At 42.0% G+C, this 288,358-nt stretch overlaps 1 protein-coding gene across 2 annotated transcripts; it reads left to right on the top strand.

Annotated features, from left to right (window-relative positions):
* Nucleotides 1-138,254: 138,254 nt before the first annotated feature.
* On the top strand, nucleotides 138,255-280,722 carry sema6cb (semaphorin 6Cb). 2 transcript variants are annotated; one of them, XM_083761901.1, is made up of 21 exons: nucleotides 138,255-138,435; nucleotides 161,250-161,333; nucleotides 202,954-203,174; nucleotides 231,508-231,707; nucleotides 233,298-233,412; nucleotides 234,753-234,810; nucleotides 239,027-239,083; nucleotides 240,627-240,728; nucleotides 244,673-244,763; nucleotides 245,198-245,320; nucleotides 245,942-246,030; nucleotides 246,264-246,481; nucleotides 249,087-249,218; nucleotides 249,587-249,742; nucleotides 251,661-251,837; nucleotides 252,459-252,596; nucleotides 257,629-257,706; nucleotides 261,683-261,741; nucleotides 262,251-262,301; nucleotides 266,827-266,904; nucleotides 276,663-280,722. In XM_083761901.1, exons 4-21 carry the CDS (start codon nucleotides 231,566-231,568, stop codon nucleotides 277,979-277,981), a joined length of 3,183 nt encoding a protein of 1,060 aa, XP_083618027.1. In that variant the 5' UTR covers nucleotides 138,255-138,435; nucleotides 161,250-161,333; nucleotides 202,954-203,174; nucleotides 231,508-231,565; the 3' UTR covers nucleotides 277,982-280,722. The 2 variants fall into 2 exon arrangements, with proteins under 2 accessions (XP_083618027.1, XP_083618026.1); XM_083761900.1 differs by having other exon boundaries at nucleotides 266,827-266,982.
* The last annotated feature ends 7,636 nt before the right edge of the window (nucleotides 280,723-288,358 follow it).

The raw sequence follows: 288,358 nt of genomic DNA, 5'->3' as shown, positions 1-288,358 counted from the left end.
CCGACACAGACACCCACGGCAAGCAGTTATACATTTGTAGGCTTACGATACTTTTAGAACGGAGGATAAAGTGCGCTGTTCCAGATTGTTGCGGTTAGAGTTGGACCAATCGGATCGTAGTACCGCGTCACGTGAAAACAGAAGTGATTCGGTTAGCGTAAGCATACCTACCAGATCTTCGTTCTACACAAATTAATCAAAACAAGACAACGTTGACATTTTTTTATTAAAAATAAAACCGCATGAGTTTTCCTGATGTCATAAGCTGTCAGAATCAGCTTTTGTTGCGTTCGTGCATGTGCTAAAAGAGTGACTTTGAGAGCTGTTTCCCCGCTACAATGGAAGTCAATGGACCCTATTTTTTATTTCTTAAATTGCTAATAAACAACACAACAGAGCGAAATAACTCCTGGACTGGACTAGTTTGACCATAATAAGGTAAGAAAACAACCCAAACCTCAAAAAAAGTGGTCTTACCCTTTAAGTGCCCTCAACATTTCTCTGATTGTGAGTTAATTAGACTCCCCTCTGCTGGATGTGATGGTGCACTACAAACATTCTGATGGGTCCTGGAATAGTCCTCTTTAATAGCTAATAATCGCCTCATTCAACCATTCAAGAACCTTTTCCCTATTATTTTCTTAAATCAAAGCAAATAATATTGCCTTATAGTGTTGCAGTCCCGCCCCCTCGAGAGACCCGGAAAATAATTCCCCGTTCATTTTCCTCATAGACTTTTCAAAAAGGATTTATTTAAAGACGTTTACGTTGCGGACAAAGCCAACTGGAGTTGTGACACATCATGACAATAAACACAATGTTTTGGGCCAAACAAAGAATTAAAGAAGAAAAAAACGGCAGGTTACAACACTTTTTTTGTTTTTATTCTTTGTAATTATTTGTTTGGTCCAAAATATTGTGTTTGTTGTCATGATTTGTCACAACTCGAGTTGGCTTTTATAAATATAAAGTCATTTATAAATAAATGACTTCAGTGATGCTTGCGGAACTCGACTTCGTCTCGTTCCTGACCGCATACCTGTCGTGGCAATAATCACGTTAACCCACACCCTCTCGTGTAATATTACTTAATTGTCAACTTGTCACAGCACCCGTTTTAACTGTCTGTCTGTGTCCCACATGGAGATCTCTGTATCCGTCTGTCTGCCTGTGTCTGAACAATGCAAACTGACTGTGAAAAGTGGACTGGTTAAGTAATCATTTTGCAGGTGTGGGGTTGCCATGGCAATCAATTGGCTCAGGCAGAGCCTGGAAATTGCACAGGTGAGGGGACTTGGGCTCACTGGCAGAGCCTGAGCAGAGCCTTTTGTGGTGGTTCTGGAGAACTGTGGGTCCGACCAACTCAAGGCCGGGCACTGCACTCCCTGCGGGGGTGTGGAACGCACGTGTCCAATCTGAAGTCGGTGGGGCAAACGGTTCTGGAGTTACGTGCATTACAACCGTACACACACTCAGACACAGAGACGTGGCGCATTTATAGTAGCATAGGTTGAAATGTGGGGAAGTGGTCCTTTAAGCTCTGCATTGTTGTTAGCTCTGTGTGTCTACCTAGGTGGTCACTGGTGTGCCTCTTTCCTTTCCTGGCTGTGCCTTGGCTTGGCTCCCACAGTGTCAGTTTGCTTGCTGCCAGTTCCGGGTGCCTGACGCACTGCCCAGCCCCAGACTCTCATCCTTCTAGCTCTGACCCGTGGTACAGTAGGTCTCCATAGAGGTGACACCAAGTGCCATTCGATGCATTCTTGTGTAGACGCCATACAGAGCCCATTCCTGCTGTGCTGTGAGCGTCCATGTCTCGGCCCCCTACAGCAGTACTGACTCCACTGTAGCTACGAACAGCCTCTTGAGGTCTTCACCCATGTCAGGTTTACGTGCACACTCCTCATCCCATGCAGGGCATTCCAGGCAAGTGCCCTCCAGGCCTCCATGACATATTTTACTTACTATTGAAGGTGGACATTCCTTACAGTCAGGGAGTGACAGATACTAGATTTCAAATCAAAACATTCTTTTTGGGAAATTGTGATACGAACTCTTACAAAAGTAACTTAAGGGCTGAATTTTAAAATATTGGAACGATTTTGTTTTGGTGTTTATCTTCCAAAATGGAGGAATACTTAAAGTGCATTTGGGAATATTTCTTTTTTGTGTGTAATATGATAGTTATTGTAGTAATTGCCCGAATCTGTTACAACTAAGCATGCCAGTTTGGCTAGTCGCTAGTGTATCTGGGTGAATGGTTTTGGATGCTTCCTGGTATTACCAGTATTGTAAAAGCAAGCATTCCAGTACTTTAACTCAAGTAGAAGTTTGGCTGAGCTACTTTGACTTGTAGATGATTATTTATTCACCTTATTCTTGGCCCTTCTCCAGGGCACTAGGTAGTTTAGGTAATTAGTGTGTTGCCAGAGTTGGCAAGAAACACAAGCAGACAAGACTATGAAAACGAGCCCAAAAGATGCAACTATGCTAGATTTTACCACTTCGAAAATAGCAGATCTACAAGATCACATTGCGGTCCCTGGCACGAAATGCTTTCCGGTGGGGGTCTGTGGACAAATACATATTATTCTGGGGGTCCTTGACATGGAAAGAATGTGGGAACCTCTGGTTTTAAAAAACATTAGGAAGCAAGCCCAAATAAGCATCTACTGTAACACCGGTAAACAATAAACCCCTTGATTCATAACTAGTTTTTGGGATGTTTTTCCCACGTATGTGGCTATTGGCTAATCATGCAAACTACATCACAATTCTTTGTTGTTTTTAAGTGGCAAGTAGGCCAAGCAACTGACTTCAAATCAGCATCACGGCGGCGCTATAACTGGCTTGATTGATTGATTGAATACTTTATTGGCAGAAGTGTAAACTGTACAGAGTACACTCGGTACAGTCAAACACTTAGTCCAAAAGGATATCACCGGAAAAATATCCTTGCGGTCTTGTTTCCATTCAGGCCACTTGTGGATGTGTCAAACTGTCAAAATATAACGTGAATCACATATTTTGTGGCTTCTAGGCAAACAACTAATTTGGTAAATGTCATCTCAGTAGTCATGTGACAATGATCGTCAAACACATTTTTAATACTGTTGTAATCGATCTGGGAACACATTATTTAGAAAATGGGCAAGACTTAAATAGGCTTCCAAATTTTGTCAGAGGCCCATTTTTTTAATAAAAAGTGCATTGTATCATGAATGCAATCAATGTCCAATCATCGTTGCTGTGGCATGGCTGCCTTGAATTCTTCAACATTATTTTATATCAATCTGTTCAGACATGGGAGGTGTTGTCATTTACATTCCCGCCTTGACAATCTGGTCCTGTAAACATCATTAACTCAAGGTATTAATGATAGCATTGGTTTATCATAAACTTTCACTTTATCATAAACTTTCACACACACTCTCAACTTTTCACACGCACGCCAACACCAGCACCAACACCAAGACACTGGCTGCGGTTACATGAGGGCTTTTTCATTCAGAATGAAAACTTCAGAAATAATTCATTCAGAAGTAAGTTTTTTGCTGCGTGTTTACATGGGAAATGGTCATTCCGAATGAGTGTTTACATGGACAAAACTTTTAAATCCCATTATTTCATTCCACATCAGGTTTGGGGCTGGGAAGGCTTCTGATTGGATAGGGGGCGGGGCTGATATGTTTAAGTCCAGTGGTGGAAAGTAAATAAGTACATTTACTTTAGTAGTATTTCTACTTTACTTGAGTATTTCAAATTTCCAATGCTTTTACTTCTACTCCACTACATTTCAGGTAAAACAAAAAAATAATAATAATATAAAAACACTTTTATGCCATATTACTTTATATTTGATGTATCCTGTAGCCTATGAGAGGTTGCTCTCAGAGATGTGAAATTAAACATGTCTAGTTTCTTATAATTAATCGCAAAACAAGAGCATAATATAGCCATACCAATTACATGGAAACAAGCATGCACAGAAAGACCAGAATGAACTTAAATCCGAATGAGTGTTTACATTAGTCCACAATTGTTTCAATAGGATTTAAAAAATTAATAATCCGGTCAGTTACATCAGATCTAAGTTTAAATCAGATTGGCCATTTTCATTCCGATTTAAGTTTTTGTAGGTGTTTACATGACAACTTTTAATAGGATTTAACTTTTATTCTGAATGAAAAGGGGATTTAACTGTCCATGTAAACGTAGCCATTGGCTACGTTTACATGAAAATGGTCAATCTGATTTAAACTTAGATCTGATGTAACTGACCGGTTTATTCCATTTTTAAATCCTATTGAAACAATTGTGGACTCATGTAAACACTCATTCGGATTGAAGTTCATTCTGGTCTTTCTGTGCATGCTTGTTTCCATGTAATTGGTATGGCTATATTATGCTCTTGTTTTGCGATTAATTATATTAAGAAATTATATTAGAAACCTCTCATAGGCTACAGGATATATCAAATATAAAGTAATACGGCATAAAAGTGTTTTTCTATTATTATTATTTTGTTTTACTGAAATGTAGTGTAGTAAAAGTAAAACAATTCGAAAGTAAAGTAGAAATACCTCAAAATTGTACTTTAGTACTAAAGTAAATGTACTTTCCACCACTGGACGTAAACATATCCGCCCGCCCCCATATCCAATCAGAAGCCTTCCCAGCCCCAAACCCTCTTTCGGAATGACCTTTCCCATGTAAACACGCAGCAAAAAACATTACTTCTGAATTAATTCATTCTGAAGTTTTCATTCTGAATGAAAAAGCCCTCATGTAACCGCAGCCAATGTCATCACATTCACCACACAGAATTTATTTTGAACACATACTTGTTGTAACCTACCTTTTATGTTGTTAGAAACTGCAAAACTCTGTGCACATGCAAACTATACATTTTGTCAAAGGTAAACAATCAAATGGAAGATTGTTTAATAATCTGCTGGTTGGTAATGAGTTTTGTAATGGTACAGAACAAGCCCAAGGGAGAATGTAGACTCTAGCAAGCTGTGCGTGCGCCTGCATGTGCACATAATGAGTGAGAGACACCTGGCTTTCAGATGCATCCCAGGATTGGAATACGAGTCATGCTTCCATTTCTCATTGTCTTAAATATATTGACAAATATATTTTAAAGGTATATTCAGTGATTTCACTCAAAAAACCTTAGGTTTCGTTTTTGGCTGTGGGACCCAGCCTTTCGTCCAATCAGGATAGAGAGTCAAAAACGAAACCTAAGGTTTTTTGACCCCCAGGGGTTAACTGGGGACAGGGAGGAACTCCTTATATGGCCAGCACACTCTATAGTAGGGAGGATTATCACAACAAAACAAAAAAATAAGTGATATTTGAATTAAGTGAAATCACTGAATATACCTTTAAGTTTGTAGAAAAAATAGGACTGCATGCTCTTGCTGCTGACGCATGCAGGCAAAGGCATTATCTCAAGGTTGACGCCTGAAAACTGTAAACCGTTATTTAATTACAGGCCTTTACTTCCATGGACACCCTGAAGAAAGAACAACTCTATCAGCTAATTCATGTCAGAACTGTGCTCCAGGAAATAAATGTCCATAGTGTCAACTGTCAAAACTTTCGATTTGCCAGAGTTACTGTCTCTCTTTTTGTGACCGAGTGCCACATTTCTCTGTCACCCACCAAATGGGATTACCATTAAACCCTGACCCTCCACATTCACAGCACAAACAAAAATACCCCTGCAGAGAGGGGATGCAGAGACTGGACTTTTTTCATGCCCCTTTGTTTTCCTAGGCTGTGAGCTGGGTGGTGAGATAAACCTAATATGGAGGGGGTGGTAATAGCGGGGCACCGTCAATGAGGGTGGATGGGCGACAAGCATTTTTCTGTACCACTCCCGCCAGATGCTTGCGGCATGCCAAAGGCAGACACGTGCCACCCCCTTCCTGCCATTTGTTGCCAGCTTGACACAGCCATCTGTGCATTCGCTTGGCAGCTTCTCATTCTAGTCAATTTACATTCTCATACAATTCTCCCTCCTCCATATGCATGCCCCCCCCCCCCGCCCCCGAAGTGAATGTCTTAAGGTGTGTGAGTCCAAGAAGTCCCCCAAGGACTCCTATATGAGTCTAGGAGACGGCAGCTCAGCAATTTGTAATTCCTAAACTCTAAGCTCACTCAGCCCCTCTGTATTCTATTAACATGTATTAAAGCATATCACATGCCTAGAGGGAAATACATTGAAAAGTATCATTGCTTTGTTGATGCACCGACAGCTCAGAGTAGATCTATGGTTGAGGTTGGGGCATGCGGTGCTGCTATCTACTATCAACCTTGATCCTGAGACCTGCATCACCGCCCTAGAGCATTGGTATTTGGGTTGTTCACTTTTTGTAGTGCAAAAGTGAGATTACTTTTCCTGTGAGTGCCACAGAGATGGACTCATTCCATTCCAAAAAATGTGGCATTGTCAAGAGTTTGAGGTCGAGCTGAACATCTTGGCCAGTATGTGAAAATAGTACAAAGAGCAATTCAGAGTCGTATAAAATATTAACACACACTCACATACAGCCCTCACATCTTCGGGCTGCTACACAGATAGGCCCATAGGATATATCCGAATGACTCTGCAGCGGGCACCACACTCCCTCCAGTCCATGCGGGAGTCGATCGTCCCATATATGCACACGACCATATATGGGCAATTGGGCATAGTGGTTGGATCTGTGGCTCATTTACTCATTCACTGCCAATGACGACTTTGTGCATGGTATGTGGCAGCCAAGTCTATAGACTTTTTACTGTTTGTCTAGGGCACTAAAAGACAACCTAAGATGATATAAATATTTGTTGTGTTTTTCATATCGAGTTAAACTTGACCTGATGAAGATCAATAAAGAACGTTCTTGTCGTTCTTGTACCTGTGGTGTGCGGGCTCCATCCAATATTTACTGTGTTTTTCATATGTCATCGAACAGCACCATCTTGTGTAAAAACACCAGAGGAAACGGAACTAGAGGTGATTGCAAAATCCCATCCTGATCCAATCCAACACCTGTTTGTGTAAACACAAACATTGCGTAACACAAACATTGAAGACGAAGGTGAGGACTCACATTCTGATTGGCCGGAATGAGATGATGTATGATGATAAGAGCGCCCCTCACTTCACACAGGTGTGATTTTTTTTTCACGGAAAAGGCTTTATCTCTAGTCTTTTCTTTCCTGCTGTGTTTTTTTTTTGGTCAGACATGCTGTTTTCTCACAAACTCCTATCTGTCATGTTATGTTGCTTTGCCAGTCAGCTTCCATGCCTTCATTGCCTTTGCTTTCAAAAGTTTTTTCCGGGCGTGGCCGATCCCCGGGACTCAACACCAGCCATGTGCCATGCATGCACACAGTGAAACCTTTGGAGTGAGGACAGAGATATGGCATTTCATGGTTTAATTTGAAATCAGCAGCCTATGATATTCTTTCATATCACTACTTATAAATAATTAATTATAAAATAAATAATGCCATTTTATAATATCACTGCTATGCACCAGAGGTCTGATTTCATGGTCAGCTGGCTAGGGTTTGATATTATTTCTAGTTCCTCTAATTTTGTTTTAAGCTGTTTGTTTGTCAGGTCAGAAGAGTACCACAATCCTTTCTAAATATTGATGACATTTATATTACAAATTGGTCCTACAGTATGATAAATGTTTTATTCACAAACCAGAAACCAGGCTTGTGCTTATTATTGACATTCAGCTGTCCAGACAGAGTGATCAAACTAGTGAAAAGGCTTGCAAAATACATTTTAAAGTACTTTAGCAGAAGTACCAAGGAAACAGTAGGTTCCAGTGTCGATTCCTGGTCCGGCTATGTGTCCATGAGCAAAACACTTACCTGCTCCCCCTAAGTGAGCAACCATCAGCTGAAAACTGAATTTCCCACTCTGGGATTAACCAGGTCTCCCCTTTCCCTTTCCTTTCCTTGTATCTGGAATCGCACACGCCTGGGACACAGCTGAGGTGCAACGCAGACATTACATGGCTGGTGTAAATTGAGGGTAAGCAGAAAATAGTGCTGACGAGTGAAGAGATTAGAAAATGTCCTAAGTTTGCTTCCTTGGGTGTACTAAATGAAAGTCTTCACATGGTTAAAAAAGAGAGAGTTTAATTAGTATGGTGTTTAATTAGTATGAATGATGTATTATATATTTTTAAAGTTATTGTGCAAGACCTGCAGAGTCTGTTGATGCTTTGGCGTTTAATTAGAGAGAAGTTGATGTCTCTGTTGAAATTGAGCAATAAAACTTTGATGGCTTTTATTGCTATACTGTAAAGCTTTCTCACAAACTCATATCTGTTATGTTATGTTGCTTTGCCAGTGGCTTATTTGCCTTGCCATCTACCTTGCCAGACCCACTGTTTTATCAAAGTCCTAAATCATATGACATTGTGTTATGCCACCTAATAGAGCTCAATGTTCCAGCTGAGCGTTTTCTCTCTCTCGTTCTCTCTCTCTCTCTCGTTCTCTCTCTCTCTCTCTCTCTCTCTCTCTCTCTCTCTCTCTCTCTCTCTCTCTCTCGTTTCTCTTAATTTGCCCGTTAACCTTTCTCCATCTCTGTCTCTGGCTTTCCCTGTCTCTAGCAGCTCTTTGGCTTCTGTATTTCTCTGATCCATGATTCCACCTCTCCAAAGTGACCTGGACGTTTCTCACCATTTAGGGATGTACAGGTATTGATTCCCATGTAAACAGGACATGGCTCCCTTTTTCCCATGGTGAAATTTCAGCTTAACTCATACATCAATACATCGATGCAGTCCTCCAAGGCTGCGTTCGGACACACTGGCAAATTGATATCCAGCGTTGGCTAAATGAACACCCATACAACCTCACCAGTCACCACCCAGAGAGATTTATTTCTCCAGCAGCCATGCCAGACATACTTGGATGCCTGCACACCAGGAGACTACCTCATCGTTCCTTTGGATCTCGGCTGATTATGTCAGCTGATGTGGGTCAATGTACTCCTTCCAAATGCCTCTGCTGTTCTTGCATCCCTCCTGCCCATAGAAAGAAATATTCAGCCTTAATATTCAACAAATTGCTTAGCTGAAGTATTACTCATATGCATTTCATCCCAGTGAACAAGTTAACTGCCGTAGTGTCCAACAGCATTATTCTGTGTGGGGACATTGTCCGGTGAGCCTGAAGCTTAATGGAGAATTCAGAATTGGGTTTTGTATTTTTATCGTCAAGTGTTATTTGGCCTGGCTTGAACTGACTCGTTATATGTTACTAATTTTGTTAATATTGTGGCTCTTTACTTGTGGATCTCCAACTTCCACTCTGTGTCTCTTTCACTCTCTCACACACACACACACACACACACACACACACACACACACACACACACACACACACACACACACACACACACACACACACACACACACACACACACATACAAAATATTCATTTCCATATTCCATATACTAAATTATATTATACTATTCCCTGATTGTGTGTATGTGCAATTGTGCATATTACACATGTTGTACTGTAATTGGACCTTATGGATATTTGTATCCATTTACTTATGCCTTCTTGTTTGTAATGCATCATTTTGCAGCTTTGCAGACAAGGCGGAGGTTAATTCAGTCCAACTGGGGGCCCAGCAATCCACACAGGAAAGGATATGAGGTTTATTTCCAACTACTGTAAGCAAGACACCGTGGGCAGAGGAAGACAGATTTCCCCCTCCACTGAGTAAAGTATGGTAGCCTTGTAACTGGGCCTTTGAGGCCCCCTAAAGCAGGAGGAACAGTAACCAGCTGACCACAATCTATTATTAACCATCAGATCAAAGCTAAGGGAGGATGGTTTGGGGGCGCACTCAGGACCGGAGGGGCCCACTGAGTTCACAGCGTTGTGCCGGAGGTGTTTCAGGGTATGAGATCAGGGAGCTGGGAATTCAGTAGTTTTTTATTCTAAATCCACAACATCAACTTTTAGTTAACCGTGTGGGTATTATGGCTTGTCATGGTGAAACCTTTTCTTTTGCGACCTCCTGACTAAGTTAAAAGAGCAGAAGAAGGGTTTTGTTCAAAAGCCACAGTGTTGTGCTGACAATAATAATAATACTAATAATAAGCTACTTCTTTTTATTGCCTTAAGCCAAGTGAGAGAGAAATTCGCCCAGATTGTGCATGTGCATGTCTGCTCCAAGAAGATGCTCTGGTGCATTTCAGCAATAGATTTGTGTATTCTCAATTTGTTATTCAGAATGTCTATCTAGTCTGTCCTTACACCCACCTTAAAATAAGGGAAGGCTATGTGCCAGCCAGTATAAGAACCAGGGGGGCAGTCAGACAGATATTTTGTGAAGCCTGAAACTCCTGAAAGTTCATATAATGGCCTGTTGTGGCGCTGTCACTGGACCCAAAAAAACCCATAGCCCCATAGAAGTCCATGTATTTGGGCCCAACTTCACCTAGACTGTATTACCTTAATAAACATGGTCATGAATACTTTCTGCTTCCAGTCACTAGTTTAAAGTCTCATTTCTAATGTCATAATATTCTTTTTGGAAAAGTATGGTCCCATTTATAAAATAAATGACCATAAAGTCGCGTATGTTCTGAGTGGCGTGGCTACCGTTACAGTCTATGATCGGGAGTCCCCACCCACTCGAGTCAAAATAAAAACCAACGGAGAAGAAGGGGGGAAGTCCCGCCTCGTTGTCTGGGCAGCCAATGGCCAGCTGGGCCCAAACGGAGCCAGCCAATGGCCAGCTGGGCCCAAACGGATCTAGAAAGATGGCGACTTACAGTGCAGGAATAAGAGGCTTCATTTTACGTCCATGTTAGACCCGGGGAACGCTTTGTCCATATTTTTTACAGTCTATGATAAGAACCCAATCGCCAGCCATTCAGATCCAAGCATCAGTACTGAGTACTGACTGAGTGCAATAAAAACTGCTGTCCTTCATAAACCAGAGGCAACAGCTTGAGGCTCCTGATTTGCATCCCATTTTGAATACCAGATAATCCACACTTACTGTAAGTCTGGGGAGCTACAGTGCATGTATGGAAATCATTTTGACTATGAGACCTTGTTATAAAACAATAGACAGGTGGAGACAAAATATAGTGGATATACAATACTGTACAGTATGTTAAATGTGATAGGGCAGACAGTCTATGTGCAATATTGACCTGATTTAATAGTGACATGATTTAGCTTGACAATGAAATGAACAGTTCATTATTAAGCATACACTGCCTTCCTGCAGTAATTTAATTGTGCTGTTTTGCTTCTTTATTTAAACGACACTGCAAACTTCCAATTCATATGTTAAATTGAGTTTCATGAAACCTGTTAAAGCCAACTTGTATAATTTCAAAATGTATTTGTGGAAATATACTTTTTGTTTTATCTTCTGGCAACATCTCACTCACAGCTTTCACTATGAACATCTGGCTGACATCTGTAACAGCCTTACTTCAATTCTCCCATGTGAGTTTTCGCCAAGCTTAAGTCTCAGAGTTGCGTTACAATAAGTTGAAAGTTACTTTGGTAGGAGCAAACTTTCATAAACAGTGCTCTGTTATGTTCGGCATGCCAGCATAAAGATTGATCCCCACTTTGATTCTTTATTACAATGTTTAGCATTCTTGCCCTCTCAAAGGGGAAATATCAATCTTTGGAATTAGTCTGAGTAATAGTCACACCTTTTGAGATTATTACTTTGAGGAAGTCTGCCAATATTCCATTATAGAAAGGACACCATGGGGCATGTTTATGGATGTTTTTTCCTGGTTAAATATTCGTTTTGGCTCCTTTGAAAGCCACTCATAATATATTGGGCCAAGCTACATGGTAATGAGGCTGAGTTGCAGAGATAGCCTGCCTGACTGCAACCTTTAAGCCTTCCTTGGTGACGTAACTGGATCGATAAGTTAATAGCAAGCGCTGGAAACATAAGGGCAAGAAGTCACAGTCCACCTGCCTATGACCTTTTAAAGCGAATTCAGGGGAGCAATATCTGTTCTACAACTACAAAGACCTCTAACTTTGGTGTCTCACACTGCTACGAAGAACCACGCATTGTTACTGTACTGCACAAGGCAAGAATCTAAAAAGGAATCTTTTTTTATTTCAGTGAAATGACAACATAGTGTTGCATCATTGCTGGGATTATGGCTTCTTATCGCACCTCTTTTGCTAAAAGGACTTGTTTGTGTGACAAGGGGGTCTTGTCAGGGAGTCTAGTGTCATTAATATCTGATGGAGCACAGAGGCGGTAACCTTTAAGTTTAAAGCATCCCGCTGCTGAATACTCCCTGATGACATTTTCTTATCTGCATTCCTTTCCATCTCAAATTCAGCCGTCCTTTTGCCAGATGGACTAGATATGAGCAAGTATAATTCACATTCACTCCTTTGTCTTACATTTCCCTTAATGCTCTTACCACAATACCCAGTGACTTTGTGACAGAGTGGTGAGGGCTCTCCTTTATTTATAATGTGTCCCTTACATGTTCATCTTATAGACTATTTTCCTCAGCCACGTCACCCATTTCCACTTTGGGCAGCCACCCTGCATGCAACATCCTCTTTACCTGCTTGGTTTTAATAGTGTCGTAGGTTTTCTAAGTACTGTTTTCAATAAAGCAAATACAATGGAAACATTCTTCCAGTCATCTGGACTGGAAGACTAAGGTGTTGAATGATCCCCCACCCGTACTGTGTATACAGTACACTGTTAGGATTATGGTCAAATGCCCTAATGTTGGACAAAATGTGTTCAACTTTATTGACAACATCAGGTATTTCGTGCCAGTGCCACACTGGGTATTTCAATTCAGTTTTATTAAAGTGTAAAAAAGGTTGTCTCACTTTCCATGTAGAGCAGATACCCGACATTGTGGTAAAAACTGGTGCTCTGATAGCAGGTAGTACTGTAGGTACAACGGGCAAAAAAAGTACAACGGGTATTGCATGTGGCGTGGGTTGGGGGCCGGGGCATGTATTCCCAACTTACATCGTTCCCGAGTAGGCCGATGCCCATTTATAAATAACCCATTGATTGTAACATCTAATGTTATTAGTACTTTGGTAACAGGTGCTGCACTGTGTACACTAACAATGGCTATAGCAAGTAATCTGACAAGGGCTACAACATGTGGTATTGGATAACCGGGTGAGGCATGTATTCCACAACTTGCATCGTAACCCGACTTTCATGGTCTAATACATTTTTGTTGATGAAAATCTCATAAACTGGAATAAAATAAACCAGTAGTCATCAGACAGGCTCAGTGTGACTAACATTTCTATTAGCACTGGTGCTACCAACTTGATCTCAGTGGGTCATACCATTGCATGGCAGAGACTATGGTCTCTGTCTTACATCAGAGTTCCTAAAACCATTAATTGGGGATTTAGCATTGAGCGTTTCATCTCATAACGTTGTTATAGTTTTTACTGCATCCCCAATTGCCGTTTTGGAGACAAACTGTATGTCTGTATGTAGACATGACATTTGAATGCAGCGAGTGGACAACAGTCTTGGTATGGACAAAGCCTACAGGTGAACATTCAAATATAATTAAACACTGCGCTCTCTTTCTGGAAATGGTTCCCCCTGCCTTGTGGTTATGCAGGCGGCTTTCGAATAGTGAGAGTAGCACTGGGCTGGTGCAGATGTGCTGGATATCTGCAGTGGTTGGAGGTGGTCTCCCTACTCTTACTTTGAGAGATTTTGACCCTGGTGTCATGTAGGAAACATACTGTTTGACATGAAATGGCAATCTTGAGGGCCCAGGTCGGACTGGGCCTGTTGAATGGACAGCCACATGTTTTGTGCTTGCAAGCAGCGTACATTGACGCGAGAGCACAGGGCATTGTTGTGCGTGGAGGCGCGTCGAGCACCATCGTGTTTGAAGATGGATCCCTAATCGAGCCGCAGTCTTGCACAGTGCTACGGAAGAGGGATACGTACTGTATGACGGACAGATACAGATATACACAGATATCTCTAGAATTAATTGTTAGATTATTATTATGACCCTTATTTGTATTATTTTACCTTTAACCATAATGTTTGTTAATACTGGAATAAAACAATATGCTTGCTGTTTTTGAGGTTTATGGGAGACAAAAAAGTACATTTCAAAAGTCTTACATTAAAAAGAACCTACCCCAAATGAGATGATCAAACAGACACCACCTGACAGGATTATCTTTGAAAGAAGATTCAGGTGTTTTGTATATAAGTTGCTGTTATAATGCTTTGACGTTTGAGATTGTACTCCTTACAAGGACATCAGTCTTCATCAACAGGTCGATAGAAGTTGCTCTTTACACTGTCAGATTTAGCAAAATAATAAGTAGAAAATTGCTCTGGAAGATGGTGGATAATGATTTTATTTCATTTTCTGCCCGGGTGTCCAGTAATACGGGGGGAAATTGTTGGGGGAGCGGATGTGTTTGTGCCATTGATCTTGGCCATCTGATAAGGAGGACCAGGGACAGACTGTTAACCTCAAACTGTGGGAGCATTAATCCATTTCATCCCATCCTGGGTGCTCTTCGCTCCGCTTTGCTCCATTTCTCCCAGGCAGGCACATCAAGGACAGTGGACTACTGTGACTGTGATGTCACAGGTAAACCGCATATCTATCGTCGTCAGGTGTTTTCCATGTTTTTCTTCTTGAACCAGTCGTTAACAACACGGTCCGTTCTCAGTAGAAACATTTTGTAAATTGTGTCTTCTTTGAAGATGCTCTGTTTTCATATGAATGCTCCTGTATTTTGTATACTGCGGTGCCAGATTTAACAACAAGTCATCTATCACTGTAGAGGGCCTACAGCAGCTTAAGTGTTTCTGGAATAACAGGACACGCTGTTTTCAATGTTTACTGTCATGATGAGAAACAGTAGTTGTGAAACAATTAAGCTTGAAGAATGCCTGAGGAGAAATACTGTATGAGGTACAGTACTACTACTAATGCATTGAATTTTGTGACTGGTAGCTGCATTCATAAGATCAGCGCTGCCACCAGGCATACTCATAGTACACACTGTGTAGGGCAACACACCGAGGGGGGCAACAAAATGTGCCAAGCCAATCCTCATGATAAAAAATGTCCGTGGCTCCGCCACTTAATAACGAGCGACCGTGCGTGCGTCATCGTGTTGCATGTGGATCTGCTCAGAGCTGAAGCACTGAAGCAGCCCCTCTTCCCTTGGTCTAGCAGTGAGTCTAAGTGAGTAATCAAAGTTATCAAATGACGAAAGTAGCCGATCTGCTTGAGGAAACGCGATGCTCTCGTCTGGTATTACTACTTCCATGAGAGGGGGGAGAGGTTAGTTAGCTGTTTTAGAAGACAGTTTGAGGGTCCAATGGGGTTAAGAGGTTTTGTCCCAAGCGCTTTTTACTACTTTTCATTGGTTACATATTTTCCCAACAACACACAGACATAAAGGGTGTTCAGTGGCACTGATTTATGAAAAAAGAAAAATCAAAAGTTAGGTGGTTTCCTCCCGACAGCAACGATATCATGCTTGGGGCAACCAAATATTCAGCTGCGACCCTGCAGAAGATTATTGCAATTCCCATTCTTAAAAAGGGTTCTTCAAGGGCAAATGTTATATAATATTTTGTAAGTGGTAGTTTTAGAGATGGCAAGGTGTGCCACAGGTTGGCCTCCGGCTGAAGGCCAAGAAAACTATCATATCAATTTTATCACCTATAACGGGGGTTCTCAACGTTGTTGGCTGGGGACCCGCGGAAATGCTTTGGCCATGTCTCGCCTGTGAAATCAAACTCGGCAGTGATTGCTAGACCCTGAAGCCAACCCTGCAGAAGTCTCTAGACTGGTGCTACACTAGAATATTACGTGCAGTACATACCATCAGCAAGAGTGTACCAACAAGATCCTGTATGAGGGAATACCAAGCGTGAGCCAGAAAATAGTAGCCAGGAGAATGAGACTAGCAGTACACTATGAAAGACAGACTGCCAGTGCCAAGAGCTTCCAGCCAGCAAGTTAGTGCTGTGTGAACCAACACATGGGCATCGATCAAGAGGACGTCCCACATCAACATGTACTCAAGAAAGACGCAGGAGCGCAAAGCACCAATGAACTGGCTAGATGTATGGAGAACCGGGATGACTGGACGCCCTAGCCTAGAGAGACTATTATACTACTTTAATTGGGCTGAGGATCAGTTGTTTTAGGGAAAAACTGGCTTGGATGTTTGAAGATAAAAATACTGTGCTGCACAAATAGGACTTTCAGAATCAATATCCCAGCATCAATAGAGCAACTCGTGTTTTCCTTTGCTTACTGTATGTACCTTATTTTAGATGATTGAAAAGTATTTCTGTACAACCAACAGTTAAAGTTAAAAGTGCTCTCAAAGTAAATAGATGTGTATCAAAATGTAATGTTCATTAGGAATGGGGATGAATGCAGATCAAGGGCTAAATACTGGCATAATTGACACCACTTGAATATACTATGCTGTTCTAATTAAGTACTTAATCATTAATTAATTTTCTATTTCCTTCCATGAGTGCTTGACACCAATTTACCCAGCTCCAAAACTGTTAAATATTTGCGACATAAAATGTAATTATGGCAAACATTGAACAGAACTACTGCCCAAGTTTTCTTCTCGCTGCTTGATCAAATGTATGTAAAACCACTTCAAGCTAATCCTGCAAAAAGAATTATCCCACGATTTTGTAACCCAGTTTTCTTTTCACACAGTGCCAATTATCTAATGTAATCCTAGGCGCTACACTTCCTCTGCCAACCTGGGGGGGCAGCGGACTGACCTCATGCCTCCTTCTATGCATGAGGAGTCCAAGCTGCTTCTTTTCACCTGACAGAGGGGAATTTCCCCGGCCGGACGTAGCGCGTGGAAGGGACACGTTATTCCGACCAGTTCCTTTCCCCTCCATCAGGCGCCCCGGCTGGCCAGGGGGAGGTAGTTTTAGAGACCGGGATTACGGCATGTTTTTGTGAGGGTATCTACCCTAGGGGACACGGGGAGAACATGCAAACTCCACACAGAAAGGCCCTATCGCCAACCCCCGCCTCGGGTATGGGCACTGATGACGCGGAGGAGGGAACACGCCGCCAGCGCCCACAGCGTCCTCAGCGGGAATCGAACCCAGGACCTTCTAGCTGTGAGGCGACAGCACTACCAACTGTGCCACCGTGCCCCCAATGTCAAATTGGTAAAATGGCAGAATGAGAAACAAACTATTTTTAAAGAAAGATGAATGATACGTAGCTTGCGGAGTTAGTTCAGTCAGATATACTCGAGGAGTTTCAAGCTGTGCTCAAGGGTGCATACATGTACTCAAGGGGTTAATATGCTGCATTACTATGTGGGTGTATTCAGTGTGTGCAAGACCCCCATGTCTTTCGCTGATGTGGCAGTCAGCTGACCATTGGGCGGGCTACTTAAGCTCACTAGACGGCATGCTCTTCCTGCCTTACTTCTGCTTATGGTTCCTGGTTGTTATGTGATGTTTGCTCCCACCACCACCCCAGCACCACCGGTGGGCTCTGTTATTTATGTTCCCCATAGGGTTTTTTATTGTATATCTATCTCCCTGCTCTTAATGTTTAATGATGGTGTTTAATTGTGCCGAGCAGGGAGAAAATGCAGCAGAGCCGAACGCCAAGATAATATATTATATGCACACTTATTGCACACGTATTCTCATTCTATAATAAATATTGGTTAAATCTTATGAAAGTCTTGAAAAGCGATTCCTTTTTGGGGGGGGGGGGGGGGGATTTGGGGTTACTGTGATGATTAGTACTATACAAGACCTAAGGGCTACAGTACTGGAAATGCAAGGCAGACCAGGTTGGATAACTTGTTCTATAATATAGATCAATGGCTCTGAAATGGTAGACTTATACGTTTCGAGTTGACTCATGCAGTATGGACTTCAGTCAGTCCATATAAGCTCTTTGTGATTGTATGGCGACAAACTTATTAAGCCTCCGAAAGGCTCAAAGTGGGGAAATAGACTGCCAGACACGCTGCATGCTAAAACTCACTTCTCCCCTGTACTGCGTTTTGTTCATTTATTAACATAGGGTGCCATTTCCATGAAATAACTGCACAATATAACTGCACAGATCTGTGTACAACTTTGTATGCGTGCTCCCTAGAGGCCAAGGAAAAAGCTTTGCCCTACATTCTTTGCATCTGCCTGTTACAGCGCCACCATCAGGCCGATTTTTGCAAACCACAATCTTTATATTACTCACACAGATTTTATCCATACATCACACAAATCGGGATACACTATCTCTATAGTCACGTGTTCAACAGATCTGTTAGATTTTTCATATATTTTTATATTTCATAACTTACCAGGACATCAATGTGTTTAAATAGCACACATATTAAAAATAAACACAATATTGCAACGTGTAGTATAGTGATGAAAAAGAAAGAGAAATTGAGTCAATGTGTACATTTGAGGAAGAAGTTCATAAACATCCAATTTTGTTGTACATCTAACAATAATTAATGTTTTGTTTTTATTGTTTTTGTTTCAAAGAGAGACAGATGGGGCAATTTGGAATCCATTAAAACATTCAAGAGGAATATTTTGTGATAAAATTAATTGACTTCAGATTTGGCTACATTTAAAGCAGGGTAGTGTTTGCGGCTCATATTTTATGCTATTACTAGTAGTCAAAAGCAGGCATTAGAGAGCTACAGAATAATAGTTATACACTACTCGGTTCAGTTGACAGTAAAGCGGCATTAGTAAGCAGGTTTAAATTCAGCAGCATTTGGACATTCTGGAGTAAAGTGGCTATAGCAGCACATCTCTCATCTTCAAAGCAATAGGAAGATCAAACATGGTCTTTAAAAAAACACTCTGATCGCTCATTGTGAAGCAGACAAATCAGACCGTTATAAATAATAGATGTAACATAGCTCAAAGCGGCACAAATACTGGGAACGGTATGCATGTTTGAGTGAAGTTTGCCTAGTACAGAAAACCTGTATTCTGTGTGGTTGACCACAACAGGGCGGGCATCTGAGCATAATGTAGATTGACCCACTGTTAATGATGTCCTATCTCCTGTTATGTGGTTGGATGAGTAGTAACTAAATGAGAGTGACAAGGCATAAGCAGAGTGTGTTGTTGTACATCCTTTTTTGCAGTTGGGGGGGGGGGGGGGGGGGGGGAGTAATATTAGTAATATTATTACTCTCTTGAGTAATATTGGCCAACACTAAGTCGGTTAGAACTGCTGTGAAACAGTGATTTATATAAGCTATAGAATCCTGTGAATTTGTTATACTAGAGGTTCGGTTCGGCCCTCATATCTAGAGTTCGAGCCGTTAGTCACACCTACGTTGCTCCGCCGATCTGACTGATACTGTATGGCGATATCTGTCAGTCCTTGTCCCCGGATGATACAGTGGTTTGCAAGATTATCCACAGACACGAACGATTTTCTAGACAGCTCACCCTGCCACGACCTAAAATGGTTAACTTTGATTGATTGAATACTTTATTCTACAGTTAAATGCAAATGCAATGCTAAAAGAATTGAACCGAAGAAAGCACTATGGCTTGTTTCCATTGGGGTACTATCAATAGTAGCCTGACCAGATGATTTTGACCATGTCTGTTAAAGAAACGGTTCTAAAGTAGCAGATCTACAAGCTCACAAAGTGTTGCATTGCTACAAGTTGTGAGCTTGGAAATCTGCTGTTTTTGACACCATCGTACGACCAAGTATAAATGTGGCTTGATTGATTGCCTTCCTGTCACTGTGATGTCCTGTTGTCCTGTGTGGCAGCATGCACCGTATCAACATGCTGCTGTGCCAATCCCTCCCAGTTCAGTTCATGCACAATTATTGTACTAATGTACTTCAATGTTGAGAGTCGATTTAATGTAGGTTATAATTTAGGGGAATTGAAACATTTAGGACATGGCAGTAGAATATTAACTTTGTAACAAAAAGAATGAGGACAGCCGAACAAGGAAACTAGCCAAGGAAGATCAAAGGCAAGTCATTGTGTGAAAATGAAGCTGCAGCAATATACACCCAAGTGTAGAACAGTTTCTTTAGCTAATGACAGCAATGAAGTAACTGACCGTACATGTACACGTTGTCCATCAGGGTGGTTGACAGCACCTCTAAACTTTGTTATTTCTGGAAGCGTCCATAGTCACCTCCATAAAGAACTCAATTTTTCCTTCTCTTTATCGCGCCTGCCCAGACATCTCAAGGAGCTGAGTAGAGTAAGAAAAGGCCCCATAATTTTTCCATATTCTCATTAGGCACTTGCAAAGAGCCCTTCTCTTGCAGCCCTCCTGCCGGCCTTTTGTCTCTTAAATCTGTCTCCTGACCAGGCACCAGCAGCCATGATGGAGCTGGTGCCAAAAGAATGTGTGTGTGAGATATTCTCCCGTGATATTAACGTTCTGAAAAGGGTGCTTCAACACCAAGCAGGCAATTGAGGCAATTCTCATCTTTTTAGTGCTTGTGGGTCTATGGCATGGCATTTTCAATGACCGTCATTTTGATATGCCACAATGACCACACCATAAAACGTGTTCAGGGTGAGCGTAAAAGTTCAGGGTGTCATTGTTATATGAGCATTAAATGATACATTATACGTCATTACATTAAGATATTATCTGGCTGTTTCATGAAATGATTGCCAGTTTGTTGTCTGAAAGCATGTTGAAGTGATTGACTCTGAACAGTGTGTGTGTGTGTGTGTGTGTGTGTGTGTGTGTGTGTGTGTGTGTGTGTGTGTGTGTGTGTGTGTGTGTGTGTGTGTGCGTGCACATTTTGTGTACCCGTATGTGTATTAAGAGTTGCCTTTTTCATTACAGCCAATGGTGTGTATAATATCCATCCATCAGTTCAAAGAGCAGAATTACCCTAGAGTGACATTAATTACAGTATGCTAATTTATGTTATTTATTTTTATTTATTGTTGTCATTAATTTACTTAATTAACTATTTTGGACAGCTATCATGCAATATTATTTTTCAATATACAGCCATAATGAAATAATATTAGCAATAATGTGAAGGCACAAGTGATGTGTGACCTCTCACCAGAACTGCTTGATGGACCATAGAACATTATAGAACAATCGGTGTGAATAACTCCTGCAAATAATTGTTTCTTAAAAATGAGCATTTTGATGTGCCCTTGCATTGTTTTATTTTGATACCTAATTTTGTTTATATTGTCCGTCTGCCAATTGAAGGCCTTTGAGGAGCCTTTTCCCCTCGTTGTTATTGCAAATGGAACCTTGCTCTCAATTAAAATGCAATTAAGAATGTAATTAACTGTGCTAAACGAAAGAGTTGCCTGGTTTGTTAGAAAACTGTGAACTTGAGGCATGGCATGGTAATCAAAATATTTACAGTAGCTGGGCAATCTTTGGGTGCTTTAAAATAATGTGAAGTGAGGGACGCTCTTATCATACATCATCATTCAAATCATCACATTACGTGCTCAGCCAATCAAATCATCGTTATTCGGTACACACAGACCCACAAAGCTGGGCATAGGAGGGGCTAGCGACCCTCAAAAATATATAGATTTAGAGGACCCAATTTGTGTGTCTTTTCCCAATTCTTACCCCCACCCCCCCGTGCCGGTCCGCAAACATTTGATGAACTGTCAGCCGGTCCGTGACAATAGAGGTTGGGAACCCCTGTTGTACAGTACATGTTCAGAGCTATTCAAGAGCATGGGATTTCGGGCTCAGGACCATGGGGCGAGAGACCTTACACTCTCGTATAGATTGAAAATGTCAGAATCGATAAATACATCTACGAGAGTCTAAATCTTAGGCTGGTGAAGATAAACAGTTGTGTACCTCGACCATGTTGCCACAGAAGGCCAATAAACCTCTTGACCTTTGCAGCCGAGTTTGACAAGAGGGAGAACTTTCTTTCATGTCCAAGGTGCAGCAGAGTATGAGTCATTGTTACGATGGTGCGTTATTCTGATGGCGTGGTGTTGGTCCGACTCCGCATTAGCCTAATCCTAACCGCACGCAAAGCCACGTATAGTCGGAGCAATGGCATGTTATGGGCAGTCCCCCTCTGTCTTTGGTTGTTATAGGGACACTGAATTTCAATCTAAATCGGGATACATTTCATACATAAAGGTGGGAAGCTACAGGGGAGATGTTTCACTATACTTCACAGAATGAGATTTGGTGCAGAATTATATTCAAAACATTACTGTACATGAATATAAACAAAAAGTCTTCAAATCATATATTCTGATAAAGCATTGATTCACACACTTTATCGCTCACTTTGAGCCCTTATCTTCTTGTCTCTCCATGTATGAATAAATTAAGCACTGATCTCATTCTCAAAGTCATGCCCTGACTTTGAGCCCACCTGGCTCCTTTGCTGCATCCAAGACTTGTTGCCATTAAATGAATAGGGAGGCCTCTTTGTGACTCCCAGATCTCCCCATTGTTAAAGAATTCCATTAAACGACAGGAGAAGGTGACTTTTCCTTTCAGCGCAATGACACATGCAGGCACGAGAAAAGAGGCCCCTTGTCAGGTCAGCGATGGGAGCACCGGTATAGAGAATTGTGGGGGTGTTTTGGCCCATGAGGAAAGGAGTTAATGATTGACTGAGCGAGCACTACGTCTCCCCCTTCTGTCAATCACCTCCGGAACCTTTATTCCTTGCTCCCTTTTCTTCCCCCCACCTGTGATCACCGTTTCCCAGATCTGTCCATCGTACCTCTGCCCTCATTTAACTTCATTACTTGAAGGGCTGACAGCCAGCTACACAGCATGACCCGAGGCCCCATCACCTGGAGGCCCCCTACCCCAGCCCCACACACCCTCACCTACCATTAACTTTCCTCTCTTCTTCTGTCTTGTTATTCTATCATTGCCTTTGTCCCCCTCCAGTTCTGCCTCCTATGCTGGAGTTCAATGGTACTGATAATGGTCTGACAGGCACTGTGAAGGGCTAGCATCAATTGCTCACTCCCTCCTCCCTCCTCTCTTGTTCCCCTCCACATCAAGGTCATCTCTTCCCCCATCCATGATCCTACAGGCATGGGAGGGAAAAAATAAGTATTTCGATAGGTAGAACCAATTTATTATGACAAGCATAGGGTTTACCGCATTTCTGGATCTTTCTATTTTTACTTTGTCTTAACGCTGCAGAATATAGAAAAGTAGATGCAGATACAGACATATCATTATACTGTAAGACCCCACACAATGTGGCAGCCACTCTCTCCCTCAGCTCTGTCTGGTCATTTCAGAGCCTCTTTACGCAGACCAGGAGGAGGGTTATGGTTTGATGTGGCTTTATAGCATATCAGGTGTTGGTTTAATGTCTATAATATGAAAGAAATGATCTCTCTTGCACTGCAACTACAGTATACATACCGTGTAATAACATAGCATTTGTTAAATGCTAAAAGGAAATTCAATTTGCACAGTTAACACAAAAAACATTCACCATACAACACCATGGTATTGCAATGGCATAAACAGTAAAAACACGAGTGTTCTTTTTACTCTCTCACAATGAAAATAACACTCATTTAATTTTGCTGTGTTGTTTAACCTTTATTATTGGTTTCCAAGCATGATGAGCTTTTGAAATATCTATATTTATTACTGTTTTAATTTACTGTTATGTATTGTATGGCAGCAGAGGCACGATTTGATTATTGCTTTTTGCATAACCTATAAGGATAATATAAACAATAACAAATGTAGCCTACATTTAATTGATCTGAAACAGGAAGTGGATTTTAAATGGCCTCTGAATGTAGATGAAGATCATGGCTGAGGTTCTATTATATTGTAGTATTGTGTGGTGGTAACTAGGTGGATGTAGGATTTGTTTTATTCCCTTGCTGCAGCACAGCTAACCCGAGGTTGAGGTACCCCCGGCAAACAATTGAACAGGGTGGCTAACCCCCTGGCGCTCTGAACTTGTATTATCCATAAGCTAGCATTCAATAATTCTGGTCCTGCCTCTGAGACTCCCCTCAAGTCTCAGACATTTTGGCTCATAAACAGTACAGTAGTAACTTAGACACAACTCCCATCCCAAGTTCGCCCCCCCACCCCCAGAACAGCTTCTCAGTCAATCCCCACAACGGTGTACACACCTCGCTCGATAAAACCCACTGCATGCAACAACACAAACAGGAACTTATACACAGCATTACAATAGGATTAGCCATTGAGCCCAGAGTTTTTACAGAGTGCATGTATGCACGCACATAATACATATTCTAATATTAGTATTTCATTGTATGATCTTCTGCCTGTAAATGCTCTATTCTGTTTGCAATAACAGATTCTGCAATGACATCTTGATTATTATGAGAAACGTACATTTTGCTGATCTAATTCAAGATAAAGGTAGATGTAAATATGATATCCTATTTGTATTACAATAGATTTCGATTTATTTGAATTCCTATTCAGTTTCCTCAGATATACAGTGGGGATATTGTAAATTATGATGCTAAGAGCTCCTGTATAATGGCGTATTATTAAAGGACCTTAACTGTTCTGCAGATGCTTTGCTCCAGAATGCTTTGTGCTTGCACTGTACACTCTTTATGTTGTGTTAATGAATGTTGATGCCGTCAACCCTTTGCTGTCAGGAGTATCAGCTGTGCTGATATTTGTAGCACCTTTCTTACTTCAAAAGACACGCTCTCTTATGCCTTTAGCTGTGACTGGAATTCACAATACAAATCTAGAGGCAATGTGCACATGCTGTCATTTTCACCCGTGCATGTCAGGCACTGTGTATCTTTATACATGAAGTTTACAGTATGACACCACCAGTACCTTTTGACTATTGCAAATGTCCATATTCTATCCAATCACTGTTTACTTTGTTTTGCTGCTATCGTCATTGCCAGCTCATCAGTGATCAAACTTGTATATAGAATTAGAAGTATTACAAATTGTACATGATCATCGAATGTTATCTTGTATTACTTATTTTCTGATTTATAATAGTGAATAATGGTGAAAAGCCCTAGTGTGTTTATATACCTGTGCCTGAAGTGAGCATATCAGCTGGTCTTTGCTGACTTTAATGATTTTCTAGAATGTCAGAAGACATTATTCTGCTAGTAGCCTGCGCTGCCTCTCAGGGGTATATGCATGAGAAGCTTACAGTATGAACCTCCTATCTTTTAGGTCAGGGGTCTGCAACCCAAGATGTTGAATGAGCCATTTTCGACCAAAAATAAATTCAAAATCTATCTGGAGCCGCAAAGAAAATTACGCGTTATAATGCAGCTTGCCAAGCTTTATTATATCCTGGGTTGCAACGAAACTAGCAGAATTTAGCATGCTTTCCCTGGAAATGTCGTTCAACATTACTTTTTTTGTTGTTTGATAGCTTCTCACTGCAGATTAAACATACAGGCAGTCAATCTGCATTGGCTGTGAAGGCAAAAGCCTCTGTCCACGAACTGTTAAATCCTCTGTTTTTCGTCGGCTATCTTTATTTCTCTCCCTGTAGAAGCCATAGCGTAGCAGGCAGCAGCCTGACACACCCACCGGTTTGTTTATAATAGACACCTGGCTGGCACGGCACTGAGTGTGTCGCATGCTATGACGCAAATTTTAGTTTAGTTAAGTTTTCCAATTTTGTAAAAATGTGTAGAATAAATATTAAGAATGCTTGTCACGTTTGGCCTCCTACAGAAACCATAAATGAAAAATAATTTATTGCTACTTTTAATGCTACAGGGAGCCACTAGGGGTGTGCTTTAGAGCCGCATGCGGCTCTAGAGCCGCCTGTTGCAGACCCCTGTTTTAGGTAGTACTACAAAGAAGCAGCCAAGACACCATGTGACCACCATACATGGGGTGGTACTGATGAAGTTGAAAGACCCTTGTGAAGATGTAGATCAATGGCTATGAAAAATCTGGGTGAGGTCCATATTGTAATCAAGTCCTTCTGGAGGTAGGGGAGTGTCGAGTCTGATTTATACTGATGTGTCACAGGACGGTGTGTAAATTAAGCACCCACTCGAAGTCCCCATACATACATTGTAACATTTGTAGTCATTTGTGTGAATAAGGATTTGTTCATTGTCACTTGGTTGGAAAATATTTAAAGTTGACCTTATTATCCCATATGAATGAGCAATAAGAATGGCATTAATCATGATACAGTACTTAATGGCGTTGGAGTTGCAACATGATATTTTGGTTTCATGTCACAGATTACTAAATGGGCTTAGCTTCATGTGGATCTATTTATCTTAATTTATACAGTATGTATAACATGACCTTTTGCTCAGCTTGCAAAAATGTCAGCCAGAAAAAGATGAAGACATGACCAGAGTTTTATTTAGGCTGCAGTTTACTGCAGTAAAGTCTGTCAAAGAGAACCATCTAATCTGCTTAATGCTAAAAGTCAACTAAAGTATAGGAACAACATGGAACGGAGAAACGGGCATCTCTCAGAAGGAGATGTCACCTACAAATTAACCCACTGTCCACCAGGCCGAAGCGTGCGTGCATGTGTGCGTGCACACTTCCATTGCACGACACTGCACATAAAGTATATATCAAGCCCTTTAGCTGAATTTTTGTAATGTAGGCATCAAGACATTGTTCAGAGCAATGATACAATATGTATTGATCAGTGCTTACAGTGTGGTTTCATATTTTTCTTATTTTGTATGATTTTCTTTCTCCGCCTGACTGGTGCTGTTGACGTGGGTCAAGGTTAAACACATAAGTTGTTGCTAAACTAATTAGTTGACACTTTCTTTTCTCCTTTTTTTGATCTACTACTAACAGATAAATCAATTATTTGTTATATTGACTACTGGATTATTGCTTTTTATTCCATCCTTCTGGTGACATTTTGAATCAGATCACCAGTAGTTGCATCATTTGGAATATTACCATCCAATGTGGTAACATTTGTGAGGGGACTCAAAATGATTATTACGGCTAAGTCCCCAGAAACAATGAAATGAAACAATGGAGAAAAAAATAACATTTTACAATCCCACTGAAAATTATACATCATTAGTATCAACTACTATTTTGTCAAAACCATCTGTCTAACACAGAGGTTCTCAAACTTTCAAATTGTTTTTAGAACTTTGGACCCCGCCTTTCCCCAAACAAATGCAAATTACAAATCGATCAGTATGCAAACTAGTGCAGAGGGACTTGACCTTTTATTATTATTACAATCTGAATAAAATCACCATGATCAGAAAAAAATAATAATACTATTATGACTTGTGAATAATATGTATTTGAATGTACACCTGGATGGATTGTTGTGAGGATTTGTGATTAGCTGTGGGGCGGTTTGGAGGTTTATTTTTATTCTATTATATTACCAGTAAGATGGCACCACTCAAAAATAGTCTATGAACAGGTTGAAAAGTATCTTGCCAATAAATACGAATTTATGAATTCCAATCTGGCTTTAGAACATCCCACTCCAGTGATACATTTGAGTGACCACATCAAACCTGAAGTGGATGCTGGCAAATACTGCGGCATGTTCATGCTGGACCTCCAAAAGGCTTTTGACACCGTAAACCACTCCATACTGATCAATTTGCAATCCTACCTGGAGGGGAGAGAACAGATGGTGGAGGTGAACGGAGCACTATCCCCTCCCCCCTCCCAGTGAGCTGTGGCGTTCCACAAGGAAGCATACTAGGGTCTTTACTGTTCCTATAACAGGAAGTTAACATTTTTATAACAAAATAAAACCACATGAGTTTTGGTGATGCTCTATATTGTCTGAATCAGCTTTGTTTGTGTTTGTTTACGTACTAAAAGAGTGACTGAGAGCTGTTTCAGCATACAATGTAAGTCAATAAGGAGCATTTTCGTATATTGATTTCAGGTGTATCAGTACAATTTACAATTTACAATTTAGGCATTTAGCAGACGCTCTTAATCCAGAGCGATTTACATTTAAGCAAGAACAAAAGCATGGGAATACATCACATAAAAGCATTTATCATGAAACATGCGTAAGCTAAGAAAGTAACAGTGGAATATCTATATAATGAAACTATACATACACTATACATATAAACTATACATATTTACTACTATGCTATACAATGTATACATATGTACTATGGCGTGCTATGACTATATACAATACAATTATAGTGCTGTCTACATAACATGCTATAAGTCTGTGTCAAATGCTATCTAAGCCAACAGAAATGCTATCTACATAAGGGGTTAGGGTAAGTGCTATGGGCCAGTACAGTACAGTACAGTAGAGGGACCCCCTGGAGACCCCCACACAGTAACTCTGTCATTTCTCAACCGTTTCGGACGCGGGCGGCTCACTGGAACCGGCCCGGACCCCTGGGCGCGTTCCTTTGGGTCTGGAAGTTCCGGGGACCCCCACACGGAGTTGCACCACTGACTTCACACAGGTGTGATTTATTTTATTTCTTGTCCACATTTGGAGTTATATCATAGCAAAGTAACTACACAACCTCTACAAAAGTGGTCTTACCCTTTCATTTATCCATTTGAAACTCCGAGTGACAAATGGGGCCGTTTGGTTCCATAAAGCACACATTTACTGCAGAGCATCTGGTCACTAGGCCAGTACTGTTGCATATTAGCAGGAGAAAGCACACAGTTATTGTAGATTGAGCTCTAGGCAATTGACACAATCACAATCTATGATGTGTTATTAGTTTGAGCCTTCTCATTACAAAGTTGTTTAAGGAAGGCATTTCAATATCGTCTCCAAAAGCTGTTTTGTTGTATTCACACTAGTTAATGCATGCTGCCAACAGATCTAAGGACACCGCTTGGAGATTTAAACTCACAAATAGGACTACTCTGATTATCTAAATTACTGAGAAAGGTTTGAATTTATAGTGATATAGTGAACATAATCCTGTGCAAAAACAATTATGTGGGGTGAAATGTATTCTGTTCTTCCTTTATGCACCACATTTAAAATGCAGTGGTAGACAATCGCTTATCAACAGAGCCTCTGTTGATAAGCAAGCCTTGCTTAGATTACCCTGCATATTGGCACATATGCAAAAGCAATAAATAAGAGAATGCAAGTCTAGGATTTTTCTTTGTCAAAGTCGGATTCACTGTACAAACAAAATTGCATGCATTGAAGGCTTAACTGTAAAGAGAAGCATACAGCAGTGACAACTTCTTTTGTCTTCATAATAATAAACGGCAATGACTTGAACTGATGTATCTGACATGGAACGTGGAACGTTGTCAGCAGCACTATCTTTAGTTTTCCTTTAGCTTCTCTTACCCGAGCCAACATCAGTAGGCTATGACACGCTTCATTGAGAATGCCATTTCTGGAGGCAGAAGGTTTGTGTGATGCTGTTGTCACACCATAATACGATCTGAAATGGTGCTTAATGTCTATAATGTCACCGCACCAGTCCCTCTGGCACAGGCACACATCTCTGTTGCCTTGTTTATCCTGTAACAGCCTTTTTACCACCACAGGACAAACAAGATACGTAGGTCAACAAATTCCAGTGGGTTGCAGGAATTAGAAAACTCAGCTTTACTGTAAATTCAGCCTGTACGAAGGGACTCTGTGAAGAGACAAGAGCATGAATCAAGTGTTGATAGAACAAGCTCTCTTTAACAGTGCGTCAGGAAGATAATACATGAATCAATGATGATACCCGAGTTAACTTTGACTAATAAATTATGGGGTTCATGTAGACTCTTTCCACTGCAGATATTTTTGATGGGCTGAAGGAAATATAATAACATTAAGTGCAGGTGTGTTTAATTTAGCTGTTGCATGGACAGCACTTCACTTTATGCTGGCACATACAGTACACACCAAAAATGAAGCACTTCCACAATTAGCACATTTACCTTCAGCTGAGTTTGTGTCAATATACAATTTAAGCATTTAAAAGACGGCTCTTTACAAATTGCAAACAAGTGCTACAAAGTAATCGGGATACCAGGTAAACCTATAATTTGTCTAAATCACATCTAAATAGCAATATATAACATACTTAGACAGTTCGTTTTTGCTTGTCCACAAATACTAACTAAGTAACATGCATATGTGAACTAGTAACCATTTTGATTGATTGATATGTTTATTGACAATGTTTACATGTACAGAAATAAGCCAACGGCTTATTTCCATTGCAGTCCCTTAGTTAAAAATGAAACACAACAATGAATGTGTGAGTGTATGAGTGAGCGTGTCCATGTGAGTGTTTTAGGAATTAACCAACATACATTTGCATAGTATATCATCTATCAAAAATAGGCAACAAGAAATGATGAGTACTAGGGGGTGAGGTGCAGTTTTCAGACTGCGGCAGACGGGGAGTGAGTCTGCAGTCCTGACTGAGGCAGGAGGTCATTCCACCACTTCAGAGTCAGGAGAGAAGAGTCCAGGATGCTTGGAGCATTTGCCAGGGTATCGCAGAGAAGGGGTGGACAGGCGTCTTTCTAAGTGTGTAGAAAGGGGTGTAGGGGTGTCAAATGACTTCTATGAAAAGGCTCCATTCAATGACAAACCATAAAGAGTGTTTTAACAAGAAAAATAGAACTGGGATGTAAAAAAAGGACAACAAGAACAAAAAAATTCTTGTCTCTTGTGTGGGCTATAGTTTATTTCTTTTTTGTTGCTCCCGATCTGATTCCGATCATTTGATTTTGAGTATGTGCTGATACCGATATTTCCCAATCCAATATTTATTTTTATAGAACACTTATGCCATACCACAATAATACAATATCCAGTCTAATATAATATGGATATAATATTGATACTCACGTTTTTTTCTCCAGATCCGATATTAAGTTATATGAAGCAAACACAGAACAATTTGTGCAATTTCTAAGTGCTTAATTAAATTATTTGATTGATGGAAAAAAACAATTGACAGTATGTAGACTAGACTTGTTTACATCAGGGTCCTCCATTTTAATTAATCAGAACATTTAAAGACGAATTGTACAGATATACACTTCTATGAAAAACAGGAAATCATCATATAAAGAAAGTAATAAAGGGACACATGTACAGTATGGGGAAAGAGGGGGGACTCTGACTTTTTTTCTTTTCTTTTAACGGGGGTCGGTTTCGAATTGCAGACATCCTTAGGTGCTTGTTGACAGCGTTTATTCTTTAATGGCTGTTGGTAGGGCGTTCCACAATTTAGTGGCATAGGAGTGAAATTAATTGAATCCCTTGTTTGAGCCGAATCTGGGTTGGATGTGGTTTGTTGAACTCCGTCTGGTGTTGTGAGAGTGTTGTGACGTTGACATTAAGGAAGTATTTAGATAGAGGTACATGGGTATCTTGATGGTGTAGCGAATCTTGTAGACCTTGCAAGATCCTGTACTTTTTTTCTCCAATTTCATTTGAGTGTTTCTTATTATTATTATTATATAAACTTCAGCTACGTTTCCCCCTGGTTAGAAGAGATTGTTGGAGACATTTTGCATCAGCCTCTTGTTAACACAACATGAATTATAATTGGAATTACTCATTTGAAATGCTAAGCCATCTCATTATTTTTAAAAAAAGCTCCTGCCAGGGAGAGAATTCGAAGTCTGTTAACTCATGCAGATGCAGAGGAATCTAGATTTTGTTGTTTAACCACTAAACACATGTTCCTCTTCTATTACTGAATACAGTGCAAGACATACAGTACTTCGTTTAGGCAATGAGTTTTCACATAATATTCATGGGACATTCTATTGCACTGTGGTATACAGTATGGCTGGAGCTAATGTTAGTGACCATAATATAGTACTACTGTATACTACTGCTACAGTATAAACCGTAGTATATTTAAGCATTAACTCACAACAAGCCATGGTATGTTGTCATTACTGTTGTTTGTGGTTGGCCGTCAGCCCCCATAGCAATAATAAACCACAATGCAATACTAGAGGTTTGGGCTGCGGCTATACATGGCCCTCACATAATAGAGTTGGTGCCGATACGCGGGCGGCGGCCCTCACTAGTACTAGTTGCTCCACTAATCTGACCGATATGCCCATGTACTGTATAGAGATCTCTGTATCTGTCGGTTCTAATTCCTTTTATGCCAATATGGAGATCGCTGACGTCATTGTTTATGCCCATATATGGGGCAATATATTTAAGACTACATGAAGGCTAGTTCACCTTAGTAAGTAATATTAATTTTTTTGGTTAAAAGATGAAAATAAATTGTAAAAAGGTTAAAGCTCCATATTCCGAGTAGTAGTCATTGCTATGAGTATAGACTATTTATTATGTAACTGTGGTCTCCATCTCTCCACCTCTTTAGTAAGCTATATTTTCAGGTGGGAGAACGCGCAACACCAAAACATGTCATTCAACCAGATAGAAAACCACTCAAATGTACGGTGTTCCAGTTCCAATTTTGTCTGCTCATTTTTGTTTCATCACTTCCAATTTCACTTGTTTATCCTAGCCCTAGCCTAGACCTTTCTCATCTCACGGGGGATATAGCCTGTTAGCGAACTACAGCTGAACACGTCTTGTATGCACCCGGAAGCTGTCTTTTTGAGTGGTGCAACCACTCCTATAGACTATGTGGGTCCCTGGCTGGCTAGCTGTGTCCGAGCACGGAAATAGCATTTGGTTGGTTTTCACCACCAAGTGTCACTGTTGCGCAGCCTATCACACACACACACACACACACACACACACACACACACACACACACACACACACACACACACACACACACACACACACACACACACACACACACACACACACACACACAGTTACTAGATTAGATTAGTTAATTTGTGTCGGATAAGGGATTATTGGTGAGTTTTCCGCTAGATATTAAGGCATGTTTAGGGTGTATTTTAGCGCCTGGGATTTTGCCTGGAAGGCTCTATGGAAACAAACACTCTTGAACGAAGTTGAACTTGAGAAAGTGACGTTCACACACGGCAGAAATGAACGCGTTCACAATGACGTTCATCAAACAGAAATGCAGTACGTTCAGTTCACGTTCACCCAAAATATGAACGATTTCGTGAACGATCGTTCATTGAACGCGTTCAGGGACAATACTGAACACATTTGTGAAGGAAGCATTCATTTTGAAGGAAGCATTCATTTTGCAGATTGGTCACAAATTTGGGTACCTCTTTGTACGTAGGCGATAGGTTAGGTGAGTGCCGCCCACAGTTGGCTATGTTTTGTTTGGCCTTAAAGGACCACTTCACCACTTTTCAACCTATCTTAATATAATAGATCCTCACTAATAATCATGATAAAATGGCACGATTGTTTTCTACTCAGTCTGTGTTTCATAGGAGGGCTGTGGGCAGTTTAGAAACCGTCTTCCAGTGACATCATCATTAGGCAGATTTTTTTTACAAAGATGTTTAGATTTTCATTATCGTGAGAACGATGGCTTCCATTTTCGCATTGCAACTTTTCAGGACTAGAAAGCCTGCAGTTTCTATTAGATTGTATTCCCCATCGATGATGTCACTGGAAGACGGTTTCTGAACTGCCCATAGCCCTCCCATGGGACACAGACAGAGTAGAAAAAAATTGCGCCATTCTTTCATGATTATTTGTGAGTGCCTACTATATGAAGATAGGTTGAAAAGTGGTGAAGTGGTCCTTTAAGTGTAGTAAAATTTGGTTTGTTCATTGTTTTACTTTTTACTTTTTTCTTAGTTCTGTTAATTATTTGGATTTGACACCACCAGTCCTTTTCTAAATATTTGACCCCATAGTCACCTATGCACTCCCACCAATCACTACAGTATGTCAGTTTATTTCTCTATTAAATTCCTTACACTGAATAGTATTATAATCCCTTTCCTCCATTGTGGGTCATAATATTTGGGTGCTAGTCGTCTACAGGGTCAGAGGTCCCACCGTCCCAGGTTCAAATCGGATTAAAAGTGTTGCATTTGTTGCACCCGCTATGTTAACTCATGGCTCTGCATTGTCTAGAGACCTGTCAATTAATGGTTTTACTGCTCCTTTTAACTGACTTTAACTGACATCCTGACTGTTTTCGGAAAAAGCTTTGTTTCTATGTCAGTCATTCTTCGATTTTTCAATAGCTAAAGCATGACATGATGCTAACACCAAAAGGGGTTCCCGCCCAAACTGGGTTAATGTTCCGTCTGATAAGCTTTATTATTGATATCAAACTGGATCGCTGATTTCTTTTTTGTATTATTATTTTGGCTTGGCCTTTCCTTCTTTAGCGATCCTATAGACCAGATTGTGCAACTGCGCTGCCGTCCACCTCCCATTATACAGGACTTATCCGGTGGTTTAGATAGAAACATTGGCGCTTTCTAGAGCAAGGATGGCTTAATTTTTTCATTTTAGCTCGCTAGCATTGACACTATTTATTTAGCATTAACGATGGACGCTCCAGACACGATGTCAGTCCAGTGTGTGCTGCATTGAAATAGGCTCGGCAGTCTGCGTCCTGCAGGAGGCAGTATATGGGTTAAAATATGGGATACTGGTCGATTTTGGTATTTGTTTTGTCAAATAGGCCCCTCCCACAAACTTTGGAAGTTAATTGAATTATAATGATTGTAGTCAATCAGTATCGACTGATACTGTTATATACCTGGAGGACAGGGTCAGTGACCTCACCTTGGATGTCAAAATCACGATCCAATGAATTGATTCGTGAGTACATGTGTCTACGCCACCTGGTGGTTTGACCCAAAGTGACTCTGCTTATCGAGTCGCTTAACTAACTGAGGTTACTGAAGTAACCCAATGTTTCTGACAATATCAGAGTTTCCTGTATCTCCATATTTTGGAGATCAGCCGTAAGGTAGTGGGTACCACACTGGGTACTTGAGAACAGACACAATGGATACACTGACCGACCTGCATCGTTCCTGAGCAGATTTAAGGTGTTATATTTGTTGACGTTCTCAACATTATTTCCTTTCCAGTATTTCCTTTCTAGGAATTGACACCACAAAAGTAACATTAGGCAATCTGCAGACTGAAAGCTGCTGAAAACGGATAAAAGACAATAGCCTACAGGGGCCAATATAGCTGCATGAAGGTTACAGTCTCAACTTAAGCCTATGGTTAAACAATCCATGTTTTAACACCCTATACCAGCTGAGGAAATCTGAGTTGTGGAGGTAAATCACAACTCAGTATGATCTTTCCTCAATCTCTTAAAAATTACAATTCTTGTGTCCCTTAATTACATTTTCCAGTGCAGTGCTCATTCTGTAAAATTGCATGGTTTTCTCCACCGTCTGTATGTGAATGATTGAATGTAATGCACATTGTGAAGCACATCGGAGAAAGGCGCTATAAATGCACCATTTACTGAAGTGGTTCTGGTACACTCCTGTGTGTGTGTGTGTGTGTGTGTGTGTGTGTGTGTGTGTGTGTGTGTGTGTGTGTGTGTGTGTGTGTGTGTGTGTGTGTGTGTGCGCGCACACATGTCACGTGCATAGGCGTGCGTGCATGTGCGTCAATACACTTCAGATGTTCGATCTATTTCAACTGGTATTTCTGTGGTTTGGCACAGAAGGGGCCATTCATTGATTGATACTGGGGGGTCAAATTATGACAGGCAATTCCTGCTGTCAAAATATGACCCCCCCAGTCAAAAAACACTTTGTTGAAATAGACACTCGTGCTTTCCAAGGTGTGATTTAGGCTGGGAGGAGGAGTAGGACTAAGGCCCTACTGCATATGTCCTCTCTGGGGGGGGGGGGGGGGGTACTACCTGTGAGTGGGGAGTGTTGGCTGATGAATGAATATCAACAGACCTAATACATCCTGATTTGATTGATTGAAATATTTAGTAACAGATTGCAGAATTACAGTACATTTCAAGCACAACTCAATACAAAGACTGGTAACGACCCAATAAAGCATTACACTTGTTTACAAGAGGGTCCACCTTGTTCAATTCATCAAAACATTTAGAGACGTACAAATATACACTTCTATATAGCCAAAGAACAGAACAGGAATTCATCATAAAGGAGGTAAAAAGGGAAAAGAAACAGTAAGGAAAAAGGAGTGGGTGGGTGGGGGACGGGGACGGGACAGTCAGATTTTACGGGGGCCAGTTTCGAATTGCAGCCGCCCGTAGTTGCCCTTTTAGAGTTTTGAAAGAGTCAAGGGATTCGCATGTCTTAATGACTGTAGGTAGGGCGTTCCACATTTTGGTGGCATAGGAGCGAAAATAATTTAGTCCCTTGTTTGTGCTGGATCTGGGTTGCACATGATTTGTTGCACTTCCTCTGGTGTTGTGGGTGTTGACTTCGTTAACATTAAGGAAGTACATGGGTATCTTGGTAGCCTCGGTCCCAGGCTTACTTATCTGCGAAAAGAAAAGCCTGGTCACAACGTAAGGCAGAGAAGCTATTGGCGGAGAATGGAACCTAGGTAGGTCATTTCATCTTTTCGTGTGATAATATTGTCACCCGCCACTCTAATCAAGAAGCCATCTGCCTTGCTGAGATTACTATTTGATCCAAAGAGAATGGATTCAGTTTTTCCCAGGTGTACAGATAGTTTGCTATCAGCGAGCCAGGTGCAGATTCTACCGAGTGCAGTTGTTCCTGTCCGAGACCAGCAGTGCTGAGTCATGTTGCAGTCACAAGCTGATGTCATGTTGCTTACATTTATTAGGAACAGTAAAGTCCCTTTTCCCTTCACCTCCACCATCATGTTCTCACCCCTCCAGGTAGGAATACATCCAGCTCACTGAGCTTCACAGTGTCAAAAGCCTTTTGGAGGTCCAGCATGACCATGCCGCAGTATTTGTCAGCAACCACCTCGTGTTTGATGTGGTCGCTCAAATAGAGGAGGCATGTGTCAGTGGAGTGGGATGTTCTGAAGCCAGATTGGAACTCATACATTAATTTATTTGTGGCAAAATACTTTTCAACCTAGCCAGCCATCTAGAACAGTGTCACAAATTAATACAGTGAATCACAGCTGACACTAAGCAATCACAGCTAAGTAACATTAGCACTCAGCCGATGCTGCCATGCCAATCACAGTAGCATATAGCAACATTAGTACTCATCTGACGCTACTTTGCCAATCACAGCTCAGCAAGATTAGCACACAAAGCTCATGTTAACACATGTGTAGGTGTAGGCATTGTTCAAGTGTAGCTCACTATAAAAGGATGAAGGAAAGCAATCCTCCCACTAAAGTAAGTAAGAAATCCTTTCCAAATGGCATTTTAAGATTCAATCTATTGGAGTGGATTCAAGCCAGTTACAGCCGATATGACTGATAATTCATTAGGCTAACCGTCTGTAAGTCTTTTCAATTGCACAGGGATGCCACGCCATTATTATTTCTTCACCAAGTCTTTATATTCTGCAGGCATTTTTACATGATTGGCGGATGAAGAAAAGCGGATGGAACCCTTTAATTTCTTTTCACAATTCAAAAAAATAATTCGAATTTTCATACTTTCAGTTCATATTTCTCTTCAATCAAATGAAAATAGCATTGCTGTTCAAAACGTATTTAATCAAATTGTCCTTCCTCTACAGCTGTCATTAATGTTGTATAATGCATTTGAGATCTGGCTCAACACCTTTCTCCCTCAAAAGCTCTTTACTCATTCAGTAGAGAGCCACCCCCAGCTCTATAATTTCCCACTGACTCAGCAAGGCCATATGAAATAACACTGCTTCAATTTAGACTGCTGCTCTAATAACTAGATGGAGTCAAAAGGTGCTTAATCTCACCTGCCACTCAGAAGGCTTGGAAGGAAGACAGACAAGAGTGGATAACGAAATGGTGGCTAACAGAAGGAGGTAGCTGCATGCTGGTAAGCCAGCGTTTCTTTGTTTACCCTTCTCAACGGGAGCCTGGTGGTTTCATGTCTTAGGACCTAAGTAACTTACTTACATGCGTATAACCACCGTGCTCTGCCATTTGTGAAAAGAAAGTAAGTAGCAAGAATATAGCTAAAGTATATCTCCAAAAATGTACTAAAGAAAAGACTAGATGAAGATCAACAGCCATGTTTCCAAATATAATCACACAATTGTGAAAAATATAACTGTTTTAGTGTTGCTGTAATAATGTTTAAACAAAAAATACAAAAAAAGAATATCATTGCTGTCAGGCAGAAATCTCCATATTTCAAAATGTTATGATTTATCGTAAATGAATGTCCTGCCTCTTTGTTCTTGAAAAGTAATGTTTTTGGACATAGGCCTACAAGGTTTCCACCTGACAGATAGATATGTTAAATGGTGGTGTGACTTTTTTCCAGTACAAATCATGTGTGAATAATAATATGCAACCTAATTTTGACACTAGTGGAATGATCAGTGTTATTTAAAAAATATATAAAATTTCAAATAAGGAAGGTGCATACACAGTAAAACATGGAGTTTCAATTTAACTCTATAATATTATGGTCCGCACTGGGTTGATTTCTTTAACACCGAGTTACCCTGGGTTGTACTGCTGCAGAATCAATTTATGCTACCGTAACCTTTTCATAGCTAGAGTGGAACACCCTGACATGAAATAAAAACCATGTTATCAGCAAAAAATAAGGAATGATTATTTTGATGGCAAAATACATTTTGAAACCCCATAATGTTTTTAATGGATTTGCAGGATGTGGGGTCATGAAAGTCACATACTGAAAAGTAAAAGGCTGAAATTAAATTGATGAGGTCTTTTTGCTGCAACAACAGGGTCACATTACTGGATGGCCATTGTATGAATGTCAGGTTGACACTGCATTACACGAAGGCACCTGTCCCCTGTGTGTGACCTAACTCCTTGAGACACATCATTCGCTTTTGTCGCAACCTGATAAATCAGGGCACATAATCAGTGTATAAATATGCATGAGTCCAGCTCAGAGGGCTCTTTGGAGGAGTAACTCTTCACAATGGCTTGGCACACAGGCAACGACATGTCACAGATCTTGGTGAGAACTGGCAAAGTTGAGAGGGTATAGAACAGAAAGTGGGTTGCAAGACCTGCACTCATATTTACTATTTTAACATTTAGAGTAAAACATTTTTAAATCACTTTTTTTCTATCCTCTATTTTCAAAAGTGATATATGAGCTGTCAAAACATGAGGAACTAGAAAAAGTGCCCTTCCGGGCACAGGTCTCCACCAGGTTATCCACAGATCCGTGCAGTTAGAGGTAAAAACACTTTTCGGCCAGTTATAGCGCCACCTTGAGGCTGAGTTGAAATTGTTCATGTGGCATTTAGTCCTCGGCCTAGTGGGAATGTGGGTGCACAATTTCACGGAAATCACGCGATGTGTTCATGATTTGCATCATTTTGTTTGAAACTGAGCACTCCTGTGAACTTTGGAAGCCAATCTTAACCAATCAGGATGGAGTCTGATAAATCTGAAAGACCCGTTTCGTTGAATGGCTCTAGAGAGACTGTGTACGAATTTGCGTGATGTTTGGACAAAATCTGTAGGTGTACTGTGCAAAAACTTGTTTTGCACAAAACGGCCTCCTGGTGGCGCTATAACAGGCCGTTCTGGAAAGTTTGGGGCAGAGGTTCATGGTTGGCATCCAGGGAGTGTGTGTGCAAAATATGGCATCGACCGGGTTAACGGTGGCCGAGATTAGCTGTTCACGGACACACGGACACACGGACACACGGACGGACGGACGGACGGACACGCGGACGGACGGAGTGCAAAACATACTCTCCCCACATGCCTTCGGCCTGGTGGAGACAATTATGGAAAATCTTGAAATTTGCGACCAATTTGAAGAAGGGAATGAGATTGTCAGCCCCCCCCCCCCCCCCCTCAGATGAATGCGTTTTCGATTTGGCGTCTCTTAATGCCCGCAAGCTTCTTTCTCTCCTCTGTTAAAGCACCATTTCTCCTTGTACTAATTGAATGCCCCCCCCCCCCCCACACACACACACACACACACACACACACACACACACACACACCGTTTCTCTACTCACACCATCATGTATTGCTCATCTATCATTGTTTGTTGGGAGCCAGTGTAGCGTCCTTTCCCCTGACTTTGAGAGAGCACTTCATCTTATTTGTTTGTTCCTGACACGGGCATGATGCACTCGACCAGGCTGGCCATTTAGAAGCTGGGTAGTGTTCAAGAACGAACTACTTTATCATCGAATGTTAGCAAATGTGGTGTCTCGGCAAAGGAGCTATGCACTGAGGTCCTTTGTCATTTGCAAACTTAAACTATTTACCATTGGCATTTAATTTACTTAATAGAATAGCTTGCAGAGACAAAGCTATTGGAAGCAGTGGCATCATGGACTTCCAATATATGAAGAACTATAAATGTCAGGCTTTTCATTGTAGCACTCTGACTCACAATACAATTTTGAATAAATGAATTCCTTCAGCTCAGGGAGATGCTGCTAATGCAAATGGTGCAGAGACAACAGCAGCTTAAAGAAGCGGAAGAGGACGGAAGCCTTCCAAGCTTGGAAGTTTAGAGCAGTCCCGTTTTACAAAGTCACCCCTATAAGGATGTGAGGAAAGAGGAAGCTATCCTGATAACACACTGTAAATGCCATGAATATTTAGAGAGCGACGAGAGACAAGACCAATATTTCAGAGGGTGGGTGGACCTCTGTGAGAGTGTGAATGCAGGTGGAGAATACAACTTCTCTGCATACGGGGTGACATTTATTGGCCAGCAATTCTCGTCCCAGGAGCCTTCGGTTAAACTCATCTCACTGTCTGGTGTATCTGTCCATATGCAGACATCCTAAAATGTCGCTCTTGCAGAAATCACAGTTTACATATTGATATCAGAGAGGACTATACCTAATGAGGAAAACTTTTCAAATGGCTGCCTTGTATGTTTTCATAAAGCAGCCTTCGTGCAATGCTGTTCTTTTAATTGACTGTAGGTTACAATTTCATAAGATGTACAATAATCAAATTTACATTTACAGTCACCCTGCAGGGCAGCACAATTAATCAAAAATAATCATTAGGTTTCACAATTATGTAATCATGAAACTTGGCAATTAATCTGAACACCTTATTTGGTCAGCTGCAAATACGATGCCAGGCCGAAGGCGTGGCAGAGACTATGTTTTGCACGCTGTCCTTCCGTCCATCTGTGTGACCGAGGATGATTTTTATAAAACATTACTTGATATTACTCCTACAGATTTTGTCCAAACGTCATGCAAATCTCTAGTCCTGTGAACACAAATCTGTCAGATTTTTCATAATCCATTTTGATTGGATATATATCTATGGCATGCAAATGTTGCAGGAGTAGATTGTTTTGAACAAAATGCCTAAAATCATAAACGCTGCATCCGATTGCCTTGAAACTTTGCACACACATTCCCACTAGGCCGAGGAAGACATGCCACCCTTTTCACATTGTGCAGTTATAGCGTATAGCGCCACCATGAGGCTGATTGATAGATTTTTCCAAACATCACGCAAATCAGTACACAATATCTCTAGTCACTGTGATCACGGCAGCTCTGTCCGATTTTTCATATTTCATATTCACCTGGTTTTCAACATTGCTGGTCACAATAACCTACCTGACCTGGTGGAGACCTGTGCACAGAGGACTACATCTTCTAGTTTTAATTTACTCCACCTCCATCAGGGATCACAGAGAGAAACAGTACAATCAAACACAAAGACCATTACAAAGTACCACATTTGGCAAAAGATACTGAATGTCACCAAGTGCAATAAGCAACAATGACACTTTTACACAGTATCCTTACCAATAATTGTGCCTTTACTCTCATCCCAATTAACAGCCTGGTAGCTTGGTTAGCATACAGTCCTCTCCCAGCCAAATACTATACTTTGAAAACTTATGTCCTAAAGGCAAGCTGTTCATCCTATTAATGTTATAAACAAAGACTAACCAGACAGTGGCCTTGTGGTTAGAGTGTCCGCCCTGAAACTGGGAGGTCGGGGTTCGGTCCCCGGCCGGGTCATACCAAAGACTATAAAAATGGGACCCAATGCCTCCCTGCTTGGCACTCAGCATCAAAGGGTTGGATTGGGGGGTCAAATCTACTAATCAAATGATTCCCGAGCGCGGCACGGCTGCAGCTCACCGCTCCTTGGCTGCGGCTCACTGCTCCAAGAGATGGGTCAAATGCGGAGAACAAATTTCACTGCGGTAACGTGTGTGACAAATCGTATGACTTTGACTTTGACTTTGACTTTGACTATAACATTATCTGATGGGTCTTTTATTTGGTTCACATTTTAACTCTACAGTGAAACTCTTGGAAATATAGTGATTGAATTTCCCACTGTTATCTTTGTCTACATCCATCCAAAAGTCAGAAAATATGAGCAAAACATATATTTGAATGTGATTGCTTTTTTCTGAGGCTCAAATTATGATTGGTACCCTAGTAAGGCGTAAAAAAAAACACCCCAGTAGCAGAACACACACACAGTGTCAATGTTTTTCTGTATATATGCACATTAAGGTCACCATTTCACTCTGGGCTCTAAGCTTCAGGTTTCTTGCAAGGAACCAATTAATTTTGGCTTTTTCTCTCTCGCATTTCATTTGTCCCCTTTCTTCCATACTGTTTCACTGATGATATTCATTGTTCACTGTTAGATGATGGTGCTTTATATCCCAGCAGTTTGTTCTCTCCCCTCCACTGGTTAAGCTTGGGTCTCCTGAGGAGAGGATGAGGAGGTGGACACAAGTCTAATCAAAACCGCAGGGCAGAATTTTGCAGGATCTAACAGATTCTCGGAAGAACAGTACTCTGGGTGGAGGCTATGTGACCTCAGAGAAAACTATCTTGATCACCAGACACTGGAGTGTTGAAGCTATAGCCAGGCAGTGTCAGAAAGGAAAATGGACAAGCCTCAAGAATAAAACAAACTAAGTCACAGAACATTGCTACTGAAAGATTTCACACAGTAGTAATTATGGAAGTTATATACTGATGACAGACCAAACAAATTTCTAAGCACTCAGACCCTGCAGTGGAGAGGGTCATAGTTTGAATTCCTGGAGGTGCACATCACTGAGGACCACCTGGGATGTGCAGAAAAAGAGGGTGGTTAAGAAGGCACAACAATGCCTCTACTTTCTCAGACAACTGAAGAAAGCAGCATGGGTCCCAAAGTACTAAGAGCTTTCTATAGAGGCTGCTTCGCTGCCATCCCAATCACAGACAGTTTCAGATGATGCCACATGTAGTATGTAGTATCAGAGCCACTGGCAACAGAGTGCTAAAAATCTTCTTTCCCTACAATCAGACACATCTGAAGAACAAAATTGAACAGAGGAGGACAAAAGGAAATGCTACACCCCCCCCCCCCACCATCCCTCACGCCTCCTTCCTCTACTGTCTTTTCTTGCACTTTAATATATGTGAACTGTTCCTACCTTAACCGTGAAGTTGTTTACATAAAGTAATATGACAGCTACTGAAATGCTGTCTGTGTATAAAATTGACCAAGATCATTATGCCTGTGTACATGCACTGATATTGTCTTCTTTCTTTTTCTCTTTTTTTGCACAACATCGCTTTTTGTTTGTTTGTTATTTTTTTTGTTTTATTACAAGATGTAACAATAGATAAAGTGCACAGGTCTCCACCAGGTCACGGACGTTTGTGATGTTTGGACAAAATGTGTTTTTGTTGTTTATTCTTCAAAAAGATGCCTCCTTACTACACTGTAGCTTTTCACAGCAATTGGATGATGCGTTCATGATTTGAGGCATTTTGTTAAATACGGGCCATACCTGCAAATTTTAGATCTTAGCAAACCTAAATTCACCTACTGTACGGAACAGAGGTGGTCCAAATGTTTTTCAAAAGGGACCATATTTGAAAATGTGAAAATTAGGGCAGACGGCATCTTCTGTCATACTGTGCCTTCGGACCATAACAATGTCACATACAAATGCATTGCACTACAACAATTTTATTTAACTACAGTGCTATATCAATACTCTTTTGTTGGCACTGTAACAATTCACTTCTTCGGCCCATAAATCCTTTTTTTGGAAAGAAGCAAGCCATAGGCCATATAAAATCCGCCCTCGCGCCATGGTTGGCCCATGTTGATGTCTGTACCAAGCAGCCAGTAGTAAAGATTGAAGCCACAGCGAATAAACAATAGATGGGAGATCAATTCCTGTTTATGTCTTGTGTATATTTAAACTCCAAACGAGACGTTTTTATGGTTTTATATCTTATGAGTCACCAGGAAGATGGCATCAATACACCACCATCTGTTTTACTTAAATTTGTCTGTAAACTTTACTCGTCTGGAATAAATTCGCTGTGTTCCACCAACAAACTTTCAACAGTATATAGATGTATAAATAAACTGTTGGTGAAAGTTGATATGGGAATTGTTTAAATGCTGTGACTTGAGTTACATTTTCATATCTTATATTCTGTCAGAGTATAAGAAAAGTAAATTGAAATATGTTCTGATTAACCAGATCACTTAAATTATTCTTATTCTATGCTTGGTTGCTGTGTTTTTCTACATAATAATGTAGAAGCTTATATGCCATCTATGTTGACAATCCATTTTGGATAATGTCATAGATAAAAAATGATACTGCAATCATGTTATTTGTAATTATTACATGGCTTGGTTGATTGCTTGATTCTGTCAATCGCTGAATTCAGCTGTGTGTTATTTCTTGATAACGGACCACTCTGCTCTATAGCAGACTGCTGCCTAATCAAACCCTCTGAGCACCGGCTGCGCCCCGCTTGATTTACTGCTGTTTCCATCATGACAGCCATGTAAACACACACACACTGTGACACACAATGTCATTTACAGCTAAACATTGCTCTCAAAAACATTTGAGCAAGAAATCAACAAAGCAGTATACCGAAAATGGATTCTATTTGATCAACTCACTTCTTTGTTTTCCGACAGTGCTGCAGCCCTGCAGCTGGGCAGACACAGCCAGCACGAACTTATGGAATACTTTTTTTGTTGTGTTTTGGGTCAATTATTAATTGTCTCCACCAGGCCGAAGACATGGGGGGAGAGTATGTTTTGCACTCACTCCGTCCGTCCGTGTGTGTGTCCGTCCGTGTGTGTGTGTGTGTGTGTGTGTGTGTGTGTGTGTGTGTGTGTGTGTGTGTGTGTGTCCGTGAGCAGCTAATCTCGGCCACCGTTAACCCGGTCGATGCCAAATTTTGCACACACACTCCCTGGATGCAAACTTTCCAGAATGGCCTGTTATAGCGCCACCAGGAGGCCGCTTTGTGCAAAACAAGTTTTTGCACAGTACACCTACAGATTTTGTCCAAACATCACGCAAATTGGTACACAGTCTCTCTAGAGCAGGGGTCGGCAACCGGCGGCTCTAGAGCCGCATGCGGCTCTTGAGCACTCCCCTGGTGGCTCTCTGTAGCATTACAAAAAAATCGATGAAAATGTATAAAGTTTATTTTTTCACATTTTTATTTTTCATTTATGGTTTCTGTAGGAGGCAAAACGTGACAGAAACATTCTTAAGTTTCCCAAATTTGTAAAAATGTGTAGAATAAATATTAAGTTTCAATAATGTCAACTAAAATTCGCGTCATAGCATGCCAGACACTATTATAAACAAACCGGTGGGTGTGTGAGGCTGGTGCCTGCTACGCTATGGCTTCTACAGGGAGAAAAAGAAAGATAGCAGACGAAAACAGAGGATTTAACAATTCGTGGACAGACGCTTATGCCTTCACAGCCAATGCAGATGGATTTCCTGTATGCTTGATCTGCAGTAGCCCATGACGCAACAGCAGCCTGTTTTCGCAATCGCAGTCCAAACGTGTATATAAACATTCCGATTTCAAATATAAGGTCCTCGCCACATGTGCCACGGGGGTTAGAAATTTGCTGGTACAGTGATTAGCATTGCTGCATCCCGCGTTGTTTAATAAAAAGCATTTTTATCCGAGCGCCCCGGCTACTTTTCTCAAACGGGGTTGGGAAATCCACAGTTGCACACCGGTTGGGGGCGCGTAGTTGAAAGCCAATGGCAAAATAACAGCTCGGATAAAAATGCTTTTTATTAAACAACGCGGGATGCAGCAATGCTAATCGCTGTACCAGCAACATTTACCACCAGTGGCACACGTGGCGAGTACTTTATATTTGGAATCTGAATGTTTATGTACACGTTTACAATGTAAATGTAGCGATTGCGTAAAACAGGCTGCAGTTGCCATGACGCACCATGGCTAAATCTGCAGTGACAAACTTATCAAACAATAAATAAAACGTGGCAAGCCGTTCAGACGGTGACTACAGTATATGAAGGAGTCATATAGACGTTGAAGGAGTCATATAGACGTATTATCTCCCGTGTTGCAACGAAACTATAGCAGCAGCCAGCATGAGTGGTGAAGTAAGCTGCGATCCACTTCTTAAAAGTTAGTTTGCTGACTTTGCTCCCTTCTGCTTTCTTCAGCAGTTCTGCGACTGCAACAGCCCTCTTTCTCTCATTCATGCAAACTTAGCATGCTTTCCCTGGAAATGTCTTTCAACGTTACTTTTTTATTGTTTGATAGTTTGTCACTGCAGATTAATAAGCATACAGGCAAATACCGATATTGTAAACCTCCCAAAACACGACACACTTGTGTGGAAAACATGGAATGCTCTTCCAGACAATTACGGAAGCGCACTCGCCTATATTAGTTTGCATTGCACAGTGCGCTCAGTGCGCTATTTCCGAACGTGCCCGTAATGAAAGTTAAACCATAGCGCACTTTTTATTTTGATAGATATAGGCTAATATCCACTTGCAGCCCTTTTGTCTTCATTATATAAGCATTTTAAGGCTTACATTTTTGCGGCTCCAGATAGATTTTGAATTATTTTTTTTGGTCGAAAATGGCTCATTCAACATCTTGGGTTGCCGACCCCTGCTCTAGAGCCATTCAACGAAACCGGTCTTTCAGATTTCTCAGACTCCATCCTGATTTACTTTTGTTGCCCTTTTATCCAACCACCAGATGAAGGCAAGCTGCAATGTCCTACATTCCTATCCTGGTGGAGACCTGTGCCCAGAAGGGCACTTTTTCTAGTTTATGTTATTTAGCCATGTAATAAGCTTCACCTTCAGGGTGATTAACCACCTCAGCCTCGCCTCGGTGGTTAAACTCCCTGTCGGTGAATTATCTCCCGACAATGACCACCTAGCCAGTTATGATCCCTTACATAATATGTATCTTGTTTACAAATCATGTTTTTAAAAGTTTTTTTGGGGGGGTTGTACACGGGTTGAGGCCTCGTATAAGTCCTTTGGGCTTCTTGACTCCTCCTACTATCTATAGGTTACTTTAGTAACCCCAGTTATTTAAACGACTGAGCGAGGTGAATCGCCCTATGGGGAGTGCCATCTCTGGCACGAACACACAGAATTAAACCATATACTTCACGAACAATTTCATTGGTCGGGACTTCTACCCGCCCATGGCATGATGATCACCCCTCCCACCGGGGTGATAACGTGCCCCTCATGCCATACGGGTCATTCCATGTTAACCAGATTGGCTTCTGCTTATTTAAGTCAGAAGGGTAGTCTTTCGGGCGATTGACCTCGCTCAGTCGTTTGAATAACTGGGGTTACTAAAGTAACCTATAGTTATTATAAACTCCTTCACTCAGTGAATCGCCCTATGGGGAAATATACACTCCCGTATAGCTACCTACCAGTTGAACAAGTCCCAACCAACGTCACAGGCTTTTTACCTGTGACGGCCAACCCAACCCACCTCTTACCTGGAATGGAAGCGACGTCTAAGAGGAATTGTCGCCTCACGATGTTGCTTATTCCTTCTAAATCTCTGTATATAAAATTTTGATCACTCAGCGAATCTCTTAGTTACATCAACATTGTTCTTCGACAGTACTTGGTTTGTGCCTAAGTATTTACGATTACACAACTTGCTATTTCGCCTGCCAGCCATACTGCCGAGTACTTTTGATTGCGCACACACACACACACACACACATGCACACGCACGCCTGGCTTGCACACACACACACGCACACGCACGCCTGGAAGCCACGATCTCTCTCTCTCTCTCTCGCCACGCAACACACACACACGCACGCACGCACGCACACACACACACACACACACACACACACACAGGAATAGCCATGCAGGCTATACACGGCGCCAGCGAGACAGGACGTTATAATCTTGAGTTTCATTAAATAACTGTCTTTCTCCGCACGCGCACACAACATTATTCAAGTGAAATGCGTAACGGCAATATTGGGCTAATATAGGCTACCAATACAGGACGTTATAATCTTCAGTTTCATTAAATAACTCTGTCTTTCTCCGCACGCGCACGTGCGCACACAACATTATTCAAGTGAAATGCGTACCGCCAATATTGGCCTAATATAGGCTACCAATATGTGGGTAGCCTACAGGGATTTACCGACGGAATTAATATATATAATCATCTATACCAGGGCTGCCCACACTTTTTTTTACTTGAGAGCTACTTTCAAAATGACCAGCTCATATACCCACCAAATAAAACTATCATCCCATTGCTGAAAATAGTTACAAAATGTAATTGAGGCTACATACAGCGGTGTCCCCTTCGTCTGTACCAGACTGACTTCTATAGGTTTTGAAAGGTACCTTTATTTTTTATATTTTTTATATATATATTTATTTACCCAGGGAAGTAGCTGAGCACAGGTGCTCATTTTCAGCAACGCCCTGCACATCGAAACACACACACACACACACACACACACACACACACACACACACACACACACACACACACACACACACACACACACACACACACACACACACACACACACACACACACAATGTCATGTCAAAGGTCTGGATGCCACACCTCTGATGGGTGGGGTTTAGTCTTAAGGGGTGTGTTTCTTTCACCCACTGTGTAATACAATAAATGGACGGTAGGTGGCAGTAGTACATAGGCCAGAGCAACTATAAGACAAACGCACATGGAATGGGAAATAGAGGGGAGGACATGGAAATGGTAGGGTTTTTATTTTTGGTATTTGACTTTGCTACTGATGATTGTACGCAACAACAAGTATTGCATTGTGTGTTTGAGCTGACAGGCCCTTTTTGATGTCAATGAATCAAGTCATCTCAGGTCATCTCAAGCGGCAGATGCAAAAATCGTTTTTTATATTAAAATTATATATATTTTTAGGGCCATGTCATGTGGTCTACCTGCAAAGCCTTTGTGATCTATACTGGTAGATCGTGATCTACCTTTTGTGCACCGCTTAACGTCAGATCAGGGGTTTTGTCGGCCAGCGCCAAAAATGCTCCCCGACAGCATAATCGGAGCAAATACCGGGCAGTGTATATGAGCCATAACGTGTTGACTACACTACACTACACTAATAAGGACACATAATAACTAATAACCCATCCGTTACTACATGTGGAGTCAACTCCCGCAATTTCCTTCTTCCCATAGTGCGCGGCAACGTAACTCTGGGATGAGCGGCCGCGAAATTCGAGTACAGTATAACACTTATATTGTGCTACAGTAAATTAAATAAAAAATAAATTTCCATTCAGGAGTTGAGGAAGGACCACTGAAGCATCTCAGTCAACAAGTATTTATTTTACACACACACACACACACACGCACACGCGCATGCACGCACACACACACACACACACACACACACACACACACACACACACACACACACACACACACACACGTACGGTATAAGTATATGACACAAATTAGATGTAATTTTGTATTGTATATTTAAATTGTACATTATATTAACTAGATTTTGTATTTAAGGAATTGTAGGTAGACTCATTGATGACATAAACATAATGCTTGTCTTTTTTTTTTTTTTTTTTTAAGATATTTTTTTGCGGCTTACGCCTTTATTGTTTTTTTTTTTTTAAGGGATAGAAAGTAGGCTGACAGGAAACGGGAGAGAGATGGGGGGATGACATGCGGTAAAGGCCGTGTCGGGTCCGGGAGTCGAACCCGCGGCACACCGCGACTGGATCACCAGTCCGGTGCCCAGACCGTTACGCTACGGCCTGGGCCCATAATGCTTGTCTTCAACTGAACTCAATTTGCACACAATTGTATGTATTTGTTTCTTTTCAATGCAATGAAGACTAAAGTTGCTTATGACCTATCCATTATTTATAACAGTAGTATTGTATTAACTGCTGCTGAAATGACATTCTTTGTAAGTGATCTATAGTCACATTGACATCCAGAGTTCAGATATTTAGAAATTCAGCTACTGTACTTTGGTTCCACTTTTATTATTAGATTTAACAGGAGTGTCACTACCCACGTTTTCCTTAATTTAATGTTGAAGATGGTACACAAGGAGGTCTTTCAAACTTCAATAAAACAATGGCAAAAGCGTTGGTTGCACTTCCCTGATTGTATTTGGAACAGTTTGGGGTGGGTGTGGTGATCTGTGATCCCAGAACAGTTTGAAAGCATACATGGGAGGAATTACAAGGACAACTTGTAAATCTGCAACAATATGTAGAACTTTATGTATCGAGATAAGACATATTTATAGGTCAGTAGCTAACAAATTATGTTGCTGTTCCTTTCCCTGAACAACCCAAGATGAATAGACAATACTCAATGGAAGGGGGAAATACTCTGACAACTAAAAGTCTTTCCTTGTAAAATCTATCCTTGCACATAAAACACTTTTATAAAAGAGAGAAGTAGACAAAGACCTCACAGCACATTATTTCACTAGCCTCAGCCCATGGCATGTGTTAATTATGTAATACTCCACACCACTGTTATTATACAATGCGGTTGAGTGAAGACTGAAGTATTGTTCTCATCAAGAGTGCTGCTGCCGTCTCCCCATGGGATGTTGTCCGACCTTGAGTTTGGGGAAGAAAATTAAATTGAAAAGAAATGTAAATGAGGAAAGTGGCTTTTAAACAGATTCCTGACAGTATTGTACACTCACTGTATGTGGACATTACGGAGGCGTAGAGCCTCAGGTGTTTGTTGTTGTCTGGCAGGATTACAGGAGAGGGATTGGATAGGTGCATAATCCCTAATAGTTCCGATCAATCTCATCTGTCTCCTCCTGACTGTAAATAGATCAGGCCATAATTGAAGTCCCATTTTGTGTTGAATGTGGCTCAGCTACTGCACCTTCTTATGGCTCGAATCTCTATACTGTATAGGTCTTCTGCACTGGCTACCATGGCCTCCCTCAATTGCTTTCTTCATTGACTACCACTTTATAACAAATTCAACATGTCATTTTTTGAGCTAGCTCCACATCTGACCTTCTGATCTCAATTCTTTCTACAGTAGGTTTTCAGTTTTTTTTTTCTTTTTTGCCCTCCTGGGTCCACGGGGTGGCTCATGTAATAAATGTGAAGGCTGGTGTGTGGATCTTGACACATGACCGTTGCAAGTGAGGTTTTGCTGGACCCATGGTTATTCCTCTCCTCTGGAGCGGATTGGTGGTATAGGGAGCAGAGCACATCTCAAGTGGATTAGAAAACATGAGGGGAGACCTCCAGGGGACAAGGCTGGTTATTACCTTTGTGTTTGGCTGTACAGAGATCAATGGCCGCCAACCAGTCAGTGGCAGGTGGACACAGGGTTTCAATCTTGCCAGCTATTATTTACATTTTATAAATTACTGATTGAATAGCATGTGCGTGTGAGTGTGCGTGCGGGGCGTGTATATGATACTATTTCCAATTCCTATTGTGTGCTATTGTGATCTGTATCAGAATGCTTTATAAGTTTAGGTTTGCTTCCTCCTTTGATTTATTCGTCATGATCGTACGATTTTGTCACGTGCCGAAAATAGCAGATCTACAAGCTCACAATGCCACATCATGTCGTGAGCTTGTACATCTGCTATTTCCAGCATGCAGCAGAGTCTCAGTGCCTCATCTTGCAGAGGGCAGGAAAGTCATGAATATGAAATGAAACGTTATGTGGAAAACTGCCACTATTACAGTGCAATATCTCTTTTTTCTGTGTGAGTGAGGCCATAGAGGAAATGCAAACATGCATCCCTTGGTGTGTGTGCATTTGAGAGTGTGCGTGCATGTGCGTGCATCTGTGTACACTACAGTACAGTATGTACAGTATGTGTATGTGGTTTGTCCAGCTAATATTAATGTTTGAGACTGCGTACAGCCATACACGTATTGTGCATGTGTACATGCGAGCACAGAACAGAGTCCAAATTAGTATTCCGTGCCTCTGCCCACAACGGTAGAACGCTTCTGTGGGAGATGACACTGTGACAGCAGCAAAGCTTAGCACTCTCTGTTCATCTATCAGTGTCACTACTACCTCCCGAATCCTTTCGCTCCCTTTCAGAATTCCCTCTACATTCTGGCGTTCAATCCAGGTCACATTTCAACATGGCAGCAGTTGCAATCATCATTTAATGGTGCCCTCCATGCAAGACAGGGTACACACACAGCTGCTGCACTGCAGTGGCATCTTTCAATTAATTCCACTCTCACAAATGATTAATTAAACCTAATTCTTCACATTCACATAGCTGCAAACGCAAATAAATGGAAAATCATTATGATGGTAATTGCATGTTGCAGTATTACGGGTCTACTCATTAGCACTCATCTTTTATGTATGCATGAAATGCTGTTCTGGAGACCTTGAAACCCTGATAACTATGCTGAGAGACAGAAGTTACACAGTAAATAATCGATCATCTAAATAATACTCACACATCTGCTGGCACATTGTAAAGTTATATAGGATTTGTGGACTCTTACATCACAGTCCACAGGAAAATCAGAGCACTTGTTTGAGCCCAGACCTACTGAATGTTAAAAGCAAAACAAAGTTATCTGATAGCCTATAGAGCACCGAAGTCTGACGTCAATATCGGTAGAGGGTTCAAATCCACGGGTTCATGTACTCTTTTTTTGCATTGTAATCCCCATAGGGGGATTTTAAATCGCCTCATAAGAACTGTGTTTGAAAAATAAACAAATCATCCATATATTCACTCATATATGGATATGAAGAATCAACTGACTGAGAGAAAACGCTATTGTTACTGCTGCTGAATTAGTTACATTTTCGCTAGAAACATTCATGAGTGACTGACTATCGCAAACGATACAGTTGATTTTTGATTTTTTTAAATATCTTTACTTGAGAAACTGGCCTATATGAATATAGATATGTCAGGTGATAATGCTATACTGTGGTATGTCCCTTCAGATTTGGATTCATATTCAAAGCATGTAGCCTATTCAATCCTGTCTTATAAGTGTCACCAGTGACCTTTGAAACTTCGGCCCACACCCATAGTCTCCCTGTACAATCTGCCACTTAGCTGTTAGTTCTATATGCACTGTGTGTGTGTGTGTGTGTGTGTGTGTGTGTGTGTGTGTGTGTGTGTGTGTGTGTGTGTGTGTGTGTACAGACGTGTGTGTGTGTGTGTGTGTGTGTGTGTGTGTGTGTGTGTGTGTGTGTGTGTGTGTGTGTGTGTGTGTGTGTGTGTGTGTGCGCGCGCGTGCGTGCGTGTGCGTGTGCGCGCTCGTTCCATATGCCATACTGCATGAGCGTGTTCGATGGCTATGTGTTTGACGAGGGCTTTAAAGCCAATGTTGACACATGGATTAGACACAAGAGAGGAGGAAAGAGAAGGAGGAGTTGGACACGAGGAGCGCCTGACCTTCCAAGGACATGAGTGGAATGGACTGATAAGGAGCAGGGGCGGAATGGGAGGTGCAGACCGCAGGGGTCTGCACTTGGAAATGCTCTGCATGGTGAGGGATTTAATGGCCTAGAGAGGGAGATGTTGTGAGGAAACCAGCCACTCATGAGATTTCAGCTCTAAGCTGCCAAGCTTGCGTCTACTCTGTTGGTTTTTTATCTATTATTAGTCAAGTGCTGCATGAATCTGCTTTCATTCAATCACGACAGACCCCAGCGCATTCACATTGATTTTCCTTTACACCCTGTCTTTGCCGTTACAGACTTGGTGGTACATTCTTGTAAATTTTAAAGGGGTATTTTGTCTTTGTGTACAAGACACAAAGCATGTTTAGCCGTATCAGATGTTAATATCAGAGATGGATTTCTCAGAGGAGACTCTAAATCAGATTATTCTTTGTTGTTCTCCGCCCATCGGCAGCTCGCTGAACTCAGCCACCCAGGTCTTTGTACTGTGGGGGACCAGGACACAAAGGCTCAGGCTGAGTTCCCCAATAACCATTCATTTCCTGCCGTCAGATGACACAGAGTGATGCATAGCATGCGGCTTCACTTGATTTATCAGAATACACAAAGAGCACCACAGAGACCCAATAAAGACGAGGAAAAGGCCATTTGGTATGTGCTGAATAGACCATTTTGAGGATAATTTGCATAATTGGTTGTTTGCTTCAAAAATGATGAATAAACCAAAATACACACACATGAGCAACAGCCAGCTTTAAGGCAAAGTGATGTTCACTGCCAACGGATCACAAAAACAATACAGTATGAATGCCTCTCCGTCTCTGCTAATGGCATTGCAGCGTATCAATATTAGGTATGCTCCAAATAATGGCTTCATATAGCAATCTACAGCATTGTCAGAGAGATAGTAAACCAAGACTTTACCTTTTCATAAATTCTGATATTGCATAACTGTTATTTCCCAGAACCAGTGTTAATTGCGACCGAAGGTCGCAGTTAACTATGGAATCGTGCATTTCCCGTCAGTGTGTTGGTTTGCATGGAGCTCCCTGATGTCATCAATATTAAGCCCATATATGGAGATCCCTGATGTCATCAATATTGGCCAGCAACTCTATCTGACCTCAAACCCTTAGATCTCCATATATGGAGCTGACCTGTTCTGAACATTCCATATGTTGATCCTTTTGACTGATACCTGTCCATTTAAACTCTAGACGGGCCTGCCCCAGCCGCCCTGTGCCCGGCAGCCGAGTTCTCAATAGGCCCAAAAATTAAGATCTTACTCCCCATGCCAAAGCACCAGTGCTCGCCCAGCAGTCTGCTGTCACCCAGTCGAATATGTTGATCTGACCCCCCATTCCAAAGCGCCAGCGCTCACCCAGCAGTCTGCTGTCACCCAGGCTGATATGTTTATCTGACCCCCCATTCCAAAGCGCCAGCACTCACCCAGCAGTCTGCTGTCACCCAGGCTGATATGTTTATCTGACCCCCCATTCCAAAGCGCCAGCGCTCACCCAGCAGTCTGCTGTCACCCAGGCTGATATGTTTATCTGACCCCCCATTCCAAAGCGCCAGCACTCACCCAGCAGTCTGCTGTCACCCAGACTGATATGTTTATCTGACCCCCCATTCCAAAGCGCCAGCACTCACCCAGCAGTCTGCTGTCACAAAGGCTGATATGTTTATCCAGCTGATCCAAAATGCAGCAGCTCGCTTGGTCTTCAACCAGCCAAAATTCTCACATGTCTCCCCCCTGCTCCGCTCCCTCCACTGGCTCCCGGTCGCTGCCCGCACAGAATACAAAACTCTGATGCTGGCATTCAAAGCAACCAAAGGTATGGCTCCCCCATATCTTACAAGTATGATTGAACCCTACAAACCCTCCCGCGCACTCAGATCAGCCAACGCAGGGAAACTGGAAGTACCCTCACTAAAAACGCCGGGACAACGCTCCACACGTCCCAAACTCTTCTCCCTTCTGGCTCCAAAACTGTGGAATGCACTTCCCATTGCAGTCAGAACTGCAGCATCACTCCCAATCTTCCGCCGTAGCCTGAAAACCCACCTTTTCAGACTCCATCATGGCCCATAGCACTTACCCTAACCCCTTAGATAGAATTTCTGTTGGCTTAGATAGCATTTGACTTAGACTTATAGCATGTTATGTAGACAGCACTATAATTGTATTGTATATAGTCATAGCACGCCATAGTACATATGTATAGCATAGTAGTGAATATGTATAGTTTATTATGTATAGTGTATGTATAGTTTCATCATATAGATATTCCACTGTTACCTTCTTAGCTTACGCATGTTTCATGATAAATGCTTTTATGTGATGTATTCCCATGCTTTTGTTCTTGCCTAAATGTAAGTCGCTCTGGATTAAGAGCGTCTGCTAAATGCCTAAATTGTAAAATTGTAAATTGTAAATTTATCTGACCCCCCATTCCAAAGCGCCAGCACTCACCCAGCAGTCTGCTGTCACCCAGACTGATATGTTTATCTGACCCCCCATTCCAAAGCGCCAGCACTCACCCAGCAGTCTGCTGTCACCCAGGCTGATATGTTTATCTGACCCCCCATTCCAAAGCGCCAGCACTCACCCAGCAGTCTGCTGTCACCCAGGCTGATATGTTTATCTGACCCCCCATTCCAAAGCGCCAGTGCTCGCCCAACAGTCTGCTGTCACCCAGACTGATATGTTTATCTGACCCCCCATTCCAAAGCGCCAGCGCTCGCCCAACAGTCTGCTGTCACCCAGGCGGATGCGTGCACGCAACCTCGCCCTTTCCTTAGGCGTCTTACTGATTTTGTTGACTAAGACTAAAGACTAAGTCGACTATCTTTTTTCAGAAGACTAAATAAGACTAAGACTGAATGGTGTGCTATTCAAAAGACTAAGACTAAATAAAAATATTTTGGAAAAAATTAACACTGCCCAGAACATACAAGTGGTTCATTGGTTAATTTTGTAAGACTTCCGGAAGTACAAACACTGCGGAGAGTATTTAGTCACTATGAAAGACAGATACCGGTATCTACAAAAATAATTAAGCGATTTACTGCAAAACGCCCCCACTCTTGCTTGGGGCTGCGGTGGACTCAGGATGGGTTTTTGATTGTTGTATTGTTTTTGTTTTTTTCACCTGTACCACTCGTTCTTGAATATAATAACGTCAGAATATGATAAGAAATCGGCTAGTCGTAGAAATTCTGAAATCTCTTTTAACATGCTAAGCGTAACCCATATTGCTATATACTGTAAGTTAGTAAAAGTTATTTCTCTCCCAGAAAGAAAAATAGAGTTATTACACACTAGTACTTTGCTATTGCGTTCTAATAGCAGAAACTGAGGGAGTGCTGACAGCGTTCTATTCAGCACAAGTTCCATGCATCTGATGACACAGTTTGTCACCCGCTGTACCGTTAGCTCTGTTTATTTGACACAAGCTCATCAATTCAGGTAAAACATGGAAGCCGAGGAGCAGTTTTTATGTGTTCCTGGTTGGCACTAAATCTAAATCGTCAAATCTTTATCCTTGGCTGCACCAGGCCGACTTAGTTCAGCAGTTATCTTAAGTGTCACTCCGGAGGTAATTTGCTTGACGTAAATACAAAGAATAAATTGATGGTAGGCTTGGGTGCCATTTGATATTTTAGGCCAGGAAACAATTCACTGTTATTTGTCTCTATATGATGACAACAGACCAGCACGCCCACTCCTGCCTTCGCCCAATCAAGCCTATTTATAATCAACTGGAGAGCAGTACACCCAATCAGAACATTCAACAGGATTGATTTTCCAATGTGCTCTGGGCTGATTAGCCCATTTCCATGAAGTAACTGAATTAGGTGATTGATTAGCACACTTTGTGCTTGTCCAAACTGGGTTGACGTACTCATACTTGACATTGTATGAAGCCGTGAAGGCCAGGGTAATTTGAAAATATTCCCATTTCTTGTTTTTGCTCCATTCGGAGAGTGATTGGTTTGCATGCTGCTGTTGGAGCGGCACAGAAGGACATCTTAAGTGGGTGACAGTGTCAGAGTAGTTTAGAATGTGAGAAAAGCTCTCAGGATCTCAGAAACAATTGGACTATAAGATGATGAATCAAACCTATCCTTTTCACAGATTCCTTACCAAACCTTGGACCACCGTGTCACAAAGAATAGGCTAATCGTCCACAGATGTTAGAGGGCATGAGGCATGGACATTTATCAAACTCATTGTCAGCCAGCTTCCCATCCCGTCAAAGAAACAAAACGCCCTCCAAACAAATCAAGGAACAATAGTTCCGGTTTCTCAGTGGCACTGTGTATAGCGCATCCCCCCCACATACGTACACACACACACACACACACACACACACACACACACACACACACACACACACACACACACACACACACACACACACACACACACACACACACACACACACACACACACACACTCTCTCTCCCCCTTAACACAGACACACACATACAAAACATCTCCTTGTCCCCTGGCGAGGATGATTGACACATCCAGCCCAGCCTCTTCCATCCTTCTGTGCGCTCTTGCCCACACATGTTTTGTCTCTTCTCTCCTGCCTCATTGGAGCAGTCAGTTCCATTCCGGCAGGTTCAGGGGGGGCATTTAGTCATGCACTGTCAACTCTGCTGTGGTCACACCACTCTCCCTGTGAGGTGTATCGGGGGAATGACACACACTCTAACAAACTTGGTCTACCTTTGACACGCATGTGACTTCTGAAGAAACACAAATGCATGCATGCACGCATGTACACACACGCACACGCATACGCACACGCACACTCTGTGTGTCTGTGTCTCTCGCCCCACACACACACACACACACAAACACATGTCAAGGCCGTTCACCAAGGGAACATGTCAAGAAGACCGATGCAGACTAGTCAGCTTGACATGATTTTACTATTTCGAGGATTTCAGAGTATCAAGGGAAAGTAGTGAGCAATGAGATGGAAGAATGTTTGAAAGATATCCTTGGCGCTCTCTCTCTCTCTCTCTCCGATCTCTGTGTGTGTGTGTGTGTGTGTGTGTGTGTGTGTGTGTGTGTGCGTGCGTGCCTATTTGTGATGGGGGTGGTTGAGACATGCTCTGTGCATCTCTGTCACGCTGGGCAAGACCTACTCTGTAGACGATATACATTTTTGGGGCGGAAGTTGCGTGATTTTGCCACAGGTATCGCTCAAGGAAATGACATTGACGCTTTACAAATCTGTTTACAACTCTGTGAATGAAACGTGTTGTGATTGGTCGAAAAATGTCGTATCCGGGGGGAAATACATCTGCGCTGATAGCGCCTCTGACTTAGGTTGTGACCAGGCGTTTCTCTTCGCAGATGAGTAAGCCTGGGACAGAGGATACAGCTCTGTGCACATGAACAGAACACATGACATGGAGCAGCTTATGAGAGAACCCAGTATTATTACAGTATTACTGTCCTTTCACTCCCTGTTCACATGACAACCTGTGTTTATAGGCTTTGACAACATGACCCTTGGTGTGCCTCTTCTGGGCATGTCATGGGCATGTCGCGTTGCAAGCATTTAGATCGGCTATTTTCACCAAAGAGATTTAAATATAGACCCCTGGGGGACCCCGGTCAACGAAGTATAGGACTTTAGTGGGTAAGGTTTGTTACATTTCATTATGTACAGTATAAGATGTGTGGGCCTGTAATCCCCTCTGCTGTCAGTTCTGCTCACCCTGCTGCATAATTGGTGACAATTGTTTAAGTTTCAGTTTTGTTTTGTTTTGGAAATAATACCCATACACACACACACACACACACACACACACACACACACACACACACACAAACACGCGCGCACACAAAAATAGAATAAAAAAATGTGGCGGCAGCATGATTTGAACCCAGGAGGTATGGATTGGGAGTCTAATAATTAGACCAGCACACTGCAGAGTTGGTGGACTGAATTGATTTTCAGGCTGTAGCCTATTAGAATGATGAAAGATTAGAACGTGAAAATGCCCCGCCCTGTGGGCACCCTACTACTTCCTATTTCTAGTCAAGGTTAATTAAATAAGGTTAGGAAGCGAAGACCGTACGGTGGACTCCATGTTGCTCCCTGGAAGGAAAGAAACATGCGCAATTGAGACCAAGGAAGCTGAACGCGGAAGTGTTGGCTGCATATAGTCCATTGCGCACATTTCTTTCCTTCCAGGGAGCAACATGGAGTCCACCGTACGGTCTTCGCTTCCTAACCTTATTTAATTAACCTTGTTTGTTGTTGTTTTAGTAGGAGGGGCGCCAATCAGAGGCAGGCAGTCCCATTCTGGGCGGGAACCCCTTTTGGTGTTTTACCCCCTCAGGCCAGGAACCCATTCTTGGGTTCTGTACAGTATGTACAGTATTAAAAGAATGTGATGCTGCTATATAAATATTTCCCTCCTTGTCATTATTAGATTAGCGCCTGTTATTATTGAGAGAATAAATTGGCCACAATCGCATTCAATGCATCAAAGAACCAAGCCCTAATGCACATCTCTTCAAGATTAGGAAATGCAGAGGAAGAGCTGCAGCAGCACTATGCTGTCAGATGGGATAACCATTCTGTTGCCTTAAGCCAAACTGATCAGGGAGATTAGTGAGGGACCTGCAGATTGTGACCAAAACGATGACTATTGGACCAAAATAGTAAGTAACTGAATTCAACAGTGATAATTAGAATGCAACACTACTGTAGAGGTAGTCTACTGTATAAGCTGTAAGAGCAGGTAAAAAAATAATGTTCTTGCTATTTTTCGAGACGGAGGGGGGGACGGGGTGGGGTGGTAGATATCGACTTTGGATGCGGCACTCCTACTTTTCTATAACCCTAAATTGCCCGGTTCAAGATAAATCACCACAGAGCAGCACAATTGAAAGTAACGGGCCACCTTTAAAATCACCTGTATCCATCACTTCCTGGGAGCCAGGGTCACAAGGGACCCCATGCAATATGGAGGTCCATTAGCAGGCTATACAGCTTCCTGGAATCGGTGTGCTGCGCTTAAATGCTTCCCTTCATTTTCCCTTTGATTCAGCAGCTGCTGGAATAAGCCATGCCTGTACTGCCTGATGACTTTTAGGCCATGAAGGGTAATTGATTGGTGGGGATTATCCGCACCCAGCCACCTACTGATGGAGTTGCGAGTGTGCAGAATTGAAACATTGTGCAAACAGAGGCCATTTGACATTCTTAACGTCTTAGGATATCCATCTCCTTTCTCTAAAAACAGTTTCTGACTGCACTGCGTGTCATTTTTGAGTCCTTATTTCAACACAAAGTGGATTACTATGACTTGCAAAATTGCAATATAGCTGTATAGCCTAGGCTGATTTACAGTAGTAAGTCCTGTATGTACATACATTGAAAATCATACATCTCCAGTTTCCCCACCACCGTTTGGTTGGTGTTGAAGTGTACCTCCACGTTGCTTTGGCATCCTCGTGCCTGTCCATCATGCAGATGCTGGCAGGCAATATAATTAGAGTTTATACTGCTACAGTATCCACCCTTGGGACTTGCCACACATGAATGCTAACTCCACCATTATGCAATCAAATGCCACCCCACGTCTACCGCTCAAACTGCTCTGAAGTTGTCTCTCTTCAGATGGAGTCCCCCCCCCCTGCCCTGTGATCCCCCCCCCCCCTCTCTTCTCTTTCTCTCTCTCTCTCTCTCTCTCTCTCTCTCTCTCTCTCTCCCCCTCTCTCTCCCCCTCACTCTGCCAGGCCTAAGGGGACCAGCTGGACTCTGCGGGTTGCTGCAGAGGCGAGGCAGGAAAAACAGACAAATCAGAGATGCCTAATTGTTTTTTAATGTGCCCAACTGGGGTGATGGGTTTGTGTGTGTGTGTGTGTGTGTGTGTGTGTGTGTGTGTGTGTGTGTGTGTGTGAGCGCGCGCGCGCACAGTGATTAATTCTGTATCTGTAAAATAAACAAGTTTAGTGTGTGTGTGTGTGTGTGTTGTGTATGTACTTGTGTGTGCGTGTGTGTTTGTGTGCGTGGTGTATGTGTGTGTGTATGTTTGTGCGTGCATGTGGTAGTATACCCTCAAGAGATATATTAAATTACTTAACACATTAATCCAGGGCTGCAATAGCTGATTATTTTCATAGCAGTTGTAGCAGCAGTTATTCTATTGATTACTTATTCAATTAATAAAATAATTGAGAAATATATATATACTAGAATTTCGCTTACTTTGCCGCGCACTATGGGAAGAAGGAAATTGCGGGAGTTGACTCCACATGTAGTAACGGATGGGTTACTTATTAGTTATTATTAGTTACTCTTTCTTTAGTAGAATTTGAAATTTAACGTGTTGCTGACTGTTTACCTCCCGCACACACACACACACACACACACACACACACACACACACACACACACACACACAGCTGACGTCCTCTCCCGTCAGCTGTTCATTTATCTCCTTATTCATACACGCATTGAGCTGAGAGAAGCTATAAAGCGCCTTTTAAATATGACAATGCTGTATGCTGCACAGTTCAGGCAAGTGTCTGTGGCATATGTAACTTTAACAAAATAGGTTTGACAGCTTAAATCCGCGTGGCAGTGTTGTGTGTGTGTGGGACACGGGGTAGTGTTGTGTGTGTGTGTGTGTGTGTGTGTGTGTGTGTGTGTGTGTGTGTGTGTGCGTGCAATCAGAAGTACTGGCAGTAGCGAAATAACAAACGCGATCTGTCTAATCGTAGTATTTAGGCACAAACCAAGTACATTCTAAGAACAATTTTAATGTAACTAAGACATTCGCTGAGCGACCTATATTTTAAATACAGAGATTTAGAAGGAATAAGCGAAATGGTGAGGCGACTATAGGTAAGGTTTCTCTGTGGAGATCCATAGGGGAGATCACATTACAGCAGCCAACGAGGGAGGGGGGGGGGGGGCTGAGAGCTAGTGACGGGTGTGGCTTGGTTGAGTTGGTTGAGTTTTCATTGGCTAGTGGCCACATGGGCACATCTTTTCATTGGCTAGTGGCACATCTTTTGCGCCACGTGACAACTTCTCCAATATATATATATGAGAGAGAGAGAGAGAGAGAATGCCTTGTGTCCATGCACCAGCCCCTCTGGCACCCACCTGATGCTCCGAGATCCCCTCCAGTTTTGTCTGGGTCCGCAAGTTACCATGTGTAGCCAAGAGGAGGCACTGCAGGAGTCTTGGCAGTGAAGAGGCTGTGTTGCACTGGCAGGAGGAGACTTATGCTCTGGGCTCTTCTTTTCACAGAGGAGGGCTAGCAGGCTGTAGCTGAGCTGAGCAACATGCACGAACTACAAGCACTTTTAACACACTATTACAAAGGATGCAATATATGGCAAGTGAAGTTTCGTTTTATTATAGGCCTTTTATTGGCTATTTTAAAGGTCAACTTTATACATGAATTTACATTTAAACTTAATAACAGACAATAATCCGTGGCGCAAATCAGCTTTCTTCTGATGATTGGCCGAGCTTGATGAGAGACGGTCTCCTCCCACGCACAGGACCTGAGGCTGAGAGCTGAATCAGTACTATTTCCAGTACCCAATTACATACATGAATCCCACATGTATGTAACACACGCACGCACGCACGCACGCACACACTCTCACACGTGCACACACACACACACACACACACACACACACACACACACACACACACACACACACACATAGTATTTTATTTAAAAAAAATGTTTTAACCATTGATTATTAGTTTGATACATTTTTGCATCCATAATTTAATCATCGATATGGACCATGACATGGTCCTGGTTGGAGAGGTGGAGGATGATGCTCTCTTTCGGAGTGCTACAATTATGAATGGAGGTCAATGAGTGTGTTGACACCTCTTCATCCATATCTGTCAGTTCATAAAAAGTATATTTCTACTGGCTCTTATTCCATTCACTGTTTTGTATTACACATATACACATCTCAAGGCCATGTGAGTATTTGCGGCTTCTAGTCTGTCAGCATGCTATGGTTTTGAGCTTTGCTTTGGTTCTGTCTGCAGTGTCTGGACTCTGGATACGACAATTAAATTAACACTCAGGATTTTACTGTGAATACTGCTGAAGGAGCGAGCAGACAGAGAGCAATTCTATCAGGGGAATGACTACTATGTTTCAGCCGCGATCTCTTCTAGGCCAGCAAAGCAAAGAAATGAGGTGACTGACTGTGGTCACTGCTCTGGCTGTTGGAACACTGTGCATTTCTTGTGACTCATGACTGGTGGTTAATCTCTAGAACTTTGTGTAAGCTATCTCTTCCTGCTAAATGTTTTCCAGATGGAAAGAAAAAGCACCATCCAACCTGAAAAATTGAGATTGCATCACTTGCAGGACAAAACATTTAAAAAAGTGACACATACTTTTCTTCATGGTGGCTCTTTGAATATGGCATCGCTGCTGTCAAAACATGCTTTTGCATTCATCCACTGTTAAAAAATAAATAAAAATAAAATTCTATATTCAGTATTTCAAAGCTATTTTGTAATGTGTTACATTGGTTGGATATAGCAATGAGTAGTTAATAATGATGAAACCACTTCCAAGAAGACGCCTGTCATGTTTCGCAGAACATTGGGAACACTGCCAAATTCTGTGTATAATTTGTATACACTCCCTTTAAAGGCTTCATAGGAGACATTGTAAAAGATGATGGAACTATATAAAGCAAGCGCATGGAACATGATGTCCTTAGAATGAATTAGTTCCTATCATGTGCAAATATTTTTTTTTACAGATTTTAACTGTAGTAGGACAAATCTCCTACTGGATCCAAAAACCATTAGGAGAAGGCGTGCTCTACTCAGGGGGGAGTACTCTCAATAGCTGGGTGTAGATTATTGAAGATACATACCTGTAGAAAGGAATATCCGCACTCTCTTGAGTAGTTTCATATTAACTTGTTTATTATCAGCAAACACACAGCAGCGGTCTATCTAGAGAAATGGACGTTATTCGGCTCCATTGCATACTGATTGAGCATCTGATGGTTCCGTTTGGTTTGTAAAGCTTAATGTCATTTGAGGAGACATCTGTTACACCTGGGACGTATCCTGAGGTCAACGGGGTTTCGGGTCTACCATCATCATACCCCTCACTCAGGCGACCCAGCCGGGGTTGATCAAATCCCGATTTACGTCCCAGTAGCTACCCTCGATCAGTCCATCAGGGAATGAGCAAGGCCACACAATCTGTTGCTCCGGAACTACTCTGCCGGGACTGGGAGAACCAGATTATGGCGCGTGGAAGGACTATGCTCTGTGGGTTGACTCCTGTCCGGGCCCCTCCTACGTCTCACCAGGTCCACTCCTGCTCTCACCAGGCCCAGGACCTGTGCATTGCACCAGACTCCCAGCACCAGGCACTTCATTCAGGAGTGGTGATTATAATGGCCCTCCTAAAAGGCCTCACCGCTAACCCATACTGCTCACCCGGGTGGCGTCTACATTCTGGCTGTCACCCGTCTCTCCGGTGGTCACCAGACTATACCTGGTTGTCACATAGTCTATTCCTATGAGTCACTATAAATAGAACAATAACAAAAGAATACATCGCATGGACCTGGGATGCACCTGGGATGTATCCTCAGTGATGTAACTTTCTTTAGAATAGAATTTCGTAAAAATGGGATAATCCTTCATGAGCAGCAATATTTTCTTTACAATACACAGAGTAATGTAGACGCTAGACAGGCTCATTTCCCTTTTTCTTTTTAATTACAAGACTAAATCTAATCTAATCTTGTCACAAAGAAAAGTAAGTTAAACTGAATATATATATCAATTGTAATGATTGAATGGCTTCACCACTTGAACCCTGCAGCCCCATTCTGGGGGATTGTTTGCCAAAAATAGCCGATCTACAAGTTCACAATGCATTGCGGCATGACTCGTTGTGAGCTTGTAGATCGGCTTTGTTTGGCAAAGATTTGGTGTAGAGGGGAAAAAAGAAGAGGACCAAGTACAGAGCCAATCAGGTAATGTAGAGGGTTTAAGTGGTTAATGAGGTATAAACAATCATGTAACTGCACTTCAAGCATAATAAACAGGAATGTAGTATTCAGTAAACATGATTTGTTCATCTATTGCCAGGTTTAACTGGTAATAACCAAAGCACTCTACTCTTTCAAACTCTTAATAGACTGGGACTGACAATTTGTTGATTACAAAATTATAGTAGGTATCTCATTGGTCAATGATGATGCTATTGCTGAGGAGTGCTTGCATAGGCAATAGGCTTGGTGAACACAAACCATCGACTCTCTCCAGGCTATTTTAAGATGGCGTTAGTGCACAATAATAGGAACATTTCATTTCTAATTTATATCATGAGCAAAAGATTGTCGCATGCCTCTCTAGCGTATGATTTTTTTTAACTACATTGCACACATGGGACTCACATGGAATCTACTGTAGGCCTATATCCAAAAGGTTGCTATAAGAAAAGCCACCGATAGTATTCTGCAGTAGGAAAACAGAGATGCTGTATGCACATTCCCATCCAAAGCTTCAATTTAATAGGCTTAGCATTCAGTCAATAGAACATGCTCTGATAAAGGTCTATTGACCAAAAGCTTGTAGTCTATTAAATGGAAAGACAACATCTCTTTTCCCACTACATTGCTCACAGACATTGGCGTCATTGTACGTAAATTCCATAATTGGCTGTGACTGCTTTGTGAATATAACCACAGATATCTAATGTAGGACTTGTTAGTGGAGAAAATAAACAAGACTAATGGGCAGTCCACAGCAGGGTCAACTAGATAAAGTGCCCCTCCGGGCACAGGTCTCCACCAGGGCAGGTCAGGTTGTGGCCTCCTGGTGGCGCTATAATAGGCCAATGTGAAAAGGGTGCCATTTCTTCTTACGCCTTGGATGGCAATTGGATGATTTTAGGCATTTTGTTCCAAAAATGTGTTTTGCTAAAATCCACCTGTTGATGACGCTATAACAGGCCAATGTGAAAAGGGCATAGACATAGTCCAATGTTTACCAGTCAAAAAGCCCTACTAGCAGCCCCTAGAGGTTGTGCTGCTCTGACACAGCAGGTAGTTTATGATTATGGTGCCTTTGGTTTGGGACCAAAGTGTTGGACAGACCCCTGGACTGACCGACCAACCAGTTCACATCGCCATCCTTAAGAGCCCTTCTGCTAGCAGACTTAAAACCAGGGCAGGTCAGGTTGTGGCCTCCTGGTGGCGCTATAATAGGCCAATGTGAAAAGGGTGCCATTTCTTCTTACGCCTTGGATGGCAATTGGATGATTTTAGGCATTTTGTTCCAAAAATGTGTTTTGCTAAAATCCACCTGTTGATGACGCTATAACAGGCCAATGTGAAAAGGGCATAGACATAGTCCAATGTTTACCAGTCAAAAAGCCCTACTAGCAGCCCCTAGAGGTTGTGCTGCTCTGACACAGCAGGTAGTTTATGATTATGGTGCCTTTGGTTTGGGACCAAAGTGTTGGACAGACCCCTGGACTGACCGACCAACCAGTTCACATCGCCATCCTTAAGAGCCCTTCTGCTAGCAGACTTAAAAAAGCATCTGCTCAATATTCACATCCCGCTGTAACTCAAAGCACAGGTCCACTGTCTTTTATTGTTCACAAATGATTGACACCCACATAGTCCTCTGATGACCACAACGCACATGGTTTTCTGTGCTGGCACTGTAGGATACTCCATGAACAGGGCTGTGTTGTTGTTTTATATTCGATTACACTGTAAATAAAATCAGTAGGTGGCTTACAGTGGCTCTACAGGGCTTAAAATTATCTCACAGTGTTGTGCCTCCTGATGGTGAAAGTGCTGAGCCTATGTAAAAAGTTGTGACTGGCTTTTCTCATTTCAACAGCATTCAACCACAACAATTATTGTTTATAGTAAAAGAAAAAGTAGCAATTAACAGTGTGAGATGGAGGATGACTGATTTAAGCAGTCACACCTGGCCTGAGTCAGGGACATGGAGCCAGGGACATGGAGCCAGGGACATGGAGCCAGGGACAGCAGCGAACTCCTGGGACTCTGCGGAGGTGCAGCAGAACACCGCCACTCTTCAGCAGCATCAGTTTCAGGCATAGCTTGCTATTGACACGTGCCTGCAACAGGTGGCGGAGGCACAGCGGCAGCAGTTGGACCAAGCAAAGGAAAGGCCGATGGACATCAGTCACCGGCGCAATCACCAGTGCCTTTTGCAAGGACTACTTGCATTGTACGGAATTTTACCAAAACAGGCCTATAAAACGTTCCTATCCTGGGAGTGTGATCCCTCCGTAAAGGAGTCCGATGGTCAGACACAATGTATATGTAACCCTGTTATTATTTTGGGTTAATAAGAGTCATTTGAAATGTTTTCTTATTTGATTTATACAAAGCTCAAGTGTTTATTTTTACCTGTGTTATTGTTCTATATCTTCTGGGTTTTATTTTGTAGTAGTTCTGTGATCTATTTCATTTACAACTGTTATGTTGCTGTAGAAGAAGAGGGAGAGCCAATCAGAGTGTCAGGAGAGAGTCATGTGACCGAAAGTTTGTTTAGAAAGGAAACAGTATTCTTTGTGGGGTGATGTGAGATGGCAGAGGAGAGTGACGGAGCAATTTTATGAATGAAAAGTAGTATCATTGAAAGAAACGTGACAAACTGTTCTGGACATTGCTAGTATTCAGTGTGTGACACATCGCTGAGAGGACTATAGGAGTGAACTGTGGAGTGCCAGTATTCATCGGACAGATCGTACTGAACTATTCTACAGTGAGTGAGTTTGTAGCTAGTTAGCTAAACTAGCTGCCTTGTTCCAGACTGACGCACAGTGTATTCAGCGTGGCCGGCGAGTTAGCCACAGCGAGCCGGTGCAGCAGTTTGCTAAACCAGCAAGCGGCTGTTTCAGAGGAGCGAGTAAGGGGTCCCCACATTAGGTGACGGATTTCAGAGACTTATTCAATCCTGTAGAGACACTGGAGCAAGGTCTGGAGACTTGACTCGTCATTGGAGCATCCTGTTTTCATGCTGGAACTGTTTGGAAAGTAGTAGAGAAAGAACGTCTCCTGAACTGTGAGTAACTATCCCTCGCCAAGGACGCCATCTTCTGGATAAACTAAACAGGCCTGCAACGTGGGTGGGGTTTTGTTTTGTTTGTTTTCTAGTTAGATGCCGGCTTAGGATTTAAGTAAATACAGTGCACTTTTAAGGTTTGTGAAACATTTGAAAGTACTTTGCATATTTAAAGGTTGAATGTAATTCTATTTGGATATTGAGGGTATTTTGCATTTGTGAACATTCTGAGGTTGTGTTGTGTTTTACAAAGGTGTTAAAAGGTGTGCTTACATTTTGTTTTATTTACAAGTATAAGGTATATTTCATGTTTGGTTGCTTTAAAATAGTAACTAAAGAATAACTAAAGTGAGGTTATTTCCATTGTAGTGTATTGGTATTTGTTTTGCATTTAATGTAGTTTTTTTGGCTTAAAGCCTATTGTACTTTATTTTTCCCTATTCCCTAAATCAATTACCTTTTCCCTAAACTAAAACCACCATACATTTTCATTTCAACTAAAGCATTTAAATTCTATATCCTGGTGTCTGTCTTGAATTAATAGGTTTTCACTTGGTATTGTTTAAGGTTTTGGTTAAGTGCTGATATTGGGGATTAATTGCTTCACAACTCAAACTAATAGTTTAAGACGAACTTAAAGCCTTCCTCTATTACTACGGGGATAAGATGGGCTACATATGGAGGCACTGCTGAGATACTATTATGTTTAGAGACAGAAGCCAAAGATAATTCTCAATAAATAGTAAAGTTAAAAGAAAAAAAAAAAAGTTAGAGAGTTGTAAAAAAGGAAACGTAGTGCAGGGCAGGCTGCCAGTTAGTTTCATTTAAACTAGCAGACAATTTTACTTACACTACCAGTCACTTTAATTTAAAATAGCAGTCAAAACAAAACACAGGATGTTCACTAAAAAGTTAAAGAACTGGTGTCGGGGTGAGGGGCTAGATGAAGACCACGCACTCCTGACTGTTGTCCCAGAAGAGACACAAATAGCATTCACAGAAGAAGTCCTACAGCGCATAAAGTGCCTTGGAGTGGTGCGCGTGAGGGGCAGAATGTTAACTGATGCAGAAGATGCGCTCATGGTGCTCTGTGAGTGCAGAGAAAAAGTGACAGAAGCACAATCAATTCCCTCAGAAGTTGTTCCGGCAGATGGAGCCGAAGCCTGGCCTATCTACACAATGATAGAGAGCCAAGTGGATGATTTCAACACGAAATTGACTGCTCTGCTTAGAGCCGAGGGAAAGACCATGGGAGACGTACAGGCTTTGTGTACAGGGCCAGAGCCAGCCCCGTCCTCTGTGGAATCCATAATCCGTGCAGTTGGGGACCTGCTAGATAAGGGGAAGCCACCTCCGGAGAGTGGAGGATACCGACGCCTGCGTGTGTTTTCAGGTACTGTACCTACTCCAGCCGGGGAAGAGCAGTTCGACCATTGGATGGAGCAGGCCTACTTGATGGTGGAGGAGAGTGATTGCCCACCAAAGGAGAAACGCAAGAGGATAATGGAAAGCTTAAAGGGGCAGGCAATCGAAGTAGTAAAAGCTGTGCGTCTATCTGACCCAGATATCACCCCAGATAAATGCTTGGAAGCACTAGAGAGTGCATTTGGACTGGCTGAATCAGGAGATGATTTATATTTCTCCTTCCGTCTGCAGCGACAACAGCCGGCAGAGAAACTGTCAGAGTTCTTAAGAAGATTGGAGCGCTGTCTGTCCAAAGTTGTACAGCGAGGTGGTCTTCCAGCCAGCAGTATGGATAGAGCCAGAGTTGAGCAACTGCTTAAAGGAGCAGTAGATGCTGACTTGATGTTAATTCAGCTGCGACTGAGGGAAAAGAAGGACAACCCTCCAACATTCCTTCAACTACTGCGAGACATCCGCACAGAAGAGGAATATGAAGCATCTAGAGCTAAGCTAAACCAGTCAGTGCGTACAGTCTATGCCAAACCACAGACTGAAAGCAAGTCAGAAATACAAACCCTGAGAACTGAAATTAAAGAATTGAAGTCAATGTTTGCCACACTGGCGACAAACTCTTACCCCGTCAAAGAAGAATGGGTTGAGACACCTGATGTTCCAGTACAAGACACAGAGCCTAGTCAAGACCCTGAAGTAATCGCACTCAGGAAGCAAGTGAAACAGTTAACACAGAAAATGAACTCCAAGACGTTCACTACAGCTGCGGCCTCATCTACAGTAATGACCGTGGGCAGCACCACCAGTCATGCACCCAGTAACCGTCCAGTATCCAACACACCAACAAGACGAGCAACTGACTCAGCTGACTACATCTGTTACCGGTGTGGGGAGAATGGACACATCGCGTCAAAGTGTACGAACGCTGAGAATCCAAGCAAAGTGATCCAGAAGCTTATTGGAGCTCTCAAAAAAGCTAAAACAAATGACTCACAGCCCGCCAGCACTGGAGCTGAAGTCAGGAAGAGTACATTGGATTTTCACAAGACAACAGACCTACCAGATGGCTTAATAGGGCCCCCATCCATGGAGCCAATAAAAGTCAATGGTCACCTGTGTGACGCACTGTTGGACAGTGGCTCACGTGTTAGCATCATCTTCGAGTCCTGGTATAAGCAGCACCTGTCCGATGTCCCCATCCACCCCGTGAGCAGATTGGATATTTGGGGCCTAAGTGACTCCAGTTACCCGTACCTTGGTTATGCAGTGGTTGACATAGAGTTTCCCAAGAAAGTGGCAGGAGCTCCGACCACCATATCAGTCCTGGCCTTGATTTGCCCTGACCCCGCAGGTCCAGACAAGACACCAGTAATCCTCGGAACTAATGCTAGAGCCAGTCTTCCCAAACGACTGGCACAGCTGTGTGAAGACATGCCAGGGACATGTATGGCTCGAACAATGGCCATTCAAAGCACCTGCACAGAGCCCTTGAAGTTGCTCCACGAAGAATACAACGATGAAGTTGGATTTGTAAAGTGGCAGGGCCCTGGTCCTTTGATAATACCTGCTGGACGCAGCTGTCAAGCCATTTGTAAAGTTGAGACCAATGACACACTACCGGATGAAATCCTGATGGTTGAAGCTTCCACCGTCAGTCCCCTTCCTGCAGGTGTGCTGTTGCAGCCCATAGTAATTCCAAGCCATGCAGTTGATGTCAATAAGTTCACAGTAATCCTCCAGAATGAATCACTCAAAGACACAGCCATACCTGTGGGATCCATTGTCGGCTGCCTGTGTACCACAGATGTAGTCAACACACTGTCAAAGCAACAGCCAGCCTCTGAAGAATTTGACATCAGTTTGCTCAACTTTGGAGACTCTCCTGCTCCTGAAGAGTGGAAAGCAAGACTGAGACAGAAACTGTCTGAGAGAGCAGAAGTATTCTCTCTAGATGAACTAGATGTTGGTCTAGCAAAAAATGTGGAGCATACTATTCGCCTGGCAGATGAGCGACCTTTCCGTGAGCGCTCCAGACGCCTTGCTCCTGCGGATATCGATGATGTGAGGAGTCACATACAGAAGCTATTGGCTACAGGCATCATCAAGGAATCCAGAAGTCCATATGCTTCCCCGATCGTAGTGGTCAGGAAGAAAAGTGGAGCAGTACGCATGTGCATCGACTACCGCACACTCAATAGTCGCACAATCCCTGATCAGTACACCACTCCCCGGATTGACGAGGCTCTGGACTGTTTAACCGGCAGTAAATGGTTCTCTGTCTTAGATTTAAGGAGTGGCTACTACCAAATCGCCATGAAGGAGGAGGACAAGGAAAAAACGGCCTTCATATGTCCTCTGGGCTTTTATGAGTTTGAGAGAATGCCCCAAGGGATTACCGGAGCACCTGCGACTTTCCAAAGATTAATGGAAAAGGCAGTCGGAGATATGAACCTCCTCCAAGTCCTAGTTTATCTTGATGATTTGATTATTTTTGGAAAGACGCTGGAAGAACATGAGTCCAGGCTCCTGAAAGTCTTAGACCGACTCAGAGAAGTTGGGCTCAAGATTTCCATGGACAAATGCATCTTCTGTCAGACAAAAGTCAAGTATGTGGGTCATATCGTGTCAGCCGATGGTGTCGCTACAGATCCCAGCAAGGTAGAGGCTGTTGCAACCTGGCCCCGGCCCACAAACCTGAAGACTCTAAGATCATTTCTGGGTTTCTGTGGGTATTACCGCCGGTTTGTCTACAACTACTCCGCCATCGTCCGTCCTCTAACGGAGCTGACTAAGGGATATGCTCCCACACAGAAGGGGAGGAAACCAAAGAAAGGGAAAAGTGAAGTCTACCTGGATGAGCGCGAACCATTCGGAGAGAGGTGGGATCAAGAGTGCACAGATGCCTTTGAAAACATCAAACACTGTCTCACGGATGCTCCAGTTCTGGCTTTCGCTGACCCCAGCAAACCCTACGTGTTGCATGTGGATGCCAGTCTTGCAGGGCTTGGCGCAGTCCTGTATCAAGACTACTCAGTAGGTCTGAGGCCAGTGGCTTTCGCCAGCCGAAAACTGAGCCCGTCCGAAAGAAACTACCCCATACATCAGTTAGAGTTCTTGTCATTGAAGTGGGCTATTGTGGAGAAGTTCCACGACTATCTGTATGGAGCCCGCTTCACAGTCCGCACTGACAACAATCCGCTGACATACGTCCTTACAACGGCCAAGTTAAATGCCCATGGACATCGTTGGTTGTCGGATTTGTCAGTCTACAACTTTGACGTTATCTACCGACCTGGCAGAAACAACATTGACGCTGATCTGTTGTCAAGACTGGAACCAAGAGATGAGGATACAGACTGGAAAAGTATATCCCAGTCTGGCGTCAAGTCCATATGCCAGCAGGTTGGTGTCCTTGGATCCCCTCAAGCCTCTCCAAGATATGTCGAACAACTTGGAGCATCCCCTGAGTGTGTGCCAGACGTGTATGCCTTCCCTACAAGGGTGCAGCTGAACACACTGGGCCAGTTGTCCAGACAAGAATTGATCCTTGCTCAAGGCCAAGATCCAGTCATAGGGCTGACCATCAATGCGTTGAAGCAAGGGAAGTGGCCAGACGATGTAGAGTCTAATCCTGAGATCTCAGCCATGAAAAGACAAATGGGAAAGTTGATGATGGAGGACGGGTTACTACACCGCTTGAGCCAAAGCCAGTCCGGAGAGCAGAGTCATCAGCTTGTGCTGCCAGCTGAGTTCAGATCAGTAGTGTTAAAGTCCCTTCATGACGACCTCGGTCACTTGGGAGGAGAAAGGACTACGGACATGATAAGAAGCCGCTTCTACTGGCCGAAGATGGCTGCCAGCGTTGAGCAGTATGTCAAGAACTGCGGAGAGTGCATCCTGAGGAAAGCCCCCGCACACAAAGCTGCTCCTTTGCATCAGATAGTCAGCAATGGACCCCTGGATCTTGTGTGTATAGACTTCCTTTCAATGGAGCCAGACTCAAGAGGAATCGGCAATGTCCTGGTCATAACAGACCATTTCACGAGGTACGCTCAAGCCTTCCCTTCCAAGAACCAAAAGGCTCTCACAGTCGCTAAGATCCTTGTCGACAAGTACTTTGTTCATTATGGACTACCTACCAGAATCCATTCTGATCAAGGTCGAGACTTTGAGTCGCGATTGATTAAAGAACTCCTGAAGATAATGGGCATAAGAAAGTCCCGAACGACCCCCTATCACCCCCAGGGTGATCCCCAGCCGGAACGGTTCAACCGGACACTATTGTCCATGCTTGGCACTTTGAACCAGGAGAAGAAAAGACAGTGGAGTCAACATGTTGTACATCTGGTGCATGCGTACAACAGCACCACCAGTGATGCCACGGGATACTCCCCGCACTTTCTTATGTTCGGGAGAGAAGCCAGACTTCCCGTTGATCTGTGCTTCGGCACTCAGCCTGATGATAAAGGAGAACGTCAACACTCATCCTATGTCACCAAGCTAAAGCAAGATTTACAGGAGGCTTATCAGTTGGCCGAAGAAGCCTCGAACAAGTCACACCTGCGCAACAAAAAGGCCTATGACAAGAGAGTGAGGTGTCAGAACCTAGAGCCTGGTGACCGGGTGTTGCTTAAGAACCTAGCTTTCACTGGAAAACACAAGCTCCAGAATCGCTGGTGTGACATTCCCTATGTGGTCACAGAGAAAATGCCAAACCTTCCTGTCTACAAGTTGAAACCTGAGAACGGGAAGGGGAAGTTGAAAACGCTGCACAGAGATCATATTCTGCCAATAGGAGAGCTAGTGCGGATGCCCGAATTGGACAAAGATGAAGATTTGCCATCTAAGCCTAGAACTCGAGCACAAGTTCGGAGCAAGACCTCTGATCACCCAGTGCAGCAAGAATGTGAATCCTCAGAGACAGAGTCTGAGCTGGAGTATCCCCAGCGAAGATCCTATCGTACTTACCTGGAAGAGATCTGGTCCCGAAAGGAAAAGCCCCCTTCAACAGGTCACAGCCAGGCTGAAGTCCAGATGGAAGCAAGTGACAGTCCTTCGGAGTCAGCAAGTGACAGTCCTGCAGAGTCTGAGCCCCCTCCAATGAGAGAACGTACCCCTCATATTACCCCAGACACCGAATCAGAGCCTGAACCAGTTTCAAGTGATCAGGATAGTAGAAGGCAGTCTAGTAGCAATAGAATAGGAGCCCCTCCTAAGCAAACTAGGCCCAAAAGATCACGTAAACCAGTTATGAGACTCACCTATGACAAGCCTGGTAGGGTCAGTGAGGTGCCCCTTACTATTGTCCATGGAGGGATAGTGATTAGGATTGGAAAGAATTAAAGTAAGTTAGCTTACATGCCAACCTTTTTGTGTCAGTTGTCAGTTAATTGAGTCTGATGAGGACATCAGACATTTAGAAGGGGGAGGGTGTAACCCTGTTATTATTTTGGGTTAATAAGAGTCATTTGAAATGTTTTCTTATTTGATTTATACAAAGCTCAAGTGTTTATTTTTACCTGTGTTATTGTTCTATATCTTCTGGGTTTTATTTTGTAGTAGTTCTGTGATCTATTTCATTTACAACTGTTATGTTGCTGTAGAAGAAGAGGGAGAGCCAATCAGAGTGTCAGGAGAGAGTCATGTGACCGAAAGTTTAGAAAGGAAACAGTATTCTTTGTGGGGTGATGTGAGATGGCAGAGGAGAGTGACGGAGCAATTTTATGAATGAAAAGTAGTATCATTGAAAGAAACGTGACAAACTGTTCTGGACATTGCTAGTATTCAGTGTGTGACACATCGCTGAGAGGACTATAGGAGTGAACTGTGGAGTGCCAGTATTCATCGGACAGATCGTACTGAACTATTCTACAGTGAGTGAGTTTGTAGCTAGTTAGCTAAACTAGCTGCCTTGTTCCAGACTGACGCACAGTGTATTCAGCGTGGCCGGCGAGTTAGCCACAGCGAGCCGGTGCAGCAGTTTGCTAAACCAGCAAGCGGCTGTTTCAGAGGAGCGAGTAAGGGGTCCCCACATTAGGTGACGGATTTCAGAGACTTATTCAATCCTGTAGAGACACTGGAGCAAGGTCTGGAGACTTGACTCGTCATTGGAGCATCCTGTTTTCATGCTGGAACTGTTTGGAAAGTAGTAGAGAAAGAACGTCTCCTGAACTGTGAGTAACTATCCCTCGCCAAGGACGCCATCTTCTGGATAAACTAAACAGGCCTGCAACGTGGGTGGGGTTTTGTTTTGTTTGTTTTCTAGTTAGATGCCGGCTTAGGATTTAAGTAAATACAGTGCACTTTTAAGGTTTGTGAAACATTTGAAAGTACTTTGCATATTTAAAGGTTGAATGTAATTCTATTTGGATATTGAGGGTATTTTGCATTTGTGAACATTCTGAGGTTGTGTTGTGTTTTACAAAGGTGTTAAAAGGTGTGCTTACATTTTGTTTTATTTACAAGTATAAGGTATATTTCATGTTTGGTTGCTTTAAAATAGTAACTAAAGAATAACTAAAGTGAGGTTATTTCCATTGTAGTGTATTGGTATTTGTTTTGCATTTAATGTAGTTTTTTTGGCTTAAAGCCTATTGTACTTTATTTTTCCCTATTCCCTAAATCAATTACCTTTTCCCTAAACTAAAACCACCATACATTTTCATTTCAACTAAAGCATTTAAATTCTATATCCTGGTGTCTGTCTTGAATTAATAGGTTTTCACTTGGTATTGTTTAAGGTTTTGGTTAAGTGCTGATATTGGGGATTAATTGCTTCACAACTCAAACTAATAGTTTAAGACGAACTTAAAGCCTTCCTCTATTACTACGGGGATAAGATGGGCTACATATATGAAAATCACTCGGCTGTTATTTTGTCACTGTGCTATAAAAACGTGTCTTTTTACTTTTTATGCCTTTCACGCACTCACTCATACACAAAATAAACATACAGATAAACCCTGATAATAAACTGGAGAAGGAAAATATACGTGCCAGTCTGTGTAATATAAGCGCCTTGCTTTGGCCTAGTAAACACACTAGTCTATATTTCTTTGTCGTAGTTCAACATCGGTAGTTTGCAGCAGGTAGGTAATTTAACTGTAGGATAAAGAACAGATTGATCATGAGCACAGCATGCTATCGATAGTATGACTATTTAGATGGGATATTTGGAACAACGTTATATATATACATTTACTGTACGTACCAATTCCAGGTCTGATCTCCATCGGAAACTTTTCCACACTAACAAAACAAGTTTGGCGCATGCGCATAAACCTTTACAGTGCACTTCCCAGACAGCCGTTAGATGGCAGTAACTTCGGGTTACTTTAGTAACCTCAGTTATATAAGTGAGAGAGAGAGAGAGAGAGAGAGAGAGAGAGAGAGAGTCATATGGGGTCCAAGCCACTAGATGGCGCAGGCACACAGCCTAACATACACTCACGGAACAATTTCATTGGATCGTGAACTGTCGCTCATGGCGTGGTTATATGGACCACCCACCAGGTATATAACCTAAGGTCCGCCCTGAGCATCGTCATTCCTATCAACCTGCTTTCTGACGTCTTTGAAAAGACAGAAGGGCGACTTAATGACTCTCTCTCTCGAGTCACTTATATAACTGAGGTTACTAAAGTAACCCGAAGTTATCTTAAGTATCTCTCGGAGAGAGTCATATGGGGAACATAACGCTCCCGTATGATCGCCTTCGGCTGATAGAAAATTCGACCCTAGGATCATCTCTATTTGAGGGCCCAAGAAGCCAACCCTGCGCGTTCACCCAAAAGAGACATCCTTTATAAAAGGTGTCCTTGACCCAGGGCCGACAGCTCTGCTGTTCCAGCCCTGCTGGTCAAAAAACACGATGGTCATCCATCCCTAACGGTCAGGGGCCAGAAGGGACCACTTGACCTTATGAAGATGTACCTGACCCAGGGCCGACAGCTCTGCTGTTCCAGCCCCGCCAGTCAGAAGACACGATGGTCACCCATCCCTAATGGTCAGGGGCCAGAAGGGACCTTGGGACGAACGTCTGACGGAGTTGACGAACATCTGACGGAGTTGACAAGTTTAACTGATTTAGGTTCTAGACCACCTAGGATCTTGATTCTGGTGACTAATCCCACATTTTCAAGGATGAGGAATACAGTGGTACTATTTATATTGGCCCTGTGACCATGGCAGCCATTTTTTAAATGGCCGCCACCTGCTGTTATTTTACAATAACTCAAGTGCTACACCACCTAGGATCTTGATTCTGGTGACTAATCATACATTTTCAAGGATGTGGGATACAGGCCCAGGCCGTAGCGTAACGGTCTGGGCACCGGACTGGTGATCCAGTTGCGGTGTGCCGCGGGTTCGACTCCCGGACCCGACACGGCCTTTACCGCATGTCATCCCCCCATCTCTCTCCCGTTTCCTGTCAGCCTACTTTCTATCCCTTAAAAAAAAATCAATAAAAGGCGTAAGCCGCAAAAAAATATCTTAAAAAAAAAGAAAAAAAAAAAAAAAAAGGATGTGGGATACATTGGTACTATTTAGATTTGTCCTGTGACCATGGTAGACATTTTTCAAAATGGCCGCCAACTTTCTGTTATTTCCCAATAACTCAAGTTCTACACCACCTAGGATCTTGATTCTGGTGACTAATCCTACATTTTCAAGGAGGAGGAATACAGTTGTACTATTTAGATTTATCCTGTGACAATGGCAGCCATTTTCAAAAATGGTGGACCTGCTATTATTTTACCAATTTAGTCAGGGAATATTATCAGAATAATGTCAAATCTGTGAATACATTTCTTACCAAGAATTTTTTCACCAATGTGTTTGTAAAGGTGTCTACTAACATATCCCACATTGGTTTCTATTGAACCACCCTAGGGGCATTTTTGACAGCTGCTGAAAGTTGGGTACCATACCAAGTGGCTATGGCCAAACTAGGGAGTCTATGGCCAAACTAGGGGTCAAACCCCTTGGGCTAAATTCGGCCAAATATATCCACTTGCCCAAATGTGCTGACCTCATTTTGTGATAACGGCTATGGCCGTTTTCAGCCCAAGGAGTGTTCTTCGTGCATAGCTAATGCTTGGAATGCATTCAGAATCATGAAAACTCCCTAGTTTGACATGTCACATGCTACTTAAAGCATAATGAACATTTTGCCTTATATAGGTTGTTGATGGTACCCCAACTTTCAGCAGCTGTCAGTAGTAGACACCCTTCCAAACACATTGGTGAAGAAAATTCTTGATAAGTAATTTATTACCAGATTGTATTAATATCCCCAGACTAACTTCTGCAACTCCACATGCATAAAATGACAGGGCCACGTGTGAACGGCATCCTGGTGAGGACCAGCCACCCAGTGTCCTGGTGAGGACCAACAAGCCCGACTACAGTAGCTGTAACACGCAGAGGTGCGCCCCAAGCCTCCAACACCACTCAGCTTCAGCAAAAAATGGTACATTTCACTGCACTTTGAATAGAAGTTGGAACCTGTCACTCAAACATCACATGACGCACGCCCATTCACGGGTCCGGATGGGGACTGGGAGTGAGTAGAGAGAAGTGGAGAAGGTGTTGGTATTGCGCGTTTGTTTGCTGTAGTTACCTTTCAGTGCATATTTAGTATTGCGTTTGGCTGGCCGCTGGAGCATCTACTGCTCTACTGCAAGCAAGCAGAAACAGATCTGTGCGGTGTGTGTAGGCCTATTTGTCGCTTGACTTGGAGCGGTGAGCGGTGAGGATTTCCTGGAGTGGAGTTACAGCTCGGTCATTATAATAACTACTTTATTTTGTGAAGAGGAAATTACTTTGATTTGCATTAAAAGGAACCTTTATTTTTGGAAATGTATTGTTTTCTTGACAGCCTTTATTGAAGAATGACAGGAAAGGGAGGGGGGAGACATGCAACAAATGTTGTCATGAATGGTACTCGAACACGCAACGTGCGGTCAGGCCAAAGCCTATGTAGAATGCGCCTGGACCATTAGGCTAGCGGGCACCCCAACAGGGAAGTTTTTAGTTCCCAGGGAATGCTTTGCGGACCAACTGCCTAATAATATTACTATTCATTTTGTGCCCATCCCAACTTCGCAAGCTCATCCTTAACAACTCCCTCCCCGAGCCCCAGATTGAGTAGACCTCAAAATACATACATCCTGCACTGTCCACAACATGACCTATTAAATTGCATTTACCACACTGTACATCATTTGGTGTTCATATATTCGAACTAGTAAGGACTAGTTAAGTAAATGTAAAGATGTGTTGGGAAGATGGGAGTGCTTGACCCCATTTTGCCGGAGGCGGTCATCTCATTGTGCTGCATTAGGAGGCCCAATTGATCCTGTCTGCTGCTTAAATAAGGCCATCTCCAGGACTAATGCACCACTGCCATACACACTGCTGATTTCAGTCTGTGTATTTTTTCCACCACTGTGCTCAGACGCCCCAAGATCCTCATTAGCGCCCTCCCAACGCTGATGAGTGTCTCTCTTGTTCTCTCAGTTTTTGGCACAGAGGCCATCTATGTAAATACTCCTCAGCCTCCCTAGCCTGCCATTCTAGCTTGGTATTGGCTCAAATACTGCCTGTTCTGTTCTTTTTCTACCAGTTCTCTTATCTTTGCTCCTTTAACCATTGCTGTTTTTAATCCGTCTCACTCTTGTCTAATCCGCTCTCTTAACTGTCTCTTTCTGCCGTTCTGGCTCCCCATACGTATGTCTGTCTAGAACTGAATAGGGCTCAGGGAGAGACTGTGAAAGAGGTTTAGAGGCCATTCAGTGCCGTTAGAGCCACTGAGACTGACAGAATACTCCTTAATGAGTCCTCCAATCTTATAGTTCTCAGACATAGGCCGGTCTCTTCAATGGCCAACCAGGTCTCGTTTTATGGTCCAAAAGGTAATTTGTGTTGATACTTGATAGCATGGATAGTGTTAGAGCTTGAACTTCATCTCCACTTGTCTACATACCCAGTTTGCTAAATTCATCTACAAATGTACAGTAAACCTTTTGGTCGTAAATGTAACTGCTCCTTTTTTTTTTTTTAAGCAATTAGTGGGTTTTGGGACTATTGATTTGTTCGGTGTAGTTAGATTTAGGTGGAGCTTGCCAAGAGGTGAAGTACAATATGCAGTTTATAGCATCATCATATAATTATTGCTGGGATAGATCATTTCAAATAATTTGGTAAATTTGTTCTCACTGTATTTCATTCCTGCACAAAAAGTTTAATCTTTCAATCTTTCTGTGGCATTTAGCACATCTGTATCTTGTATTGAGTATTATTTTGTCAATATCCAAGCTTAATTACATATTTGTCTCAAAGGGTTTACACAAGCAATCAAATTAATCATTTGTGGTAGACATAATTTCCCCAGTCAACTGCAATAAATATGATTTGAACATCAGAGCCTAGTCAATTGCAGCAACACAAATACATTCAATAACTAAATAATCTTGAATCTATTTTTGTCATAACAAAGGGAATCAGATGAAAATTGACTGTACATGTTAGGCATTAGGCTCACACTCAACTAACTCTCAAATGACTTACAATTAGAGAAACTTCCCTTTTCTTGCATTATAATAACCTTGCAGACGGTAGCTACTGTAAAAGATGGAAAAGGCTATCAGAATATCAGCTGGTATTTACAGTAGGGTTATCTATCACATTATTACATACATGTGCATGTATCTGAACACATGACAATCATGTACTCCATCTTAAGGTCTTATTTCATGAAGTCCATTCGCTCTGGGTTGCCAGACATTCAAAGAATACCTAAGGAAGCAATAAGCCTTATCTATTCAACGCAAAACTGGATTACAAAGCCCAGAATATTTCTCAGCGTGGCTTATCATGATAAACAATGTGCAGATCGCTGCACTTGATTTTAACAGCATGTCGCTTTAGGAGGCCCATCAGGACTCAAAGCAGATGTTGATAGCAGAGAGGTGGAAGTAATTAAAATGGCTAATCCTACTTGAGATGGCATATTGATGGCTGTACCTACCACCGGCACTTGGCCTTGAACAAGCACACCCATATAAAACAAAAGACAATAGCAAAATGTCAAGTTGTTGGACAGAGCTGCAATATTACCAGCTTGTTTTGTGTCACATCTTACTTTCATACCATGTACACATTTGTTACAATGAGATTTTTTTTTCTCTTTTTTGCCTGGGCATGGTGACAAAGTCGGAAGGCACACTTGCCAGACGTTTTTTTGCTGTCAGCCTGTTTTCCATGATGAATCTAGATTATTTGTCTGGAAGAGCCGGTAGAGACCACGCAAGTGCTCCCTGAGCACTAAATCAACCTGAATTTCTATTTATTGTTTTGGGTTTGACTTGTCTGCCCTGACTGCCTGATCCCCTAAAAGTCCATATGTAATTTTTGTGGAAATGCCTGGGATATGTTTTATATTCCAGCCCACCCCCTCTCTCACTCTGGTTATACCTCCATGGATGCGGAGAATCCATTTTCCACTTGCCTTATTATTTATTGTGTTCAACACTTTATCATGTGTGCAATTCATTTTTTTATGAACGATAGCAGACAGACACCAATGCATACCTCCACCAGACATTCTATTATAAAACTGTAAATCAAGATATCTGAAATTACATTTTAGAAATGGTTGAATTCATTAGAATTTCAAAATAATATCCATAAGGAATATCTGTTTTTATACACATTGTGACCTTCAAAAAAGCTACTTTAGCCACCAGAGAATGTTCCCTCACTCTGTATTCCATTTAGCCTGGCCATTACAAACTTAGTGATGTGTGCAATAGGAAGCTGAGGAACATTAAACCGGCAACGAGGTACAAGCAGCATTGTCATAAATGAGTCTAACCCCAAGTGTGAATTCAACAAAGCCATGACCTTAATAATAGCAGCCAAGGTTGGAATGTGGCCTCATTTCCATGGTACAGTTCTAATATCTGTCACAAGCCATTGACTGTTAGTGCTGTATATAAAACTTTGATTGAAAAACTTTGGATCCATTTTGACCTCTGCAAAGCAATAGAATAAAATAACACTCTGAAAGGGAATTTTATCTGCATATCTGATTGTATTTTGTAACTGATTACAAAATACTGGGGGGGGAGGGTGGGTGGCCTTTAATGACATAGATTACAGGAAATGGGGAGAGAATGGGGGGTGACACGCAGCAAAGGTCGTCAGGATCGAGACTCAAACCCACAACACGTGTTGGCCACAGAAGCGGGCGGTTATAAGCACAAGCAGTTTACGATTTAGTATGTCGTGTCCACGGACTTAGAAAGTGCTGCTCTGCCGCTCTGTTCAATTGGCTGAATGCAAGAACGAGAAAACAAGGTCGGGCAGTGTCACATTCTAATACAGCTTGAAAGCCTATTCTAGCACCTGGCTCTGTGGTGTGCCTCACTAATGATTGGACTCTCGACCCCAACCTCCCAGTATCGAATCCCACTGCTGCCACTGTTTTTCCAACAACTGATCGATACGCACAGAATCGTAAATCATGTTTTGGGTTTGCCCTAAAGTCCCCAGATGTCACTCAAAGTGGCTCAAAGTGACTACTGGCCAATCACAGCACGTCTTGTCAGAACGGCTTTGTAGAATACTATCACGCTACCACCCTCAGGCGAACATTTCTAATGTGTTGTAATTTTTCACCTCACTAGTGAGACCTTGGGTTTCCAGTCAGTTGATTCAAGCAACTCTGGTCTGGTTCAAGCAAGGAGCATTATGGCCTCTGAACAGGGCCTGCAGTCCCAAGGACATATACTTGGCCCCCTCCTTTTCTCACTCAACTATATCTGTTGTGTAATGGACCCACCACAGGTAATACTTTTATTGTTTAGTAAATATTCACAGTGTTGTGAGGCATTGAACACTGAACAGGAAGTCTGTTAATTTGAAGACATTGTGCCAACAACTGATCGCAGCTGATGAGAATCAGCTAGATGATTGGGACCCAGCTCAGCTGTGGCACTGGGATTAAAAACAAGGAAATGCTGCCTCAGTACAGAGAAGGCTTGAAACAGACAGCACACAAATGGTGTGGCTGAAGTTTGTTGGTTGTGGATGGCTAAGGAAAGGATGGCCAAAGGAACGGTCAGATCCCAACTAACCATGGAACAAACAGATGCCACACACACAGAAGATAGCACCTAGCTGGAAAGGGGGACAAGGTATTTTACTGATTTGCTTGCACTGTCATTGTTGCAAAATATTGTATGCAGATCAAGGCTGTTTATGTATTGTGTAATGTAATGTATGGAAAATGTACCTGAGATTGAAATGTTTATGGATTATTGTAGTGAAATTGACTTGATATATTGTATTTTGATTTCTGTTCCAGTTATACGTTGAATTTCAAATAAAGTGGCAATTAAATTCATCAGTCAGACTTCATCCTTAAAAGGCCCGCTGGGTTCGTTATATGTAGTTCGGCTATTTTCACTGAATGATCACAGCAGAATAGGGAGACTAGGGTTCATGACTCTTTAGTGTGCTATTTTATGGGAAACCGGCCTACATTATGCAGAAGTGGTGAGGTGTGTTGGATAATTTGGATTAGGCTGAATATATTATCAATGGGAGTGTTACATGTGAATTCAATCATGACTAATCATGATTGAATTCACCTGTTCATTACCTTTAAGAGCAATGCAACCGCTAACTGTAAATTTCCACTGTCATGGAAGAAAAGTCTGAGAAATGTAATTTCTCCCATGATCAAACTGATGTCTGTGTGCGGGAGGTGTAGAGTCGTCAATAGTTAATCTATAGCAGCTCAAACAGACCGCCAAGAGCAGATTATATAAAATGATCTCTGGGGAAAATAACAAATCCAGTTAATACATCTAACACATGGTTCTATAAGAAGAGTTTGCACTATAGGCCAATTCACAATCACCCAATAAACTACATAGGTGGATGTCCACAAAATGACTGCTTTGGGGACCTATAGGCAGATGTCTATTTAGTGTCCGCTATATGTCAACTCAACGGGTATACATGAAAGGAGGCCATAAACAGGAGGTCTAGGCAGATGTATTTTTCTTTTGTCCATATGTGTACCTCTGTGTGACCTGTCTGTCCATGAGAAATGTCTGCTGGACAAAGGCAAAAAGTCCACTGACTGGACTATGCATTGTGTACACATCAGCTCCCTGTTTTGCTTACAATAAGCATCTTAACGCATGACCCCTAGTGTAGTGTCCTTATGCCGTTGTGAACATGGCTGATCTAATGCATTGTGGAGCCCTGGGGGACCCTGGTCAAGTCTATATGGTTTAAAGCCGTTAACAGTTTGCAGATGTCTGGGGATGAACCACATAGAACCATGTCATATTCTATCTATTAGTTGAGTAGTAAGCCTTTTATGAAGGAGAAGCCAATGTTCTCAATATTTGAGAAACCAATATTCTCAATATTTTATTAGATACAAGCTTTTAACAATCATTTTTGGGTTAGAATGTCAGTCTTAGCCAATCAGGATGGAATATGAAAAATGGATCTGTCTTGATTACATGTCTACAGAGATTTGTATGTACAGATTTAATAATTTAATAATAATAATTTAATAATTATACAACACTATTATTAGAATTTGGAAACTTATTTCAACTTGGGCGAGTCCACTTGGATGCGTATTTTGTCGGGCTTTGGGTTTGGAGATCGAACTAGGCATATTAATTAATTTGGAGCGTATTCTGCAGGCACACGCCATTCTCTTGCTGCTGCTGGCTGTACAGGCTGCTAGTGCCGCCCCTTCCACCACATGTGCAAACACACAGTGGATTATTTTTGAGCGAGCAAAAAAATAGTGTGTGTGTTGGGGGACACGGTGGCACAGTCGGTATAGCTCTGTCGCCTCAGCTAGAAGGTCCTGGGTTCGATTCCCGCTGGGGACGCTGTGGGCGCCGCCGCTGGGGGCGTGTTCCCTCCTCCGCGTCATCAGTGCCCATACCTGAGGTGGGGTTGGCGAAAGGTCCTTTCTGTGTGGAGTTTGCATGTTCTCCCTGTGTGTGTCCCCTAGGGTAGGTACCCTTACAAAAACATGCAGTAATCCTGGTCTCTAAAACTACCTCCCCGTGGCCTGATGGAGGGGAAAGGAACTGGTCGGAATAACGTGTTCCTTCCACGCGCTACGTCCGTCCAGGGAAATTCTCCCCTGTCAGGTGAAAAGCAGCAGCTTGGACTCCTCATGCATAGGAGGCATGAGGCCCCCCCCAGGTTGGCAGAGGAAGTGTAGCGGCAGCGCCCAGGATTACATTTGATAATTGGCACTGGGTGAAAAACTGGGTTGCAAAATCGTGGGATGAAAAAATATAGTGTGTGACGCTGCTATCGTAAAAACACTGGCCTGGCCCCGTTATAGCTAAATATATTCTCGGACCATGCCTTTCTGCCTTAAAATTAAAAGCGGTTTATGTGATTTTGGAAACATCTATCTGGGCTTTGCCTCCACCAGTGTGTCGAAAATAGCAATGATGAACTTGTGACTTCGTATACACCGGTAGATTTGGTCCAAACAGGTGCGCGGTGAATGGAACAAATTGTGGTCTTCTTCACCCCAAAATTGCAGTGTGAGCATGGTGAGTCCCTTACATACTGGCAGGGAAAAAACTGAGTTTTGGAATTGTCAATTCACCCATTCACTGCACGCGTCACTCACTGCACTGCCCCAGAGTAGGACCTTTAGTCTTGTTCTAACATTTATTTAACAGCACTGGCATCACAAAGAGGACAGATTCAAACTTTTAGCTCATTAATTATTTGCATATTTGGGAGACTACGACTGTGCTGAATAAATCAACACTAAAGTTAACTTAATGAGTAGTATACAATATGCAAAAGTCATTCATTATGTAGGAATTACAATATATCAGATCTACTATTTGACACAAGACGTGAAAGTATTAAGTATACTAAATCAGACTTTATAATTCACTTTCAAAAGCTGGATGAGGTAGGAAGTCAAGGCAACATGTGGCTCACAATGCTCTTGAGCTCAGTGAACTTTTGTTTTGTTCATCAAACCCCACAAAGGACCACCCAATAGCAGTTCATTAGAACACGCACAGTGAATTTGAAAGCACAAAAAAAGAAACCTTTTGCATCCAAAGACATTAACACTGCATTAATCACTTTCAGTCTTGGTGAGTTCAAATAGATCCAAACGTCTTTCCCATTTAATGAACTACCCTCTTGCTTATGTACAATAGGAAGTATATCCTGCAGTCTGCAGTGTAGATAACTGACGGTCATCATTGCCATAAGTCCAAAAATGTAAATTAAAAGAACCAATTTCCATATTGTATATAAAAAGTGTGTGTGCGTGCGTGCGTTGTTCTCAAACCAAAGACACACCAGAGGCCAACAAGCCAACATTAGCATGTTTATTATATTTCACAGGAGCATGCAGGTAAAGTATTTGCAAGGTAAGTGTTCATCAATAAGTCTTTTCTTTTTCAGGGGGGTTTGGGGGGGCCCAGGATGGAGTCGTCGTCAAGGAAGGTTAGTAGGGAAACTTAGAGTGCCACAATGTTTGTATTTTTCCAGTTTTTCATGTGTCTATGAGGTGACAGTACTTCATTAGACACCCTGGAGTCGTTTTTATGTGCAATGTATTAACTTTGTATTTAGGGTTTCTTCCTGGAGGCTGATCAACCCTTGACAGTCAAACGGGCCAATGAAATAAACAGTAATATAGTGACATCAAACTATCAGCCCCTCCCCTAACCCCTCCCCCTTTATCATACATCTACAGCTGTGGGTGCGGCTTCAGTTCAGGTGGATTAATTAACTGGTGGGCGTGCCCACATAAAAACATTTTAACAAATACTGTACACTATTTTTGAAAATATTATACCTCCTTTATATAACAAGACCTGATGATCATGTTTTAGGGTGGAATTATTTTTTACGGCACTCTTTAAGTCTCTTCTGTAGGAAAGCAATATTAATGAAATAAATAAAGTCTCTTCAGTAATGCGATCAAACTCTTAACTAAAATGTCTCTTTACAGGGGGAGGGGTGGCCCAGGATGGATCGTCAGCAGGTGGATGGTTCAGGATTCCTTCTCTAGGATTCTCAGGTAGGTCTAAACGGTAAACTATACTAACTAAACTATACTTAATACTTTAGCTCACTGGTGGGGGTTTAGGAGTGAACGCTCCATTTTCCAGGTTCAACATGAATGCTTCTTCCATGATAGAGCCCAAAGGTCATTTCACATGCATCATTGTTTAAGCCTGGAGGTGAGAGATAGACACAATTACTATCATGTAGTTCTACCATTTAATGTGTGAGGGATAAAATAGCACGTCTTACCACGAGCTGCATGCATACCCAGCCTGTGTCCCGGGAGAGTCTCTGCAGACTGAGGGAGGACAGAGCCTTTTTGTACTGGGTGGAGTGAATTCGATGCAGGTGTCAGCTCGTCAGTCATGATTGACGAGATAACGAGGGAAGTACCGCGCTCCGAAGACATAGCCGAGGTGGTTCCGCCTCCCCCAGTCTCTCTCTCCCCGGGGAGGCTCAGACGTGGCTTGCGGTCCTGTACCGAGACGCCACTATATATATATATATATATGTATGTATGTATGTGCAAAGAGGAACTTAAATTATTGCCACTGTGTTATTGCCAACTTCAGAAGGGCATATGGAAATTACAGTGGAAGCATGTTTATTCAAATCTGTCCACAATTGATTTGTTTTCTTGTTGTTGTTAGGCATGCTCTAACACGTTGCTCTGCTAATTAGCTTTTTACATGCTATTTTAGGATGTATAGTCTCATTTATATTCTGTCTGGAAATTGGGAGTCATCCCTCTGTTGTTGCTAAGGGTTGATTTTAGCCATGTTCTAGTGTCAATAGATTTTTCTTACTCTCTGGATCACTGCAATCATGCACTAGTCGCCACTAGTGTATGACATTTTAGTCAGGATGCACAGAGTGCAGTTCGTTTAGTGAGTTCAAAACAACTTAATATACAGCCACTGCCATCCATCTACATATTGATTACAAGGCTGCAATGTAATTGCGAGAAATAAATATACAAAATACTGTTCCAATGGTGCACTGTACTTGATTATGATTCACCTGTGCCTTGGCATTGTATCAAACCAGCCATTTACACAGCTGCTTAGCAATGTTAAATGGTAGAATATTTATACTTTTATTATCAACGCATGTAGAGACCGACTTTGGCATTCATGCAAGCCTAACAGGTACAGATGGCCAATGACTACCCTTTCATTATCTCTTTCAGGGAAACAAAGAGACCCAAAAAAGGTAACACAATTACAGAGAAAGCAATTAGTGCCACACTGTCAGAGTTGTGGAACTGATGGGTGTAATTAGGCAGATGAAGTTTGTGACGGCTGTGAGTGTGTCAGTTATGAGACGACACCATTACCCATCCTTGCTGTTTTTTAATTAGAACCTTGGCTAGCTTTGATGCGACATTAAGGGTAATTTTATGGGAAATATGTGCAGAGGACTGCAGCCTTGGCACACTAGTATGGTATTGATAATGTATACTGTTGAAATGTTATCTAGCTCCAAACAACATGCAGTTTATAGTACTGCAAATATTTAGGACGGCCGTTGAGCCGATTCTACTCTATGGCTCCGAGACATGGACACTTTCAAAGAAACAAGAGAATCGGTTGGATGGCACTTACACCCGCCTTCTAATGAGAGCACAAAATCTGTCTTGGAAGAGCCACCCATCGACTAATCTAATATACGGCAACCTTCCCCGTGTTTCTTCACTGGTCAAATCCAGAAGAGCGCAGTTTGCCGGCCACTGCTACAGAGCTGACAATGAGGTTATATCTTCCCTTCTTCTCTGGAGTCCTGCCTTAGGGCGGACCAGAGGTACAAAGCTGTCGTTCCCTGATGTCATCACTAGGGACACATGCTTCAGTAGGCAGGAACTGGGGGTGGCAATGAAGGACTGGTGCTTCAGTAGGCATGAACTGGGGGTGGCAATGAAGGACCGGGAAGTCTGGCGTAGCATTGTGAAATCCATGATCTCGACCACGGTTGAAAAATGATGATGATGATAGTACTGCATTGTTGTTTCAATTGATTGAAGACCGAAAATGTGTCTTGGAGAATGTGTGACAGGTTGGTTGGGGTCATATAGGATTGTTTGTTGTGTCTGTGCAATTCAGCCACTCAGAAAAAATAATAAAAAAGAATGAGCCTGTGTGACACTGACAACACACAGCGCAACGCCATCTTTTCTCTTTCTGTATCCCTTCCCTCTTGTGGCTTTGTGTTCTTGCCCTCCTCGACACAGAGAGTTCAAACCACAGATATGGGAGCCAGAGGTCCCGGCCTTTTTAGAGAGAAAAGCTCTCGGCAGCTCGCATCTGTCATCTGCCTGGCCAGATGAGACTGTTCTTTACTAGGAGCCAGCAAGATGAATGGAGCCACTTCATCACTCCTGCACAGTGCGCAGCGGGAGCACTGCTGTACATGCTACTCTGACAGCTTCCCCCCCATCCTGCTCTGTGGTACTTAAGGTTTTACTGTACACAGTATACTAGTAGGCTGTGATAGATTCATCTACGTGCTTCTAACGAACAGCTAACTTGCTACGACAAAAAATGGCTTCACATTATTGGGGATTAGGACAGCCATTTCCTATGCACAGCTCTGTCTGTCTGTCTGTCTGTCTGTCTGTCTGTCTGAGCATGGAATGTGCTCATATTGGACATCATGTTGTTGTGGTGAGTGTGATATTTTATGAGTGTATATTTAATTTAATTTATTTATACAGCAGGGTTTATACAGGATTCAGGGTACTCTAAGGTCATGAATTTACTTAAACACAGAAAACATAAATTCAGTTTTATGTGATTAAAGCCTCCCCATGTTAGGCCAGATTAGCCTCCATCCCTCATGCTACAGTATGGCTCCGTTCCTTCCACACCATGGTCTCTTAAACCTGCATGGTTCAGACCAAAGATTTGTGAAGAGACAAAACCGTTTAAGCCTGAATTATATTTTGTTGTACGACGGTGTCGGGCACCGGAAATCACTGATCTACAAACTCACAACGCCTCACGAATGTGACGTGTTGAGAGTTTGTAAGTCTGCCGTTTTTGGCGCAGTCGGACGGTGGGGCATAAATTAAGCATAACGTTGCAGAGAAAAAAAAATCACAGTGGTCTGTATTTCCCCTTAAATGCACCATTATCTCATTACTGGTCTTCTTAACCCAGCTTGGATTGATTTCCTTAGTTTTGCACACAAATCCAGTTAACCGCGACTTCAAAACATGATATATGTCACCATAATCATGGCGTTATTTTTTTCAAATGCATTTATTTTAATACAGGCAGTTTCATAACCACCCATATCTGTGTCAGAGTGAAGTATAGGGGTGTATTGTACCCTGCATTACATTAGTGGTGTAAGCTGTGTTTTTCATTGGAGTGGGAATGGAGGCTAGAAGCCACCGTTGATGGAATTGTGGTCTCCGTCAAAATGGCTGTCAGTTTTTACGTGCTAGCTGTGTTGTTAGTTAATGTTGGTTTTGAACTTTCCAGCACTCTTGAATATAAAATGGCCTATAATTTCCCTTGACTGCCATGGTTTACGGATAAAAGGAAATAAATAATAATACCCTACACCTCTTTAGCATTGCAAGGTAAAGTGGTTGCAGGCAATATGAAATCTTTAGGGAGGCTGATTTGCCAAGACACATACAGTATTCAAAGAGCAGAGAAAATTGCATTTTCCCTATATTTTGTTAATGCGTAGCAGATCCACATACTGTACTGTATAGTGACTTTAATACACTTTTGCGAGAGAATACACACCAATCCTCTTAGCCAATTATTTTTCATTTTCATTTTCCTTGCGTCTGTCTTTCTCTATACCGTAGACACAATCAACGTTTCACCCTCAAGTTCAGTCTCACTGGAATTCGAAAAAGGCCACTATTGCGAGTCTGTCTGCAGCAGTCATGGGTCTGTCTATGACAACACTTTGACTCTGTCTCTCTGTTCACTTTGCTACTGCTTTCTGACCAAATAATTGAGAAGCACTTTTTAATCAAATGTATTTATATTTTCCTTTCTTTTCTTTTTATTAACGAATGAAAGGAAATTCTAGTCTGTTGCCTGGACTTGCAATTTCTTAAAGGAGGCCATGAAATACGTCTCGGATGCCATATTACTCATTACTGTGTCAAAAAGATGCTACTTTGTCTCTAGTCTCTCACCGTATGTGATGAAAGCCACAGCCGAGAGGTCTCATCCAGAATGACCCAGTAAAGAGTGACGACTACTGACACAAAGAAAACCTAGCCCATGCAAAGATTACAGCGATTGCAGCAGAGTTTGCTCAAAGTAACGAGAATGGAAACATGTAGCTTTAATTGCAGGGTTAAATATTTAAACTGTGTGACACGGCTAGTGTACAATTGCATTTAGATGGTTATTGATCTTTGTATCAATAACCAACAGAAGGGCATATGGAAATTACAGTGGAAGCATGTTTATTCAAATCTGGTTCACTATGGCTGGTACCATTAAGTACTTCTTCTTGTTGGTTCCCTCTATTGCTGACTTCCTTTGTAATTGCCATTTTATAATCCACAGAGTTATATCAACACCAGGTGTGCAGTAATGACGGATTATATTCATTAATCAACCACGAAGACATAAGGGATTTCGTCGACAGCCCAAAGATTATGGCATATCGCGAATAATATCGTAAATCTTCTTATAATCTCGTCTCATGGTGTGGCTACTGTAGATTTCCTGATTTTCAGGATGTTGTTTTTACATTACTTATTTCCTGTGCTTAAAGGGAGGGGGGAAAAGACTAGGAAATGATTTACCCAAAAATCATTGTCTCCTGCAGTCTGATCCTGAAATTGATATTCCAGACATTTCTCTGTGATTTTAAAGGGACACATAGTTCTGCTCCTCTAGTTCAAAATTGTAATGCAGATAATGTAAGACTGTGTTACAGTCTGTTGGATTTAGTTGAGTTTAATGGAATGACGTTAAGGTGCTTTTACAGTTGAGTGAAAAGAAAGGTCAAAAGAGAGCCATGCAGTGTGGTTGATACTGGTGCAATGCTTTCAGTGTGCATTACACGCACGCACGCATGCACGCACACACACACACACACATACACACACCGGACACAGTATGACTCACTTGTAAGGTGCACATGATCAGGTTAAAGGGTAGAGTAATTTAACTGAACATTATTTTAGTTGAACACACACACACACACACACGCACGCGCGCGCGCGCAAACCCTCGTCTCTTAAAAATGTGAATGCAGTTTTCAAACAGGCAGTATAGAGAGAACACACAGGCCTACCCTTGGTGCCACGACACTGTGCTTTGCCGTTTAATCGATTGGTATTGTGTGACAGAGTTAACCGCAACAGCTGGTCGATTGTCAAGGCTTGACGGCAGGACAGACACGTACTGGCAATTTGTTGCTTATTGGCTCCTTTTTGTTTTCTTTAATTTGGCATGATTTGAATGAGCTTCTCCCTACCTGCTGGATCATGTCTTCCCTATTGGACTGCAGAGTTATTCTTTCCTTCTTCCTCATGCAGAGATAGAGAACAAAAGAGGTCTTAATAAGCTGCATGTTTAAGTGTTTTCTTAGCCTCGGGCCAACACTTTTCGTTGCTTTCTTCTCCTGACAAGAAACGATTACAAGGTGTCTGAAAAGTAATTGAGAGTCAGTAGTTCTTTTAGCTAAAGGGCTCAAGTGATCTGCAAGATTTGTTGCCTTAAGTCCTGCCGATTCTTAGGAGAACTCTATACATTCAATCATGTTTATGGATGCTTCAAGTTCAAGCCATCGACACCATTGCTTTTCAAGAAATAATTGGTTGTCTCTTGCAAGCATGCCTCCCAAGTACTATACAAGAGCTAACATTAGGCTTTTCCATATAGACCTGAAGCTGCACCAAGGATATCCTTAAAAGGTATCTCTGTCATCTCCTGCCTCCAGCTGGTGCCTTTCTCGGCACCGTATGACTCACTTGTGAGGTGCAGATGATAAGGTTGAAGAGTCTTTTAACTGAACATTATTATAGTTGGCCAAATCATTATCTTAATTTGCATTGCTGTCAGTGCATTATAAAGCCATTGTAATATCTAGAGACGGGCCAAGGATAATGTGGCCAATACAGATTAGAACTCAAGTAAATTTTTCCCACTAGATTGCAAAAAGTCTTAATCCTCCCTAAATTAGATAGAACATTATGTAGATTAGAAGCTTAGAATGGAGGAAGTCAAAAGTTGACTTTGCCTCTTAAAATTCTGATGTTCAATGTGTGACGCTGTGGCATATTTCACAATGAAACCATCATGTTGAAGTGCATATCCGACAATTTCCTCAGCAAACCAATTATAAAACTGTTAGCGACATTAGCCTTAAATTACAGCCTTAGGAAAAGGCTTTAGATTTTCCCTGACAGTAGAACGAGTTGGAAGAGGATACCACTTGATGTGCTACAGCTACACAGTATACTGACTTGTGATTTAACTTTCTTTCCAAAGACTCAGTGTATTGTCCATGTTCACAAGAACATAATAGTAGATGAGAAATTAGTCCTGCAAACTGCTCTACTATCCTGAGCTCTTCATCAAGGCCACATTGAATGACTCACTCACTTTAATTCATACAACAAATAGCAGATGAGTTGTGAACTTATTTTTTACATAATGTGCTTTGAAACGTATCCTGAAGTATCTATTATAATTGATCCATACACACTGAAAATGTGTATGCATGTTTCTGTAATTTATCTTCACTTCATTGAAAATAAATAAATAAAATAATGCGCTTATTATAAGGCTAACAATCATTATAAGTACTATAATAAACTTTATCATAACACATAAAGCTTATTATACTGACTTATTAATGTCAAGTATTATAATACCTAAAACACTTTCGTACTTTCTAGGGTATGATTTGGGGCCCTAAAGCTAATACAAAATCAATATGAACATCTTAATACTGTCTAATAATTAGATAGGGAGGGGGTGAAATTATGACAGGCAGTCAAAAAACACTTTGTGTTTGAAATAGACACTCATGCTTTCTAAGGAGTGATTTGGGGCCTTAACCCTGTAAGCCCCAATGATGCTTCTTGGTATTGCGTTCACAAGTACCCAACTCCTGCCTGGATCTGGTCTCTCTCAAGCAGAAACGATGAACCGGAAGCAGCGGGACAAAAATCTGATATCTCCATAATAACTTCTGTGGCAGCTCTTCAATAGGTCACCAGTCTTGCATTGATCCCGCATCTAGCGGCCGCATATCGCTCTAATCAGATTTTGTTCAGAGCGCATTGTCTCTGCCCAAGAGAGACCAGATGGGAGCAGGAGGAGGAACTCACTGCTGCCACCAGCTGGCGGAGTCAGGTTAGGCCCACGGGACCCGAGATGTGAACCGGATGTAAACAAACGCTGTGTGGCGTGACGGACAATCTTCTTTTCTTTCACCCGGAAAATATATTGTGTAACTTCGATCATCACTTATGGGCTGTTGAATAAAGCTTGTTTTGACACAAAAACACAATCTGGGAAAATAATCAGAGAAATGTATTTGTAATCTGTTTTACATTGAGGCGGATGGAAACAGAGTTTTCACTCCAGGTTCATTTCTGGTTGTATCGGTCGCATACGTACGTATAGCAACCTAGAACCATTCATACGTTGGCAAAGAGACGTGAAGACACCCTGTCAGGCTGCATCAGCCTAGATGCCCGGACCGCTATCCTAGCCGTCCGGGCCTGATATAAAGTCTTGCCGTTCTTTCATTTAGTCCCCCCACCCCAGTGGCGCAGCCAGAAATGCAGTCCAAGATGGGCCTGATGACGGATTGACGGCTAGCTGGGCACGCGTGTAAAGCGGTATTCATAGTCTGGATTTTCGGTGGTGAGGTGACCACCGAACTACAACATGACGTCATGAGCCATGAAACGTTATTTCAGCCCCGGTGGTCACCTCGCCACCGAAAATCCAGACTAAAGAGCTCTCGTTCGGGTTATATTGCCCCCAGAGTGACTGCCCGCTGGACACCCCGCTGGAACGCTTCAAATACTGTCTCTCTCTCTCTCTCACACACACACACACACACACACACACACACACACACACACACACACACACGTATGTGTTCATTCAAAAGCTACAGAAATAAATAGCCTTTGTTTGAAACTAAAGCATCAACGACGTGGAAATCACAAAACAAGCTCCCATTCCAAATACATGTTGCTGAGGTGTCGGAACTTCAGAAGATTTAGAAAAGCATAATCCACAGTTATGGACCGCGATCGCCTCCTCGAGAGTCTTTTTTTAGTTTATCTATCGGCGACAGGCTGCAGTGCAGGTCAATACCGTGGCGATCGAGGCATGCTACGGCCCGGGACCACTAGTTTGAGAAAAACCGTAAACCTTTACGAGTGCAGTACTTTCATCCGACGGAGCATTGGTCCGAACGACAACCTACCTCCTCCCTCACCCTAACCCTAACCTCCCCCGGGGCAGACACCTAAACCTAACCGCAACCCTCTCCCGACCCGCAGCGCACCTCGGAGCAATGCTCTGTCGGATGATAGTATGCCTCCCAACCTTTACACATGGCTGCAGTCTCAGTGGAATGTTGAGCAGAAGGCTGTGAGCAGGAAGTGTAAGTCTTGCTGGGAGCCTGGGAAATGTAGTGTTTTGCACAACAACAGCCTTAAAACTGGGTCTTAAAAAGGCTAGTCTAGGCACATTAGTGAAAAATAACTGACAGCCTGTTTATTCATATTAAGCAAGACGATCGTGTAAAAAAACACAACAAAAGCATATTTTACTGAAAGAAAGAAAGACATTATGAAATGTATGTATTTATATATATATTTTGTTTAAATCGATGGGTGGTCCAGCTCACTATATGGGTGGTCTGGCTGTGGCCCACCCATAGCTGCGCGCCTGCCCGACCCCCCCATCCCCGTGCCCCGCTAGGCTTACGGCTGGTCTGTCCAACATTTTGGTCCAAACAAGATACATCTAAAAAATTGGCTGGGTTGGCTGGATTGCCATTGAAATTTGACTGAACCCTTGAGTTCTAGTGACCGCATGACCTACAGTATCTCTGGTGCCACAATTAAGCCAAAATGTCCATTGGACAATGGACATTTTATCTATAAATCTATAAATCTATGGGGTGGTTTGCCATAAAACTTGCTGAGCGCGTTCATGCTACAATTATGCTAATCCTTCAGTGATTAAACCCACCCTCTAGAGGCCATAAGTAGAGCTTAGCTTATAGGGCCTTTTTTTGTGCTGAGCAAAGAATGCTGATGGTTTGGGAGAACTTACTGTTTTATTTGGTGCATTCATAAAACAACTAATGGCAATACCAGCTATGTTGGACATAATTTTACAATAATTCATAATTAATTCACATTGTTCTGACTTCTTTAAGTCAATGTAGATAAGAATGTCATTCTAAATTAATGTTGATGCATTTTGTATTCACTCTAATGTCAAAAGGTTGCAATTTTCATTCCCTGTAAGGTCAAAAACCTATGGTTTATTCAACATATAGTACAGTACCTTACCAGGGTTCAGATAACAACAAAAAGTTATTCTGCACTATTTAAGTTCAGGTCAGGCAACACTTAATCAAGAGATTAAGCAAGAGCCAAAGTAGGCTGCCTGTGTTGTGAGTCTCCCATTAGCTGGACTGACAGCGGTGGGGTCTCTCTTGCAATAATGCCAACCTCCTGTTCTCTCTGCAGATGTACAGTAATTAGCCCATCCGCTCATAATAGCTTAACGATTACTGGCATATAGCCATTTGTTATTCAAGAGATTTGCTTTGTTGACTCTTTTGGGAGGAAACCGATATGAGTTTTTGATGCAATTGCTCATCATTATAGATTTGATTGTTGTTGACTTTTATGAAGGTTTGCTCAGGAGACGAATTAAGGGGAAAATGTTTTTTGTTGTTGTCTCAACAAACTTACCCAGTGTGTAGAGCCAGACAGATATTGGTTGGCCATTATTGGCAATTATGCAACCGATTTGTCCCGACATTCTTGACAAATCTTCAAACATTTAAAAAACATAGCTGATCTATAAGCTCACAATGTGTCATATTGCAACACGTGTTGAATCTTTTGCTTATAATTTCAATATTGGTTTAAACAGACTCTCCAAAATCATGATCAGCAGACTATAGTGTGAGCCCGACCACATTTTTTTTTTTTTTTTTGACTAGCATAACCATCCCAGTCCTACATTTATCAGGCTGAAAATGGGCGTTTCTTGAAAATATAGGCGTTTCGCTGGACTTGTTGGTGAGTGGTTCGATACTCTAAGTTCGCTAGCCTATCACTTCCCGTTCCCAGGCTCTGGGATTTTGATATGGCAGACAGTGCAGTGAAGTTAGAAATTGCACATTTCGGGGGCACAGTGGCACAGTTGGTAGTGCTGTCGCCTCACAGCTAGAAGGTCCTGGGTTCGATTCCAGCTCTGGACGCTGTGGGTGCTGGCGGCGTGTTTCCTCCTCCGCGTCATCAGTGCCCATACCCGAAGGCGGGGTTGGCGAAAGGGCCTTTCTGTGTGGAGTTTGCATGTTCTCCCCGTGTCCCCTAGGGTAGGTACGCTCACAAAAAACATGCAGTAATCCTGGTCACTAAACTGCCTCCCCCTGGCCAGCTGGGGCGCCTGATGGAGGGGAAAGGAACTGGTTGGAATAACGTGTTCCTTCCACGCGCTAAGGTACGTCCAACCAGGGAAACTCCCCCCTGTCAGGTGTAAAGGAGCAACTTGGACACTCAGGCATGAAGGAAGCATGAGTTCAAGTCCGTTGCTCTCCCCTTGTCCCCCATATATGGGGACTAGGTTGGTGGAGGGTGTGTAGAGCCCAGGATCACATTAGATGATTGACACAGGGGTGAAAAATGGGTTACAAAATTGTGGGATAAAATATATATATTAAAAAATAAAAAATAAATCACTGAACAGGATAATAACAGCAACGATGTCATGAGAAGTCGGAAGATCATCATGCAGGCTTTCAAACTTTGTATATCTCAGTGCTTGTATATAGCTTTAGCATATACTGTAGACGTGCAATGCTAGTGTGCTACCATATAATCTGGCCCACAATGGCCGGCCACATCGCTCCTCAGAGCGATCACAGGCGGCTTTTGCAGCTGGCCTGCAGTGCTTGTACAGTGGGTCTACGCTTTTTTAGTTTAAATCGGCGATAGCGCCCAAATGGTGGGTCGTACCGTACTGGGGCGTGGGACAGCTCATTAGATCCGGGCTGGCGAGGCATGGTGTGGTGTGTTCTAGGTTCCCTCGTATACCATAATTATTCCCTCCAATACACATGTGCGTGCGCATAGTGACCAAATGAAATAGTGAGAGAGTGATAGCTCTGATCCATAGCCCTAATGCCCTTTGCTGCCGTTGCATTAAGGCTATGGGACTGTTGTCTTCCTGCCCTCGCATGAAATGCAGACCAGCCTCTCTGTTGTGAAAATATAAAGAACGTTTTACCTACTGACCAATACAAAGGCAACTTGTGTTATTAGAAAGCCTACTTTCCTTAGTGGACACACTCTGAGTCCCCCACCACACATATAGAATGCACTTTTTGGCCAGAAAGGGTTTATTTATTTCACCGGAAGAAAAATAATTTTAGTTACTCCACTGCTACCGAATTCATAGACAAGATTGTTCCAGGCTTCCGGTGAATTAAAATCCCTTTCTGGCCAGAAAGTGCATTTTATACGTGTGGTGGGGGGCTCAGAGTGCATCTACTAATAGGCTTTCTAATAACACAAGCCACCTTTGTATTGGTGAGTAGGTAAAACGTTCGTTATATTTTTGCAACAGAGTAGAGGCTGGTCTGCATTTCATGTGAGCGCAGGAAGAGAAGAGTAACATAACTCTAATGAAGGCATTAGAGCTATGGACCAGAGCTAAGAGAGTGAGTGTTAATGTAAAGCATACGTACTGGTTGGTACATAATTTTTACCGTATAGTCACATAATGTACCTGCTGTACTATTTGGATTGAGTAATTTGAAAATAATAAAAATGAAATGTGACCACAAAACTGCAATATACGCAGGTTTATGTACTAATTACTTTTTCTACTATGCCCAGAGAAATGCGGTCGAATGATAATATAACTAAGAGTAAACAGAAACAGCTTTCCCTAAGGATAGAATCCTACAATTCTCATTCATACACTGCATCTCTGCCTGTTCAACTCCGTTCAAATTTACTGCAAAATTAATTATAATTTGGTGGCCTAGTTGTTTTGCCACAAACAGGGCAACAGAACTGTTCTGAATGCCTGACATGTATTTCAATGCACGTTTCCTGCACAACCATTTAGCACAGTTTTCATAGATGTCAACCTAGAGGAAGACATATTGTCCATATTCTGTATAGGACAATGATTCGTAGTACAAATGTAATCTGCAATGTCTCCTGGTGTTTGGACAAACAATTATTTTGCTGCCAGATGTGTCCCTGGTCGAATCATCTCCAGTGGCTTGAGATGCTGACTGGAGTAGAAAATGCATAACAAATATTGATCCAGCAGAAGCATGATCGATAAGCCGTGATTAAGAGAGGGACAAGGCAGGTGAAATACACAAATGCTTGTGCACTTGTTAATGTGACTGGGTAGGGACATGCGTATCTTAATGTATGACCATAGGCTGAGTGCAAACACAGACGGACACATATACTGTACATGTACCTAGACATGCTGACACTGGATGGTATGATAATTGTCTCCACCAGGCCGAAGGCATGGGGAGAGAGTATGTTTTGCACACTGTGTGTGTCAGTCCGTGTGTGTGTCTCTGTCCGTCTGTGTACAGCTATAACGGTGCCGGAGATTAGCTGTACACAGACGGAAACACACACACACACACACACACACACACGGACGGACGGACGGACGGACGGAAAAACATACTCTCTCCCAATGGCTTCGGCCTGGTGGAGACAATAAACACCTTACCCAGCTAAATACTGTCCTTCCCAATGGCACAATATTGACCTTTTAAACAGATAAAGATATACTGTAGAAAGGAAACATACAAATGTTTGTCTAGCACGGAGAAGGATTTTATGCTCTTGGTGCTGCTAATCAAATATAAGAGCAGGAAAATTGTATTAGGCGGGCCGCGGGACAAACAATTGAATTAGAGGCATTGAAGGACATTGGCTGCCAGAGCTGAACATCGCTGCTCACACTACAACACTTAGTCGTAGGTTGTACCACTCGTCTGAATGATCACTCAGTTAGAAAATCTATTTTTATTTGCTGTATAGAACAAAATGGCGGATGCCACTTAACAGAATAAAAGCAAGAAAATGGTTGCTACTGGAAAATAATATATAGAAATTAAGGCATTGCATTTATAAAAAAAAAAAAGAACATCTAATTTGCTGGGTGAAACCTGCAGCATCACTCCCAATCTTCCGCCGTAGTCTGAAAACCCACCTTTTCAGACTCCATCATGGCCCATAGCACTTACCCTACCCCCTTAGATAGCATTTCTGTAGACTTAGATAGCATTTGATACAGACTTATAGCATGTTATGTAGACAGCACTATAATTGCATTGTATGTAGTCATAGCACGTCATAGTACATATGTATAGCATAGTAGGCTATAGTATATATGTATAGTTTATATGTATAGTTTCATTATATAGATATTCCACTGTTACTTTCTTAGCTTACGCATGTTTCATGATAAATGCTTTTTATGTGATGTATTCCCATGCTTTTTTTGTTCTTGCTTAAAGATCGCTCTGGATTAAGAGCGTCTGCTAAATGCCTAAATTGTAAATTGTAAACCCAAATATGTTGTGAACTGTATGTGCATCTGATGATCACAATGCATTAGTAAATGGTAAATGGTACATTTATATAGCGCCTTTATAAAAGGCGCTTTACATAGATCATCACCACCACCTTTATTTTCAATGTAGCTGAGGTTACCATACTAAATAATCCAAATCAATTACTTCCATTACATTACATTTTACAATCAGGGTAAATTACCAAAGAACTTAAGCAGAACAACAAGTCAATCAAAACAAAATAACTAAATTGGTTGAGGTGCAATAATGTTTGGAGCATTCCTCAGAACTGACCAAATGATGGCTGGAAGCTCAGTTTGAAAGAGTTTTGGAGTTCATTCCAAGACATTGAGCTGCTGACATTGAGCTGCCTTTCCCAGCTCTGTCTGAACAATAAGAAATCACTAGAGCAGGTCTGATGGGTGAAATCGTTTTGTTCCAGGATAGAACAAATATAGGCAGGGAAAATCCCAGCAATGGCTTTAAATAAAAACAGTTACCAGTGTTTATCCATCCTCTCAGAGAGAGAGGATAAACCTGAGTTGGGGGTGGGTACTGTACAGTAATTATCACCAGTAACTCTAGTTTGTCTATAGTGTGTCTGGGTGCTATATAAATGATGAGCAGCAGACCTATAAATAATGTCACCATAGTCCAGGACTGAGAGAAAAGTGGCCTCAATAATAGCTAGAAACTGGACAATAAATGTTTTCCCTCACAGTGACACCTTTATAATTTGTTGTAAGTTATTCAGTGTTGTCTGTACTGCACATACTGTACTTGTTTTCATAGCACTCTATTTTGTTGGTACTCTGGATAAGAGCCTCTGCTCTGCTAAATGCCTAAAATGTAACACTATTAGCCTATTATCATAGCAGAGCTGGGTATCATATGACTTATTATTCAACAAGTAAGACGCGCAAACGCGTGAAGCGAACGCAGCTCGTGTGTGTGTGGTTGTGTGTGTGTGTGCTACAGCTGCGCCCTGTGTGTGTGTGTGTGTGTGTGTGTGCGTGCGTGCGTGCGTGCCACAGCTGCGCCCTCTGGTGGCGGGCCGGTGGTGTAACAGCGTGACACCACACAGCGTGACACACACACACACAGACACTCAGCCCCTGCTGTCATAGTAAGTGGCTCACTGCGTTCGCAATTACAGTTCAAGTTCCAATACTTCAAAATCTGTCTCTTTTTTAAGATCATGTGCCTTTCTATATGGAATAGCATATTCGCAGTGCGAACAGAATGAGTGCTAGGGGCTCGGCTTCAGTCAGCGACAAGCCGGCATGAAGCCGAGCCCCTATAGCACTGGACCGACCCAAATGGAGAAGATTGGTGAAAGTGATTGGCTCTACGTATGGCGACGCCCCCGCCACCGAGCAAGAGACCTGATGATGATGATGATGATTGATTATCATGATCCGAATGAGACACACACACTTTATCTGTGCCCATGCTGACATGTGTTCAGGCCCGGCCCTTCCTACAGGCCGACTAGGCAGCCGCCTGGGGAGCCATGGGGGAGGGGCGCCAAAAAAAAAAAGAAACTCTGTCCCAACTCTGTCTGCCCAGGGCCTCCCTATTGACTCCCCAGTGCCCAGTGTCCCCCCAGTGCCTCCCCAGTGTCCCAGTGTTTTTTTGGGGGGGTGGGGGGTGGCCTGAGATTGCTCAGGACCGGCCCTGCGTGTGTTTTCCGTGCTGGGCAGGTTGTGTGTTGTTGTTTCTCCGTGAATGTCATGTATCCGCTGCTCTGTGTTGCTGTTTCTCTGTGAATGTTTTGTGTCCGCTGACCGCTGTCCGTGTAAATTCTCTGAGCAGCACATCACGGAAAGGGACACCACAGAGCTTGGTTGAAAACGTAGGGGTAGAGTCGGTGACGTATCGCGGCCGCAGAGCACGGACGTCGTGGTCGGCGCTTCCGCATGCTCAGCATGTGTCACGGTCTTCTATGATGACTTGTCGAACTGAGCTGCGCACAAAGTGTGTCCTCACAACTTGTTACCGGCTGAAATGTATAATGTAGATGGATGTTGAACGATGACTCATCTGACCAGATCACCTTTTTCCATATCTCTACAGACGATTTACATGACTTTGTAATGAGGGATTTACACTCCAAACCAATAACATTTAGCACATGACAAACTGTTCTTGCGCTGACTGATCATATCATGCATTGACTTTCTCAGTCAACTGAAGGAGAGTTTCTGTTCTATTTTCCCCCATAATAACGCAGTTATGCAGGAGAACATTATGAACATTGAATGTGTGCTTTCAACCACCATCTCCAACACAATTATTTACTAATGTCTTTCCCACTGATCAAAGTTTTCCTATTGAAAGTAAACACTAGCCAGCTGAGCAGTCTTTTTAAGTAAAGCTCCTGCCAATGGATTCATGCCCCTATAATGAACCAGCTCTTTCGTAGTCTCTTAGATCTTTTTGTCTTGCCATCTCGATCCAAAATCCAGGTCCACTGGGCCTGTTCAGCATTTGCATGCCACAAAAGCATGACAGGATGTTAATTGCTTAATTGTATCATGCAGTACATCTGTGTGGAAGCATAATGTATTCGTTATGTTTTTCCACTATTTTATCATGTTTTTCGTTTACTTTTTTACCGTCTGTATAGCCAACATAAAAATGTACTTAATCTTCTGTCCATTGAGCCTTGACTGTCATCGTTGCTCTATAGTCTAGTGGCTGCCATTCTGTTTTGTTGCGTTTCTCTTTTTGCCCCTCTTTTCTCCACACCTGTCAGCTCCAGTTCCTCCTTTCGGCTTCTCTTCTTTGTGCATTCTCCCTCGCTATCAAGGCCTGTTAATCTCATTGTGAAGGATATGATGAAAGGTATGGATGGAACAAAGTGGTATGTTTACAAATAATTAATAATCTGAATTGCCACAAAGATACAAACATAGGATATATTACATATGCACAAACATTGCAGGACAGAACACAAAGGCAAATGGACACACACAAGCAGACATGCTTGTAGAAGTGCATTTGTGACAAATCCTTCATCATTCATCAATTCATACTTCCTCACATTTCACATCACATCATACATCATTAGCCTAATTATATACCGGTATGTACTATTCATCTATTATTAGTCTTTACAGTAATTATCTTAAACACCACCAAGTCAAATGCACATTAATTATTTAATGAAAAAACACAGCTGAAATCAGTGATGTCATTTTTATTTTGGGGGGCTGCTGCAGTATACACTTGCATTCTCTGCAGAAAAGACTCCTCTTCCTTCTGTTCAGATACTAAAATAAGGCACGATCAGATCATGTTTTGCAATAACAGTGACACCATTAACGTCACCACAACATTTCCACAAGGGAATGGGATTTCCATGCTTCAGATATAGAAGTGATCACTCCTGTAAGTATCAATTATATACTGTACTATTGATGTGTGTTTCCCCTTCCATAACTGCAAGGCTCTGAGAAGCATCTCAGGTTGATACAAGGAAACTGAAAGTGGGACAGAGCAGGCATAGACAGAATCAGAATCAGTATTCATACACATGGATCCAGAGATGGGCATTTTAGATGCCACACCATTACTGAAATACAAGGTACATCTTAGAATGTGTGAATTCACTCCCACTTTATCTGTCATACATGTGTAACACTGGCTTATACATTTTTCACTTTGCGTCTCTGGGAAATGGAAAGTATGGTACTAAAAGCCTCTTCTAGATTATTGAGACCTACATTATAATGATTGTAAAACTGAGTGCAATTGGCAAATTATGATTCTCTTACACCCCCTACATTTCTTAGAAAATGGAGAATGATAAAATGTGTCCATTGGTAGAGAAGGACCAGGTTGCACTTTATGTAATTATGATTAGCATCATAGAGGAGATAATAATGAAATGTTAGAAGCACTTTTCATAGCAACAAAGTGCTTCAAGTGCTTCAAAGAAGATTACTATAAAAGACAAAGTGAGGAAAAAAGGGAAGAATTACAAAGGCAGTTAGTTACATTTATTTATATATTTTTACAAAAATGACACATAACACAGCTTCAAAGGTGAATTTTAAGGAAGGACTTAACAAGAGACATGGATTCAGTGACACTGAACTTCACTGAACCCATTTTCAACAAGTTTTAGATTTTTGGCATGGTGTTAGGTATGGGCATATAAGGTTTTCCAAAACCATTGTAAACGAGTTGGGCTCACCGAGTCCGTCCCCCCCCCCCCCACAGCAAAATGGGACCCAATGCCTCCCTGCTTGGCACTCGGCAACAATGGGTTGGATTGGGTTAGGGTCAAATCAACTAATCAAATGATTCCCGAGTGCAGCACGGCTGCACCGCTCCTTGGCTGCGGCTCACCACTCCAAGAGATGGGGTCAAAATTTGGATAACAAATTTCACTGGCGTAACTTGTGTGACAAATCGTACGATTTTGACTTTCATTAGATAAATCTGTATGTGGTTGAAACCCCAAATAATTGATAGAAGAGTTTTTTCAATTGATTCTGTTACTATTGGGTATGCTAAATATATAACATACTAAAAATGTAGGAAGATCTAAGTTCTGGAAAGACATAATTTTCAAGATGGCATTGAAACCTGACTTATCTAACATTGGAATCATTGCATTTGGCCGAATTCCCTACAACTAGTGTGACAAAATAAAAGCTTGAACAATTTATTGACACTTTTGACAGACAATGCTGAGCATAGCTAATCTCATTCGTTACTGTCTAACAAGTGATAGCAGTGACTCAAATGTCCTGTCTGAGAAGCAGGAGAACACAAATGCACATGCAGATACACACGTTGCATGTGCACAGACAGACATAATATGTTCATACAGTATATCCATACATGTGTGCACACATACAGTTAGATCAGATGAAACACACTGACTTTAATCTTCTCTGTGTGCAGTTTGATTGGACTGGCCTGTGACTGTGGTGACACCCCTGGTGAGCATATTTACCATGACAGGTTTGTGTCATCCACCCTGTTGTGAGTTTCATCTGCTGTATTTTATTATGCTACCCGCCGACCAACTGACATGAAGGCCCCCTCCGTCACACACAAACACACACAAACACGCATGCACGCACGCACACACACACACACACACACACACACACACACACACACACACACACACACACACACACACACACACACACATGCTGTTGTGATATAAATAATTGTCCACACAATATGCAAAATGATCTCACTTTACTTTACAGTGCAGTGCAGAATATGTTGCAGCATAAAATAGTAGACAACATTAGATAACATATTTTACCCAGTTTAGTAATTTCTGTATATAACAAAATATTGACTTAGTCCCCAAACCTTTAGGACTAATTTGCTATTGTACAATGAACAGTTCCACAAGTTCAATGAACAATGTAATTCAAACAACTATGCACATCTGCCAAACAGTCATCCAAAGTATTCTGGTAACGCTTGGCTTTGTTTTAGGGGTGGAGTCTATAGTTTGTCACTGTCAAGCGATAACCTTGTATGTCCAATGTAGGCCTCTGTTCTTACTTTTCAGAAAAAGGAGAAAGAAACATGTGTTCCAATGGATGTACAGTAGGCTAGGGTCGTTTTTAGTGTTCTTTTGTGTGACACTATCGTTATGACTATGTATAAAAGAGGGCATTAACTTATGAAAAAACGAACAGGGTAACATATGGGTATACAAGGTTTCTGCCCAACAGCAACGATATATGGTTGCTTTGTACCGTGAAATTATGTTGACGATAGATATATTCTTGTGGTGTGGTAATTGTTTCAAGGTTTTAATTTTTTACGTTTTTCATGGTAAACGACATACTCCTCATGATAATCAATAATATTAATAAGATTGTCTGTTACCTATCTAAAATCCATTGCTGTTGTTTCATTATAATTCGGCAGCAGATCATGTAGGCTACTTTGTTTTGGGATCCACACAAATAATTTTTTGCTCTGCATGTGTATAATTAATTTAATATGTAGTATATTTATCATGTAAATGATGCTTAATTCTCACAGTAGTGCATTAGAAAGTGCTAGAGGCTGACTGAATAACTGTGTCCATGATCTGCTTCACTGTTTGAGGCCACACATTAGGGAAAACATAACACCTACTGTACCATGTGTTTGCTCACGCACGCACGCACGCATGCACACACAAGCACACACAAATGGAAACACGCACAAAATGAACCACATGTTCTTCATTATTTTGAGCCATTCACTGGAAGACCTGGAGCTGTTCAGATATGCCCTACCCCCTTTCTAATGGGAGTGCATAGGTTCGGATTCAGTGGGGTTGGAGGGTTCAGTTGGGGATGGAGAGAGAAAAAGCTTGTCTTGACAAACCATAATAAGTTTTCCAAAAAGGGCACCAGGAAAAGGTGTGTGTGTGTGTGTGTGTGTGTGTGTGTGTGTGTGTGTGTGTGTGTGTGTGTGTGTGTGTGTGTGTGTGTGTGTGTGTGTGTGTGTGTGTGTGTGTGTGTGTGTGTGTGTGTGTGTGTGTGTGTGTGTGTGTGTGTGTGTGTGTGTGTGTGTGTGTGTGTGTGTGTGCGCGCGTTCGTACAGGGTAGTATAAATCATCTTCTACCTTACTGTACTGATAGCACTTTTCATTGACTAAGTGTTAACTTAGTTAGTGTTAACATTTCCTATAGGTTACGTAGCATATCATCGTTCTCATCATACTTATGTCAGACTAACGCTACGCATGCACCCCTCTCCAATTGGCCCTCTTTCCTTGTTGTTTGTCAACTGTTCATGGCACACACTTTGAACCTTGCATTTGGATGAGATTGTACGTTAACGATTGTACATTCCTGGCCAATTATGTTCACTTTATGAGAATATTGATTTAGTGAATTGCTCTTAGAACAAGAAAAATCACTCTTATCATCATACATCATGACGTATCACATTCCACACTCAGCCAATCAAATCATCACAATTTGGTACACAAAGCTAGGTAGGAGCGCCCCTCAAAAATATGTGCAACAGATGAATAAAGACAAAAAAGATTTTTTCTTTAAAGAAAAAAAGAGTGTGCGCAGAATGAGCATTGTGAACAGTGTACAAGTGTAATGACACTTCATGTAGCAGCTATTGCCCAGAAATATATTACATGTATTGTATATACAGCACAGTACGTATACATGTATTGTACTACAGAATAGACACTGCACTATGTAGTGTGTGAGTGCAAATGGCAAGAACAAGGAAGATCTAGACACCAGCGCTTACAGTCTAAATGTTCTGTAATCCAGTGATGGTATCTGCGGTTCAGCTGTTGAGTAGTCCACCCACATGTGGGAAGAAGCTGTTTGTGAGCCTGGATCTGGTCAGGTTCTGACAGTCCAGACTCATCCAGAGAGAAGCTGTTTGTGAGCCTGTATCTGGTGCTTTTGACAGTCCAGACTCATCCAGAGAGAAGCTGTTTGTGAGCCTGGATCTGGTGCTTTTGACAGTCCAGACTCATCCAGAGAGAAGCTGTTTGTGAGCCTGGATCTGGTGCTTTTGCCAGTCCAGACTCATCCAGAGAGAAGCTGTTTGTGAGCCTGGATCTGGTGCTTTTGACAGTCCAGACTCATCCAGAGAGTCGCTTCCCAGATAACAGATCAGATCCTGACCCTGGAAGCATACTGATTTTTTTTGTTTTAATAAACTTTATTCAAAGAGTGTGAGCATGACATCATATGCACATATATTTCACAAAAAGAAAAGAAAATACAACTCTTTGTTTTTATATTTTCTCCCACAACTCCCTTCCCAATCCTCCCCAGCATACTGATCATTGATGTGGGTGGGGGGACAGAATGGCCCAATCCTCCTCAGCATAGGGATCATTGATGTGGGTGGGGGGACAGAATGGCCCAATCCTCCCCAGCATACTGATCATTGATGTGGGTGGGGGGGCAGAATGGCCCAATCCTCCCCAGCATACTGATCATTGATGTGGGTGGGGGGGCAGAATGGCCCAATCCTCCCCAGCATACTGATCATTGATGTCGGTGGGGGAGCAGAATGGCCCAATCCTCCCCAGCATACTGATCATTGATGTGGGTGGGGGGGCAGAATGGCCCAATCCTCCCCAGCATACTGATCATTGATGTGGGTGGGGGGACAGAATGGCCCAATCCTCCTCAGCATAGGGATCATTGATGTGGGTGGGGGGACAGAATGGCCCAATCCTAGTCCTCAGCATACGGATCATTGATGTGGGTGGGGGGACAGAATGGCAGCCAATTAACTTCTGAGCTGATGCTTCCCTCACAATGTTTGAGGGGGGCTAAGCCCAGCTTTGTGTGTCTGCGTGTACCCCATAGCTTTTATCCCCACAAAATGTCAGAAACACAAACATTAAATACCATCGACAATGAAAGGAGAAATTACTCAAATGTCCGGCAAATCTGACGTAAATTTGTGGCAACAGGCATTCTGATTGGCCAATATGAGATGATCCATGATGATGTACAATGATAAGAGCGCCCCTCACTTCACACGGGTGTGATTCTTTTATAGTAAATTGATGAAGGTTGCCGACAGCCATATTGTATGTTTTTACAAATCAGTGACCACACATACAGTAGATCTCTTCCTGTACAGACCCCAAATTAGTAGGCAATACGCTGCTGAGTGCAGTATGAGTCAACATTTGATTTTACCCCCCAAGAAAATTAAAGACACTCTTGATGAAGCATCATGAAGGTCCAGTGGGAGCGAAACATCAGTGTTTAATGTGTTTGTGCTGCTGAGCAACAGCAGTGTGTGGGATTCTTCTTCATGAAATGCTCCCCAAGATCATTCTAAACTCTAAAATACCATTACCACTACATGGGACATATACTACATATAACACAAGTTCAGCACAAGTCCTATACAGTGATGAACACACTTAAACATTAACTTTGATGTCATGGAGTCTTTAACGACATGAACAATAGCATCCCTATTTTGGGCATTCAGTGAAAAAGGCAGATCTACGCACTCACAGCGCATCATGATGCCATGCGTTATGAGCTTGCAGATCCGTACATTTTCTATTTGACCTACAATGAAGTATGCGGTGTAAGTGGTTATGGTCCTCCCTGGAGACCAAGGAAGGAACTTGAATGTCTCAGCAGTTGTGACTGTAGTGCTTTGATGGTGAATGGGGCCAACAGCAGTGGGGGGGGGGGGGCTCTCCTGAGGTCTGCAGTCATCTCCGCCATCTTGAGAGTGTTGAGCTCCAAGTTGTTCTGACTGCACCATGTGTGTTCTATCTTTCTGTACCAGTATGTATGAGTTCCTGTGTGTTCTTGTGTGTATGCATGCACATGCATGCAACTACTGTAGATGTGTTGTTAATATTGTTATAGTACGGTGCATGTGTGCATTATAGGTAATTGTATTCACATGATGCTTGCATACATGCATGTCTGTGATGAGGCTGGTGTGGATAGAGTTTGGAGTTTTATGGCTTCCATATATTACAGCTCAGTGACAGGAGGGTCCTGTTAGCCAGAGCACTGCTAGACTTTATTTTCTTTAGCCATTCAACCTTTATTTATCTAGGAAGTCTCTTTGGGGATTTGTCGGTTGTTATTTCCAGTCAGCTAGGGGCCAAGAGGTTACACTTTAAGTGTTTTTGTCCTGTCAAACCTTGCCATAATTACCCCTCAGCACTACTCCAAAAATCGAATGCTTTGAGACTGGCTAAAGAAATCCTGATTAACACATGCCATTCGCAAAGTGTGGCCGCCCAGCGCCCATCATTAAGTAGTGGATCCTGGGGGGGGGGGGGGTTAACTTTTTGCATGGGAGTTAAGGTCAGGGTAAAGATCTGGGAGGACAGTTAGCCAATGAGTGATTTCAATCAGTGGTCGTAAATAGTGGGTACCAGTTCACCAGTTCAGGGGCCCAAACCTAATGACAATCATCAAATATGTGTTGCTAGTTATGATAACAGGGCTGATTGGTTTGCCGTTAGCTAACACATGGAGAAAGGAAATTTCAACGATGTCCAAAGTAATAACTAACAAAGTAATAATTCTTACTTTTTTGACGGGCGCTAGCCCCTCCTATATTCAGCTATTAGTGTAGATTTCCGTCTTACACAAACTTTAAATTCCCATTGACAATGAATGGACAATTTACGTCATATTGGAATTTACATCATCCCTAACACAAACATTAATGGTTTAATGTTTGTTTTTAGTTCAATTTTTGTTTTAAAAACGCAATTGACAATGAAGAAAATGTAATGTTTGTTTTGTCACCGTTTGTTTTACATCAAATCAAATCAAATCAAATCAAATCACCTTTATTTATAAAGCACATTTAAAAACAATTTCCATTGTACCAAAGTGCTGTACAGACATTTCATCAACACCACAGAACACAGCAAAAGAAAATTACAGACAATGACAGCACAATTATAAGCAAACTATAAAAAATCAAATACTGTTTTAAAACACAAACAAGGTCATCATCATTACATCACTGTAAGATATAAGACCACCCCTCACTTCACACGGGTGTGATTTTTGTCTTACACAAACATTAAATTCCCAAAAATAGACACTATGGGCTGTATTTTGCATCAAATCAAATTTGGCTACTCAGAATAGCCAAATGGCATTGATCACGCCTCCAGGTCTTTAGTTTACTCAAGTTAGGGAATAAGACCTGGTACTTACGACACGCAAAATACAGCCCATAGTGTCTATTTTATGTCATGACAATGTACGATGATAAGAGTGGCCCCTCACTTCACACAGGTGTGATTTTATTACTACTAGTCCATACCCGCCGACATGAGCAGCCAAAATATATGCAGACTTTTTGTGTTATACATCTTGTACCATTGGTTTGCGTCGTTGCGGCCATAGAGTTATACCATATGGCTATGATTTGAAATTAATACTTTTGAGGGAAGAGCTGCTGTAATAGTGCAATCCTGCAATGTATTATACTGTAGCTAGTTTGTTCTCGGGAGCTACTGTAGCTACAGTATGCCTACTTTGGAGTAGGTCACCAGACATTCGAGTGGGCGTGGAGTGGCATAAAAAGACATGCATGGAGGATCTTACTGAGTATAGTGACAATGGTGTTGGACACACACACACACACACACACACACACACATTGCCTGGGTGGAATCAACTCTCACAATGTCTGTCTGTCTTTCTGCCTCTCTTTTTCTGAGGTGTTTTGCGAATCAGCTTGTAGATCGTCAGTACTCAGAGTACTTGATGGAAAGTCTATGATGTCAGTACTACCTGTATCCCTCTCTCTCTATCTCCCCCTTCCTCTCTCTTGCTGTTCAAGGTCCGGTCTGACATCACACAGAACAGAATCCATTGCCTAACAACGCCGATTTGTGCTGATGTCAGGGATGTCCATAATCCGCACGCACGCACGCACGCACGCACGCACGCACGCACGCACGCACGCACGCACGCACGCACGCACGCACGCACGCACGCACGCACACACACACACACACACACACACACACACACACACACACACACACACACACACACACACACACACACACACACACACACACACACACACACACACACATACACATACACATACACATACACATACACTATACAAACCAGACAGACAATTACAACTTGCATTTCATATACAGGCAGGGAAAAAAGTGTTTATTATCTCCTCTCCCACACTCCCTCACTCTTTCTCTCCACCTCTCTCTTTCCCTCTCTCCCTCTCTCATTGTCTCTGTGTCATTGTCAGCCTTGGTGGCAATCTATTTAGACTTATTCTTTTTCATTGAGATATAATGCCAGTTATCTTCCTGGTTTATCATGTTCGTGAATCTTCTGCCTTGCTTGGAGCTTTTTAGCTCATGTGTAATTAGTGACTCAAAGGAATATCTAAGATCTGATATTTTGCTTAAAAGGAACCTTATTAAGTTATTATCGTTACTACTTGGAGAGAGGAACTCTCACACTCACTGTTGAAATTACAAAAGATCTGTTGAAATTGCAGAGCTATGGTCAGCAATAAACTGCAATCTGCAGTCTCTGCAAGTGTATGAAAGGTATATTTTCCTAGTACTTTCCTAGTACTTCATGGATGATAATGTAGCATTGTTTCATTGTGTATACCAGTAACTAACAATGCAATTTGAGAAATCTTAATGCATGATGCCAGATTCCCTCGCATCGGCACGGGACAACGCTGACAGAAGGGCCCATGGCAGTGATGTGCTGCTTAAAGTAACTGTCATGCTGATTTGCCGGTCCAGAATCAAGCCTCTGTGCTGCGTCACTGATGCTGTTATTACTAGATTGTGAATTTTGAGGCTGCCTGGATCCTGCCTAGTTTCTCAAGTGTAACATATGCAGAGAAAGTTATTTATTCTGCTTCATGACTCGCTGTGAGCTCCTACGCATTATATATTCTTGCTTACATTATCACAAGTGTAATAATTTTCACTATCGGTGGCTGAAGTCAGAACCAAATTAAGACAATGAAATCACTAATCCTGACTGAATCTGCAACCAAAGGTTAGAAAATCAAGTGAAATTTGTACGTGGCGATTTGTACAAAACGGGTACAAAGCGGGCTAGTCCTGAAAAGTTTAGAAGCCAATCGTATAGCCAATGAGGGTGGATTATGATAAATCAAACAAACCCGTCTTGATCACATGACTATGACGAGCATGTGTACGTGTACCGATTTGCGTGAAATTTGGATAAAGTAATAGTAATATTAGAAAATGTGTTTTACATATGTCGGCCTCCTGGTGGCGCTATAAAGAGCAGATGTGAAAAATTCCAGGCAAAGGTTTTTCCTTGGCCTCTAGGGAGTTGGCATACAAAGTTATCCACAGACCAGTGCAGTTAGAGGTAAAACACTTTTTGGCCAGTTATAGCGCCACCATGAGGCTTAGTTGAAAATGTTCATGTGGCATTTCTTCCTCTGCCTAGTGGGAATGTGCGTGCACAATTTCACGGAAATCACAAGATGTGTTCATGATTTTCAGCATTTTGTTTGAAACTGAGCACTCCTGCAAACTTTGGAAGCCAATCTTAGCCAATCAGGATGAAGTCTGAGAAATGTGAAAGACCGGTTTCGTTGAATGGCTCTAGAGAGACTGTGTACCAATTTGCGTGATGTTTGGAAAATCTGTAGGTGTACTGTCCAAAAACTTGTTTTGCACAAAGCGGCCTTCTGGTGGCGTTATAACAGGCCGTTCTGGAAATTTTGGGGCAGAGATTCATGTTGGCATCCAGGGAGTGTGTGTGTGCAAAATTTGGCATCGACCGGGTTAATGGTGCCGGAGATTAGCTGTTCACAGACGGAAGGACGGACGGACACACGGACGGGCGGACAGAGTGCAAAACATACTCTCTCCCCATGCCTTCGGCCTGGTGGAGACAATAACCGACAACTCACATTGTGATGTACTGTATGTGTGCCTTCAGGGGGATTAAATCTGCATTCACATTATCGTCTGTGCTTGATAATAATAGAAAGATATTATATGATTAGATAAGAGGAGATATGTATTGAGCCGTGACCAAAAATAAATTACAACATGCCTTTGGGGCTTTTCAACCCATGCTTTGTAGCTGAAAATAGGTTATTTTCTTTTAGCGATGCAGTCGTATACTGCATAAATGGGCTTTAGTCATGTGAGTCATCATGTCCCCCTGACACGCCTGTCTCCAGGATGGCACGGAGACGTCATGACAGGCTGTTTGGTGACGGCACCGGGCACAAGGTGTGGACATGTGAGCCTGACACTGTGCCTGTAGGGGCTCCCATTGCTTCACCCACAGCCTGATTTATGTTCCCTGTAATAGAAATCAGCGGCATCTCCGACAAGGCTCTCAACTCTAATGCCACCTTCAGCTCATTCTTATGCAACCATAGGAGAGAAATACGAAACGGAGGGAGGAGGAAAAAGGGAAGGCAGAAGAAAGAGACAGAGGGAGAGAGAATGATGGAAAGAGGGAGAGGTGGGGTGAGGACAGAGAGGGGAATGCCGAAAGTAAGAGAAAGAAGAAGGGAAACTGAGGAGGAATGACATAGATAATGATGCAGTTATACAAGTACTATTGCCAATATTTGCTCCAAATTGGCCAGTATGCTTTATGGTTTTATACAAATAGTATAGAATATACAGTCTTATCACTTCTTATTTTAGTTTCAGAGAGATATTGTATTTTAAACTTGTTTAGAGTGCAGCCAGTGACAGATGTATAGGTACAGGTATAGGTCTCAAACCTTTTACCATGCTTTTGATAAAATAAAATAAAACGATAGCTTTTTTGTGAAGATATATGCTATTGTACTTTTTCTCGAATGGTAAAGGAGGCTGAAAAACAGCCAAAAGACACGCACATCTAAATCTTGTATCTATTTTTTCTACCCAAGTCGTGACTCGTTATACAAATTGATTCCTCCCCACACACATTTTGTGTTTTGTCACTGCCAGTGAGGAGCCCCCACCAGGAGGTGAGCCCCCCTCTATCTACAAATAGGAGATCTACAAGCTTGTAGATCTGCTATTTTTGCAAAATGTTCGCCTATACTATGACATGCCCAGAATAGAGATGCTCTTATAGATGTCATCATTACCGCATGCTTTAGCCTATTCTCTTCAGCTTACTCTCTTCACCTCAGACCTTCTTGCAAAGTTGCACCCTTAGAGTATCATATAGAGTATATATGATACTATATATATCATATATACTCTAAGGTTGCACCCTGTCAGCCACCGCAACTTCCTCTGTGTGTGTCTCTCTCCCTCTCCCCTCCCTCTCTCTCTCTCTCAAGAATGAAGAATCACTGTAATTATGAGTGCTCATAACTTTAATTTCTCCAGATATGATATACTTCCTGAAGAATACTAAGATACTGTCCTGCTTTTAAAATACTTTTCTACTCATAAATAGAATCCCTTCAAACTGGCAGAACCTGCCGGTTATAGGAATATGCAGGCCTGTATACTGAGAACATTAGCTATGAGAATACATTCTGTGTGGGCGGAAAAAGCATATCCACAGAACATATACACAATAATGTATTTCTCCACTTCAACAAATCAATAGCTATTGTTACTAAATGGATGTTTTTCTCTGACTGTGACTGTGAAATTTATATGATAAGGTCAAACTACTGAAGCAGTCATCACGCAAATGGTCTAAATAGAACCTCGGATTGTGGCAGCTAATGTGTTGTGTTAACAAAACCAAGCACTTTATAAAATTAGATCAAAATAAAAAGCAATGCTTCAGATTCATGAAGGATGTATTTTACTGCCTGATACGTCAGTAGGCTATGTTGTTTTACTCTCAGCATTATGGTTGTTGTGCTGTTCTTAATTTTGGATTGTTGTTTTGGTTTTTATTCTGTTTTCTGTTTTAATTATGTAATTACACTGTTTGGAAAGTTGGTAGTTTGTTATTTTAAGTATTGTAGTTGTGACTTTGAAGATCAAGTTAAAATCTGACCAATCAATCATTTAACCCCTAATTAATGAAGTAGGCTGCTCATTGCTCAAAAATGGGGTATGCAGTGGTGAGAGCTAGAGTGTGCTACAGTTTATTATATATATATATATATATATATATATATATATATATATATATATATATATATATATATATATATATATATATACAGGGCTTTGATGAACAACGATGGAGTTACCTACAGTATTACAGATACAGTACACCAATAACAGCAATTATAACAAATCTGCCATGCAAGGTTTCATTGATGTTGTGGTGATTTGATGTGTTCTTCCGGCATTTCGGGTTCTAAAAATATAATGTGCTGTAGAATACTGTAGAAAATCTGTCAGGCCTTTTGAAATTGCAAGTATACATTCTTTCTCACTCATTCTCATTCTTTTCCCCCAAGGTTACTTTTCAATGGACTTGAGCTGAGTTGGGTTGGTAGGCATCAACTACAGTATAATAATTCTATGTTTAACACGAAAACAAAGATGAAACTTGTTAACTGTGCACCCTTAGGTGAGTTTCTGCGCTGGTGAATAAAATATGAGTCCCTTTCTCTCCGGGAGCAATCCTGGTCTCATCTTTTACATTCACGTTCTCTTTGAAACCAGTATTTGAGAGGGGCTAGTTGGATTGCAAAGGTTCATGCAAGATGTTCTCTGATCATTTCTACATGTGAAAAGCTTAAACCGTTCACATCGTGGCACAAGGTTAAACTCAGGAAGAGTGGTGGAAAGTACTAAGTATATTTTTTCCGTTGTCCTACTTCTTGATATAACGGCTGCATTTGATACTGTAACGTTTAGCAACCTGAGCTAGAGTCGAACCCCGGCCTCCAACTCAGTAGACAAGGCAAGCAACAAGCCGAGCAAGTTACGGCCGCGGGTCTTTCGCAGGGTCGTTACAATACAATTGATCACACAATTTGAATACTTGTGGAGTACTGGATAGGTTTGTCTGGTACGGCCCTGTTATGTCTTGGTTTTCTTCCTACAGACAGTGTGGTGCAATCACTCCTATACGGAGCTATGTGTGTGCCTGGCTGCCTGAGTGCCTGGGTCCCTGGGTCCGAGCACGAAAATAGCGTTTTTATGTGACAAAGTGTCACTGTTGTGCAGGATCCGCCGGGAGAAACTATAGACGCAGCTGCAGGACATGAGACTAATTAATTAGAGCGACAGAGAGAGAGAGAGTGTGTGTGTGCGTTTGTGTCAATTTAATAAAGGTGCAGACGATCAGAAATCAGCAGAGAGTGAGCGACGTTTGCGCTACACTGTGTGCCGAATTGAAGTGGACTCAGTCCGAGACTTTTTTTTCTCTCCCTGAAAATAATAACGCCTGGGTTTCCGAGGCTTTACCCACACGGTAACTCGCTGGGACCGGGCCGGCACCCTGGGCACGTTCATGTGGGTCTGGATGTTCCGGGGACTCCCACATGGTAACTCTGACATTTGTCGACCGTTTCGGACGCGAGGGGGGGGGGGGGGGGGGGGGGGGGGCGCCAGAACCGAGCCGGCACCTTGGGCGGGTTCCTGTGGGTCTGGAAGTTCCGGCTCCCCCCGGGGACCCCCACACGGAGTTGCAACACTCAGTTCACACGGGTGTGATTTTTAAAGATTTTGTAGAAAAAAGAAAACTTTTGAAAAACCTTGTGAAATGGAATATCCTGCATGAGTACTTTTACTTTTGGTTCTACATGTATATTTTGATGCCAATACTTTTGCACTTTTACTTAAGTATAATTTTGTAGTATTTCTGCTTTTACTTCTAAAGGTCCAGCATACCCTTTGACTTCGTGCCTTTGATGTGTTTCTTCTAGAGAGCTTTCTTTCCCCATGTCTTTCTCATTTATATTCCTCATGGCTGGCGTCCATCAACTGCCTTGTGACTTTCAGTGAGCATTCAACAACAGTGACTCACAGGTTAATGAAGTTATTGTCTGACATTAATCAGATAAGGTGGACCATACTAAATAAATTGGCTTTCTTTACCTCAGGGTGTTTTTTCAAAATACGTATTGCTTCATTGTGATTCTTAATTAGCCTGTTATTGCAGCAGATTGCATTGTTATTTAGGTCACTGAGTCGAGGGAAGCTCAGTGGACCTAATACATAAAGTTCTCCATCTTTATGCTCTTTAAACCGTTCTACACAACGTAGTTAGTTTTGCCATTTTACTGTTGAACGACCCAGAGACACCATATGCTTAGATGAACAAAACATACGTGATGGGAGATGACAGCCCTAATCATGTGAATTAATAAAATAAAATGATCAATTATTTTGTAAGAACTGTAGCTTAGTGTACTCTACGCTAAAATTAGATGTTTAATCATTTCAATCCCGTGAGAGCCAGTTGCAAGAGTTGAATTATTTGAACAGTTTATGATGAAAATCATCATAGTCGTAGCCGATTCTGTGCATTTTGCACAAGCCCTAATTAAAATGAATGGCTTGTAAATTGCAACAATGGATGTCTAATGAGATACTAGTAAGTTGTTAGAGTATCACGTGTGCATAGTACACTTGTATACGGGTACTAACACTACTACGCGAGAAGAGCGCAAGTACTGTTTTCGGCAGTGTATGTCGGACGGTAACTCCTTCGGCCAATCAGCGATTGTGAATTTTTTGTGGCATCCCTGGCCAATCAGGGATTGTGTATTCATGTCTTTGGTGGTGTCGCTCGGCCAATTCAATCAGGCATTGTGCATTTTTGGTTGCGTTACTCGGCCAATCAGGGATTGGCTGATGACGCTAAGTCTAAGGCTAAGTCACGTAACTATGTACTATGGTTATCTAAAAACGGACATGTGGATGACGTAACCAATTATATATAGGTAATTTAAAATATAACTTAGAAAGTCCATGGATGCTAATGGTGTCCGTTTCTATTTACCCATTTGCCAAAGAAGCTTGCAATTTACATTGGGACAGAGAACATACATAGGCAACACATCCTCTCACGTTGGGTGCAGGTCTATACTCTAGAATAGAGTCCAGGGGTGTCAAACTGGTGGCAGAAGGGGCCAAATTCACCCCCCCATTGACAGAATCAGGATGTCATCATGTTGGACTCGGCAAGAACAGACAAAATATGAATTGGGTTAATTGGGTGTAAGAAGAGAACATTTTTTTTAACTGTTGTTATAGGAAAGGAATTTTTGTTTTCCATTGGTGTAACCTTTATTTTAAATGTTTGTTTATGGGTTTCATCTTAATTTTTTTGTTATATTTTATAGAGGGAGGGACGGTAAGTTGACAAGAGTCGGAGATAAGTTGCGCGCTCTGATCGTGTACAAGTAGGCCATTCATGGCCAACTTGCGCTATTGATCACAAACATCAATCAAAAGGTGTTGACCGTATACCGTTTTAGTGAAGGTACGTTGGCTGATGTGAGTGCGTGGGACGGTTTGTAGGGTTCGATCAGACTTTCAATATATGGGAGTACCATCCATGCCTTTGGTTACTTTGAATGCCAGAATCAGAGTTTTGTATTCTGTGCGGGCAGTGACCAAGAGCCTAAGGAGGGAGCGGAGAAGCGGGCAGACGTGAGCATTTTGGCAGGTTGAAGACCAAGTGAGCTGCGTCATTTTGGATTAATTGGAGAGGCTTAAGTGTGCATGCCGGTGCCGGTAGGCCAGTTACAATAGTCAAGTTTTGACATGACTGATGTCTGGATAAGGAGCTAGGCTGACTCCTGGATGAGGAAGGGTCTAATTCGTTGAATGTTATAGAGTGTAAACCTTGATCGCCAGCAGTCACATTCTGGACAGGTTGTGAAAATCTACCGTTCTACACAGCAGACAGACAGTGTGTTCAGCTACACCACAGACAGACAGTGTGTTCAGCTACACAGCAGACAGACAGTGTGTTCAGCTACACCACAGACAGACAGTGTGTTCAGAATCAGATACACAGCAGACAGTGTGTTCAGCTACACAGCAGAAATAGTACCAAATAATGTCAATCAATCTATTGTCATTATTCACGTCATTCCCTCTTGTTTAAATCCTGTCTTGAGACATGCAAAGGAAGAGCTTAAAGCTGCACCATGTAACCTTCCTCTTCTACTCTGGATTTGAACCAGGTTTCCTGTGCAAGTGCAGATATATTTTTGAGTGGTGCTAGCCCCTCCTATATTTAGCTATAGTGTAGATTTTTGTCCTAAATGCCAATGGAGAATTTAATTTAATTTTGTGTCTGAGCAAATCGGTATTTTTGTCCTAACAAAAATTAAATGCCATTGACAATGAATGAATAATTTACATCATATCTAGACGAGCAAATCGGTAATTTTGTTAAATTCGCTTTGACAATGAATGGAGAATTCGGTATTTTTGTCCTAACACAAACATTAAATACCATTGTCAATGAATGGAGAATTTACAGCATATGTAGATGAGCAAATCGGTATTGTTAAATTCTCATTGACAATGAATGGTGAATTTATGTGTCTGAGAAAATCGACACGAGCGCCCCTAACTTCACACGGGTGTGATTTTGTTCTTTTTACCATTTAGCCTGCTTGCTCAGGGGATACTTTGAATCTTGACCATCTGGGTCAAGATCTCTCTAGGTCTCTCATTTAGAGACAAGCCTACTTTAAACGGCCCGCCACCATGCATTGCCTTCTCTCCTCTCATGGACAATCCACAGTGGTTTGCCTTTCCATAGTCCTTCCTTGATATGGCATACTGGACAGTCTGTCTGTCCATTTGAGCACAGAACAATCGTTTGAGCACGGAATGTCCGTGATGTCATGTTGTTTACATCAGACGTCATCATTGTGATGAAAGGCGCCGCTCACTTCACAGTTCACACAAGTGTGATTTTTGTCTTAGTCGTGGGTTTGGCGTCCACAAAAGCTGCACAATCCTTTTGTGAATTCACCCTCAGTGTAGAGTTACTTGAAAACAAGCTTGTGGGCACATCCCACAAATAAATGCTGATCAATCGTGAACAGGTGGCAGACGAACCTCCTTCATGAATATGGATAAGGGTAATGTATTCAACATTGGCAGCCAGGCTACTGTTGTACACCACAGAGAACAAATGAGAGGTGGAGAGTCAGAGAGAAAAGAGAGGAAGAGAGATTCTCATTTCTCCACAAAGAAGTCGAAAAGGTCAGACAGAAGCCCATAATCCAATGCATTGGGCGCCACTTCTTTGTTTCAGTTATGCTGCGTGACTAGAATCCTGAGTTGGCATTCTGTGGTTCAGCACCATTAACATACATAGCCTAGTCGCCATTACATCAAGGCTGGGTGAATACACTGGTTATTTGCCTATGCAAGCAAAACTTGTTCGACTCCCTTAACTGAGGCTTTTCCTATTGATTGATTGAGTCTTAATTTATTTGAACAGGAACAGTATACAAAGATCATTAACCTTATACAAAACAACTATAAAACAACAATGTACCAGGTTTGAACAAATTACTATTTTCCACTCGTGGGTCCCTAGGCAGCATAAATAGCCTATCATCGATGTGGTGTATTGGGTATATTGTACGAAAACAAAAGCTGTGTTTTTCCTCACACACACATTTTACTTTCTACCATGAAATACCTCTGGGATATATCCGTATTATTTTTGTTTAAACCCTTAGGTCATAATGTGTAGCTCAAGTTGTCTTTAGAACACTCCTAGAGCAACAGGATTCAGGGGGCTGTAGCAGTATACCGCTGCAACCTACATACAGTACCCTACATACAGTAAACCAGTGATTCTCAACATGTGGGCAACAGGCTACTCGTGGTCCATGAGGATATTGCAAGTCGATCCCCAAATAAGTGGCATTGTCATGGTATTTTTGAGGGGCGATAGCCCCTCCTGTGCCCAGCTTTTGGTGACAATGAATGGACAATTTTGAGTGTTCGTGTAAACACATGCATAACACAAACATTGAAGACGAAAGTGAGGACGCAAATTCTGATTGGCTGGAATGAGATGATTTATAAATAAGATCGCCCCTCACTTCACACGGTTGTGATTTTATTTAAAACCTTGAAAACTGAGTTGGCATTGTTATATAGGTAAATAGTTACTTAAAGTACACAGTACTATGGAACACAATTGATTGAAAAACTAATTCATTGAAAAAGTTAAATAAACATGCTCTGAAAATGCACAGGGCCCACTCATCTGACCGCTTAACACGGCAGCCGACAGGCTAAGTGGTCAGGTGTATGGGCCCGGCCACAAACACTTTCGAGATTTTCAGAAAAGGTTGAGAATCACTGACATAGGTTCACAGGTTTGATCCCAGCAACAGCAGCAACTTTCATATGAGAGAACAAGCTAAATGTCTGTGATGGAAACCATTGATAAAAAGTGCCACTATTTTGACATTCCACCCCACTTTTCTTCATCATGGCCCGACAATATTCACATTTCAAATGCCAGCAGGCTTGGGGGATATTGTGGTGTGGCTGATTTGATCAAGTGGCAAACATCTTCAATTGCCTCCACCAGTCTGGTCCCAGCTCCACCCCATCTCTCTTCCACAGAGCGGGAGTAAAAGTGACAGAGTGCAATCACTGTCTCTTATCTCCCAATGAGGAGAATGGGCCCGGATGAGATTGAGTGACCAGCCAGCTATAGCATGTCTGCTGTGTCAACATTATTGAATTATGACTCGGCAGGAAGCTGCAGACACCACAGGTATGAACTCAGAGTATATAGCGTGAGGTAGCTGAGGGGTTCAATTGATATCTGACTGTATGAACAGTTTGTGATGTCATTCGGTGTTGATTGGATATTGATATTAATCCTCATGGAATGGTAGGCGTTTATTACCTCTCTGCCTCTTGTTCTTTGTTTTCCTTCCTTTCATTCTAGAATCTTTCTTTTCTTTCATCATGCCTGTCTTTTTTAGAGGTGCTAGCGTTGTAAACGCCATTGACAATGAAGGGAAAATGTACGTCATAATGTGCCTCATTACGTCATATTGTCTCTTTATTGTTAATGGCGTTTAATGTTTGTGTTGGCACCGTTTGTTTTATATCACCATTACATCACCTAATCAACATGAGTTAGACGTTAATATATTAGCGCCCCTCACTTTTTTCCATTCATTCCTGTTCCTTTTTCACCATCTTTCATACATCTCAGCAGATTAGATTGTGTGTAATCGGCCATCATTTGATCAATGTAACCTACAAGGACAGCAATTAAATGGGGAAACAAAATGTTAATCCAGGTGGCTGTACTGTAAGAGAAATTACACCACCGCAATGTCATGGTATTTTCATGCAGTACTGTATATAATGTGCACAGGGTGCAGTCTGTTGAGTTGCTGTGTATATGACAATACAGTAGGTACAATACTCGTACGTGACACGCCTTGTAATTGAGCTCTGAGGAGAGGAAAGTCATGACAGAGGGCACCATTTGAGATACAGTAGAAATAATGGTGAGAGAGGCATTCATAACAGCCCATCATGTTAGCAAATTGTACCTTTATATAATATGTGTTACATACTCTATGTTGCACCTGTAGTAAATAGCATGTTGTTTATCTTGTTGTGATGCTGTTTTCTTTGAAAATGGAAAATGTATATGCTTTATTATGTTTGTTACATTTATGTGCACATTCATGCATTGATGGCAGCCATAAAAAGGCGTCATCCTGCTCATTGGGAGCAGTTAGGAGTTAATTGTTTTGAGGTCACTTCAACGTCATAGCTCTGTATTGATTGAAAAGGTGATCTAATCTAAAGGGGACTCCCTGGTTTCTCCATTTTGAATTGACTTTTTATCATCCAAGGTTTGTTGTTGTTCACCACAACAGTAGAAGAGACTTCAGCTACAGAGAAGTGGCACCTCTAGGAGGGTGAGCTTACAGTCATAGCTATTATGCAACATAGAATTAATTGCTGTCACTTTACCTGAGGGGAAGGGATATTAGCTCCATCCAACTTTTCTTTCTGACAGTCTAATTAGTCTTATTTAATGCAGCCTCTGAGTGGCAAACACACCTCAGGATATATACTGTGTTATATATACTAGCCCTTACCCGGTGTGTTTGTAATTGACTAATCAATTCATTAATAATCATTAATGTATCAAATTGAAAAAAGGGCTTCGTTACGCCCTCCATATTCATATGGTCAATGCCTGTGTGAAAAGTGGGAGTGATTGGTGCAGGCAGTAAGGAGTTACGTCACTGTTTCTGACAGACACACACACACACACACACACACACACACACACACACACACACACACTCAGACATTGTTAGAATTATAGTAAGATGATGATGATTATAGTATGATGATATATATATATATATATATATATATATTGTGTGTGTGTGTGTGTGTTTGTGTGTGTGTGTGTGTGTGTGGGTGACCCCCCCCCAGGGTCATCCCTAGGGGGGATCAGGGATTTTATTACACACACACACACACACACACACACACACACACACACACACACACACACACACACACACACACACACACACACACACACACACACACACACATGTTCCCTCCTGCCTTCTCTCTCCCATAATTGCACCACAGTTTGATTAACAGTTTGTTCTAACATTGCTTTCTATACTGTCTTCTCACTTGTTGAGTGACCATATCTGTCATTCTGAAATAACAATAGATCAAATCAACCATTCATGTGGTAATGACCAAAATATTTATAAAAAAATCTGAACACCAACACCAATCAACAGCTTTTTTTCTTATCTATAAGGGTACTATAGCTGAACAGGCGAACACATAATTTTTATTATTATTTGACTCTAGACATTCTCTGCAGGGTGAAAAACTATCAATATTTCTAGGCATTAAACAAATAGTGAATAAAAAAATCCACTGCTCCAAGAACTGCTCCCAGTCCAGACTCATGGCAGACGGATGCAGTAAAACATTTAATCACCGCTCTTTAAAAGCACAGAGATTTATTCACCGTAGGGCTGCAAATGGTGCGATCTGATCTGTTTAAAATACCACTTCTTGATCCGCCCGGGGCAGCAGAGGTCTTTGGCTGGTCTTGTAATGTGACTCGCCATTTGGACTACCCACCAGTGTGCAAGGGAAAGAGATGAAGGTGGTGGAAGGTCAGTCTAATGTGAGCCATCGCCCCCGGGGTGTGGCACCCAGGGGCTGTACACCCGGCTGTGACCCAGCGCCCGTTGGGTCCAGCTCAACAAACTGGCCTCCCACCAACCTCCTTACTCCAACAAGCAAAAAAAAGGTGTTAATTGTTATTCACATGCCCCGAGGAGCTCTCGATGATGTCCATGCCAGCATTGTTCCTGGTGTTCTGGGGAGCTGGTGGGTGGTAATGCAGTAAGCAACTGCGAATGTTTTTCTTGTGAATAACCTCTATTCACCTTTAATCATAACTTTATAACTTTTAATGTGCAATGCAATGCAAAAACCTAAAATTACTTTCAGCAAGGAAACATTTTATATAACCAAATGCAGGACGCATCATGTGTCATTGCGATGGATTTCAGGCTTCCCTACAGCTGTTTATAACCATGTGTTGTTTTCACAGTCACTGATCTTAACGGATATGACATTACAATGTTTGCTTGGAACAGCTCCTCTGACATATAATATAATAATATAATGATAATATAATAATATGACATTACAATGTTTGCTTGGAACAGCTCCTCTGCAGCTTGTCTGCTTGAAGTCAGTTGAAATGAACAGTTACAAGAGTCTGGGTCATTCAGAAACAAGGTCTAAACCTGCTCCTGAAGAGATCTAGCATGAATGAGGCTTTTATTTCCCTCTCACGGCAATCTCTGCCCCAAGGGCAGTGGTAGTAATGGAAGGACGTCACAGATAATGGTGAAGAAAATTATGCAGCACACAACTTAACTGAGAAATTAAGACCTATAGTTTGATGACACATAGGCCTATTTACAATACAGTGTGTTGAATGGTAGCATACTGCACTGATTCTCAACTGGCTTCACTCTGGAACTCACAGTTTAAATGGACAGGGCCGGACTTACCGTTGGCTAATCCAATTCAAGTGAGATTTATGTTTAGTTATTGTATATTTAGTAATATGGTTAAAACATTGAGAGCTTCTGCTCTGCTGTCTGCACTGCAGACAGTGACACTGTGTTGTGGGGTAGCTGTGGAAAGCCCTAAAGCCTGCCATGCACAGCGACTATAGTGTCTGTCTGTCTGTCTGTCTGTCTGTCTGTCTGTCTGTCTGTCTGTCTGTCTGTGTGTGTCTCTCTCTCTTTCTTTCTTTCTTTCTTTCTTTCTTTCTTTCTTTCTTTCTTTCTCTCTTTCTCTCTTTCTCTCTTTCTCTCTCTCTCTCTCTCTCTCTCTCTCTCGGGGGGGCTGGGTACCCCAATATTTTGCTGTAAAACTGGCAACTGCATTAGTGCACTATTAGTGTCTTTACTCTTTATGCTTTCTTTATTGCTCATCTCTCTTACTGTGATCTTATAGAGCACATTGTGAAATATTTTGCTGTAAAACTGCACTACTGGCTAATAGTGGCTGCATTCATTCAGCGACTAGGTTGTCTGTCTGCCTGCCTGCCCCAAAATTACAGCGAAATTTAAAACAAAATACCCCCGAAAGATTCGCACCACGTAGCCCAGGGGGGCCCTGTAATTTTGTCTAGCCCGGGGGACCTTGGGAGGGTAAATCCAGCCCTGTAAATAGACCCAGTATAACGCAACATTCCTCTATTGAAGTATTTTGTGTCTTACCCAGTCAGAACATTATGGCCCATTTTTGAGCGGTGCCTCCGCTCCATTACGCAGCTATAGCGTTATTCATATTCCGGGAAGGCTAGACTCTCGACCATTTTGGACGCAATAAAGCTCGCCGGAACCGGGCCAGTCCCCTGGGCGCATTCCTGGGGGTCTGGAATCTGGATGTTGCCCCCGGGAACCCCCACACACTACAGTTGCACCACTCACACAGGTGTGATTTTGGGTTCTAACCCAATGGTTGAGCAACACTGCAGTGTGTCATAGCCTAAACCTTGTTTATTGTAATCCCACATCCCCATGAACGCACACACCTCACACACAGACGACACAGTATTCTCACGGCATACGATGTAATGGTGATGTAAAACAAACGGTGCCAACACAAACATTAAACGCCATTAACAATAAAGAGACAATATGACGTACATTATGATGTAAATTTTCCCGTCATTGTCAATGGTGTTTATAAAACAAACATTGAACTGGACAATAAACCTGTGTATAGGAGGGGCTGGCACCCCTCAAAAATGGAAAGAATGAAAATGTAAATGGGCGTGCATGATGGCAGATGTGGAAAGGAGGAAAAAGTCAGAAAAATAAGTTAACTAAACAACAGCGTTGGTAGCTAACAATTAATGTAAAGAGGAGACAGAAAAGTAGGGTAATTAAAGACAGCCCCTTGAGTATAAACAGTGCCGTATGTTTTGCAGACACTGTGAAAGAAGCTAATGTGTTGGATACAGTTAATATACTGAATGTTTATCGGTTTTTGTGCCTCTCTGTGGTGCTGAGTAGACAAATTGCCATCTGCCAGATAAACACAAACCCTAGTACACTGGTCATTAGCATGCAATCTCCACGATTAGGTCATCATTAAAAATACTACTCTACCTCCACTTAAAACAAACAAAAATAAAACAGGAAAAAGACCACCAAATATGGCAGCGCAGATGGAGCATTGGACTTAATACATCCAAAGGGTTACATGATCCAACCCCTAACCCTGAACATCACACTGGCTGCACCTGTGTTAATTTTCCCATTATGTGCTACTGTGCCAGTAAACTTCATAGGTAATTCGGTAGCATACTGTATTAAGTGACACAGGTGTTGATATATTCCAAATGTATAAAAGGAACACATATGCTGTCAAATCTGTGAATATAGTATTTAGTCAATTTGTGGCATTAAAGGTGGTTGCACACTGGACGCGTTTTTCGGAAAACGCTGCTAAAAGTCCGAAAAACACGCTCTGTGTGCAGGGACCTTTACTGTATCGATTTGTGCAAAAACCTTAGAACCATGTATTGATCATTACTCCTGTCGACAAAGACACAGCTCAGACAAGATTGAAAAACAGTGGCGTATTCCTTTAATACTGTTCCATATCTATTCTAACAAGTGAGAAGTTGTACCCAACACATGGCAAGAAACCCAAAGCCACAACAGCTACGTCACTATTGCAACACCCACAACACCATCTTACACACTACACCCACACACACTCACACGGCAGTGACGTCACACACTTACCTTCGCAGTGTTCGGGACCTATCTCCTCCTATCGCGCTGAACGCCAACACTCAACACCACCCGCCAAACACCTCCCTTCCACACTCACGCCGACAATGCATTTGTTTACTACAAACACTATCGCCCGAAGCACCCACACCCCCGGAACACTAACCACTGTTGCCCTTTCACCACGCTAAATTCGCCAGGTCTATGCAAGTGAGCACAAATTACATGTGAGAAAATTCATTCACAAGCCCACAAATGCCATTCAAATGCCATTCAACACACACTACGACTCGCTTACAATTCGCGAACCTGGCAACTACTACTCCGTCTTTTAATTGGCTACTAGCTCTCAGCCTGTGCTGCTCTGATCTCCGAGTCTCCCTGACAGTCCTGTCCAGTGTCCGCAGGAGAAAAAAACAAGGAAGGAGAGGAATTTTCGCCTCACGATTTTGCTTATTCCTTCTAAATCTCTGTATATAAAATATCGCTCACTCAGCGAATCTCTTAGTTACATCAACATTGTTCTTCGACAGTAGTTGGTTTGTGCCAAACTATTACAATTACACCGTTCGAATTGGCCATTTCGCCTGCCAGCCATACTGCCGAGTACTATTGATTGCGCACACACACACACACGCACACGCACGCCTGGAAGCCACGATCTCTCTCTCTCTCGCCACGCCACACACGCACGCACGCACACACACACACACACACATACACACACACACACACACACACACACACACACACAGGAATATCCATTCAGGCTATACACGGCGGCAACGAGACAGGACGTTATAATCTTGAGTTTCATTAAATAACTGTCTTTCTCCGCACGCGCACGTGCGCACAAAACATTATTCAAGTGAAATGCGTAACGCCAATATTGGGCTAATATAGGCTACCAATATGTGGGTAGCCTACAGGGATTTACCCACTGAATGAATATATATATATATATATATAATCATCTATACCAGGGCTGCCCACACTTTTTTTTACTTCAGAGCTACTTTCAAAACGATCAGCTCATATACCCACCAAATAAAACTATCATCCCATTGCTGAAAATAGTTACAAAATGTAATTGAGGAGCCTTTCATAGGTTACATACAGTGGTGTCCCGTTCGTCTGTACCAGGCTGACTTCTATAGGTTTTGAAAGGTACCTTCATTTTTTTTATTCTTTATTTACCCAGGGAAGTAGCTGAGCACAGGTGCTCATTTTCAGCAACGCCCTGCACATCGAAACACACACACACACACACACACACACACACACACACACACACACACACACACACACACACACACACACACACACACACACACACAAAATGTCATGTCAAAGATACCTCTGGACGCCACACCTCTGAAGGGGTGTGTTTCTTTCACCCACTGTGTAATACAATAAATGGACGGTAGGTGGCAGTAGTACATAGGCCAGAGCAACTATAAGACAAACGCACATGGAAGGGGAAATGGAAATGGTAGGGTTTTTATTTTTGGTATTTGACTTTGCTACTGATGATTGTACGCAACAACAAGTATTGCATTGTGTGTTTGAGCTGACAGGCCCTTTTTGATGTCAATCAATCAAGTCATCTCGGGTCATCTCAAGCGGCAGATGCAAAAATAGTTTTTTATATTAAAATTATATATATTTTTAGGGCCATGTCATGTGCTCTACCTGCAAAGCCTTTGTGATCTATACTGGTAGATCCTGATCTACCTTTTGGGCACCGCTTAACGTCAGATCAGCGGTTATGTCGGCCAGCGCCAAAAATGCCCCCCGACAGCATAATCGGAGCAAATACCGGGCAGTGTGTATGAGCCATAACGTGTTGACTACACTACACTAATAAGGACACATAATAATAACTAATAACCCATCCGTTACTACATGTGGAGTCAACTCCCGCAATTTCCTTCTTCCCATAGTGTGCGGCAACGTAACTCTGGGATGAGCAGCCGCAAAGTGGCCACGAAATTCTAGTAATTAATAACAGAAGTTTAATAATATTATTTATGTACTTTGTTCTTACTTCTTATGTCTTCTTCTGAAGTCATGGATCGGTGTGCAATCAAATTTATGCTGCAACCTCGTATCAGCCCATTCTGTTGCACACATACTATACAATACAAGAGCTTTGACATTTTCCAAATACAAGTATTAATGTTTTTCCCCCAGTTTTTCATGTGTCTATGAGGTGACAGTACTTCATTAGACACCCTGGAGTCGTTTTTATGTGCAATGGTGTATTAACTTTGTATTTAGGGTTTCTTCCTGGACGCTGAACCCTTGACAGTCAAACGGGCCAATGAAATAAACAGTAATATAGTGACATCACACTATCAGCCTCTCCCCTAACCCCTCCCCCTTTATCATAAAACTACAGCTGTGGGTGCGGCTTCAGTTCAGGTGGATCACCACCCATCACCACCCACCAGGCAAACCAGGCATACGTAGTTAACTGGTGTCTTCCGACACTTCCATTTGTCTCCGAAATATGTCATGTTGAAACCGTTCATCCCCTTTTCAGGTTTCCGACTCACTCACTGACCACACCAGTATTCAAATAATTATATACTGAACTGGAAATTTCAATCAACGGCGTAATATCTGACAATGCCACTTCACCCCTTTTACAACCAGATCTTATTTTAATTATGTTTGGGAGACAAGAAAGTGAAGAAACACTTTCCTGGGGTTTAATGTGGGTAATATGTGTTTTTAGATATTGTAGTATTTCAAAGCGTCTGTGATGTGACTGGCCTCACTTCCTTCCTGGACTACAATTCCCATAATGCTTTGGTGCACTGCTCCTCCTTGCGGAGACGGAGAGAATGCTGCTGGGGCAAGCTTTTCCGGGAATCTGGCCGACGCTGCATTCTGCCGCGTGGTTGGAGCTTCATTTCCATCCACCAGCTGTCTAAAAACCCGGAAGAGACCCTGGCAGACAGCTTATTTTGGCCGCGCATGGAATCTTAGGTCTGCTTACACCCTGTGACAACAAACATGTAGTCCAGGAAGGTAGTGAGACCAGTGTCCATGACATCACTGGCACTTTGAAATACTAAATATCTAAAAACACATATTACCCACATAAAAACCCCAGGAAAGTGTTTCTTCTCTCCCAAATATCACTAAATGAAACTAGAAAGGTGTGCTGTCTCCACCAGGCCGGGTTGCCTATACAGGGCCCCAAACTTTGGTCATCACCCCAGAGATAATGTGTACCATTTTGTTTGGACAAAATCTGTAGGAGTAGTAATGTAATGGAGGGAAGATATGGATGATGACTCTGGTTTTATGGTCCTGCCCACTCTGCCAATAAATTAGCCTTTTTCGCTGCCAAGAAGATAGTTTTCTGGAAGTAGTAGAAACCTTTTCCTCCAGATTACTCACTCATTTTAGCTCATTATCCCTTTTGGCCAGCCCTCCAGTTTTGTCATTCAGTTTTTCTTTTACAGAAAGATTCCTGACTTTTTATTTTTTTCCTCCAAAAAACACATCTCAACATTCTTGAGAAATTAAGAAAGAGTAAAGCAGAAAGGCTTGCAAGAAACTATCATCACATTCATTGACAATATGGACTCTGGTGTTCTAAGAGAAGTCATTGGGAATTATCATCATTTCTTTTTAAACTTTTTAAATTCAAAATATCACCTTAGAGAGCACCATAAACACTGTCACTTTATTAATGTGTGTACAAATGTAACCCGTAACCCTTTGGTTACATTTGTATGCTTGTTATTTTTTAATTATCACTGATGATTTTACTGTGAAAAAATATATATGGAGCCCATACTGTGACCAGCTTGCTTGGACTCTGTCAGCATGCAACATGTTTTCATTCACACATCAACAATATGTTAGTGTGGATGAGAACAGCCATGGGAGGGAAAGCTTGGTAGTGCTCATTGTGATAACAAGGCTCTGGTTTGTTTACAGACAAACAAACCCTTGGATGGCTGAGCATATGATACACGTATGCAAAACATTGTGACACAATATTGCTGTGTACTACAGTACAAGATGGGGAGGGTTAACAGTTTGAGGCCCAGAAGAAGAACATAAGGCCTAATTGACGCTCTGTCACTGATGGTAACTTCTGCGCGGCGAAAATAAATAGCAAACCAAGTTCACAATGTGTCGCATCCCAGACATTTTGTGAACGTTGTCAGTTATTCTCACAGTGCGACACTGTTGTCTGAAGAAGAATAAATCAAGCTTAAGAGGGCAACATTTGTTTTTCTTCCTTAACTTTTTGTCCTAGAGTGGACTCTAGCTTAATTTATCTTAGTCGAAAGACCTGCTGTGTATTAAAATCTCATAAACAATCACACACACCCACACACACACACACACACACACACACACACACACACTGAGCTTTATATCAGGGTATACTGAACTGGCTAATATACTTGTATGACTTCTGTGTTATAGTCAGTTTGTAGAAGTGACCTCTAACATCTAAAAGATGTTAGAGGTTATTGGCTAAAATCAGGCCAGACACATTGATTTAAAAAGATACTATCTGTGGTGTGAGTAATAGACTGTCCAGAGTTGTGGTCATTTTCAAAAGTATCGTAATTATTTGATGTATCATGCTGTTTCACAAGGTATGAGCATTCACACAAAAACGTTATCCACACTCACATTCAGAAATCCATATTGATCTACTGTATTTTTGCCCTCTCCTGGGTCAGTGTAACAGACACTGCATTCACTTATTTGTAATTACATAGGGTATCATAGGGAATACCAGCACTCACGCAAATGTCGAGTCACTGTAGGTCGCAGTTTACTATGAAAACCTGCATCTCGTGTCCGTCACACTCACACCTCGTGACACACTCCATAAATGGCCAATACAGAATTCATTCCATAATTGATCTGACCTCATCAAACCCTTAGATCTTCATATATGGAGCTGACCCGCTCCATATATGGCACGTGTCATGAAGAAGACTGGATCATCACCTAGATCTGCATATATGGAGCCGGCCAGCAACTCCCCCTGCTGTTATTCAAGTTCAAGACATCTCTCAGGTGACAAGAGATGCCTAGTCATTTCCCTGGATTCAGTCTATATTATATGAATTCCGCCATTGTGCTCACATGTTTTCTCCTTACTTAGGTATGTGTTGACTTGCAGTGCAATTCTAACTCTAAGTGGGTTGCAGTTCTTAGGATGCTTGTCATTGTCACAATAACATTTTGTATTGCGTTGCTGTTGGGCAGAAACCTTGTCCAAACCAAATGTCCAAAACCATTATTTTTCTGGAAATGGAAAAAATAAGATGTTTACCAATAAATGGCACTCTTTCCCAGGAGTTTTGCCCAGGTGAACAGGGTTTTAAGGTTAGGTTTAGGCATTTCTGTGAGGTTAGGTTTAAGGTTAGGCAGTTAGAAAAAAAGATGAAATATAGATATGTTTTTTTCCTGTCAGTACTCAGTAATGATGAGCTTGTCATTTGAATAAAGTGAATTAGGGTGTTTTTTGTTTTGTTTTTTACAGTGTGTTTAAATACTGTTGGTTACTGTACATTTGTGAATGAAGCTACACAATATAGTGTTTAGATCGCTACATGGAAAATCAGATTGGCATCGTCACATTGGCCAAAATGGCAGTGGATGATTTTTTGTGTGTGTGTGTGTGTGTGGAAGGGGCTCCTCATTATATATTCAATTATTTGTGTCCAAATTTAAAGGAGATATCTCCTCCACCTAGCATATGAACAAGACTACCAACATGGTGCATCCGGCTTTGTCAACCATCTATATGAACACAATTGTTCCATTTTCAAGGGTGATTTTTGTCACTGCACGTATCGGGCTGGGGCGGCACCTGTGAGCAGGGAGTGTTGGGTGGGAGGAAGGCTCTCTACGTCTTCCCGGTGGGTGCTCCTCACTGACAGTGGCAGGTGAGTCATTAGGATAAACTGCAGTGATAACACACACTTTTGTGGGGAGGAATTTGTATAACGACTAAGTTGAACAGACAAAATACCGTACGTAAAATTCATTAAAAAAATAACAATAAACTGCCTTAATGTACATTATTCAAGACTTAAGAATATTTTAGAAGGCCCAGGCCGTAGCGTAACGGTCTGGGCACCGGACTGGTAATCCAGTCGCAGTGTGCCGCGGGTTCGACTCCCGGACCCGACACGGCCCTTACTGCATGTCATCCCCCCATCTCTCTCCCGTTTCCTGTCAGCCTACTGTCTGTCCCTTCAAAAATCAATAAAAGGCGTAAGCCGCAAAAAAATATCTTAAAAAAAAATATATATATATATTTTAGAATACAACACTGCACTGCATACTGTTGATATCATACTGCAGCTATACATTTTGTGTACTCAATTAAACTATCCTCCACTTATTCAAATGTTCTAGTTTGCAGCAGTAGTAGGCTACAGGAGCCCCAGGCTCTAAAGGTGCATGCAGAGTGTAAATATGCAACCGGTTCCTTGTTAAACCAGAGCAGGAAAAACAAGAGCGAAGCAAAAAGAGAGAAAAGGTCCTTCTATATCATCCCCGTGCCAAAAGCAGGAAACCCTTTTACTGGCAGAGGTTGACAGTACAGTATATACTGTATGCTGGTCCAAATCATTTACTCAAGTGCTTGTTTTTTCTCTCCCTCCCTGCAGAAGATCCTTACCACAATGGACAAGCTCACACAACAACAATCTTACTGCCAACTGAAATGACTTTTAATCTATTAGCATAATATACTCAAAGCTGACCAGAAATGCACAGCCATTTTGATGTGGCTCAGAGCAGTTGTTTGGCTAAAGTGGAATGTCATGATAAAGCATGATCTGAAATGAGAAAAGAACCACATACAGTAAAAGTTCAGCTTATATCTCTCAACCAGTGGTCTGAAAATCAAGATCCACTGAAAATCTTTAGACTTTAATATTTTTTACTGTGTGGCTCCTTCAGAGAGGAGCTGCAGAATATGACTGTCTGTCTGTCTGTCTGTCTGTCTGTCTGCATATCGGTCTGTCTGTGTGTCCACAGCTAATCTCACAAACCGCTGGACCAGTGCCAAATTCTTGTGCACACAAGCAGGCCACAGAAGTACCTAATTTTAGTAACACTTTTTTTCATGCATTACTCATTGAGGACAGACATCATCATAGGCTGGTCTCATGAAGTCTGAGGGTAACAAGACAACTCACCCCATCCCCGTTTTTCCTCCCGGAATTTTCCCCAGTGAGGGGTGGGAGAGGCTGGACGGCAGACGGCCGTGGAACTTGAAGGACAACGGACGTGCGCTCAAATAAAAACTTCTGCGAAAACAGAAGCACAACACGAGGATAAGGAAACATTCGGTCGAAAATTCACAACAACAACTACTATACTTTGGTGTTGAAACTTTGAATTTCTCAAGTATACACTTTCACGAATAAGTATAAATATAATTTATGAAAAGGCTACTACAGTTATATCGTTTCCATAGGAGAATCTTTTTATATTTTTACAAAAAAGAATACAAACAGCCTATAACATAACAAGTTATGAATCTTGAACCTAGTTTGAGATCCTCATTGGACTGCCATAATTTTCCCATGTGGATCTCAAAATACACATAGCCTACACAAAATTCACATTTTTTTAATACATAGAATGCATAGGCGCCTATAGATGTTTCTCCATGAAGGACATGAAGTATGAGGATACTCTACTGTATTTTTTATGCATTACTGTTTAATGCATTGCAACTGCAATCAGACACTTTTAAAGAGAAAGCAAAACTCCTTAAAGTTAAATTAAAAGACAATTTTCAAGTATACAAATGTTGTGCTTGTGTGACAAGTATAGCATAACATCTGCTATTATTATAATGTAAAAGATAGATGTAAGCACTAAAGCACAAATGTACTTAATTACATGTCATGTACTGTAAATAAATGCCTTTTATTTATTTATTTTGCATTTTCCAAAACAAGTTTCACATTCACATGGAAAATTGTAGCTCCTCCCAACATGTGCAATGATGTATCCGTTTAAATACCCATTTCTACTTTCTGATTGGTAGGTTTTAGCTGTTATTATGGCTGGGTTGGTTCAGACTCCCTCGGTGTTGGGTGTTCAGGCATTCATCATCTGGAGAAAAGTAAGACTCGGTGGGCGGAGAGGGGCGCAGTACTTTAAAGCCACGTCCAATCAGAAGAGAGGGGGAGTTGCACCTCTGTGCGGTATTGGACAAGACTCCTGTCAAAATGCACCACGGGGGCGTGGCCTGAGCGCAGCTGCTAGTTGGCGCTGAAGTGTTGTGATTGCAGTGAGTCTCGTAGTAAGAGGCGCTCTTTTCACTGCCTCTGCACTCTGGGAATACTAACGCTTTTGGAGAAAAACAAATCCCTTCTTCAGCGCAACTTTCGTTCGACCGTTGTTACGCTTCCACGACAGTATCTGGACCTGCTGCGTGAACAAATCGAACATTTGCCACCAGCCGCACTAGGAAAATGAAACGATAAGGTAAGAACAAAACAAGTACGGTAGTTTGGTACTTTGCCTCGTCGGTATGTGCTGCTGCAGCAGCTGTAGTCTCACTCCGCTCATTAGCCGATTCAGTCTGACTCTGATCGGATCCAAGTTTCCCCCTCAGCCGCTGTGGTCTTAGTCGCTGGGAAAGGGACACCTTTTTGCAAAAGCAACATTGAGAAGTTGTTTGTCTGAATGCCGCACGAACTCCATGATCTCCATCTTTAACCTCGATGCAGGACATTATGGTCTCCACTGCAGTTTGTCAGAGGGACTTATTATCATCATTACATGCTAATAAATAAGCATTAGGCAGTAACTGCTATTGAAAGGTTAAGTAATGATAGCTAAAATTACCTTATTTACTTTACCATCATTGCCTTTTCTTTATCATGTTGACGCAGACTCCAATTGCGTTGGCTTTGTCACTATTGTCGACCAGTTAGAACAATGGCAATTATTAATCGAAGAAGGCCAGGAATCAGATTCAGCATACATTTTCTTCTTGTTCAAGGATGTTTTCCAACTTGTCAGAAATTACCAAATTTCTAACGGCTTGCCCGAGACGTAAATAGAATTTGAATTCAGATTGATTCTGTTCAATAAAATCATGGCAAATGTTCTGTTAGGAATTATAGGAACATAATTTATGACTACGTATTAGCAGCAGCCGATTTGCTCTCATACTTAAAACAAACAAAATATCCTATTAACGGATCTTTAATTGTTATTGGCTGAAACACTATAGGCTAGACGTTCTGCCTGTAACAAAATAGTATGCATTCATGTTGATCTTTTTTGCTGTGTGAAGTTCATGGAGAAGCCCATCATATTAGTACCGATAACACAGATTAGATTCTCCGTGGTTTGGTTGCAGGAGCTGGAACCCTGGAGCTTTATGAAGAGAAAAGCACTCTCCTACTTAAATTGTACACAGTCTGCACTTGTCTTGAAACATGGGTGTTCACTGTTCAGTATCTCTATAGACTATAGTCGATAGAGGCTTTAAACATCACTAACCAGTAACCACCATGGTCATAGTGATTTTATGTAGACATTTTCTTGGGTGATATACCCCATTAATTTGCATAACATGTGTAAATTATGCACCACAGTTGTAGCACTTTTTTTTAGCTGGAATACTGTTCAAGACAGACACGGCTGGATTGCAGAGTTAAAAGTTTTGAGGGAATTTAAATTGTTTAAGAATGGCCCTGACATTTTTGTTTAAAAACGTCTACAGTCTTAGTTCATCTGTTCATAATGGATGACATGGAGGACTCAGTTCTTGTTGATGTTATAGGATAGCTTGTGGTTTTGTACTGTGATTTGACACTCTTCTGATTAAGAAAACGACTCTTAAAACATAGCTGCTTGATGGATGCTGAGAGATTGTGATCTATTTTAGACTTTGTATTATATATATTTTTTAAGATATATTCTCAGGCAGCCCAGTGTGTAAATTGGCAAATATACTTTAATTGTCTGGTAAGACCACAGGGTCCTCTTCTTTAATCATTTGACTGACTGGTAAAATGGTCTATTTGTCCTGCAATTACACACCTGCTGCTATGTGTGCTGCTTACTGTATGTCTTACCGGCCCGCATGTACACACTGTACCAGATGGATTATGATGTGTAGGTAATGTTATCTTTGATTTTTGACTATCCTTGCCATGTTTTTCTTTACTTTTGGATTTTCTTTATCCTTGTCTTGTCTCTCCCTGTCTGACCCCCACCCCTCTACTTTTTCTTTTCTCTTGTCTGAAAACAAAAATGATGGAGCTTGCACAAAAACGATTTTCACCCACTTCTTTGCACCTGTAAACCTGTGATGTGACCATTTTGATTTTGAACACTGATAACAGAAAATAAAACGGATAATTTTTTTTAAACTTTGTTCATGCACTTGAACATCGAAGCCACCCACATTTATTTTAAACGATTAATGCATTAAAACACTAAAAACTCTTAATAAGTTAAAGGACCACTTCACCACTTTTCAACCTATCTTCATATAATAGGTCCTCACTAATAATCATGAAAAAATGGTGCAATTTTTTTCTACTCGGTCTGTGTCTCATAGAAGGACTGTGGGCAGTTCAGAAACCGTCTTCCAGTGACATCATCGATGGGGAATACAAGCTAATAAAAACTGCAGGCTTTCTAGTCCTGAAAAGTTGCAATGCAAAAATGGAAGCCATCGTTCTCACGATAATGAAAATCTAAATATTTTAGTAAAATAATCTTGTTTAAAAAAAAATCTGCCTAATGATGATGTCACTGGAAGACGGTTTCTAAACTGCACACAGCCGTCCTATGAGACACAGACTGAGTACAAAAAAATTGTGCAATTTTTTTTTTCATGATTATTAGTGAGGACCTATTCTATGAAGATAGGTTGAAAAATGGTCCTTTAATGGATCATTTAAATAAATGGTAAATGGTGCATTTATATAGCCTACCTAGCGCCTTTATCCAAGGCGCTTTACATAGATTGTGAATTACATTCAACCATTCACACACTCATTCATACACAGATGGCAGAAGAAACCATGCAAGGCACCAACCTGCTCATCGGGAGCAATTAGGGGTTCAGCGTCTTGCACGAGGACACTTCGACACAAACTCTGGGGGAGTCCTGGATCGAACTGGGAACCTTCTGGTTCCTAACCCGGCCGCTCTACCCCTGAGCCACTGCCGCCCCTATTTAGAGATCTGCATCCTGTTGACATGAGCAAAGTACCAACAGAACTCATTTGCCCACCATCTCTGGACATGGACATTGCTTGCTGTTCGAGTGACTCCCCTTTAAGCTCTGCAAGATTTGTTGCTCAGTTAGCATGGTTAATGGTGCATTTAACCCATCTGTAAATGTATTTCTGATTTCCAGCACTAGCGCTGGTTTACAATGAGGGGAGACCTGGTGCAGGGACCCCACATGAACAAATGATTATGGCTCCATAGTGTTCCCCAGGGTAATGATGGTTGAAATTAATTCTTACCCAAGGACTGGGGGCTGTGGTCCTATTGGGGTGTTTGGTAGGATTTGTTCCGTTCCTGTCAAGTACAGTAAAGTACCCCCTCTCCCAGAAAATGAACTGCTTAGCCTAGTATGCAAATGGTGTGTTTGTGCCTACATTTGCATGCATAATCTCAAGTGAAGGACAGTTTTGATTGACAAAAGCAGCAGAATTTTAGAAGAATACTTCTGATATTAAACTTAGTTAAGATGAAATGCCCAAGGCAACTGTATTGGTTGCATATGGGAACCCTGCAGTACCTGACGAAAATGGCAGCAGAAGGAGATGGTAAGGATGGGGGATGAGGGCTCCAAGGCTAACCAATCCCTCTTTTTCTATGCCTTCGGTCTTGTGTCCAGTGAAGAGTGCAGGACCCCTGGGGAGTGAATTATTACCTGTCAGACCCAGAGGCTTCCTGCCATCCATAACCTGGGGATGACACCGCACAGGCCTGTTCAGGCTATCTACTGAGGCTGCTGGGCCTTGGCCTTCAAGTCTAGCCTCCTTGGAAGGTGGCTGGCACAAAATCACATTAACATGTTGCATAAAGCATTACAAATGGACACGTTAAGGAAAGTGGGCTGCTCTGCCTAGTGCCTTCTGCAGTGCAGCCGGACAGGGTCTTTTATCATTCTGCTGCCTCCACCAGGCTAGGGAATAGGCTGCCGTTTACCAACACTTTGGTAAAGTTTTTCAGCTTTGCGCCTAGCTTTGTTCAAATTACAGTGGTCAGTTTTCTGCTTATTTGCCTATATCATACAGTTGACATTCAAAGATTTTCTTGTTAAATAATAACACTACTGTTTCTTTTCTATTTGCAATTTCAGTCGGCTATAAATCAAGGTTCATATAGTGGCTGTTTTCAATACTGACAATACTGTCTTCCACATTTCCAATCATCAGCTATTAGATTTGAGACCTTGGCACTCTCATAATTACTTCTGATTCCAAAAACAGGCGTGCGGTAGCTTCCCTCCTGCGCCCCTTGTGTGGTTATCGCGGTATGGGAAATTGTAGTCAAGCTGATGAGTGTGTAAAACTTGGGATGAAAAAGCCTCAAGTTCAGTGAAAGGCTAGAGGGATGGGGAAAAAGAGGGAAAAAGATGTAGAGCTGTTGTGGATTTCTCTCTGGACAAGTGACAGGCCATGGTCCGTCCTTCCAGACTGGCTGTCTTCCTGTGGTTTTGTCGAGCTGTTTTTCAGAAACGTTAACCCCTTGTCAAACATCGACTTAGGCTCCTGTTGCCAACCCGCTACAGCCACATACAGAACAGCAAGAACACTGCAGGATTGTCTGGTTACGCTTCGTGAAGCACAGTGGAAGTATTCCAGCAATTAGAGGGAAAATATAACCTGTAAATTGCCATGTCAGCATATTACCTCAGCCTTTGGGTCAGGGAAGGTCTCATGTCCCATGAAGGAATCTTTTGTGTGTACTGTATAACTTAGCTTTAGCTTTATCCTACAATGTTTGTATCTTAAGTATTCTTTATTTCATATGTGAGTCATGCACATATGAGTCATGTTGGTTTATGGCTTTCTTTGTAAATTGGGTATGCTTCAGTCATGCTTGTATATTCTGTTGCTGTTTGTCTCTCTTGAAAAACATCTCTGCCACTGAATCGGGTGCCCTTTCATCGAAGGAAACATTACCTATAGTCACTCACTGCAGAGTATTGGGGAGAAACACACTTTGATTTGTGGAACAAGGAGCTTGTGTGTGACAAAAAAGGGGGGGGGGGTACATTAAATTATGCTGACTTGAATACTTGCAATGAATCATGAATATTTCATGTGAAGAAGTATATTCAGTAGCTACATAATGTGTGCATATCCATGGTAGGGATGTGTAAATGTGTCCAAAATGAAAATCGATTTGTATAATTCAATATTAACGATTAATCGATTAATCGTTTTTTGGGGGGGGGGGGGGGGGGTTTTTTTTTTTTTTTTTTTTTTTTTTTTTTTTTTTTTTAACTTTTTTTTTTTTTTTTAATGAACCCTACAAATAAAAAAAATCTTCCCCCCAAGGGGTACCTAAGTCAAAAAAGTTTGGGAACCCCTGATGTATGATTAACAATAATTGTAACTCTTGAGAGTTAATAAGGGTCCATTTGGTTACTAACTCCATCTTTTAAATGGGACCACTGTTGGTCCCTGGACCACTGTTGATCCAATTGATCACCATAGCAACCCCAGCCTAGGCCTGATTAGGTAAATTCCCAACACCTGCTAAATCCTCCAAACCTGTATATTGATTGGAATCAATCTCCACTCACACTCCTCTCATGCAGCTACACAGACACATCCTGTCCTGTTTGGATGACAATATTGCCTTTCCAACAGATTTTCATAAAAAACAAACAAAAAAACCGATTATCGATTATTAATTTTCATAATCGATTTCGGGTCCTATCAACGATAATCGATTAATCGGACCCATCCCTAATCCATGGACTCCATGATCATCTTGTAGGAGTAATTTCAAAACCTATTCAGGTTCATCACCTACTATACCCCAAGAGTTCTAAATGTTCTTTAAAAAGCATGGAGCGCTGTAGCATAACATTAACTCCCGAAGGATATAGATAATGCAGATATCATCAAACGCTACTCCTCACTATGGTGAGTGAGCACATAAATACAATTTCCCCTCCAAATACTGTATATTCCACTTGCTCCTTCATTTAATAGGAGCAAATGCCTCAGGTAATGAAACAAGCGTTGTAAATTGCTGGTGGACATACAACTGATTATTGATTTTTGAACTCCTAGTGGGAGCAGTTAAGGTGCAGTGGTTTGTGCCCCAAATTATCTCTTAATCACTTCATAATGAGAGCAGCCCCCCTGCCTCAGTGATTAGTCGCTCATGCAGAAAATGGAGCAAGTCGCCCCCTTGACTTCACCAAACTCCGATGAACAGTTGTTCGTTGTTGTCGTCAGATCATTAGAATGTCCCGGACATTGTGTTTGTGTGAAGGTGTTGTAGTGAACAGTCAGTGCTAAACTAAAATTTATAACAACTGTCAGAGGTGAAAAGAAACTCCATAACTGCTGTAATGAGGCTTGATGGAAGTTTTCAGTTGCTGAACAGACAAAGCTGTCTTGTCCTGACTAACTGGGTCTACATCGGGAGATCAGGTCATGAGACGTTGGGTGACGTCTCACAAGTAGGCTACAAGTTGCTCTAAACCGATTTGCACGTACTATAGCTGATGGTGCTGTTCTCACTGTGTGAGAGGAAATGACAATTCTCACCATAATGATTAATGTTATACCCCTTCGGAAATGGGGCCCCTTTCCACCAAAATTAGAGCAAAAGGTCTTTTTTATAATGAGGGAAAACACACAAAACCCCACTGCCGGTAGACAAGTATATAGTACCCTTCTGTTTTTGTTACTAGTGTCACGTTCGACCCAGATCATTATGGTGCAAAAAGTCACTACAGGAGTGATGTACAATGTCAAATAAAAGTCATCTTATAAATTACGATGTTCCTATCACCCTCTCCTCTCACTCACACTCACACACTTGGTGGCCCGATTGACCGACAACACCTTTGGGGTTTAGGTACAGGTACTGCAGTAAGTAGACTATTAACACGACTTTTGTCTGGGAATTTTTCAGAATAAAAAGCAGATGGGCAGATTTCAGTGGCTGAGACAGATGTTGTTTACACTCCAGAGTCCGGACCCATGCAGTTTAATAATGTACAGTCCCACCAGAATGCACACTGCTGTCTCGTGTCTCATCACAACCAAATGCACGACCCGTGAAGTCGGGGGGGGGGGGGGGAGGAAAAGACGGAGTGACAAATCGTTAGCAACAAGCTACGCTAACAGGCTGGTGGTGGTGTTGGCTTAGCTTGTTGCTGTTGATTTAATGCACTGATTGAACTTCACTTCATCTCCGCCTGTAATCTAAGTTATTTTGTTATTGACAACGTGAACAAATAGCGCTGCAAAAACAGACAGATCTACAAGCTCTCAACGCGTTGAGAACTGCACTGCAGAGACGGGCGGGTCTACGGGTTCTCAACGCATCGCCGATGCGGCACGTTGAGAGCTTGTGGATCTCCTTAATTTATTTCCCTGACTTGCGACCCGCTGTAAACTGTAATCACATTGCACGATAGGACATTTTTGGTATAATGCCCAAACTTATCCTTAGCACAATAAGATACAGGTGAAGTTATCCTCTGATAGGCCTGAAAGAAAGTTAATCAACACCACCCAAGCCTCAAAATGAATTGCAAATGTTTTTGGCCAAATTAGAATTGGTCTTGTTGGCAGATTGAGAGCAAAATCCGCAAGAAAAGCAGTGCACTGAACATATTCCAGGAATTTATATGTGGGAGCATTCAAACTGTTGTTCTTGGAAAACGAGCAATAATTTGTGAGCGTGCATGACAGATCTGCAGAGCAGCAGAGGATTTTGCAAAAGAAAGCGACGTAAGAATTTGAGGCAGATTGAGAGTTAGAAATCTAATTTTTACTGACTTTCTTTTCTTAAATTCTGTGATGCTGTATGGCAATACTGGGTGAAAGAGGGGGAATAGAAGTAGTTCTTAGTTACTGTAGAACTTATTCAGATTTATTATCATGTCTCATTGGTGCTTATTGCATTTTTTCAAAATGAGAATTTTTATGGTCCCGAAATATGAAATGAAGCAGGAAATGAGTAGTTTTTATTTGTTTTACTCCTCTGCCCAAAGCTCCTGCTTTCATACGGCAATCAAGTTCTTTTTTTTCTTCACATGACATTACTCGTGTACACAATGAAAACACACAAACATATACAACCCCCCCCCTAGGCTAAACAAAAGCACAAAAAAGTGGTGGGACAAAGCAGGTCAATACAGGGACACAGTCCGGATTACAGTTCACTGAAACGAAAAGTCCTCAACAAACTCCACAAAGGCACTCCAAACCAGGACAACATTTTTTTGGGGCTCTGTCCACTCTATACCTGAGTTTTTCCAGAGGTAGGAATGATAGAACTTCTTTTAGTCATTGTTGAAAAGAAGGTGCCTTATCAGACTTCCAATTAAGGAGGATTAGTCTACGGGCTAATAGGGATGCAAATGCCAAAGCATTTGCTTGTGGAGATGTGAGTGTACCAATTCAAGTTCTTAACACACTTAAAAGGCGGCAGGTATTCACATAACTTTCATTTATTCAAGTGTTCTGATTAAACAGACAGACAGTTTTTTGGAAATTGGCACACGCCAGTTAAACCATACTGTCAATGAGGATTTTATTAGCGTACAAAACCTGTATCCAATTTCCCAACTTTCCAAAAATAGCAGTCATTGTTGTTGACCTTGTTTCTGGGAAGAAAAGAGGAAGAAAGGCCTACAATCACATTCCTATTCAAGTAGACCACACTGTACATTCAATGTTATATACTTTTACAAATGCAGTCTATAATATATACTGTGTTTCTTTTTTATTTACTGGTGGAAAAATTGGAATATCTACATTTGTCTCTTGTATGTAAATGTGCATGAATTACATGCTCCTTTGCCATTGCACCATGATATTATTTGTGCTGTTCTTAGTGGTCACTATTGTGAAGGGACTATCAAGTGTATGTCTTGGACATGGTATAAGGGTACTCGACTCTTAGGACGATTATTTTCTTCGGATTCTCAGAACTCTAAGCTCCATTCCCTTAAATTGGGACTATTTTTAAACCAGTCTGAGGGGGCAGAGAGCTGGGGGGTTGTGGGGAGCGTGGCTTCAGTTAGTGTCATATAAATCCACACTGGGCACCAGTCCAGGGTGAGTAATATACACCCTCCTTCACTCTGCAGCCTCCGATTTCTTCCCATTCCATGGGTATGTGTCAGGTTAACTATGTGTTGACTCACTCGCATGGCAGGGCAAGAAATTACCTTCTGCCATCAGCTGCAGGCAAATCTTGACTGTGGCTGTTGCTTGGTATGGTTGTCTATTCTATTCACTTTGAATGTTAACAAACTATAATTTTGAGCTTCTACTCTACTGGTTTGTCCAACGCCTGTTCAGCTTTGTTTGGCGGGCATTTCAACTTTCTCCCCTGTTGCTGCTCCCCCATTAAATTATTATATATAAAAGTATTATGTTTAAATGAAATGCAGGTTTCAGGCTAAATATACATGCATATAATTTCTATGAAAATAGCCTACATTTTAACTTATAGTTGATATAGTTTTCTCTAACATATCTCTCTCTCTCGTGCTGTGAATTCCAAGGATGTATTCTTTCATTGTTTGTTGCTCTATTAACTAGACAATGGCTGGACCCCCAGACCCCCTCTGCTGTTTTCAGTCATAATGAGACACGCACGTGCATGTGTGTTCAGGTTGTGGCAAGGGTTGTTTTTAGCCAAACGGTGAGTTCTTTGATTCACTCAGACATGGAACACTTCTTTCTGCTGCTAGACACACAGACACAACATAACGCCTCCCACACAGCCACACATGACTATTCTCTGGTCCACTGCATCGTTCTCTGTTTCATTTGATCTCCCTTTTTATTGCTTTCCCACATTATATCTCTCTGCCTCAATACGACTCCCTGAGGGGTGATTGCTGGTGACTGACGGGCGGCATGAAGATTTCAGGGTAAACAAGACTCGGACTGCCAAACCAATGTTACTGTAATATCAAAGCTTACTGAGGATAGGTGACGGGGTGGAAGAAAGCCGTCCAACAAAGTCAAAGAGTTCTTTCTTTCACTCAAATTATTTCACTGCCGCTATGTAGCCACTAGCGGTAGTTAGCTTGTGCAGGCCGGATGCGTAGCATTAGCACACAATCTCTAGCTTTCTCCAGAATCGTTAAAGATTCATTACACCCCTTGGTGTAGTTATGTGCAATGATGTCTTCCCTTTGTATTTAGGGTTTTCTTCCTGGAGGCTGAAGCCTTGACAGGTAAACGTACTGATATAAAAAACTGATATAGTGACATTACAAATATCTCCTTCCCTAAATCGCCCCCTTTATCAACAACAGCTGTTGGCTTCAGTTCAGGTGGATCACCACCCATCACCACCCACCAGGCAAGCCAGGCATACTTAATTAACTGGTGGGTGTGGTGTGTCCACATACAAACGTAATTTTAACAAATACTGTACTTTTTTTGGAAAAAAATCTTCCTCCTTATATAATAATAATACCTGATGATCATGTTTTAGGGTGGAATAAAATCACGGCACTCCAGCTTTAATATTTTAATCACGATGCCGTGAAAAATCAGAAATGAGAGACCTGAACCTCGGATGTCTGATCAACACCATGGACAGCGGCGTTGTTTCAGAGAAAACGGTGTCCATTAAAACAGGACTATGGGTGTATGCGCAGGTTTTCTGCAAAAGTACATTTCAGCAAAATGGTTTCATATTGATATAAAGAGATCAAAGACGCCATATCAAGTCTTCCGCAGACAATTGGTTTATTTCCAAAGTCACAATATCAAGTATTCGGCAGCCAATGTATTAAATATTTTATACTTGGGCTATTTGAAAATAGAAAATCTTTAAGCTCACAATCACAACATCCATTGCGACCTTGCTTTCCTTGCTAAATTTATTTTGTGTGGAAAAATTGCCAAGGAAGAATTGAGGAACTGTGAAATATAAAGGGATTGTGACATAAAAATATGTTTTTGTAATTTTTCTTAATTTTTGTAGATTTTATGAGCTCAATTGCACCCAAAAAACCTGAACTTTTAACATTCAGTAAATTCCCTGTGGTCTGGGGTTTTTTGTCTGGATTTCGGTCTGGGGTTTTCCTGCTGTTTGTGATGTAAGAGCCAGCAAATCCCATGATGTCAATGGGACTTGCCAGCAGATGTCACTGTTTTGCCTGTTTTCATTGCAGCTCAAACGGCTTCCAAACACCAGAGAAAACTTCAGACCACAGAAAAGTTTAGGTTTTTTTTGGGTGTAATTGAGGTCATGAAACCTAAAAGAAATGAAAATGAATGTCATGAAACCATGGCCCAGGCCGTCATGAAACCTTTAACTAAAGCTCCAGTGGCAAGTGTTATTGGTTGTCTGATGGAAGTGGATGTCTAATATTAAACGACATCTCCCCCTGCATGATGGAAGTGGATGTAAAATGGTAAATGGTGCATTTATATTAGGGATGCACCGAAAGGGAAATTCTTGGCCGAATAGCGAATATAGGAAATGGATGGCCGAAAACCGAATACCGAATAGCCGAATACATCTTGTGTGGAATGTGGAATTTCATGGAATTTGATGCGATGCGATACGATGTGATCCGACACATTTAACCTTTTTTTTAATTTTTTATTTGAAGCTAGATCTATAAGGAATAGGGTTGGGACTTCATTAAAAAACATCTAATTAATTAGAGGCTTTGTGATTAATTCATCTCAATTAATCACATTTTAATCGTATATCAATAGGCCTATTTGACCTGAGCAGTGAGCATTTTTTTCTACATAAGCATAGGCAATAAAACAAGTAGTAATAATAATAGTGATGATAATATTATTTATAGCTTCTCTGAGTACTTAAAGACACTTTTCAAGGAGAACATGAGAAAACAAATAAAAACAACTTTATTTGAGAAAAACTAAGACTATGTAATAAAATAAATTAAAGTGGAATGAGATTCCAGAGGTGGGTTTGAATTTATAGGTGGTGGCATGTCTCTGAGTTTTGGGAAGTGCATTTTGTGGACAGTGAAACCCTGAGCATTAAACACAGGCAGACGCAACGATACAGTCTATCATTATTGTTAAAGCTACAAATGATATTCCCATTCGTCTTTGTGTCTGCCCGTGTAAACGCAGCAGCGAGTGTGATGGGGTTGGGGAACGGATGGAAAGTACATAGTGTTAAAACTAACGTTAGCTCCCATGCTAGCTACTAGCTAGTAGCTTCCCTCGTCAACAGAACACCACCACAGATCGGGTGGAAGCTGCTGGATATCACGTTGCTTGTGCCCGTGGATGGGAAATAAGATTTAAAAGGCTATGGAAGCGTGGATGTTGTGTCGGATCTGCCTGTGCATTCCGTCTGCTGCTCGCGTGTTGTGACTCTTGTGAGTGACTGTCGCAGCGTCGCTGGCTGCTGATGCATTGTTAAAGAGCGTCATAAGCATGCGCCCTTCCTGCACTGGAAGTAGCAGATCTGCAAGTTATCTACCCGTCGCAATGCACAGCTCGTTGGGCTTGTACATCTGTGTTTCTCCCGCAGTTTAGTTGAATTATATCTCACTACTATTCGGTGATATTTTTTCGGCCTATTTGAGCCGAAACCGAATAGGCCGAAAATACATTTTTAGCCATTTTCGGCCGAATATTTTCGGTTTGCCGAATTTTCGGTGCATCCCTAATTTATATAGCGCCTTTATCCAAGGCGCTTTACAGAGATTGTGCATTACATTCACCCATTCACAGTACCGATGGCAGCGGAAACCATGCAAGGCACCAACTAGCACATCGGGAGCAATTAGGGGCTCAGTGTCTTGCTCAAGGACACTTCGACAGTAACTCTGGGGGAGCCCGGGTTCGAACTGGCAACCTTACGGTTACCATCCAGGCACTCTACCCCTGAGCCACCGCCGTCTTAATATTAAACGACATCTCCCCCTGCAATGATTTCCTAACACGTTCTGCATTTTTGTGTTTGACCCTTTGAGCTTCTCTGATGTGAAAATTGAATCTTTAATGGAGAAACTGACTTTGCTCTGCCGAACATAGTGCATGATGTCAGGTATTGCTCTGCCGAACATAGTGCATGAGGTCAGGTATTGCATTGAGGAAGACCATTTGCCAGAAATATCTTTTTTTTAATTAGGTTATTTTAATTAACCAGCTAGCATAATGTCTATGTCCATTTGTCAGCTCTGTTTTCCAGGCTAGAGTGGACTGGATATGCCCTCTTTTGACTCCATTCGACTCTGGAGGTTTCTACTTCCTATAATAACTCCCATTCAGGAAAATGTATTTTTCCACCTCTTTCTCTGTAATTAGCATGATAATAGCCAATTGGGAGGGGGGGGGAGTGTGGTTAGCATAGGCCTGATAATCAGATTCAACGTGTATAAGACCTGGTTATTATCATGCTCAATGCACCATCAGTTAAACTAACAATCTGAATTCCCGCATTAATCTCCAATATCATACCCCAGCTGTCAATTGAATAGGGAACACAATGGCAAATTATGGGCTATGTCTTGCTCCCCAGAGTTTGTGATATTGTATTGCGTTAACTGGATCTTTCCCCAGTGTAATTATGCTATGCTAATTCCACCTCCCTGCACTTCTCATGATAGAAACTTGGGATTTTCAGTTATTTCATGGAGCTGAAATATGAGGAAATAAATGTGTTTATGATTGCTTTCTCTACCACTGTTGCCTATGAAATGAGCTCAACCTACATAAGATGTCTCCGTTGAGCTGAAGTGGAGTGTAGCAGCCATAGTTTCAGAGAAGGGGTTGACTGTGGGTCAGACCACCTTCAACTCTTCAGCTGAATTGATTGTGTTGGCAGTTGACAGGGTTGGCCTGCGCTCCTCCCACTGACACGAGGACTTTGTTAACGTGGGACACACATGCACAGGCTGCACAGACAAATCCCTGTCATGCTCTCCGAGGAGAACCCCTGCTGAGGTTAGAGGTCATGAGTTAAGGGGGGCCCCTGCCATGACCTGAATACTGATTGATTTGTGGGTGTTGAGGGAAATGGGGGGCAGAGTAAGGGAATGTGGTCCAAAGGAAATGGGTAGAAGACTGAAAGTCAATGCATGCCTGACTCCTCTGCTTGACTCTGTACCTCTGAGGATGTGTTTTCATTTTCACTGAAATAAGACACTGGCCCACATGTTTTCTTTTAATAGACAGCTGACTGGAGGAGGGGCAGCAGTGTTGCCTGTGAGCCAGATGAGGATTGGCTAGTTGGCATTTGTGAACAGAATCAGATAGCGACCACACTCCCTGCTTTGTTCACTGGATTGCAGCCTTGCTATCGCACGCGCACACATACACACACGTCCTGTGTCCAAATCACCAGGTCTTATTTCACTTGGTTGGTTTGCAAAAAGTTTTGAGGGTTTTATTTGACTGTAAAGATGTGATTAGCTCTTCCTCCTGCAGGCTAAAACGTTTGTTTCACTTTCAGCCAATGATTAGTTCTGAAAAGGCATGTTTTCATGAGTGCCATAGGGTTTGGCTTTTTTAAACTGGTGATATTTCTTGATATTTGAGTAGCCGTTTCGGTGTCACACATGTTGGTTTCGATTAATTTCCAGAGGAAATAATACATTATTTGGAAACTAGGATTATCCATTTTAAATGGCAGCACAAACTGCCATTTAAATGTCTCCCATTTCATCTGGTGAACAGTGTTTTTTTTTTCTTATGATTTGTTTTGGGGCTTTTTATGCCTTTATTGACAGTGAACAGTAGACAGACAGGAAAGGGGGAGAGAGATGGGGAGTGACACGGCAAAGGCCGTCAGGCTCGGCCCGCGGCACGCCGTCCGGCTGGCTTGGCAGCGTAGGTGCCCAGACGGTTGAGCTAACCGTCCGGGGGTGAACAGTGTTTTAACCTGCTGGGTAGTGGGTATGGCCTACTGGTTTGGAGTAGTTTGAGACTTGGAATAAAACTAGAGCTGGTTAATTGACCAAGGGCTTTTACAACATTACACATCTGCCTGAAAAAGATGGCTTTGATAGTGGGGGACATAGATGCTCACGTGGGGATGGACCTCCTCATGCAGGGCCGTAAGTCATTCATCGTTATGCATTAATTTGTTTATTAAAAAACAGTGTTGGGTGCAACGGCGCTATTAATAACGGCGTTGTGTAACAGACGTTACCAGACGGGATAACGTTTCCAAAAAGGTTATCCCGTTCCTATGTGTCCCTGTTCATTTTGTTGGCAAGATTTAAAAAAAAATAAAGCCCCGACTGACCGCACTGCGGAGTCTTGCTCCTTCCTTCTGTGTGATTTATCCTCCCAAGCCCCAAGTGCATGCATCCTGCGTCAACTACATCCTGTAAGTTCAATTAAGAAATAAAAGTATTGTTACAAGTAGCTTTTATATTGAAGAGGAAGTCTGTTTCGGTTGTAGCCGCAGCTGCCATGACAGTCAGAATAATAATAACATGCTTTCAGCCAAAGTTAATAAAAACCATGCATCTTTGACTTAAACAATGTAGACTAAACACTTTGGAAATACTTTAAATATGGTATATCCTCCGTGGCGGCGTCATTAGGTGAGTACTAGTTAATGTATTGTTTAAGTTTCATAGTATCATTGTCTCCCCAAAAGAACATGAACAGGTTACAGGATTCTCATTCTGTTAGTGTCACTGCCTGCAAGGATGGCCGCGTGCCATTTCTTATAAACTTTCTATAGTTCATATGTGGGTCGTGGGTCCACGGTGGTGGTGGTGGTGGTGTTCATGCACGCCGCGGTGCACGGCGTGGAGAGGGCATCATGTGTGCTGCTGGCTGGTTGGAGCACAGCGCAACGGCCTCATTAGTATGGCATATTGTCTGTACTCTGTGCACTCTCTTTCTGTCCAGTTCTACGTGTATAGGCTGGCGATTGTGGTGAATTATATTCGTTAATAAAGAGAGCTGTAAAGGGGATATGGTCAGTATGGTGTGTATCATTCTTGTTTTTAACCATAGAGTTAATTAGGGCCGTGATAATGTGGCGCAATGACTGTAGGCAGTAGCCTAATACATACAACTTGCGCAAGCATTAAAAATGGGTTTTAATTGTCCGGTAACGGAAAATAACGTAAAAATAATCTAACAAATTACTTTTCTCAGAAAGTAATTTGTAATTTAACGGGATTAGTTTCATGGGCAGTAATCCAGTACCCTAACGACGTTACTTACAAAAGTAACGATGCCCAACACTGTTAAAAACGGCCTATGCAAAAGTAACTGACTATAGGTTACTGTAAAATGACGTCATGCATGACAACCACAAACCAGGTGCTGCGGTGATGATGATTCAGAGCTGTTGTTGTTGTCCTTTGGTACTATTACTTGAGTTGTTGTCATGAGTTGTTGTCGTTCTTTGGTACTATTACTTGAGTGTGTGTGTGTGTGTGTGTGTGTGTGTGTACACCAAGGTTTATTGTTATTGATGTAGGGTTTATTCCCTCTCTAGAACACTATCCCTCCATGTGTTCCCTTCACACTATCAGCGCCGGGATTTCTTTCAAAATAGAAGCTCGGGGTGCCGGGCAGATATGGCACCGGGGGCTTCCGTTCCGTACAAAAGCCGGGAGGCATAATGTTGCTTGCTTACCTTACTATGATTACGATCGAGTCTCTAGAAGCGTTAATATTCCGGGCAAGCCCTTCTTTCTGATCGCGAAACAGGGAAGTGAACGGGACTGCGCATGCGCGAAAAGCAAGGAGTACATTGCAGAAGGATAGGCCAACCCAAAAAAAAGAGAGAAATTTGAATATGTTTCAGTGAAAAAGCGCTAGGATGTGTACAGACGTCGTTGCAATCAGTCGGTTGGATTAGTTATGACGTTTCCACACGTCGTACGGCCTGAATGTGTTTTAATGACATGTGGTGCTGGTTGTTATTTGCTCGTGGCGTGGTTAATAGAACCTCTGAGGTCTCTGTGGAGGCAATGTGGCATCATCTCATATTCCACTGTCTGGTATCCATTTACTGAATCGATGGAAAAGGCAGCCTCCAGGTGTGAGGTTCAAATCAATTAATCAACATTCAATGCCTTCAATTAGATCAACTACAGGGGCTACCCATATATCTAGCAATCATTTACAATGTTCCAGAGGTCAAAGATCGACATGCTTACATCCAGTACATACTCGGTAGTGGTTTTCAAGTTGTGGTTTTCAAGTGGTTCACAGTGAAGTATGATGTTTACATTTCCTCAGCAGTCGAGCTGTAGACCAGGCACTGTAGGCCTCCTCCTTGCTCATTCTTGTTACTCGACAAGGGCAGATAGCCTAAAGCTGGCACTGTTGGCTCCAGACCCTTCTCTGAAATTGCCCATATCATTAGCTGTGTGTTTAAAATATGTTCTGTGAGTTGTTTGTCTCTGTCTCTGTTAAATGGAATCCTCTTGGATTGCATAGTTTGAGAATGAGACGCGTCTCCCCATTAGCCTTGTGTTGCAGGGAAAGATCAGTTCCCACATGATGTTCTGTTATGTTCAAAGACTTGCACAATCTGACCAGTACTTCAACTTTACCCCATTCCCTGCATTACTGAACCAGTGATTCTAACGGACTGAGACTTGAACTATGGCGTTGAAACCCTTACTACCTCAGTCACTATTGTCGTACACAACACACACTCACTGAACTCATTTAGGGGCAATTTGTAGTCTGCAATCTTGTTCTGCTTTAAAGTGAGATAATGACAAACGTCTGCTGCAGCATGTACTGGAATTTGTTTTCTGCTGCCCATGCTGCCTTGATATTTTGGGTTGTTCCTCTGAAACTGCCACAATTTAAAAGCTGATCTATTGGAGGAAGTCTCACAGATGGCAAACACAAGCAGCACCCATCGATCAATATTTCACTGTACTCCTGAAATAAGAAATTAATTGTGCTTTGGCTGGGAGCCCCTTGCTCTATTGATGCAGAGCAAGTTTAACATTCTCCTTGCCCCCACAAAAACGCTATCAACTTTGGAACAGGGAGCAGAAAACAAGGTACACAGTGCCTTAAGCCTAATATGGTGCAGCATAAAAGTGTAGTGCAAGTAGAGATGCAACCGATCCGATATTATATCGGGATCGGCCTCCGATCCAGTTTAATTAATGTATCGGAGATCGGATTTGACGCCACAGATACACGCTCCGATACAGGAGGGGGACACGTGTTTAATGTTTACTACAGTCCGTCCTGCACAGACAGTGCAGTGAGCGAATCCAACCTCCAGTACATGTACAGACTGCAAACAGTTTATAGAAAAAAGCCCCACTAAGGTGCATATTGCACCTTAGTGGGGCTTTTTTCTCGTGAAGAATGGAGTGTGTTTAAGTACAAGAGAATGGAATCACTTACAGACTTAACAGTATTAAAAGTATAAAGTTTACCCGTCGTCGCACGGATCAGTCAAGTCACTGCATGCGCAGTTCAGTTGTGTGGAGCTGCGTTCTGACATTGTTGTTGAGATTGCTCTTGTAATCCATTCTTCTGCTATATATATTAATTGCACACACGTGCTGTTTAGCGTGTGATTAAATATTTGTAACTTTATTATTGCCATTGAAAAAAATGCTGCTGTGACGTGACGATGATGAATAATAAGCGCGCGTCGTCGTCACGGTTAAATCTGTCTTTATATAATTGGCTCAGTTATCAAACCATGACATTGTTGTCAGAAGCTCAAATATTGATTCAGATTGTAAGTTTAGTGCAATTCTTAAGACAAAGACAGAGTTTGCAAACTAAAGTAGCAACACAACACCAGCTAGCACCATAACAAACGTCCTGAGGTATTTTCTTAAGGTAAGGCTCAAGGCTTTTGTCACATGATAGCGCAGCTGATTCAAGGCATCACATTAGGGGTTGTTATTATTAATAAACCATAGTATTAATTAACAGGTTACATCACTTTAGGGGTAAAAATTTACCTTTGCACATAATAATAATAATAATAATAAACCATAGTATTAATTAACAGTTTGCCATTTCCTTAAGGTTTACAGGTTAAACACTTAACCATAAACATCCCCTCTTTGAATTTAAATGTAAGGCATTTGTACAATTGGCTTATTGAAAGTTAATGCATTTTTTGTATTTATTTGTTTTGCAATGTAGCCTACAGCAAATATCGGATCGGCAAATATCGGATATCGGGAAATTAAAAAATTAATATATCGGATCGGATCGGAATTGAAAAATCAGTATCGTTGCATCTCTTTAAGTGCAAGTTTCGTTGGCAGAATACAGCATTTTTGTCAGTTTAAGGTACGCCATTTACAGTATTTCAAGAAACATAATACACAACAGTTTTTCCACAGATGGGTAAATTGGGCTTTAGTCGAACCTTATCAAAATGTGTCCTGCAGCTGGTCACTAGTATGCCACTCCAGACACTGCAGTCTGTCCTCACTGCTAAAGCCATTCCAGACACTGCAGCCTGTCCTCACTGCTAAAGCCATTTGCTGTGTTCCAAGTAGGACGTCCAAAACCCTTGCATATTAAGAAAAACGGTCTTAAGTAATTTGTTGCCAAAAATATATAGGAAATCCTCAGTGATTAGTGATTACTGTAAGTTCCAAGTGCTCAGCCATAAAAAAACATCTTCATAAGAGACTGTTAAATTGAAGCTTTGGTGAATTGTGTTTAGTTCTCACTCCCAGTGGAAACTACAAACAATGGGGAAAATGAATCGGTGGTAATAGGAATGAGTTTGTAAAATATTAGTGACTGACCGATAATGGGTTTTTCATGGCTGATACCAATTAGTAGTGATCACATTTTTTAAGTGCAGGGTGCTCGTATTTAACAGCATTTCTTATAAGTTGTTATCAATTGCAACATTATAATTAGCTAATTAGTGGACTTTGCGTGCGTGCGTGCGCACAGACATACGCCTTGCATAGAGATTTATGCCTTGTTACATAGAGAGGAAAAATCTGTCAATATCAGCCAAAATATCGATCCCTTGTGCTAGCTAACCCTTAAACGGTAAGACCACTTTCGTAGAGGTTTGGCTTGTGTAGTTAACTTGCTGTGTGGACAAGAAATCAAAAATGATTGCTCCAGTGTTTAGAAATTGATAATTCAAAATATGCTCCTCATTGACTTACATTGTACGCTGAAACAGCTCTCAAGTCACTCTTTTAGTACGTAAACAAACACAAACAAAGTTGATTCAGACAATATAGAGAATCAGCAAAACTCATGCTCTTTTGTTTTTTATTTTTTTTATTTTTATTAAACTCCGGGTTTTCTTCCTAATAAAAATGGCAAAATCAACAGGAAGTTAACATTTTTATTAAAAAATATAAAAATATTGTCTGAATCAACTTTGTTTGTTTACGTACTAAAAGAGTGACGTTGAGAGCTGTTTCAGCGTACAATGTAAGTCAATGAGAACAATGTAGTTTTAATTTCTTGTCCACATTTGGAGTTACATCATGGCAAGGTTACTACACAACCCAAACCTCTACAAAAGTGGTCTTACCCTTAAGCATCCAGACAGTTGTGCCAGTGGCAGCCTTCTTGATATCAACATTCAAGTCTGTTCATAAAACTTGAATAGCACTGGAGTGTCATTTGATAGCCTGAACCTGACACAATATGCTTCCCTCAGATTTGTCTTTCTCCAGGGCAAAAGTTCAATTTAAAATGAAACAGCATTGGCAGCACAGTAGAGAAAATTATGATAGTCAACTCATCGTTCTTTTCAAAATTGGACTATACCAACCTACTCTAGAACGAAGTCAGGAACACATGCCCTATCCAGTTATATATACCTGACTGTTATACGCATTGTCAGAGTACCCGACCCGTTGTATCTGTCTGTGTTAAAGTCTCATCACCAGGTTTTCCACATGGAGTAAAGCCTGGTTTTCATTCGGATTATGCCATAATCATGGATTATGATTATGATGGAAAAAACTTTTAAATATTTCACTTTATATGCGCAATGAATCTAGAATATATGAAAGTTTCACTTTTGAGTGTGTGTGGGGGGGGGGGGGGGGGGGGGGGCAGGGATTGCACCACTCAGTTCACACGGGTGTGATTCTTTTAAATTAGATTATGAAAAAAAAAGAACTTTTCTACGATATTCAATTTTTCTTAGAAGGATCTGTACATTGGAGAAGTTGAAGACTATAAAGTGTGCAATGCCTGCTGTGCCTCTGTGGCTACTTCTGATGCCGGCTTAAAGGTGGCACACCTCTCCCATGTACCCTCCTGTACCTTTTTTGTACATAATTGCGAGGTGGAATATTGGCACAACATTCCCACCTTGAACAGCCTGTGACTGAGTAAAAGGGGCTTTACAGTAGTTTGAGCAGCTTCATTTTACTCTCAATTGCTAATTGCCATTCCTTTAACACACGCGCTATAGCATAATTGACAAGATACCGTGATTGCCGGGATTGTTTAATTACCTTTGGAGCATAGGCCGAACTATTTGCGTCTTTGATCCATGAAAATCCGCTTGAAAACAGTTCCATGAATTGTTATTGAGCCGACAAAGAAGCCACTTCCTCGATCCGGGTCACAAAGTAAAGAGCAAAGCATGAGCTAAGATTGTCCCTACCCCCTCGTTCACTTTGCATTGGACCAGTGTTGTTTTTGGCAGCAAATTTCTATTTTAGTTTTAGTCAGTCTTTGGAATAAAACTAATTTCAGTCGACTAAAAATCATAAGTTTTAGTCGACTAAATCTACAGTTGATTTAGTCGACTAAAATGTATTTTGTTGGGCCTTGACGCCGTCGTAATGACTGATTTTTACACTTGCTGAAAATAGCCGATCTACAAGCACACAACACGTCACACTGTGACTCGTTGTGAGCTTGTAGATCGGCTACCAAGTGTAAAATGACTTGTGTTTTATTCATACTGGATCACTTGTCCACTAGTCCCTTCCTAACATTTTAGTCTAGTTTTTATTTGTTGACGAAATTGTCAATATATTTAGTCTCAGTTTTCGTTGTCATAGCTTAGTTCTTATTTTGTTTCCATGTAGTTTTCATCAGTGAAAAAAGGTAGTCGACGAACATTTTTCGTCATGGTATTAGTTGACGAAAACAACACAGCATTGGACTCAAGTTTCCCAGAAGTCCTTGCAAGCCGGCGGTTGGTTGATTTCCGGTTATGTCGTCATAATGCGTCCACCTCGTCACAATGTCCGCGACAAAAGTGGATTTTCATAATAACCACCTAACAACGGCGAATTAAACAAATAGCGGGTTTAGTGTATAGAGAGTATGCACATGCATGATTTTCCCATCAGGACACCCCCGCCTCATCTAGACTGAGGGGCAAAACGTTGAGCAGCATGGCGTTTGGAAGCGCTCATTGGAAATCACTCAACCGTCCTGCGTACCACCGGTTTCTAAATGTCACATAATGCAGGAGGCAGCAAAATGTTGTGTTATTGAAAACAAGCACTTCCAAACTCTAACACACGTTTCTATGGTGGATTTTTATGAAACAAAAACTTTGCAGATAGAAAGAGGATAATTCAAGCTTTTCGTACAGCTGCAATGTTGGTGAGTTTAACATTGTTTAATGCAATCAGACAGGAGTTTTCTGTTTGGATGAATGGGCTGTCAAGGCCAGAAAGTAGTTTTTTGCCACTCAGTGGGCGTTCCCGCATAACTTCCAGGTACGATGATGTCATGTGCATACCCTCTATTATGCATGGAAAGACGATGGAATAAATGTCGTGGAACGCGGGTTATGTGTTCAAAGTATTTTAACAAAAGAGCATTAGTTAAAGTAAACATAACATATCCAGCAATTATTGTCTGACATCAGTGTTGTTCAGAAGTCTTGAGGTGGAAATGATAAGCATTTAGTGATTCTCAGATGTTGGCCCCATTCCTTTGAAATGTACTGCATGTGAGATATTTACCAGATGGCAAGACTGCTGCCTAATTTTACAAATTGATGCTTGATAACAGCTTGACATCTTGATGTGTTAATTACTGGTGGAGGCTTAGATTGGATTGAAAGTAAGAAATTATGTTTTTACCTCTTCTGTACCATACATATGTGAATGACAGACTATCAGGCCTAGACATAGACATAATTCCAATCATGCGATTCTTTTCCACCTACAGATACATTGGGATGTCTTCACTGAGACGACCTTAACCAGATAGTGCCAATCTTCTATTCACCTGTGGGTTGTTTTGAATGCCAAGGTAAGAATACTAAAAATTACAATATTGCTTGCTTGGTTGTTGAAAATGCATATGAATACACTTTTCATCATTCTTAATGTTTTTTTTAGCTAATGAAGCGACCTTTAAAATGACACAGCAGCAATTCATAATAAGTGGACTATTGGTCGATGGTATTAATTTGATAAAAATGTAACCAAATTTGTCCATTTCTTTACGGAATATGTTTAACATAAAGACTACAACATTATTTGTTGTATCATATCCCTTGCCATAAGCAGAGCCCAGTGGGTGCTGTGGATGCCAGTCACCCATGACCAACAATGTCTAGACTGTCCTCTGAACATTCTTTCAGAAGACTAATGGTCTTTACACACCGGGAGCGTGACGAATAAACAATCCAAAGATGCATTGCGAATATGACACAGTAATAAATCCACTTAAAATTGGTCAGGCCAACCAGAAACATGAAAGTAAACATTTACAGTCCTGTGGTGATACCTTGATATTTGGAGAAAATGTGGCTGTTTCAACTTTAGCCCAAAGAAGAAACACACCATGTCTAATAATCCCTGCATGTGTAAAACGGTTAAAGGACCACTTCATCCATTTTCAACTTTATCTTTATATACAGCTCTCGTTTCGATAAAATCGTTCGATGATCCCTCGCGTTCATATTTTGAACGAGAGGCAGGTCAGAAGTCAGAAATGAAGAGCTTAGTATATCCATCTGATCAAAATGACCATGACGTGTGTACACGTCCTAGCGCATCTTCACTTAATTTTTTAGTTGGACTCCAACGCCACCATACGCTTCTCTTTTCGTTCATGCGCGGTCCGGTCACTTCCCTGTCCGCTGCAGAAAGAATGCCTCGTATCTCCTAATCTAGGGCGCTCTCCGTGGTTTTGATCTGATGGATATACTAAGCTCTTCATTTCTGACTTCTCACCTGCCTCTCGTTCAAAATATGAACGCGATGGATTATTTAGCGATTATTATGGAAATGAGAGCAAGGTAGGGAGGGGGGGGGGGGGGGGGGGGGCTTTACAGATTAAAAGCGCTAATAACTTTTAAGACTTACATGGTTTTCCTCTGACAGAGTGCGTTCGGATGACGTAACCGGAAATTGATGAGTCACACTGACTTTCTAAGGATTCTGGGAAACTGAGGCGCAATGTTAGTCTATGGCTCGTAATGGCTGTGTCTGTGCACTGCAGTTCCTCGTTGCTCTTGTTGTCGGGTCATAGTAAAACATGGTAAAAAAAAACATATTCTCCCCGGGCCTTTGGCCTGGTGGAGACAAAAAGGAGGGATAAGGAATAAAGGCATAAGGCGGTGCGCAATATAGGGTCCTTAATCTGAGTGTGCCTTCAAGATAACCTCTCAACTCTTCATGGAACCTGATCCACTGCTGCCATGCAACTGTATTTATTAGTTTTTTATAATGTAGTTGGTTCACCGTGTTATTAATTATTGTAATTATGTTAATTATGTCAGTATTGCAATATTTGTTTGGCTGAGTTGTCAAGAATGGAATCGTCTGCAGCCTCAGAGACGTGGTGTTTCAGTGGAAAGCAACAGTATCTGGTCTGGCATTCCCTAGTGAGCATGCGTATGGACAGCAGAGGACAGGGCCATGGTACGTTGATGACAGCCCACCTCATGGGACAGATGGAAACAGATGGCTGGCCAGATGCAGGTCTGCTATGACCTTGGAAGTTATCTGAGGGAAAAACAGCAGAAATGTCTCAAACATGAAGATATGTATTTGAATATATAATAGTTTGTCATACTTCATGGTATGTGTTGGCTAACTTGTGTGATTGTGAAACCTTAGCATATCAACATGGCTCGCATCAATACGCTGATCCTTTTGAAGTAGTACAGTAGATGGGCTCTTGGGACCCTGGCGCAACATGCAGTATTTAGATGCGATTGTGTGAGAGGAGACTTAAGTTGGGAGCAACTGACATCATCAGCCTGACACTGTGCTGGCCTCGGGGGATCCAGACAGAGAGGCATGTTTCGCATGTGTAGGGAGGTAGAGTGTGAATGTGTGGCAAGGGGCCGGCGGGGGGTCGGACGTGGCAGGCATGTAATTGGGGTGATGAGATCTCCAGAGCAGAGGGGGGAGCTTTATTAAGACCACTGAAGTTATCTACGCTACGGTCTAGTCTACAGTCTACTGAGTCTAGTCTACACATCTGCACACAGACGCACATCCGTCTATTCCATTTCCTCAAAAGACTGCAGCAACAAAAGGATGGATCGCAACCTTCTTTCCATTGCAGATAAGACAAAGGAACCAATTACTTGAAAATTATTGATGGGGTAGCAGCAGTCCACAGTTAAACATTTTACTAACGTGCTGTAACTTGATGGTATTGTAATTGGGATGTGCCCAGAATGTAGTCGACAAGCTACAATTGATATAGTCAATATCACCCCCCCCCTCCAATACTAGTAAAGCTGTACTCAACAACTAATTTCACTGACATTTAAACCATTTTCACTGTATTTCAGTGTTGACTAGCAGGAGCTAATGTAGTGATTTAACTGATTTTGTTGACCCCCATGGCTTTTCAGCTAGCACTATTGGCCAAAGTTTCCACATGCACACAATATCAATCTAATGAAGGGATTGACACAACTCCATCCAACACTTTGGTCCCAGGTGACATATCAAACTACTGGCTAGATTGCCAATGCGTTGCAATTTGCAGTGCAACCTCATGCTTCCATAGGTCACGTGGAGCATATAAGCAGCTTAACCTCTTATTGCTTTGTAGTTTGTACTCAAATTACGTTTTATTTTTACAGTACAATTACAAACATGTTTTCTGAACATATGATTACAAATGTAGGTACAATTAAGTATATAAGATCAGGTCACACAAATTACCATTACCATGTAATTACCATTGCATGGTACCATACAAAAGATTGGTGCAACCAAATTATATGTTGGTGGCACTGACTGAAAGAATCTTAAACGTAATGCTGAGTGACAGCACATTTCTGATTATACTCAATGTACTTTCATAGCAGCTTGTAAATTGACTTGTTTGCAATAAAATTTAACTGTTAGCAATATAACAGAACATTTTGCTGAAGCCACAGTGGGACATGGTCATGGAAGAAATTAATTCCCCCCTTTGTTCTTTGCTGCAATTTGGCTTCTGAAGAAACAGGCTGGAGGCCTCTGTGTTCTCCACCTCGCTGGTACCTTGTTAATCTCCCCAGCTCTGGCTGGAGGGTGGAAATGTTTGCGACTTTGTGTACATACATGACCCCTTGAGAGACAACCCCATTCCTCTTCGAGACCCTTTCCGGCATCCCCCTCCACAATCCTGGAAGGATTGGATAATCCTGTTCTCTGGTCAGGGTGGGGAGATTGGAGGCTTTTTCAAAGCCCTTCTGGCCAAACTTCAAAGTCACAGGGATATAGGGGCTTGAGATGATGGGGGAGAAAATGAGGTCTGCTTTGCATGAAAACTCTGCTCCGGGAGTGTTACCTTTCCCCCATGTCACACTGGCAAATGTACCTTTAAGGGTACCACTTTGTGGCTCTAAAACACTGTTTCCCAAACAGTGAGTCGGGACCATAGGCGGCCTTTCCTATGTTTTATCCGTTTCAATTGAAACAGGCCTCCACCCGCTAGGGGGCCTCAGCTCCAACTGACCATCAGTCAGTAGCCGGCATCAAGCGCTCCCTAAAAGCTCGTCATATTAGCTCACCGAGGCCCCCTCTCTCTCGCCCTGTGTCTCTCACTTTATTGTGAAGGGACGACAGGATGAGGAGAGGTGTTGTTGCTGTGTAATAGAGGGTATGCGCATGCATATAGTGAATGGCAGATCGAGTGGCAAATCGAGTGACAAAGTGAATTTAATGTTTAAAATCACAACTTCTTTTCAGGGCTCCAGACTAACCTTTTTCACCAACGTCCCGGAACCGTCCCAAAATACACTTTTAACCACCCCAAAGTAAATGTATATAGTCCCGGGGGGGAAAAGTACATAATATATAATACAAAAGTAGCACCACTCAGATTGTGAAATTAATAACTGTATTCCTATTGTAATACACTTTACATAATTTGTTTTGTTTCATGTTCTGTAGAGAAAATGCACTGATTTGGTCATGCTCCCAGATGAAAAATAGGGCTGGGACTAGATTAAAAATATTTTGTTAATCAAATTAATTATAGGCGTTTTAATTAATTAATACAATTTTAATCGCATATCAATATTCGACCTGAGAACAGTATTTATTTTCAAATGGATTTTGGTATACCAGTGAATCAATGAATAGTGACTACATAAGCTTATAAAAGGTTAGTGGTAGGCTACTTAACAGATAAACAACTTGTTTAAAACATCTCGTTTAAAACAAGTTTTTTTGTTTAAAACATCTCGTTTAAAACAAGTGCAGCACTGCAGGTAGTCTATATGAATACTCAAATGTGCTTTACATGGGTGGCATGAGAAAACAAACAAAAAAAATGTTATTAGGGGGAACACTAGACGAAGGAATAAAATCAATAAAAACGGTGGAATGAGAGCGTTTTGGGGTGTGCATTCCACAGGGTTGGGGCAGCAATTCCAGAACAACCTGACCATTAGAAAACATCTGTTGCTTCAGAGGATACCAACAATACCAACACATTATTTAATGTGCCATAACCGTTTTATCTGGGCAGGTGTGTGGACTGTGGGTTGGACCGACGTGGGTCCAAGTCCAACTGACATTAGCCCCATTTGGAACCTCTCACGCTGTTATAATGTAGCTCTGTATCGGAGGGAGAGCTACCATGGGGCACGAGACTGCCGTTGATTTCCACGCTGGCTGCATGTGTCGCATCGTGTGGTGATATGCTAATGAATCACCGCAGCACTAAGCCTCCAGTGACTTAAAGCAACTAGCAAGCCTAGCATGGAAGCTAACGTTAAAAGTTGTTAAGCCCCATGTCCATATGGAACATTTGAGGGATGCACCGAAAGGGAAATTCTTGGCCAAAACCGAATACCAAATATAGGAAACAGTTGGCCGAAAACCGAATAGCCGAATATGATTAATATTCTATATCATTTTTTCCTACCAATGCTGTCATGCAAAATACATGATTATGGCAAAACCTAATTCGCTAAAAAACCTCGCTAACTGAGAGGATGACCATTGTGAAAGACGAAAATATTGTGCAGTCTCCTCTGATCCCGACCTAAGTCTTAAATTAATTTACATCATTTTTTTCTTTGCTTTATCTGTCCTCAATCCTCATTTAGTATTCCACTTTCTATGTATTATGCAAGAGCTTGATGTTCCAGAACAAAGGGCAATGCAAGAGAATGCATACCAAACACCCCATGACCAAAACAACAAGGCACTTCTCGTTGCTGCGACGCAGTGGTGTCGGGCTACGGGGGATCGCTTGTTTGTCCCTGCATACTTCGTTGTTGAATAATGCTGTGTTTAGTGAGGCTCTGGTTGGCGTTTGCTGCGTGACGTCACACCACATGAAATAAGGAAGTGGACATCTGAGAGCCAGATTTTAGTGGTTAAAATCCACAATCCGCACCGGGATTTCTTTCAAAATGGATACTGGGGAGACATATTTTTGCTTACTTACCTCGCTAAGATTACGATATAAGTCGCTGATGATCGCTCGCTTCATATTTTGAACGAGAGGCATGTTGAAGTCAGAAATGAATAGCTTAGTATATCCATCTGGTCAAAACCACGGAAAGCTCCTTAGATTACGCGCACAGAGCCTTTCTTTTGTGAACGGTAAACAGGGAAGTGAACGACAATGCGCATGCGCGAAAGAGCAAGGAGTATGGTGCAGAAGGAGAGGCCAACAAAAAAAAGAGAATTCAGAGAATATTTTTGAAAATATACGTGTGTACACGTCCAACCCGTCGGTTGGATTAGTTATGACGTTCCCACACGTCATAAGGTCTAAATGGGTTAATGTGCAGTACAAAAAACACCAGGTTTTTCATAGTTAATCTGTTAATGTGTTAATTAAAAACATATTAACCACACTTTTGGTGGAGTGCACGTAAATTATATAACCCAGCTGTATTGTCAAACAATGGGAACAAGTATATTAGTTAAATGTCAAGTTCGACCCTCAATTCAAGATTTTAAAAAGGATGGGTAAGTCAACGTATTGATGAATTTGATGCTAAGCTTTTTCTAACTCAAGTAGATGTATTTATGCCTTCCATCTCAGAGAATGACTACTTACGATACTGTACTGATTATTTGGTCTGTAACTGGAAAGTAATTTATTTTTTTAAATTAAAGGCTTGTGACTTAGTTAAATGAAGGTCTCTGTTACTTGTATCTAGGTTATTCCTAAATCACATTATTGTCTCCGCCAGGCTGAAGGCGTGTCCGACTATGTTCTTGCCCCTGTCCATCCGTCCGTCTGTGTCCCTGTCCGTCCGTAATTGTCTGTGTGCAGCTAATCTCCGATCAGTGTGGAACTTTGCACGCACACTCCGTGGATGGCAAAGGATTTTTCCAAAGTTTGCAGGAGTGGCTCGTTTTAAACAAAATGGCTCAAATCTGCTTGCTGTAAAACTTAGCATGGACATTCCCACTATGCCAATGAAGAAAATTAATGCCTACATTTTTTTAATCATCCTCATGGTGGTGCAATAACGGGCAGATTCACGCTTTGACCTATAGCTTGAACCTAGCCGCAATTTGCAACTCTAGATTTTTTTATAATGGGATGAATCTATCAAATCAAATCAAACTTTATTTATATAGCACATTTACATCGACCAAGGTCGAACCAAAGTGCTTCACATTACAAAGCATAATAACAATAATAAGCATAAGCACAATAATATCTAGAGTTGCAATACCCTCCATTGATTCCCCACTCATCCAAATTGCTTTTGCGATCTGCTTGTACTAAACGACGTTAAACTCACCAACATTGCAGCTGTAGTGAAAGCTTGAATTATCCTCTTTCAATCTGCAAAGCGTTTGTTTCATAAAAATCTACCGTAGACATGTTATGAGCTACTTTCTGTCAAGAAAATATGTGCAGGTGATTCTTTTTCCAAGTGTTGGAGTTTGGAATCACTCGTTTTTATTAACGGGTCGTGCTGCTGCCTCCTGCATTATGTGCAAATTTGAAACGGGTGGTACGCAGTGCCGTTCAGTGACTTCGACGAGTGCTTGCTCATAACATGTCTACGGTGGATTTTTATGAAACAAAAGTTTAGCAGATTGAAAGAGGCTAATTAAAGCGTTCCCTACAGCTGCAATGCTGGTGAGTTTAAAGTCATTTAATACAAGCAGATCGCAAAAGCAATTTGGATGAGTGGAGAGTCAATGGAGGGTATTGCAACTCTAGATTCATCCCATTATTTAAAAAAATCTAGAGCTGCAAATTGCGGCTAGCTTGAACCGTAGGTCTTACAATCAAAATTACTCTCCCCTTGGATTATTGCTGAACTCCCCAAATAGTCACGCCTATTTCCACCTGACCTGAAGGTTTCAGGGGGTTCCAGGGGGTCAAAAGTGGTTAATATGGGCCGGCAGTGCCTCTGGGGTAGAGTGGCCGCATGGCAACCGGAAGGTTCCCAGTTCGATCCCGGGCTCCCCCAGAGTTAGTGTTGAAGTGTCCTTGAGCAAGACGCTGAACCCCTAATTGCTCCCGATGAGCAGGTTGGTGCCTTGCATGCATGATTTCCTCCGCCATCGGTGTATGAATGTGTGTGTGAATGTAATGACAAATCTATGTAAAGTGCTTTGGTTAAATTTATAGCATCACAATCATTTCAACCACTTCCTTCATTTATATGTTGGCTATTCAAAAATAGCACATCTACAAGCTTTTTTTTTCCAGATGGGTTGTCCACGGCCAAATACTGTACATATCAATTTGGAGGTCCTTTGACGTGAAAGGTTTTGAGGACCACAGTCCACTGGTTTACAGGAGTGCATGGTAGTGTAGGTGTCAGTCCACAGACCACAGTCCACTGGTTTACAGGAGTGCATGGCAGTGTAGGTGTCTCGAGGCAGGGAGACCGTTAGATGTGGGCAGACTTTGGGGAGCCCCAGGGGTCCTTGAGGGTGTTCCAAGGTGTCTGCAGCTAAATGACAGATTTAGTCTGTCTTATATTTTAGTATACAAATGGACCAATTTTACACACTCAGTGGGGGTCTGGAGCTTAATAGTAATACATACAAATTGTGAGTCTGTGACATTAAAAGGTTTGAGGACCACTGATCTAGACATTACCCGGACATTATACTAGGGACTTGATTTATTTCTGAGAAAATGGCTGTTGATATACTTAAAAGGTTGTGCTTTTTTCTCTCAACTGTCTGTCAAATACAGACACATTTATTTCTGAGAGAGGACTCATGGTTTATTCTCATTATTCATTTTGCTTAGGAATTCACCAATCGCAAGCCCCTCCCACAAGCCCCGTCGCGCCGCCCCCTACGACAGAATCTCTACTTCCTAGCCTGGTTAATAAACCAGTCCGAATCAGCCGTTGGCAAAAAAAAAAAAGCCTGCTGGCGGATTACGGTCTGGAGAGGCTCAATTGTACGCCCATTTCCTACACCAGAGAAATGGGGCGGCCAATCGGGACACGGTATGCAATATGGGCGGGCTTTGGTACAGTGACTTTCAATGCTTGAGACCTTTGACTGCGTCAAAGAGAAAATGTTTGAACCCGCCCCCCGGGAAACAAGATCCATACACAGCCTCTCCAGACTCAAATACCACACGACAGTGTGATTTGAGTCTGGCTTATTAGCCAGGCTATCTACTTCCCCCCTCAGCTTAGCGTTGCAGTGAATGGAGGACCTACGACACACAAGGTATTATATTACATTATTTTAGCCAGTTTCATTGTTTTCGTTGAAACTGTTCTTTGTATGGGTACTGTAGTTGTTATGGGAGAGGCTACATATATTTTTTTGTTTATGGATCCCTTTTTTGAAGCAGAAATAAACTTTAAAGTTACGGACCTCGTCCTGTAGCTCTGGTCCATAGCCTGGAGGAGAGCTACCTTTTGTTAAAGTTCATCGCCACCCGTCCTGCTCTCAAAACTTGTTAAAGACATTACTTTTGCTAATGTTACATTACGATGGTCATGTTGTGTTTTTACTAGCAGATGTTAGCTGGTTAATATAATGTAACCATAGTTAAGCTAACGTAGCAAGCCAACATGGTAAGCTCGAGAGCTTCTAGCCAGCACGTTAACTTTTATGTGATTTATAATCAAGCTTTGGCAGTGGGTACATTTAGACTAAAATTACTGTCATTATTTCAGAACATTCTTCTGATAGAAGACGAACATGCAGGTGTCCATCCCCCACCTCCTCCAGCAGCAGCAACAACAACACGGTGTGCCGATGGAACCTGGCTGCAACTCGACACGTACTGTCCAGAAAATTGCAGGCAGTGGCTCAAACAAATAATGTGGGAGACCCCACCACAATAAACAAACATACGTCTGCTCCAAGCTAGGCATAACTGTAAAGGGAGCTGCTAATGTTATGATCACAAAATGGTAGGCTATTAAAATGTGTTACTCCATTACTCCTATCCTATTTACCATCAGGCTACCTAACGTTAGTCACTGTAATGTTTAGCCATACAAAATACTACAGCAGGTATATGCATTGGTTGACCACCAGTTGTGGTCAGTGCTGGAGGCTTCAGACAATGTCTATCAATCACGTTTCTTTGAACATTATCATATTGCATGTTTCTATACAACGTTATTAGTTATTACTATATCACCCTTGTATTTTATAACTTTTATTACTATAGGAGTCTGTCGTGGTAATATTCATTAACATTCACATGTTTTGTAGTGATATGCAAGCATATATTCTCTTAAAGTTAGTGGGGGTAGACCTTTCAACAAACCACAAGTTATTTTTGAGTTTTGTTGTATACTAGTTAAAACTGTGATGTGACAATAAAGATGATTCTGATTCTAGTGTTGTGTTAAAGTTTTATTGAATCTTATCTTGTAAGGAAAGTGTCATATGGTGTAAATCTGCATGGCGTTTTCATTCAGAACTGTGTACACATTTGTGGGTCACTGATGAAGTCCACCAAGGTAGGTAGGCTACTCCAGTAACAAGGGAAAGCTGTATTAGAAAAGACAAGAATATACATTACATATTTAATGTCTCTTTCCAGAGAGTTTTGAGCTTTCATAAGAGGGGAACTTGGTAACAAATGATTATTTGATGGTTTTATTGGTCGTGTGTGTATATATAGGCTATGATCGATGTACGGTTTTGGATATCAGGCGATTGTTATTGTTATTAGTCCTTTCCTACATACTGACTACTTTGCTATTATGCATTTAACCAGTGTTAACTTGTAGGCCAGCTGTCACTGACGGTCATAACAATCGCCTGATAACATCCAAAACCGTATATCATTCACTGTTGACAGACATCTAGTAGTACACTGTACACTTTGCTATTCATTCATATGGGATAGATGTATATTCTTGCATATATTCACTGGTGTACATTTTAACCTTTTATATATTGATGGAAAATACATTATCAGACGAGGTACAATCAGGTACTATACCCATACCTGACTGTACTGAATGTCCCCACACAACCTTCTGAAACAGCGACGGGTAATGTTTTAAAATCTGTCAGCAAGCATCTCTGCTGTGCTGATCTTGTCGTGGTGGGCGTGGCTGGGGCGGCCGGTGAAAATGTTTGACCATTAAAAACATTACCCACAAAAAAAAATATATAGCCTATATATACACACACGACCAATAAAACCATCAAATAATCATTTGTTACCAAGTTCCCCTCTCATGAAAGCTCAAAACTCTCTGGAAAGAGACATTAAATATGTAATGTATATTCTTGTCTTTTCTAATACAGCTTTCCCTTGTTACTGGAGTAGCCTACCTACCTTGGTGGACTTCATCAGTGACCCACAAATGTGTACACAGTTCTGAATGAAAACGCCATGCAGATTTACACCATATACTGACACTTTCCTTACAAGATAAGATTCAATAAAACTTTAACACAACACTAGAATCAGAATCATCTTTATTCACATCACAGTTTTAACTAGTATACAACAAAACTCAAAAATAACTTGTGGTTTGTTGAAAGGTCTACCCCCACTAACTTTAAGAGAATATATGCTTGCATATCACTACAAAACATGTGAATGTTAATGAATATTACCACGACAGACTCCTATAGTAATAAAAGTTATAAAATACAAGGGTGATATAGTAATAACTAATAACGTTGTATAGAAACATGCAATATGATAATGTTCAAAGAAACGTGATTGATAGACATTGTCTGAAGCCTCCAGCACTGACCACAACTGGTGGTCAACCAATGCATATACCTGTAAGGCTGTAGTATTTTGTATGTGTACTTTACAGTGACTAACGTTAGGTAGCCTGATGGTAAATAGGATAGGAGTAATGACAACACATTTTAATAGCCTACCGTTTTGTGATCATAACATTAGCAGCTCCCTTTACAGTTATGCCTAGCTTGGAGCAGACGTATGTTTGTTTATTGTGGTGGGGTCTCCCACATTATTTGTTTGAGCCACTGCCTGCATTTTTCTGGACAGTACGTGTCGAGTTGCAGCCAGGTTCCATCGGCACACCGTGTTGTTGTTGCTGCTGCTGGAGGAGGTGGGGGATGGACACCTGCAGGTCCGTAACTTTAAAGTTTATTTCTGCTTCAAAAAAGGGATCCATAAACAAAAAAATATATGTAGCCTCTCCCATAACAACTACAGTACCCATACAAAGAACAGTTTCAACGAAAACAATGAAACTGGCTAAAATAATGTAATATAATACCTTGTGTGTCGTAGGTCCTCCATTCACTGCAACGCTAAGCTGAGGGGGGAAGTAGAGATTCTGTCGTAGGTCGGGGCGGAGCTGGCGCTTGGGGGGAGGGGCTTGCGATAGGCTAATTATATGGTTGAGGTAATAATATTTGAGGAGTACAGAATTGTTTCCAGGTTTTATTGTGAACATCATGCTGTGACTGTGGCAAGGCACTGGGAATTTTATCTTGGTGGCTCTCCTGTTTCATATAATTGATGTTTACAAATTCCCTAGGTAGGGCATTAAGTGAGATTGCAGTATTAATTGCCAACGTATGCCTTTTAAATGGGTAATTGCAAACTGTTTGCTGGAATGCAAATGCCCTCTGCTTTGGTTTGTTTACAGAGAGACCAGTCGCTTTTTCGGACAAACCTAAAATGCACACCCTCCTTTTTGACCGTTGGTTTTCCCAATCAAACGTATGATGACAATAAATTAAGAACCATATAAATTATTTCAACTTAGTTTCTGCACATTACATGAATTCAGTTAATGTTGTCTTTCTTTGCTTTATGATAAAGCGCTTTCCTAAATCTATCTGCTTTAAGAAAGAGCTTCATCATGACGATCTAGCCTTGACCTCCGCCTTGGGCATCTAACCAATGATAGATGACTGCTCTATGGTTGCCGACACAGTTGGACACAGCCACTAAATCTACCCCTATCCCTTCACTCCCCCATTCTCACTATCGACCACCTCCTGCTATAGAGTACAAGTGGGGAGGTGAAATTAGTTAATTTCCATTCATCCTCCTCCTATTCCCTGTATCCAACCTTCAATTTTGTGCTATTGTGAAATGAAAAAGCAGAGCAGTCTGCAGCCCCACTTTCTGTCCCATCTTGAGTCTCTCTCCCTGCATACTTAGCTCACACATTCAGGTGGGGTTGATCCATGGGGGTAGTAAGCACCCTCCTCGTAAGCACCTGTGCGTCTCATGGAACCGGGGGGTTAAGAGGTTATTGGATGAGAAGATTACAGAGGGTGGGAGAGACGAGTGAGATGATAGATTCCCTCCTCTTTTGAGAAGGTGGAGTGGAGAAACCTTTTCAAAGATAATGCACACGTGCCACACACGTGAGTGCACGCCATCAGTCTGCTCATCCCACTTGCAGTTATTTTCAATCACCCCCTTCCCTTTCCCCCGGCGCCTCCAACTCTCACCCTCTCTCTATTATTTATTCCCATCTTCCCTCTCTCTTGCGTTCCCTTTTCTCATGTCTCATCGCCTCACTCTTGGAGCCGTCTTCAATATGCCTGTGATTGGAGGACACGGACCATGAGTGAACCAATCTCATCCCCATTCATACTCATGGAGCCCCGTCTTTCTCTCCCCATCTGCCCTCTTTCCACACAAGCTCTGCTTTTTACAGCTTTGTTTCTCACGTCTTGTTAAGTCGCCTTTTTCTCAACCGACTGACTTGCCTACTGTGCAAATAAAGTTGACTTGACGTCACAAACGAAAGCCTTGGTAAGCTGTACAGAGCCACAGCCACCGTGTTCCTTTCCTCTGACATAATTACTGCTGAAACGACTGCTTTGGACCCATCATTTCTGATAATCTCCAGCCTTTATCTGTCGTGGCCAAGACACTATTATAATGTATAACCTTTTCAAAAGTGATCAAAACGTGGAAATGACGAGAGATTTTCACAGGCCTGGCGGAAGCCATGCCACAGGCAATAACCTTTAACACAACAGAATAAAGTGTTTGGGGAAAATGCTCAAATCTGCAAAATTGCCAGCCTATATAGGTTTCCATGGCAATCCGTGTTCTCTGGATCCAAAGTGGAGAACTTCAATTCCATTACGCTCCGATTGCCCTGTCAAGCGCACTTTTGCAGAGGTGTTGTTCAGTACTTGGCTCTCGGCCTTAGGTCAGCGCAGAGCGCTGGAGAACCCTGGATAGTTTTTTCCCCTCGGATCAAGTTGTCAACACTTTTGGAGATTCAAAAATGTCATGGTCGTTTTTCCTCCATAAGGTTGTGAGGTTTCCTTTGCTGAACCAGAAATGGTTTATTCACTTCATACCACACCACAAAATGTACATGCTCCCAAGCAGGCTTGTATAGCACCAAACGGGCGTGGGAATGTGCTAATAAAGGATTTGGGAGTAATTGCTGGCAGAGAGAACCCAAAACACAGCAGGTGGAAACAAGTGCCACTACCCACCTGTGTGGCCGCAGGCAGCTACCCTGAGGTGAAGTCAGACTGATTCTCAGGGAAACATTCACACGCTAACACAAGGGAATGCATATCACTTGCATCTCAGTACGTCTGACTGTTTTCAATCCTGGTTTCAAACCATTTTAGCTTTCCCAACGATGCAACAATCTATTTGGAAATGTAACACTTCATTGCTTGTCTGAACTCTTGGCACTGAAACAAGTAGTCTGAGCATTTCATTTAGAAACTGTTACTCAGTAAATTAATTTCCCCAATCCTCTTATGCTTAATTTATACTTGGTTGTGTGCCGAATATGTTGTGCGATTAAAAATGGCAGATCTACAACCTCAGAAGTGCTTGTGCGCTTGTAGATCAGCTACATATTTTCGGCACATGACATGGTTACCACAGCACGCAACTTAGTATAAATTACAGTAGGCTTCAGTCATGCATGGTAGACAGCATGACACACTGACACTGTAACCCAGTTTGCTGTGCTGTACCACATTTACAATATGCATGTTATACATACACACAGTATTCACACATAACTACCGTAGACACTGCAGTTTCAGAGGCTTTTGGGACTTTCCACCACTGGTTTACTTACTCATAAATTACACTTTTAATTTCAGATGCATAACTAGAAAAAGTGCCCTTCCGGGCACAGGTCTCCACCAGGTTATCCACAGATCCGTGCAGTTAGAGGTAAAAACACTTTTCGGCCAGTTATAGCGCCACCTTGAGGCTGAGTTGAAATTGTTCATGTGGCATTTCGTCCTCGGCCTAGTGGGAATGTGGGTGCACAATTTCACGGAAATCACGCGATGTGTTCATGATTTGCAGCATTTTGTTTGAAACTGAGCACTCCTGTGAACTTTGGAAGCCAATCTTAACCAATCAGGATGGAGTCTGATAAATCTGAAAGACCCGTTTCGTTGAATGGCTCTAGAGAGACTGTGTACCAATTTGCGTGATGTTTGGACAAAATCTGTAGGTGTACTGTGCAAAAACTTGTTTTGCACAAAGCGGCCTCCTGGTGGCGCTATAACAGGCCGTTCTGGAAAGTTTGGGGCAGAGGTTCATGGTTGGCATCCAGGGAGTGTGTGTGCAAAATATGGCATCGACCGGGTTAACGGTGGCCGAGATTAGCTGTTCACGGACACACACACGGACACACAAACGGACACACAAACGGACACACAAACGGACGGACGGACACGCGGACGGACGGAGTGCAAAACATACTCTCCCCACATGCCTTCGGCCTGGTGGAGACAACTACAGTAAATGCCAATGTATGAACCTTTATTGAGAAAAGGATATCCCCTTGAGATGTATCTTGTTTTCGAGGGGGTCCAGCAATGGATGCACTAATGGAGTGCTCAAAATCTATTTGATAGTAATTTATATTATTTTTTTAATTTGTAACTGCTCGTTGCAAGCAGGATTTCTGTATGATTTTCTTCCCCCACGGGTATACCACAGCACGTGGATCATTGCCAGATTGCCTGTTAGTTTCCACTCAGACATGGATACGGTAGAAGACAAAATGTTTGCGAACGCAGTGAGCCACTTACTATGACAGCAAGGGCTAAATGTCTGTGTGTGTGTGTGTGTGTCACGCTGTTACACCACCCGCCCGCCACCAGAGGGCGCAGCTGTAGCACACACACACACACACACACACACACACACACACAACCACACACACACGAGCTGCGTTCGCTTCACGCGTTTGCGCGTCTTACTTGTAACAAGAAGAATGGCAATGTATTGATAGTTGATACTGAAGTAAAGTTCATCCATGTGTCAGGTTCAACAAGTCAGCCACTTTTTCCTCGCTCTCCCTCCATTCCTCTGTCCTTAAGCCTTCCTTTCTGAAGCCCTGTACATCCGTTTTTTCTTTTCAAATGGTAATAGAACTGAACCATGCTTCAGCTCCTCGGCAAGAACTGAACTGTCTCAGAAGAGAAAGTTTATTGATGTGTAAGAATCTTTATCATTTTTTTAAGATTTGCTCAGCATGTGCAGAGAATCTGTTGTTCCTGTTGGGGAACATTTCTGTCATGCCCCAGCTGTTTACCACATTATTGTTGTTGGGTATATTGAAACAAAACACACAATGCTCTCTGCCCTCTCAGTGCCCCCCCACCACCACCACTCGCCATCTAGGTTCTATATACTACTAGCTTAAGCACTGTTGATACTTGCTGATGCATGTCTGACTTCTGCATGTTACACTTGAATGCTGTCCAAACTGACACAATGAAGTAGGTGAAATGTGCCTGTTGAGCGGCATATAAGGCTTGCTCAAGCCAGGACAGAGAACAGTCATTTGTCAGTCACTAGCTAAGCCAGCAAGAGTGGTCCTATAAGGCATTAGGTTTGTATAAACAAGGCATATGTAATCACAAGTGAACCAGTGAAACGGAGGAATCCCTCATTTGCATGCATAGTAAAATCCTGAGTGTTAATTTAAGTCTGAGAGTGCAGTGCACACATAGGACCCCTGACAAGTTGTATTTTACTGTGCACACTCCAATGTTTGGTAGATCTCAGAGTATACTATATACACATCACAGCACAACTAAAAACAAGGGAAGATAACCAAAATTAGAAAAGTTTACAGGGAAGAGGAAGGAGATCAGTACACATGGCTGGGTTTTCTGTGATATTTCTCCAAATACCACATGTGCAGACTTATGTATCAAGACCAATTAAGTACCAAGAGTAGAAAGGGTTAGATTTAGCTTTTCTTTTTTACAAATGGCTTTCAAATGGAAATAAATGAATGCCGCAGCATTAAGATAAAGAGTGTGTGTGTGTGTGTGTGTGTGTGTGTGTGTGTGTGTGTGTGTGTGTGTGTGTGTGCGGCTATGCGCATATAGAGAATGTGGTACTGTAGATTTATAAAAAGATATAAAATCAGATGGACTGAAAAACGAGAGATTTTCACAAACCAGCAATCATTCAAAATGGCGGGTGATTTAAAGGTCAGAGGTCAAAAGTTAGAACACGAAAGTTGTTCGGCATGAGGAGACACATATGTGTATCAAAGTGTCATTGCCAACAGTCAAACGGTTCATGAGATATGCACGTTCAAAGTTTGCATTTTCAATTGAGTGCTATAGCGGCACCATTTGGCCAATCGTCATGGGCTTCGCATAGTCACCGTTTGCCATGGCCCTCTACCATGTTGACAAGTTTCGCAAAAAACCGACTGCATGGTTCAGCCAGAACAGCTGTTTTTGCCGGAAGGAGAAGGAGAAGAAGATAAATAAACACAAAAACAATAAGTGACCAAAGTCACTTCGTGACTTCTTGGTCCCTTAAAAAACAAACATTCAGGATGGCATCCAGCTTCCTTGCTGTTCTCACCCTAGCCACCTCCTCCACTGCCACCAGGCGTGACCCCACAACGGAGCTTGCCTTTCTCACAAGCCTGTTTAGGTTGTGAGTGTCACCCGCTCTGTTGTTCACCCCCAACCCCCAGCACGTTACTCCGAAGAAGAGAGAGCACTCAATTTACAATGTATTGTATTTACAATCACAATGCCACCACAATGTTAAGAAGAGCTGTCAGGTATTGCTATAGATTATCTCTGAGCAGATCTGCCGTAGGTTGCCACCTCACTAAAGTCCCCTCCCATATACCACTTCATTACCCTCTACCAACACTTTTGGTCATGCTAATTTCAGCCTATTTTTCCAATAATTAAACTTAAGTTTGTCTCTTAGCTATTTATTTTGTATGAGTGTGTGTGGACTGTGGAGGCGTCCATTGGGAGTCGGGACCTGCACTGCAAAATCCTGGGTCTCAATTTAACACTTGGGGGTCCAATATTTCACTCTAACCTGAGTAAAATTGACACCAGGATTCTTTGCTGTGTGAGCTGGTTCGTCATAAAAAGCCATGGCAGTGCATGTGCCTGCATATGCTGCTTAACCACACTCTGTTGTCCCAGAGCGCTGCGGCGCTATGTCACAGCTGCTGTATTTCAGCATGGCAAACACGGCTTCCCCAAGGGGTCCAGACGGACGATCAAAATCCCTGCAGCAACACCATGCCCGAACTGAATCTTTTCTTCTTTGCCATTGCATTCTCTCTCCAATACCCACATTTCTTATATTCAGCATTCATTATGGGTGCATAAATAAGTAATGCAAGATCAATCAGAAGAATCTTGCCCCGGAGGGAGGCTCTAGGGCTGCATAATGGAGACGTTTGAATAAGGAGCCTTTGTTTTTAAAGGGTTTTGTCAGACAGCCTTCCACTGTCCTCCTTTGAATCCTTTTCTTAATTGAATGCTGCCCAATGCAAATTGTCCATAATTTATGGACGTACGGTGACAGGAATGGCAGAAATCCTATTTCTACAGTAGATAGTGCATGTGCTCAGACTGCTGAATGTCATGTTCTTTCGGGTCTGGCAGTCTCCCCCCCTCAGGATCCGACTCATGATGTTTGTTCACACTCTCTCCAATATCGTTTCCTTATTCTCTACAGCCTGTGTTTAGCTCTCCTTCTTCCACTCTCCTCCTTTTCACCTTTGCATCTGCCCGTTCTCAGCCTCTGAAATGCGAATTGACTTTTCACTGGCACAAGCTGTAATTGGCATTTAATCACCGCTTTACATCATGTTTTGATATTCAAATCAGTCATGTCAGCTCAGTGAAAGGGGCTTCTTCACTGTCTTGTTACTGTTACAAATATTGCAACGGTAAATAATAAATCGATATTGATTGTGCTCACCTATGTACTACTACCACCAAGGCTTAGGGTTAGTTTCTATTAATGAATTTGCCACTGCCTCTGTATTATTGATGTATCTTAATATTATTTATTGTTTAGTCTTATTACAAAATGCGGTATATATCATTAAACAAGAATGACGAGTCATAACTGGCAGGTGCAGAAAGCTCTCGTTTATTAACATCTATAATCAGTTTGTGTGCTGCAGCCTCTGCCTCAGCTCACGGCTTCACGTTGCGACGTTCAGAGTTTATGCCGTTCAGACAATGGGTTTATGGGTAAGTCTCCTATTGAAGACTTACCCATGAAAAAATGTCTACTATGGTCACTACTAGAGGTAGTAGTGGTAGGCCACCTGGCAAAACATTTGTGGACAAACAAGACACAAAAAAACAATCCCAATTTGGATCTCGGACTTAATGTGGCCAATCTACAATGTCAATAATCTATGACCCATGACTCCAAGCCAGGTGTAAATTAAAGAACGTTACGAAATGTTGTCCTTTGGTTTAAAATTGTGTGTGTGTGTGTGTGTGTGTGTGTGTGTGTGTGTGTGTGTGTGTGTGTGTGTGTGTGTGTGTGTGTGTGTGTGTGTGTGTGTGTGTGTGTGTGTGTGTGTGTGTGTGTGTGTGTGTGTGTGTGTGTGTGTGTGTGTGTGTGTGTGTGTGTGTGTGTGTGTGTGTGTGTGTGATTTGCCACAAAATGATCCACCATCTAGTATAGCTTCAATTTATAAAGCACATTATTACAGTACAGGAATGTTTCAAGACCAAAGGTCTTCCTTAGTCTCCCAGTATGTGATAATGTCCCGTTTATTTCTTTTACAAAATAAGCTAAAAATTCCAAATATTGCAATAGAAACGGCAACTAATCTCTCTCTAAAAATACTAATAGTTGATTTTATTTGTTTGTTTATTCAGCTGCTAGGCTGTTTTTATCCAGGCATTGTTTTTGGCAGCGCTCCATGGCAGTCATGCAGATGTGTGGTGGGAGCCCTGGTCGATAAGTCAGGGTCACTCTTCCGCCTCCTTTCAATGCTCCAGAAGCAGTTCCCACGCTCTCCGTTTCTGGCGGAAGCAAGATGAGAGTAGGCACTAGGCATGGCTCAAGACCAAATCAATCTGATTTGGAGTTGCTTCTTTTGGTACAGCAGCACAACATGGATCTATGAAAACAGATACAAGACAACACTGCCAATTGTTTCCCTCTCAGGGATATGTCTGTGAGCATATGTCCGTGTGAGCATAAACACTGTGCAGTGTGTGCGTGTGCACATGCACACACTCACACACACACACACACACACACACACACACACACACAGCACAACATCATACACACATCATGATATTACCATTCAAAGTTGAATATGTTAAATTCATGTTAAGTAAATAAATTGATAGTCTGACCAGTGAAGTAAAGATTTGGTCAACTCTCTGGTAGCCTCGGTCCCAGGCTTACTCATCTGCGAGAGTGCATAGCCGGAAGTGTTGGTCCGGAACATCCATCAGATGTATTCCCCCGGATTCGATATTTTTTTGACTGTAGTTCCCCTACAGGAGACCTGGATCAGAATGAATAGGTTCTTAAGTTCTCACTTGCCCCCTCAGTCTTTGTTTTGCTTTCCTTCTTGCTCCTCTCTCTCTCTCTCTTCTGTTTGTTACTTTGTCCCCTCTTCCTCGCTCCCCGAGTCCCTGGTGACTGAAAGATTGTGAGTGACGTTTAGCAACTGCTGGTTGGGATTTTGGGAGCCCACTCTTTTTTTTGTGTCTCTTCCGAAAACATATTGTGACACTAAGACGTTTCGTCTTAGTGTCTGGCAGTCAGTGTGTAAGCCATTAAACTACCAATTCCTTGGACAGGCTTTTGTCTGTTCCTTAACTCTCGTTCTCCTTACTCTCTCTACATTCTCCCCTGGCATTCAGCTGGTAAACAGAACAGCATACGTTTTCACTTTCCCCAGGGTGGATAACTTTCCCCAGGGTGGAGAACTTTCCCCAGGGTGGAGAACTTTCCCCAGGGTGGAGAACTCCTGAATCAATGCCTTGCTGTGCCATCACTCACCACCACCCTCACTTGTGCCGTACCCCCGTTTCAGTTCGGTAGCTGTTCCGCGAATGGCTCACACATGCAATCTTTGTCATTAGCCCTGGGATAAATACTGTATACTATTTGAAAGAGGATTAAAAAATATCCCCCTTCAATTTTATATATCGACTCATGCCAGTAAATTTGCTCTATATCCCAATGAAGCCAATCCTTTTTTTGTACCTTAGCAGAGGAGTGATTCATTTTCCAATCCGTGTGTGATTAATTTGCGGTGAATTGTAAGGGAGGCAATTATTATTTCAAGTAATTTTAGGTATTGCTTAATATTCAGTGATAACCCCAAGCCATTTTTTAGCTACTATATTAACTATAAATCATGAAAAGTGGTAAGGGTACAAAAAGCTCGGCCAGAAACTTGATTAAGAAAACCATTGCTCATGATGAAACTTGTATGATTTATATAGGCAGTGTGAACTACACGCATCATAATTTTTGCCCTACGATTTTCAATTCCTATGGTTGTACGAATTATCCAATCAATCCAATCACTCTAACGATGCATCCTTATCACCATCCCTGCCCTTCTTAGGCTGTGAAACCATTCTGATAACAAGCCCTGCCATTCAAAAGGCCACTGCATTGTCAGTGTCATGTCTCATTTCAAACAATTCTGATACTTATTTACACTAATCTTGTAATACTAATCCATGACCCGTGATTTATGTTGTATTTGGCTTCCCTGGTCCCTTATCGAGACCTTTTTCTGTAAGCTTCAAATCTGTCGGATGTGTTTTGTAAGAAGAGCAAAGGTTCTATCGGAGAGGATGTACCAAAAAACAGTTACAGTGAAGTTCTGTGTTACTGTCCATTTTCTATTTTCCTTCCTCTACTGCAACCTCGTTTTTGTTAGCTAGATCAATCTTGTTTCCACACAATTGCACAGATTGTAATCTCATTCTAGCAAAGAAAGCCCGACTTGAAATGAAGCCATTCATCACAGAGTAAACGGCGGCACAGAAAGGCTAAGAGAAGGAGCAGGATCATTTTGAAAGAAAGAAGGGTTCGGGTAAGAGAACAAAATACAATTGGAATGACAAACCCTGGCACCCATCGGTCCACACAAGTCAATGGAGCCCACTGCCATCCCTGCCCTCCTCATGAGGATGTGACATTTAAGAGAGAGGTGTTCTGTTTTTCCAGGGCTAATTAACATTCCACATTATGTGAACTACAGATGCCCTCCGTGCTAGTTCTGGCTCAGGAGCTCTGTCTGTCTATTTATTCCTACACAAGCACACTACTTCCTCTAAATGTAACTGGCTCTCACTGACTGTGTCCTCATGCCCCACAGTCTTTATTGTCTGATGATGCGCACGGTCTCTGCCAATATACTGTCAAATGTTCGGATGTGGTCAGTCTATTTGCCATTGCCAGTGGTGTTTGGCGGCAGTAACCATGGTGATAGTGGCAGGCCTACATTTCTAGATGTGACATGGTCTCCAGGGTACCATGGATCTTACTACAAGAATTGGAATTGCAGTCCATGTGCAACGACTTTTAGAGAACCTTTTTGAGGGGCGCTAGCCTCTCCAACGGCTAGCTTTCGGAAATTATGGCAGCAAGTCTATGGACTTTCTAATGTTTGTTCAGAGCACTTTAAACAAACATACCGGTAGTACAATATTAGTTAAAATAAGTGAGGCACCCCTCACTTCACATAAGTGTGATTTTCCCCCCCTTGTATGATGGAGCACAAAACCGAGCTGAAAGAACTTGACAGGAATTTGTCGTAATGCTGTATAAACAAAGATGGCTGCTGCCATGTAACTTGCGTTCTGTGTATTGATTGGGCAGAGCTTACAGTACATCACCACCTGATGACATACTTATGATTTCAGTATGAAAGTATCATTACATATTACATTATCACCTCAGTGCATCATCAAGTGATGATTTTAAATATTTGGGTGGTTATGCATTGGATTGGATAGTACAGTTGCGATAGAAAGGAAACGGGGAGAGAGGGACAGGGAGCAAATGTGCAGCAAAGTTAATCTGGCTCGGGAATCGAATCCGAAGCATTAGAGCCTACATGTGGTATGCGCCTTAACCGCTAGTCCATGGGTGGATTTTAACCCTGCCCATAAAATCATAACTTGGACATGATAACAAAAAGTTCTAGTGGTCTTACTCCAACACTGCCATGACTAACATGTATACTGTATATTTGTATAATGTGCTTATAAACAAATCATTGAATTCTCCTTACAGGGTCTTTAAATATTTTCATAATATGTATTTGTAGGGTAATCCACGACAAGCTGTGTTAAACATTTTTAATGGAATATTTATCCAGACCATGATCTACCTTAAGGGAGGTCGTTTGCAGTGCCGGTTCAGCGTGTGTGTGTGTGTGTGTGTGTGTGTGTGTGTGTGTGTGTGTGTGTGTGTGTGTGTGTGTGTGTGTGTGTGTGTGTGTGTGTGTGTGTGTGTGTGTGTGTGTGTGTGTGTGTGTGTGTGTGTGTGTGTGTGTGTGTGTGTGTGTGTGTGTGTGTGTGTGTGTGTGTGTGTGTGTGTGTGTGTGTGTGTGTGTGTGTGTGTGTGTGTGTGTGTGTGTGTGTGGTCTACATGTTGAAGTGTCCTTGGGCAAGACACTGAACCCTACATTGCCTCCAATGAGTCAGTCGGTGTGAGCTTGCCACCATCAACTGTTTGCTGCTTCACCTCCCAATGTATGAATGAATGAACCATTGTAAGTGCTTTGAGCACTACAAAAATTCCATTCATTTATTTTTTTAGCCAGTGGAGATGACCGAATCATATATGCCTGGGCATCAACTCAGAACCTTGAACAATAGAGAGTAAACATGAATGGTAAAGAGTGGTGGGGGTAGCTGTCAGTCGTGTGAAAGATGGATGTCACACAGAGACCAGGCTGAATAAGTGGGACAGCTCTCTGAAGGACAACAGAGTGAGGCATGGCCAGGCCCAGGATACCGGCTAGCCTCTATTTCTAGTTGTCTGCACCATTAGAATTGGTGACATGAGCAGAGCAAATATGTTCAAGGATTGCTCTCACATCGACTTGCAGCACTCACACTTGATGATTGTTACAGTATATATATAATCTGCTAGTTAGGCCAGTGATTCTGAACCTAAGTTTGATATGCAAAAGGCCATGGATCCACATTTAATAATTATGATTATGTATTTTTATTATTCATTTTCATCTCTGGGACCTCAATCTATACTAAAATCCTCTGACACGTTAAAGGAGAATTCCATGCTAGAAGGCTTTCTTACCTTTATTTTTAGTCGTTACGTCCCCACTCCCCACCAAATAGATCCAGGTGTTATTTTGTGCAAAAGCTCCTTATTGGCTATTTCCCTTACCATAAGCCCTAAATGAATTGCATTGAATTGAATGGGGCTATGGGGTGTTGGGCTAATTCGCTTATTTCCATCGCTCAAAATTATATATTTTTTGTATATATCGGCTCTTCATAATGTAAATAATATCCCAAGCGGCACAGTTTACTACTTATTTCGATGGAAATAAGCGAATTAGCACAACACCCCATAGCCCCATTTAATTCCCATTCCATGCAATGCAATTCATTGAGCGCTTATGGTAGGGGAAATAGCCAATAAGGAGCGTTTGCACAAAAAAACACCTGGACCTCTTTGGTGGGAACGTAACGACTACAAAGAAAGATAAGAAAGCCTTCTAGCATGGAATTCTCCTTTAAGGGTCTATTTTGTACCTATCTATTAATCATTTAGCTCAGGGATCCTCCAGAACCTGCTGCAGAACACAAGGCAACGCCTGGAAAATAGAACAGCGGTGCATCGGCGCGGCAGGCGAGGCGTGACCGCGCGCCAGCGCGCGTCGGACGCAGCCGGTGTGCGATAGGTTCATTGAAAATAATGGAGGCGGCTGTGTCCGCCGCGCGGCGACGCGCGGGGGACACAGCCGGTGTGTGGTGGGCTTAAACCTTCTGTTGATGTGTATTTCCATCTTTACAGCAGGCGTCTTTGGAGAGTATCCACATTCATAATCAATTCCTGTGACATTTGATTGTCTTTGATAACCATGACTGTGTGCTCAACCTTAACTGAAAACTATCCTCTCAGTCGGCACTGGCCTCCGTGGACTGTCTCCACTAATCAATTCCTCCGGCCCATCTGTCTGCCAGGCTTACTCACAGAGTCGCGCAGTTGGAAAGACGAACCCTCGCGGCAGGAGTCTTCATTAAACCAATCCTCCCCTCCACCACCTCCTCGCCCTCCATCTCCTCCTCACCCTCCAGCTCTCCTCAGGCCTGAACAAAGTTAATGAGAAGATTCGATCGTACCACATCCACCCCTCCCATCTCCCTTCCTCAATTCCCTGACTTCCCCATCCCCTAATCCCTGCCACCGTCTTGCGCCTCTCACCATCTTGGCTATTATCCATTGGGATAAAGATTATTGCTGGTAGGCCCCCACCTCCATGCCTGTCCCTCTCCCCCTTGCCTCTTTAGCATTGCCCCTACTTTCGATTCCCTGCAAGGTTAAGGGTGGAGGACTTTGTGTGGTAGTTGTTGGGGGGGCTGTGTGGCTCAGTGTTTTCCCAGAGAAATGGATTTACAGTGATTGATGGGATCAGCCGAGCTCTACAGGACTCAGCCTGTAGCTGAATCATACCATTAAACAAATTTTGTGGGCATAGCAGAGCCTTTGTGCTTTGTGCCCAAACTTGAGACCTGACTCGTAGAGTGCCCTGCCAGGACATGCATGCCAATTATCCCTGCAGACTTGCCAAGAAGAGTGAAAAAGCAAGAAAATAAAGAACTGTTTGCTTACTTGCTGAGGCAAACAGATTACTTAAGCATCGTTGTTATTCAATGCTGTAGGTCACAAGAACACTCCCACTAAGCAGTATTCTATGAAATATCTCTGTATTCATTAAATTGCACTACTTTGTGCATGAGTTACTTGATTGATGGGTCAATATGTTTACATATCTTTTCAGTTATGAGGTGTTGGGCTGTATATTTATTTTGCTATTATCTATTTATTGAGCTTCTCTTCCACATGCACCTACATGCAAAACAAATACTTAATCGAGAAATATTAAAGTATTATTAAAGTTTGTTCACTTTTCCTGACAACATGTATTCCTTTGAGTCAGTAATTATCTTAATATAAGCAAAAATATCACCAGTACTCATGCAATTACATGAAATGTACATGGACATTATTATCCATGGACATTTCATGAGTGCTCGTGATCTTTTAGCTAATGTGAGCTAAAGTTGGTTATCTCTTAATAAACATAGGCAGTACATGATAGTACCAGATTATTGTATGTGATGATGCTGTCGGTAGCCTATAGTTTATGCATTAAAGGTATATTCAGGGATTTCACTTAATTCAAATATCACTTTCTTATAATCCTCCCTACTATAGAGTGTGCTGACCATATAAGGAGTTCCTCCCTGTCCCCAGTTAACCCCTGGGGTCAAAAAAAAACGTAGGTTTCATTTTGGATAGGTGGCCCAGCCTTCATCCAATCAGAATAGAGAGGGGCTTTCCGCTAATCACGATCGAGCGGGGGCGGGCCTTGGTGTTGCGTGTCCCCCACACTGCATAGTGCTTCTTGTTACCGGGGTGAAAATCACCCAAATCATTGAATGCTCCTTTAATGTTGACCTTGGTTGACCTTGGTTTTACAAAGGCAATTTGGTGCCTTTACAGCTCCCCGTTATTAGTCAGACAGTGGGGTTCATGGCAGTAGCATGCAACCTGGACCTACGCTTTAGGCCTGGCATGCATTAAGATGAATAGAACCATCGAACTGTCAGATGATGAATGTGGTCTGCAGGAGAGGCTCTCTGCTATGTAAAATAGGCATTTGCAGACATGGCACTTTCATCCATCAGATGGGGACTGCTGTAATTCCATTACAATACAGAAAGTGCAGCACACGGACTCAAGACACTGTTGTTTTCTCCTTTCAATGCTGTTTTGAGACTTGTTCACCGCCGTAGAAATGTCCTTTTATTAAATGTTTAGGCCTTTAGGGCAATGATGGCCTTTTGTATGTTGAGAGCTTCCTCAAGCTTATCCCTATTATGTAATGGGCTGTTCACACATGGGTGTAAAGTTACCTTACCCTAAACCCTATAATTTATTGTATCCTTTCAAGGCTCAAGCAAACGCCACCGTTATCAACGTCTCCATTTAAAAGGACGCTTGGGATCTCTCATTCACACACACTGTGCCCACAAGGGCCTGGCCTGGTGTAGCGTCGCAGCGCTCCACTACAGCAGCCCGGCCCTGCTTAATTGACACTTGACGTGTTGTGGGAGATGAGGTTGGAACCGTGGAACATCCCTAATGGAATGCTAGTTCTTTTGCTGCTGCTTACGGATGTGTTACATCAGGAGTGGGTCTACTCTTAGTGAGTGCAGGAGGTGGAGGAGGCACCCAGCGTGAGAGCGTCAGTGGAAAGCGGCAAGTGTAATCTCCATGCGACAGAGCGAGCGAGAGAGAAAGGAAAGTCGGATTTTTCTCTTCTAATGTTCTGCTCTTTTGCTTTCCTCTCTGTCTCTGTCACCCCCCAACTTCTCATCTCGCCTTTCTTTTATTATTATGCAACATTTCTCCCCTCCTTCATTTATTATTGTAGATCGTCTGTATTTTTTTACCGATCACATCCCTGTACCTACGTGTCTACACCTATGTTCTACCACCCCTTGTGCTCCTCTCTCTCCCTCTAATTCTCTCAGCATGTAGTCGTTGAGACGTGGCGGTGGTGAGAGGTGTGGTGCGCCCCAGCTGTTTTGGCAGATAAGCCTTAGCCTGCCCGCCTGCATCCCTGCTGCTTGTCAGCAGAACAGGACTCGCACTGTCACCGTTATTCAGTCGGCGTCGCTAGGCTGCCGTTGCAACCGAGCCACCATGACCGCTTCGCCACCTCCATTTCTCATCCATGAGAGAATCATGGAGAGGATCCAAAAATGTCCTTTTAAAGTTAAACCGTAGTGCTGCGAAAACCCTCGGAGGAATATTGGGCTGCACCGGGTCACATCCAGCTCAAGAAGGGATGTGACCACACACCGCTGTTGGTAAAAACTGGATCAGATTGTGGTTCTGAAGCGCTGTTGTGTGCACAAGGCTCCAGTTTTTGGCTTTAATTGATTTGCTGTTGCCACTAATCATGGAATTTCAGCTTTGTCTTTTGAGGTTCAGTTGGTTTTGTGCTTCCTCCCTGATACAGTCTTGATGGAATGGTGTGAAGTGTTTCCAGCCAGGTGGAAGCTGGTGAATTTACAGCACACTGGGGGCCAGAGTAATATTTCCGTACCCAGAGTTAAAGAAGCGATTGCTTGGTGAAAAGTGCCTTGCAAAAGGTCAATAAACAATGGCCTAGTTATTGTGAGGCAGATTGAAAAGGAAATGTGTGTTTGCGTGCGTGTTCAGTTACAGCCCATTCTTTCTGTTGAGCCCGTTCAGTGGGTCTTCCAGCTGACCTGTCAGTGTTAGTCAGTGGTGTGAAATGGCCATCCACAGGGCTCACCTGGGGCTCAGCTACCTCCTTTAGCTGTTCCTTTCACCTATTGGCCGTTCTGTTCTGGGTCGGTTCAACTTCTCAGTAAAAGACTGACAGTGTGAGTCCTGCTCTGCTGTTTTTTGGTGTTTTCTTGGTTATTTATTCCTCTACACTTTTTCCTTCCTTTGGGTTTGTTGCACGGTTGCACCAGACTTTCCAACATTCAATCACTGCTGCACTTTCACACTACCTCACTCTGTCACTCTCTCTCTCTCCATGCAAGGTTCAGTGTTTCCTGTTGATGCCATCTGCTTGAGGGAGATGGAAAACAGAGAGAGCAGAGAGACTTGCTTTCATAGACTATTGAATACATTCAAGGAATAGGAATCTCAACAGATCATCTTGCTTTCTGTGGTTCTTAGTCATATCTGATACTTTTACACCATGTACAAAATGTGTTTGCCAACAGGAAACATCCTTCTTGTTGTACTGCTCACTTCACTTTATATTTGCCAGTGAAAGGAAAGCCTTAGTGTTTTTGTGCTTGTATTCACCATCTGTGAACATTTTAAGAAGTGCAGTGTACCTTGCCTTTGACAGTGGAGCAATAATCGTTAATGATGTGGACGAAAGTGGCAACCCCAAATTTCCAGGCAAATTGCAGGATCAGAGCAGGAGTGGGCCTAAACAACCTGTTGGTTTCCAGGAGTACTTTACTACTTACTCATGAGATCATGCTAGGATAAGAGCATCACCATCCCAGCCCAACCTATATCCCTCATTGCAACCACTCATTCAACCAACATGATGATGACGTAAGACCTCACCCCAGTCATTAAAGAGCAAACCTCCAATGGAATATGAACACTGGCGTTCATGAATTATGTTTGCTAAGAGCTCCATACGAGTAAAAAAAAAAACATGTGCTTTTGGTGTTATGTATTTCTGACCCAGTGTGCGCAAGAGCATTGTCAATAATTAATTATGTAATGGTTCACTTTGGAATCATTACAAAACGTTTAGAAGAGATTGTGGAACATGACGTGTTGGATGCAATCCTCTCAGAACCTCAGCCCGGCATACGCTGTGTATCTTTTATATTTGCTCCCTAGCTGCACCAAGTTCTGGTGATTTGATTTGGAGTTTATTTATTTTTTACAGCTACGTATTTCTATTCAAAGCCATTCCTTGAGCTTTGTTTGCAAAGTCTGTAGGTGAGACGTTGGTTCACCTACTTAAGTTAACTGGGCTTCTTAGAAGTAAAAATATGTTATTCTAGACATCAACAATTGATGTGCTTCTGGGTCAAGTCGCAGAGGGAAATATTGTTTTCCAGTTCCAACAGAAATAAGACTCAGTAATGGGATGAGGCGAGCAAGAAGACAAAGGGAGTGGGAAACCTTAGCTTTTCTAAACCCAATACCAAAACTCTAGAAATCGGTCACTGTCGGTCACTGCCACAGTTACTGTAAAATAACTTCATATTTTCCAGTTTGCAATATAATATTATATAGATTTGCTACTAGGGAATATTTATGTGCATACGGTTTGTTATCCTGACCATAGGTGGAACTCCCCCCCCCCCCCCCCCCCATGATATAATGTTGTGATGCTTTGCAAAAACTAGGAGATTACAGAGTTTTCCAAAGAGTCATGTATAATTATAGCAGGGTAATCAACACAATGCATGCAACTAAAGTGTCAGACCTGTCTTGTTAAAGGCCAGGGTATTTCGTTTCATCATGACAGCACACACCTGTTTGTCACACGACACAAGTGTATCGAGAACTTTAATACACAGCACAATCTTCAGTGTACAAATGTAACCAGATTGACGGGTTCATTTGTATGCTCCGGGTTACATTAAAACTTTTTACAGTGTAAAACTGTAAATGTAGTTGTCTGTGTTTTGGAATTTCACATCCTCGTGGTTGACTTGATGCTACACTGGCAGTGGCTAGAAAGGAGAATGTCACTCCACAGGAAATGTCATCGTATGCATTCACTACCTGCCTGAGGAATGTGGCCCTGCTCTTCCCTCTGACGTATACTGTCTGATAAGTGCTTGAAGGTAAAACCAGAAGGGCAAGAGAGAATTTTAAGCCAATATATACTGTACATCAGGAGGGGTGCCCACACTTTTTTGACTTGAGAACTACTTTAAAAATGGCAAGCTCAACATGATCTACCCACAACCCCAAAAATGTACATGAGGGGGCTTTGTAATAGCAACAATGTATAAGACAAACAATGGGAAATAGTCTGGGGAAAGTCTTCATCCCATTCTGTGTGAGTTTTTTTTTTTTTTGTAATTCTACTGACTCTTGAACACAAAGCATTTGACCTTGATGCAGGCCCTGTTGTCAATCAATCAAGTCACCTATTAATGACAGATGCCAAAAAGAGGCGTTTTGTGAATTTTGATTATTAATATATGCTTTTTATAGGCCTATTTTAATTATACCTTTTTGAGGGCCATGTCATGTGATCTACCTGCACAGCCTTTATCTACTGGTCTTTATCTACTGATCTACTGGTAGATCACGATCTACCTTTTGGGCACCCCTGCTGTGGTTTATAAAAGTAAAAGTTCCATCAGCAACATGTCTTTTTTCTGTAATTGTCAATGACTCCAAAAAGTTCTTACTTAAAATAAAACCTGCATTAATATAACATAATATATATAATCTAAAGCACAAGTGATTAAGTTTCCTGGTTTTACCGCTATTATATTGGAGATTGACTGCTCATGTGTTGGAAGGTGTGGTCAAAAGTGTTAATGTTCAACCAAAGTCATTGTAATAACCTTTCTGATGTGAAATGACTTCCATGAATCAACCTAGTGTGCTGCAAGACAATTTATATGCTGTCTTTAGATGAGTTGGCCCATGGGGCTACAGTATGTGTGCTGAAATAAAAATGCTTTATCTGTCATCATTTTTCATTACTACGATCCAACTGCTTCCAGATCTGCAGCCCGAACTGTGGCCTTTGAACATTTTATCATTTTATCTTATCACTTTCACAATCGTCTATGAATTTAAAATGTAATCATGTCTTGATATAACCTAAAATTACCCCCCTAGAAAACAGACAGGCTGAACAAGTTGTGAACAGGCCATCCATGTATAGCAGACTATCCAAGGTATTTTCAGACGATATGAAATTCCATGGAACGTATAGATGCCGTGTTTACTGAAATGCCTTGTGCACCAAGAGAAGGAGATTAGGGGGTGGTGTATCTGTCGGGAACAAAACAACGGATGGTGTTGACAAGGCAACAGGAGCTCATTACTTGGCCATCTATGCTAGTTCACGGTCGTCCATTGATGGGTGCCGGTAGTTAGGATTGAGGGGACACTCCCGTGTTTCAGCAGAGACGGTAGCATGAGGAAAACGCATCCATGGAAATGACACATCTGGGCTGTAATCAGGATTACCTGTCAGTTTGGTCCTCTTTAGGCATAGCGGTATGTGCATCTGAGGGTTACGTGTGCCACATGAGACGAGATAACGACAATGACCCGGCAATCTGGGATGTCGGGTTATAACATTTGTGCAACAGGCATGGCAAAGGCATGCGTACATCTGATCTAACCAGTCACCCACTGGTTGGTCATTTGGATGCCATAGAGTCCAGCATGTCTTTCTCTTGCCTTTCTATGTAGGTAGATATTAGATACTTTATTGATCCCGAAGGAATTGTTAATTATTGTTTATATAACAGTGGCAGTGCACGACACGGTGTACAACCAAGTATTAAGGCAACCCTTTTTTATTTTTATTTTTTTTATAATATATATTTAAAAAAAAAAGTGTACATTGGTGACTATATAACTATAATGTAGCTGATCTTGAGGCCTACAAAAACGGGGGAAAACATCTTATCAATTAGTCAACTAGTACCAACAAGGTCGACTAGTTGCATAAAGCCCTAGTAGCTGCATGGTAAGGCAGGGTCCCCGACTCCCTGCAGATCCTCAACAAACAGTCAAGCCCTACAGTAATATTAGATTATTATTGTTATTTTAAGATGAAAGCATATTTGAATTGGTCAAACTATCAATACCATAGATAGATAGATAGATAGATAGACTGTGGGGGGCTCCTTTCACGCAGTTTAACAATTCTTTGCAGATTGAGTTGTGAGATGCCTACTTTGGAGGATGTGTTCTGCCAGGCATACTGTATACAGAGTGGTGCCTGTTGTGTGCTCGTACACTTACTTGCATGCATACTGCATATAAATCCAAGAGAAAGGAAATAATTTCAGCCCAAATTAAATAGTTCATTACTTTACAAAGATTTGTTCCCCCTAGTGTACATCACATTTGACTGCAGACATTATCCTACAGAAGTGACCTTGGCTCAATCTCTTGAGCATGTGCGAAACTTTTGTAATTTGCATTCAGGTGTGGCAGTTTTTTGTTTGTTATTATAAACACTATCAGCAAACCACATTGACACATTTGTACCTCTGGGAGATTACAATCTTCTGCTGTTGGCCACTGAGCCGTGTACGCCTTGCTCAAGGCAGGGTAGTATAAATGCATATTTGATTTAGAGAATGTTTATCCCTCTCTGATGTAAAAGATGGGTGTTTTCTTTGTGTTGTCGTTGTGCTGTAAGTTACAATTTTTAACCACCTTAAAATCTCTAATATTTATTTTTCAGCGTATATTACATTTCTGTCAGCTTCTATGACGTTTACATTTGACATGTTTTCAATTAAGTTTTCAAAGGGACTGGACGGAGACTAATACAATTACAAACCCCACTGTTGGATAAATAATGCAGGATACATGCACAGCATGTTCCTGTGAGTGCATAAATGCTCAATTTGAAGAGTTTGGAGGAAAGGGACTGTGGGAGGGAAGACTCTTTACAGTATAATGTGGTCTTTAATAAAGACACAGGGAACCATATTGGGAGTGTCAGTGCATGTGGCATGCAGCCTCTCCAGTGATTTATGAGTGCACTGTAAAGCTATTACATTATGGTCTCTAGTCTCGTTCTCTACTGGTGATAAGACTGGCCCACCATTATTGGAAGCACTACAGGTACATGTGTTTCATTTTGAGGGAATAGTATTGCTTTTTGATAAAAATTAAATGAGAATAATTTCATCACTTGTGTAGCTGTACTGTAGCTTGTCTGTTTGGTTAGCATTTGTGCTCTTACCGTTTACGAGTTTGGGGGTGTATGTTTAAGGTATTTAAGAGGCTTTGAATTCCTTGCATCTACAATGAATCTGAGATTGAGCAACTACTCTGTTTTCTATGTAAAGATGAAAAACAACACATATTTCTTTTATGAGTACAGTACATGAGGTACCCTGAAGAAAGGCAGCTTTTTTTCTCTTTTAGTATGGCATTAGTATGCATCTATTCTGAAGCAAATCTCACTTGAACAATTCAGTGGCGCAGCCAGAAATGCAGCCCAAGATGGGCCTGGCAACGGCTAGCTGGGCCGTCACAATGGGCAGAATAAATAGGGTAAAAATCGGTTTCATTAGCCGTATTTTCGGGTTATATTGCCTCCAGAGTGACAGCCAGGCAGTTCTTATTTTTACCTTTAGTTAAAGCTGCTATAAGCAATAATATGTCAAAGTTTTAATGACTTTTTTTTTGGTATTCAGAAATCCAGAAATGGGTAGCCTCGGTACCAGGCTTTCATTTTTGTTGGTGCAAAAATTTAAAGCCTGGAGGAACGCATTGGCCGCTCTGGTCTAAAAGTGGGAGTCAACCCTTCCGGGTGGGCGTCGCTCCAAATGATGTGACGTAGCGCTGCACTAGGGGGGAGAGGAGGGGCCGGGGGTGACGGACAGATCGATGAGATCCAATCAGGGCGTGCGCAAATCTCAGCCGCGACCCGCCCCTCTAGACCAGAAACCTAACACGTTAGCTCAGGCTAAGAAATGGGTAAAACGCTCCCAAAAAAATGTAGTCTCTGTGACACATCTAGGGGCCACAATGTGCATTCAAAGGTCGATTTGCCTGTCTACTACCTGATTGGTTAGTTATTTCGACATCTTTGAATACAGATTATGGCCCGTAGATGTGTCAGAGACAAAACATTTTTTGGGAGCGTTTTACTCATTGCTGGCTGTGTCTGAATACCAAAAAATAAATAAAAAACAAAGTCATTAAAATGTTGACATTATTGCTTATAGCAGCTTTAACGGACAGACCCGCTGGAACGCTTCAAATACCGTGTCTCTCTCTCTCTCTCTCTCTCACACACACACACACACTGTAACAGTCGGTATGCAATGTCGGTTGGGGCCACAGGGTGGTGCACTGCTTTTTTTGTATTCGACACATCATGACACACAATGTTTCAGGTCATTCCGACACACACACAAAAAGTTGAGATTTCACTCGTGCCAGAGTCTGCCAATCCTCAAACGATTTGTATAATTCCAAGTGGTCTATACTATGTTAAGTGTATATTTTCGTGTGCTTTGCGCAGCCTTTGCTTCAGACGCTTATCACCTTGGCTTTAAGGCGTCTTACTGGTGTATTTATTAAACGAAATGTTTTTGTTGCAAAATCGATGATATATATTTTTTTTATAAAGTATATTTATTGGTTTTTAAAGACACAGACATTACACAACAAGAACAAACTAAAGAAAAGAAAAGAAAAACGGCTCAGGCACAACACTATTATAAATAAAAAGATTGAATATACAAAGACATGACAAGGACAATGAACTATAATGACAAGTGACTTTTGAATTTTCATAGACTCCCAATCAGGGAATACATCCATACAGTACATTAATACATATATTAAAAAGGCAGACAACAGTTATCATAGGCACCAAATCATTACAACAAGAGCAGACCCATGCATGCTCCACTCAAAGGCGGCAACCGCCACCCCTCCAGGCGGCAGGGCCACCGCCCCAAGAAGCGGCCCCGATCGAGACCCCTGCCCGGGCGACCACCCCCCCATACCCAAAGGGCAGACAAGCCCCCGCCCCAAAGCAGAGCACCCACTAGGGAAGAATGCTGGCATATAAGATATCTAAGGTTGGTATGGAAAACCTCCAAGTATCGTGGCAGACAGTGTGGTTCCAATATGATTCAAATAAGGGTCCCAAATTTTGTAGAAGGTGTCCAATTTAGAATGCAACATGCATGTAATGTATTCACAAGGAATACAGCCCATTATAATGTTATGCCATGATTTATTTGATGGAGCAACATCCTTGATCCAAAACAAAATAATAATTTTCCTAGCAGCAAACGTTAATAAGTTGAACAACCTCTTATGTTTGACATCAATGACATGAACATCCGGGAGACCAAGTAAAAGACACAACGGCAAAATCGATGATATATGCGATTGCGTGGTCCGCGGCTCACTCTGGCCCAGTGGCCTACCCATAACTGCGCCCCTGGAATAATTTAGTTCAACTCAGCTGTACCTCAGAGCTGTGCAAATCTGCAGTTTCTGAGCGGGTATGGAAATGGTCCCGTGTTTGACGGTGGGAGAGGAGCGACAACGCAGCACGGTAGGGTTAAAGGTCACACTATAGTGTGCCAGGGCTGAAAGGCCAGTTGTCAACTGCCAATGGAGAGGAAAAAACAAAAGGGCATCAGCCGGAGTGGCTCTTTAAAAAGGACGAGTCAGGGTCGCTTTCAATTAACGCAGCGTGCCATCGCTGCGGTAAGCCTCAGGGGCTGAAAGGAGGTGGCAGGGCACAGCCATGGGATAAGAAAATGAGAGAGGGCAGAGAGAGGAGAAAGTAAAGGAATGGAGGAGAAAATAAGAGGGTGGAGAAAGTGAAGGAAGGAGAAAGTAAGGGCATGTTTTAACAGTAAAAAAACTAAACAATAACTAACGAGAGCCAACAGGAACAGCTGCTGAACTAAGTTCACCTTAACATAACATATGTAGAACCGAGCAGGAAGTATAGCAAACGGGAAACAGAAATAGAGAAGGAAGAGAAGGGTGCAAATTGCTAAAGAAACTATATATATATATATATATATATATATATATATATATAAACTATAACTAAACCCCTTCTTCTCACAGTCTATTTTCTTATTAGGTCAGCCTTTTTCCAGTGTGTAAACACAAACACAGACAAGCGGGACATTGCCGTAATGATTTATTTTATTTGTGGGAGTGCCTTGAGTTGACAACTTCCCGATAAAGCAATATATTGTAGATGTGTCGCACTCTAGCAGGTTGTGATCAAATCTGACCACCAGCCAAAATGTAAGTAGGCAACGATAACAGTTAGTTTGGAAACTAAAGCCCCTTGCCCACGTACAGTCTGAAATAAACGCACAAGCTGATGTGACGAGCAGCTGAAAAGTAGTGTTTCTCCAGAAGCCCTTGTACACAGAAGAGGAGAGTCATGGAAGAGGGTCAATAATAACTAGATTGTTCATGGTGAGGTTAGATTTCATATCAAACCCTCCTGCAAATGCATTCCTGTAACTTTGACCAGCAAAGAAAATGTATAAAATATTACTGTGGGAATGATCGTATATGAACACCATCATGTACTGTATATGCATCAGAAATCCATGTATTTTTCCAGCCCTAATGCCAGCAGAACAAAAAGTCAATATACAGTAGTATACTCTTCTTAGATAGATGAGAGATGGACAGAATCAGGACTGCCTTGGAGCAAAGTGACACAGCACAGTAATTAATAGGTGTAATATCCCACTTCATCCCGACAACCCACAAAGAGCTCATTTGTGACAAGAAAGCTTAATGACCCTTCACTCTGTCAAAAAATACTGATAAGGGGCTGTCTTCAATTGATTCATGTCCTTAATATAGATCACCAAATAAGCAGGGATTGTGCCAGAAAGGGAAGACCCTCTGCAGAGCTCTTTGTCAGCAGCTAAACTCCCATTACAAGTGGCATCATTATGTCAGAACTGGAAGATGGCTATGGAGAACGGACTGCATTGCGGAATAATGACCTGTCTTTTTAATTTTGCAGATTGACTGAATTGTGTGTATGATCTATAGTCTTTACTGAAACAGATGTATTTATGTTTTTGTAAATTATCGTTAGCACAAATAATTCACTAACCGTTTGTGTATACCGTTGCACTGCTCTCCCCCCGAGATTGATACAAAACACTAAAAGCCCCCCCCCCCCCCTATTTTTTTTTTTGCAGGATATGACTCGCCATGGTCTATTGGCACAGAGTGTGGGTTAGCGAGCGCTAGAGAGAAATGCATTCAGGTCCCTGGTTGGAGGGTATTATCCCCTCAGAAGTGTGAGGCTATTTATGTTGAGAGTGGGCGTGTGTAATGAGTGTAGCCAAACAAGCCTGCCACACAGCAATTAGACATGTACTCATACATGTCTACATTCCTGCTCATAATATGCATGGACACACACTCATCTTCTCACACACCTACTGAACCTAAACACATACGCATGCATGCAGCACATGTCAAATGCTTTTTACATCAAAGCAGTGATTACAACGCATTTCTCTGCATGGTGCAAGGCTACATCAAACATTCAAAGGTCAACAGGAAAGCACTGGGTAAGAAAAGGCATTGACAAATGTTCCTTTACCCTGTTCATTTAGCAGAGCCTTTTCAAATCTCAGTATGCTACGGCTTTGATGTGGTTTATTAGTTTTATCTTCAACGGAAGGCAAGGAGATTAAGTGGAACTCAATCTTCACGCACCTCTGCTCCCCATAGCAACTGCCTCTGTTCAACAACACTATCATTACACACATTACACAAAATCGGGAGATTGTTCTTATCATGTCGCGTTTCCCAGATAGGACTAGCTAACAAGATTCATCCTCTGAAATGGGAGGAGGAAATTGTTTCGAATGAGAGCAGCACAAAACATCAGCTTGTCTTTGTCATCAGACCTCCTGGTCTTACGGTGGTTTGACATGGTTTTGTCTAGTATTCTCCGATATGTCATACAGGAAGGACTGGATGCATTTCTTACACACTTTAAATTCTTCAGGCAATCAAGTTATAATATGTGTATGAATATATACATTATATGCTTATTAAAGAAGCATAATGTAAGCTACTCTAAATGCAATGTATAAATCTCTTTTTGCAACAGCCCTCTTTAATCACACATTTTTCAGGATGCCAGGCTCCTCTGGTTTAGTAGTTGTCAGGCCCCTAGTCTATTACTTTCTAAAAGACTGCAATTAATCTAATTAGTAATCAATCAGCCATTGGCCCCCCACCTCCTCTGAGCTAATGGAGGATATGACAGGCCCGGGCCCTGCATTATTAATACCTCCATTCCAGGAGCCTGGGGCCCCACCGACACCCGCAGCCAAGGGCCATTGATCACCACCACAACCCAGTGAACACTGCAAGGCCTACTGGGAAATATCTAGAGGGGGAAACCATGTAAGAGATGGAGAGTGGAGCCCGGAGTGTGGGAGTGGATGTGCAATGAATCTGTTTAGGAGACTTGAGGGCAATTTTTGGGCAAGGAAGGATTACACCAAATTCGCTCTTGGGAGGTTCAGTGGAGGCATAACTGTGGAAATGAGGTTTTGAGTTTGGGGTGTACAGGGGTCTGCAGGGAAGTTAAAGGAGGTGGCTCAGGCATATGAGGGATTGTGTGCGGTGTTAATGGGAATGTTGTGCTCCGAAAAGCTCATTTGGTTAATGGCGCTCACCTCAAAACTATTATGGCAGGATAAAGGGGCCTCTCCGTGGGACTATTCCAGGCAGCAAATTAGATTAGAAATTATAGGTCGCCACTTAAACAGGGGTACAATGATGGCCATGTTGCCATGAAACTATCACGGCTACATTATCCTTCTTTTCCAGTGTGATACAGTATATGACTACCCAAACCAGTACTATAACTCCAACAGTAGAAGTTACAGAACTTCGTGATATATTGTTTTAAAACAGCGGCTGATCTCATTTTGGAGAATTGACATTGCAGCTACATTGTGCAGGGTGAGAGAACAACTGAGCAAATCAACAAAACTCCTCCTGCCTCTACATCTGCTGGACATAGACTGCATTGTGTGTTCTTTAACTCAATCAACTGACTCCAGTTCATCCCACCTCTGTACCAGGTGCTGCTAATTAGTTCAGGCGTCCATGTTGTTGTTTTTGAGAACATGTCAGGAGCTTTGTGATGGGTGATTGTTTTCAACTAAAAGACTGCTGCGGTGTGCCATTATGCAACCGCTGAATTTTGATTACGGTAACATGAGAGTCAGTGTAATCGAGCCTAGCATTCTTTAATGTGTCCTTAATGGCTCTTACTGCATGTCTTCCCCCCCCATCTCTCTCCCCATTTCCTGTCAGCCTACTGTCTGTCCCTCCATAAAACAATATAAAATAAAGGCGAAAGTAATTTCCCATGACTGAGACCCAATGTTATTTGGTGGCCTAAAACATTTGAACTAATGCCCCTCGTTCAATAGTAAAGATACACCTCTATCAACTGGGGGAGGGGGGGATAAATAATAAACAAGATTATTCATACATACATACAGTACATACATACAGTATATAAATAAAGTTAAATTCAATTCATTTTGGGCATGCCATTATTGTCTAAATGTTCCAAACGTTTTAGTTTTTTTGGCCATTTCCTATTAGGCCGTAGCCAGAATCTGTAGCTAATTGGGTGTCCATAGCATGGAAATGTTTTGGAACCCCTGCTCTACACAGGTTTAGTCACCACCATGCCAAAGCAGTGCACCCACACTGCGTTAATTAGTAATATCTAGAATACCACTGTGGTCGTGGGTTTATAACCCTTCATTGGTTTTGCGAGACCACGATGGAACTCTGTTGAGCTCCCAGCAGCTGCAGTCAGCTGCCTCATTCAGCAGGGATTTGGAAAGCTATCCAAACTCATCTGCTGAGCTTGAGTCAGTGAGCAGACATACTTTATCCATGGCTAAGGATGTGAGGAATGGCTTTTTGTACATGACCCCCTGGAGCCTGTTGCCGTTCCACCGTTCCAGTGTGTTGTTGGAACAGTGTGTGAATTTGTCTGTGTGCGTGTGCATGCATGCATGTGCATGCATGTGTAGAAGAAGGAACAAGAGTCATGACAAAAAAATCCATTGACCACTTGCCATTAGTCAACACCAGTCATTATAGACAACCAGTGGGGGAAGAAAAGTGCTGACCTTGCAAGAATGGATTGTTGGGAAGTTCATCTGTCATGCATTTTCATCAGGATGAAGGCGGACTTTCTTTGGGGAGGGTGGTTAAATGATGACAATACAGTTGGTGAGGCAAACTGGTGATGGAGTGGCTGTGGTTTAAACCCCAGATGCTCTACATGAATCAGCCTCTGGAGAGCAAAGGCAAATTTCTGGGAAAGAAGCTTTGGAAAAGTTCTGAAAGTCAGAAAAGATTTGGGAAAAGTTCCTAAAAAAACAAAAGGCAGTGTTTTGTGTTGATTTGCATTGGACATCCTCAGGCAAAGAATGTCCGCCTATAATTTTGAATAATAAATGCATGCTCTATTTGGCATAAATGATGGAGTCTTAGGCTGATGGAGATAGAGGCTATTTAGTATACAGTATTTGTTCTACCGTACTTAAATTGAATGCCCAAAGGCAATACAGTATGCTAACATTTTGGGTTTGTGGTTCGAGGTCTGGTTATGAGAGCTGGGTAAATAGTGACTTGGCCGGGTCTCTTCTCTGTTTTGAGACAGTAAAAACACACACACACACACACACACACACACACACACACACACACACACACATACACACACACACGTGCACAAAGGTTAAATGTTGTTTGACATATTTTAAAATTACTTCAATGTATTGAATTATATTTACACATATTTTTGTCCTCCATAACAAACAATATTAATTGCTAAAAACCTAGTCGTACTAGGCTCTTTCCTTCATTTTCCAGCAGTCTGATAGTTCCTTGGCTCTTCTCCCGTCCTCACCATCTCATGCCTCTGACCCAGACCAGCCGCTAAACATCTGGCTCTATTTACAGCTTCTCTGCTTGTGTTAGCTGTGATGTTATGACAGCAGAGTGACTGAAGAGATTATACTAAGAGGACATGCTGCTCCCCCCCTCCATGTCTTCCTCTTCCACGGGTCAACGGTCCCGTTTGACTATGCTGCCATGGCCGCGTGGGTTGGCGGGGGGATGGTTATTAGGCAATGTGTTTGCAGCGCAGCTGTGCGTCTCCCGTTGTTTTACACACTGGGTCAGCACTGCTGTAGAACGCTTATGTTTTCTTTGTTTGTTCTTACAGGAAGTTTGCTGAGGATTGCAGAACTTTTTGAAGGAAAATAACGCAAAGGGGGGTTCTCACCCCTTTTTGGTCATCTTCAAAACTAGTATTCTGCCACGCCACTCCCCTCCATGACACCACGGTCATCTCTGGTGATCAGTGGGATGAACTGAAGAGTAGCTGGATCCTCAGAAGCTCTATCCATCCATTGAGAGAATAAAAACACCACCCAAAAACAGACGGTAAGCTTTATCTTTAAACTTCTTGTATCTGTTGTATGTTCTTCAGCAACCGTACTTAAACTTTCACAACTGTAATGTCCTTCCACACTGTCCGATGATTTATTTCATTTATTTCATTTGAAGATGAGCCATATCTGTATGTAAATACAAAAAAATGGACTTGCTTTTGTCTTCTCTCTTAAACCAAGCGATCCAGTCATAGACTTGCCATTATGTTATACCACTCGTTACGACTTTGAATTTAGAAAACACTGAATGGGTGCCTGGTGGCATAGCCAGTGGGTGCAGAGTCTGCACGCAGACCCTATACCGTATGCTTCTTGGGAGCATTCAGACCCGGGTTTGAATCCAACCCCCTTCTTGCCTTTGCGTGTCTCTCCTCTCTCTCTCTGCATTCAAATAAAGCATTCAGTACAAATGCTTAAAAAGAAAGAGACAAAAAGAAGATAACGCTGAATGACATTATATTGGTGTACTATAATTTCAAGTTGCAAAACTCAAATTAGCCACTATAATGGATTAACGTGGCAAGCAAGCTGATTGTCTCCTAATGGCTTTCAGTATTCACATCATGGCTGATTGTATAAGCCTCCACTGGTCATGATTATTGAGTGCTATTCTGATGTGGAGAAAAAGATCTTCAGAGCTTTCAATCAAAGCTACACCTAACCCACCCAGGAACACTTGCATCATGGAATGCTTTATGTAGCATTGTTTTTTTTGTAGTCTGAAAGAGGTTTTTTTCCTACACAGGCGCTCTCTTTTGACTGTGATATGACTGTGTAAGGTTCACGTTGGAACACCCTTCCTTTCATGCTCTTTTCAAAGCACTGTCATTGTACTGTTATCCCTCCTTTGGCTGGCCGTATACATGCAACACGGGACCATTGTGCAGCAGTCAAAGTGAATGCAAGGCAGCCAATTGCATTGCTGTTCACGAGCACAGAGCTCGGAGTGAGGGGTGTTTGGAAAGGTTATATAGGGGTGATGTGTGGGAATTGGCCCAGTGGTGGCATGATGGCTTGTGGCTGGGCACTGATGTGGGCAGCCATTTTCACAAAAATGTATCAAGGGGAGGAAGTGAGGGTGTGTATGTGGAAACTGTAGTCAAAAGTGGACGCAGTAGGTGTGAAATGTGAATCATTATTAGACCGAACTAAATAGAGGAGCTTAAGTGCCAAAACTGTGAGTGAGCATGAGAGAGAGAGACTTTCTCTGGCATCGCTTTGGTATCTTCTCAGAAGCTCTCTGGACAATATAGGCACTGTCTCCCTCCCACCAAGAGTGAGGCACCAACTTAAATGTGTGAGATTCTATTCATAACTTGAATGCCTTACTGAAAAACTGTTGTATAGAAGACTATTCCTTGAACAATGAACAATAATAATAATAACCAACAATGGCGACTTCAGACATCTATTTTTACGATTTGGCTCTGTAGAAACTAGCCATCTAGAAGAGGGTCTGACTAAGTCTGTCTGTGCAGTTGTCTGGGACAAATCTTGCAAACTGCTGGACTGACAAAAAATGTCTTGCGTTCTGCCAGTAGACTGAGGAAGAATCTCTTCATTAATTTCTTTCATACGTATTTTTGACAGGCGCTCGGCTAGCCCCTCCAATGTCTGACTTTCACTTGTAACGTCAATGTCTGCTTTACCGTAATATGATGACGATAATCCATGGATCACTGGAAAATTAGCGGGAAGAAACAACCCTCCATGCTGAGCGTTCCTCAGCGGTTTACCTGCACGGCGGGTCAAATTGTTTTCTTTCCATGGAGAATAACTTGTGTATCGCTTCCTGCTTACGCTCCACGTCGTTTGACCGGTTTGAGCCCGCCTACCTTTCTTAAAGCCGCACAGCTCCCTCTGTGTGTGTATGTATGTATGTATGTATATATGTATATATACAGTATATTATTATTTTCCTCTCCACTAACAGGGGTTCATACACATCAGAATTCAGCAATCCCCCCCCCCCCCCAATCCTCCTCTCATCCTCGCAACACCGATAAGCATATACTTACAACCAACCACACGTGTACTTGTACATTTAGATGCCATTGGAATTATTTGTATTCAAAACTTTTCATAGTTATAAACATAAACCACAATATGAATCATTTGCCAATAGTCATTTTATTCAAATTGATTGTGCAAAACCTGACAGCACATGAACATAATTGTAATGATCTGTGAATTATTTCGTTATACTCTGAAAACTAGAGTTCTCAACAGGCCTGAAATTGAAGGCCCGGCCCTAACTGGGCTGGCCATACTAATTAGCACACATGTTTCGCCCTACCCAGCCCCAAAACGTCAATAATAAATTCCCAGACCTGTAGTTTCAGCGCTTCTCGCCCTCCGGGTGTCTTACTGGTATCATACCTCATTGATACAGAAATCATATCTATGACTGACGTCATAGATGCCCGACGTCACAGGCTGGCCATATTGGTGCCACGCCATTATGATGTGGATCGTGAGATGATTTCAATCATTTTATTTGTACATTTTCATTCCCTCTTCATTGCCAGAGATGAAGATTTTTGTCCTCACTTTCCCATTACCTTCACTTGTCCCTACCTACCTTTTTCCTGGTGGCATCCTCTTCCTCATTGTTAAATGAGACCATGGCTACACTTGAATGTGCCGTGACAAATTGGCACAGATGGTGATGGGGAGGAGGCTGGTTGTCACACCGCTTGCCATGGTGACATGAATTGAACTCACCACGCGGAGCAGTCACACATGCTCCATTTGCCTTGTGGGAGGGTAACACACTGTGGTCGTACACTCCACGCAGTGCTATACATGATCGGGAACCAAGACTTTCTATTTGCACAGTTTGCTGTTTGGCATGTTTACCCATGGTGCTCTTCATGCTTGGCTGAAATCCCCCAGGGTGCTTTACATTTAGTTGTGATGCCTGGTGAGATGGTAGTTTGCCTATCAGTTGTGCTGCTGCTGATTAGACCTTATCCTTTAGATGTAAACATATTCACGATCATACAGGGGTGAAGTGTTTGGTTAACACATTAGCATGTTCTCACATTACCAACAAGTGGCCTTTGAATCTTTTTTCAGTGTTAATTGATGAGATTTTCTTTGTGTGTGAACATTGTGGGCGGGAGGATGGGATAATTGCCAGCTTTAGCTCTACTTACCTGGAACGTGATGGGATATCTTTCCCACACTGCCTTAATATTCAGTCAACACACACAGGCACTAAGCTCCTCCGGATATCGATCAGCAGATGTGATGCATCCCCCTGGACCTCCCCATCAGTAACCCAGTATCGGTGCACTCAACTGAGTGGGAACAGCTCAGACCACTAGAGACCAGTGGAGTTACTGGGAGAGGAGAATACACAAGCTGGATGGGTTGAACTCTCAGCTTTTCCTCTCAAGAATATATAAGTCAATGATCTTGTGATATTGATTGTAGTTTTCATTCTTATTCAGCAGTGGCAAGACGAGCTTTGTAACTTAGATAAGCAGTATTGACTTTTCCTCTCAAACTTACTTCTCAGCTTAATGTTTGTACTTCAGTTCACAGGAACTTTTTGCTAGGTTTCATGTTTTTTTTCAAAGACTATTGCACCTCACATGGGAAAGCGTGTTGGGGCTGTTTAAACGTCCAACACAGAAATAAAGTACAAACCTCACAGCAGGAAATCTTTTATAATGTGTCCACACACTATTAGACACTCAAAATATTGGACTGGTTCAAGGCTGTTTCATGAACACAAATACACACACACACACACACACACACACACACACACACACACACACACAACAGAGTTGGCAAGCTGTGAGGAGAAAAAGCACTCCCCTTGTGATAACGGCTCATCCTCTGTCAGCACAAACCATTTGCAGGCCTCACTTAACTAGTTACTGTGTTTTTCATTAGCCATATTCATAGACAAAACTTTCAGAACCTACAGTACAGTGCAGACTGTGATGCACACTTTCATGAAAAGAAATTAGACACCTCTAAAACTGCATATCAATGTGTACATGGCAACATACTAACTGTAGTATGTCACCAGGAATGAAGGAAATATAATCCTTGTACATCAATGAATCGACACAACAATATTCTAATATAATTAACTACGTGGATTAGTCTGATTATAACCAATGGACCCTATATTATACTTTGTTGTACAAAGATTTGGAACATAGTTTAATCTATAAGCTCACTATGCATCCGTTGAGAACTTGTACATCAGCTATTTTCACTATTAAAACAATCTCATTTATTGGGAATTGAGACAAAAGTTTGAAAGAATCTTGACAAATTTAAGGTCATATCGCCCAGCCCTACCAAGACTGCCTAGTTATTTACAGCCAGCCTCACCTCTACTCTGCTCTTCTCCCACTATGAGGCTCTGCTCATTCAACTGCCAAGACAAAGACATCAGGGAGAGGGACTAGTGTTGGGATTGTTTACACCACCCTGGGGTGAATCTGTATGAGCACTTGAGTTTAAACTGTTAAGCTATTTCAGATAATGAGGCATAGATCACTTGGAAGCTTATGTGAAAGTGAATAAGACTAATCAGACTGTCCTAAGGCTGCTCATAATTGCAATGCAAATTAGGGAACGGTCAACGGTAGAATTTATTTTTGTCCTAAACAACAGACGAAGGTCACAGAATATTGCATCTGCTCAGCTCTACTTTTCATCTTGTGTGCAATAAAAAATAGGCTAATTTATGATAATTTTCTTTGCTAATGAATAATGCTTACTTTGAGGGCAAACCAAATTAATTAAATTACTGGCAGTGAATGAGTTAACTCATTCACTGCCAACCACCAAAGACTACTTTTGACAATGTTTTTCCTGTTTTTAGTTTTTACACTAGATTGCGCTGTTCACTAACCTATGATTCACCGTTTGAGTCTTACCGAAAGCAGGAAATCACGTGGTCGCAAAAACACAGCTCCCATCCACTCCCATGTTAGAGGATTTTCTAAAAAGCCTCTATCTCCGCTCTGTGTTGTTCTACTTCCTCGTCCACCAGCATTGCATTTTCGACAGACAATAACAAAGGATCTCTTCTTTTTTTCGATTACCAACGGTCGAGGGTGCGATCGTAGTGGAGATACATATATTAAACAAAAAATATTTTACCGGGTATATTATTTATTGTTTACAGTTGTCATGTTGACATTTATATCTTGTATGTATGTAGTAGCCAAGAGTGTCTGTCTGTCTTTTTTTTTAGTGGACCGGGCTATCCTGGAGCTTGCCTTGAGCATTTACTGTACATCCACCTTGCCATTAGCGTCCTTGAGAAATGGCAAAATACTTTTCTTTTAATCCAGCGTGGGTGTTTTCATATCTATGTAACAAAGTTACTGTCAATATGGACAATACTGTCTTGTATTGTCTGTATTTTCAGTATTATCTTGTAGGAGCCCTTCAGCTGAAATATATTAGAAAACCATACAGTGAACGTTTCAGTTTTTCCCATTTTCTTCTTCAAAAAACAGCTATACAGGCCCCAGGCCTGGCTGCAACCAAAAGGCTCACGGAGAAAAGAGCTGTATCGGCTCAAGCGAGCCTCAAGTCTCTGGGCTTAAAGGACAGAATGTGCTCTGTCACTGAGAGCAGTGATTAAAAACTGTGTCACATTGAGGGCGGCAAAGAGCTTACATCCAGAATAAGAAGACATGTGCAGTGCCAATCCCAGGAATCAAGGAAATTAAATTGTTGAGATTAAAGTCTCTGTCTTTGTGCAAACATGCCTGATTGCTTGTAGCTAATTTTTATTGTTTACATATTCTACAATACAGTATAATATAGCCACTGCTGCCAGTCTTTTTATTTGGTGTACACTTTCCCTGCTCACAGGCCATTGTAAGAAACGGCGTATGTTTATCTTTCACCAGAAACATTAATGTTTCGATTGTGACGCGATGAACAATCACAAATCAGATCAGAACCTTGGATGGATGATCATCGCCGCATACAGCGCTCGTAGTTTCAGAGAAAAGAGCCAAAGAATATCCTACAAAAAGGATTTGTTTTGGACAAAGTAGACAGTGGACCAAAAAAAGAGTTAAATTGAGTGCACAAAAAGAAGCCAGAGTCATGAATACATTTCTATACATTTAACAGAGTACGTGTTTATAGGTCATGGGTTCATACTGCAGTCCTTTGTCAAACATACAAAGCCTAATTATTCCTCCTAATATAAAATAAGTGGTTCCACCAAGCCAGTACTTTTCATTAATCTGCAGTACAGTCTGCATTTATATAGCACCTTTCCCAGAATAACTTTCCAATGTATGCATTAGATTCACACACATTTACAGTATGTTGAGGGTTTCTCTGTGTTGCTCAAGGACACTTTGACAAGGCAAGAAGAGCAGGGATCAAACGGGCAACAGCTGCTCTACCTATTGAGCCAAGTGCTGGTGCTTCCTCTATCTAGTGACGCAGGTTGTGAGCATGTTGATCGGCTATTTTCGCTACTTTTGTTTGACACTGTCATGCGTTAACACAATCCTCGCTGGGATTAATGTATTTATCGTGCATTGCCGAGGTCTTTCCCCTTTCAACCCTTATTTTGAAGAGCCAAATAATCCATAACTGGATGTTACGATGACGTAATGGTGTGTGTGTGGTGTCTTGACCGGTTGTTGTTCTCTCACTGGGTGCAGAAAAAACCTGACTTTGAGTGTCACAGTGCCGGCTGTCGGCCGTTGAAAAACCTTGTTTTGACCAGAAACGCCATTCATGGCGCCGCTTTGGAGATAAAGGCCATTGAAAGCAGCACATAGAACGCACGTAGATGCATGCGCAACTTAAGGCGAGACACCCCAGGTCAGGGGTGCCCAGTGCCCACTCTTTTTTGACCTGAGAGCTACTTTCAAAATTACCAGCTCAACAAGATCTATCCACCGAAAACATTATAATACCATTGCTGAAAATGGCTTTGGAATAGCGGCGCTGGCATTACATTTAAGACAAATGCACATGGAATGGGTTTTTTTTTATTTTTATTTGTAATCTACCGACATTTGTGCGCAGCAGCACTCTTGAAAACAAAGTATTGCATTATGGGTTTGAGCTGACAGGACATTTGTTATGTCAGTCAATCAATCAAGTCAACTTAATTCAAGTGGCAGATGCCAAAAAGATTTAAAATAATATTCTTTAGGGGCATCTACCTGCACAGCCTTTGTGATCTACTGGTAGATCGCGATCTACCTTTTGGGCACCCCTGCCCCAGGTGAATAGGGAAAAAAAGTTAAATAATAGCTATCACAATGAAACTTCTCCAGTTTATTACTTATATTAAAATATATGCAAATTAGGCATTATATGCGCTTATTTGCATACATTTTGGGACGATAAATCTGAAGATCGGATAAAGCCAGGTTCAAAATTATCATTTCATTTTGTTGACACATTAGAGACAAAGACAATTACAGATGGGATTTTTGATATCTCTAATTATCACTCCACAAATCAGAAAATGGTGTCAACAGGCATAAAAAACCCAATTTTCGGCATGTTTTTAGGTATAAAATGTGATGTAAATCAGGCTGTGAATGATATATCAACAAATCCATCTGTAAATGTCTGCGGAATATAGTTATGAATAAGACTGGAACGTTTGGTGTATGTGAGTTCAACTGAAGTGGAGATTATTTGTCCCAGGTATGAGGAAAACTCATTTTGAGAAAACGGCCTTTAAAGATTTGTATCCAAAATGTTTTATTTGAAGACACTATTTTGAGACAAAATATCTCATCCAAACCTTGGCAACTAAAATAATGGTCACTTCCTTTGTACCAACAACCAATCATGAAAATAGAGATGGTGGATTTTCACCCAGAATAACAAGCTGTCATTGGCTAAAATAAACTATCAAAATAAATAAATAAATAATGTATTTTGCTTTAGTTTGAAAGAAAACATGTTTAGGAAGCAAAATAGCAAAAAAAGAAAAATCATGATTTCACCTTTAGTGTCTCGCCTTAAAGATGGAGTGCTGTGATTTTTTTCCACCCTTAAACATGATCATCAGGCGTTATTGTTATATAAGGAGGTATACTTTTTTCAAAAAAGTGTACAGTATTTGTTAAAATGATGGTTTTATGTGGACACACCCACCAGTTCATTAGGTATGCGTGAGTTTAACCTTAGCACCACCCACCTAATCCAGTCCCTCCGCCTCCTCCTTTAAGACCACCCACTTGTCCTAGTCCCTCCCCCTCCTTATAAAAGGACAGCCCATGGCTCTGCCCTTTTGTTTACAAAATGACAAATTAGTCTCTGTAATGTAACAAAAACTCATGTTTTTGTGAATGTTAGAAGTGAACACTTCACATATTTCTGAGATATCAGATAAGCACCATACCATATCAGATCTGTTTTTTCTGATTTCTTTTTAATCATTTATTTATTTCCTCCACTTATTTTGACCCTATTGTCACAATCAGCTCAGCTCATCATCCAATTAAATCATAGTTTAACAGCAGAAACAATTAGTTTGATAGATCATTTCGCATGAATAATTTGCCAATATATTGTAGGCTATTGATTTCCTCCAGCTAAGCACCCTGGCATTGTCACTCTTCTATTGCTCTGATCAAACTCAATTTACAACATGAATGTTCCTTCTGACTGCATTGAGTTTCAGCAAAAGTCCCAGATTTAAAGAAACAAGCGGCCAGGTCCATGAAATTAAGTCACAGAAATTGCCTTGAATATTTATGAAAACGTTTCAACACCAATCCTTTTAACAACATATTAATCTGAGGGTCCTTCACACAAGTCAACCACATCTCCCCTGAAAGTTACTTATATGAAAACAAGCCCAAGTCGCTTGTAATAGCCAGACATGTCAACATGACTTCCAGCGTGACACAACAGATACTTCTAATTCTTGACTTTACAGCCTTGTATAAGTATTAGGACCTACATATTGACTACAACAGGCACAGCCAACAAGAATGCACACTGTGACACTACACTCTGTATCAAAGCCCGACCACTGTGATTATAAAAGAAACAACCTACTCCTTGAGAACAGCAAGAGCAACTACAGCAGAGCAAGTACTGTAGGCTATAAGGCTGGTTTGTTGTGGTTTCCTTGATTAATCCTGAGGACCCGACTTGAACATTTACTTGCTTCCAATATAACGAAAAACAGTCTGCTCTGCTGTGAACTGGTAATGTGTGAAATGACTGTTTGAAATTCTGCCACACAGTTAGGCAGCAAACTGGCTGCGCCATTCAGTTCACACGTGTGTATGTGGCAGGCAGCTCCGCCCACAGAGGTTGTCGTATTTAAAAATATATATAGAGGGGGAGGTGCGTGTGTGCGTGCAACAGTAATACGTCACACTATCAGTGTTTATATCATTGTCCCATTTGACTGTCAAGTGTTCAGCCTCCAGGAAGAAACTCTAAATACAAAGTTATTACACTATTGCACATAAAAACGATTCCAGGGTGTCTAATGAATTACTGTCACCCGACACATGCAAAACTGGACAAATACAAAGATTGTGGCACTCCATCTTTAAGATGGCGCAGTCCAGTGTCACACTCGACACTAGCATGCTAACGGGAGGGGATTGTGTTAAGTATTATCCATTCACGAAAAAAAAAAAAGTAAAAAGATTAAATATGAGGACAATATACTTTTCCCCAAAGCAATTTATTTTAAAACAATCCCCTGTTCACTGAAATACATTGAGAAACGGGCACCATCTAGGATTCTATAGTTATTCTCATATTTCAGATATTTTGAGTCCATCACAGCATTGATTAAAGTAAAATTTATCCTTCAGACATGCAAGACCTTTCTCATCTCAGCAGTAGCAATGCATAGCAATGTCGTGCTGGGTGCTGAGTTAGACTCGTTAAAAATGTCAAGGCATTTTTTTAGCGCTTAGAATTCTTGTATTTTCAAAAGGATAGCCACTGAACAGGACTGCAATAAGTACAGTGATACAAAATCCAAATGTTAAAGTAACTAACGATATTAGTTTAGTTTTATTTAATTAGCATAGCTGATATGCTACAGTAGGTGACAGGTGTCTGCATGCTTGAAAAACACTGCTATTGTTATTAGGAATGGAAAATGCAAAGTACCAATGGAAATCTGACATAATTTCCAAAACATTATTTCCATCACATCATTTCCATCATGTCATTTCTGTCATGTCATCTCATTTCCACAACCAAATAATAATTTCCAAAGTTTGTAATTGCTTAAAGGACAACTTTGGGTTTTTTCAACCAAGGTTCATATTTTAGGTTATTAGAGAAATTAAAAGGTGAGTTTTTTTTTCTTTTTTTTGCTGCTTTCTTTCGTTTTAGCAATTTTAGCAATTTTTGAAAGGGGGGCTTTTTTATTGCGATTTCTTTATTATTTACTATAGGAAATTACATCTGGCCACAAAAGATAATGGGATCTATGAATGTGAAGGGGGAGGTGATGATTGAGCCTACGAAATACAGTATGGCATCCCCCTAGTAGTCAGTTATTTGTTCAGACACATGGAAAACAACTACTGTGGCCAGATGTAATTTACTGGGGTCTAGTAGGAAAAAAAAATATATATATATGTATATATAAGCCACTTGTTCGATTGCCCCGTCCCCTGTAAAAAATAGCTCAAAACGCTAAAAAAGAAAGCAGCAAATGAAAAACTTATTTGAATACTCATCTTTTACTTTCTCTAATAAAACATGAACCTTGCTTGAAAAAACAAAACAAAGTTGTCCTTTAATGCAAGCCATCAGAAGGGGAACATAGATGGAAATGTTATTAATGTGTACCTACTGTAGCTGGGAAATAAAAAATAATACCATCTGATCTGTAAACTGTACAAAAATGATCTGTTATTGTATGATAACTAAATGATAACATTGAGGAGTGGAATCTTTTTTTCCTTTTTTCTGTTCAGTTCCCCTGTTGCATTTGTACGTGTATTTGTATTAAGTATTTTAAGTCTAACGAAAGACTATCTGAAGGAGACGGCTAGGTGGAGAGGCCTACAGTAACAGGAGAAGACCTCTGCAAACGCTTGCCTCAGAGTATTGATTGGGCTAGACATCCAGACGACTGTTATAGCTACTGACACGGCTGGTTGGTCGACAGTCTCTCTGTCCTCTGGCTCTCTCTCCCTTCTGGCTCTCTATTTCATTGTCTCTGTCTCTCTATCTCTCACTTGTTCTGGCTCTTTCTCTCTCTCTCTCAATTTCACTCTCTCTCGCCCTCTCCCCTCCCTCTCTCCCTCTGTTTTCTATCGTTCTCTCTATATCTCTGGCTCTACTACTTGAAGGGATCATTTTTGAATTGCATGCTGACACAAAGCAAACGAATGCAGAAATAACTGCTGGACACACACACACACACACACACACACACACACACACACACACACACACACTGTACAGTGTACACACACACACACACACACACACACACACACACACACACACACACACACACACACACACACACACACACACACACACACTGTACAGTGTACACACACACACCCCCTCTTTGTCTGTCACACATTTTTGCTTGTGCCGTGGTATCAATATGAAGCAACAGACATACCAAGACATTCCCACACACGCAGTCTTCACATTACTATGTACATCTCACATGCTCTCTCTCTCTGTCTCTCTGTCATACTGAGATATCCTCACACACAGTCCTTATATTACATGACATGTTGCTGCATAATGACACACACACACACACACACACACACACACTCCCTCTGTTCTAATGCACAGATACACACTCAGCTTCATGTCATCGCAGCCAAAAGAGTAATGGCTCCTGGTCTCTTTCTGAACACAGACTAATGAGAATCTCAAAACAGACAAGCAGAGTGCATTTATCACACACTCACACTTAATGGCACAGCACTGCTTGGACTCAACAGTGCACTCGCACCCCCATCTAGCCCTGTTACAGATGGGCCTGTTTGTCCTTGTGTTGTTCATTATTATGGCCAATCTAGCCCTGTTACAGATGGGCCTGTTTGTCCTTTTGTTGTTCATTATTATGGCCAATCTAGCCCTGTTACAGATGGGCCTGTTTGTCCTTTTGTTGTTCATTATTATGGCCCATCTAGCCCTGTTACAGATGGGCCTGTTTGTCCTTTTGTTGTTCATTATTATGGCCCATCTAGCCCTGTTACAGATGGGCCTGTTTGTCCTTTTGTTGTTCATTATTATGGCCAATCTAGCCCTGTTACAGATGGGCCTGTTTGTCCTTTTGTTGTTCATTATTATGGCCACTTGCTCAAATGAAACAGAGTAGGCGGAGGAGAACAAGAGGATCTAAGCCAGTGGTGATGAGTCTGGAGGCAACAAAGCTGCTCCTTCTTTCTTGGCATCCATTTTTTATTTTTGCTCCCCTCATGAGGATTGGTCTGGCTTCTACTACATTATTGTCTTTGCATCTGCAGTGGGCCGGTGATGTACCACTGGCTCAGAGACTTGAACTTGAAAAGCAGAGCATATTAATTAACACTGTAAGAGTCAGGAAATTGACAGAAAATGGTACATGTGCACTTTGACCTGCCCATGAAAAGTTTTGTTTTCACCGTGTGGGAAGATGTATGAGCTTTTGACCATAATACACACCTCGTGATGACCTTACTAATTATTTATTTATTTCTTTGAGTGGTGCAGCCATTGGCCAGCAATGTGTGTCCCTGACAGCTGGCTGGATCCGTCTGAGCACAGAAATAGCGTTTTTTCACCACCAAGTGTCACTGCAGTCTAACACACACACACACACACACACACACACACACACACACACACACACACACAGCACCACTCAGTTCAGACGGGTCTGATTTCTTTTAAATATTATGTTGAATTCCATGACCACCTGCAATACCTCACCGGTTGAAAACCCATCGTATAAGCAATGGCAAATGTGTGTCTTCCTCTGGTACTTTTATAATTTGCTGCTTGAACAGTGTGAAATCCTTCATGCAATGTTTTGATCATCTGTGTTCTTTATGTGAAGACCACATTAGGAGAAGATGACCGGAGCCCCCATAATTAGATGGCCTTCTAAGCAGGCTTTGGTGCCCCTAATGACAGTTGAGAATTTAGCCTGTGATAACAGCTTATCCTCCTTAAGTGCTTCAGGATCTATAGTATCTACACCAGGATCTGGGCCATGCATTAACAGCTCAAAACACATTAGACACACACAAAGCACACCCAGCACTCAGACATTGCTATGCATTACTACTGCTGAGATGAGATGCATGTCTGAAGGATAAATAGACTTGAATCAATGCTGTGATGAGCTCAGAATTCGAGTTGGAGCTATTGGGTTAGTTGGTGTGACAAACCCTCCTACCACCCCACACCAACCCCCTCCCATATTGAAGTATTGCAAACAAGGTTATAGAATATAGGTCCCAGAATGTTATTGTTACAGTATAAACAAAACTAGTGTGTCTCATTACAGACAGTGATGATAATCTGATGTTGCCACTCTGATCATCAGTGTATAGTTGTTGAACCTGCTGGCCTGAAACTGAGTGGTGGAATTGATTGTCTGGCTGATTCCAGACCAGTGGGCTGTGAGACGTCGCCGTTCCTCCTCCCCTTTCTCAGTAAGGGTGACTGGCTAGCCCCCAGCCTCTGTTCCGTGTCCCAAGGCCAATTACAAGACAGCAAGCATTTGATACTACTTCAGACTGACATGATATAGCCATAAGCTTATAAGAACAACAACATAATGCCTCCTACTCTATGACCTGCCCGTGGCCACTGACTTTCCTTGGCTGAGGGAGAGCTAGTTATAATATGAAATAAATGGAGCCTGAAAGCCTTTGGGCCTTTTGACATATGTCTCAATGATGTCATCAGTATGAGACGGTGCTAATGACGGCGAGGTCAGCCGCTGCTGTGGGCTACTGCGGGAAAGAGCGTCCTGATAACACTGCTCCCTCTTTCATCTATTCTCCTGAGATCTGCGGTGTGTGACTGTGTGCTGATGCCACTAACACATGGATGGCGCGTTTGAACACGGACAGTTTCATAATTGGATGAATGCTATGCGAGCAGTGACTGTTTGTCCTGAAAGACAATGATGAAGCGTTTAATCTGCCAAGGAACAGTGAACCACATAGGCATGATCATGCCATTATCTCTGCCAGGCACTCTCCCAGAGAGATGCCTCGCTGTTTGCCCTGATTTATATTTCCCTTAATCAGCATCAACTGCTCAGATTGCAAAAATCATTCATTTATAAAAGCAAAGTTTGCGGTTTTGGTGTGTGCCTTTACTGAGGATGCACCAAATGTAATTTTGTCACACACGTTCCCCCAGTGACTTCGTGTTCCTTCTGTTCTGTATAAACTCGTTGGGATAACGTGACATGGATTGATCTGCTAGGTGACAGGTATTTGATTGCCTCTGCTTACGTAGGATAAAAGGCAAGTGGAATGATCTTCACTGCTATTTATCTTCCTTTGATCAGTTTTCAGCTACTCCGTCTCCCTGTGTTTCATCTCTTGCGTTGGAGCACTCTGTTGGCACAGTTTGAATTGCAAGCTCCTCTTTTGTTGAGAAGACGACCCAACTAACGGGAGTGCCTGTCCATTAGATCAATGAACAAAGGATTGTCAGTGGGCCCGAAGTAGCGGGGATCATGGAGAGTGTCTGATGTCTTAAGTTAAGACTTGAGTTAAGACTTCTAAGCTCCCTGCAGTTGTACAACTGTAAAATTTGAGATCCATCACTCACTGTCGTCTTCTCATCAAGAGGAAGTCAAAGTTCTGGTACTCCAGTACTGTATATCACTGAGGGAGTCTCCACTTCAAAATTGATGCATAAAGAGGATACAAAGCAAAGAGTACAGTACATCAAGCTAATGCATGCCACTGGATTCGATTCTCGATTTACTGGAAAGGAAAGGCGAGATGGAGATCATATAGCGCCTCTGTTAATAGAAAGGTCTCACTCCTTTATTGTGCCGCTATATTAGCCTGGCTAATAAGCCAGACTAATATCACACAACGGCTGATTCTGTCTGGCTTATTAGCCAGGCTACCGCTATATTGGTGACTGTGAGTGAGTGAGTTTTATTTGTTTTGGTCATTATAACAAATCAATCAAATCAATATTTTTTTTTGCAAAAGAAACAGACAGTATGTCTGTTCAAAGGTGAAAAGGTCACTTATTTTGGCCATGCCACTGTGGGTCTCTTGCTGTGACGTGTACTGTACTGTAGGTGTAAGTGAAGTGGCGTGAAGTTCTCAAGAGAACTTGAACTATTATTATTATTAGCATCAGTTTAATGGCTATTAGCATTTCAATTATTATCAGAATCCTTTTCTGTGTTATTAGCTTGAGCAGCATTTCTCAAATGGGGTTATGTGTACCTCTAGGTCTAGGGGCAGAGATACGTGAGAAAAAGTGAAAAATATTTGTAGTGTTGTTTAATGACAAATCACTGAAAAACGTAGTTTATAACACATGTGCTTTTCGATTGCCGTTTCCTAAACAAAATGATGTAGTGGGGTAAAGGGGTACTTGGATTAAGAAATCCGGGAAATGGAGTAAAGAATCCAAAAAAGTTTAGAACTACTGGCTTAGAGTTTGTACAGCATTATTAGCATAATATTGACTTCAAATTGACATTTTGTTACTGTGGCAATGTGTGGTCCTTTACATAATAGTAACATTTTTGCTGTGTAGAACTTTAATTAATGTGTCGCTTTCAGGCAGCCAGGCACTGTGCTCCTAGCTGTGCCCAGGGTTTATTTTGGGTGCCTGCTGCTGCCTTGGGCATTGGCAGCTAACCAAGCCAATTCCCCAGAAACCCATCTTGAGTGCCTAATCAGAGTTATGTGATTAGATAGATCAGCAGCAAGCAAGTAGGCCTACAGTATGTGCACAAGCCCTAGTGGGCATCTTTTGTACACACACGGACACGAACACACCCCATCTCATAAATGGAAGGCAGACAAATCACCCACCAGAGGACTATTACCTCATAGGAGGATGAGGAGGTCTGTAGTCCCTCCTGGTGATATAAACCACCCTCTGGTGATCATCTTTTACATGATAGCCGCTGACAACGCTGTCTGCTCTTCTCCCTTCCTTCTGCACTTAACTCTGACCACAAATATGGTATTTTTCACACAGTATGTAACGGCACAACTGAATTGATCTAGTTTCTGGGACAAGTCGGTCCTTCGGAATTTAGAAATATATGATCCAGACATGTAAAATGTATTCCAACAAGAATGTGGGGAATATCATCTTCATCTAGCTAGCTTTGCAGCACTCCTCACATCCTTGTCGGGATTCAGCAGTTATGTGAGATTGATGACAGCCTCTGGCAGTACCGTAGTCTGCAGTACAAAGTGTGTGGGACAGGAGAATTTCTCTCTCCTTCATTCGCCTTCACAACTTCATTGTTTTGCTGTCAGAGCAGAGGACGGTGTACACTATCAGAGTTGGGTATTGTATTCCAGCCTCTGCATACAGACATTTAGTGTACTGTAACTGCAGCTAACTTTGTGGTGTTCATGTTAGCTCAGACTACAGTGAGAACACTGATATGCTATTTTGAGGTTAAGCTGCAGCATGACCATGTCAGGGAAACACCTTGATGTATACTCCTGGTTTCATTGTGCATTTTATAATACTATACATGCTTAAGTACAGTATTTCCCCAGCAAGGTGGTCACAAGAGTATTATTAGATTATTATTATTATTACTATTAATAGAGATGCACAATATAATAAGTGTAACAGGAATCTGCCATAAAAATACCATATAGGTATCTGATTGGTCTAAATATTATCCAGATTATTTTCACAGATACTTATGACACAATAATAATGTGGCTGTCAATGGCTACATTCTACATTTAATTTGTGTGCTTATCTCATTCAGGAAAAAGAGTACAATTTATTGAATACTTTATTAACACTTTGGGACAAGTCCCTATAGGGCTTGTTTCCATTGTGGTCCTCTATATAATATCGGAATCTGTCAATCTGTACCGGCAGATATGACCCTGCAAATAATCGTAGATCGGATATCGTTCATAATTCCATAATCGTGCATCCCTAATTATTAATAATAATAATATTGATGTTTTAAGGTAGGGTCATGTGTCAGATTATTAATTGTAGTACTTTGTTTATATACTGTGTGTGTGTGTGTGTGTGTGTGTGTGTGTGTGTGTGTGTGTGTGTGTGTGTGTGTGTGTGTGTGTGTGTGTGTGTGTGTGTGTGTGTGTGTGTGTGTGTGTGTGTGTGTGTGTGTGTGTGTGTGTGTGTGTGTGTGTGTGTGTATCATTTTAACCCATCTAATGCTCTAGAGTCTGCTTGATATTCTTTTTACAGCCTATTTCTCCAAGGTTGGATATCCAAGCACTCTCCCGCCCACCTATAAACATACTGTACCCAGAGGAATGTTCTCAAGTCAGTAAAGTTTGCACATTGGATGACTTCTGCTTTTGGTTCTGGAGGCTTCTAGATTTGAAGAATAGAGTTGTAAAAATAGAAACACACACGCCTAAAATAAACTCGCACACGATCTTATAACAACAACACTCACAAGTCTTTCCCTCCTCGCCCTGTATTTCACATCAGTAGCCTCGGGGGGTAATGGGGGTATCCAATTATGACGTCCTTGGACAGTGCTTGAATTTCTGTCAATACGGGGTTCAGGTAGTGTTTCTCAATAACACTTTGAATTATTGATGATAGGGAGATTGGGAGAAGACGGCGTAGTTAACATTCACTTTTATGTATGAGCGGAAAAGGGCCAGAGGAAAGGCGGTGGTCAGCCCAGATGCCCTCTTGCATATTTCAAACCATTCCATATGATTAGGTGACCCCGGGACGAGGAACCGGTAAGATTGAAGACGTATGCTGATTTGGTGACAGGGTCCACGATATGGTCAGTGAATTATATGCTTCTCTGAAGATGAAACTAAATTATTCACATCAGACAGACAAATGAAGAGAAAACCATTAGTGCGTGGCTGATTCTCTTCCACAGACAGCCTTCTGGGCTGTTTTTGTTTTCTTTTTCCAAGTAGACGTGAAAGCGATGGATGATGCTCTCAGCGGTGTTCCAGATCGATGGGACAACAGTCTCAGTGTCTATTATCATAGATGTGAAGTCTGGCCAACTCACTCACTGTGGCAGGAAATCTTGACTACAAAGCTATAGTTTTTTGGTCCTTAAGGCTTATAGTACACAAAAACTGTAGATTATCAGGTTTCAAATGTAATTGTAAACGTTTACATCCTACTTCTGAGTTTGCAATCGGCACTGAACTGAAGCACTTTGCTGAAGTTTTGTTTTCTCTCTGCCTGTCAGATTAGCTTTACCCTGAAAACTATCCTGTGAAGATGAGCAGGTGAGACTTGTGAAATAAACAAGACTTAATTGAGCAGCGTATTCTGATGTGTGTGACGGCCCATCAGTTTGTCTGACGTCTGAGGTTAAAGCAGTGTCCCTCTGGGAGCTCACTGAGTGGCAGTAGTGGCAGGGAGGGTCCTGACCTCCCCTGACAGACACTTCTCATACCATCGATACCATCGTCCCAATTTCACTGCATAGATACTATACGAATGAGAGCATTTTAACTGACACTAGCCATTTGACACACTAATCTCAGAACTTAGGGGCTGCTGGGACCATTGATTTTCTATTCCTGGTAAAAAGGCAAGAAGTGAGCCATCACTCCTCTTCGACCCTGGATGCTAATGGACTTTTTAAAAATAAATTAAATGTTGTCCCTTTGGAAATGCTCTGTTTATGCCACTGCTCCCCAGATAACCTTTTGTATTTGTGTCTCTGACATGTTTGTGTTCAGCAGCCATTCAATCTCATCTAAAACAAATTTCTGACTTAATAAATGCCATTTTGCTGGCCAAAATTGACACGAGCATCTGTGCAGCAATATTGGCTGCCTGGTTACCCGTAGTGATGTCACCCTTTTATTTTTGCTCAGTTGAACCTTTTACCTTTGACGGATTCAGTATGCACAACATAACACCCAAATCCTTTTCAATATTCTTTCATGTTATGCAAATAAGCAAAAGCCAGTATCAAAGCAAAGCTTCACCTCAAGAACATGCTGAAATGCTGGCTACAATTGTGTGTTACTTCAAAGTGTTCTAGACTAAGTTACAAAAGTCAAACCAAAAAGCCTGAGATCTGCTGCCCTCAATGAACAATGGTGATTTTCGTGTAGGTTCTTTCAAAGACATTCTTAATTGCTACTAGGCATTAACTACAATAGCATGAACTTGTTTGCACCACATGTAACATTCGTCTGAAAAGTTCCCCATGGAAACTGCCTGCGTGTAGCCCTGCAGGGGCTGTTATTGGCGAATGCTCCTTGATCCCAATTCCAATTTGCCTGGACGGCATCTGCATAGTTAGCCGTTGAAAATCTAATTAGAGAAGCTTCCCCCTGTCTGAGAGGGTGGAGTGGAGAGTTGAAATTGCTGCTGGGCAAAAGAGAACATTGTTGCAGAGGCATGTCTTAACGGATGTCATCTTGAGGAAGAACTGTTGACATCTCAGTGAGTTGGGTACAATCTCTTTACCCATATCATCTCTGACTGGACAGTGTCTAATGCCTCAAGCAGAGTAGGTTGTGAGAGAGAGGAGAGTTGGGAATGACAGGAAAACAAGGTAAAACTCTCGTGTAGCTAATTATAAGCCACGTGAGCCTTCTCATGGGACTACTGCTTGGGACAGCAATCAGATATTGGTATATTCTTAAATGCAAGTCCAAGCTAGCCAAGCGCAAGCGCTTCGACAGTGATCTCCAAATCAAACTGTGCAACCTAAAAACCCAGTGTAACAAGGTAATATTCCAATCAATCAATCAAAAAAGTCTGAGGTCAGGTGTGATATAGACCAGCCTCAAAAATACAGTAGGACTCTTTGTAAAGCATTATGGGGTTGTTTCCCATCAACAATGAATAGATCTAGATTTGTGTGGGGGGTTGGTACGAGAAGTCCTCAGCACTTGCATAATATTCCCGAACTCCTTGAACGTGTGGTGAAACAGAACTATCAGGAATTAATGTATGATGTTAAGCTAATGCAATTTGAGCTGCCTTCATAATATGTTTGATATTTTCCTAGGCAGTTGTATTTCTGCTTCCCAGTTGTTACAATACTTTCTATAGCATGTTTCAAAACAAGGAGTAAACCTACAATGTGCTGAACATAAGTGCTGAACACAATAATCCTATAAAAGCAAGGCAAGCTATAAAAACAACTACGTAGTTGTAGGACAGTTTTGAGTGGTTCATGGGAGCGAGCCATGGCATAGTACTGTATATTCCCTAGCTAGGAGAAACAATGAGTAGAAGTGAAGCACTGGGTCATCATCAGGTCTCTTGCTCGGCGGCAGAGGCGGCGCCATGCGTAGACTAGAGCCAATCAGTTTCACCAATCTTCTCCATTTGGGTGGGTCCAGTGCTAGGGGCTCAGCTTCAGTCGGCGACAACCCCAGTTGGTGTAAGTCCCGGGTGAAGGCATCAATCCATCGGGTGCGGGGTGCTCCACGAGGGCGTTTCCAGCCAGCAGATTTTGGATCAAAGTGGAGGATAGCGTGAGTGGGGTGTTCAGGGGGGAGTCTTTTGGCATGGCCATACCAGCGCATCCGTCGCTGTGCTGCCAGTTGGGACGCAGGGGGCTGTTGGGTGCGTTCCCGCAGTGTGCTGTTGGAGCCTTTTTATCCCCTCTATTGTTCGCAAAGCTCTACTGTCAAAGCCATCAATTCTGGCAGCCAGGGTCTTATCGAGAGTCCAGGTTTCTGCTCCATAGAGAAGGATGGAGAGGACTGAGGTGTTGTAAATCCTTAGTTTGGTATCTCTAGATATGGGGTGGTGTCTCCACAGTGGCTTCCAGAGTGTTTTCATGGTGCTGGCTGCCAGGGCACGTCTCCGGTTTATTTCGGTTATTATATTGCCATTGTTGATGGATCCTAGGTAGGTTAGGAAGTCACAAACTCAACTTCCTCTCCACTGATCTGCAACGGAGTGGGGACAACGCCTCCGAGTTTTTGGCCAGCTGACCTTTAGACCAAGTTTGTTGGCTTCCTCTTGGTATATTTCCAAGGCTTCCTTTAACTGATCTGAGGTGGAGCAGAATAGTGTGGTGTCATCTGCATATTCCAGATCTGTGAGGGGACACGTGCACAGATCTGTTCCATCAGATGGTCGATGATGAAGTTAAAGAGGTCTGGGGCAGCTACGCACCCCTGTCTCACTCAACCAGGTGGAGTTCTTGCCGTCTACACGCACGCAGCTTTCAGCATCACTGTAGAGCTTTTGAAGGAGAGTGGGGCTCCAAGGATAGTGAGGATCTTCCAGAGGGAGTCGTGGTCCATGGTGTCAAAGGCTGCCTTGAGATTGAGAAAGGCAATGTATAGGTGTCTGTTTTGACGGAACTCATGTACCTTGAAGCACTGGGTGAGGTCGGAGAATATCATTCAGCATTAGGACAATAATACTTCTGTGTAGTTGTGTGTAACAGATCTCCCCAGGGTGGACAGGTACATACAGTGTGAAGCAGTTCATTAAAGGGGAATTTCTCCCTAAACCTTTTTTTACAAAAGTAAGTATAATTATGTATATTGACCAAAAATAATAAAGATATAGGGGAGCTGGGGCTGGAGAGGGGGCTGGGGCTGTGGGGGTCTAACATCAGCTCACGTAGACCAGGAAGAGTGCAGTGTCAACAATGCATGGAGTGTTGCTGTCACATCATCTAGAACAGATGTGAACAAAAAACAATTGCGCGATTGAATTGGAGTTCTAGCGTTAGACCCCCCCAGCCCCAGCCCCCTCTCCAGCCCCAGCTCCCCTATATCATTTTTTTTTTTTTTGGTCAATATACATAGTTATCAACTTACTTTTGTAATAAAAGGTTTAGGGAGAAATTCCCCTTTAAGGATAAAATTGGCATTTAGTATTTGAATTGTAACTTGTCTTTTAATAGAACTGTGCTTGGCCAAATGGATGAGTAGGACATACATTTGACTAGGGAGAGTTCATTTTTGAATTAAAATGTATAATGCTTTTTAAAGATGATACCCTGTTCGTCTTATCCACGCCACTTTATAAAGTCCATGATTTTCTCATCATTCTCCTTTTTACATAGCTCTGTGAAAGGCCTTCAGGGTGTGTGTGTGCGTGTGTGTGTGTGTGTGTGCGTGTGTGTGTGCGTGTGTGTGTGTGTGTGTGTGTGTGTGTGTGTGTGTGTGTGTGTGTGTGTGTGTGTGTGAGAGAGATGAACATGGTGGAGGGGGGGGGGGGGTGGGTTGGGGTTGTCTTATCAAACCACAGAGCCGGCACTGTTGGCTAATCCAAGTGAATGTCGGATAATCAATTGACTACCCCAGGGGCTAGAATCCGTTGCTCTCCAAAGACGTCCAACTGCCAGCACCTCCCAGATGGCTTAACAAGTCCAGTTCATTAAAAACAAAATGATAAAACCTAAAACTCAAAACTAGAGCCTGCAAAGGGATAAACGGTGGCGTATTCCCTATTGCTGGTTGTCAGTCCGTCAGCCTGTCCAAATATACATTACAAATCATACTTGTGTGAAGTGAGGAGTGCTCTTATCATCATACATTATCATACATCATCACATTCCGCCCAATCAATTTGGCGTCCTCACTTTTTAACCTCAAAACCGTGATACACCCAGAAAGCTGGCTTTATGATCATCATACATCACATTCCGTGCTCAACCAATCAAGTCATCGCTATGGGGTAGTGGGGTACACACATTGCTCAGTCAATTAAATAAATCATCGCTATGGGGGACACACAAAGCTGGGCATAGGAGGGGCTAGCGCCCCTCAAAAAGACAATCTGCATAATCATCATACCACTAGGTCTGTGACGCAGCCTTTCTGTCGATACATTGTCCAGTCACTCAGATTTGTCAATCAAAACTTGGTTGGCGCAGGTGCAAAGTTCCTGCCCACCACCATGAAGACTGGGGTTTGAATTCTCTGGCATCTCCGGCCTGGCTGAGCGTCTATACGAGCACAATTGGCTGTGTTCACGGGAGGGAAGCCAGGCAGTGAGAGCCAGGTCACTGTTGGGTGTTGAACTGTGAGGAATAGGCTGTTGTCTGCACTCTGCACTCTGCGTGCGTGCGTGTGTGTGACAGAGAGAGAGATTCGGGAATTGGCATAACGACTAAACTGGCACACAGAAAAAAACTGTGCACTTGAGATTTGTTTGCAAACTAACACTGGAGAAACCAGAAAAATGTAACTCCATGACAACTCTGGCAAACAATTCTAAAGTGGAGCAAATGAGACAAGTGCTGAGAGCACTGTGAGTGAGGTGTGTGCGCGCGCGTGTGTGTATAAAGAAAAAGAAGATACAATGGTAAGAAAATGACATCTGGTACATGTTTAATGGATAAACAATTTAAAAAATATATATTTTGTGTATAGCCCCACTGGCATGTTTATGCAAAAAGTATATTGTGCTGTTTTTCTTTATAATATATTTTTTATCCCACGATTTTGTAACCCATTTTTCACCCCTGTGTCAATCATCTAATGTGATCCTGGGCTCTACACACCCTCCACCAACCTAGTCCCCATATATGGGGGACAAGGGGAGAGCAACGGACTTGAACTCATGCTTCCTTCATGCCTGAATGTCCAAGTTGCTCCTTTACACCTGACAGGGGGGAAGTTTCCCTGGTTGGACGTAGCGCGTGGAAGGAACACGTTATTCCAACCAGTTCCTTTCCCCTCCATCAGGCGCCCCGGCTGGCCAGGGGGAGGCAGTTTAGTGACCAGGATTACTGCATGTTTTTTGTGAGGGTACCTACCCTAGGGGACACGGGGAGAACATGCAAACTCCACACAGAAAGGCCCTTTCGCCAACCCTGCCTTCGGGTATGGGCACTGATGACGCGGAGGAGGAAACACGCCGCCAGCACCCACAGCGTCCCGAGCGGGAATCGAAGCCAGGACCTTCTATATTGTGCTGTTTTAACACTGTTTATTGTATTTGTTTTTGTTTTTTTCCCTCCCGTGTGGGGTTCATATGTATACATTTGTGTACAAGGATAATACATAGATACCCCACATTTCCCACCCGTCCACACACTCTTCCCTGATGCAGAGACAAGAAACATGGAGCAATTTTTTTTATAAATAATAATAAATAGATACAAAATATATCTTGCTTAGAAGTTGACCAATGTTTGTGTTAGTAATGTCTATAAGAGATCTGCTGTTTTAACTCTGTTCTAACATGTCTTTGAGATGTGAAGTTTGTTTTGTAGGAATTCATAGAGATATTACCATAAATATAAGAAAAAATACATTGTACAACCTTTTTCTCGAACATCAGGAAACTGGGTTAAAAGAGTGGATGAGAGATACAATTTATGTTCCAATTATCTGTATTTAATCAGTCAATAATTATATATTTTGTAGATTTAATCAACTACTGTACCATGTACTGTATGAATGTCTCCTGGACTCATACCATCCAGTTTTATTTTATTATTATTATTTTACTGTAATAACAAACACATACAGTATGCCGGTCTACCTAGAGGGCAGTATACCTGTGAATTCCCTTTACACCCACTATTTTCTTCGTCGTCGTCGTCCTTCATTTTACCAATTAAAAACAAATTCTTATTTACAGTTATGGCCTGGCAAGGGCAAAGACCTCCTGAGAGTTTGGATAAAAAAAAGATGGTGTGTGTCTAATAACGGGATGGCCTGTGCACTGCAGTAACTCCTGTGGATAGCAAGGTTTAGGTATGCATGCATCAAATTGACACAAAAATAAATGACGAATTTGTGAAAAGGATGATCATGGGTTTGGTGGATCGGCCGGGCGGTGGACCTCATATTGTATAGAAAAATGAAGAAATATTCACAAAATGTGAAACATTCTTGCTTCTTTGCCTACTCATAGCATGCACAATAGGGGTGGGATGATATGGGTACCTCACAATAAGATATGTGGCGATATTGGGCCCTCGATAATGATCAACTTTGCAGCTTGTCCACAACAATGGGTACATTGGGTAGCCTACTAGTACTAGCTAATCAATATCACGATATATCGTAGTGATGTTTGTTGTAGTGGTTTTTTATGTTGGCCATGGACAGACGCAAAACAACCTGGGAGACAGACACAGACAGACAGACGGTACATACAAATATACTCTTCTAGGCGGCTTTCCTCTGTCTAGACAGCTCTACTATAGGCAGCTCGCTGTCCAAAGGGATTGGATTTTAAGGTATTCATCACTTTTCTGAATAGCTGCACTATTCAGATTTCATGCTCTTTTTAGATTCAACATTGTTTTCATCCTTCTGCATTATTTGTATCAAATCAAATATGCCTCTAAATGCCTTTGTTTTCAGGGTATGCTAGTATTTTCATAACAGTGTTTTACCGCTTTGACAATAGTTTTACATTCCTAAATGTTTTGATACAACATTTGGCCAAATACATAGATCACCATCTCAGCCACTCATCTTACTGCCAAATCCATAACGGCATGTTCTGTATGAATCAGTCCAAGAAGGATATGCTAGTTTACATAATATTACTGCAGCTTCCACCCAACTGGATTACATTGTGCAGTTCATAGCATAGTCGTCTCATGCTGAGAGGCTTGATTTATATTTAGTTGTGCACCAGTGTCATGTGTGGAAAATTGGCGATCTACAAACTCATAATGTGTTGCAGCATGACGTGTTGTGAGCTTGTAGATCTGCTATTGTAAGTGCACAACAAAGAAGCTCAGTGTACAGATAATCATGTCAAGAAGGTGTCATGCACCCAGTGCTTTTGCTTGTTGTGGAAATATAGGCTGGTATTTCAGTGCATATGGCAAATCTTGCATAAGCTGTTCTTCATATTATGGTTGTATTGTTGGGCATGAGTCATCCCAACATTCTCCTGGCCACATTCCTTTGGCTACATAGTTATACCCTGTGCATGTCAATGATCTCTGTTTTCTTTCACACAATTCAGAGTAATCCTAGCTTCTACACAGCAAAATCCTCCATGTTAGTTACACTGTGTGTGGCGTTCTTTTTATTTTTATACATTTGTTTTTTTTAATGAATATATACTGTATATTCGCTCGGTTCGCCCCATTTGTGCCGCGCCAGGTCTCAGAACTTCTCGTCTTTGCACATGCTTTGTATGTAATCGTGCCGCTCTAACCATCCAAGTCTGAACGCACATTTATGCCTTTGATTGATACGACTGTAGTCTGAGATGGGGAGTGACGCGCAGAAAATGTTGAACCCTGCATTTGCAGCTTAGGTGCCCGGACCACTACGCCAGTGGCTGGGGCCCATGGCGTGTTTGAGTGTAAAGTGACTTGTTTTCGTATGTACTGTACAGTATGTGTATTGTATAATATCTTTGGAATAGTGCTAGTTGTGCATGATCATTGAGACAATGTCATTTTGTTTTAGTTTGCATAATCTGATTGGTAAGGTATAATCTAAATTAGGAGATGATTTGGCCCTTGCTCTTTCCTTGAGTGCTTTGACAGCCCTCAGAGTTTTATCAAAGATTCATCATAATATAAATTGAGTTAATCCAAGTGTAGGCAGGAGTAGTTATTGGCAAATCTGCTGTTTGGAAGAAAGCCACGAAGACAGACCACCTTTGTGTAAAAAAAACAATTTAGCCTAATGACCTAATCCATTGGGTACCCAATATTGTCCTCGTATATTGCCCTATATTGCCAGAATTACACACTGGCGGTTGTAATTCATGAAGTAAACACAAGCAGACATCATCCACTCCCCTCGATTTATGGCACTGTGATCATCGCCTGACCTCATCGCTAAATGCACTCGTCTCTCCTGAATCTAAATGAGGCAAACTGTTATCAATATTGATGACGGTTCATATCTCTGTTGACTTTGTTTTCTGCTCCCACTTAAAACCATGTGGCCCAAGTCCCATTGCCAGGTGACACAGTAGGCTACATAAATTCGATGTGGCTTGTAAGAATGCCTCTGAGGACTTACTGCTCTTACTGAGTTGGCGTCGTGGTCACAGGTCAGCGTGTTTTTAGAGTTGGCTTTAACAAATCGCTGTGCCATCCATCTGTTCCTGTCTCTTTCCTCAGATACCCAGCAGATGTGAACATTAGCATACGTTATCTAGACAATTTCAGACACAACGCTCGCCATGAGTTTCAATGACATAATTAAGACTTATCTTGAGATTCAATATTTTTATTGTTTCATCCCATTATTCACTAATCGTAAAAACGGCAATAAAGTAATGATAGTAAGGTGTGTGTGTGGTTTGTTTCTTGCGCTCTTATTTGTGTATTTTTCCTCTAAAGCATGTGCTCTATAAATGGTGTGTGTGTGTGTGTGTGTGTGTGTGTGTGTGTGTGTGTGTGTGTGTGTGTGTGTGTGTGTGTGTGTGTGTGTGTGTGTGTGTGTGTGTGTGTGTGTGTGTGTGCAGCAGCAGCCAACAGACCGTTAGTTAGTTGACTTTCTGTTAACACAAGTCACTGGAGAATGGTGTAGGGCCAGATGTCATGGTGTTCCCCTCAGAGGCAACAGTTTAATTGTGCTAAGTCACCTGTGAATGACTAGAGGCTGTAGGACATGAGCCAGTTGTTGTCCTGGTGGCCAGGACACTTGTGGGTTGCCTCTTCTCTGTTGTTACCAGCCCCCATCTTCCCCTAACATACACGTACGCTCACATGCTCAAATACATACGCACGCTGTATCATTTCTCACTTAGACATCGATCTCTCACACAGTCTTGCTCTCCCTCTCTGCCTATCTCTTCTGATATTTTACTTCTCTCTCTAAATCTCATTTACTGTATCAATATATATGTGTGTGTGTGTGTGTGTGTGTGTGTGTGTGTGTGTCTGTGTGTGTGCGTGCGAGTGCACACACACTGTATACATTATATACGTATACACACGTGTGTATGTCATATATATATATATATATATGTATGTCTGTCTACAGTCTCCCATCTAGCCGGTTCAGCTAACTCAATCAAAACCACCGCAATGGCATAAGGTGTTGCATGCTAATAAGAGCTTAGCTGCCAGCCTTAAAGTTGCTGCAGCCATAACTCAGTCACCTAATTATTATATGTAAATTTCTCTCTGTGATTAAATGGCGTATTCACGTTTCAGCCTAATGTTAAAATGCTGCTGGGGGGAGCGGTGGCTGCTAGACAATGGTATTAATTCATAGCAATGCAAGGACTATGTTAATTTATTGGTTTGCTGTGTGTCTCATGTCCTCTAGGCGGAGGTGTATCTGCTGTCGGCCATGTGTTTCTGGTGAGGTCCTGTCAGATGTCAACATGAGGCTGGTCCTCGGGTCGCCACGTCCCCTGCTGCCAGCGCTCCTGGCTGTCACCCTCGCTGCCATCTTGCCACATCTGTCCTCAGGAGCCACTCCCTTTCCACAGGACCTGGAGCCAATCAGCGTCGTGGGAAGAGAGCGTAAGTCCCTGCTCTGTTGCGTTGCCATGGTTATCCCTCATGCAGAAGTAGCTGATGTGAAGTAAAGGTTAAACCCGATTTCATAGTACTACAGTACGTCACACGCAGAGAATAGCAGACCTACAAGCTCAAAATGCTTTGCATCCGCAAGCTTGTAGGTCTGCTATTTGCACGGTGCGTGACACCGCTGTGCGACAGAGCATGAATTATTTCCCTCCAAGGGGGCATGCTGTCATTGTAGATGGCTGGGTGAAATATTACCAGGTTCAAAGTCTAGTGCAAAGTTTAAATGCAAATGTTTTGACTGGGTAGGTTTATTGACCTCATCGCACCATTTCATTGGACCACCCAAGGAGCCCATCAATGGAACCGTCTGCAGAGCAGGTTGTGGCTGGTAAATGTGCTTTTCCATAATTGATTTAAGAGATGGCTAAGACCAAGACCTGCACACTGTAATTGATCTATCTGGAAGAGAGTAACACAGCCATTAGCAGAAATAGCCACGCTAATAGTCCTATATGTGGAGCTCCATCCCAGGTGTAATGAGAACCATTTGTCATTCCGGGTTAGAGCGGGTGACGGCGTGTCAGAAGGCCCTCACAACTCTGGAAGACGTCCATTACGTATGTTAATGCAGTAATATATTGCAAACGAGCCCAAAGCCTCAGCTACCATGCCTCCTTTCTCCCCTTTGCACCCTTTTCTGAGAGGATGCAGGCTCCCAGGGCAGTCTCTCATTACGACACTTATTGCTTATCCGCGGCTACAAACCATAGGATGCACATTGTACCGGAGAGAAAGTTGTTGCTGGATTTGAAGGAAGTGTAATAAGAGCTGAGAATTAATTAAAAGTCCTTGTTTTCAGAGGGAATGATAGTCGGGCGGGGCCAATAGGCAGGTGGATCCTCCCACCACAGTGAGGTCCATTGCTCCGCCATTAGCTCTTTAAATGTTTAAACAGTCGATTAAAGGAGAGTGGTTAGAGAAAATTAAGGCCCCTTCAGAAATAGTAATTTCACACCAAGACATACTTTTGCTGAGTTTGCAAATTCAGCAGTGGTAGCCTAAGTGAGATGAGAGGCTGGAGGGTAGTTATACCAGCCATTCAGGCTTAAGTAGCCTGAACCTGAGCGTAATATGGCCTGGAACAAAGGGAGAGTGTGGGAGAGCACACTGATGTACAGTAGCTCCATGTTGGTAATGAGAATGCTGATTTGATACTGATTGGAGCAGCAGACCTAAATGGAGCATGTGGGTCATGTTTGCTGAAAATGCTTACCGTCTGTCCTCCCGTTTGCATTTGCAGTTTGAGGCGTGTTGAAAATTATGTTACAGAATACAGATACAAGAATGATGGAAGAAGAAAAAAAGGACAAAGCTGATTTTAACTTTTATTGCCATGCTAGGTGGCAGCATTAGCTCATAGTTGAACCTTTTTGCAGTCGATGAAAAGGACTAAGCGTATGCATGTGCCCCGTTGAGCCAATATGTCAAAGGTTGTTAGCAGAGGGTCATTAGTCAGACGTTTCTAATATCCCAAGTGTGTCTTAAAAGCTTTCTTTACTTCTGCCCATCTTCCCTCCTGCACAGACTCCTACCTTTATCCCGGTTTCCAGGGACTAATGTCAGACAATGACACGGTCCGCCTAGGCTTGGATTTCCAGAGGATGCTGCGGATTAACCATATGCTCTACATTGCTGCCAGGTCAGTGACCAGCCATTATCCTCTTAACCGGTTCCCTATAAACAAGGCCAGATGTACACCATCTATCCTATAACCAGGGAGAGAACCTGTGTATAATCATGCCTTGCTAGTTAGGGGGTGGGTGACGGTAGTTTGATGAAGGACACCTCTCATCGTAGATTCATTCTCCAGTGTACTAATTTATGGTATCCCACCAACTATATTTATTCCTATTCTAAGCAGCAGTGATCACACCTGCACTCACTTACAATAGTCTTTGAGTCATTTCCAAGTGCACCAAGTCCTTCAGTTCCCTTCCCACCCACACTGCTGATGTAAAGGCGGTATTGGCAGCATCTTGACAACATTCTTCAATATCATCTCAGCCTGATTGCATTTAGCTCTTCTTGCAATCACGTTGCCATAGGTTAATTATCTAAAAAGTTTGAGGTCTCACCTCTACTTCCCATTTCATTGTGCAAAATACATTATGTTCCAATTTTGGTCCTGGGCCAAACTGCAACACTCTAGCAGCCAAGAACAGTGTCCAAAAAGGTATGGATATTCTTAATGCATCTAAGTGGACTTCATATTTTCCACAGATGCAAAGTGCTAAGTTCACTGTGCAGACTAATGTATATTACATCAATGCAAGGAAAACTTTTCGTGATTTTTTTTTTTTTTCTGGGACAGTTTTAAACTCTTGCTGAAAACCAGTCATGGTTATGTGGTTGTGTGAGTCAAACTGCTTGCTGATTCAATTTGATAATGTTAAAAACAAAACAATTTTATGAACTATGTTGTTTGGGAAGTAAGTTTCTTTTGTAATATTGTACTATTTGTAATATTTATAAATATGGCATACTTTGCATTAAAATAATCACCAAGTAATGCGTTAATACTTTTGCATTATTCTTGTGTTACAACATCAAATGAAGTGGAAAAGGACTTGACATAAGTGTAGGAGGGGAGACTGAATGGAATTGAAAAGAAAGCCACAATGCTATTCGTATAAAAAATGTCTTTTAGCTATCATGGTGAAACACAAATTACCCAGAAGCTGCAGCACATTGGTGCAGGGTATCGTTTTTGAAAAGTCTAAATGAGCATCTGTTAGACAAATTGCTTTGTCACTCATTAGTTTGCAGTTTCTGAAAGTAATGTGTTACTTTGACATACTGTGTTCCAATATAACCAATGATGTTTTATATATTACTATATAGTATTACCCCAACACAGAATGCATTAGAAAGGATATTTTGGTTGAGTCACTGCTCTTTGGAGGGTTGGGTTCAAAAGTCTCACTGCTGGACTCCAAGGGGACCTTTTGTAATGCTGTCTTGACTTTTCATCTCTTCCAGGGACCATGTCTTTGCCATCAATCTTGCCACGTCTTCTGAGCAAATCACCCCACAACAGGTAAGCCAAAGGACCATGTGGCATGCCCTACAAAACACTTGGGGTAAAGGTACTTTTATTTGTTTATTTGTTACTTAATTTGTTCCGATCTTTGAATAAATAGCATGCTTCTCTTTAATTGAATAGAAAAAAGTAATTTTCTGTTGGTCTCTAAATACGATCAGATTTTCTCCACGTCCACAAATTACTGAGTGAGGAAAATGAAATCAGTATCTGAGACTGAGAGTCATAGTTGAGGACCGTTGGATAATGAGGCCATAATTCGTTTTTTATCACACCCATTGCCTTATGAATGAACAAAGGGAAAATAGCATTTGATTAACACTTTAATTCAGGGGTTCTCAAAGTGGGTCCCTGGGGGTCCCAGGGAGTCTCCAGCGAAATGAATCAAACTGTTTAATTTCACTACTATTTCACTGAGTAGAAATTAAACTAATGACGATGTTTAAGGTTTCACAAATTCACTCTCGCCACTGTCTGTTATCAATCCACCTACAGCATAGACAATTGTAGAATTAATGACTAATGATTCTTCTCATGGCACAATTTGCTTTCAAATGGTGGTCCGTAGCCTAAAACGTATGAATCTGGGGGTCCTTTTACATGAAAAAGATTGAGAACCACTGCTTTAATTGAATCAATTATAAAAGGTATGTAAAAAGCATCATGTATAAAAGCATTATGTTAATGGTTTTGAAGCATACATGACTTAACTCGATTCCAATTAATGCTGCTAGAAAAAAGCGTCCTTCGAGCGTATGTGCGATGTAGCGGGATGCACATGCAGATTAGACACACCTATGGACCGACATGCGGAAACAACAGTCGGACATGCGGTCGGACATGCGCTGCTTCCGTGTTTGCGGTTTGGGTTAGGTTAGGGTTTGAGGTTGGTTGTCGGTCTAATGACAGTCGGACCAATGGTTTGGGTTAGGTTAGGGTTTGAGGTAGGTTGTCGGTCTAATGACAGTCGGACCAATAGTATGTCTAAACTGAAGCCTGTACCCGTAGCAATGACAAATGTGTATATGGGTAAGTGAGGTAGCATTTGGTGTTGGAGTAGAGGGTTTATTCCATCCCATGTAAGGTATAAAGTCATCTTTTCATTATAGCCCCAGAGTACACCAAACTGTACAGCTGAATTTTTAAAATCATAACAGAAGATTGTGTTGTGAAGCAAGGACACAGACATTCTGACCTGGTAAATAAATCTTATCATGTCTACCAAATTCATGCAGTTTTAACCAGTCAGTCAATCAGCACATGCTTCAAGTTTCCATTCAATTGTCCAGTGTGTGGCCTTTTTTTCACTTTATCAAAGTCAATATGGTCCTCTGAAGAAAAGGAAAATGCTGCCAACCCCTGCTGTACACTCTCAGTTTACTTCTAAATAAGACAAAGATTCGTATTTAAGCTGACTTGACCTTGGTGGAAAGAAATCAAGAGAGCTGGATTCAAAACAAAGATTGTCTAAACTTTTCTTTTTTATGATGCAAACTTTCTAAGTAGGGGTGCACCGATGTGGAAATTCTTGGTTAAAAAAACAATCTAGCCGATAGTCACCGATGCCGATGTTTGTATACCGTATTTTTCCAAGTGGAAGCCTGGGATGTTAATATGCAAAATCGATTTGGACAGTCAGCTCAGCTCAATGGGCCATTTTATCATATTATTTTACCCAAACAATTGGAAACCATAACTGTGATAGGCGTTTTTGAGGGTATATATAGCAAATGGCAGCATGAGACTTATTTTTGTTTAATTTAAGTTCTCTGCCCAACACACCATACTGTAGTGGGACTGCCCTATTCACAGGCCCCCACCACATACAGTAGGCCCCAGTGCAATCACACTGCCTGCACTGACTCTATATCGACGATTCTACGCCACTGAACCCATAGGCTTCACGCTTGCAAATTTTACTAGATGAGTGAACGTGTAGTCCTCATGAAACATTAATGCAGTCGCTTCCTTCTTGGGTTTTGCATGAACACTGTATGAATTATTTATACTGTACATGCATTCTTTTCCCATATAAAGTTTAATTTAAAAGTCCCTCTCGGCTCTCAGTCAGCTCAGCTCAATGGGCCAAGTACCCAAGTTCCACAACTAGGCATGTGCCATCTCATTCAGGTGGCAGGAATTCTTTTGGTTCCCTGAATCAAACTTCATAGGCATCGTTTACTCCCTGGAGTTCATGGGGGCGACACACTGCCTGGCAGTAATTGCTGCCTACACTTGAGGGAAACGACACTTTCTGCCTCCTTGAGCAAGCCAGTGAGTGCATAGTTGTAGAGTTGTGGTGCAAAAATGTGGTTGTACTGTCACTTTAATATATACCAACTAAAGATGTATAGGCTATAATATATAATATTACACTGCTTCGTTGGATGCTTGATTCTGATTGGTCACTTGATCACTGAATTCAGCAGTGTGTTATTGCTGAATAATGAACGCTGAGCTCAATAACAGACCACTGTCTAATGAAAGGCTCCTTCTTGATTTATTTTGCTGTATCCAACATGCAGTGGTGCAGAGGGCATTTCATAACTGGGGGTTGTCCGATTTTGCGACATTTTTTTTAGCCTACATGCTGAGACATCCTCTTCTTAATGGTTGACAATGTAGGCTATTCAACTAACTTCATGATTTGGACATGGATTCACTGTTCACTCTTTGTTTTCAATAGTTTTAAAAAAGTTCCCAAAGATCCAGGCTGTTTGCATCCGACTGTCACGTTACATAATCACGTTACCTTCCGTATTCCCATGAACAGTGTTCTGGTTGTCATGACAACGCAGAGCGTTTGTCAGGACACACGTTGACCTGGCATAAAATATTGCAATATCCTACTTTCATTACCGTTGGCAAGAAAATCCTTCGTTTTGTTACCTTTGGGTGAATTTATAAAAGTCTTTATTAAGTAGGATAATTGACAGCGAGCCAGTCAGGATAATAAAGACCGCTCTGCTTCGTGCCGGGATCTAATCAATAGTAATCATCCTGTCAAGGTATATTTCCCAACACTGTCCGTCTCGCCGTTAATTATCCCTTGCATAACACGCTGATCATTGTATCAATATTTGCCTGGCTTGAGAATATTGACTTTTGTTTTGGTAGAAAGTGCAGAAGTGACATTGTTGGAGCTCTACAATGTTAATCCATCTTTTTCTAAGCGGTGTTTAAGAGAAGTGTTCATGAATCTTTCAGCCATTCCCACCTAATTTGAAGAGAACTGAGTATAAAATTAATGAAGACTAGCCATATGCCACTTGAGAATTTTGACTTCCCCATCCTTTCTGTGCCAGAAAGTACTGTCATAGTGCTTGATCTTTGTCACCTATATCGTATATCGGTTTCTGCGTATTGGCTAAATTTCAAACCAATTCCCTGTCTTTTTCACCACATGCCCATCTGCATTCTCCCCTTCACTGATCTCCAAGGGGCTGGGTGGGCATAAGTCATTATTAGTAAACCAAATCGAGCATGGACGAGGGAGGGCTTATATTACCATAGCGCTGACTCCTAGAGAATCCTATCAGATCTTCAAGAGCGAAAGTCTCACTGGAGACACTCCACTGCAGGCCCAAGAGGGGAGCAGGGGGTGGGTTTAAGAATCCCAGAAAACAGAAAACAGACACCTTCATAATACTCTGCTGCTGAGAATGATTGGTACAGTACCTTATTCCCTGCAATTTCCCAGAAGTCCTTGGTGGTTTTGATAAGCCCAGAGGGCTGTGTGGTCAGTAAATCACCCTGCAGAGATGGCATTGAATTGAAGCCACCAGGCAGTGCATTAAACCTTCAACCAGGCTACCTTGTTAACACACTGATGGATATACCTGTTATTGCCCCCCCCCCCCCCTAGAGTGCGCGCGTGTGTGTGTGTGTGTGTGTGTGTGCGCAGATAATTAATTAACGGTTTATCGCATGATGTTAACCTGCCGTTGATTTTTTAAATTATTATTAAGGCACCATAATGTTTACGTACTTGCTCACTGACAAACTATGAAGGCCGCCCCAGGCATCTGTGGTATTTGTCTGTTTGTTTTTCTGACAGTTTAGTGAAGTTAATGAGATTTTCATCACAGCTGTCTTCCTAATAGCACGTGAACGATTGGGAGCAAAAGAGTGTGTGTGTGTGTGTGGGGGGGGGGGGCTGCGGGGGGCTGCTGCTGTCTCCGAGCTGACAGTTGGCTGTCTGTTCATTTTTCAGAAACTGACTTGGAAGACAAAGGATGTGGAAAAGTGCACAGTGAGAGGGAAGAACAGCGTGAGTATGACTGCCTTCCTCACCACCTCTACTTCTCTCATTCTACCCTTTTTCTGTCTATCTTGCTCTTCTCTGACTGTCATAGAGTGAAGTTTGTGATATGGTATGCATAGCTATCAGAATAGGCATCACTAGACATACAGTAGGTTAGAGGTTCTGCCTCCCCAGATTGATTGGTGTATGTTGTCTGCTGTTAACCTAGGCCCTATACACTTCAAAAATAGACAATCTACAGTATACGGTACGTTGTGAGCTTGTAGATCTGCAATTTATTTTTTAAATCTTTTTCATTTCTAGAAATTAGTGAAAGATTTGGAGAATTTCCTAGTTTTTGAGAATTCTTGACTATGCCCAAAATAGCGACACCAGAGTTAATTAAAGTGATCAAAGTTTTTAATATTAGATTAAATTTTAATTACATTTAATGTTTGTATACTATAATTATTTAATTTTATGTTATATAATTGATATCGATGTACCTGAGTGTGATAATTACATTGTTATTGGCAGCATGATTCAAGGGTTTAGAAGTGTGACAGGCAGGAAGATCAGTACAGCTGGTGATGGGCAGGCGCAGAGGCACACAGAGGTCGGCGGCCTGTAGTTAAACCTTTTTGCGTGGCGTGCTATTGCGCAAATCCCCGCCGGTCCAATAAAAATGAGAAGTCAAGCTGGAGAGAATTGTGGAAAAATGCTGGATGAACTCATTTTGGCGGTTTCTGATTTAATGTCATGGAAATTGTTTCTTTGCAGTGGAGATTAGTGATATGGATAAAATGGGCGGGTGGAAACCATCTCCATATTTTAACTTTGTGTTTATTCGTAAATGACTCCCCTACTTGATCATACTACAGTGTCACACAAAAGTAGCAGATCTAGATCTGCTATTTTTTTTAATTTGAATCCTGAAGAGTAACAGTTTTGGATGTGAGGTTTCCACCCGACAGATGATATTCACACAGAATACTTTAATGAGTCAAATATACTTGTACCCAATAACACAACCTCGACAGGTTACCTCCACATGTCCAGCTATTTAGAATGGCTACCCATTTCCTATACAGTGATTAATCCTCCGCTTACTAACTGCAGACCCATGTGCTCTCTTCAAAGTGTATATGTTGTCTTTTGTTGTATAATCGGCGACATCAGCAAGATTTAAATAAGTCTCCATTATGTGGGCATGTTACGTCTGTTAAACCCACCGTCCACTCACCGTCCACCCAACAAGGCAATTTTATTATACTGTAGGAAGTCGGTTTGCCTATGATGGCATGTTTAAAGTATAGACGCCATGTACAGGAAGTGGCTAACTATACAACACGACCTCAGAATGAATGACAGTTCCCTGGCTCTGGCTGACTGAAAGGAGGACAAAGCAGACAAGCTTATACCATCCAGCATGAAAGTAAGCTAGCTTTTGTCTGGCTGGTTTTGTTTGTAAGACCTGCTGAAATCGTGCATCTGGTGCACTACAAGCTGATATGGACCATGGACCTCAGCAATGTGGTCATGTAATAACCAGATGTTTGCCTTCTGATAGGATGAATGCTACAACTACATCAAAGTGCTGGTACCACGAAATGACGAGACGCTGTTTGCCTGTGGCACCAATGCCTTCAACCCAACCTGCCGTAACTACAAGGTAAGACTATGACTGTAACACTGCTGTATTCTGCCTCCATTGTGAGATTACAAAAAACATGTTTTACAAATAATAAATCATGTTACTGTCACCATCAGTTATGTATTGCTGTATAATGAGAATGTGGGTATTTGGTTTACCTAATTGCTAACTAAATAATTGTTCCAAACAAAAAACATGATGGAGTGCTACAGAATTTATGCAAAAGTACAATTACCAGGCAGGCCCATTACGTCAAATAACAGACCCAGACATTTTATTAATGTCTTGCATGGTAAGATAACTTCTACAGCTCTATGTTAATGGTATAATATATTGCTCCGAAAGAGCAATCTGCTGACAGAGAGATAGTGGCTGATAATGGCAATATCATGACAGACTCTTTTCACACAATTGAGAAATGCTGCCAAAAGCAAGATAAAAGACACTAAAAAGTTAACTTGCCTCAATGCTACACTGTAAAATTTGGAGTGTTCATTTAAGTCTGAGAGTGTAAACATGCATTCGTAAGGATAAATCTTTAGATTCTCTGAGTAAAATTGTGGCATACATATAATAAAATTACTCGTGTTACCATGTCTCTATGGTTGTCTCACAGCGCAAGTGATTAATAACGCAAGAGAGATTGGAATAGCCGAAAGCATACTCTATAAGGAAAGGCATGGTTTTTCCAGTTTACTCTTGTAACAGTACTGCACAGATAAGTCCAAAGTCATGATAACTCTGTCGAACAAAACTCTGCAGTAAAAGCTTGATTGTACTACAGAGTGACATCACAGGTTTGGACCATGAGTCACTGCAGGCCCTTAGTAAAGGGGATTGGTTGGGGGGGGAACATGACACCTACAGCATATAAATCACAGGGCAGGAGGAGTGGGGTAGAGCCAAGAGGAAACTAAGTAATTCCACATTGTCCCACACAAAAGACTCGCTTCCTCCATTGACTCACCGTGGTACAGAGACACTGATTTACACTTAAACCACAGTCTGGAAAAAACATGCACGCGATGACTGTGCAGACAGCTGGAGAAAGTGTTAGGAAATGTAAATCATATCACGCTCTGTCTCCGAGAGGGAGGACAAAGCTGAATGGGAATGAAATTGAGATAGTGGGGTGGTCGTGTGTTTGACACATACACCCATCCGTGCGTGTGTTGTCATGCACACGTACGCCGGTGTCTGTTTTTTTCAAAGACAGACAGGGGTGTTGGGGTCAGGGGTGTTGGGGTCAAAGGCATGAATGGGTGTTCAGCCTCAGAGACACCACATCATTGACCAGTAAGCTAAGCCAGCTGGGCCAGAATACAACTCTGAGGTTGTGATCAGCATGTCGCTGTAACCTAAAGGTCAGATATGAGGTACCCAATCAGTGTCTCCATCTGCCCAGTATGGCAGCTATGAGGGGGGCAGCATTCATGAGGTAACTCAGTAAACACACACAAACATGGATGCCCAAAACACACATGCTAGCTCAGGGCTTCATATCATAACATCTTTAGGTGTTTGCCTTATTGTCTTTATCTGTACCGTACTCTCTGGATGTTCTGCAAGTCCCTCATCCATTTTTTCTTTTTTATATATATATATATATATATGTTTATTGGTAATATGTTTCAACAATTTAGTACAGTTTGAACAAACCTCCCCCCAGTTATCGTCATCATTAAAACAATATAAAAAAAATAACATTAATAATTGAGTACAGACATACAAAAACAACAACCATGCATATTTGACATACGATATAAACAGTAGGATACAAAAATAATAATTTAAGCACAGATAAACAATATAAATAACAAAAAATAAAATAAAATAAAACAAAATAAATACAATTATGAGTTGGGTTATTCAAGTTCAAAAGATAGTCAGTCACAAGTTATGTTGGAAAAGATTGTGTTCGGAACGTTGTCATACATCACCCTCTATACACAGTTCTATCGTTATGAGACAGCAAAAAAGTATAGTATTGATTCAATTAGTCTGTCGGAAGTACTCTCAGATTCTCAAAGTAGGTAATAAATGGTTGCCAGCTAGAAAATAACCTTTCTGTTCCTCATCCAGTTTTGAGAAGGTATTTTTAAATACAACATCTAAGACAAGTAAGACGCGAGAACGCGGGAAGCGAACGCAGATCGTAAATTGCAATAACAATTAGAATAAATTACGAATTAGTGAGAAGTGTGTGGTACTGTGAAATTAGTGAAAACAGGGCCGCCACGAGAAGGCTCAGCACCGCTAACCCCATAATATATATATATATATATATATATATATATTTTTTTTACAGACAGTGTCGTTGTTAAGCAGCGGCGGGTGGTGTAACAGCGGGACACACAGACATTCAGTGTCGTTGTTAAGCAGCGGCGGGTGGTGTAACAGCGGGACACACAGACATTCAGCCCTTGCTGTCTAGCTGCGCCCTCTGGTGTGTCGTTGTTGAGCAGCAGTAAACAGGACTGTGACTGCTTAGCTAACGTTAGCCCATATGCACACACTAGTACACATAGCCTAGTTACAGACAGTGTCGTTGTGACAGTATTATTTTTATGTTGGGCCTAGTACAGCAAGTTACAGACAGTGTCGTTGTTAAGCAGCGGCGGGTGGTGTAACAGCGAGCAAGTTACAGACAGTGTCGTTGTTAAGCAGCGGCGGGTGGTGTAACAGCGGGACACACAGACATTCAGCCCTTGCTGTCTAGCTGCGTCAGCCCTTGCTGTCTAGCTGCGCCCTCTGGTGGCGGGCGGGTGGTGTAACAGCGTGACACACAGACATTCAGCCCTTGCTGTCATACTAAGTGGCTCACTGCGTTCGCAATAAAAGTAATTCACTAACACTACACCAGGAGTGTTCAAATGTACTTTTTTCTTATATTCATAACATTGGAGCAAACAACTAATTTCTTCAGGTTTGCTCTCCTGAAGAGCAAACCTGGGGAAGCCATGATGCAAAAAGTGTCTAAGAGTTAAATTAAAGTTGATCTGAACACTTCTTGTGTACACTGGATTATTTTGTATCTTGAATGTTGTATTGTTCCTGCTCTAGCATGGCAGTGCACAGGCCACCCATACCCACATCTTTATTATTTCACCTCACTTAAACTGGCCTTGAATCTGATCACTTTCACTGTATATCACAGTCTGAGGGCATATTCCTACTTGGTATCGGTGTGGAATCTGTTAGTGGTATCATTGCCATAAATGCCATAAACATCGGTAAGCCAGAGAGCAGTGACATGGCATCATACACAAACCCATGTGTTAATGACCAGCTTGCATTTCTCCATGTGCACACGCTTGTCACCTTTTCACCACCAAGTGCTGAATGTGCTTTGACTTTCCCTCAGAGACACACCCACCCTCACACACCTTCCTCTTTCACACACACACACACACACACACACACACACACACACACACACACACACACACACACACACACACACACACAGTTGGGAGTCTGGGACTACCCTTTATTGTTGTGGGTGAGGTTTACAACCTTGTTAACAGCAGGTCCAAAAATAGCAGCTAAAATATTTGTAGTCAAGATAGAGTAGGTGCTCTCTGTACAGTGGCATGACTTAAAACCAACACGCCTCTGTTATGAAGTCGGCACATATACAATACATCTAATGAAAGTAATCTTTATGACGCATGTGCTGCCATTCATTGACACATTTATTTGTTACGTATCCTTTGCAGTTAGCCACAATACAACACAACACAATAAGGACTTTGAGTTTGAGGTGAATAGATTTTGCAGGTGAAGGACAATAACAGCTACAGGCTTTACAAGCGTAAATGTAAATCCACTAGTTTTGGTACATGTATTACAATGGTGGCCATGTCTTTTATGTCCTGATACATAATTTATCGAGTTAGCATTAAACTCCTACAATGGGCCATATAAAGTGTTCCCTTGCTGTTGTGTACTTTCTAACCCAGATGGCCACACTGGAGCAGGATGGAGAGGAGGTAGTAGGACAGGCTCGCTGTCCCTTTGAATCACGGCAGTCCAACGTTGGCCTCTTTGCTGGTGAGTGCAGCGGGTCACAGGCTCAAACATGCTATTGTGTGATTATTTGTCGTGTGACCTCTGAGCATGATGGAAAAGCAGGTTGGTCCCTTGTCAGCCTTCAGATACGTTACAGGACAAGTTCATCCAGGAGAAGTCAACTGACATACCAGTCAGTCCAGGGGCCTGGAGTAGGGGGCTTTGCAATCTGATAGCCAGCTAGACCTGCATTCAATCCTGCCAATTTTCCAGTGACATTTCCGCAAAGTTCATATTGAGTGTTATCAAGAATGACAGGCTCCTCCTACATCTGTTTTATTCTCTCCCTCTCTAAAGGGCAATAAAAGTCAACTGTGACTAAAATAGATACTTGAAAGAAATTGTTTTTCCTTGTGATCCCTGGAAATGTACCTACTATGACACCTTTTTTCTTTTACCCTTCTTTCTCCACTCAGGTGGCGATTTCTACTCAGCCACCATGACAGACTTCTTAGCGAGCGATGCAGTGATTTACCGCAGTCTGGGAGAAAGCAGCCCCGTTCTTCGCACCGTCAAATATGATTCCAAATGGCTGCGAGGTGAGGCTCCAGTGTTGTAATAACTCTAGAATATTAAATACGTCCTTAAGCTCCAAGCACTGAGTTGTTGAGGTTTTATGCTCGTATGCAGCAGCTAGTTTCTTTTTTGTTTGTTTTTTATTTGTTTTTCATTTTATATAATGTATCAACATCTTACGGCTTACACACACACACACACACACACACACACACACACACACACACACTCACACACACAAACACTAATCTCAATATTTTGGGTACGTTCCTCAGCAATAAACCTACAGCATACTATGTATATTGTTAATAATACTCCAGTACCATTGAGATATTTTAGTTAGTCTAGTGTTGCACTCATTGGAAAATTCTGGACAAGAGCATCGGTTAAATGTCTGTACTGTATAATATGTAAGCATATCACGTCTCTGCTTGGAAAACAAAGTTTCTCTTTTCTACAATAATATTCTAAATTGTTTCAAAGAGTATATCATATCTACTCATCGTTCAAAATTAATGTTTGTGTTTGCCAGCAAGCAAACCTCCTCTCCTCTCCTCCTCTAATATGCATTCAATGTTGTGTTGAATACAAAGCAGCGCTGTCACTTTGTCACTATTACATTCTTCCTCTCATGTCCCCCTCAGAGCCTCATTTTCTTCATGCCATCGAGTACGGGAACTATGTGTACTTTTTCTTCAGTGAGATTGCGGTGGAGTACACCACACTTGGAAAGGTGAGAGACTTGCTATTTAAGACCATGCAGCTATAGTACACACCAAAACATGTTGCCACGTGACACACCTGCACTGTTGTTCCCTGCACAGGAATGAAATCGGACCAGATCACATGGAGCGCAAAAACACACACACACACGCACACCCATGAGGCCTTTTGTAATTGCAGTCAGGTGTTCTGTGTGTATACATTTTTGCAGTGGTAAACATGCAGGTCTGTCCCCTCCCTCAGGTGGTGTTCTCCAGAGTGGCACGCGTGTGTAAGAATGACAATGGCGGTTCGCCGCGGGTTCTAGAGCGTTACTGGACGTCATTCCTCAAAGCCAGGCTGAACTGCTCCGTCCCCGGCGACTCCTTCTTCTACTTTGACGTGCTGCAGTCGCTGACTAACGTACTGCAGATCAACCACCGGCCCGCAGTGCTGGGCGTCTTCACCACGCAGGCCAACAGGTGGGCCAGGCCACTGAGGCGGGCAATACCCTTACACTTTTAAATAGATACTGTATAGAGGCCGGTCCTGTTTGTCTGTGTCCTTTGAATTCTTGTCAAATGATCTGTGGTGTGTGTGAGTGGGTTTTTGAGGTGTGTGGGGGAATTGATTTTTCTTTAGGCATAGTCAACCTCTTGAGGCATTGATATTATGTTTTGTTGTTTCTTTAATCTATATGTACGTATGTAGGTACATATAGGTGCACACACAGTATATGTACTGTACTAGAGGGTTCAGGACGTTATGCATATGCAGCCCTCATACCTACATTGCACCGCCGATCCAACTGATGTGTCTGAGTCATAGTGGCGGTGTCATAGGGGCTTTGTCAGAATACCCGGTGCAATAGCGTAAGCGAGTAGCCATGACGAATAGACCTTGTGTGTTAACTAGCGTGTCACCATCAATGTTTTTTTTTTCTTTTCGTGTTAATATAAATAACAATAAGATTGTTTTTGAGAAATGTAATTTATAATAACAATCATACTATAATTCAGTCAATGTCTGAATGAATGTCTGAATGAATGTCAGAAACACCGGCGTATCCTCATTGCCTGCACCAATCGCTCCCACTTTTCACACAGGCATTGACCATAATAATATGGAGGTCTTAACGAAGCCATTTTTTCAATAAGATTAATAATGAATTTATTAGTGAATAAAAACCCGTTTATTTGTCCGTGGTCTATCTCCGACCGAGCCACACTATTAGCACACATCTCTCCATGCCAAAAAAAATCTGCACGCTCCCAGAATCCAGCTAGGCTACATTTTACCGACGCAACTGTCATATTTACTGTACAGATATTGTTTTTACATCACCACACGATCCCACGGGCAAAGTTGCGCTGATCTGCTCCACAGTACACCACCTCAGGCCCCTCCCCCTTTGCACAGACAGGCGATTGACGATTCAAACCACACACGGGTAAAAAACAGCGCAGGCACCATTGTGGCAGACAGGCAGCTGTTACACACGGCGCATAGCCTACTAAGGTTATTTAACCACTTTGCAATGCACTGTTTGAACGTCACTTCATATTATAACTTCAAACCATCATATTATAACTTCAAACCAAATGCGGGTGACACGCCTGGTCACTGACGGCGCGCGTCGCGCAGTTACAGATCTCATCTTTCCTGCACCTAATGTGAAACATTGAACAGCACGGCCACGATCACAACAGAATGATTATCTATCGGGGTGGCTCTGTTGGATCAGAACATATCAATAATTTAAGCCACCACTCGACGGAAGGGAAACACAGTGCAGGCACCATTGTGGCAGACAGGCAGCGGTTACACACGGTGCATAGCCTACTACGGTTATTTAACCACTTTGCAATGCAATGTTTGAACGTCACTTCATATTATAACTTCAAACCAAACGCGGGTGAGACGCCTGGTCACTGACGACGCGCGTCACGCAGTTACAGATCTCATCTTTCCTGCACCTAATGTGAAACATTGAACAGCACGGCCACGATCACAACGGAATGATTATCTATCGGGGTGGCTCTGTTGGATCAGAACATATCAATAATTTAAGCCACCACTCGACGGAAGGGAAACACACATCCCGTAAATTACAATGATAAAATACATACAGACAAATGCAATGACTAACGTTTGGCTGCCCTGTCGACACCACTTGAGTACTCAGGAACTAAACATTCCTAAATCACAAAAAACGTCTCATTCTTATCCTGATTAGATAAAGCACAAAAAACTGCAACTTGATTTGAAGCCCAAAAAGCCAACCTCCGACTTTAATACAGTAGATTATATGCATCTCTATGGGCAGCAGACGGTCAGCTGAGCGGTTAGGGACCGTCTACAAAGTGCAACACCGAAAGTGAAAATATTCAATAGCTTTATTTCTATGCAGAATATTACCAACAAATATACATCACACATCAATGGTGTACTTATGATTTATGATTGTACTACAGCATCTATTAGTTAATACATTTTTCCCATTGACTTGCATAGGAAAATCTACAACTATATCATTATGTCCTACAGTCCACTTGCCCCCCCCCCCCCCCCTCAAACGCAGGATTAAACTGGAGAAATCTAAAAATGATTGGATCAGACTTCCTTCGGATACATGGCGAATGCATTTATTCCTTGCATTGTGCCTAAACATGTTGCGAGCTGCGGTCGCAACATGTTTAGACACAGTGCACTGAAGTTTTTTAATTCCCCCCCTCAGGAGTGTAGGCTCATAACGGGGAAGAAGTTATAAGAGTGCGGGTGCCCCGTAGGCTTTTGTTTTCATTTGCTCGGTTCACCAGCAGCCTTTAGGGTTATCGGTTAGGGTTAGGGTAGCCGTTAGGGTTATCGGTTGGCCACCAGCAACATTATCCATCCATCCATCCATCCATATTAGCCTATACTTTTGTGCCTATAACCCAACTTCCCAAGATCATCTGTAAACTATTCCCTGCCTAACAGTAATGTGATCTATTACATCGCATTGAATATCATTTGCTGTTCATACAGTATATTCAGAACGGGTAAGGACTAGTAATAATAATTCAGTAAACATCTCCCTTTCCTTAGTATAACGGGCTCAGCGGTGTGTGCCTTCTACATGGACGACATCGAGAAGGCCTTCAACGGCAAGTTTAAGGAGCAGAGGAACAGCGAGTCTGCATGGACGCCTGTGCCTGAAGAACAGGTACCCAAGCCCAGGTGAGTCACATCATTGAAATAGGTCATAAACAATAAACATTTACAAGTTGTCTTCTTGTCTTTGTAGTGTTCTAAACAATGTAATTTGTGTATAAAATATTAATTAAATTAAAGAAAAAAAGAAAACATCATTTTCGTATGCAATGGAGGGTGCAGATGCTACTGTCATTGTCTTGTACATCACTGAACAAGACACCACTTTTGCACCAGCCACCTGCAGATGTGCCCCTACACACACACACACGCACACACACACACACGCGCGTTGCGGGCGTGAGTGAACTCCCTCTGAAAACAAACAGCTTTTTACATCTGTGTTCCTAGAGTTGGATTCCCTCCTGACAGTCTCCTGCATTGTCATTTCACAGACCGGGCTGCTGTTCTGGAGACGGCTCAGCAGCTGCCTACAAGTCCTCCACCACCTTCCCAGATGAAACCCTGACCTTCATCAAATCGTACCCTCTAATGGATGAGTCCGTTCCTTCAGTCAATGACCGTCCCTACTTCACACGCACAACTAGCAGGTATAGAGAGATGGATTCATGTAGGGGTAGTGCTTCCTCTTTCCTTACTTGAGGGACGCTAGCCAATGGGTGGGGTGGGGGGGGGGGGGGCACATGTTAGACTCATTATTAGCCATCACAAACTGTTACTCCTTAGATAGAGGAGAAATATCCTTAATAGAATCAACACATAACAGTAATTAAACATAGAGGTACAGCCGTGTTTCAGCTGGATACGCTGAGCAGAAATTACCAATTACCAAAAGAAAAAGAAACGGGTGATGAATTGTGTTGCGTATGTATGGCTGCTGTGCATGTGTTCTGTTCTATTCTGAAACGTCAGTGCCCCTCACACAATGGGGCTGTGATTGCTATCGACGAGTGAAGTCGGGTGTAACACACAACCTTGTCCCTCATTAAAACCCATTAGATTTATTCACAATGTGGAAACGGATCGATTGCCTCCGTCATCAAAGAGCAACCTCGCCAGCATGAGAATCAGTTTTCTAAAGCATTGACCTGACCTGCAGGGAACTCTCATGCGAGAAAGTCATTGGAATATGTGTCTGTACATATTGTGTGATATTTGAGAATGAAGGCATGTAATACACAGACACGCACACAGACACGCACACAGACACAGACACGCACACAGACACACACACACACACACATCACACACACACACACACACACACACACACATCCCAGACAGACATCCCAGACAGACAGATACACACACTGATCACAAACACACATACACTTTTACCCACCGCTCCCTGCCACAACTCCTGATGCGGAGCCAGCCTGACAGCCAACCAGGCGCTGTGGTGGCTCCCACACTGGGGAAGGTGCGCTGTATCACATCTGGCGCCAAAACATCATCTGCTTCGTCGCTCCCCGGAGAGGAGCTGAATAAATTAAATCTAGCCAAGGGCACGCATCGCGCAATAACGGCGAGGCACTGCATCGCCGTGCAAGTTTAAACACCCCCCACCCCAACCTTGGTGGAAAACCAGCTTGGAGGGGCTGTTAGAAGAGAGGCACATAGTGAACCTTGCACCGATGTCCTTATGAAAGGACACATTGGAATGTGATAGGCCTGTGTAGCACCGCTCACACAGAGATCACAGAAAAACGGTGAAAGTGCTCTCAATGTAGTTTCCCTGATCCGTGTAGTGTGACAGGTGAATTGGAGGGATAGGTACTGTACATAAATGGATGTGAAAACAGGAATTGTTGTGTAGAAACACTCAAAGGGCTCATAGAGAGATCACTGACGAACAGAAAGGAATATCGCTGTGGTTCGGTTTCCTACAGATAATGATAAGGATAAGCTGTTTAGAGGTTGAACATAAATTGTGGATGGGAAAATGGATATGGCACGATGACCAGTTAAACGCACGCTTTGGTTTTTCACTCTTACGAAATTACATTGATGTTAACAAGGAAACTTTTCCTCTACATCTAAAAAAAGATTTTCAGGGAAAGAATGTCTCTTGGGGTACATGAGTTGCTGCCCGGTTTGTGCATTTACCACACAATCGCGGTTTGTGCATTTGTCACGCAGTTGCAACATCCCTGGTTTGTTTCCAGCTAGGGACCTCTGTTGCATGTCACCCCACCACTGTTTTAATGCATACAGCTCAACTATATGTTGATCATACTGGTTGAAAACAATTTCAAGGAGTATATTAAAGCTTCTACAAATGTGTCTGCTGTTTCCAATTAGCACATACTTGACGATTCGACTCCTTTACTCCACATTAGCACCAGTGTGATTTCCCTGTGTATTTGTCCTGGATCTGTTTGTGCCTGCAACATATCCCGTCAAATTAAAATGTCTTGTGCATGTTGTGTACTTGACGAATTCAAGTGATTCTGACTCGGAAAGAGTAATATTATAATATGGAATCTTTTTTTTTTTTTTTTTTTCCAGATTTAAATTGACCCAAATTGCTGTGGACACGTCAGCTGGGCCATATAAGAACCACACCGTGGTGTTCCTAGGTTCAGAGAACGGCCATGTGCTGAAGATCCTGGCCAGCACTCAGGGCTCCAACGCCTCCTTCAGCACCCAGCTCCTAGAGGACATCGACGTCTACAATCCAAACAAGTCAGAAGATCACTCATATAACTTATTTTAGTTTGGGTTTTTGTTTTCTGTCACGCTGAGACTCGCTAGAAACATGTCATCCCCAAGTTTCCCTATGGTTGCCACACCTGGCATGCGCTCCTCTCTTGTGCTGCCCGTCACAATTTTCTAGTGGTTTAATATGCACAACATTTGTTTGCCTGATCCCTGATGTGCTTTCCAAGGCGTTCTTTTAAACTATCCTGTAGCAACATATCTCTGTGACAGTCCCATAGTCCTTCTTTTATTATTTGCTTTGTTCTTTTTTCAACCTACCTTCTACTGTCACTCTTTCATCTCCTCCTCCTTTTGCTTTTTCAGAACAGTCACTCTCTGTGTCTGTTCTGCCTCAATATGCTCTGCCCACCCTTTCTCTAGTCTATTGTCAGACTTTGCATCATATATTGGAAGCATTCTTGTTTTTGTTCTTTATTGTGCACAGCTTGACAAGTCTTGCTCTTGTGAATTCTGCACCCTCATTCACAGGGAACAGCTTTCCTCTTTGCTCTGACTCCACCAGCCTAAAGCGTCTAGTTTTCCGTTATCAAAATGAAACAACATGAGTTCTGGGTCCTAACAGCTGCTTTTGTCCTGTATTACTAGATGCAATGTGCGTGGTGAGGACAGGAGAGTGCTTGGCCTGGAGTTGGACAGGGACCACCACGCTCTGTTTGTGGCATTCTCCAGCTGTGTCATCCGCATGCCACTCAGCCGCTGTTCCCATTATGGCAACTGCAAGAAGTAAGTGGCCTTTATACAATTTAGGCATTATCCAGAGCACTGGTTCCCAACACTGGGCCTGAGCCCATTTGTGGGTCGCTCACACATTTGTATGGTTCCCTTTATTTTTTGTTTCCTATATTTAGTTTTTAATTATAAATTGGAAAACAAATAATTTAATTAAAGTAGTGAAAATACAAGCTCACAACGTGGCGTGAAGCGACACATTGTGAGCTTGTAGATCTGCTATTTTCACTAGTTTGGGTCCCTGGTCTTGAGCTAAAAAGTTTGGGAACCACTGATCCAGAGTAATGAATAATTTACTTTTATTTTTTATTTATTTTTTACTTTTAATTTAAGTCTGATTAATTGTCACATGTGCAATTAATGTAGGAGTTATGTTAGCTATGGACCAGAGCTAGAGTGTGTTTAACCTAGAATTTCTAAAAATAAATAATATAATAAATAATAATAAATAAATCCACATTATGATTAATACTACTTACTGTAGAAAGTTTAGTTTCTCCAGAAGCCCTTGAACATAGGATGGAAGACAGTCAAAGATGACTAAACAATCATTTTGTTTATAAGACAAGCTGAAGTTTCATATCACACTATGACACTCACCCTGATGGGTTCTATTCACTGTATAACTCGTTGCATCTTTGCAACATGTTCTACGCCATAGAGCAACATTGTTCGGAGGGTTCGGAGGTCTAGCCCATTTGTATTTAATAGTATGCATTGAAACAGGGATAGACTCCCACACCCTGGCTGATACCGACAATAAGCCTCTCTGACTTACTTACTCACTGACTTACTTAGTATGCTATTCTAGGAGGTTTTTGTGTAAGTCAGTTTATAGTATCTTAAATATGGTTGAGGTGGTTGTTGCAAACAAATAATTTAACATCACGTGCACAAAAGCAGCTTCTATTATTGTAGAATATTTATAAGACCTTTTGTGAAACAAACAATATTCTGTTTCTAAACATTTGGTTTTGAATGACTGTTTAGAGGCTGAGGTTGTTATGGATATTCTAGTCGATCTCTTTGAGAACTTTTGTTTTGTCAGGCAGGGTTTTACTCCTTGCTAATGTACTCGCTTCCCCGCCTCATGTTCTATTTTTGGTGCTGGAATGTTTACCCCCACTCACCCCGGTCGCAATGAAGAGAAAAGATTTCTCTTCAGTATCCTACTGGGAACGCGTATACCCCTATAGCATGCTAACGCCTCATTGCCGGGGCCCCAAGAAATCCTCAACAGCATTTACGCACAAATTGGAACCAGCTGATTGGCCAACAGCCAGCGGTGGCCAGCGTTTTCTCTAGCCTGAGTAAGAGGGAGAAAGAGGGAAGGAGGTACTGTAATATAGCAAGGGGAAAAGCGGATAAGGTCCGTCTCACTTTAGTGGGCTTACGGGTCGACTGCATCTTTGGATCCTTTCTAGAGTGTGTGGCAGCCGCCCACCTCATCCAGGGATTATGGGCCCCCTCAAGGCTCATCAGGCCAAACTAGGGGTCCTGTGTCAGCCGTGTGTCTTCCTTCACCGCTCTATCGTTCTACCTCCAAATGATATTTGGTCTGTGTATCTCTGCCAGTTACTGTCTCCATTTTCTTGCTCTCTCTCTCTCTCGCTCTCGCTCTCACTGCATTCTTCAATTGCTGCTCATTCTCTGTTTCTTTCCCTCACGCTCTCTCGCAGCCCCCCCCCCCCCCCCCTTTTCTGTAGCCTTGCTTGCTCACAAAAGTGTAAGTCAGGTTTCAATTTTTCACTTGGGGCACTGGTGCAGATATTAGGTTTCAGAAATTACAATGTTTTGGGACAGCGGCAAGGCATTCTATGATTGTTAGTGTTTTGATGAAATGATGGTGGCTGGCCAGTGGACACAGAAGGAATTGTGCCTTGATAATCTGCAGAGACAGAGATTTCTAGCCCAGTTGGACATGTACATGTCCTGGAAATAACCTGTTTTTATTATGTTCCTATCTTTATTTATTTCTTCTTTCTTTTTCAGTTTAGTCAGTCTAGAATAAACATAATAGTGTGCTTATCGCTGCTGCTGAGTAAAATGCTGGCATAATGAAATTTTACCCATTTTCTTTCCTGTTATTATTTATTTATAATTCATGCATTGTATGTGCTGACTGAGCACTGTGAACCTTGGGCTCCCAAGAACCGCTGTGCAATACAAAAATACAATGTCAATGTTAAATACAGTATTTGAGTTTAAAATGTTGCACTGTAAAATTGTCAGTGTTAATAGTAAAATTGACCCAAAAGGACGGCAAGAGTTTTACTGTGGGAATGGGCTATCTTATATCCTGTAGACCAGGGGGTATTCCCTGGATGTTAGCCAACTGACAACTAAAAGTTATGAGCCCAGACCTCGGAGAGCAGCAGAGATCCCACCTCCCCAGTCCCCACAGCAACTAATGGAGGTTCCTTATAGCCGTAGGCGAGGATGCACACCTGTACTGTATGTTCATCATAGCCTGACAGAGCGTGAGCAAGAAGCCAGTGGGCAAGTCTGAGAGTGTGACGTTTTAAAGAGACATAAGGGACAGAGCCGACAGTACTTGCATGCACAACCATGCAAGTACAGTCAGTCTCACACTGGACACAAAGCCAATACCTTCACCCTCCGCTCACTGTGTTTCCAAACCGCAGTGGACACAACTGACCTCTTTTCCCGGAGTGCTCTGCTGTGGAGATTGACCACCCGCTGTCCTGTCAGGTCAGCTGTGTCATTCTGTCTTAGACCACCATTGGCTCCAAGAAGCCCCTGGGAAGTGCTGCTGCAAGCAGAGCAACAGACTGACCAGACCTGAAATTAGCACACAATTGCAGTGTACAGTGCAGTGAAAAGACAGACAACTATGACGTGTATTTAAAAGGTAAAGACAACTTTATTGTCCATTAAATCTTACATTATATGGAAATCTGACATTGTATATATCCCTTTGTATAAGCCCCTTTTTGAAACAAATGTTGCAAAAGCTAGACAAAAAAAACAACATAAAAGCAGAAGAAGTGTATAACTTATGACAATGAAATAAATTTCACTATTGGAGTCTAATAGTGTATCCCTAAACAAGATGAAACGAACAAGAGAGGACAATGCAGGAGCAAGACAGTGAACATGAAAACAACAGTTGGTCCTTATTGCAAAGTGAGTTTGAGGAGGCATTTCAAAGGGGCTGCCCATGGGTTCTGGTCATCAGTTAAATCTTAAATTGATCTTCAACTTGAACAGGCAGCCACTATAGGGGAGAGCGTAGTTCGGTAGGATTTTGGCTTATTTGGGCGCCATCTTCCTGCCTACATGTAGGCTAGTAGGATGCTAGGCTACTTGGCCGGCAGTCTGTAATTCGTAAGTTTGCTTGTCAGTGACGCTGGTGTGTTGTGTATACTGTCACTGCAGTACACCATCTTCCATCTCTCCTATCTTTGACTTATCACAACTCTTCTACTCTATGGCTCTGGATCAACGGTGGTATTATTATTATTCGCTGTTAGAAAATGTTCGGGTGTTCTGATCTGATAGCCGCCTCCCCTCCCTTCACGTCAAAATAGTTGAAGACATGTGGACATATCCTTATGGAACCGGGGAGAGGGGGGAAAACACCACGAGAGTGACGAGTGAACAGTCAAACATGTGTTCTCTCTGCAGTAAATAATCTGTCTGTATGCGATCTGACCATTATTATTTTGATTACACTGTCATGCTCGTTTGAGGACTGGTAGAAAGCAGAGCATACATGTGTTTGGGAATGTGTTGAAGGTCATGTTATTTTGTCAGCTGACACCCAAATCAAAGAAAACCATACAGCGTGTATTTAATTATTTGATAATTAAGCAGCAGCCTACTAGCCTACTGGTAGGCAGGAAAATGAGTGGCCCTATTGTTTGTTTTGCTTATTTCCGTCTAAAAGCAATGTGTGTGTGTGCAGTGAAAAGGGGAGGTGCCGGGGAATGAGAAAGTTGTGATGTAAGTTGCATCACAGTGAAATGTTGCGCAATAACAGTGTGTTTGACAAAAGTAATATTTGTACAGTAAATATGACAGTTGCGTCGATGCTATGTAGTGCAGCTGGATTCTGGGAGCGTGCAGATTTTATTTTGCATGGAGAGATGTGTGCTAACAGTGTGGTTTGGTAGGAGAAAGAGCACGGATGTGCTTGTGTACCCCCTGTCTATTAGGGTAGAAGGATATCAGTAATGGGCATATTTCCAGTAATTTGTTTGTTGGACACAGTAGATATTGCTCCACTGAATTAAAAAGTAGCTATACTGTAGTGTATTCTACAATAGTAGCTATTCTGCAGTATATTATACTGTAGTATATTCAGTTTGCGAATATCTACTGTGTCCATTGCTCCATGATGGTGACAGACAGTCTCTGATCTCCCTGGGCTTTACCACTGATATCAACAGATTGTGCTGCAACATGCATGGAGCCTGCCAGCACTGTGTTGATGGGTGTAATTGTCATGGATCACAGGGGGCCCTTATTAAAACTTAGTTTGTCCTGGAGGCTTTCTGATTTGACATGCTCCCAAATCCAACACAGAAGAACCTTTTTTTCACTCATTGTTTTGTTTTTATCTCCTCCCTCAGATGGGATGAGAACAAAATACCCCATTCATGACTAGTGTAGACAGACAGTGTCTGTACATGATATACAATATTATTGTTGATCATTTTCCTTTTTTTAACAGTGATTGGTAACAACACCCAGGCATGAAATGACGCAAAAATAACAGGTTTTTACAGGTTTGAAGGATTGTGACGCTCACTCAACACATGAATGACCATCTATACAACATACAGTAATAACGTATGAAAAGTTAACAAAAACATCATTCACCCCCACTAGTCATATTACAGTACTCCCCCAGTTCATGTGGAGTCAAACGACAGCCTGTGGCAGTGTTCTAGAACACACTGGGTCTTGCCACCAGTACATCTGCTGAGCCTTGGCTCATTGTTCTTCACACTGGGTTCTCTTACAGTCTGTTCTGACTACTGACTGTATGTTTGTCCTGCAGAACCTGTCTGTCATCACGGGACCCGTACTGCATGTGGTTGAAATCAGGAAGCTGTGCTACGGTCTCTCCTGGCTTCAAGTAAGTGAAAAGACGCGTGCATGCACACACACACACACGCACGCACACACGCACGCACTCACACGTGTGCGTTGGACAAATTTTAATATTTCCTCGTGGATTTTCCCTTAACCACTGTCAGCAAAACGGATACATGATTTAGACACAGTAAACAAAGTTGTAACTCAGAAATGAGTTGCCAACCGGTATCATGGGGAAGTAATTTTACATCTCAAGCTGTTGCTTGAATGGGTTGTTCAGCACTATTCATATAAACTGGCCTTGCATTACACTGCTGTATACTCTAGATAATCAATATCTAATCTAGAGTTTGATTTGGCTGGAGTATCAACATGATGACTATGGATCTCTGCAAATGTCATCGCAGGAAAATGCTGAGTGCCATTTAACTCTGAATGTGTAACAATGGACTCTTTTCAGGTCCATTTTTACACATTGAGGAAAATGATAAATGAACAATACCTTTTAATGTGAAAGCACCAGTGTGCCATCTCCATCCCCTCTCATATCATTCAGCACAGCATTTGCTGGCAGACATGCCGCCCACATGGAATTGCTTGGGAATGAAACCCCAAGTTTTACTGTGTGTGTGTGTGTGTGGGGGGGGTGGGGGGGGGGACAACAGAAAGCCATCGATCAACCAAAAAAAAGCCTGCATAATTTACCTATCCATTTGTATGAACTGGAAGGGAGCCATTTGACACTTAGAGATATTGTCCCTGGTGGCATTACTGTGGGTGTGTGTATTCCTGTGTATGCAGTCTGCACAAGTAAAAAGGTAATCAATGCCATTCTGCTATCCCTCCATTCTCAACCGCATATGTTCCTCCATTTTCCCTTTCTCTCTTTTTGTCTATTACTCTCTCTCTCTCTCTGTCTCTCTCTCTGTTCTTACTTCCCTTTACCCAGTCCATTTTCATGAAATCAAATGTAATGTCATGAAATCCAAAGTAATGTTTGACTGTGTGGCTTTCAATCACACAGCGGTGCACCACACTGTCTGCTAAATGGGAAGAAGAGATAGATAAATGTATGGAAGGGAAGGGTAGAGCAGGAGGAGAGGCGTTAATGGCACTATTTTCTTCTCCTACATTGCCGTCTGACAGTCTAGGCCTCTGCCTCTCCCTCCATAGTTGATATATGGCTACTCCTAAATCAATTTAACGTAGATATTGTTTTATTTTATTTTTTACGTCTGTGGACACAGGTTGTAAACAGAGTGTGTAGTGGTCTGTCCAATGTCATTCCAGCAAACTTGAGCTGGATATTGGTCGCACGCTGGTGTCATGCACCGAAAATGGCCGATCTACAAATTCCCTCCAATCTAGAAGCTCCCATCATGTTGTGCCGCAGCACGATGGGAGCTTGGGAGATTGTAGATCTCTTTTTTGATGGTTTATGCTCTGCAATAACCACATATGTATTACTTTCCATAACGTCTCCTAATTCCTAATAGAGTGTGTGTGTGTGTGTGTGTGTGTGTGTGTGTGTGTGTGTGTGTGTGTGTGTGTGTGTGTGTGTGTGTGTGTGTGTGTGTGTGTGTGTGTGTGTGTGTGTGTGTGTGTGTGTGTGTGTGTGTGTGTGTGTGTGTGTGTTTTCTGTGGGTGTGTGTATAGGTGCATCTGTCTACCTGTGTGTGCACATGCATATGGTCACAAGGGTGTGCATGTGCACACACGTGCGCACATGTGTGTGTCTGTTGGCGAAAGCGTTTGGACACACTGGGAATGTGGCCACATGCTGGCGATGTACTGAGTGGCTATGTGAAGTTTGATTTATGAGCCAATGTTTGTCAGGCAGGACAGTGGCATGCTGGAAACCAATGAACTAGAACCTGAGAGAGATTGACCGCAATATTGTGCCCGACCAGGCCGCCTGACTGTCCACTAGGGAGAGAGGGGAGGGGCAAGGGGCCATCAAAATGACTAAGGAGGGGCGGTGTGAGAATGAAACATGGAGAGCAAATGTAAGATGGAGAAACAGGAAGGTAAGGAAGGAGACAGAATGAGAGGATTGGACAAAAAGTAAACTGGGGAAGAAGGGAAGAGACAGAAGCAAGAAGGAGGCTGAGGGAGATGTAAACAGATGGAGAGGTTGAAAGAAGGCAAGAGAAAAGAAGAGGGGTCCTGAGAGGAGGAAAGAGGCAAAGAAAGAATCTTGTCTCTCTTTCTCTCTTTCACCTCTCTCACTCAAACTATCATTCTCTCCTCTGTTCTCTACCTCATCCAGAAGTGGCATAAATTGTTGACTGACAAAGAGGCAGAGTTTCCACCACTCTCTCTTACGTGCGTACTCTCTTGCTCTCGCTCTCTGTGTGTGTGTGGCTGTAGCTCTCCTGCTGCCCGTCCCCGTCCCTGGAGAACATGGTGTCTTGGTGTGCCAGGAAGGCTATACTTTTCCTTCCTCTAAACAAAATGAACCGTGGAATAAAAAGGGACCAATGCTACTGTGTGGCTGATATATGCACTAACACCTGGCCTGGGTCAACCTAATTAGACTCTGGGCTGGGTGTGACTACACAACTGTTGATCAATTCAGACCCTCAGTTGCATCTGCTCTTCGCTGTCTTAAAAGTAATTCAGAGGCCCTTCCAAAGAACCTGAAAAATACTTTTTATTAGACATGCACGATATAATCGGTAGCGTTAAGGCCATATCGATATCGAACTGATCTAAATATATAATATCGCCAATATTGATGACACAATAACAATGTGACAGTCAATGGCTTTGTACTCGCAGAGCAGCCTGTCTGTCTGCCGGTCTCTTTAAGAGTGCCAGCTGTTTTTCAGCAATGACTCCAATTGGTATCGGCCGATATGACCCTGCAAATAATCGGATATCGATCATAATTTCAATATTGTGCATCTCTACTTTTTATGTGTTTTATCTGTTGCAACGCTGAGGAAGACCAGGTCGAAACAGGTTGGTTGCTTTACTCCTGGGTGAAGCAAATAAGAAGGACATTACTGAGTGCTGACAGTTTTTATTCTGAGATTCATGAGAAGCAAAAGCAAAGACAACCTTTGTTCTGTACAGCATGAGCATACTGAACTGTGTTCATGTGTCTTTCTGACCCTATTATTGCACATATGCATGGTCGATGCAATTTGTGGGAGATTCATTTGCATTGATGTAATTGTGTGCTGCTCAACTATGGAGGCAATGGTGTGTCAGTGCCATCTCATTACTTATGGAAGAGATGCGTCTGGATGCGTTCGGGTCTTTGATTTCTGATTGACTCCAAGGTGAAAGATGATGCATCCATTGCAGCAAAAACAGGGTGTCATTTGTAGACACATTTTCGCAGCTATAGTGGAAAATATAAATCAAAGCAAGGCTGTCAAGTAATTTTTCCAATTCAATAAGAAACACGATTTAAGCAACAAATTAAGGAATATGAATATTTGTTTGGTAGGAACATACATTGTGAGCTTGGCATGAGAAGGAACAGTTTGACAAAGAACATCTGCCATTGTTCAGTGAATGCAGTCAATAGGCCCAAAGATAGATCAACAACATTGTACAACACACTCACGCTTTCCTTTCTCAATTCCATAAACGTTACAGTTGATGATTACAAAATGATCTGGGCGTGGCAAAATAATGGATAATGGAACCACAAAAGACAGACACTGACCTCAGCCAGACACAAAAAAGGAGATTGAATTTGGTTTCACTACACACATACAGTATAGTACATAAACTCACAACCCCCTTTCCTGTAAACAAAAACTAATTTAAAAAGTCTCCACAACGCAGAATATTAAGAAGCCAGTAGGCTCTGTTATAATGGACAACAAATGGATTGATGCCAATTTTAAGTGAGACGCTTTGTGTGTGTGTGTGTGTGTGTGTGTGTGTGTGTGTGTGTGTGTGTGTGTGTGTGTGTGTGTGTGTGTGTGTGTGTGTGTGTGTGCGTGTGCGTGTGCGTGTGCGTGTGTGTGTGTGCGCGTGCGCGTGCGCTTTCTCTCCAGGGGCGGTTTTGAACAGGATGTGGAGGACAGCTACCTCCAGTACCCTGACACCTGCCATGGTATGGTTTAAACACAATTGTATTTACTATGACTCTCAGCCACACGCATCCAATAAAGGCTCTCACAGAATAAGTTATTGAGTTTGTAAGTTAATGGATTCTCATTTCTGAAAGGCAAAACTTAAGTGATTGGCGTTCTAACAAATTGTAATGCAGTATTTCAGTGCATTCATTTCGCTGCCTCAGCAAGGGCAGCGGCTGAGTTCATGCTGAAGGAGATTAATTTAGCCCGCCTCCATTCACAACTCCTACAGGAAAACTGTTCCCATTTTCCCTGTGTTAATTATGCAGTAATTGCTCATACACTGGTTTGATTATGTAGTTAGTAACAAAGTGTCTTTTATTTTTATTTCTCTATACATGTACTGTAGACTGTAGATCGATGTGATCAGGAACGCAAAGGACAGGAGAAAGTTCAAGAAAGCATTCTCCCATTCGAAAATAAAGGAAGTTATTGGCCACTCAAGTATTCCCAGATTAATGTTTTTATTTATCTCATTCTTTTCCAGACATCCTGGCAACCACACGGAGACAAAACACGGCAGAGGATTCAGCGTATGGTCAGTAACCTTAACCATACAGTACACTGTACCATTTAGTAACCTTAACCATACAGTATACTGTACCATTTAGCGTATGGTCAGTAACCTTAACCATACAGTATACTGTACCATTCAGCGTATGGTCAGTAACCTTAACCATACAGTATACTGTACCATTCAGCGTATGGTCAGTAACCTTAACCATACAGTATACTGTACCATTTAACCTTAACCATACAGTATACTGTACCATTTAGCCTTTTCAGCAGTCTTAGATTCCTGGATTAGTTGGAATGAAAGTTAAAATGAAGTTATATTCCGTTGCGTGTCAGTGTCATGCACCGAAAATAGCCGATCTACAAGCTCCCAACAAGCAATGCGGAGCTTGTAGATCTGCTATTTTTTGTGTGCTTCAAACCCACATGCAACCAATATTAAATCAGGCCTTATTGTACCAATGTACCATGCTCAATATGTGTACTACACATCTTAGGTTAAGTAGATGACCCTTGGTAATATATGATACACTGAAATGGGAGGCAGGGGAGCCAAGCAGTTAAACATGCTGTCATGTAACCATAATGTATCCATCAACAATCATGAGTCCTGACACTGATCCCCCAATACCTCCTTCCATAGTCTGTCACTCTGAAGACCATCAGCTAACTGCTGGAAAAAATATAAATGTGTATATTTTTGCTGCTGGTTTACAATCAAATGGGGCTAGAGCGGCTTTTGTGTGGCAGGAGACCAGTCCCCCATGCCACCTCTCTCTCACTCAAACCGATGGCTTAAACATTGGAGCTATTGTCCGGAGCATTGGTAGCATCACTCTTTTGACAGGCCTGTAGCTATGGTGGCCAGTCTGCCTAATGCCCTGTATCGGGAGGAATCATCATCCATGTCACGTCCCATTACTCCACTGGCCAGACGCTGAAACCCATATTAGCCCTGGAACGGGAATGCAATGTCATTCCCGTTGGTGAGAAGGGTGAGAGCGAGGTTCAGGCTGTGTTAGCAAACCATTTTAAATGGAAGTTTGTTACATCTCTTATTTGTTGTATGGCTAATGTTCCATTTGTGGCCATAAAATTGAGCAATTTTCTGTCTCTGAAAAGCTATTTAAGTTGTGTTCAAAAGTTTACCCCAGTGTTGTCACTAGGGTTGAGCATCCCAATAGCCAAGTGGTTAGGGTGCATACACACTGCATACCACATGGGCTCAACATGCCCATATCCTCCAATCCCTGGTTTGATTCCTGGCCGTTCTATCTCTTTCGCCTGTCAATGGAATAAAGGCAAATCTGTTCTGCAAAAATAGCGACCTACAAGCTCACATGTTGGGATGCATTAAGCTACAAGCTCACATGTTGGGATGCATTAAGCTACAAGCTCACATGTTGGGATGCATTAAGCTTGTCGATCTGCTATTTTAGCTGAATGCTTCAAGTTAATTTCAAACTGATATGTTCAGTTCACCATTCACCAGAAACACCACCGTGTTCACATCAACAGTGAACATCAAGTAGGGATGCACCGATGTATCGGCTACATATCGGTATGGGACGATATTTGCCGTTATCGGTCAATATCGATATCGACAAATAAAACTGTTGTTGATAAGCATAATAATAATAATAGTCAAGTTAAAAACAGTTGACACAAATACATTTTGAGTTGCCTATGTTGGTGTGTTGGTTATCTGCAGTCTACGAAGCTGTAGATTCTGAACATTTATTGCGACCACAGGTCGCATTTACTATGAAATCTGCATCTCTTGTCCGTCATTTAGTTAGTCACCCCACGCCTCCATATGGTCACGCCTCATGACATCACACCTCCATATATGGTCACGCCTCGTGACATCACGCCTCCATATAATGATCACGCCTCGTGACATCATGCCTCCATATAAGGTCACGCCTCGTGACACGTCACACCACCATCACAATACTGACCTCATCTAACCTGGATAACCATACATGTAGAAGACTGGATAATCACTTAGATCTGCATATATGGAGCTGGCCAACAACTTTACATCTGACCTCAAACCCTTAGATCTCCATTTATGGAGCTGACCTGTTCTGACATTCCATATGTTGATCTGACCTCATCAAACCCTGTACACAAGACACGCTCCATATATGGCCAGTACAGAATCATTCCATACAGTATGTTGATCTGACCCCCCATGCCAAAGCGCCAGCACTGGTCCAGCAGTCTGCCGTCACCCAGGCGGATACTCGCCCTCAGGGCGTCTTACTGGTTTCTTGTATTGAAGATGTATTTGTTTCCCTGGCACAAAAAACCAGCAAAAACTAAGTAAACATATAACGGTATCAATGTCGGCTATTGGCTAATGGCTAAATTGTTATTTTAAACATTGGTATCGGCCAAGAATTTCCATATCGGTGCACCCCTACTTTTAAGTCAGTAGCTGAGAGAGGGAAACTAATGTTTTTCTATTCTGCATGTTGTTACACTGCAGGGGAGCTAATGGTGATGGTTTATCCAACCCAGTGATTAGTATCATCACTGTTACAGAGCAATCCATCCAACATCTCACCCAGCCTCTCTCCATCTCCCCACAGAGAGACATTCTGTCTGTTGGTGGCTTGGCACCAGACCTCCACAGTCCCATAGTCCCTCAATGCTCCCGTGTACCCTCCCTGCTGAAGGAGTTAACCACTCATTGGGTTGCCAGGCTTAATGAAGCAACCCTGCTGCTTAATCCCATGGAGCTCCCACCATCCCCATGCTTTCTCGCATTGTTTGAAGTTCTCCGTACACAGCCAGATTCTATCCCTATTTTCTTTTCTGTTTCTTTTGAATTAAACAAAAAGACATTTTAAGCCTTCACACTGAAGATCAATTATCAGCTTTCCTAGATGATAAAACAGCCCATATGCTGAACAAAGCTGCTATGGTACCTGTGGCTCCATTTACCCAATCAGGAGCACGCCATGGGCAGGATGCTCCCTTTCATCCTCTCCCTCGTCGCCAAACAATCCTGGCCCGTAGAGAGAAGGGTGTGAGACAGAACCTCATCTCTGTAGGTAATCAAATGCCTCTCTGTTGCATAACATGCCTTCTTTGTATGTCTTTTTTCTCTGCAGTCATGAGGGAAAAACAATATCAACCCACACAAATGCACCGGGACACAAACACAAACATGATAAATTGAGCGAATTTTAAAGTCCTGGAGCTATTGTCCAGTGCACTAAGGCCCAGATCTCCCTTGTGTGTTGCTTTAATTTGCCTGGCACAGATGGCGCACTGACAGGGCACCTTATTCAGAGCGAAAGCTATCAACTGGCACAGAGAGATGGAGAGAGAAACAGCCCCTTCACCTCCAGTCTGGGCAGGCACTCTTCAGTATGCTAACATTATGGTTGGCTTATTAGTGGGAAAGCCCAAGCCAATAGCTGTATGATGCAGATCAAACTTCAAGGACAAACGCTGACTGCAGAGCGTACTCCTGATGCGAATGTGTGTGATAATACAAGGCAGAAACCCAGCAGGTTTTCTTGCCGTATGCTTAAGGTAATCACAGGGATTGGCTGTTATCATGTTTTCTGTCAGTGGTTTACAATTGACTATAATATGTTTGACCTGAGAGCAAAATGGCTGCTGTATGAATCATGTTGCCTGTGAAAAAGCTTTGATGAATTGTGGGAAAAAGAGGTGTGGTAGGTACTGTATGTATGCTAGCCAGGTACCAGTATCTATTTCCACCTATCTGTGAAAACACTTACCACAGTGGAGCAGGCACGGAGGACATTTTAACAGTGGTAGAAGTCGATCTGCACTGGAACACTCAAACAGGGTCCAGCCAGCTGGACCAAAGCCACCCAACAAAAGGGGGATTTGCTATAAAATAGACTGGAGCACCAGTGACTACAGATTCCTCAGTGCTTCAGTAACAAACAAAAGGCAGCAAAGTTTGGAAAACTTGCAGCCAGCTGTCTATTCAAATCATAACGGCATTGAGCATTCTTATTTTACTCAAAGGATTTTTGCTGCCTGCAGCTATTTGAAAAGTTACAAAGCCCTGTGCAAGTTTTTTTTTTATGTAAATACATTATGCAATGTAATTGCATTCTGCAAATTTAACATTAGACTAGACTATTTTTGGTGTCATCGTTTCAAGGTTGTGAAGTATTTTCTGTCACAAACATGGTAATGGATCAACTGTAAGCTCTTGCAGTAGAAACAAACCAAATCAAAAACATGAAATCAGTTTTGTGGAGAGACTATTATGGTGCATTAATGAGCTGATAAAATGACATGATGTAGCAACCATAGAGAAGAGTTTGGTTATAAATGACTATTTTGTGCTCTGTGCACTTGTCACTTTTCCTCACTGTCATGAAGGGGAGCTCTCGGCTTAGTCGTTGACAGCTTTGACTGTAATCTTTTCCACACTGAGATTAACTGGGGTAAAAAAAGACATTGATATTTTATACAATTACATACTTGTTGTAATTTCACATTGCACTAATTTATCACTTTGTTGCCCCTCCCCCTCACTACAACTACAGGGAAGACCACACCCACAAGCGCCAGCACAACCTATCAGGGGGCGGCATTCCCAAAGGAGGCAGGTGACCCTGAAAGAGGTACAGGTCCTGATGGCCCTCCCCCAGTTGGGGAACAGGGGTCACCTGACTCGGAGCCAATCAGTGTGGAGATGGAGGGTAAGGGGGTGGGGTGTCTGTTCTTGCTTAATCCTGACCTGCAGAGGATTGCACTGCTGGGCCCTTCACTGTACACTTCTAACCACTGCTGGGCCCTTCACTGTACACTTCTAACCACTGCTGGGCCCTTCACTGTACACTTCTAACCACTGCTGGGCCCTTCACTGTACACTTCTAACCAGGCTGCTGGGCCCTTCACTGTACACTTCTAACCACTGCTGGGCCCTTCACTGTACACTTCTAACCAGGCTGCTGGGCCCTTCACTGTACACTTCTAACCAGGCTGCTGGTCCCTTCACTGTACACTTCTAACCACTGCTGGTCCCTTCACTGTACACTTCTAACCACTACTGGGCCCTTCACTGTACACTTCTACTGCTGGGCCCTTCACTGTACACTTCTAACCACTGCTGGTCCCTTCACTGTACACTTCTAACCACTGCTGGTCCCTTCACTGTACACTTCTAACCACTGCTGGTCCCTTCACTGTACACTTCACTACTGGGCCCTTCACTGTACACTTCTAATCAGGCTGACAACTAACACTGCTGTATTTCACTGTAGGAGAACATCACCCCTTTTCAGCAGCATTCTACCACAATATGAACCACCCAGTGGTGGTCATTGTTTGCAATTATTGCTGTCCGGAGTCTAGAAAAAGAAAAGAAAAGCCTGATCTGTGATGGTGAGAACAAGGTTTTGACCCCACATGCAAGCTAAAAATAGGATGTTCTTCCCGCAGTGAAATATACTTGAAGTACTTCACTAACATCTCACGTCTGAGTTATAACTTGGTTGCACATTGTGTCGCACAAATAGCCTATACCGGTACGTATAAATCAGGCTCTCCACATTAAACAATATCTTTGTAAAAAGCATTAAGCTTTAGTTGGCTGTTCAGACGTGACATGATTGATAATTGGCCAGTCAGCTTAACCAGAGATTTAAAGCATTTTGTGACAAGGCTGAAAGGTGCTGCAAGATAAACAGTAGATAACATCACAGACCACTACACTTAACAGAAAGATATTGATGGCATAAGAAACAGCAGCATTCCAAAAGGCTTGCTGCCGGTTAAGATATTGCCGCTCATGTACATTCCATCTTAAATCTACATTAGATGTGCTTAGCTAAGCAGCTAGGAGTGTAGACGATTTAATCACTTAAATAGATCCTGGATTGGATCTAATAAAGTCCTCAAGTCAAGCTGAACATGCAAGTGTAAACAAATCGGAACACCATCATCTTATTTCTTGGCTTGCCTCATCTTGTTTGGCTCGTCAATGCACAAATGCCCTCCCTGTTCTTACTCTCCAGCATGTTTCCAATCTTCAAGACGCATGCCACGGAAGTGGAATCTCTGTCTTCTCTTCTCTTACACTGTCAACGTTCACATGTTACATTTAGCTTTTAACTGAAGGTTCTATCCAGTGAAACTTCCAATTTCCGAGCAGGTTATGTGTCTTGTAGAACACACTGCAACTGGACAGACTCGTTTACCATTGAGGGGATTGAACCTCCTGCCATTTTGTTATGGGACACTAACCACAAAAAAGTAATTTCCATACAGTATTGCTCCGTATAGTGGAATATCCAGTCATGCCTAAACACTCTTACATTATGTCTTCTTTGGTCACTGGCTTCCTCTGGCACTGTTGAGTCCATAAATCCTGAGCTAGCGAGGCTTCCATTCAGTGTCTGTGACTGCAATGATGAGCCACTCAGACTCAAATGAGAAAAAACCTGTAACAAATAAATAACCAGCGGGGGCCTGGGCCAGCGAGTCAGCCGAGGCGAGGAGGAAGGATGTAATGGAAACTAGAGCAATGCGATTGACTTCAGCCAATGTCGTTTCTGCTGCAGCTTGAGTCCGGAGAGCAGTGGAAAAGAGGAGCTGTGCTTTACCTCCAGTGATGTTTCTCTATCTCTAGTTACATTATCCTTTAGTATGTAGCCACAAACTAAATTATATTGTTGTATACAGTTGTGTGTATATAAATATACAACTGTGGCATACAAAAATAGTGTGAATAACAGATCTACAAGCTCACAAAAAATGTTTGTTATATAACCCAGCCCTATGTAGAAAGTATAAACATACACGACATTATATGATTATAATATTTAGGGTTAGGTTCAGCATGGTAGCATCAGGTTTAGAGTGACTGTAACAGTTGGTCATTATGTTCAACAACCTTATTGATGTGTCTTTGCCAAAATATGCCGAACCCCAACCTGCCAAATGGAGGCCAACCATTCTCAGTGTCAACGAAACATTATTATCAGTAGTTCATAATACTATGAGCTGGTAATTAGGTGTAATAAATTCCTCAAGAGATATCTATCTTCGTTTACTTGGACGGGACAGAGTATATTAATGAACATTACATTAAATGGGGGGGGGCGTAAACAAGTGCACAAGTAAAAAATAAATATGCCATAATCTTAACACTATACGTACAATGCAATGCATTGCATTGTGGAGTCCTTGTCAGCCCTCTGCTGACTTGGTTTACATAGTGACACAGGGAAAAGAGACCAATGATGCAAGGACTGACTGAACTGTATATGACTGTAAACATTATTTTTTCTTAAGCTATAGACTAGTATAAGTAACAGATACACATGCTGACTCCCTTGTAATACACAGGCCATGTCAAATCCCAAGACATCTATCTAGCACATACTGTACCTTTTTTTTCCTCTCTTATCCAAGGTGAAAGATGAATTCCAATATGGGTAGCTGCAGAGTGTTATGTAAACACTTACAATACCCTAAAAGGCATGGCTAAGAAGAAAAACACCAGCAGTCAGGTTATGCTAAAACCGTCGCCAACTGGGGAATACACCCACCTCTCCACTGTGTTAAAAGGAAGACCTATGAGCTGCCCAGAGCACAATATTTACCAGTCACATGTTTTATATGTATACTGATTTGTTTCCTGTCCCGCCTTCCCAATATGGTGAATTGACCTTTTCACAGTCAAATGTCTAGTGTCAGTGTGACCAAAGAGCCTAGACTAACTGGTAATTTAGCTGACAAGCAAAGGGAGATAGATTAATAATGGAAGCAAGTGAAGCAGGCTCATTAAAATGCTGTAGGAGGGGTAGTGAGCGAACCCCAAATGAACCTTTTTCATGTTCACGTTAGTGTCCTTTGGGGGGGGAATCTTTGCTAACAAGTTTTCGAAAGAGTTATTTATACCTCTGAAGAGACCGTGGCAAAAGACTGCTTGCGTTATTTCCTTTCAAGGTATCAATTCAGTTCAGCTATTGTCTTCCCCCATTTACTCTCAGTTTAAGACAAATTCATTCCTCTTTACATCTCTCAGAAATACTCATTTCACCAGTACTATTGGTATAGATTTTTCACATGGTGGTTATCTTATTTCAGAACACGGTTCTGTAGAAAGAAAACATTCAAATAAACCACATTCGCTCTGTAGTGGCGTGACATGGTGGGTGTACCCCACACACACGCACACACACTCACACACACAAGAATGGGAAAAACTATACAAAAAAACACCCAGCTGGTTTCAGTGTAGCTGCCAATTTTGGTTAACTTTTTGTCACTGGCACTCATTAAAGGTCACTCAAAACTAGCTCATTTTTCCACTCAGCTCACCAGCTCAACTATGAGTGACATCATATTTTACATCTTACAACTTACAACCTACAAGTCGTTACACATACATAATATCGCTATATGTAATTCATCACTTTAGAATACGTCACTTTACTTAATGGAACATTTTAATGTCATTTTATTTCATGACGGCTACGCAGTAAAATCCTGAGTCTTAATGTATCCAGAGTGTACACTTACGGGTCCGTTTGGTGACATTGAACTCTGAGGATTTGACTGTGTAGTCACGTGTACTTGAGTTCAGTGTGAGGGTGGAGAGTGTGTATAGAGTGTCACAGTGATCCACGGGCCCACAGTGAGCAAACCTTTCTATGCAGTTGTAATGACTCCTAGCTAACCCCTTACCCTTTCTTCTGTCTCCTTGACCTCTGGGGTATACGTAGGTCTCAGTTTACCTGCCTGTTTTTTGTTTTTGTTTTACGTTGAACTAACCCTTTTAGCTGTACCTGCCTCCTTTGTTGAATCCTCTCAACCCTTGATCCTCTTTATGATCTGTCTTTCCAGTTTCAAACCTATGGCTGACGCTGTGCTTGGCCTTGTCTTAGTAGCGTGAAATCAGTTTCTCTATGGCCCACCTAAGAGAGACAATTCACTCCACTGGCAATAATTGTCAGACTATAACTGACATCCTTCAACAAGACAGAATATGAACAAGTGGCGTTTTTTCTCTCCTCCTTTCTTTCTTTTCTTGTTTTTTACATCTTTGCATCCAGTTTGACATGTAAATTGAGATGATTGGGGAAAAATGTGCGCCATTATATCTGTGCGGGCATTCTTCTACAAACCCTTTTAAGGTGTCAAGCTAGATTAATATATGTTTAAAGTATACTCGTTTGATGGTATTATACTGTGATAAAATGTTCACTTTATACTGTATGGATGGATTGTCTCTCTAAGCTGGTTGGTAAAGCAGAAGTTGTATAGTACTTCTTCCCAGAAGTGTACAATATTGAGTACAATATTGAGAAGTGTACCATTATTGGACCAATAATGGTCAATTGTGTTCCATTTGCACACAATTAACACTGAGGATTTTACTCAGTGTGTTATAGTATATTATTTTAGTGACAACAATAGATAGTTAGATTTGGAACATACTGTATATGCTTTACCATCCACTGAATGGCAAAAATGGGTATTTAAAAAAAACATTTTATGCTGTTGCATGATGCATGTGTTATGCCTGATTTGATAGCCTGCAATAATTTCATGAGATGTCAATTCAACCACACTGCTGCAGAAGTATTTAAAGCCATCTTTAGTTCCATGTGGTGAGACATATTTGTTTAATTAAATATTTTTTTACACACAGATTTAGTTATAAGAAAAAAACACAGAAAATATGTGTGTATCTGTATGCCAGGTGGTACAGCATGCCTAATTTACCAGTATTTAATAAAAATGTTAATGAAACCTGTCGATGCTCTGTATGCATCAACAGACCTAAAGAGAAATGCGGTGCTCATTACCACTACTTTTCAATTGGAATGGATCGGTTACATTACAGCATATCATATTACCTCATGCACATAAATCAAACTGCATCCAATTGGCTGGCCACTGATGTGGAATATTATGCAAATGTATAATAACAAGTGGTACATGATTGAATTCACTCACTCAACAACCCAGACGCTTGTGCATGTACTCTTAACAGTATCCACATAATGTACAGAACACAATCATGCACATACACTTCTTACACAAATTAAAAGTAATGCATGTACTGTACACTTATACACCTACAATCAAGCCATGTTTGTTTACCATCTCTGTCAGCACACAGACATCAGCTATATAAATTGTCAAATTAATGTGTCATGGTAAGCACAAAATTGTTCTTTTGACACCCCAAACAATTCTTTGAAATAGAAAATATAGTTAATTTCCGTTTGTGTTATTGTTTAACACAGTATAAATGCACCTCTGACATTAGTAGAGGTAATGCTCTCCTATGAAGCCTGGGGGAATTTTCTCTCTGTTCCTTCTCATTGCGATAGAGTATCCATTAATAGAATTATTAAATATGCTCCTAAGCTTGGATAAACAGAAACTAATTAAGGATATTTTGGAACATCTCTCAATGCACAGACATAGCACTTGAGTTGAAATGCATTTGAGTGTACCCTTGAGAAAAGTCTGTTACAATGGAAAAGTTACACACACACAGGAGAAAGTTGGTTGGCCATTTTAAATGTTACACCTGTGACCTTGAAAATACATTATGTAAGAATGGAAAGTCTTGATGCTTTCATGTCCATTTAGAGATGGAAATAATTAATTTCCATTCGTGCAAATTGCAAAAACGAAGATTCAAGATTTATACTAAAGCTCATGTGTGCTACAATTTAAGCTGCTTGTGCTAATATTACTGATGTAAGTATTTCCCACTGAAAGTGTGCATTTCCTCTCCCCATCACCTGAGGAAAGAACACCTCGTTTGTACAACTAGGCACATCAACTTTCTTTTCCCTACAAACAAATATATCTCCAATTAGTAAGACGCCGCACAGGCAATGTTGTATAAGCCTTTTGCTTGCTTACATAACCTACTGTGCCATCTATTTTTAACAATATGGATACAATCACAGAGCTTTCCTCTTCCTACGAGGCGACGGCGGAGCACGAGCTGAGCAATATCGTTCTCCTACCATAACACAAGCTGCTGCAGAGTGCCAGGCTTCAAAACGTCTGTCACTCACCCCAGCACGTCTGTCTGCCTCTCTCTCCCTTTTCTCCCTCTCCCTGCTCTCCTCACTGTGCTCCTCCTTACAATCTGCTCCTCTCTCTCAATCCCCCACTTGATGTCATTCTTTCATTTTTTGCTCATTGGCTTTCTGTTTCCTTCTCATACTCTCCCCTGTTATACTTAGTTGTACACCGGTGTCGTGCACTGAAAATAGCAGATCTAACATGTATTTTCAGCGTGTGACACCAGCATGCAACTAAGTATAAATCACCCGTATCTCTTGGATCTTGAGTTTTCACCTCTTCATTGCCAGTTTCTTGCCAAGGTTGAGCTTTATCTCATCTCCCTTCTTTCCTTTTCCGCTGTCACCATTTCTCTCCCCTCCCCCTCTGCCTCCACTCACACAGCCCATCTGTCTGTTTACCTTTTGGCAGACTTGGATATCTCTATATTAAGCTTTGGCTGAGCTGAGGCCATGTCGAGTCGACACAGAAATATGAGAGGAAGGAACACTGAAAATGACTGATATTATATATGATATATATGATATAGCTCTATTTCCAAAGCGTTGATGGCCTTCCATAAACACACAAGCATCATTTGGTGTTTGTGATGAAAGCTAGACCCCTCTTTCACTTCTGTGTTCAAACATTTCATCTCTCTAAATTGGAGAATAAACACTTGGGCAGGTGCGCAATCCCAAGTCACCCTCAGTTGTTTAACTTGTTACTGCAAATAATGGGCAGAGGTAACTGCATGCAAGGACCGGACCAAGCCTGCAAGTGCAGTTGCAGTTGGCCTGTACTGAATGCACCTCCTGCGTGCCATCTAACAATCTTGCCAGTCCACCCCCATGTCTCGCTGGGTGTTAATTTCAACATGACCATGCCACCATATGTCACACATACATAGTGATTGAGTCATCCCACCCACTTGCCAAACATGTTGTGACAAGTCATGATTATGTTTACCTCCCCCATGCATTTCATCGCCTACCAGGCCACTTGACTCGTACCCCCACCGCCACCCCAGACCAATGGGAACCCTTCAATAAGTCTGGCTCCTGGTGTGTATGGGTTTGTTGGAGGGGGTCATGCTCCCGATAGTGTGGATGACTCACTGACAGGCCCACATGAGCAACATGCATCTGTCTCCTTTGGCTAGTCGTTACAGAAACACATGGATGCTGTAAAGATGACTGACAAACAGTGTAATATGATGCCACACAAAGGCTGTTGAAAATTAAGTTATTAGAAGGTATCACTTTTGCCGCCACTCCTCCTACACACACAAACACAGTTAACACACACAGCAATGACGATTGAAATAATGAGCTGTGACTTTTTAATGTGGCCATAAGCCAAGGCAATTAAAGACGTTGCAGAACATTGAAGATTTTAAATTTGAAGCTCCATTGAAAATGCTATTCCCAGAATGATAATTGTGTTCCATAGTGTGAACTATTTTATCCTTCTGCTGGGAAATGGTAGCAAAACTACACTTGTGGCTGAGAGCAGCAATTCATTGGGAATGAGGTGTAGAACTCATAACAACACATCTGCTCAAATGTGTCCTCTCCAAATAATGAACTAAAACGAGTTGCTCAGTGACATTGTCACCTACGTGTTACATCTTAGAGTGATAGTCAGCCACAGCAGAAGCGTACTGTATCGAGGCTAAATTGATAAAGGATGTTTGATATTTCCTACCCATTCTGAACACATAATAGGCAAACATTTGGCACAAGTAGATGAGCATTCTGTGAAAATTGGTAATTTTTCAGCAAAAATAGCAGATCTACAAGATCAATCGTGGATGGGCTATTTGACTTAGAATGACATATATACGGTTTAAGTGGTTAAGATGCAATCAAAGCAAAGTTTTGACAGTGATGAAGGTTTCATCTCTCCATCGTGCATCATGTGGTTATCAGTGTCAGTTGCCATTGAGACTTATGCCCTTTGTGCTGACAATGAGATACAGATTCAGATAAAGTACTGTATGTCATAATAGAATGGATGCTACTTCCACCACTTTGCAGTATTCTTCCACCACGCTTGCAACTGCAAGATCACACACACATGCACACGCAAAACACACACACACACACACACACACACACACACACACACACACACACACCATACTGTAGCTATTATAGCCTGGTATGGTTTTTGAGGGGTGCTAGCCCCTCCTACGTATATTCAGCTATTAGTGTAGATTTTGTCTTACACAAACATTAACATTAACATATGCCAAAATATGGGTGCACGCCGGAATTTAACATTTCCGCAAAACCTTGAACTTGAACGTGCGCCAGGACAAAAATTGGCTCTTTTTTTTCTAATATATTTTTTATCCCACGATTTTGTAACCCATTTTTCACTCCTGTGTCAATCATCTAATGTGATTCTGGGCTCTACACACCCTCCACCAACCTAGTCCCCAAATTGGCTCTTTTGAAATACCTGCATTCTCCCCTCCCTTCTCTCTTTTTTTTTCTCTCTCTCTCTCTCTCTCTCTCTCTCACACACACATATATCAATAATTTTCTGTCATTAAGGGCCAGAGAACAGCCTAATAACACAGATGGCAGCAACTGCTATGAAATTAGCTCTGATTGTGAAAGGTGGCTGGTTTCACCGCTGCCTTGATGTTTGGATCACATCTTCCAAGGACATTTACATGGTACTGTACTTGATTAGCCTTGTGTAAAGACAGACAAAGCTTCATTTTTAAGAAATCGCATAAACACATTTGCAAAGCTGCCACTATCAGTGAGCTCACTGAGCTGAGTTTGTCAAGCTGTTATTTTTTGTGGAGATTCATCTTCGTCAGGTGCACCCACATGGATCAGGGTCCACACATTGGAAAGCACACTCTCCAAAATGTTCACTGACAAGGGTCAATTTTTACACCGAGTCAAATTAACACTGAGATTTTCAGCGTGGGTTTCTGCTGCTATGTACCCATCAATATTTAAAGCCGCAGTTGCTTTCTAAATTGATTTCTCACCGACTTGGGAGCTCTTGGCCTCTGCCACTATCTCTCTGAGAGGAGAGCTAGAAAGGCTTTATTGCTCTATTAACAGTGGAAGGAAAGGAAGCCAAAAGCGGAGTTCAACCACCTATGCTATGCTGTTCCCCTCATATTGAAGCCTCTGTAAACACAACCTGTCTGTCCCAGCTGCTACTGTACTTGACCTACATTAGCCTTTTCTTTTGTCTCTGTCAGTCAAATCTCTTAACTGAATTTCTTACCTTGTGCTCTCTCTCTCTCTCTCTCTCTCTCTCTCTCTATTTCTCTCTCCCCCACTGCATCTGTCTTTTACATCTGTTGAAGGTGTGAGGCGGCCTCCGGAGGTGGAAAAGACCAATCACAGTGTCCACTACACCCTGCTGATCGCCTGTGTGTTGGTGGCGTTTGTGCTGGGAGCCTTTCTTTCTGGCTTCTTGGTGTCCTGCTACTGTAATCATGCAGGCCACAGAACCAAGAGGCTGGCCAAGGACCCTGAGGCTCCCATCCCACATGCTTTGTCCCTCCGCAGCTTAGCCAAGCTCAATGGTCTGCTGGACAGCCCGAGCAAAGACGACAAGCTGGAGGTGTCTTCTCCTAAATTCTACAACTCCTTCTTCCCAACTGGCAAAGATCACCACGCACCACGGCGAAACGGCCATCATGGGGTCACCATGGGAGACCTGGTCCATCCCCACCACCTACACCACTCTTCAGAGCTCTCTGGTCTCCCCACGCCAGACTCCACCCCAGAGCTGCCCATCAAGAGCATGAAGGCCTTTAAGAACCAGTGGGAGAAGAACCAAAACTGCAACAACGCCAAGGAGCCCAAATCACACAATATGGGCTCCAGGCCCAGTTCAGCCCTTCTTCACCAGCAGGTCTTCCCCTATTCCCATAGCATGTCCAACGGGCAAGCTCTGGTCGGCGGACTCTCACATGCAGAGGAACGCAAGATTCATAATTCTGAGCGTATGTTGTCCCAGCAACCCTACCCCTGTTACCCTCAGAAGGTGATGGAGGTGACGTCTTTAGATGAGCTCCTGAAACATATTCATGAAGCAAATTCCAGCAAGAACTCACAGGTCATGATCCCATCTGGCCTGATGGCCAGTGGCGGTGGCCAGCTGGCCTTTTCCAACCGGATCCAGCCGCAGATCCCTGAGACGGAGTCGGCGCCCTACTACAGTTCTTCCACATTACCCCGTGACAGCCTGACGCGGCGCATGGATGTGCCTCCAGACATCCCCCTACATCACCAGTCCACGCTTGAGAGGAGGCACTCCTCTCAGAGGCACTCGCTGATCGCTGCCGCCACTAAGATGTCAGGTGGTGGTGCGGGAGGTGGTGGAGGAGGTATGATCCCCCGCCAGCACAGCTTCAGCCAACGGGGCGGAGTGCCCCACCAGCCACCTCCACTCCTAGCCCGGATGAACTCCACCGGCAGTGCGTGTGAGGTCCACTACCCACTCATACCTAATGGGTACCTCACACGCCAGCACAGCTACAACGGTGAGCAGCAGGAGGTCCTCCACAGGGGGGCCATTGTGCGCCGGACCTCCTCACTTAAACCGGATGTCCCTCCTAAGCCCCTGTTCATCCCTGCCACATCCCCTGTTAACCAACAGGGACAGTTCAACTACTGAGGAGACCAGAGGTGGACTGCTGCACTAGAGAACCACTCTCTGATCTGCTCTCCTCTGAAAGGAACTTCCCTTGAATATGAGGTCTTTAGGTTGTTGACCTGCGATGGAAGACAATTGATCGCGTGGAAATCACTGACACTGTGGCCAAAACCTCAACTAGTTTTTCCCAACCTATTTTGTCCAATGAATATCTTTGTACCATATTGGTATTGCTCAGCTACTTGCTTATAGAACAGTGAAGGACTTGGCTGGCAGGATGCCACCACCTTATATTAGGCTGCAAATGTCCTCAGTGTGGATTTACAATGCAACTTAGTTATTGGAAGTCTTGGTGTTCAAAAGAAAACATGAAACATGGGTCATCTTCTGGACTTTAAAGCTGAAGCCTCTTGTGATGCTTTTGAGTTCTGACTCTTGCTTTTGCTTATCTTTTCTGATGTAGTGTTGGCAACTAATCCCAACCCACCCCACCCTCGAATGTGTTTATATTATGCATGTGTGTGTATATATATGTGTGTTTATATCCACACCGTATATGTATACATATACATATGCAGTACATGTAACCTGTGGTGAAAAGTCAGCAAAATCCCCTAAAAGTAGTAATGTCTTTGCCTTACTTATACTCTTTCATCTTTGGGCATATCAAATGATCCTATAAGAGATCCTGGCCACAGCACTGTTTGTATGTGGACAACTTGTGTCTTTACGATACCAAATCATGCAATTCATTAATTAACAAATTCCATTTAGTCAATTGGCTTAAAACATCAATACAAACTATAATCCTGACACCTCTATGAGAACTCTTCAAAGCAGCTATGTTTGTCTTTTCTCTTCTTTCCTTTTCTGGAAATGGAGAATCTCCTATTCAGAAAGTTAGATGTTACAGAATTTAAGTAGGCCTAGTGTCCACAAAGGTTTATTTTAGAATGTTATCACAATGGTGCTCTACAACTTCAGTGGGTTCCAGAACCTCCTTGAATGGAAAATGAAGATATACTTAAAATACTTTGTTTTTGAATACTTAACTGGACCCAAAGAGGAAAAGACAAAACATGCCATGCCATTTGGGAGAGCAAACATGATATGTAGTATGGACTGCAGTTATAATAATTATTAACTTTGTGGCTATTGGTTGTAAATAAAGGAATAATTACTAGCCCAATTTTAACTGTATGTGTAAATGTGTGCCTTATTTAATATAGTGTGTGACATGGGGTAGGGGAAATGCAAGGAGCTAAGATGCTACTATGCTATAGTAGATGTTTCATTTTTTATGGTTGTCAGTATGTGTCGTATATAATTGCATATATGTATTTCTATTGGACTTTTATTTTTATTTTATTTTACATTTTATTTTTTACATCCCTGAAGTGTGAGCCTGCAGATTTTCGGAAGGGGAGGTGCAAAGCGAATACCACAGCTTTGAGGCTACAGATATTTTGTTGCCTCCTTTTTCTTGTCAGTTTCCACTGGGTTTCACTTTACTTTGTGCCTGATTTATACTTGGTTGCGCTGCGCACCTGTGTCACGCACCAAAAATAGCCGATCTACAAACTCAATGCATCGTAATGTGACGTGTTGTGAGCTTTTAGATCAGACCTTTTCAGTGCGCAACATGGATGGTATAAATCAGGCATTACAGCCACTGAACTGTTTTGTTTTTCCTTTAGCATGAGCATCTCCTTAGACGCCGTATAGAGCACTGCTCCTCGTAACCTAATCCCCTTGGACCTCCGACATATCACCTGGGTTCTACCTGGGTTCAAATAGGTAGTGACGTTAATACTAGGAAGGGAGATGCGACGTTTCGGTTGAAGAGATGTGCGCGAACACGGAAGAATGCAATGAACTCTGACCGCGTGAGCTGAGATTGTCCTTGGGTAAATATTTGGGAGTGAATGTGGAACTGGCACCCTGGTGGCTTGGTTTGTTGAACATCTGCCAAGAATTATCTTTGGGGGATGTGAAAGCCAGTTGGCCAAGTCTGGAGAAATATCTTCTTTCTTTTCACTTCTTTCTCCACTGTTGCACTTTTCTGTAAAGTTGATTTGACCATGGTTGACAGAAATCATAGTCGATTCTTTGACACTTAGTAATTGAATTTGAAATGGTATTTCCTAGAATTCATCGGACCCAAAGTTTACTATCCATACAAATACAACTCCAGCAAGCAGAGGTCCACCAGAAAGTATGCATCTATTGTGTGGACAAGGACAAGAGTCTATTTACATTAAACATTTAATACAGAAATTCATTAAATGAATTGAAAAAAATGAAAAGAAGAAAATAACACTTTATTTAAGGTTGAGACCATAATGCCTCTGAAGAGGAATTGTGGCAGCTATGGTGTCTGATGACTTCCAAGAATATGTTATTTCAGTTAGCACAGAGATTGTATGGGAAAGGGAATGGTCTTTGCTCTAGTCTCCACCAAGCCTGATTTATACTACATTGTATGACGTTTTCAAAAATAACCAATCTACAAGCTCGATCTGCTATTTTGGGGCGTAAACGTCATAGGGCAGAGTATAAGTTATGGCAATGGGTATGAGTTTTTGGTTTCTCTGAACTTGCACAGAGTGTAAATACATTCTATTGGGCCCGGTCTCATTGATTCAGTATTGTTTTTGTTTGATACGTATATGGGCTATGCCTCATGAGCTACTCTGAATTTGGTCTCACAGAATATCATTGTATGTCTCTTATACTAGGAATAAAGAAAAATACAGTGTAAATGTGTCAGTGATTTAATGTGTTGTGTTGTGTTGACTATTTGTATTGTCAGCTTTGCGATGCATGGATCAGCTTATAGGCTCCATATCTCCCTCTCCTTATCTCTTTCTCTACCTCTATCTCTAGCCAGATGTGAATACTGAAACTCTGCTTGTGTCATCTTCCCGCACCTTAGCACTGCCTCCGAACAGGGAGGAGCAAGGATGGAGGCATCGATCGGGTTCGCTTTAAAGGTATATTCAGTGATTTCTACTATAGAGTGTGCTGACCATTATAAGGAGTTCCTCCCTGCCTTCATCCAATCAGGATAGAGAGGGGCCTTCCTCCAGTCATGATCGAGCGGGGGCGGGCCTTGGTGCACGTGCTGCTGGCCTGTTGCGTGTGATTTGCGTTGCGTATTGCGCATATCATCTTGTTACCGGGGCGGTCCGGGTTTTTTCCAAATCACCCAAATCACTGAATGCTCCTTTAAAGAAGGGGATGGTGACTCACTCAGTCAGCATAATTTTGAAGCGACAGCAATTACTTATGGCGTGTCATACAGCTGGATCACTCCGGAGCCCCGAGTGTTGTCATGTGGTGGAGGAGAAATTATATGTCACAGGAGAAAAACAGGAAAACATATATATCACGCATTCAGATGAAAAATGTGTGCAAGGAAGACATGAAGGATACACGCAATGTATCCTTGCTGATCCTCACTCCAAGCAGCTTGGGAAGTCTTCGATCTCCTCGCTCTCTGCTTTTCCAAAAGCAAATGAACGATTTCCGGTCGGGGTCACACTGGAGGATGGAGGCAGAAATTTTAGTATCAGGATTTGGTTTCTTTCTCTACGTCAGGGATCTCCATAATGGGCATGTGATGTCGGACATAAAACAAATCGGTGCCTGAGGTGCATAACCGATTTGCATGATGTCCAACGTCCGGACTCCGTATAAAGTATTTTGGCATAATCTCTCCACCCTAACACACAGGCGGAGTGCTGTCTTGGAATCAATGGGAAGGTTCTCGGTTCGATTCACGGCTCTTCCTTGCTGTGTGTCAAATGTGTTGAAACTGCTCCCGATGAGCATGATGCCTTGGCCTTGCATTGTAGCCTTCACCATCAGTCTCTGAAATGCACATAATGCGCCTGGGGCAAAAGGCACTACAAATTCATACTTTTATTGACCATTTTAAACACACACAACTTAATTATAGCATTATATAGTAGTAGCCTAGTATTTATTCTTGAGAAAGTGTTACATGTAGTCATATTTCCCAGTCATTACAGCATACTATACATTTGCAGATGGGTCACCCATCATCAGCCAATCAGGAAAGAGTACCCATTTATCAGCTTAAAGATATTAGTGTTCCAGCTCATTTCTTTGTCATCACCTCCAATTTCACATTATGAAATATAACATAGTGTACTGTGCATGTTCTCAGAGTCAGAACAACTCCCTGCAGCAGTCTATTAGATCAGTACTTCTCAGCCTTTTTAATTTCAAGGCCACAGACTGCTTTTGATGATTTGATTGAGTTTGATTTTATTCCACTCTGGGTTTCCAATCTAAAATCCTCAGTGTTATTTTAACTCCATGAGTAACTCCTGTAACGGTCGTACTGTATCTGCACCCTGGTGGTTCCTGGACCCAACGTTGAGAAAAGGTGAATTTCTCTCACAGCTAGTGTCTCCACATGAATGGTGAGAATACGTGTGTTTCTTTGTGTATCTTAATCTAGTGCGTATGTGAGACGGATAGGGGATAGAGTTGATCGTTAAACGCCTATGAGTAACAGTGATTAGCCCCAGCATAATTAGTAAACTCACGCAGGGGTAATTTATCTACCTAGTCTTTCACATTTTCTCACTCAAATTACTCTAGATAATAAACAAATGACCATGTAGATATCCTGCAATTTGTTGACTGTCAGCTTAATTACTGTATTGTACATGTAGAAGTTAATTATGTTTCACCCCCAAATTTGATTAAATGATTTTAAGTAGGCCAGCCTGCCTTTTTGATTCATTGTTTTATTTTGCCCAGTGAGAATTAGTTTGGAGAATTCCAATGCTGGAAGTGCAACCAAAACTAATCTAATCTTATTTATATTGATTTTAAACTCTGCTGTACTTTTGATGCTCAAGAAAAACGAATGGAGCAAAAATATAAAAAATTGTGGTAATACCAAAACACTGTGGTGTGATTGACAGAGAAATAACATTTTCCAATTACAGCACATGGGCTCTCACCTCCCTTAATCCGTCTGACCATGGTGACTCAACAAGCTGTGGATTTCTCTCTCGCTCTCTCTCTCTCTCTCTAAATAGGTGTACAGGTATATGCTGTCAGCTGTTCCTCTGTGACCCCCCCCCCCCCCCCCCCATCCACCTTCAAAGAAATACATTTCCAATGGAATCATGGTACACCCTTTAAATGACTTTCCATTCCCAGTTTCTTCACCCTAGCGACAGCACGTTGACAGGTGGCATCAGAATTCATTATGTCTCCACCGTAAAAGGCTGAGAGGGCCCACGGAGACGTGCTCACCATATTTCACCTTCCAGACCTGTCAATGAAATATCCACTGCAACTGACATGTTTCCAAGGTATGTTTTTTGTTTTGTTGTTTTTGTTTTTTTCTATTCCTTCCCCCATAAAAGGCAGATGTTGGGGGAAAACATTGATATCACTTTCAGTACATGTGTACCGTTTCTTGTCCCTTCCTTGAAACCACACTTTTCCTCTCCGTCAACCTTTCATGTTGCCCAAGGCCCTCATTCATCAATGTCAGCAGGCTGAAACTAAAAGTGTGCCTTGACCGTATTGCAGAGCTACCTGTCATGCAGTGTCACAAGATTGGTGTATTGGTAGAAACTGGAAGAAAATATGATCACAGGCACACTTAACTTTCTCTTTATTGTCAAGGGATGGTAGTGTGTGTGTGTGTGTGCCCGTCCATCCGTCTGTGTACAGCTAATCTCCGGCACCGTTAACCCATAGACATATAAAGATAGACGCCCCTTTCGGCTATGGAGTGTATGTGCTCAAGAGAGGGCAAAATTCCTGAGATTCCTTGCGAATTCCGTGGAAGCATGAGCGTGCGTCACAAAGTGCATGTTCGGGTCTGATAAGTCCCGTAAAAGATGCGCTGTGATTGGCCAGTAGTCACTTGTGTGGCAGTACATTCTTCTGCCCTCCCGTCAACACACATCGCTCTAACTGCAGCAGTCAATGAGGCATCTATATTTTTTTGCACGTGCACTCCCTGGATGCCAACGATGAACCTCTGCCCCAAATTTTCCAGAACGGCCTGTTATAGCGCCACCAGGAGGCCGACTTTTGAAAAATAAATGTTTTGATATTACTACTCCAGATTCTGTCCAAAAATTCCGCAAATCATTACACACTATCTCTATAGTCATGTGTTCAAGCCAGATCTGTCCGATATTTCATATTCCATCCTAATTGGCTAACATTGGCTTTCAAAGTTTGCAGGATTGGCCCGTTTTGAACAAAAAGCCTCAAATCATGAACGCAGCATGCAATTTACGTGAAATCTTTCACGGTCTTTCCTACTAGGCTGAGGAATATATCCCACCCTTTTCACATTGGCCTGTTATAGCGCCACCAACAGGTGGATTTTTGCAAAACACATTTTTGGAACAAAATGCCTCAAATCATGAATGCAGCGTGCAATGTACGTGAAATCTTTCACAGACTTTCCTACTAGGCTGAGGAATATATCCCACCCTTTTCACATTGGCCTGTTATAGCGCCACCAACAGGTGGATTTTTGCAACACAATTGTTTTGGAACAAAATAACTCGAATCATCCAATTGCCATCCAAGGCATAAGAATAAATGGCACCCTTTTCACATTGGCCTATTATAGCGCCACCAGGAGGCCACAATCTGACCTGCCCTGTTGGAGACCTGTCTCCCAAGGGGCACGTTATCTAGTTACTTGCGCAAGCAGAGCGCGCAAGTAATATTTTCGCCCGGTCTCCTTCGTCGTGACAGCTGTTCCGCCATTCGAGGCTTACGCAGAAAAACATCAAATCTGTGCCTGTGTTGCTGGACCAATGATGACGAAATGACCATATTTCTTACGTCATCATTTAGAGCTAGTCATACGTATACTATATACATAATCAGTAAAAAATAAAATAGCAAATTGTGCCTGATCTGCTGGGACCAGAGTACGTGGTGTGTATGTGTATGACTAGCTCTAAATGATGACGTAAGAAATATGGTCATTTCGTCATCATTGGTCCAGCAACACAGGCACAGATTTGATGTTTTTCTGCGTAAGCCTCAAATGGCGGAACAGCTGTCACGGTTTTTGGCGCAAAGTAACCACAGTATACCGCTAATCAACTTACAACTACACACTTTATACAGTATAGAGTATAGAGTATATGTATACATATATAGTATATGCCTATATACTATATATATACTATAATTATATATTTCTTACGTCATCATTTAGAGCTAGTCATACGTATACTATATACATAATCAGTAAAAAATAAAATAGCTAATTGTGCCTGATCTGCTGGGACCAGAGTACGTGGTGTGTATGTGTATGACTAGCTCTTAATAATGACGTAAGAAATATGGTCATTTGTGGTCATTTGGTCCAGCAACACAGGCACAGATTTGATGTTTTTCTGCGTAAGCCTCAAATGGCGGAACAGCTGTCACGGTTTTTGGCGCAAAGTAACCACAGTATACCGCTAATCAACTTACAACTACACACTTTATACAGTATAGAGTATATATGTATACGTATATAGTATATGCCTATATACTATATATACTATATATATTTCTTACGTCATCATTTAGAGCTAGTCATACGTATACTATATACATAATCAGTAAAAAATTAAATAGCTAATTGTGCCTGATCTGCTGGGACCAGAGTACGTGGTGTGTATGTGTATGACTAGAAAAACTAAAAAGGGATCCAGAATATATCTACAACGATAAAACAGTATTTCTTATATAGATAGAAACTTGAATCATACTTAATAATACTAGATGTTTATATGTATAAAGTAGGTAGCAAATAGTTACATCTAAACATTAATCATTTCAAACGTTCCTTCACAGAGATACTGAGATTTGACAGTTTACAGCGGTCGAAAGGACTTGCGCGCTCTGCTTGCGCACTAGTTGGCCATTTATGGCCTACTAGTGTGCAACAAGCAAGTATGCACTCGACAGAGTGCAGTTCTAGTTAGACCCTCCTATATACAGCTTTTGTCCCCACACGTCTCAATATTTGCCATTGACAATGAAGGGAAAATGTAGGGAAATGTATGTCATATGTAGACAAGCAAATCGGCTAACCAATCACATAAATTCAGTTGTTCATGAGATGATGTATGATGATGTATAATGGTAAGAGCGCCCCTCACTTTTTAACAATTCCATTACATGCTAAAATTCCAGGAATAGAAATCCTGCTATTTCTATTAGCTTGGATTCTCCCTTGATTGGTAGGTCCACAGGCCTCCTTTGAGACACAGACGGGGACAAAAATGGTACCATAATGAGCATTAGTGAGGACCAATTATATGAAGATGGGTTGAAAATATCTGAAGTTGTCCTTAAGAACAAATGCTTATTTACAATTGTGGCCTGGAAAAAGACAAGGTTTTTGAGGGAGATTGGGTATAGGGATAGAATAAATCAATCTGGTTAAAAACTAATTAAACACAAAGCACAGTAAAAAGAAAGCACATAATCAATATCAACATCAGTGCTCTAAATAATAATGATGAAGGCTCCAAAGGTAAAAATCCAATCCAAAAAAGTAGTAGTGGCACTTCTGTGGCCTACTACCCCGTGTGCACAAGGAATTTGGCACTGATCGCTCCAGCGGTTTGCGAGATTAGCTCCGGACACAGAGACAGGGTTAGGGTTAAGACCCTTTTTGAGATGACTTGCCTCTGAAGAGCCACGCTGTAATAATTTCTACAGAAAATAAATGGGTAGAGATCTTTCTGCAAGGTCCAACATTTTTGATTCCCATAGGACCCTGAATCTACACCTTCCTGTGTCCTTCAGAAAGAACCTTGGAACTGCTTTGTCATTATTTTAACAATGATGGATGAAGGATAATTCTTTATTTTTTCCCTTTTTTATGAAAAGAATAAAAGGAAGATGGAAATATCCTTCTATAATCTATTTACCAACATTGGAATTTGGTCGGCTCCATCAGTGTTGTTCTCTTTTTGGAGAGCATTATGCAAAGCATTTTTGCTTGCCCCAAGACTCGATTTAAAGCTTCTGAAGAAGTCCTTCAATAAGCTGGATATAATTTTAAGCTTGTTAAACACTTTACCACAGCTTTCATCTAATTTTGTGATGGAAAATCTTGCTGAAGTTGGCAGTAAAGGAAGTTTTTACTCAAACCCCAAAATGTGAGGAAATGGTTTTCTAAAGTCCCTTGGCCTTTTCTAATGAACTCTGGGAGCCTTTGAAGCACTGTGTGTCCACATTTGATCTGAGACATAATGGTGTCTACACTGATCCAGTGAATTGGGTCTTGTAATGTATGGTTTATCATTGAATAACTTCACTCGGCCTCAATGGAAAATACGGGGTGTGAAGCAAAATGGTTCATTCATTTCATTTGCACCAGTAGGACATAAAGAATTTATTATACAACTTCATACACTTTGTGTAGATGAAATTGAAAGGATTGGAAATGGTGGGTTTAATGGAGTTAATCTTTAAAGAACTCTGCAGACTGATAAAAATGGAACGATGGAAGATATAGGCCTATAGTTTTATTCAACGCACTAACACCAGAGACACAAACCCACTTTACACCTCCAAATATGCCATAACTTGCACTCCTCTGCATCTACACTGAGTATGCATGCTTTATTTGAACTGTAGGCCCACTTTGGCAAGTTGCCCAGAGAGGAGTTTGGGAGGACTTGTACTGTAGGCCGCAAACCACAGCACATTTGGAGGCTTTTAACTGGTCCATAAACACTGGTGGAGAAACACACCGAGCACAGCACACACAGAAACAACACGTCTTTCCACTTCCCCCCTACCAAGCCCAAAACCGCCTGCCTTTTCCCGAAAATGGGAAGACTATTACATTTCTTGACCTGATATGCTTAGCCTCCCCCATCTTTCTCATGAAAGACCCTTTCATGCTGAGGAGAATACAGAGAGGAATTGCAGTTGTGATATTTCCTCTGGACTGCCAGGAACATCACAAGGTTCATTTTCTCTTAAGCCCAAGATGAGCACTGGTGTCACGCACCAAAAATAGATGACCAGTAGATAGACAGTACTCAGTGCGCGACATCCATGCATAACTAATAGTTGTGCAAATGGAGTATTATTAACTACATTTTTCAGGTTTTTCTTCTTTTTTTTCATCAATGAAATGTATTAAAAAGTGCTTCTGACAAAACCAGTATCTGACAATATAAAGTCACAATACCAACTTTGATGAGGCAGTATTGCTTTGTTTTCAAAATATACGGTTTTCTTAATTTCCTGAAAAATAATAAATAAATCAACAGGATAAGATCTTATTGGCTGCTGTATGAATATGATCCCCAAGAGCACCAACATCACACTGCACGTTATTTTATGATCTTGAACTCAGCA

This window comes from Protomyctophum parallelum, assembly GCF_964188405.1.
Source record: "Protomyctophum parallelum genome assembly, chromosome: 3".
Taxonomy (NCBI): domain Eukaryota; kingdom Metazoa; phylum Chordata; class Actinopteri; order Myctophiformes; family Myctophidae; genus Protomyctophum; species Protomyctophum parallelum.
Note: the sequence above shows the minus strand (reverse complement) of the source record. Positions and strands in the feature narration are given on the sequence as shown.

Excerpts from the sequence above, each read along its gene's own strand:
- sema6cb (XM_083761900.1), top strand. The coding sequence starts at position 231,566 with ATGAGGCTGGTCCTCGGGTCGCCACGTCCCCTGCTGCCAGCGCTCCTG. Across the intron at positions 240,729-244,672 it reads CAACCTGCCGTAACTACAAG|ATGGCCACACTGGAGCAGGA; the intron begins GTAAGACTATGA and ends TTTCTAACCCAG. Across the intron at positions 251,838-252,458 it reads GACGTCTACAATCCAAACAA|ATGCAATGTGCGTGGTGAGG; the intron begins GTCAGAAGATCA and ends CTGTATTACTAG.